This window comes from Podarcis filfolensis (assembly GCF_964270895.1).
Source record: "Podarcis filfolensis genome assembly, chromosome: 1".
Lineage (NCBI taxonomy): Eukaryota > Metazoa > Chordata > Lepidosauria > Squamata > Lacertidae > Podarcis > Podarcis filfolensis.
In genome coordinates, this window is record NC_139604.1 from 50,854,398 (window position 1) to 51,110,193 (window position 255,796).

At 44.0% G+C, this 255,796-nt stretch overlaps 15 protein-coding genes across 24 annotated transcripts in view; 7 read left to right on the plus strand and 8 right to left on the minus strand.

The window, feature by feature from the left end:
- Positions 1 to 2,691, plus strand: part of RUFY4 (RUN and FYVE domain containing 4) — a 19,745-nt gene extending 17,054 nt beyond the window's left edge. For both annotated transcript variants that reach the window (XM_083584738.1, XM_083584739.1), the window contains exon 12: positions 1,649 to 2,691. In XM_083584738.1, coding sequence (XP_083440864.1) covers positions 1,649 to 1,751 — 103 coding nt within the window. In that variant the 3' untranslated portion in view covers positions 1,752 to 2,691. The remainder of the gene's footprint in view (positions 1 to 1,648) is intronic.
- A 4,287-nt stretch (positions 2,692 to 6,978) lies between these two features.
- On the minus strand, positions 6,979 to 14,256 carry LOC310749495 (C-X-C chemokine receptor type 1-like). Its single transcript, XM_083586546.1, has 2 exons — positions 14,191 to 14,256; positions 6,979 to 9,861 (listed from the first exon to the last, which is right to left on the minus strand). Exon 2 carries the CDS (start codon positions 9,838 to 9,840, stop codon positions 8,746 to 8,748), a length of 1,095 nt encoding a protein of 364 aa, XP_083442672.1. The 5' UTR covers positions 9,841 to 9,861; positions 14,191 to 14,256; the 3' UTR covers positions 6,979 to 8,745.
- Positions 14,257 to 18,725: 4,469 nt separating this feature from the next.
- On the minus strand, positions 18,726 to 20,089 carry LOC310746514 (C-X-C chemokine receptor type 1-like). Its single transcript, XM_083580363.1, has one exon. The coding sequence runs from the start codon at positions 20,074 to 20,076 to the stop codon at positions 18,985 to 18,987; it is 1,092 nt and encodes a 363-aa protein (XP_083436489.1). The 5' UTR covers positions 20,077 to 20,089; the 3' UTR covers positions 18,726 to 18,984.
- Positions 20,090 to 28,384: 8,295 nt separating this feature from the next.
- Positions 28,385 to 42,400, minus strand: LOC310746492 (C-X-C chemokine receptor type 1-like). 4 transcript variants are annotated; one of them, XM_083580295.1, is made up of 3 exons: positions 42,123 to 42,400; positions 34,513 to 34,617; positions 28,385 to 31,765 (listed from the first exon to the last, which is right to left on the minus strand). In XM_083580295.1, exon 3 carries the CDS (start codon positions 31,742 to 31,744, stop codon positions 30,665 to 30,667), a length of 1,080 nt encoding a protein of 359 aa, XP_083436421.1. In that variant the 5' UTR covers positions 31,745 to 31,765; positions 34,513 to 34,617; positions 42,123 to 42,400; the 3' UTR covers positions 28,385 to 30,664. The 4 variants fall into 4 exon arrangements, with proteins under 4 accessions (XP_083436421.1, XP_083436419.1, XP_083436418.1 ...); XM_083580293.1 differs by having other exon boundaries at positions 34,513 to 34,559; positions 39,434 to 42,400; XM_083580292.1 differs by having other exon boundaries at positions 34,513 to 34,564; positions 39,434 to 42,400.
- A 108-nt stretch (positions 42,401 to 42,508) lies between these two features.
- Positions 42,509 to 71,421, plus strand: ARPC2 (actin related protein 2/3 complex subunit 2). Its single transcript, XM_083580355.1, has 10 exons — positions 42,509 to 42,773; positions 53,701 to 53,735; positions 54,657 to 54,769; positions 58,905 to 58,950; positions 59,582 to 59,768; positions 60,748 to 60,841; positions 65,273 to 65,399; positions 66,889 to 66,989; positions 67,191 to 67,291; positions 70,967 to 71,421. The coding sequence occupies exons 1-10, from the start codon at positions 42,700 to 42,702 to the stop codon at positions 70,989 to 70,991; spliced, it is 903 nt and encodes a 300-aa protein (XP_083436481.1). The 5' UTR covers positions 42,509 to 42,699; the 3' UTR covers positions 70,992 to 71,421.
- An 813-nt stretch (positions 71,422 to 72,234) lies between these two features.
- On the minus strand, positions 72,235 to 82,344 carry LOC310746501 (keratin, type I cytoskeletal 18-B-like). Of its 2 annotated transcripts, XM_083580325.1 has the most exons (8): positions 81,772 to 82,344; positions 79,699 to 79,781; positions 78,073 to 78,229; positions 76,459 to 76,623; positions 75,567 to 75,692; positions 74,063 to 74,283; positions 72,972 to 73,000; positions 72,235 to 72,409 (listed from the first exon to the last, which is right to left on the minus strand). In XM_083580325.1, the coding sequence occupies exons 1-8, from the start codon at positions 82,153 to 82,155 to the stop codon at positions 72,312 to 72,314; spliced, it is 1,263 nt and encodes a 420-aa protein (XP_083436451.1). In that variant the 5' UTR covers positions 82,156 to 82,344; the 3' UTR covers positions 72,235 to 72,311. The 2 variants fall into 2 exon arrangements, with proteins under 2 accessions (XP_083436451.1, XP_083436452.1); XM_083580326.1 differs by lacking the exon at positions 72,972 to 73,000 and having other exon boundaries at positions 81,772 to 82,331.
- A 353-nt stretch (positions 82,345 to 82,697) lies between these two features.
- On the plus strand, positions 82,698 to 94,832 carry LOC310763554 (keratin, type II cytoskeletal 8-like). Of its 2 annotated transcripts, none has more exons than XM_083616052.1 (9): positions 82,698 to 83,055; positions 88,539 to 88,747; positions 88,970 to 89,030; positions 90,211 to 90,306; positions 90,571 to 90,735; positions 90,889 to 91,014; positions 92,472 to 92,692; positions 93,457 to 93,506; positions 94,567 to 94,832. In XM_083616052.1, the coding sequence occupies exons 1-9, from the start codon at positions 82,762 to 82,764 to the stop codon at positions 94,572 to 94,574; spliced, it is 1,230 nt and encodes a 409-aa protein (XP_083472178.1). In that variant the 5' UTR covers positions 82,698 to 82,761; the 3' UTR covers positions 94,575 to 94,832. The 2 variants fall into 2 exon arrangements, with proteins under 2 accessions (XP_083472178.1, XP_083472177.1); XM_083616051.1 differs by having other exon boundaries at positions 82,699 to 83,055; positions 94,596 to 94,832.
- Positions 94,833 to 97,186: 2,354 nt separating this feature from the next.
- On the plus strand, positions 97,187 to 105,053 carry GPBAR1 (G protein-coupled bile acid receptor 1). 2 transcript variants are annotated; one of them, XM_083616215.1, is made up of 2 exons: positions 97,187 to 97,304; positions 103,887 to 105,053. In XM_083616215.1, exon 2 carries the CDS (start codon positions 103,894 to 103,896, stop codon positions 104,932 to 104,934), a length of 1,041 nt encoding a protein of 346 aa, XP_083472341.1. In that variant the 5' UTR covers positions 97,187 to 97,304; positions 103,887 to 103,893; the 3' UTR covers positions 104,935 to 105,053. The 2 variants fall into 2 exon arrangements, with proteins under 2 accessions (XP_083472341.1, XP_083472342.1); XM_083616216.1 differs by lacking the exon at positions 97,187 to 97,304 and adding an exon at positions 101,446 to 101,451.
- A 7,973-nt stretch (positions 105,054 to 113,026) lies between these two features.
- AAMP (angio associated migratory cell protein) lies at positions 113,027 to 124,586 on the minus strand. The gene is made up of 11 exons (XM_083586653.1): positions 124,378 to 124,586; positions 122,651 to 122,776; positions 121,827 to 121,946; positions 120,796 to 120,935; positions 119,840 to 119,984; positions 118,860 to 118,943; positions 117,716 to 117,831; positions 117,112 to 117,206; positions 115,646 to 115,736; positions 114,605 to 114,759; positions 113,027 to 113,983 (listed from the first exon to the last, which is right to left on the minus strand). Exons 1-11 carry the CDS (start codon positions 124,505 to 124,507, stop codon positions 113,908 to 113,910), a joined length of 1,278 nt encoding a protein of 425 aa, XP_083442779.1. The 5' UTR covers positions 124,508 to 124,586; the 3' UTR covers positions 113,027 to 113,907.
- Positions 124,587 to 124,745: 159 nt separating this feature from the next.
- LOC310749572 (uncharacterized protein) lies at positions 124,746 to 127,636 on the plus strand. The gene is made up of 3 exons (XM_083586772.1): positions 124,746 to 124,903; positions 126,414 to 126,615; positions 126,844 to 127,636. The coding sequence occupies exons 1-3, from the start codon at positions 124,873 to 124,875 to the stop codon at positions 127,025 to 127,027; spliced, it is 417 nt and encodes a 138-aa protein (XP_083442898.1). The 5' UTR covers positions 124,746 to 124,872; the 3' UTR covers positions 127,028 to 127,636.
- Positions 127,637 to 129,302: 1,666 nt separating this feature from the next.
- LOC310749567 (protein lifeguard 3-like) lies at positions 129,303 to 142,569 on the minus strand. The gene is made up of 12 exons (XM_083586759.1): positions 142,413 to 142,569; positions 138,678 to 138,757; positions 138,122 to 138,216; positions 137,854 to 137,918; positions 137,112 to 137,165; positions 136,537 to 136,587; positions 135,733 to 135,772; positions 134,985 to 135,022; positions 133,721 to 133,808; positions 132,443 to 132,538; positions 131,519 to 131,572; positions 129,303 to 130,127 (listed from the first exon to the last, which is right to left on the minus strand). Exons 2-12 carry the CDS (start codon positions 138,727 to 138,729, stop codon positions 129,984 to 129,986), a joined length of 777 nt encoding a protein of 258 aa, XP_083442885.1. The 5' UTR covers positions 138,730 to 138,757; positions 142,413 to 142,569; the 3' UTR covers positions 129,303 to 129,983.
- A 2,615-nt stretch (positions 142,570 to 145,184) lies between these two features.
- LOC310749545 (protein lifeguard 3-like) lies at positions 145,185 to 177,745 on the minus strand. Its single transcript, XM_083586695.1, has 12 exons — positions 177,602 to 177,745; positions 156,128 to 156,362; positions 154,762 to 154,856; positions 153,833 to 153,897; positions 152,751 to 152,804; positions 150,970 to 151,020; positions 150,215 to 150,254; positions 148,640 to 148,677; positions 147,855 to 147,942; positions 146,991 to 147,086; positions 146,409 to 146,462; positions 145,185 to 145,800 (listed from the first exon to the last, which is right to left on the minus strand). The coding sequence occupies exons 2-12, from the start codon at positions 156,339 to 156,341 to the stop codon at positions 145,654 to 145,656; spliced, it is 942 nt and encodes a 313-aa protein (XP_083442821.1). The 5' UTR covers positions 156,342 to 156,362; positions 177,602 to 177,745; the 3' UTR covers positions 145,185 to 145,653.
- Positions 177,746 to 186,339: 8,594 nt separating this feature from the next.
- On the minus strand, positions 186,340 to 222,847 carry LOC310749540 (putative hydrolase PNKD). The gene is made up of 9 exons (XM_083586683.1): positions 222,567 to 222,847; positions 201,991 to 202,106; positions 200,505 to 200,617; positions 194,715 to 194,773; positions 194,309 to 194,401; positions 193,039 to 193,202; positions 192,456 to 192,542; positions 192,144 to 192,259; positions 186,340 to 190,277 (listed from the first exon to the last, which is right to left on the minus strand). Exons 1-9 carry the CDS (start codon positions 222,752 to 222,754, stop codon positions 190,104 to 190,106), a joined length of 1,110 nt encoding a protein of 369 aa, XP_083442809.1. The 5' UTR covers positions 222,755 to 222,847; the 3' UTR covers positions 186,340 to 190,103.
- On the plus strand, positions 211,612 to 242,703 carry CATIP (ciliogenesis associated TTC17 interacting protein). 2 transcript variants are annotated; one of them, XM_083586664.1, is made up of 12 exons: positions 211,612 to 212,966; positions 213,189 to 217,329; positions 231,541 to 231,688; positions 233,360 to 233,536; positions 234,800 to 235,000; positions 236,819 to 236,874; positions 238,685 to 238,771; positions 240,017 to 240,187; positions 240,478 to 240,602; positions 241,416 to 241,492; positions 242,180 to 242,268; positions 242,454 to 242,703. In XM_083586664.1, the coding sequence occupies exons 4-12, from the start codon at positions 233,440 to 233,442 to the stop codon at positions 242,664 to 242,666; spliced, it is 1,116 nt and encodes a 371-aa protein (XP_083442790.1). In that variant the 5' UTR covers positions 211,612 to 212,966; positions 213,189 to 217,329; positions 231,541 to 231,688; positions 233,360 to 233,439; the 3' UTR covers positions 242,667 to 242,703. The 2 variants fall into 2 exon arrangements, with proteins under 2 accessions (XP_083442790.1, XP_083442791.1); XM_083586665.1 differs by lacking the exons at positions 211,612 to 212,966; positions 213,189 to 217,329 and having other exon boundaries at positions 231,688 to 231,895.
- Positions 242,704 to 251,788: 9,085 nt separating this feature from the next.
- The window catches only part of SLC11A1 (solute carrier family 11 member 1), a 23,819-nt gene continuing 19,811 nt past the window's right edge, over positions 251,789 to 255,796 (plus strand). Inside the window, exon 1 of one of the 2 annotated variants that reach the window (XM_083586621.1) lies at positions 251,789 to 252,235. In XM_083586621.1, the coding sequence (XP_083442747.1) occupies positions 252,217 to 252,235 (19 nt within the window). In that variant the 5' untranslated portion in view covers positions 251,789 to 252,216. Of the gene's footprint in view, positions 252,236 to 255,554; positions 255,751 to 255,796 lie in introns of those variants that run through there. The other variant, XM_083586622.1, reaches the window with a different exon arrangement.

Below are 255,796 nucleotides of genomic sequence, written 5' to 3' on the forward strand. Positions count from 1 at the left end.
AGTGCATTATCATGACTATTCAGAGCAGGTCTGGATTTTTAGCCCTGCCCTTTATGTCAGGTTGTTACAGTTTGGCGATGGAACTGGATAGTGAACTTTAAATAACAGCTTTGGTCTGCTTGCCAAAATTGATCAGGCCTGAAATGCACAGCAATAGGATGCTTTCTTCGGAAAAAGGAATGCAAGGATATAAAGATAAACAACCAGACCAAAACCTGAGGTCTTCCTTTGCAAGGGAATATATGGACAAAGAACCAGACCAAAAATGAAAGTCCAAAACTTTGTTGCCTAACAAAATGTTACACAGCTTTGGATGTTCTCACCCTTGTGAAGAAAAACACTGAAAAGGAGAAATAGAGATTAAAGCGAAGGAATTACTCAACCTAGCACACTAACCCTAATACACACGCAAACACACACACACACACACACACACACACACACACACACACACACCAAGGAGTGAGGAAGTACATACAGAAAAGAGTGTCCTGGCAAAGGAGCCTGATAAAATTAGGAAAAATAAGTAAGGTGGGAGAAAGAAGTGCCATGGTCACATCTTGCCAGAGGCGGAGCAAGGTGTGTACGGTGGGTACAGCGTGCTCCAAGTGCCATCTTAACGGGGGTGACATTCAGGCCCTGCCCCCCACGACTCCCAAGCCTACAGCGAGCCGGGGAAAGGGGGGAGCTGCAAAGTGGCAGGCAAGGCAAGCCTACCTGCTAGCCATCGGCTGTGCGCGGCTTTGCAGCTCCAGCTCTCTCAGAGCTACAACCACAAGCAGAGGACCCCACCGCCGTCCATACGGCACTCAAGCATCGCTGTCAGCAAACCGCCTGCTGGTGCATGTGCAGCACGTAGTGGTGCCGTGCATGCACCGTACATATGACGCATGCGCATGTGCTGTACATACGGTGCATGCACCACCAGGTGGTTTGCCGCCGCCCCGCCCCCCTGCACCGGGTGCCAGTTAGCCTTCCTTTGTCCCTACATCTTGCCTTTTGAAATCTCTGTTGTGCAATTATTTTCCAAATTTGCAATCCTCTTTGTGAATTGGTGTCTTCTCCAAATTGGCATTAAGAGGGATCTGTTTTTATAGTCACATAGCCTGACGAACAAAAGTTCTTTCCCATAGAATCCATAAAGCCAACTGACTTGTGAAAACAGCATTCTTCTCTGTCAAGATCCAGATTTAACTTGTCTTGAAATTGTTCTCTCCACATACATGGGAATGTCCTCCATTTGCATAGGCCCACAGCTTCTGCATTTTAAAAGTAGCAGAATGCAGATTGCTTGCATCACAGTTCACACGCACAGCAAATCTTCTTTGCTTCTTAGCCCTCTGTAAGGGAAATCTCTCTCATGCAGACACACACAGAAAGGTAACTGTTCCATTCTGGTTGCCCTGTTGTCACTAGGGCTAGAACTATTTCTTATCAAATGTTGCTCTTTAAAGCTCACGACTTAAATTTTCAGTCCAACTGGGTTAAAAACACTGCTTACCTAATTTCAAAAATAAAAGGACAGAACAGAATTTGAGAGATATGATACATATTTTTAAGAAGCATTATATAAAGCATAAGCATACATGTCGTTAATAAACATTAACAAAGTGGTTTCCTGTGCGCACTCTCTCATTCGCTTTCTCAGGTTGTGTCGGAGCATGGTGTGTCATGCCTGCTCGGTGAGCAGCGGGCACAAGGAGCGCTGCTGCCTTCCCTGCTACCAGAAGAGAAATGGCCAAGGCACCTGACCAGACTCAGAGGGCTCAGCAAGGCAGCCCATTCCACCCAGTGGTACAGACACTGCAAGTCCAGAAAATGGCTCCCTCCCTGAGTGTCATGTGGGAATGGATGTGACTTCTGTTTGGGAATGGATGTGACTTCTGTTTGGGCATTGGTTGCAGGCTCCTCCAAATGAAGAGGAGCATATGGTGGCAGTCAGGGACATTGTAATGATAAACGGCTTAGAAATTAAATTTGTATCAGGGATGACTCTAAATATTCAACGGGTTCCAGTGGTGTAGGTGCATCTCTCATTCTTTCCAGATCCAACACTATTAGTTAGAAGTCTGTTTTTATCTGGCGTTTCTGTGAGGCATGCAGCCAGGCACTCAGTTCAGCCATTTGCCTTCAGCCCCCGCAGCTGAATATTTCCCAAACTTCTCCTTTGTTGACCCAACAAACAGTTGCTGTGGTTGGTTGGAGGTGCTGGGGACAGCAAGCACATGAACCATGGATAAGGGCATTGTCCCAATGAACTGAGTCCATCGTTAAAGTTGAGCATATGGAAGCTGGCAAACATGGGATCTGAAAGTGAGCGACTTCATGAGCAGTTGCCCTGTTCTCTCTCAGCAGCATCACAGAAGGAGAAATTTTGTGGGATAATGCTGCGGCTACGCCGAATTCCCAAGCTAGTCCAGGGAAGCATTTTGCTTCCTACTATACTGTTTCCTACTGCAGGTGGTGGGAACTCCTGAGGTAGCTGGGAAGATCAGGAAGAATTATGGGAGGGGAGGAGTCCCCATCGCCACCATGGATGGCAGGTGTCATGTCCCCAGTTCACTGTACTTTATTTTTACTCTGAAGATCACTATTGGAAACTGGAATCCATAATTGAATCATGTAATTGCTGTGGAAGAAATGATTATTTATGGGGTGGAGCATTCAGAAATTAAATTTTAAAGAAAATCATCTGGGTGGTTTTTGTGTTAGTTCTTTTCCTTCCTTTTTTGTGCAATAAAACATATTTTGTAGTGTTATGTTTCTCTATAATAGCAAAGGAATCCATAACAACAACAAAAATGTCAATATGTGTCAGCTGCTGCAGAAACAGTGACATTAAAATGTAGTCTTTCTCTCTCCCCATGCCTTACTTTAGCAAACAAGGTGGCTGGGGGAAGAAGCTGGTGGATCAAGCTACCTGTGGCATTTGAAATGCACTATTATATTCTCTATGTGAATGTCAGGAGGGATGTGGGTGGCGCTGTGGTTTAAACCACTGTGCCGCTTGGGCTTGCCGATTGGAAGGTCAGCGGTTCGAATCCCCACGATGGGGTGAGCTCCTGTTGTTCGATCCCAGCTCCTGCCAACCTAGCAATTTGAAAGCACGCAGTGCAAGTAGATAAATAGGTACCACTCCAGCGGGAAGGTAAATGTTGTTTCTGTGCGCTGCTCTGGTTTTGCCAGAAGCGGCCTCTGTCATGCTGGCCACAAGACCCAGAAAAACTGTCTGTGGACAAACGTTGGCTCCCTCAGCCTGTAAAGTGAAATGAGCGCTGCAACCCCAGAGTCGTTCGCAACTGGACTTAACTGTCAGGGGTCCTTTACCTTTACCTATGTGAATGTCAATTTTTATTGCTCACTCTTAATGTTCATATAAAGAAGCTGCAAGAGTCAAACACATGCCTAACCAGGGCTTCAATTTGATCAACCCAATAAACTGGAGTGGAGGCACACAAATCTTTTTCCTGGTGACCACTTGAAATGGGTCGCTTACATGACTTGGTTACCATCCTATTTTGCCCAAGAGATCCTTCCCTAGAGTTGTCTAGTCAGTAGCATCCAAACTCTAAAACTCACAGGGCAGGGTCTAGTGACATCACAAATTCCCAAGATTCTTTGGGGGAAGCAATGGCTGATTCTGCTTTAAATGCATTGTGCAGATGGCGCCTGATTAGCCTTCCCTTATAAGAAATAAGAACTATGCCCATGACACTTTCTCAGATTTCAAAATGGACCCATTGTCCTGAAAAGGTTGGCAACCCCTGTAAGCTTTTCCCTGCCCTATTTTTTTAAAAATAGTGCCAGTCTAAGGTTGTATTCTTCCCATAAAATGGAGCGGCTACTCCGGTTTATTTATAATCTGCAATATTTCTATACTGCCTTTCACATAGTTCAAACCAGGATGGAGAACCACCTTTCTTCCTCTGTGCTTTTAACAGCAGCTGGATCTGCAAAGATTTCCATGGCATAAAGACCAGCACGATCAAAAAGCATGGGAGGAGCTGGTAAAAAAAAGGGGGGGGGAGATATGGCAATCTTAGCTGAAACAGATTGCCTAAAAGCACTTGGCCCTAGAGAGTTGAAGAATAAGAAAATGTGCATTCAGCACATCCTCCATCCTGCTCTTTCTCTCTTGTCTGCAACTGTGAGGCAACTGGGTGCAACAGTGGGCAAGGGAGATGCCTCTTAGCCAACCATTTGTTCCCCTCTGCAGGCTTCCTGCTGTTCTTGCAAAAGGCTGCTTCAATGAAATCTCTTAAGCAAGAGGTTTCCCAGTGGCAACTGCAGAGGAAATGCAGAGCCTGTGAAGGAAGCATGGTCTGTACCTGTAAACATATTAGGTCTGTCAGGTGATTAAATAAATATAAAGGCAGGGACCATGTCTACACAGAAGGAAGCCCCTCTGACTTAGAATGTGTGGATAGGGTTGCAGCCTTGTTTGCTTAACTGCAGAAGTGATTAAAACTACAGGCATTTGCAAATGATTAAAATAATAGCTCTGAAGAATGAGACAAAGCATGATTTATTTGCTGAAATGATGCACAGACAGCAGGCACCATCTCAGAAGAGGTGTCCTGTCCTGGGTGAGAAAAAAAGCAGGATGCCTCTACAAGGGTGATCAGATGCAGTGTTAGAAACTGAGATACGAAAGCTAGGATCTAAATGGCACCTTAAACCTAGGTTATGGGCGCAACAACAGAATGTCCAGGCACCCTTTTTATAACAAGAATGCAAAGCTGGAAATGAATGAACTGCAGCTGAAAACTTGTGTTCATTTTTTGAGGCCACCAAGCGTGAAACGCTGCCTTCGTGTAAAGCCAGCTGAGAGGCGGAACCTATCAGCTTGCCTGACGCTGCAGTGATCTCTTGGAAATTGAGCAGGGAGGAATTTCTCCTCCCACACCCTCAGGGCCAGAAGCGGCAGTTTTAATCTGAAATCTTAGACGCAGTACTGTGGTCTGGAGCTGAGAAACTGCTTGTGTTTATGAAATTCCCTGTCACAAAACGCGCCTGGAACAATGGGAATTTCGAACACTGATCGGATGCCACTGAGGTTGGAACCCCTGCACTTTTAATAGCTGTGTAGAAGAAAGATTTTCAGCAGCCAACTCTATTCATGAAAGCAACATCTGCTAAAATTCCCTCTTTTATATAGCTATGAAAGGTATAGGAGCCCTGTCCTTTCTTTCGCCTGGGTGGGCACCATAGCTCCTTGGCCATGAAAAGTGTCTCTACCGGCAGAGTTGAATGGTGAAGCTCAGAAGTCCTTCCAAATGTGCCTGTTGAGGAGATCTGAAATGTAGCATCACCCTCCCAGGATGCCTCTCTCAGCTGTGATGGGAGAGGATGATGTCAGCTGTTCACAGTAGGTGAGGAGGATGTGGGGACTTTTCTCAAAAACCAGTTGGGTAACAGCTGCTCTGGCATCCAGGAAATGACATCTGCCAGCAATCTCACAAGCACCAGTCTTGAGTACAAAGGTGGGAAATCCCTTTACAACCTTGGATTGCAACTGTCCAAGGGGCAGAGGACAGCCACTACTAGCTAGAATACCATAATCACAAAAAGCTCCTAAATTGGTCAGGAAAACGTCTAGTTTTGTTCAAAGTAGCTAGGGAACACAATTCTCTAAACCGAACGGACTCTATAATGCTTAAGATAGTATCATCTGGAATTTGAGAACAGGCAAAGAACCACTCAAAAAATCATCACAAACAAGCTGTAAATGGGTCAGAAAAATATTGTGTTTTGTCCAAAGCCTCTAATTTGTCCCTAATTTTAGAGACTGGGCAGCTCCTGCTTTGCTTATAGGTCCAGCATTGAAAATGCAGACATGATCCTACCGAATATACACATTGATTACATTGAATATGCACTAGTTCATTATTGTATTGGATTCTAGAACAGCTGTACACTTGTGTATGAAAGGAAATTTGTGGTCTCTGTTGCATCAAAAGATTCCAGTCAATATAGCAACATGATTTGTTGCAAAATATAGTCATTGGACATCATGTCCATCTGAACATTGACTAAACAAAAAAAAAATCTGTTTCTGGAGAGGTCTGTAGACACATTCCCTACATCTAAAATATCTCCATCCAAAGACTGACTGACTTCTAAAGTTAAAAGACATCTAATCTGCTCATCACGCTTTCTTCTTTCTAATGCAGTACGGAGAAATATGTTAACATTTAACCTCAGTGTGCACAGCTTGTGAAGACTCCATAGCAAGCACTTTCCTATAGAAGCACATGAGGTTTCCTCAATACTCCTTCTACACTGTTCCATCATGGTGATAAGTCCCACTAAGTTCAATGGGGCTTTCTTCTGAGTAGGATGTATTGGGTTGTGCTATAAATGATTCAGGACTGCTTCCCATATTATGTGTTACTTGTATGGAAAGCAATTCCATGGACAAAATAGTGGGAAACCCATACACAGATTGTCATATGTTACATGCACAAATGCATATTATCCATTGGATGTTCATGCGCCTGGAAGCTTCAGTTGATGTGTTTTTGTGTATACACATGCACAGACGTACACACAAAAACACACACACAAAAACACACACAACTATTGGGAAGTGCCTGATGCTACTTGGGAATTTTTAGAAACAAAAAAATTGCTATTTTTAAATGGATAGTGTAATCTGCGAGTTTGGAACCATCACATCAAAAAATAGGTGAAGTCACCTCAGTATTCAAATGGTGATGAAGTCTGCTGCCCCTACCTCAGGAACCCTTGTACTCAATTTAGTGATGAAATCTTGAGAGACAACCAAACCTATGCCAAAAAATGTGCATAGGTATCAAGCATTCTTCCACAGCAGCCACTTCTAAATGATTGACCAACTATAGGACATGCAACTTAAGGTATCAGTGTATAATCTTGTAAAAGTCTTTTGTTGTTAGTGTTTTAATAACAACTTCATCAGGTGCTGTACATGTAGAAAATATAAGAGAGACTGAATAGTTAAACCAGGATTCTTTATTGGGCCAATATCTTATATAATAAGGGAAGGTAACATGTCACCTGTTTAGAATTTGTAGGAATACATATCTACATAACATCAGCCAGACCTCCTTATTTCATACAGCTAGCTACAACAGAGGCAGTATAGGCAGAGGCTATAGGCAGAGGCAGAGAGCCGATACTTTATCCCTGAGATATCCTGCATCAACAGCCATGTAGACTGTTTGAAGCTCACACTAGGCCATCAGTTCTCCATTTCTGGCTGTCAGGGTACAGTCAACAGCTCTCGGCTGGTTGCCCAGGAAACTATAAAGACAAGGAAAGGTTTCTTACAGTCCTTTTTTATTTCAAACTTTACAGAGAGAGGCTACAGAATCCAGCCTCTTGGATAACGGCATTGTCCCGAGTGAATCTCCATTCGTCATCATCATCATCATCTCCTCTACGGGTGCCACTAAGTGCCCTCTGTCTTTGAGCTCTTTGCTCTCCTACTTTTAAGGCTCGCCAGGTTCTGGGAGATGGTGGGTCTGGAATGCTTTCTAGTGACAACGTGTCAGCCAGCTGCTGCTCCAGCTCTGCCTGCTCCTCCTCTCCCATTATTTCTCAACTTTTCCTCCTCATCTGCCTCTGAGCTGTGACCTCCCGCAAACCACTGTTGTGAATCTATACAGTCTTCCTCCTCCCTGGAAGGGTTAGGATGGGGAGGGGGTCTCCACCACTCCTCCTCCTCTGCCCAGTCCCTGACACTGGTTCTAGATGTGCACAATGAGCCTACCTACCTTGACACAAGTGAATTATGGCAATCAGATCAATGCATCCTGTTCCTTAATTCATTGTATGTTCGCATTAGCAGCTTAAAACACAGCAAATGTTTTGAGAGAACTGCAGCAAACAGCAGTGTCTCAAGAAACTACAGGATTAATATTAATTGTAAATAAACGTGTGAATGCAGCTTCAAAAACTAGCAGTGGAAACACTGGATTTGGATTAAGCAGTAATGGGAACATACCCTAACTATTAGGGAAACATGTGACCTCAGGTAAAAGTTATGGAGACAGGCCTTTCCCCTAAAGGCCATTGTGTGCATTATTCCTTATTACCACCGTCTCTCCATTGCATTGACTTAATCATAGCTCTGCAGGCAAATTTACAGCAAAATCATATTTCTATCAAGATGTATTAACAAATTCATTTTAAAGTAAACAAAAGAAAGATCTATAAAAGAATAATTAAAAATGAATTTGAGATAGAATTAGATTTAAGTTTGTTTTCTCTCCATATATCTTATTTTTTGTTAAGCATATAAATCCCCCCAGAATTTTGTTACAGGATTCTACTTTAGACAGATTGGCTATCGAAGAACAGTATATTGTCTGGCTATCATTTATCAAAGAACTGTATATTATCTGCACTGGACATAACCTGGTAGCCATCTTGGTTTTAATGCACAGAATTCCATTTGAGAACATTATACATGTTTCTGGGTGTACAATACCTGATGTGCAAATGTTCAGATTATTTGAATCACAAAAACTTTCTGGGAGGAAAATAGACATATTTGCTTTTCTGACAAGCATGTGGGGATGTTTTGTGTCATCAATAATCATTGCTGAATCTAAGCTAATACTGGCAGATTATTTTTATTTTATTTATTTTATTATTTCTACACCGCCCTATACCCAAAGGTATACAGGTGTGTTTTTTAAGCATCTCAGTGGTATCACTTTAGTGAGTCTGACTCTTGAAGCCTTCTGACAAGCCTGGCTATTACAGAGTGGTAGATGTGATGCCAGAGGTCGATGAGAAGGAGGAACCCCTTCTAAACCGAGTCAAGGCTTCTTTGCTGATGATGCCTCTTGCGACCAGGATCTTGAGGAAGTTGTTCCGGAACTTCTGCCCTATGAAGGCATATATGATGGGGTTTATGCAGCTGTGAGCAAATCCCAGGATTTCAGTACCCGAAAGGGCTGCATCAATGCTGTTGCGAAGGTCACAGGTTTCACCAATAGCTCCAGACCTCATTAACGTATCAAGAAGCAAAGAGATATTGTAGGGCAGCCAACAGACCAGGAAGACCAGCACCACAGCCAAGATGACTTTCATGGCCTTCTTTCTTTGACTGTTATTAGTCTGGTAGAGTCTGTGTACCGTCACACCATAGCAGAAGAGCATGATGATCAAGGGAAGAAAGAAGCCAAACGTTTGTGGCAGGATTCTCAGTTTCACTCTAATCTCAGATGTCTGATTCCCTTCAATATTTTCATAGCAAATACACTTGTAGAATTCAGGTGGTAGGTAAGCCACACGGAAGATAATCCCAGGAAGGGAGAAGAGGAAGGAGAACAGCCAGATGCCAACGCAGACAAATCTGACCCAGCTCCTCTTCTGAGTGACTGCCCGGGTAGCATAAACGATTGCCAGGTAGCGATCCATGCTGATGCTGGCCAGCAGGAGGATGCCACTGTAGAAGTTGACTTCCTTCAGGAGTGACAGGATTTTGCACATGGGAGTGCCAAAGATCCATTCATGCGCTCTTTCTACAGCCCAGAATGGCAAACTAAGTGCAAAGAGGAGATCAGCAATGGCGAGGTTCAGAAGATACACATCTGTGGCAGAACGGTTTCCTTTGTTGTAGGCAATCACCAGAACCACCAAGGAGTTTCCCACCAGGCTCAGAAGGCATGTGAGACCGTAGATGAATGCCACTAGGTACTTGAAAACATCTGGTGTAACATTAATTCTGCAAGGTGAGGCTGCTGCTGCTATACTGTTAGGGTCAAAGGTGCCGTAGACGTCACTGTAATTACCATCTACATAATAGTCCAGAAAATCCAGATCAGAAAGCACAAATGAATTTGCCATTATTGAGGTCTTGTTCTGGGCCTGTGTAGAGTATGAAACCAAAACAGACATATGAACGAGTTCATTAAGATCAGTGGGATACATATCTGTTATATATGGACCCAACCTAACTTTAACCATTCTCAAAATGCTTGAGCATTTTAACACAGAAGTTAAAACTGCTGCATCTTAAATCCTGCATATCAGTCAATGTTACACAAGAACCAAACAGTAGAGCTAAAAGGAACCTGGCACTCATCTAACATTTCCATTTCGTGCTAACATTCAAAACCTGTTGCTAAACAGAGTAGCCTTTGGAATCCAGATTATACTGTGTGCAGAAAACTCTGCCACAAGTGACAAGAGTTTGCTTTGGGACAGGAGTGGAATTTTCTTCAGGCTGATTCAGGGAGAGATAACTGAGGAAAAAGATCTACTTTTATCTATCCATACCTTCCAATATCTCACTGTTCAAAATCAGGATGCTACATTTTTCGTCCTGAGCTCTTGGGGGAACTAGCTGAGTCTTGCAGGAGGAGGTTCCGCATCACTGGTGTGTGAAAACATATAAGTGGCTGGCTTTTCCACACACACACACAAAATTGCATTGATTTGATAAAATCAACCAGGCTTCTTTCCACACAAGAGCTTTCTGACAACATAGATATGATAGGTCAATTCCAGAGAGATTCCAACTGTGCAGGTTGAATGCATGGCCATTTCTCCTACTTTTCCTAATGAAAACAAAGACTGGGTTTTCTATCATTCCACAGAGGCCATAGATTGCAGCAACAGGGACATAATTTAATTATTAAAAGCATATTTTGTTCCCAAGAAGGGATGAGGGTGGCGCTGTGGGTTAAACCACAGAGCCTAGGACTTGCCGATCAGAAGGTCAGTGGTTCGAATCCCCACAATAGGATGAGCTCCCGTTGCTCGGTCCCTGCTCCTGCCAACCTAGCAGTTCAAAAGCACGTCAAAGTGCAAGTACCTTCTGGCGGGAAGGTAAACGGCATTTCTGTGCGCTGCTCTAGTTCGCCAGAAGCGGCTTAGTCATACTGGCCATATGACCCAGAAGCTGTATGCCGGCTCCCTCTGCCAATAAAGTGAGATGAGCGCCACAACCCCAGAGTCGGCCATGGCTGGACCTAATGGTCAGGGGTCCCTTTACCTTTACCTTGTTCCCAAGAGGGTTGTGCCTCCTTTTCAAAACTCTTTTAAGTTTTCTCTAGTTTTATTTATACCCCTTCCTTTCATTTCTGTTAGTGTTTATTGTGCTTATTTTTTTAAATGTGTAATCGATCATGGATATCTGTGATTCCTGCACACAACAGGGACTCACACAGGTACTAAAGCAGCCAAAAAATAAAATAACATATGGGAATTTCTGCAATAGGGCGATTGTTTGGAAAATATTGGGTGCTTCCAGATGACCTGTTTACTGAGCACGCAAAGCTTCATTGCTCCAAAGCTTTATGGTGCTTTCCCCTGTCATTTTCCTTATACTGTAACAAAAAGTCTAAAATTGTGCAACATGAATTTGCCAGTACAGTGGTACCTCGGGTTAAGAACTTAATTCGTTCTGGAGGTCCATTCTTAACCTGAAACTGTTCTTAATCTGAGGTACCACTTTAGCTAATGGGGCCTCCCACTGCCGCAGCATGATTTCTGTTCTCATCCTGAAGCAAAGTTCTTAACCCGAGCTACTATTTCTGGGTTAGCGGAGTCTGTAACCTGAAGCATCTGTAACCCGAGGTACCACTGTACATGATTGAGTCTCTCCCTAAAATAGCAACTGTCTGGAGGGGTTTATTGTCTATTCTGAGGACCAACCAGGGCTTTTTTCAGCTAGAACTCACCGGAACTCAGTTCCAGCACCTTTAAGGTGGACACAATTATAAGAGAAGAAGGGAGGCACTCATGATGAGTTCCAGAACTCATGCACAATGTTTTCCTTTTATGAGGCTAAACTACATGTGGTGAAGAATTTGATATCTGTGCACACCAGAGGTAGGCAGCATGGTGCTCTCTTTTTATCTTGGACTTCATCTCCCATTTGCTTCATTCCTCATTTCCCAATGGTCAGGGATGATGGGCGTTGTAGTTCAGCATTATCTACAGAGCACCACATTGCCTACATCTGGCATATTACTACACACCATCATATGTGAAAACGGATCAAGTGTTTATTTTTATGTGATAACTTTGAAACATCTGTCATAACCACTGCCAAACATACACATGTGCTGTTTTGCTCTCTTCCTGTGGAGAGCATATGTCTGTGTAGCAAAACTACATGTGTGAAGTTTCACCTTTACGGCAATGTGGGGAAATCTGTGCCAATAACTTGGTTGCTTTTGCTGTTCTTGCAATAGGAAGTGTGAGCACACCTCTTTCTCAAGATGCACAGCATGTTTGCTTTAGCAGGTCTGCCATGCAGGTCTCATTTCTGAGGTCTGCAATACCCAATGCATAAAGTTTTTCCTACATGGACCTTTGTTCTCTGCTTTAAGGCTAGGAAACAACCAACACTGGAGAGATGACTCCTTTCAGTATATATTCAAAATCCAGACTGCAAAAAAAAAAAATCAACCTATAGTGACATTTCCTGATATTCTTATCTTTCATATGATTTGTAAAATTAGTCTGGTGACGAGTTCAATGTAGATTTGGACATTCTGCTTCTAAAATGCTGCTGTAACATGGGAGTGAACAGAAATGAAGCTGCCACTGAGATAGCCTCCTGTTGCGATTAAATGCTTCTCTGGGCTGACACTGTAAACTCCCTTTTGCTCACTGGTCCAATGGAATACCCCATAATTGCTACATAGCCAGGCAGTACATGACAGTTTGGTCTGTATCCCTGATGCATGCTGCAAAGAGTCGGGGGGAAATGCGTGGTACATTGCAATGCCAGTCTGTGTAATCACGAAGTCCTAGAAAATGCATGAGGAGACTCATGCAGAGGTGTAGCTGCTGTTGAATACCTGACAGTGATTTCCTGTATAAACAGGTCTCTCCTGTGGAGGCAGCTTTACTTTCAGGGTGTGTGAGTGTGAGTGTGATGAGTGTACTATTAGCTGCTTCCTTTAAGAATATAAGAGCAGCATCTTTTTCCCTTCACCTTTCTCTGTTTTCCCCAGTCAAAATTTATGCTGTAAGCTCTATGAGGCCAGAAACCTGTCTTTTTGGCTTATGAGGAGTAGCAGCAACAGCTGTAGTAAATAGTTGTTGCAATTGTTGATAATGATGATGCTGTCTATAGCTCATCATCACTTGCAGAATCCTTCTCTAGATAGCTGTTCCACCTCAGAAGTCATTCTGTATTAGTTCCAAATATGTGAGCTGCTTATTATCATCTACCCCAGATCAGGTAAGGTAAAGGGACCCCTGACCATTAGGTCCAGTCGTGACCGACTCTGGGGTTGTAGCGCTCATCTCGCTTTATTGGCCAAGGGAGCCGGCGTACAGCTTCCGGGTCATGTGGCCAGCATGACTAAGCCACTTCTGACGAACCAGAGCAGCGCACGGAAACGTCGTTTACCTTCCCGCCAGAGCAGTACCTATTTATCTACTTGCACTTTGACGTGCTTTCGAACTGCTAGGTTGGCAGGAGCTGGGACCGAGCAACAGGAGCTCACCCTGTCACGGAGATTCGAACCCCCGACCTTCTGATCAACAAGTCCTTGGCTCTTTGGTTTAACCCACAGTGTCACCCGCGTCCCCACCCCACATCAGAGACAGCTGCAATTCAGTATCAGGTGCATCACTTTGTATTCAAAATTATCTATTATTATTATTATTATTATTATTATTATTATTATTATTATTATTACTACTACTGCTGCTGCTGCATTATTCTTCTTATTATTTTCCCTGCCTTTCATCCCAAAGTCCCAGGATGGGCTACAACAATTATAACACAACATTAATATTTAAACACACAGTATTAGACATCTCTGTGTGTATTTTGTTTCCGATTATTCTTTAAAATTGGAAATACTGTATGCTCAATTGCAAGAAAACTATGATCAGTGCTGTAATATCACATGCAAAATGGGTTTTAGACTGGTATAATTTAATATGCTGTTCCAAATAATATTTAGTAAGATTTGAGTCTGCTGACTGACATCGCAATACAAGGCAGATACAATCATCATGATGAACAGTGAGGATCTCACCGTCAAAATGCTACAGCAACTTAACTTTTATCATCTAGCTTGTTAGACATTTATGTAGAACTTTAGCACTCTAGAATACCAAGTTTTGCCTATCAATGCATTGTTCCCAATATATTAATGTATTGTCCTTATCATCATTCTCATCTTCAACCTCAGTCCTATGCAGAGTTAGGCAGACTCATCCACTTACCTGCCTGCTTTAGGGAATCGTCTTGAGGACACCAGCATGTGGAGCTGAAAGTTCGGGTTTTCTAGGAGGAACTGGCCTTTGCAAAACTTCCCTCCGCAGAGCACATCAAACCCTTCGTTACATTACCTAAGAGGCGGGGTGAGGAATGGCCTGTGGATGACTATAACAGAAAACAGCTCCAACTGTGAGAAGTATACTAGTAGGTGGCTCGCTCAGTTCCTTCACTTTGATTACCCCAACAAGATACTAGTTTGCAGTGCATTACCTGCAAACTTCCCCTGTATGTGAAGACAGGCTCTGGTGGATTGAGCGAATGAGACCAATAGTGGGTCCATTGGTGAAGAAGGCAGTTTCTGCACATGCTATAGAGGGAATTGAGGGGCAGATAGGGCTTGTCAACCTGGATAGGTAGCTCATCTAAGAGAAGGAAAACACTGTTCCTAAACCTCCACTGCCTTATGGGAAATTTGTGGGAGAAGAAAAGGATAAGGAGTAAACCCTACATAAATCACGTTTACCAACCTCCCATCAAATTATGGCTAAGTGCCTATCCACAAAATCCTACTGCAACCGTGTAGTGCAAATTCTTGGTGTTACACAACAGGATTTGTGAGGTCCACATCTGAGAACCAGGGCTGTGCAGGAGAAATGCAGATTGATGTAAAGCTTGGAGACTTGCGTTCCACCACTGCCTTTATCTCTTAACCTCACTCTCTAAATGTAAAAAAAAATTAAAGTGACTTAGGGCTCATGCCAATGAGCTATTCATTTATTCAGACTTGCTTGCACAAAGCTTACACAGAGGTTAGATTATCGGCATGCACGCACACCCACCCACACAACCCCTAACTGGTGTTTTCTCATAGGCATATTCTTCAGCCTGTAAGTGACACAATAACAGTGCAATAGTAGTGGTTTTATACCAGACTGTCCACGCATCATTCCACTTTATTCGTTGTTTTGTGACACTTCCCCAGAGTTACTGCATTATTGCCATCTGGAGGGGCACTCTTATGCTATAGTGAAGGGGTGGCCAACTTCCAAGACACTGAGATCTACTCACAGAGTTAAAAACTGCCAGTGATCTACCCCCTTTTTTGGGGTTCAGGTCAATAATTTTGAGCTTTTTTTTAGGGGAGCCAAAGTTGTTGAGCCACCGGACCACAGACGTCCGGTGATCTACTGGTAGATCACGATCTACCTGTTGGACGTGCCTGCATAGTGCAACAAAAGTGAAACAAAAGAACTGCAGAATTCTGCTACAAAAAGTTACAGGCGGAAAGCTATGACACCTGCATCCGTTGGAAATAAAGCTTTATATAACCATGGATCATTACTCTGTATTAATTATGGATTATTATTCTAATAATGGATGTTGTAATTTCTTGGAGATAAAGTCATTATACTGGACAGGCGGAAGACTATTCTTGACTTTTAGCAATAATAACAATTGAGGAGCCCCTTTTGGACATTTTGTGTGAAAAGGGAAATGAATGAGATACCTGGGGTTGAATATTGGAAAAATACTGTCTAGGAGATTGACGAGCAAAGTAGTATTACCTTGGAATACAGCTGGATACTATTCTGAACGCTGAATATTTTGAATAATGTTTACATACATAATTGACAGACGGAGAATCAGAAGTCCAATTTATTTCCTTCTCGTTGCTCTCTTTCCTTTTATTTTTCATGAGCTTTACTTCTTGTGTTTTCTCTTTCTCTTTCTTCTTCTATCCACTTTACTTTTGCTTTTGTTTTGTTTTTTGAGGTCCTCTACTTTGGGTTAATGAGGACACACACAAGAAGGTGATGGATAGAAGGTGAAAAACCCTGCGTGAGAGACAGAGAAGGGTCTCCCAGGGTGCGAGGTTGGGAAAAGGGAAGCTCACAGGCACTGGTAGAGGAAGAGGAGTGCGGGGGGAGCGCACTGCACCCCACAGCGCAATCCCGGTGGGGTGCCATTGCAGCAGCTCCCCTGCCCGCACTGGGTGCCATGCCTCTGCAGGCGGCATGCCACGCCCCCAGGATACACGTCATGCCCCTGCGGGCGGCGCCCCACACCCCTGGAACATGCACCAGCCCCGCCCCTACCTGCTCTCCGCCCCCCGCCCCCCGGTGCCAGAGCATGAAGCTCTGCCACTGCTCCCAGGTGAGAGCTGGGAGGGTCCACCCCCTTTTATGTGAGACAAGTTCTACAGTGGTACCTTGGGTTACAGATGCTTCAGGTTACAGACTCTGCTAACCCAGAAATAGTACCTCGGGTTAAGAACTTTGCTTCAGGGTGAGAACAGAAATCGCATGATGGTGGCTCGGTAGCAGCAGGAGGCCCCATTAGCTAAAGTGATGCCTCAGATTAAGAACATTCAGGTTAAGAACAGACCTCCAGAACAAATTAAGTTCTTAACCCGAGGTACCACTGTACTTCTGATAGAGGGCTTTGTATTTTCTTCTTCTTTCTCTTTTCTTTTCTTTTTTGTTGATTTCTTTTTTTACATTTTTATTTAGCTTAATCTGTTTTTTATTGTGTTCCCTGCTGAAAAGTTTCAATAAAAATAAATTTAAAGGAAACAAAGCTGTATAGCTGCCCCAAAACGTTTGCCAGTGTCAATGGTGCTGAAAGTGGGCTTGCATATAGCCATCTCAATACCATCAAATCATCATGAATGCACAATAAAAAGGGATGTCTGAGAGGGGTCTTTGTTGACCATTCATTCTGACTTGCTTGTTGGGTGGTTATGCAACAATGAGCATTCATCTTGCATTCATCCTCATTCTCTTGTAAGGTATTTACACGTGGATTTGCCAGGTCTTGAGCATCCCAGACCCTGGGGTTTCAGGGCCCAGATCTGAGATCTAAGGGCCCCGGTGATGCCACAGTGTCAGGCTTTAGAGAATCCGATCCCTCCCATGGTGGCAGCCAAGAAGCAGATAAACATGAGGAGTTCTTACCAAGTAATTTATTCCATAATTCAAAGAGAGAGACAAAAGAATGCAGTCTCCCTAAGATAATGGTGTTGCTCCGAGTAAAGTCCAACCCCCTCCGTCTCTCCTATTCTACGTCACCCTTGCGTTGGCTAATCTGAGCTTTCTGCCTCTGAGCTTTCTGCTCCACTATCCTCAATGCTTGCCTGGTCCTAGGTTAGGGGGATGTCAGGAATGCTCTCCAAAGGCACTGAGTCTGTCAGCTGTCTCTCCCCTGGTGTTTCTTCTTCCTGCTTCCTCTCTCAATATTTCCCAGCTTCTCCCCTCTGCAGCCTCTGAACTATCACCTTCTGCAAACCACTGTTGTAAATCTATACTGTGCTCCTGTTCCTAGGAAGGTTCGGAAGAAGAGGGCAGCTCCCACCATTCCTCCTCAGTCCAACCGCTGACACACAGAGGCAGGTCATAGTGATGTCATTAAGCATGACACATTAAGCATCAACTACAGGCACTGAGAGCAAGTCATTCAAATAGAACACATGAAGTCTAACAAATGTGCAAATATGTCACTAGTTGGATATTAAAATAGAAACTTTAGTGTTCCTATGTCCAGCTGAAATGAGGGGGTCATTTTTTTTCTCACCTCCTAATACAGCCTATACTTTTCGGGGACTGCTCTTGTGAAAAGTCACTGCCAATCATGCAACTGCTGTTCCGTACTGTGCGCATTTAATTTCCTTCTGACCTCCCTGTATCTAGACACACACCCCTACGCTTATGCCATTATGCAATTTTTTATTCTTTTGGATGCCACAAGATATTATTGCTTGTTCAGAAAACAACAACAAAGAAAAGACATTTAAGAGTTCATAAGAAAACATAACAACAACATACAATATTGCTTGCAGTGCAGGGTTACCTTTCTGACATATACAGTATATCAATCTGGCAGAAGTGGAAGCATAGTTATCTCAGATTTTTATTTATTTATTTACATATAAAAATATATGTATAAACTTCTGTTCAGAAAAAGGGCAGTTTACAACAATCATACATAAAACCACATGATAACAACCATATGAAAAAATAAAACCAGAGGCCAACTAAGTATTATGGAAGGATATTTTCTATATTGCCAGCAAAAGCTTGGCAGCATACAAATGTTTTCAGAGGTGTTTAAAAATTAGAACAGAAATCAATATTTAATTTTAGCATAGTATGAAGAACAGTTGCACAGAAAGAAAAAAACAAATTATTCAAATTATTCAAACAAATTCAAATTATTTTTTGTTACAAGATTAAGGGTTACCATAAAGTGTTAAAAAACATAAACATCTGTTTTCTAATTAATGTGAGTGTAGAAACAGGACTGTTTGTGCCAAAGGATGTGTTTAAAGCATTTGCTAGAGGGTCCGTGACAGACTTTAAGCATAGCACTGAAGTTTACAGCAGAAACATATTTCTATCAAGATGTATAAATATATTCAATTTAAAGTATACTAAAGACAGATCTATAAAATAATGAATTAAAAGTAGAAAGGGAATGTAGTTTGCCTACTCTCTATATATCACATTTTTACTTAACTACATATAAAAATGATGGCTACATCCACTCAAAGTTTTGTCACAGCATTCTACTTTAGACAGAGAACAGGAGATTGTTTGGACATTGTTTATAAGGAACTCTATATTGGCACTGCTGAATCTCCACTAATATTGGCAAAAATAGTGGTTGGTTTTTTTTAGCATTTCAGTGGTATCATCTTATTGGACCTGATTCTTGAAGTCTACAAAGACCTTCATTGTAACAGTGGCTGGACATACTCTGTCTTGAGTGGTCTGTTTCTCCCTTTTTTTCTTCCCCCCAGCCTATTACAGAGTTGTAGAGGTGATGCCAGAGGTGGATGAGAAGGAGGAACCCTTTCTAAATTGAGTCAAGGCATCTTTGCTGATGATGCCTCTTGTGACCAGGATCTTGAGGAAGTTGTTCCGGAACTTCTGCCCTATGAAGGCATATATGATGGGGTTTATGCAGCTGTGAGCAAATCCCAGGATTTCAGTACCCGAAAGGGCTGCATCAATGCTGCGGTGGCGGCTGCAGCTTTCAGCAATAGCTGCCATCCTCATCAAGGTATCAGCAAGCAGAGAGATATTGTAGGGCAGCCAACAGACCAGGAAGACCAGCACCACAGCCAAGATGACTTTCATGGCCTTCTTTTTTTGACTGTTCTTGGTCTGGTAGAGTCTGTGTACCGTCACACCATAGCAGAAGAGCATGATGATCAAGGGAAGAATGAAGCCAAACGTTTGTGGCAGGATTCTCAGTTTCACCCTAATCTCAGATGTTTGATTCCATCCAATATTTTCATAACAAACCCATTTCATCTTCTCAGTTGGCAAGAAAGCCTCATGGAAGATAATTACAGGAAGGGAGAGGATGAGGGAGAGCAGCCAGATGCCAACACAGACAAATCTGACCCAGCTCCTCTTCTGAGTGACTGCCCGAGTAGCGTGAACTATTGCCAGGTAGCGATCCATGCTGATACTGGCCAGCAGGAGGATGCCACTGTAGAAGTTGACTTCCTTCAGGAGTGATAGGATTTTGCACATGGGAGTGCCAAAGATCCATTCATGCGCTCTATCTACAGCCCAGAAAGGCAAGGTGAGTGCAAAGAGGAGATCAGCAATGGCGAGGTTCAGAAGATACACATCTGTGGCAGAACGGTTTCCTTTGCTATAGGCAATCACCAGAATCACCAGGGAGTTCCCCACCAGGCTCAGAAGGCATGTCAGGCCATAGATGAATGCCACTAGGTATTTGAACACTGGTGGCATAACATCGATTCCGCAGGGTGCTTTTGCTGCTACGCTGTTAGGGTTGAAAGTGCCGTAGTAGTCACTGTAATTAGCGTCTAGATCTAGGTCCGAAAGATCCAAATCAGAAATCACAAATGTATTTGCCATCCTTGAGGTCTTGCTGTGGACCTGAAGCCAAAACAGACACATTAACAAGTTCATTAAGATCGAGAGGTTATGTATCTGTTATACATGGATCAGATTTACCATTGTCATTTTCAAAATGCTTCAAAAAGTTACAGCACACCAGAAGTAAAACACACATGGCTCCATATTGGTATCTTAACCCCCACAATCACCTTGGAGTGGCCTAAATGTGCCCAGGCCATTGGTCTAAAATGTCCCATTTCTTTCACCATTGCATTGGAAACCAGGCCTTCATCGGGCTATTGACATTCCTTCCTTTATCTCACTTCCCTTACTTCTCCTTTCTTCCAGGAAACTTAAAGGATAGCTGGTTTTACACTCTGGGGCTAACTCATGATGAACTTAGAATAACATCCTAGAGGGCCATTTGTGCCACTTTGAGGGCTAGACAGGGTTTCTTGTTTATGGCTTAGAGAGCATAAGGTTGTAGAATGCAGGCCCACAGGAACCTCACACAGAAATCAAACCTTTCCCTTCATTCATTCTAAGAGGTTAAATGCAACTAAAAGTGAAACACTGAAACATTATTAAAACCAAAAATATACATCTTGCATCTCTGATTCTTATGTCAGGAGGCTTACAGCATGCCTGCGAGGTAGTCCATTGTTAATATTGAGTTCCCACAGTTCTCATGTTAAGGAGAACATAGGATAACCAGCCTCATATACCCCAAATACTTACCGTAAGTCTGAATAATTCATGAAGGGGTTAATTGTCCAGTCAGACTTAGCTATGCCACTTCCCCTTACCTTGGGAGGAAATGGGCAATCAAGTCTTTGTTAGCCTTAGTCAACCTGTGAACTAAGCATGTAAGGAGGTTTGCAGCTCAGCCTCATGGCTTTTACCAACCTCTTGGTAAGGATTTAGGATTTACTGCCTGTGCAACTTTTCTGTTTGGTGTATGAAAAAGCACATGAATCTGATCTTTGGAGAGTTTGTTAGTAAATAATTTTTAACCTACTAAATGTTTGGTCTTTTCCTATCCTGGGGAAAGAGGGAGAATTTGGAAATATTTTTTTAAGAGGACATGTTGGAACTCACTTGGAAGAGCATACTTTAAAGGTCTAACAGCCTATATGTATCCACCCTTCACTTTGTAGCATATTTTGTGACTTAAATCTCTGCTGGGGACTATTTTGTGGGGTGGGGTGGAAAATGGGGTGAAGAGGAAATGGCACAGAGTTTTCTGGGAAAGGCATTTAAGGAAAGGCACAAAGGAAAACTGCTGATGGTGCAGCTTGGGGATAAGTAGGGTGGACTGGGAAAGGGTGTGGCCTGGGAAAGTGTCAATGTCCAGAGAGACGTTTGGCCCCAGCCTGAGGTGCCGCCTCACTTAGGTATGAGAATATATACTTGGCTGCCTTTCCCAAAAAATTGCATTGATTTGATGCAACTAACCAGGCTTCCTTCCATACAAAAGCAGAACTTTATGGCAACATAGATATGGTAGCTAGAGTCTAGAGAGATCCCAGCTATGCAGTATGAATGCCATTGATTCCCAATTCATTTGCAGCAAAGTGAGATGACATTGCTTCAACCCTTTCTAGGATCTTTCCTCGTCACGTTCCTTATCACAGAAATCAGATCTTTTTGAGAAGTTGGTTTTTGTGCAAGACCTCCTGATGAATCATAATGTGCAACTTGAATTTGCCAGTATGTAATTGAATCCTACCCAAAAATAACAACCGTCTTTCTACTGTGAGGACCACCTCAATTACCACACATTCCCTTTGCAATATGAACCTACCCATGGTAGGGAAATTGATATCTGTGTACACCAGGGCAAGCCAACATAATGCTCTTCTTTGGCCTTTGACTTCATTTCTCATCAGCCCCAGCCAGCATGGCCAATGGTCAGGGATGATGGGTGTTGTGGTCCAGCATTATCTACAGAGCACCACATTGGCTACATCTGGTATATACTGCATACCATCATATGTGAAAACAGATCAAGTGTTTATTTTTATGTGATAACTTCGAAACACCTGTCATAACCACTGCCAAACATACAGACATGCTATTTTGCTCTCTTCCTGTGGAGAGGATATGTCTGTGTAGCAAAACTACATGTGTGAAGTTTCATCTTTATGGCAATGTGGGGAAATCTGTGCCAATAACTTGGTTGCTTTTGCTGTCCTTGCAATAGGAAGTGTGAGCACACCTCTTTCTCAAGATGCACAGCATGTTTGCTTTAGCAGGTCTGCCATGCAAGTCTCATTCCTGAGGTCTGCATTAATACCCAGTGTAGCTGAAAACTATGGGCTGCTTCATGCATAAATACTTTCCTGCACTGACCTCTGTTCTCTGATTTAATGCTGGGAAACAGCCAATGCTGAAGAGATTACTCCTTTCAATGGATAATCAAAATCCAGGCTGACTCATTTATGTGCAAAGAAAACTCAGCCTAGAGTGACATTCCCCAGTACAGAGGCGTAGCAAGGTAAGGTGGTACCCGGTGTGGGGAAAAATTGTCACCTCCCCCCCCATCAATTACTCAGGGTAGGCTTGGGAGTCGCAGGCAGGCGGCGCGCCAAATGTCACCCTGGGCGCGCCTCCCGCCCACAACTCCCAAGCTTCCCCCTCAGCGATGACACCCAGGGCAGTTCACCCCCCGCCCCACCCCTTCCTACGCCTCTGCCCCAATATTCTTATTTTTTGTATGATTTATAAATTAAGTTGTGGTTTTGAGTTCAATATAAATTTGGACATCTTGGTAGGAAACAGAAATTGTTTGGCTCGGGAGCTTCCACTGAAATAGCTTCCTGTTGTGATTAGATGCTTCTTTGGACTGATAGTATAAACGCTCTTTTGCTCTGCTAGCTAGTCCAGTGGAATCCAGCACAGTTGCTACATAGCCAGGCCCCACGTGAGAGTTCAGTGTGCATCACTGAGTTTGAATGTTGCAAAGAGTTAATTGTGTGGAACGTTGCAATGCCTATCTCTGTAATGTAAATCACTAGAAAATTCACAAGGACACTCATGCAGAGGTGCAGCTGCTGTCTTTCTGACTTACGAAAAGCAAGGTATTGAGAGTGCTGTATGAGCAACAGCTGTAGTAAATAATTGTTGCAATTGCTGCTGATAATTCTATCTCTATATCATCACCAGTTGCAGGATCCTTCTCTAAGCAACCTTCCCCTCTCAGAAGTCATTCTGTATCAAATCTATGATCTCAGTCTACCCCACATGAGAGACGCCTGATGTTCAGTATCAAGTGCATCACTTTGTATTCAAAATTATCCATTACTATATTATTATTATTATTATTGCCTTCCCTTCACCGTAAAGTCCCAGGATGGGCTACAACAATTACAACACAACATTAAAATCCAGTATCACATAGTATTAGACATCTCTGTGTATATTTTGTTTCTGATTATTATTTAAAATTGGAAATATTGTATGCTCAGTTGCAAGATAAACTATGATCAGTGCTGTGATATCACATGTAAAATGGGTTTTAGACTGGTATAATTTAATATGCTGTTCAAAATAATATTAAGTAAAATTTGAGTTTGCCGACTGGCATCGCAAAACAAGGCAGATACAATCATTATGATGAACAATGAGGATCACACCATCAAAATGTTACAGCTGCTTAACTTTTATTTTCTAGCCTGTTAGACATTTATGTAGAACTTTAGCACTCTGGAATACCAAGTCTTGCCTATCAATGCCTTGTTCCCAATATATTAATATATTGTCCTTATCATCATTCTTATCCTCAACCTCAATCCTAGAGTTCGGCAGAGTCATCCACTTACCCGCCTGCTTTAGAGAATTGTCTTGAGAGCACAAAAAATGTGATGCTGAAAGTTCGTGTTTTCTAGGAGGAACTGGCCTTTGCAAAACTTCCCTCCAGAAAGCACACCAAGTCCTCCTTTCTATTACTTAAGAAGCTGGGTGAGGAATAGGCTGTGGATGGCTATAACAGGAAACAGCTCCAGCTGTGAGAAGTATACTAGTAGGTGACTCGCTCAGTTCCTTCACTTTGATTATCCCAACATGATGCTGAACTTGGTTACTAGTTCACAGCTCCTTCCTTGCAGATCAGAGATCAAGCTGTTCAGTCTGATATAGTGCAGAAATTCATCTACTTCTGTAGACAGTGTTTAGAAAATCTGTCTGCATGCACTGAAAAATTCTAATGCAATCCTTGAAAATACTGTGATGGACTTCCATAACCATAAAAAGCATGTCCTGTTTCAGATCTGCAGGAGAGGGAAAAGTGTATTTTTAAGGACATTGTTGTTGTTTATGATAGAGTTCAGGGGCTGCAACTGGAGGACATGGTAACTGAAGGGTGTAGGGTAAATTGAACCTCCCTCTCTTTGAAAATGATGACGTATGATTCAAATGACACCCCCCCCCATTTTTATCACTGAATGCATATACAGTAGGAGATTTGTGAGATTCAATGGTTTACCAGTTTTGAACTGGAGTTGTTCTAAGTATATAGTTATTTCTGTATTCTGTGCCAGAAGACAAGAGTAATTATTTCTGTGAGATGACATGTGAGTGACAAGCCTGAGTGAAGGCACTCACAGATTACCTGTTTGTTTGTTGCTTTCTTTTCTTCTTGATTTGTTTCTTGATTTGTTTGTGGGGAATTTAGATGATGTGTTTGCAGCGAAGTTAGATGACGTGTCAATGCAAGTGGTTTCCCACACATTCCAGGGCATCTCCCCATCACTTTCCTTAATTGCAAAAAATTGATATTTGGGTCAGAAGGTTTTTTGCTCAATACCTCCCAATCAAGTATATTAGTCCATCCTGAATTTTGCTGGTTTTTTTATAAGATGTTTATTAGGATTTTACAAAAAGCAAAAATTAACAGAATAAAAAGAAGACAAGAAAAAAAGGAAAAAATACAGAAAATACAAAAATACATAAAAAAAGAAAATACAAAGTACAAAGAAGAAATAAGTAGAAAAAGTTAAAAACAAATCCATTTTTTTTCATATCTTTAAGCTTGTTTGCTTGTTTCCTTGACCTCCTCACACCTCCCTTTTTTGTATTCCCGTTCACATAGTCAGTTCAGCAAATCCTTACCCTCTTTCATTTATCTTAACTCTATATCTTAACATATTATAACTGTATATTTTCATCCATTATCAGTCCATTTTTACATATTCTTATTGGCCTTGTTGCTAATGCCACTTAATTTCAATCCAACATCATTTTAACATTCATTAATTTTACAATATTTCTGCAGATAGTCTTTAAATTTCTTCCAATCTTCTTCCACCGACTCTTCTCCCTGGTCTCGGATTCTGCCAGTCATTTCCGCCAGTTCCATATAGTCCATCACCTTCATCTGCCACTCTTCCAGGGTGGGTAAATCTTGTGTCTTCCAATACTTTGCAATAAGTATTCTTGCTGCTGTTGTAGCATACATAAAGAAAGTTCTATCCTTCTTTGGCACCACTTGGCCGACTATGCCCAGGAGAAAAGCCTCTGGTTTCTTCAGGAAGGTATATTTAAATACCTTTTTCATTTCATTATAGATCATCTCCCAGAAAGCCTTAATCTTTGGGCACGTCCACCAAAGGTGAAAGAATGTACCTTCATTTTCTTTACATTTCCAACATTTATTATCGGGCAAATGATAGATTTTTGCAAGCTTGACTGGTGTCATGTACCACCTATATATCATTTTCATAATATTCTCTTAGGGCATTACATGCCGTAAATTTCATACCTGTGGTCCACAACTGTTCCCAGTCAGCAAACATAATGTTATGTCCAACATCTTGTGCCCATTTAATCATAGCAGATTTAACCGTTTCATCCTGAGTATTCCATTTCAACAGCAAGTTATACATTCTTGAAAGTATCTTAGTTTTGGGATCTAACAGTTCTGTTTCCAATTTTGATTTTTCCACCTGGAAGCCAATTTTTTTGTCCAAATTGTAAGCCTCCCTTATTTGATAATAGTGAAGCCAGTCTCGCACTTTATCTTTTAATTTCTCAAAACTCTGCAATTCCAATTTGTCTCCTTCTTGCTCCAAAATTTCCCAATATTTCGGCCATTTGGCCTCCATATTGAGCTTTTTCTGAGCCTTCGCTTCCATCGGTGACAACCACCTTGGGGTTTTATTTTCAAGTAGGTTCTTATATCTTGTCCAGACATTAAACAATGCTTTCCTGACAATATGGTTTTTAAATACTTTATGTGCTTTGACCTTGTCGTACCACAAATATGCATGCCACCCAAAAACATTGTTAAAACCTTCCAAATCCAAAATGTCTGTGTTCTCAAGAAGCAGCCATTCTTTCAACCAGCAAAATGCTGCTGATTCATAATAAAGTTTAAGGTCTGGCAGGGCAAATCCACCTCTTTCCTTGGCATCAGTTAATATTTTAAATTTTATTCTGGGCTTCTTGCCCTGCCAGACAAATCTAGAAATATCTCTCTGCCACTTCTTGAAACAATCCATTTTGTCCAAAATTTGCAATGATTGAAACAAAAATAGCATTCTTGGCAATACATTCATCTTTATAACAGCAATTCGACCCAACAAGGAAAGCTTCAAATTTGACCATATTTCTAAGTCCTTTTTTACTTCTGACCAACATTTCTCATAGTTGTCTTTAAATAGATTTAAGTTCTTAGCAGTCATATTAACCCCCAGGTATTTTACTTTCTTAACCAATGTTAAGCCTGTCTCCTTCTGAAACCTCTCTTTCTCAAACGGTGTTAAGTTTTTCTCAAGAACTTTAGTTTTTAACTTGTTCAACTTAAATCCTGCCACATGACCAAATTCTTGAATCAATTCTAATACTCTTTTAGTACTAGATTCTGGCTCCTGTAACGTCAATACTAAGTCATCTGCAAAAGCTTTCAGTTTGTATTGTTTGGCTCCGACCTGTATACCTTTAATCAGACGGTCCCTTCTAATCATATTTAGCAAAACCTCCAGGACCGAAATAAAAAGCAATGGGGAAATTGAGCAGCCTTGTCGTGTACCTTTCTCTATCTTGAATTCCTCAGTCACCACGTTGTTAACTATTAGTTTAGCCTTTTGTTCTGAGTAAATTGCACTTATACCATTTTCAAACCCTTGACCAACCCCCATCCCCTGAAGATTTTTCTTCATAAAACGCCAAGAAATATTATCAAAGGCTTTCTCCGCGTCTACAAAGATTAAAACTGCTTTAGTATTGATGTTCACTTGCAACTTCTCCAAAATGTTCATTATATTCCTCGTGTTGTCAGACAAGTGTCTACCTGGGAGAAAGCCGGCTTGGTCTTTATGTATCTCTTCCACTAATACTTTTTTTAATCTTTCAGCCAAAATATCAGCAAATATTTTGTAATCCACATTGAGCAGGGATATGGGGCGGTAGTTCTTAAGTTGTGTCTTTTCAGACTCAATTTTCGGTATAAGCGTAATATAAGCTTCCTTCCACGACTCTGGCGCTTTTTCCCCTCCAAAATTTCGTTACAGACCTCCTTTAGTGGTTGAATTATCCAATCCTTCAAAGATCTATAATATTTTGAGGTTAAGCCATCCGGCCCTGGAGATTTGCCCAACTGCATATTCTGGATGGCACCTTCCACCTCCTGTTCTGTTATTTTATAGTTCAGCATTAACTTATGTTCTTGAGAAATTTTTTGTAGTCCATTTGTTTTTAGAAATTGGTCTAAATCAAACTCTTTCTGTGGCCCTTGTGTATATAACTGTTTAAAGTACCTCTGGAAGCATTTTCTAATTTCCACTGGATTCTGAAAATTCTTTCCTTCCACTTCCAAATTAGTAATAGTGTTGAGCTTTTGTCTTTTTTTCATTTGCCAAGCTAACAATTTTCCACATTTATTAGCCGATTCAAATGTCCTTTGTCTCATTTTGAAGTATGTGACTGAAACTCATCTCCAAATAGTCTGAAAGCTTTTTTAGTTTCCTTTGCTGAACCAACACAGCATCCATCAGTACACATAATTTTTGCCCACAAATCGTTCTCTGCATAAAGGGCTATGAAACAACATCAAAGCTGCAATCACTGACAGGAAGATGGAAAGCAATTTAAAGATTTCACCAAATAATATTTTGCCATCCTAGCTGCCTGACTGGCATGCAGGAAATAATATGTGTCCCTTGATGCTCTCCTTACAACTCCCCAGCAGAGGGAACTATTGCTTGACTATGAAGCAGAAAGTTTGGATGTTTTAGGGAAGCTACTTCAAATGTGAATGATTTCTGGCAATTTTTTGCTGGTGCAGGGATGTTGGGATTAGGTGATGTTCATCAAACAAAAACAATGGGACTTTTATTTTTTTATAATTTTATTAAATTTTCTGTTTTACAATTTCAAATAAACATTTTACAAACTTTAAAATATCCACTAACTTCCCGTCTTCTCTTTCCATTGTTCATTTTGCATATCTTACACCCCTGCATATTTTACAATAACCATTCCAATCGGTTTTCCACTATTACATCCATCAAGAATTATTTACTCCATTGAATTTATCTTAATGCTGCCAGTGTTTACAGCTGTACACAGTTATTTTCCATATACTCAATATATTCCATATTTTCCATATCCTCAATATTTTCGATATTTTCCATATACTCAATATATTCGATATTTTCCATATACTCAACAAACGTTTTCCACTCTTCTTTAAACGTATATTGTTCTTGCTCTCTTATTCTATATGTTAAATCTGCAAGTTGTGCATATTCTGTCAATTTAAGTTGCCAATCCTCTTTAGTTGGGGCCTCACTCACTTTCCATTTTGGGGCTAACAAAACACGGGCCGCAGTTGTTGTGTACATAAATAACCTCCTCTGACACCTGGGTATTTCAGTCTCTATATATTTTTGAATATATATATTCCATATATATATTTAAGTTTTACATAAATAGAAAGGTCATGGATTGAGCTTTTTTGGGGGTATTTGATAACCATTTGGCCACACTGTTTACCATTTTTAAAATAAAAAAAACCCTAATACTCTGTGTGTGCATATATTTGTGGGTATGACCACTGGTAAACAAAAGCTGATGCCATAATAAATATGTTAGCCTTTGGTGCCACAAGACTCTTGTGTTGTTTTTGCTACAAAGATTATACTTGATCTTTTCACACCTCACTGTCAGGCTGGCTAGCCAGTTTATGTGATTTCTGTTGCAATTGTGGCTCCTGGCCAAAAATGCACATATCCTCTGCGAATTCTGTTTCACAGTCACACCCTTTACAGCAGCCTTTTCCAACCTAGTGCCCTCCAAATGTTTTGGACTACAACTTCCATCAGCCAACTGGCAGGGGCTGATGGGAACTGTAGTCAAAAACATCTGGAAAGCACCTGCTTGGGAAAAACTGCTTCAGAAACATGGCTTCTGCCTGATCATGACTACTGCTCCAGCTCCAGCTCTGCACTGTGTCCTATTAGTGGTGTTGCCCTAAATGCTAAGAAGTCAGATGTAGAGCCTAGCTTCTCCATCACATTTCTGCCTGGTGACCCTTGAAGACTGTACTGCCATCATGCCCCGAGTTGAATTCCCAGCCAAGAAAGGCCCTGCTCCTTCATTTGGGGCCTGCCCACCTTGGCCATGCTTGACTTGCAAATAACGTTCTCAGGAGTTGTTCCCAAAAGCCTATTTCTGCTTTCATAAAGCTTGATTTGTTTTTCTGTGAATGTTTTCACACAGAGAGAACAAATATTGTCCTTCTGGCCCCTCCTGTTAGCTTTGGGGGTGTCTCTCGCCTTTTAGATACATTGGTAACTGAAGTCCTGCTGACAGGTAGAACCACATAATTGTTTTAATAGGGATCATAAAGACTCTTGGCTCAAATAACAATGTCTCATAAAATGCAAATCACTGAGATGGGAAAGGCTGATCTTATCCACCAGTAAATAGCACACTACCCTCACCCCCTGGGCAAGGGAAGATACGCAGATGGAGTTCAGCAGGCCAAAAAGGAAGCTTCCTACATACTACGGATGCTGTATTTCCTGACCTATAACAGAAGCTTCTCCCCATAAAAAGTTGGGTGACTTGAAATGTAGTTGGCTTCAAATGTTTCAAGTTAGGTCATTCATGAACCACATTTTCAGTAATGAACAATCCTTATGAAGGAACAGGTTTGTTTGTGCAATGGGATGCATTTAAAGCAGTTGCTAAGGGGTCAGTTACTGACTTGATCATAGCTCTGCAGTCAAGATTACAGCAAAATCATATTTCTATGATGACCACATTCAATTTAAAATATACAAAAGGCAGTTCTACAAAATAAGGAATTAAAGGTAGAGAGGGGATTAAGTTTCCTTGCTCTGTGTATTTTATTTTTAGTTAAGCTCATATAGAAATGATAGCTACATCCAGTCAAAATTTTATCACAGGATTCTATTTTGGACAGAATGGCTTTAGCAGAACAAGAGATGGTTTGGATTGTTTATAAGAAACTATATATAATATGCATGGCACAGAAGAGCATGATGATCAAAGGAAGAATGAAGCCAAACATTTGTGGCAGGATTCTGTTTCACCCTCATTTCAGATGTTTGATTCCATCCCATTTTTTCTTCCCCCCAGCCTATTACAGAGAGGTAGATGAGAAGGAGGAACCCTTTCTAAATCGAGTCAAGGCTTCTTTGCTGATGATGCCTCTTGTGACCAGGATCTTGAGGAAGTTGTTCCGGAACTTCTGCCCTATGGAGGCATATATGATGGGGTTTACGCAGCTGTGAGCAAATCCCAGGATTTCAGTACCCGAAAGGGCTGTATCAATGCTATTGCGAAGGTCACAGGTTTCACCAATAGCTCCAGACCTCATTAACATATCAAGAAGCAAAGAGATATTGTAGGGCAGCCAACAGACCAGGAAGACCAGCACCACAGCCAAGATTACTTTCATGGCCTTCTTTTTTTGACTGTTCTTGGTCTGGTAGAGTCTGTGTACCGTCACACCATAGCAGAAGAGCATGATGATCAAGGGAAGAATGCAGCCAAACGTTTGTGGCAGGATTCTCAGTTTTGCCCTAATGCCAGATATTTGATTCCATCCAATATTTTCATGACAAACCCATTTCATCTCCTCGGTTGGCAAGGAAGCCTCATGGAAAATAATTACAGGAAGGGAGAGGAGGAAGGAGAGCAGCCAGATGCCAGCACAGACAAATCTGACCCAGCTCCTCTTCTGAGTGACTGCCCGAGTACCATGAACTATTGCCAGGTAGCGATCCATGCTGATACAGGCCAGCAGGAGCATGCCACTGTAGAAGTTGACTTCCTTCAGGAGTGACAGGATTTTGCACATGGGAGTGCCGAAGATCCATTCATGCGCTCTATCTACAGCCCAGAAAGGCAAGGTGAGGGCAAAGAGGAGATCGGCAATGGCGAGGTTCAGAAGATACACATCAGTGACAGAACGGTTTCCTTTGCTATAGGCAATCACCAGAATCACCAGGGAGTTCCCCACCAGGCTCAGAAGGCATGTCAGGCCATAGATGAATGCCACTCGGTATTTGAACACTGGTGGCATAACATCGATTCCGCAAGGTGCTTTTGCTGCTACGCTGTTAGGGTTGAAAGTGACGTAGTAGTCATAGTCACTGTAATTAGCATCTGGATATAGGTCTGAAAGATCCAGATCAGAAAACAGAACTGTCTTTGCCATCCTTGAGGTCTTTCTCTGGGTCTGTGTAGAGACACAAGAACAAGTTCATTAAGATCAAGGGGTTCTATATCTGTTATACATGGACCCAGTCTAAGTTTAACCATTCTCAAAATGCTTGAGCATTTTAACAAAGAAGTTAAAACTGCTGCAACTTAAATCCTGCATATCAGTCAATGTTACACAAGAACCAAACAGTAGAGCTTAAAGGAACCTGGCACTCATCTAACAATTCCATTTCCTGCTACCACTCAAAACCTGTTGCTAAACGAAGAAGCCTTTGGAATCCATATACAGTGGTACCTCGGGTTAAGTACTTAATTTGTTCTGGAGGTCCGTTCTTAACCTAAAACTGTTCTTAACCTGAAGCACCACTTTAGCTAATGGGGCCTCCTGCTGCTGCCGCGCCGCCGGAGCCCGATTTCTGTTCTCATCCTGAAGCAAAGTTCTTAACCTGAAGCGCTATTTCTGGGTTAGCAGAGTATGGAATCCTGAAGCGTGTGTAACCTGAAGCATATGTAACCCGAGGTACCACTGTAATACTGTGCTGCATGCAGAAAACTCTGCTACAAGTGACAAGAGTTTGCTTTGGGGCAGACATGGAATTGTCTTCAGACTGATTCAAGGAGAGCCAAAACAGACACATGAACAAGGCTACGTATCGGTAATACATATATGGATAGAATCTAAGTTTAACAATTCTCAAAATGCTCAAGCATTTTTTAAAAGTTGAAACTTCAGCATCTTAAATCCTGATGTTGGGAGCATAACAAGTAATGTTATGCAATAACCAAACAATGGATCTGAAAAGAACCTGACACTCATATAACAATTCCATTCCCTGCTACCATGCAAAACCTGTTGCTAAACAAAGTAGCCCTTTGAATCCATATTATACTGTGCAATGTGCAGGGAATCCTGCCAGAGGTAACCAAAAGAGTTATCAATTTGGGGGGTAAAGTGGTGGTGGAATAGTTTCCAGACTGATTCAGTGAGAGGTTACTGAAGAAAAACATCTACTTAGGAATCTGGTGCCATTGGCTCAGCAGGCACATTTATTCAGAATACCACAGAGAAAAGAAGAAAGATATAGCTCGGAAAAAAGCAATAAATAAAATATAGTTGATGACATTGGAGAGGATTCCCGCCCCCCCGAACTGGGAGGATAGTGGCACACAATTTGGATAATTTCTACTGGCTTTGAAAGTATTTGAACAAGCATGTCAGAAACAGTTTGGCTATTGATGGCAATCCCATGTGCACTTTCCTGGTGTAAGATCCATGTAACAAAGTGTGTGTTATTTCCAAGTAAACATGTATAGTATTGCAGTGTGGACTTCTCCTATGAAAAAACACCCTGAAAATCTAAAGGAGATTCATTGATTCCTTCCTTCTACTGATCTTATGCTGTTGACCTCATGGTATGAGGAAAAGCAACCCATCAAGATCATGTATTCATTAACTCAGATCAGAGACCTATGTCAATGTTGAACGAAAATTAAACAGTCTCTGTTGTGATGTTTTGAAACTTTAGATTAAACTAAATTTATTTCTTTTTTTATTTGCACTGCTCTAACACTGTATAATCTTAATTGGTTTGCCAAGCCTATCATCATTATCTTAACAAACTTTCAAGGAACTCTGATTTGATCTAGTTCCGCTCCTTCCGGGTTATTACTGAATTTAATTTCTAGACCAAAAGCTTACCAGTAACACTGTTTGGGGAACCTGCAATTTATAAACAAGTGTTGCATTTGAAGAGAATTTAGTAAGAAGAAAAATAAACTGCCACATTGACAGTAAGGTTATGAATGGCCATGGAACTGTGCGCACACCAAACATTTTAAGCACATCCCCCACCTGAAAGGCTGGATTGACCACTTCAGCAGACAGACTCCAATCTTACAAATTTTAAACCATGGGCACCTGACTCCCAATCCTATAACATCACCCTCTTCATAGGCATATTTATCAGTGATTACCACCATCATTATTAACACATTCTAGAATAAGTGTCTACAGGAGAGCAGCCACTATCCCTCCATTTCAACAAACTTCAAAAATTGCTCTTCCCACCCCAATAATATTTTTTTAGCTCTTCTCTGTCCAGGCACCTGCCATTCAAGTTTCAGCCAAAGCCACCAGTCCCACAAGCAATTGTTTTTTTTTAAAAAAATAAAAATAAAAGCCTTTCACTCTCTCTAAGTATCCACCCTCACATTTCAACAGAACCCTCACAAAATTACCCCATCCCCTGTTATCATTATTAACACACATGTATTTTGATATAAGCAGGTGGTACTCAGTGTTAGTCCCATTCAAATGATTAGCTTAGGTTCATTAAGTTCAATGGTTTACTCTGAGTAGGACGTAGCTGAATTCAATGCAGCATGCACAGCAGAGGTGGGGAAATCTCCTTTACTCCAAGAGCCATCATCCATTCTGGACAAGTTTCCGAGGTTCAAGTGGGCATGAATTTTAGTTTCATTACAGCATTTTAAAATATACAGCTTGAAACTAAAATGCAACACCCCCCCCAAAAAAAAAAAATGTGAGAGGGCATTTTCTATCTGCAGCTTCATATTTAAATCAAAGAACAAGCACACAGAGAGCATTTTTTAAATTTACACCCCCAAAATCAAATCAAAGGAGAACTATATAGGTTGCAATTTCAGCACATGCCTCCAGAATTGGGAAAAGTATTATTTTCTGCTTCCTGCACCCTAGTTTTACAACAAAAGCAAGCAAGAAAAGGGGTTTTGCCTTCTTACCTCTGTCACGGAAACTTGTGTGAAGAGCTCTTCCCCTGTCCTCTGCCCTGCACTCAAGAAACCAAAGTAAAACAGATCCTCTTTCACCCTCACACAGAAGGCAGGCTAAACAGAGAAAATGGACAGGAGGTTCTCACTCATCGGGTATTGCAGGTGACAGGAGGGGGAAATAGACCATGGCCCGAGCCATAATGGCTAATAATCAGGGATGATGGGAGATGTAGTATACAACATCTGAAGGGCATCATGTTGGCTACACTTGTGCTAGGGACAAAGACTGTGGATGCTGGGAAGTGGTCCACCAAATGCCTCTGGAAAGACCACCATCAAGCAGGGATGAAGGCAACAGTACATCTCGCATGTTGCCTCCATGTGTCCTTTGCAGGAGCACCTTGCTGACTATTGTTGGAAAGTAGTGCTCTGGGTGAATTTTTGGTCCGATACAGCAGGGCTCTTCTTAAGGAAGTCCTATTGATTTAAATAAGACTTACTCCCAAGGAAATACGTATGTGTGCATAGAACTGCAGCATCAGCTCCCCCTCTGCCGTAGTCTGAATATTTTCACATTTGTTCTAGAGTACAATAAAAATGTAAAATGCACCCAGAATATTGGAAAAGACATTCCAATGGATGTTTAGGGAAAGCTTTGGTCAATTGCACATAAGATTTCTCTAAATATGGGTATAAGAGAGGATTGTTACCAAATCATACCTAGATGGTATATTAGGTAAAGGTAAAGGGACCCCTGACCATTAGGTCCAGTCGCGGACAACTCTGGGGTTGCGGTGCTCATCTCGCTTTATTGGCCAAGGGAGCCGGCGTACAGCTTCCGGGTCATGTGGCCAGCATGACTAAGCTGCTTCTGGCAAACCAGAGCAGCGCACGGAAATGCCGTTTACCTTCCCGCTGCAGCAGTACCTATTTATCTACTTGCACTTTGACGTGCTTTCGAACTGCTAGGTTGGCAGGAGCAGGGACCGAGCAACGGGAGCTCACCCCGTCATGGGGATTCGAACCGCTGACCTTCTGATCGGCAAGCCCTAGGCTCTGTGGTTTAACCCACAGCGCCACCTGCATCCCTTAGATGGTATATTACCCCTGCAAAAATACATGAAATAAACAGAAGCTACCAAGACACATGTCAGTGTGGTGTAATGATTAGAATAGTAGGACGCGGACCTCAGAGAGCAAGGTTCAAATCCCTACTCAGCTATAAAGCTTGCTTATTTGGAAGGTTCTGTGAAGAAAGATCATGTGGAATTGGCTTCCTACTCATTGGCAGTAACAAGAATGTTATATGCTGTTATATGCACAGAGTGGTATGATAGAATTTGGGGTTATGTTTTGATGCCAAAGTTAGCATCCTTTGTTAGATCTAGAGAACAAAATCAAAGACAGAATTATTTTTTGTCAATGTGGAATACCTTTATTCAACATTGTAGGAGATATGGATTACAAGTAACTTTTTGAGAAGACCCTTGAGAAGTGCTATGAAATGGGTTTTCGGCCAAGCCTTGCCCTTAACTTGTATCGTGCACTAAAGTGGAAAGATCACAGCATTATTTTTTTTCACTATAAGCAGGGTGGAGCCATCTCTTTGTTTAAGGATTACATCAGTGAAAAGAACCACAAAGGTCCGGAAGCTGCTACTGGGAAAGATGATGTTTTTTGCCCTCATATGTTCTGCAAATTTTCCGGCTAGGAGTCTTTCATGGTGACTACCCATCTATCTGAATTTTCCCATGGAGACCAATCCCACCCACTCCCAGATTACCAAATCAGTCAGCAAATTGCTAAAACTATAGTTTTAAAAACTACATGCTCTGGAAGCTGAATGTTTACATGATAGAGGAGGAAACTCTTAACCACAAGGGTTTGATACAATGAAGCTGTTGATGGCTTTTGGCTCCAGCTTCTGTGGAACGTGTTCCAATATAATAATGACCAGGAAGCAAAGATCCGGTAACATATGCTAAATTCATTAAGGCTTTTGAATCTGAAAGGTTCATTTTAAAGAATACTTCCACACCCATTCTCATCACACATTTGGCCAAAGAGGTGGGCTGATCTAGATGGTTTTAAAAGTTAATGGCACAATTCTATGCATATTGACTGAGAAGTAAGCCCTAGTGTATTCAATGGGGCATACTCCCTGGTGTGTTTAGGAACATAGCCTACCATCGAAATTGAGTGCTTGTTGAACTTTCATATGAAATGGGCAAAAAACAGCAAGAAACCACTGCTTTCCCACTATTTGTTAAGGAAGCAAAGCCGACAAACAATTTTGCTTTAGAAGGGAAGACTTGCAAGTGGGGGTAGAGATTTGTGAACCTGTCAGTTTCAGTTTCTTTCCATTTCCTCATTTTTCCAATCTTCAGTTTGCCAAATTTCCACATCAGTTTGTAATGTTTTTGTTTTTTTAAAAGACCTCATGAAAATTCATCAGCATCTTAGTGTGCATCTTGATGTACTGCTAATAGACACATTTTTGCAGAACCTTCTATAATCTAATGCATTTTTGCATGCTATCTTCACCAATATTTGCATTTTTATGCATACTTTCCCATAATATATGCATTTTTGTACATGTTAGTTAGTTTACTTGGCTACATAACTGCATAGCAAAATATGGATAATTTTGAAATTCAAAGGGTGGCCATGTTTCAGTTATGGCCCATCTAAGGGATTTTCAAGCTTTTTTAACCATTTCCACCACTATATTCAGTTGTTTGTGTGAGGAGCAAAGGAAGCATCATGCGCACACTGAGCTTCTGGTACTGTTGTCATTACCTTTGCTTCCTCAGTCCTTCTCCTCCACAAAGAGGCAGAAATTAAGTGTGAAAACCTCACCCTAGGCTGGGCTATAACGAAGACACCACCCCTTCTCCCACTTAGGCGGGTGAAGGAAACAGACTTTGAGGCTGGTTTGCTGCTCAAGTACAAGTTGGGAACTTTGTTGAAGAAAATAATAAATAAAATGACTGGACTGTTTCACACACTAGTTTTAAAAATGTACATAGTATGTGTTGGGAACTGTCATGTTTGTTTTACATACAAATCTCCACTCACTCCTCTATTCTGCTCCACCCAATCCTGCTCATTGTAAGTATTTGTAGTTCTAAATAGCAAGTTGCCATTAGATTAATTGGTGTGACCATAGAATAGCACACAGTAGGACAACCACAAGTCCTTGCAAGATTACACACAGTCCTTGCATTAGACATCTTAAAGAAAACGTTCCTTTTAAAGCATGGTTGGCAAACTTTTTCTGGCCCATTGATTATCGGCCGCTGGAACCCTGTGATTGGTATGAATGTAACTTTACACATAGGTGTGTGTGTGCACGTGCGCGTGCTTGCACACACATACAACACACACACACACACACACACACACACACACAAATACAGACTTACTACACATAACATCCTGCATATATAGCACACAAATCACATGTGCAGCCACACATCTAAGTGCACATGCCGGTGCACCTCTCTCACACACACACTCTGGGGGAAAGTTAGTTCTCTCAAATGGTTTTTTTGTTATTATTCACAGAAGTATCTGGACAGAGGATATGGTAACATTTCCACCCCTCCCCATTCCACCACCTTTTCTTCTTCACAAGCAGAGAGGTTTTATCTCCCCATCTCAGTGCCGAGAATCCAAGCAGTGATTGGCTGATAAAGCACACTCTGCCCACTGTTTAGAGAACACTCTCAAAAAAGCAAATAGAGCATCTTACCTCCACATCTCAGCCCTGAATACCACAGCACTGAGATCAGGCAGTAACACCCAGGGGGTGACAGGCTACTTCCTGTAGCTTTACAGGCCGGATGCAACCTGAAGCTTAGCCACCCTTGCCTTTCAATGTCACTCAGTGTGGCTCTATTAGGTCTGTAGTCCTATACATAGATGAAAAATGCTCCATGAAGCAGGCCTCTGGGCAGAGGTTATTCAGAAACAGGTATGGATGTGGAGGGGATGTTTGGCTTTGCCAGGGCTTGTTGACACAACGAGTAAAAATTAAAATCCAAACTACTCCACCCCACCCAATCCTCATTGTAAATAACTGTGGGTTTTTACTGTCAATTGCCAAGAAGAGTTATTTATTGCAAGTTGTGTAATAAAAAGAAAAGGTAGAACAGTGTTCTTATTGTGGACAGCCATTACTACGTGAGGGAAAAGGGGCTCCACCTGTTTGCTTACTAGGGAGTGTGTGTTTGCTGGAGGGACGGGGGCCAGATTTACTCTTCCTTGTGAACTCTGATTTCTGAAGGGTGGAGAAATACACCTTTGACATATTCCCCCAAAATGCATAGTAAAACAAGTCAGTACTTTATTATTCTTTTCATTTTTTAATTATTTTAATTTTACTGCAAATTCATGAGGAATGGGGAGAAAAGGGGGGCGGACTAGCTAAAAAAACAAAGGGAGGAAAAACCTGTCAGCTCACATTAAAAATACAATAACCATCACTACATCCATTTTAATTTACAGATTTAAAAGACGATTAGACAAATTCGCAGAGGATAAAGCTACCAGTGGCTACCAGCCATGATGGCTATGCTCTGCCTCCACATAGTTGGAGTAACTAATGCTTCTGAATGGGAACTGCAGGAGTGGAGAGAGCTCATGCTCAGGTTCTGCTTGCAGGTTTCCCACAGAAAGATCCAGCAGCAGACTCTTCTTATGTTCTTACACATAAAGCTCCGTAAATGCCATCCAAATGTTCAATGGTATCTAAGTAAGGGTAGCATTTATTAAAAGTGTGCTTAAATGCAGCTAGGAGGTTAAAGACTTCAGCCCCTTGTATAATAGATGAGTTTGAAGTGCAATAGTTTTACTTTAACAACCCTCCCAACATCCTGCACAAGAGCTGTATTACATTTTAAAGTTGGTAGTGAGTAGCAAGACTCACATGCAGGTCTGGAGATTCCCAACCCAGCACTCACTGGCACTATAGTGCCCACAAATATCTTCATGGATGATTCCTGAGGTCATCTCGGTGCCCACAAACACAAGTTTGGCGACCCTCATGCATAGGATTCATTATTTTATTTTTTAGATCATTTCTGTACTATTTTACTTACCCCAAAACCTATTAAGGCATTTTCAGTCTATCTTAAAACATAAAGTAAAATACTACAATGTATTCTGAATTAAAATGTATAAGGAGAATCAAACCCCAAAGACAAGAAATATTTAAGGCATTTAACAGAAAAACTAATTATTCCTACACCCAAAATTTGCAAATAAAAATCAAATACAAAAAGACAGTAAACTTTTTTAAAATTAGGGTTCAATTTTTCCCCCTCTAGCTATGCTCCTGTGCCTTCAAGAACTACATGACAGGCAGAGATTCAGTATGGAAAACACTCTGAATTTCTGTCTGCTAGGCAGCTGTCAAAGGTGCAGGACTGGGAAAATCAGGTGGCAATTTAATTCTGTTTGGCACCACTGCTTTCCAGCAATGCCTCCCCCTCTGTGGAAATAGCAGAGCTGAGCAGTACAGTTGTTGGCAGCACACAAGAGCGAATGTTACTGGGCTTATCTACACCGTTATCATGTTGCACAATGGGGAAAATGGAAGTATATGGGGAGCAGTGCCAGATTTATGTATAGGCTAAGTAGGCTGAAGCCTAGGGCCTCTAAATCTAGGGGACCTCGCCAGCCCTCCCACTCCTCAGCGGGCAGTCTCCCCTCTCCCAAAATTGCAAACCCAAGACTTCATGCGAGGGCAGGGCAACTCAGGCCCAGCAACTATTAGACTCAGGGCTATCCAGTGGGGTCCAATTTGAAGCAGTGGGACCAACTTGATTATTTTTTTTGTAGGGCCCCAGTTCACAGCCAAAGTCTGCAAAATCTTATAGATATAAATAAAATCCATCTAGATTGCCCTGGTGCAGGGGCCCCCTTAGGAGTGGCCCGTGGGGCCCAATTTGGCCCAATTGCCTTAAGGTCAGCCCTGATGAGACTGTGCAGGGGTTGGACTGACAAGCCCTGCACCTTCTAGTTCCCTGGTGTCACCATTCAGAGTACAGACTCAAGGACTTGTTATGGAAATAAAGGGGGGGCACTTATTGGAAATCAGTTTTGTCACCTCTTCCCGCCCCCAAACCCTGAGATATCGAGTCCAGCCACCTTTTATTCACAGTCGCATAAGCACTACACTACAGCATGGCCATAAACTTGTACGTTCAACCACTGAAATATACACCCAATATGTAGCAATGGAGATTTAGGTTACTGCTTTATGAATGAACACTGTGTTTTATTAATAGACTCTGTATTTTTTGAATTACCTAAGAGCCATCAATAGGGAGCTCTAGAATCTGACAGCTAACCAATTGGGTACTAGCAAACAGCGACCCCTATTGCTGAAAGCAGGTAACCAGCTGGGAATGCTTCAGCTCAGCCTTTGCACTGTGGACTGAACACCCCCTGCTGTGCAGATAATGGAGAAAGCTCATAAATTGTATCCCTTCTGGCATCCTGGCCAACTCAATTACACTGGTGTAAACACTGGTGCACCAGAAGCACAGAATAGCAGCAAATAAAATCCGCTCATACGTCAGCAACTGATAAGACTTGTCAACCAGTTCTTCCAAATCTTCCTAAATTATAAAGCTCCAAAATACAGGCCAAAAGAGACCAGGTCTGGGAAGAGTGAGGCATACATTGGGCACTACCAGTGAAAAGGCCCTGCTCCGTATAACTCTTGCCCTGTCGTTTGATAGAGTGCCCACTTGCCCTCCTTCTTGACATGGAATGCTCTCTATTGGAGTCTCCAGGTCCAGTACAAAGACCATAAGAAGGGACAGCAGGGACCTTGAAGTTCCCAACAGCTGTTAAGCAAGCAAGCAAGCACGCACAGAGGTCACCTTTATCACAGTCAGGACGCCTATGTCCTGGCCTGCACCCAATCTTGTTTCTGTACAATCTTGTTTGTCCTCAGTAACCAAAATTATATTATCAAGATATACAAGCAGAAAAGTTGTTTTCCTTCATTTGCAAGGAATTGTACAAAATGAAGTGGCACTAATAAAGAAAAGTTCCAGGGTGGCAACAGAAAGCAAACTAAAAATGCTTTTGCAGTTCATCAAAACTATCCAGCAATATGAAGTTATAGGAAAACTGGTGCTATTAACAGTAATCCTTCTAGTTGGTTAATTGGTTTGGCAGCTTCCATGCACATGATGTGTGATGGTAATTATGCCTTGTCAATCCCAGCAGGTATATAGGAGGACAACCGGCCTGTGGGGGGGGGGGCATTTTTGCATCTGGATTTTTAACTTTTGTAATAGACCTCATTGCAGTTTTGATCCTTTTTAAAATATTTTCAATATGTGTTTATCTTGTCTTAATTGCCGTGTTTTACCACGGATGCATCTGTAGCACCGGGATCTTTTGGGAGGCAGAACGCGATATAAATTTAACAAATAAAAAAATTACATGGCTATCTCAACAAGAAGAACCCTGTGAGGCAGGTTAGGCAATGACTGGCCTAAGCTCATCCAGGGCGCTCCAGGGCTGAATGGGGATTTGAATGGGGTCTGCCAAGAGTACTGACACTTTAACCAAGACACCCCTCTGGATGCCTGAGCTACCCAGCAGGCGCGTGTCTGGACGCAGCAGAACTGTCAGCAGGAGGCGGCGGCACACGCTTTCCGAGGTCACGCACGCGGCCGGCAAGAAAGGACCATCTGGCGGCACGCGCGAAGCTACAGCGGGGCGAGGGGGGCCTCCGGGACGGCAGCCGTCAATCATCATCAGCAGGCCCGACACCAAGCAGCACGCGCGCGCAGCCCACCGGAGACGCGAATAGCGCGAAGGGGAGGACCATACTAAGCAGCCACTACGTAGCTTCCAGAGCGAGGCTCCGGCAGTGGTCGCTTCAAAGGGCGCATGCGCACTTCCCTTCCTCCCGTTCGTCTTCCTCTCGCCCCCCCCCACCCGTTCACAGCCCGGCCCTTCCCACGCCCGGAAGTGACGCACAGTGCCGGCTCGGCGAAGGTGGGTGGGGCCCCTGTGGCGGAAGCGGCTGGAGTCGGGCGGGTCCCCGGTGCGGCGCGCTTCTCAGCTAGGTGTTTTTTTTTCTTTCCCTTCCCCTCTCCCCCCCCGCCTCCTCCTTCCCCGCCCGGCTTCCGTACCCCTCCTCACCTCGTCCCGCCCGCAGCCGTCGCCATGATCCTGCTGGAGGTCAACAACCGCATCATTGAGGAGACGCTCGCGCTCAAGTTCGAGGGCGCGGCCGCCGGGTGAGAGAGAGAAGGGAGAGGGGAGAGGGAGTGGCAGGCGAGGCGGCGGCGGCGGCGGAGGGGATGGGGGGGGCCAAAACGGGGCTCCCCGACAACCGCCCCCCACCACACGGGCTGCCGGAGCAGGAGGGTGGCGGCAAGGCTCCTTAAAGGCAGGGCGGGGATTCGGGGCCTACTTCCACACGCACCCAGCCCTTCACACACACTGGCCCCCCACTTTATTTGACTGTCCGCCGGGGTGGAGTTGTTCTTCCCCACCCTGTGTGACTAGGTGCGGGAGAAGGACTTCCAACTTCCTCGCTGAGCTCCCTTCATTCCACCCAGAAATAAAACTGACTCATGAAACTGAACCGTTTCGTATCGATTTTCCCTCCCCTCCCGCTCCTCCCAGTCTGTCAAAATGCCTTGTAGTCTCCGTCGCTGTATCGGCATCGCACAACGTTAGGCGGCGGAAAGGAGACTTGTTCCTAAAGGGGGGGACCCCAAAGGGTTGGGTGGCTGGGTGGGTTCAGTCGGTGGCGGCCTTTGAATGCAGGTTTGCTGCAGAGCAGGCGGTATAGGCTGATCACACCACACGCCGCTGCTTCCCTATTCTCACCAGGAAGTGCCCTTTTCTCTGGGATCTCACTTGCTCAGCCTTGTTTTAACTTAGGGTGTGTCTCTGGGTTTGCACATAGAGTGTACGTTTCAGGTATGTAAAGTGACTGAGAAGCCAAGTGTTCTGTAATGGTTTAAGCAAAGCTAAAAGGAGATTGCGAAATCCATTTTTGAGAGTTTTTCAAACTTGGAGCATGCAGGATTGTTTGAAAATAGTTTTCTGCTGTGTATGTGCCATGGGCACAGTGTTGGCGAATGTATCCCTATTGTTGGAGGGTGCGGGTGCATTCAGCTTTTGCCTGTCCCTTAGGTGGATTGTTTCATAGAGCCATTGCTCAGTGGTAGAGCATCTGTTTTTTTCATGCAGAAGGCCCCTAGTTCAGTCCTCAGTATCTACAGGAAGGGCTAGCAAAGACTCCTCCCTGAAATTCTGAACAGTTACTGCCAGTCAGTGCAAACAGTACTGAGCTAGATGAACCAACAGTCTTACTTGGTATAAGCTTTCTGCATTCCTATATTGCTACCGGACTTCATTTAAGGTACTTAATACTGGAAACCAATGTTTCATCCTTATAATTTAGTTCCAAGATAACTGTCAGGGTATAACTAATTTGTGTTATGTGATCCTTAATAACAAAACTGCCTCTCACGCCCACCTACTTTAGCATTCTTTGTAAGGATCCCAGAAAATTGGAGATACCAGGTACATTGCATGTCAGTGTCCAGCAGACCATCTTCTGCTCATGCTTTGTATAATAACTCTAAATGCAATGTAGCTTTATACAATTTGTAGTGCTTGTTTTGTTCAAAAAGTAGTGCTTTGGCTCATGGTATGCTGGCTTCTGGTAGTAGCAGTGCCTGACAGAAGCATCACACACTCTTTGAGGGAAACTTTGGGAGGGCTATTCCTGTGGGGAAAAGATAAACATTTAATCACACAATATGTTGTACAGATCTGCCTGCTTACTCAAGGCTATAACAGTATATTGAGGAGCATTTCCTGCCAGAGGTTTTAAGAGTGTTTATGTCATTTCACTAATGTAATACATGTAGTTGAATGTGTAGTATTTGGCCAGGTTCAACCTCATAACTTCAGCAGTCGTTGTTTGCACACTACAATGTGAGGACTGTGTGAAGACTCCTGGGAAGCAATAGACACCACTAACCAGTTTTATGCTTGCACGCAATAACACTAGCCATACTTGCTGATTCTGGATGTTCATAAATTCATCACCCTCACATAATACAACATCCTGTGCACAGAGTATCTTATTGTGGAATGCTTCCCATTTCTAAATATGTAGAATCTTAGCATTGACGCTGCATTCATGCACATGTATGAATTAACATGAAGATAGCCCAGGTGGTAGAGAATGAGACTCTTAAACCCATGGTTGTGGGTTTGAGCCCTGTGTTGAGCAAGAGAGACCTGCATTTTAGGGGGTTGGACTGAACCTCATGGTCCCTTCCAACTCTACAATTCTATGATTGCAGCACTTGTGTCCCAACTCTTTGGGCAGGATGTGCTATCTTAGGCCCTCTTCATGCATGAATTATGCAGAAGCAAGCCTTGGTTTGGCACAAGGTTGCTGCAGCTTCCTGTTTAGTGTACAGTTACAATTCTTTGGTAAGTGCACTTAAGTATCTTTTTATCCTGTCTTAACTCTCAAGTAGCTCAGGGTAGCTCCTCTATTTCTTATTAACTATGTGAGGTAGGTTAGGCCAACTGGCCTGGGTTACCCAGTGAGCTTCATGGCTGAGTAGCGATTTTATTTCAGGTATCTCCAGACCTTTGCATAAATTTATTCACTGCACCATACCTAGTAGCATGCACATTTGCAAACTTATGCTGTATTTTACACACACACACACACACACATGAACACGAACATAGGAGAAAGAAATCCAGTCCCCCAATCTGCTGCTCTGGAGGGAGTTTGGATGGAGCAGAGATGCCCCTTCGCTCAGCTTTTCAGGCAGCATGACAGGCAGGAGCTATTGCTAGTGGCATCCCCGAGGCTGAGTTTAGGGGTAGACTGGCCCAGGATCTGTTGGATCCTCTGTGAATCCTGCTGCTACGATGCAACAGGCATGATCTGGGCCTTTACACTGCAGCAGCCTAGGATATTTTGTCCTACGACTTACCCCCCCCCCCAAAAAAAACCCTACTTGTGTGGACACTGGAGCTAGGATGCAGCACTGACTGGAGCATTCCTTCAAACTCTGCTGCTGCAGCATTATGTTAGGATTGCAGCCTATGTGGCCCCTGCACTAATCTCCTGTTGAATTCCTTATATGTCAGGAAATGTAACAAAATGGCTTCTCTAGAACGGCAGTATGATTAGTATTTTAGGTATATTAGCAGAGAGGAAGTTGTAGGTTCTGCATTTTTTAAGCTGAAGGCTTCCATGTCCCGACAAGCTCAAAACCAAGACAGAGATCTGAAATGAGTACTAAATTGTTTGTTTCAAGCTGAGTCATTCTTCATTTACGGAATGGGTGTATAGAGAACTTTTTCTTCCTGCATTTATACATCTGAGAAATAGTCCTAAGCCCCACAGTTTAGAGCACTACTCCGTTGAAAACAGGCCCTTAATTAATGTGTGTTTAGTCTGAATCCAGTATATGGCACTGGTTTCTATCTCCTTGAATGTTTCAGACACATCCCTCAGTTGCAGAATGATAAGTGTAAATAGAGAAGTAATGGGTGCTTAAATGCCTTGGAAGTGGTGCTAACTAATGGATGCACTACCATGCTTGCACTGGGGTGCACTGTTCTTGTCTCACAGTTCTATCATTTGTGTTTTAGTTTGAATATTTCTGTTTTTGTTTGAACTGGTCCCATTGCTACTTCACTTTATTTGATGGAACAGAAAATGCTGTTTGGGATAATTTTGGATAAATTAAGGTAGTGCAGTCAGATCAGTAAAATGAGAGCAGGGATCCATCAGTGTATGTAGTATTCTATGGAATAAAGCAGAATATATTTCTAGGAAGGGCCTGGCTTTGGCACCAGCTTTTCTTTCATTGTCTGCATATTTGTGAAAACGCATGCTCGGCTTTGCCCACGGGTGTTCTGGAACGTCACGTTATCTGTGGTTTTTTATTTTTTTATTTTATTTTTTAAAAAACACGCATATTTCTTGGGAACAGCCCAGAATGCTATGCATTCCCAGCTATCTCTGTTGATCTGTGAACATTATGCCCACACAGCTTATGCTGTGCTAAGTCACACTTAGTAGCCTGTTTTAACTGCTCTGGCTCCTGCTTTGGTTTTTAGTGTTTCTATATATGACATTTGTCATGCATTCCCAGATTATGATGGACACAATGTTACACATGGAATTAAATAACATTAATTTTACATTTGTAGCTCTTGATGTTTCCTGGCAATCTGGAAACTGTTTCAAATGTTCTGTTTTAGATGGTTTGGTAAGCCATGCAGAATGATTCTTTATTTGGGTTTAAGTTTTCAGTGACTGTAGCCAACTTGGAACAAAATTTTGCATCAAGAAGTAGTGAGTTCTTCAACTCCACCCGGCAGCAGCTGATCAGAGGATACTACATATTGGCAGTAGACAGACATAATTGATTAATCTGCAAGACTGTCATAGAAAATCTTTCTAATATATCTTTATGTAGATTTTTCAAGCTTTAGTTTCTTAATACTGTCTAGCGGCTCCCTCTCTTTGACTGTAATGGAGTCTCTCAACACAGCAGAAAGCCAGAAATAGGAGTGCTTCTGCAGTAGGGTTGCACATTACTTCCTTCTCATTCATTTTTATGTGCGTTGGATAATTCTGTATTTTCAGCAGCCCTTGGTATCTTCTTCAAGTCAGGTGATGCTGAAGTTACATGTACTGTTTAATTTAATCCTGCTTCTCTTATGTCTCTTATGTGAAATACTGAGATTACTCCATAAAGAATAAACAGACACAGGGTAGAACCATTGTACAGAGACAGACTATCTGAAAATGGAAGGTAAAGTGATGGAAGGACTGAACTTCAAACAAACTAAAGTCATATTGCAACTTGTGTGAGTGGCTGGAGGATAGATGGTGGGTAACAGATTGAGGTTGAATTCTGACAATTCAAAGTGTTGGTGCTGACCTTTAAAGCCCTAAATTGCCTCTGTCCAGTATACCTGAAGGAGCATCTCCAGCCCAGACACTAAGGTCCATCTCTGAGAGACTTCTGCTGGTTCCCTCACTGAGAGAAGTGAAGTTACAGGGAACCAGAGGGCCTTCTTGGGAGTGGTGCCCTCCCTGTGGAATGCCCTCCCTTCAGATGTCAAGCAGATAAAGAACTACACAACTTTTAGAAGACATCTGAAGGCAGCCCTATAGCAGGAAGTTTTTAATGCTTGATGTTTTATTATGTTTATATATGTGCTGTAAGCTGCCCAGAGTGGCTGGGGAATGAGGGTGAGGGTGATGTGAGGGTTACATTCTGGGGATTGCATGTAAAGTCAAAATCTATACAGTCAAAGCAACCCTAAAACTGGCCCCACACAAGCATCCCCACCTTTAAACTATCCACCTTGCTTGCCAGGCTGGCGGGGAGGGGCTCTTGCACAGGTTCTCGAAGCTTTCACAAGAAGTCACAGGGCTGTGTGAGATCTCTCAAGAGCAGGCTTCCTCAACCTTGGCCCTCCAGATATTTTGAGACTACAATTCCCATCATCCCTGACCACTGGTCCTGCTAGCTAGGGACTATAGGAGTTGTAGGCCAAAAACATCTGGAGGGCCGAGGTTGAGGAAGCCTGTTCAAGAGCTTCCCAGAGCCCAGTAAGCAAGTCAGAGATGCGTTGAATTGCATGTGCCTTGCATGCATTTTAATTTGTGTGATATCAATTTGTCAGCACCAAGTATGTAAAACTGGGATCACACAAGTTAAATGCATGTAAGTTGTGAGTTGACTGTATCTGTTTAAGAGAATTTGTCTACTGTCCTTCCGCTGTAAAACAGTGCTTTGGGCAGCTGGCCTAGCACCATGCCAGGCTGACATACCATTAGGTGCTTTCCTTGTATCTGATGATACAGATCTGCATAAGCTTTAACTCATTCTGAATTCAAATATTTGTACTGCTTTCATTGGGACTTCCAAGTAATTGTGCAGCATATGAGCCTGACAGTTCCACATACCCTCATATCCCTTAAGCATATGAGGGATTTAAAGTTTGTGCCTGTGAATGCTTGAACATGGGACTGGGACAATTTAACTAGTTATCTTAAATGTTGCAATTTCCTGTTCTAATGTTTATTTTTGGCACAGTGCTCTTACCAGATTCTACCATAATCTATATTTATTAGTACATCCTGTCCTGCACTTCCCCAAATCTGTATAGACTTGGTGGAATATGAACTGATCCCCTGTGCAGGGTGTAAGCTTTTAATTGGCTTTTTGTTTGTCCTACAGAAATGGGAGATTAAATTGGCCTGAAATCCTCAATTTCCTTTATTACTCAGACCAGACATTAATTGTGAACTGAATGAGCTCCTAATTAGGCTGCCTTTCCCCTGTATGCCTTCCTGTGTGCCTTGGCCCCCACTTCTGTCTAATGTAGCAGATGAGAAGCAAGTTCTGCACAAGATACTGTACATAATTCTCTCTTTTCTCATTTCATTAATTTTCTGTTAGTCTGAGGCATTTGGCTTGTGTCCGAGTGAAAATAGGGGAAATGCTGTCAGATGGGGATTTGACGTTGGTTTTAAGCATGTGTTGGCTTAGATCCATTCTAGCTGCCATTCTCTCTTACCAGTAGCTTTGGGGACAAAAGTCTGATCAGGAGTTCGAAAGTACAGCAACTTAATTTAAGAATGGCAAACAGCTATCATTAGGTGGAGGGAGACAGAGGAGTGCAGGAAGAAATTAGGCCAGGCAAAAGCATTTCTCATCATCTTTTGCATTAGGGTAGATGTCCTTGGAATCAGATTCAGAGAGGATTTGAATGGCCTGAACTCAGTGCCCATTAATGTTAATGGGGAAAACAGACAGATGCCTCTGGCTGAAACCACTATTGTTTTTTTTAGCCTCCCAAGTTCAGATGAGTCTGTCAAAAACAGGCCTGTCTTGCATTTAGAGTCTGTTACAGGAAGGGAACTGACTGCTGGGTGGTATTTTTGGTTTGTGAGCCTTTTTTGTTTGCTCTTTAGGGCAGATGCAGCTAAAAGAAAAGCTCCCTGTGTCCTCATGTTTCAGGTGGCTTGCACTGTAGGAAGCCCACAAAGAAAAAGAGAGAGAGAGAGACTTTAATCAGAATAGCAGAAAGCAGTGCTTTGTTGGAAAGTTTGGAGATAAGTCTGACTACTAATAAGTCATTTTGATTGGGAAGGGAGCCATCAGAAGGAGCAAATGGATTCATACATCACCAGTGAAGTTAAAGCTACATGTAGAAAGCACATCAGAGTGCAAGTAGATAAATAGGTACCGCTCCGGCGGGAAGGTAAACAGTGTTTCTGTGCGCTGCTCTGGTTCGCCAGAAGCTTAGTCATGAGCGTCACAACCCCAGAGTCGTTCATGACTGGACCTAAGGGTCAGGGGTCCCTTTACCTTTACTTTATGCCCAATTGAACAATGTGGATCTTGTATTTGTGGTGCTGGTAGAACATGCTGAAGGATGGCTCCATATGATGGGTTAATGTTATCAGTCCCTTGCCTTGAAGCTTTAAACTTCTGTTCACACACACTAGCATCACTCTGCATATGGAGGCTGGCAGAGCTTATTTATATGTTATGCTTATATCCCACCCCAAAGCAAGATCTTGGCCCATCCAACAACCCCCTCCAAATGTGATGGATTGGGAGTTTGGATTGCAGCCTTACTGACTATGCAACATATAAACAGGAACAAAATATTCACTGCACGCAGTGGTGAGAAATAAGTGACATCACTGATTTTTGAAGGTTTCATCTGGACAATAGTTCATTAAAGATACAATCAGTTATTCAGAATGTTATTTTACATAAAAAGTTTATTGGTCTTCTATAACTGTTTCTGCTTTGCAGTTGCACCACACAAGTATTTAATTGTATTTTGGGTGCAGAGAACAGTACTCTGGATTTAACCATTCTGACTACAAAGATGAATTTGTATATGTGGGCAATGGCTGATGAAATCTCAGATGCCACAGGAACAACTTTTTGGTAGCAAGGAAGTACTTTATAGCTCCAGCTGCTCCTAGCCAAAGTGTATTCTTTGGTGAGAAAGAAGCCATTATATGCAGCTGTGTTTAAGTTAACATCTTTCAGGGTACCAACATCACCTTCTCTTGGTAGACGCTGTGTGTGCATGCACATGAGTGGGTGTATATTGCTAGCAGGATAACATAGAATCCCTTTGTATGTTGTGTGCTTCAAGAATGACATATGTTTTCATAGGCTAGCAAAAAGCCGTACAAAGGAAATGCCAAAATGGCTTTGACTGGAATTTTAAACATCTAGCAAAATAAGTGGAAAATATCTTAAATATCCACACTGAAATTGAAGCATGTTGTGGCTGAGTGAAGAATGTTTAAGAAGCACCGACATATTAGTTAGTTCTGTAAGTCACAGTAGCCAGTTTGGGCTGGACACAGGGATTTCGACTTAGCAATCACCTGCCGGTTAGCAAGTTGGTAACTGATGGCCATCAGGGTGAATTTGTTCCCTCCTTGCTCTCCTTGAGTGTCTTTCTCTTTTATTATTGAGAAGCTGCAAAGGAAGAGATGTAGTCAGAGGTGAATGTAAGAGTCAAGAGGATAAGCCCCATTTTCATTCATTCTCTTGAAATGAGAGCCAAAGAATGGTATGAGTGGCAAATCCTGTTTTTGAGCCACCCTTCTGTTATATAGTATACAGCAATCATATACTGTAGAGTGAAAACTGAGCTGGTGGATTGAGAACGGTGGTTGGATTCTCACATTTTGCCAGCTGAGAAGTTTAAAATTGTGTGGGCACTATGTATCTTTGGGTAAACTAATTTGCCTTCATGTTTGTGCTCACAAAATGTGACTTACTGTAACTATATTCAGGAAAGAGTTCTGGAATGCTTGGAGGTGACCAGTTTTGCTGTTTTAACCATCTGCATGGGTGCATTTTATGTTCACATAAGCTCTGCAGTGGAAATGAATTTGGTGAGTGCATAAGAAACGATGGTTGTTTTTTATTCCTGCTTGAGAACTAGCAAGTGTGTGGGTGGGGAGCCTGCCTCTTTTGCTGCCTTCTGCTTCTAGCTAATAAAATGTCTTGCTACCTCAATCCCAGACTGCCAGTCACACTTAGCTGCGTGGTAATGACTAGTGCTTGAAAATGGAATTTCTCTTCTGGTCTGTGTTGATAACCAATGAACATAGATTAATTTGAGAGCATGTGGAAATGGCTCCCCACTCAAGATTGAAGGCTAAAATGGGGATCTAATTCCTGGTGTAGTAGACCTATAGTCTTAAACTCCAGATGGTAAGCAAAATTTAAGAGTAGTCTGTAGGTAACTGGAAATAATTTCATATATAGGAAGCCATACTTCCATTTATTCCCCTTAGTTTGTGCACCGTATTTCCACTGTGATAACTGTCTAGAGCAGTCTTCCCAACTTGGTGCCCTCCAGATGTTTTAGACTACAACTGGCCAATGGTCAGGGATGATGGAAGATATATTCTACAACATCTGGTGGGCAAAGGCTGGTCTTGAGCTTTCTAAAGTCTCATTATAGAATTCTAAGAACTGTCTTGAGCTTCTTAAATGCATTGAAACCGTACATGATTCTATTAGCATGGATGAAGAGGAGGTTGTCAAAACAGAAGGGGTTTGGTATTGATAGTTTATAATGTAGTGCCATATATAGACATAGCTTAAGAAATTTCACGGCTATTTTTGACTTAAGCTAGTGAGAAGGAAGATGCTTGAAGTTAAAATTCTGGGTACCATTTTCACTCATACATACCACAATACCAAAACAAAATATGTTGTTCAGAAACCATGTTTGTCTTTTGCTATAGCAATTTCCTGCTGGTTGTCTATGGTTCTAAATGAGCACTAGACAGAACGTAACACAATATGGACAAAACCTGGTTTCAATAGTCCCTCCACTGGCGAGAAAAGTCAACATGGAAGAGGCTTCCTTGTCCACAAGCTTGGTCATACTTTTGCATAAAATCTAAAATCCAGCTAGTTTGCTTGGAACTTGTTAAAGCTCAGGCCCAACAACAGATGTGGTGAACAGATTCATTGCATCCTGAAGTCAAGGTCAGTCACTCAGAAATGAGTTGCAATAATGAGAGGAATTCTTAGTTTCATCAGTGATACCACTGGATCTGCCAGTGCTCTTATGAAGGAGCTTGTTCTGTCATTGCAAGCAGAAGTGCTGATGCAAAGGTTTCCCCTTCCCCCGCATTGTTCTGGGGGCTCTCCTGATCCTCCAGAGCGGATATGGGGGTGGTGGGCTAAGCTACATCGTGCTAACAGGAATCTTTGCATGAGTCTTTGCAAGAGTGGCTGAGGAAACCCAGCCAGATGGGCGGGGTATAAATAATAAAATTATTGTTATTATTTCTGCTAATGGAGCCAGGTAGTTTAATCTAGTATGGAATATGGTACAAATCAAGTTCACTTTCCATTGGGACCCTTTTACAGTAGCTTGTGCCTGTTCTGTACCCTCACAAAGTAACAGAAATATATCTGTTGTTAAGCTATAGCATGCAAAGGGTGGAGCGAGGTTTGTAGGGCTGTTTAATTTAAGAATGTATGGGTCACGGTTATATTTTTAAACCTAGTTAGGATGCGGGTGGCGCTGTGGGTAAAACCTCAGCGCCTAGGACTTGCCAATTGCATGGTCGGCGGTTCGAATCCCCGCGGTGGGGTGCGCTCCCATCGTTCAGTCCCAGCGCCTGCCAACCTAGCAGTTCGAAAGCACCTCTGGGTGCAAGTAGATAAATAGGGACCGCTTACTAGCAGGAAGGTAAACGGCGTTCCGTGTGCTGCGCTGGCTCGCCAGATGCAGCTTGTCACGCTGGCCACATGACCCGGAAGTGTCTGCGGACAGCGCTGGCTCCTGGCCTATAGAGTGAGATGAGCACACAACACTAGAGTCTGGCAAGACTGGCCCGTACGGGCAGGGGTACCTTTACCTTTTTTTAGTCACTTGGGTATCAGAGGCTATTGGGAATCTCTGTATGCCAGTGGCAAGGCTAATGTGCTGCAAATATAGATAATGGCTGCAGATATGCTAGAAAGTTTATGGATCAAAAGCTGGGATTCAGCCCTTTGTGATTAAGTGTACCCCAGATCCTGTGAACTTTTGCAAGGGCTTCAGCTTATTTTGATTGCTTTTTCTCTGTGTGTGGTTTTTTTGCAGAAACAAGCCTGAGGCTGTAGAAGTAACATTTGCAGGTAAGTGCCAATGTGTAAAACTTCTTGGGATAAAGAATTGGGAGTTAAAAACACAAATCCCCACATTGTGTTGCAGAGGTTGTCCTCATCAGTGAGCCCTGTGTCCCTTCTGCTGATGGGACTATGCATGCATAAATGAAGCTCCTTTCTTGGTATATTAATGTAATCTAATGAGGAGCTGTTCTGTGTTCATCCTGTTGGAGTTGGTATGTTATCTAGTGAACTACCATGAGACCTTTTGATGAAGGGTGGTATATATATATCTAATAACTAGTGAGGATTATGATGGTGATAGCATCCGTCAGGTGGCTTTCATAGGCTTCTCAATCTAGACTGAGTGTGCTTTTAAGGGTGAGATTTGTAAACTAAGAATATCATTCCATTAATATTTCACATCATCTGGTACTCCAGTGAAAAGAGTTTATTTCAAGTTTGCAAGCCCTGGGTTCTTAATCTTTTTCATTTTTGATAAAATGGCATCATCACTCAACTCAGATAGTGATGGCCTGGGTACCTATTGGCCAAGAACCACTGATAACTGTTGCTTTACCAGTGGGGAAGAATGTGGATACAGGTTTGCACTGAATATTAAGAGTTTCTGCCTAAGGGTAGTGACTCACAGGAGCAAGCAGTTATAAACGTCCACTGTTAACTTGGCTGGGCACCTGAGTGTGGTTTTGAAAATGCAGCTTGATTCTAATAGGCCCAGGTGTCATCTGAGAGAATCTAGTCACAATACAGTCATAACGTGATGGATTCTGCTTTGTCAGGCTGCTTTTCCTGTTCATGTAAAAGTCTTTTTTACTAGTAATTCAAAACCTTTATGCTGTGGTGTACATTATTTTAGAAAACATCCTTCCTTGCTGGGCAACTAGGTTCCAAAATACACAACCACTCATCTCTCAAACGCTTTCTTCCTAGACTTCGATGGAGTTCTTTACCATATTTCCAACCCTAATGGTGATAAAACAAAGGTTATGGTCAGTATTTCTCTAAAGTTCTACAAGGAGCTCCAGGAACATGGTGCTGATGAGGTGAGAATGTAGTCTTTATCCTTACATTCAATTGACGGCCTCTATACCTGCCTTAATTAACTCTTTAGAAGCATTTGATTTTCTTTAATTGAATTACTATAAATAGGAATTGCCAATTCACTGTTCATGGTGGAACTACTGAACACTATTGTTATGGGCACAATTCAAAATGCTGACTTGCATAGCCCAAAATTGTTGGAGTTTGGTGTGTCTCAGAACACTTCCTGGTCCTACATTTTCTCTTCCTGACCTGCTAAGATTTTCAAAACTCTCACCTCACTTATAGTGATAAAAATTCCTACTTGAGGCAGCACATTCTCAGTGATCACAAGTGGCTGAGGAACTCTCTTCCAAGGGAGAAGTACTTGGACTCAGCCCCACATCATTAATTAAAATGTTTCCTTTTCTGTCAAACTTTGGGAGATTGACTAGTAGGTGATGTTGAATGCTGACTTCACTGTGTTATAATAATGGTGTTTTTGTGGATAGTAGGACTTCATTATAAACTACTGTCCATATGAAAGGATGTCCATGTAGTTTAAAATTTGGCATTTTGCTCATTATAAATCTCATTTGATGATTGGCATCCAGGTATTTCATCATTTGTTGGTGAACTTCTCCTTAGCTTAGCTGTGTCCGACTTAAATCCATTTTAAACTTAAACTGATATCTGTGGAATGGAGAAACACATGATGCCAATACTTGTAGAGATAGTAGAGCTAACTCCAGTCTCCCTACTGCTGACTAGGGCAGTGTCATTAAAAGGTTTGCCCTGTACCATTGATACCTGGAGAGTTTGTAAGGGAGAATCACTGTGGAAGCTGCAAGTGCTGGTTCTACTGTAGCAACGCTTTCAAAGCAGGATCTTTCTAGATCTGCTTGAATTTTTTTAAACCCACTTTGAGGGTTCTTACAATCAAGTAGTATATACATTTTGTGAATAAAAATAAATAATTGAATCTATCTGCAAGCTGTAAGGGCTCTCTCTACTTAAGTCCCTTATGTGTGAAGTGGCAAATTTGGTTCATGTTGAGCAGCAGGTCTCTTGCTGCCATTTATGGTAGAAATAACAGTCCTCTCTGTGCCTTGTGGTTGCATCTCTCAGCAGAAAGTGTGACTCAGTTCCTGAAATGGTTTTCAGATGTTGCATAACTGAACGAGGCTTCATTCTGCACTAGCAAGAGCAGATGCTACAATTGGTATGGGGCATATGTAGAAAACTAAGGAAATGGTTCATAAAATTGTTTGAATCATGTACATTGGCATCTGAGAAGAGCCATGGGCTAAAAAAAATTAAAAATGAAAGCCTGGAAACGGCATGTTTTTAAAGCCCTGATGGCTTCTTTGTTCATGGAAAAGCAGTTTTGGGAGGATTTGTTTCTGAGCAGAAAAGTGTGTGAGTCAAGGGTGGTGATTTAACTCTTCCCCTGCCTGTTTGTTGTTCCAAAACTCTTCTCCTATTCATGTATATTTGTGTACATATACGTGCTTAGCCTTGCAAGTGTGTCTGGAACCATTCAGGGTGCCTAAGGTGCTTCTTAAAGAGGGCTTGATTTGGAGCAGAAAATAAAAAGGAAGTGGTCTGTGTCCATTCAGTGGCTGTTCAATGCTGTTTTTGCATAAACAAAGTGACCATCAGTTGTTGTTGTTATTTTTAATGCACACTTGCATGTCATGTCTTGTTCAGTCTCTGACTTTCTGAGTGTGAAAAATAAAAGGTAGAGAGAAACCCCAGCTGCATCAAATGAATAGGAGTATGGAGCAGCTTTGGCCTGAAGAACTCCAATGCCGCTGCTGATATCCCGGGGCACTAGGATATTGCTTCTGCACTGCCTCCAGAGCAACTTTGCATCTTTCTTTTGTCTCCCTCCTTCTGCTGACACTTAACAGTTGTCAAGAGCACAAGGAAGTTGCCCCAGTCTGGTTTTATTGACCTGGAAAAATGTACTGTGTCTTTATTGCAGCTGCGATGCTTGACCCATCCATTTCTCTGGCCCAGCTGAATTACTTTCTAAGGCAGGATGCGACTAGGAGCAGAGGAATGGAGGAAAGGGAAATTCTGCTGTGGGGTGAAAGGAAGTGAAGGTCTGCCACATGATGTATAAGGCTAGCCTTATACAGGAGGAAAACAGTCTTGGCAATGAACAGTTTACTAAAAGATTGCCATAGGTTTTTAACAATGGACTGTGTAAATCTTTGATGGAGCATGTTGGCATAGTACCTCTAAAGGGGCAGAGGAGGCAGGCAAATTATTTAAAAAGTGTTTAAGTTCAGTTTTGTAGCACCTGTTGTATTGCTACTTTCCATGGAAAACTCTCAACCCAGTAAGAGTCTTAGGTTTTACCATATTTCTTTGAATGTGTGGTATCTAGTTCAGTCTTTCTGAGGACAGATGGAGTGAGTTAAGGAACTGATTCAAATAAACAGTGTGCTGCCTAGTTCACTCAAAGCCCAGTTCACTTTCTCCCTCTAGAGATACCTATTGCTTTTTTCAAACTACTCACCCTTGTTTCGGGGGGGGGGGGAAATGTAAGTTTTGTGGCTGAGTCAACCAGGACCACCAGGTATTGGGGAAATGCATGAGCTCTAAAGGTAGCTGGTATGACACACTTTGTATGTCAAGAGCTTGCCCATTTCTTTGGTAAGCAGCTAATAACAGAATTAGCTTTATGGCTTTCAAAAAACCTGCCTGTGAAACCTTATTTCACGCTGCTAGTAGAGTGGGAAATCTTTCCTCAGGAGGTCATATGTGTGTGTGAATGGGGGGTCCAATTTGTGCTACAGATTTGAAATTCCTGTGAGTATCACTGTGATGGAAGCATTCCTCTAAAGCTCTTGCACTAAGCCCACCTTCGCAAGCTGTGCTGGGGGTCCTTGTGCAATTCTGTTCCCAACCCTGTTAGTTTATAAGCTATCTGGATCTTCTCAGTGCAGTTTCAAGTGTGTCTTTTTGCCAGGTCACTTAAGTACACAGCTGCTGTTACACTTGAAGTAACTGTGTTGTAAAGCTGCTCTTCAAAGGCAAAAGGTGTGTGTTTTGAAAATATAGAAATTCCATTCAACGTGCAATACATGCATATAGGTACTACTTGTGTGTGTGATGACATGTGGTTGGAAAAAAATGCTCTTCTCTACACATGGCTGGCAGCAAATCACTTTCAATAATTGGATTTGGGACAAGACAAGATGTCAAAGCTCCTCTGCATATAGTATATGTTCTACCAAAATCTGGCCTGTAATCAAAGTGCTACCTTCTTTTATGACTTTCTGGAAGCTTGTATATGTGATTCAGTTGTTTGAGTACTCCAGCCTCTCTTTTACTATATGAATCCAGACATGGATTGAATCCATAAATCCTGGCAAGATCTCTTGTGGCTTTACTCTTTCTTCCCAAATTAAAGCATCATGTCACCAGCAGCAAGCTTATTATATGTATGAAATTTATAACTCAACAGGAAAAACATAATTGGCCTCTGAATATGTTTCTGGAACACCATAGAATTCTTCGGGATTAACATAGAATAACATTAAATCTAGAATCTGTCAACCAGGAAAGAAGAATTTACTTTAATGTTCCCAGAACTCAGAAGGTGAGAAATACTAAATAGTGAATAGTTTTAAGAGGCCATTTTACATTAATCTGCTCCTTGGAGTTTGTTGTCGGAACAGCGCAGTTATTGTTGCAGAAACCATGCAGGTAGTACTGCAATGATTCATTGCAGATCCACTTGTATTAAGGCTCAATAACCTGCTTCCCCCTATGCCTTTCTGCATTAGTCAGCTACTTTTAAAGAAATATTTCTAAAAATCAAGTTACTATTTCAAGCACACTGGGTTCATCTGTTCTACCCTGAACTGAGTAGTACTGAAATAAGTATCCCAGCTGAGAACGCTTGATGCTGGTGAGCTATGCTGTTGGACGTCAGTATATTTTCCTTTGTTGTATAAGACTTTTGCCTGTTAGAGTGTGAGGTGGTTTAGGGCTTCTGGATAACTGCTTGGAACATCAAGGGTGACTAGAACAAGGGTTAGGGCTTTAAAAAGCATAGGGTGAGTGAAAGACAGGGAGGTGCTGAAGAGAGCACATAGGAAGACACGTCAAAGCTCACAACACTTTTCTCTGTCTATTTCCTAGTTGTTGAAGAGAGTGTATGGAAACTACTTGGTAACTCCAGAGTCTGGTAAGCCTCTGCATAATATGTGCCCTGATAACTTGTTCAGTTTACTGCTCCAGTATAATTACTCCCTGCTTTTCAGAAAAGGAATTGCTTTCCACCTTTTCAAGCCAGCTCTCAGTTGTGATCTCCTTGTCACAGTGCTATTTTTAAAAAGCACCGCCTTCTCCCTTCAGTGTTCCACATGGAAGGCTGAGAACATCAGAGCTTTATTTCTTAGCAGTGCAAGCTATGATTCTGGATCCACCCCCAAGCAAGCCCCCGCTCCTCTAGTTAGGGATTCTTTGTTCTGTGTAAAAAGACTGACAGGCATTCAGAAGCAGTGGAAAACCATGGTTACCTGTGACAGTACTGCTTCCCACTCATTTGTTACAAAACACAGGGGTTGGATCTACTTTCCCAACTCCGAAAGAAGGCAGAGAAATGTTTTCCTTTGGTGGGAGTGGGGTGGGGGGGGGGAGACACATTAAATTAAATGTATCAAACACTTATTTTGAATGTCCTTCCCTTGGCAAGTTGGGTTGAAATAATTGTTGAGTGTATGATTCAGCAGTACATTGCTTTCTCCAGAAAGTGATCCATTCAAGACTGACCAGGAGGGGAAAGTTGTGATCACAATGTCATTTTCCTGTTCTAGGTTACAATGTCTCTTTGCTGTATGACTTGGAGAACCTTCCTGCTGCCAAAGACTCCATTGTGCACCAAGCAGGCATGCTGAAGCGCAACTGCTTTGCCTCAGTCTTTGAGAAATATTTCAAGTTCCAGGAGGAAGGAAAGGATGGAGAGAGGAGAGCAGTCATCCATTACCGAGATGATGAAACTATGTAAGAAATAACTGGCCTTCCGTCTCCCGCATTTTGAAATTGGTTGCCAAACTGTGAGGTTTAGAGATGTTCAAAGGATTCTGTATTTAGTTGCGCATTGTTCTTTGTCAACCGAAAGCTCCTTTAGAGTGGTCAGTAGCAAAACATGACCGCATGTTCTGAGGTGTAGCTGCTGACCCTCAGTTGGGCTGAAGCTCTTAATTTGCAGATACACAGCTCAAGTAAATATATACAAGTACCCCATATACGTTGGAGGGGTCAGACAAAAGGATGTGCCATAATTCTTGGAGATAAAAGACATTGCTGAATTGAGCGCTTGGCTACTTGGCTGTGTTCCCCCCACCCCAGTTCTATGCAGTTCACTGTTCTCTGTGCTGTTAAGACTGAGCTGGTAATACAATAGGATAAAGGGACCTTCAGCCATTACCATAAAGGGGAGCGGGGCATTGAGAGGATAGATTGTGGTGATAATTGCTTTCTGAATGGAACAGCAAGAAAGTAGTAGCCTGTGGGGAGGGGCATCATTTTGGCTGCATTTAAGGCAGCAAAATGTTCTGGGACAGCATTTTATGCTGGCTTGTGGGGCAGGGGCAGTCACTATTGACAACCTGGCCAGTGACTTACCGTGTGGAGATTGTGGGAGGCAACTTAAAGCGCCCTCTGCATTGTGGATATCTCACATGCACGGTCCCTTTGGTACAGGGAAAGATGTTGCACATTTCATGCCTTAAAGGTCTTCCGATCTTTGTTCCCTGCATTTGAGTAGGTGGCAGGAGAGAGCAGGGAGAAGGCGGCACTGTACTTTGGTCACTGTTTTTTAAATAAGCTCCACAAGGAGCTCCTGATAGCTGAATAATATGAAGTGCAGAATAGTGAAAGTGTTTCACCCTTGTAGGGTTTTTTAAAAAATCCCTGTGGGTTTTTCACATTGAAGATCTGGAACGCCTAAGAAGCCTCCTTCTTTTCACCTCCTTCCTAGGTATGTTGAATCAAAGAAGGACCGTGTCACAGTGGTTTTCAGCACGGTATTTAAAGATGACGACGACGTAGTGATTGGAAAGGTGTTTATGCAGGTATGCCAGTTCAAGTTCTGTCAAGTTCTAGTGGTGTATGACTTACACATTTATGCCAGGAGTGCCATTGTGCTGCTAACTTTGAAGCGAGTTCCTTACCCTGGTAAGATTGATTGACTGACATTGGTGGTGCCTTTAGGAACCTGCTTGTAAGGAAATATCCTAGGCTCCTAAACTCAGTAGGGGTTGTGCAAAGAATCCTGCCCACAAGTTTGCGGTATAAAGGAATGTAGAGTGAGAGTATGGAATGATGCTGATGCAATCACCTTGCCACCTGTGACATTGTATCACCTAATCTAATTCCAGAACCCACCTCTTTCTAATCTATGATGAATCACCTCAATGCTCTAGGCCAGGCATAGGCAAACTCGGCCCTCCATATGTTTTGAGACTACACTTCCCGTCTTCCCTGACCACTGGTCCTGTTAGCTAGGGATGATGGGAGTTGTAGTCCCAAAACATCTGGAGGGCCGAGTTTGCCTATGCCTGCTCTAGGCATTCTATGATTAAAAGGTAAAATGGTCCTACTGCACAAGCTTACAGTATACTAAAGTCTAGGTGCAAAAAGGGGGATATAGGAAGGACACAAGGAAAGCCAAAGAAGCAAGTCCTGAGGTGCCACTTGATAATAGAAGAAGGAAGTGAGTGTGTTTAGTGTAAAAGGGGGCCCTGGCAGGGCTTAGAGGAACATTAGACATAACTGACAAAATAAAAAAGCCTTCCATTTTGTAAGAGTTTGTGGCTCAGGCCCAGCATTTGTTTCCTCAGTATCGTTGGTTTCTATTTTAGAATATAGGAAGTAAAAATAGATGAAATTGCTCCTGCACAGGTGCAGTGTCCTTCTTTACCAGGTGCCCTGCACACTACTAAATAGGAGGAAGGGATTCCAGATGAAGGAATGGTTCTAAAAGACCTGAACCTCAGTATCGCTCTTCTAGAAATTAAGCACTGACTTAAAATATTGGTGTCAGTAGCTCAAAGGGAATACAGTAGAATAGAAGATGGTGAAAGCAGAGGAGAAAAGTCCATACATGGGAGCAAGAGCATGGAGCTGTTTACTTAGTGTGAGAAATTTGAAGTAGAGGAGGAAATCAGCAGAGAAAAAGAGGAACAACATCCAAATTATGTCAAGAAAATGTAGACTACAAATTGCATTTAAAACTAAGTGTAGTGGCTTAAAAATGAAAGTAAAGAGTCAAACAAAAGTAATCATAGATCATGCAAGAAATGCTAAGAAAATGAGCTTTAAAATTAGAAATATTAATTTTACATATACTATGCTCTCTGAAGCATATGTTAAATCGCCTATTCCTCAAAGTAATGGGAGTTTTCATTGAGATGATTTGTACGTCACACTGTCATCATTTGATTTAAAACATAGCTTAATTTTGGATACATTCAGCACTGTGCCTCTTTCGACTACATAGTATCAAAGTATCAGTAGCATATCTTGAAACTTAATGGACCCAGATTCAGGTGCAACAAGATGTTTTTCAAGCATTTGAAGCAGTGCAAATGTGTGTGCTGCACCTCCTAGTTGATATCCAGTTTATTCATCCCAGATAAGGTAGTGTGTACTGTTAATATTTTATTTATGTTAGCTGTGACGAGTCAGATTCAGCTGCTCCAAATACCCTGTCTTTAGTCAAGCATTTCTTGAAGCAATTATGTGTGCTGATAAAATGACTGGATCTTGGCAGTGAATAATACAATTGTAAAGCACCTTGGTCAAGAGAAGGAGTAACCCTTTGTGGTGATAGCTCTCAGCTACTCTCTCATGACCTAGTCTTAGATCATGCTTCAAGTGCACTGCCATTCTCCTGTGTCTTTGTATTCTTGATGAAGCTGCTAGCAAAGGATGTTAAGGCTTCTAACCTAAAGTGCCTCGGGTTTCTGACACTAAAATTAATCTTAATACCAGTGTGATGAAAACACACATATACCATTTTGAAGGATAGTTGTTGAAGTGACCTTACCAAGCAGTTTTGATTCTAGGCTGAGATATGATAGAAGCTCAGAAGTTATACCAGTTGGGGAGAGGGACTTAATAAATATTTTGGCATATGCATTCCCCAGAATGGAAAACAATTAACCTAGGCTCAGAAAGGGGCTGCCTGCTGTTTTTAGTATCTGATTCATATTAACATTCTCTCTCTCTCTCTCTCTCTCTCTCTCTCTCTCTTTTGCATAATTTTTTATTAATTTTCCAACACAATTATACAATTTTATTCAAATTTTAACAAATTATCTCTTTTTGGACTTCCTTCAGCTTCTCTGGCAATCATCCATCTTTATCTCTTCAGTATACATTCCCTTCATTTGTATTGCCATTTATCTTCCCTCCCCCTTCTATTTCTTTTTAACAATACATCTCAACTTTTACAGTGCTTCTTGAAACCCCACTAGCGTTGTTTGCACATCACATACACTTTTCAGATATTCTACAAACTTTCCCCAGTTTTCGATGAACTTTTGGTCTCGCACGTATCTAATTTTCCCAGTTAGTTTATCCAGTTCCGCATAGTCTGTCAGTTTCATTCTCTATTCTTCTATCGTCGGTATTTCCTCTTGTTTCCATTTCTGGGCCAACAAGATTCTTGCTGCTGTAACTGCATACTGAAAAAGTTTACAATCCTTTCTTCTTATTTCCTTTCCTGTAATCCCTAAAAGAAAAGCTACTGGTTTCTTTACAAAAGTATATTTTAACATCTTTTTCAATTCATTATATATCGCTTCCCCGAAACTTCACTTTCTTACATTCCCACCACATATGATAAAACGTTCCTTCTTTTTCTTTACATTTCCAACACTTATTACATGTCTTATACATTTTTGCTAATTTTACCGGTGTGATGTACCATCTATAAAACATTTTCATGACATTTTCCTTCAACGCCGTACATGCAGTAAATTTTAAATTTTATTTCCAGAGTTTTTCCCAATCATCAAATTGAATATTATACCCAAAATCTTTGGCCCATTGTATCATTACCGATTTAACCTCTTCATCTTTCGTATACCATTCCAACAATATCTTATACATTTTTGACAAAATTTTACATTCATTATTTATTATATCTGTTTGAAACTTTGAATCTTTTTCTACATAACCACTTTCTTTTATATCTTTTTTAAACATTTCATTAACCTGGAAATAATGCAACCAATCATATACATGTTCTTTAACTTGTTCATATGATTTTAGTTTCCATTTTCCTCCTTCTTTAATTACCATTTCACCATATGTAATCCATTTACCTCTCATGTTAATTTTCTTTACACTCATAACCTCCAACGGAGATAGCCAGTGTGGAACTCTTGGTTTCAATAGATTTTTATACCTGTCCCATATTTCTATTAACGAACTCCGGAAGATGTGGTTCCCAAAACCTTTGTGAATTTTCTTCTTCTCACACCATAAATATGCATGCCATCCAAATCTGTTATCAAAGCCTTCCAGATCTAATAACTCCTTATTTTCTAATTTTATCCATTCCTTTAACCAACATAGGCATGCTGCTTCATAATATAATTTCAAATCTGGTAGGGCAAAGCCTCCTCTTTCTTTCGCATCCGTTAATAACTTATATTTTATTCTTGGCTTCTTACCCTGCCAGATATACCTTGAAATCACTCTTTGCCACTCTTTGAAAATCCCTACCCCCCTTTATAATGGGGATAGTCTGAAATAGAAATAACATCTTTGGGAGCACGCTCATCTTTATCGTAGAAATTCTACCCCAAAAAGACAGTTTCATTCCACCCCACACCTCCAGATCATTCCTTATTCCCTTCCAAACCGGTATATAGTTATTCTGAAACAGGTCAATATTTTTAGGAGTTAACCAGATTCCCAGGTATTTTACCTTTTTCACCACCTCTATCTCTGTTTGTTGTTGCCTTATTTCTGTCATACTTTGTTTTTTTTTTGTTTTTTTAAATAAATTTTTATTAAAGTTTTACAAAAGAAAAAAGTAAAAATTTACAGAATAAAAAAAAGAAACCACAGATAAAAATAGACAATACAAAAAAATACACAAAAAATACACAAAAAACAGCTAATTAAGAAAAAAAAGAAGTTAAAAAGCTAGACAAATCCATTTTTCTCAATATCCTCAAATTCATATGCTTGTATCCTTGACCTCCTCACAATTTTCTGTCATACTTTGATCCATATTTTTAGTAATTATTTTAGTTGTTGTTTTTTTCTTATTCAATCTAAACCCAGCCACATTTCCAAACTGTTCAATCTCCTCCAATACTTCTTTTACACTTTCCATTGGTTCTTCAATCGTTATTACCAGATCATCAGCAAAGGCTTTAACTTTATATTCATTCTGACCTACTGTCCCCCCTTTTATTGATCTATTTTGTCTAATCGCACTTAAAAAGACCCATATTAACATTATCTCTCATCCTGTCTTGTCCTAGGAGTTTAAGGAGGGTCGTCGTGCCAGCCACACAGCCCCCCAAGTGCTCTTCAGCCACAGGGAGCCCCCTTTGGAGCTAAAAGATACAGATGCAGCTGTAGGAGATAATATTGGATACATTACCTTCGGTAAGTGGGTGCTGCTCTCATCTAGGTGACCAGCCAAGTTGAAAGCTATTTTCCCATTGCAATCCTGCTTAGTATCTCTTTTAAGAGTTATTTCACTTATGCATAGCTTCCTATGATGCACCTCAAAGCAATTTCACAATAAAGGCATCAATAAAACAATTTCATATATAAAAATAATTCCAAATCTAGTACAGATAACCAGTTGGGATAAAAATCTCTACTTTGGCTCATTGAAAAAGAAAGGTCTTCTTTCAAGTACAATAAGATAGTGCCTGCCTGATGTGCAACGGGAGGGAGTTATAAAGGGCCGACGCCATCACTCTGTAGGCCAGTCACATGGAATGGCCCACTTGACTGCTCCTTGTCACTTTTGGCTTATAACATCTGGCGCACCATGGTTGGAGGCAGGAATGCTTCTGAATACCAGTTGTTGAGAATTGCAGGTGGGTGGAGTGCTGCTGTGCTCTTGTCCTGCTTGCAGGCTTCCCACAGGCGTCTGTTTCGCCACTGTGAGAACAGGATGTTGGACCAGATGGCCATTGGCCTGATCCATCAGACTCTTCTCATATTCTGCACTACTGTCAACAAGACAGTGGTCTTCATCCTTGGAACAGTTAACGAAAACTTTTCCCACAGAAGCCTCTGGATGTCTAAGAAACTTGTCACTGGCAGGACTTTGCTTTGGAATATTAATGTATCTTGTCATCTCCTGAACATTTATTCTCTATGACAAAGGGGATAAGAAACTCAGTCTTGGCAGTTGCCTTCTCCCAGGTGCTCTCTTACTTTAGCAAATTGTGTTAAGGAAGAGAAACTGCCAATAATTGTTTGTGATGAATCTTAGAAATAGAGAAGGCAACTGTAGAGTCTGTTAATTGAGAGGCATTTCAACACATTTGGATACAGATAAAATAAGTACTAAATATCATATCTGCAAATAGTTCCTTGTGAATAATATTTTCTGGCTCTGGATCAGTGAGAACTATATTTTGTCCCTAAATAGTGAAAGGCTGCATAATGCCTCTTCTTTATTCACACACTAAAGAGCCTGTGAGGGTGCAAAGCTCATTGTTTGGTTTATCTAGCTGCCTGGGAGGAATAAAGTGGTGATCACTGAAAGCTGTACAAGAAGCGCTCAGGGAAGGACCATTAGGAAAGATTCAGATGAGCAAGTTTGTCACTGATGCCAGCATTTTGTGGGACTGAGTGGCATAGCTAAGCCTGATCAAATACTAGGTTGAGTTCTTGAGTTGGAGTTGTTGATTCCAAAGACGATGCCCTAAAGGCATCCCATTAAGACAAGCTTAATCCTGGTGTGCAGCATGGATAAGGACTTATTATAGCCCTTCTGTGCAAATGCTGCACATTCATAACTGTACATGCTGTTGGCCTTTTGAATGTATCTCTGGCCCGGGACTAGTGAGTTCCCTCATAGCTTTGTTAGTGCTTGGTAGAGAGTAACTATTTTCTGTTGCCTTCTCCTTTGCAGTGCTGTTCCCCCGCCACACCAGTGCTGCTGCCAGGGACAACACCATCAATTTGATTCACACATTCCGGGACTACCTGCACTATCACATCAAATGCTCCAAGGTACAGGAAGAGTGTTATTATAGAATCTTTTTTTCTGAAGAAGCTATGCAAAACTTCTCTTTCATATGCCTAAAATGATTCCTGACTTTCATCTTCTCCATTCTGGCATGTAGATCCTTTAGAGTGCTTAGATGAAATTTGAAATTCAAAGTACTAAGATAGATCTGCTTAGCTGCCTTTTGTATTTTGACCTATGTGCAGGCTTACATTCACACGCGCATGAGAGCAAAAACATCAGATTTCCTCAAAGTGCTGAATCGTGCCCGGCCAGATGCAGAAAAGAAGGAAATGAAAACAATCACGTGAGTATCAGAGGAACAGTTTCTTCCTTCTGCTTGTGTCTTTCTTGTTTTATTGTTGCTATAGCTCACACCTGAGGAGGAACAAAAGACTACCTTGTATTGCTGTTTAAATAATGGCAATACACAGATTGATTTGATAGTACTTTGTGTAATATCCTGGCTTGTTGAGAAGTCCCTATAGTTTCCTGCTTTGAGTAATAGCAAGTCTTTAACTGCAGCTTCTTGAACTTTTTTTCACCCATCATGCAAAGGGGCTGTGTGGAAGTGCAGGAAGCTCATCATATTTTGGCTATTAAGCAGAGATGTGATCAGATATAATCAATGTCTCAAAAGTTGAGGCCTGACCATAAAGATTAATTAATCCAGCCATATTATCTGATAAAGTTTTCTGCAAATCCTTGTGAGCAGTTCCATGCGAAAGGCAAGGCATTGCCCTAATTCACACCATGCAGCAGACAGGAATGGGATGGAGGCAAACTAAAAAAAATAGTTTCAAAGCTCGGGTCTATATAGTGGAGAAAAAAGTGGCCATGATGCTAAGGGGAATCAGTGGCTAATGTTGAATGAGAAGGATGAGGAATGTTAGAAGCAAACTCATTATTATCACTTGCTTGGAATGCAACCTCTTTGGCAAGTACATTAGCAAGAGATAGATCCCAGCTGCCACTGATTGGTTCTGTCGGAAGGTTAGCTACTGCATCCTTGGGCTCAAAAATAGAAGTGTAGGCTAGAAGCTGCATCTGTAATTTGTTTTTGTTCTTAATATTCTCTCTCCTTGGTTTGCTGTAACCAGGCATGAAGAACTGTGTGGTTAACATGAGGAACTGAAATCAGCAATTCAGCTTTGCAATGCTGATTCTATGGAGGCAGTGATTTTTATTTTTTTAACTTTCAACACTTTGAAGGGCTTTCAGTTCAGGGTAGTTAGTACTTCTCTAGTATAAACCTGAGATGAGTTTTGTACTCTACAGGACTAAAGAGCTGCATAGGGCAAGTCAGAATATCACTGGTATTTAATGAGTGGGGTGCTTTCTTTTCCCTGGACAAGAGAATGGAAACTAATCCACTGTATACTGCTATTTTATTGACAGGGTGGGGTGAGATAAGCAAGCAAGATAAGCTGGGAATAAACTTGCTGGTCACACTGGTTGTGGAGGGTATATATATTGCTCTTAAGAGCCCTTCTAGCATAGCATACCTGATCTATTTGGAGGGGAAAACGTATGAATTGATGGTCGATGCCCCTGGCACTTCAGGGATCAGATTACAAATTCATTCCTTGTTGGTGCTTATATTCTACTTTTCTAAGACCCTCTTTGCCAAGTCTTTTATTGGTGATTCCTTTTACCAAGCAATGACGTCCAGGGGGGCCAGTGGTGTAGTTGTGGATAAAATGGGAGATTATGGATAGGACTAGTGAAGAAGCTGACAGGTTAGCTCAGCACGTTTTTCAGCTTGTGAGACAAGGGAGGCAAGCAAGTTTGTGAGAAGATTGAATGACTGTGATGGGCCATATAGCAGAATGCTGCTAACCTTGCAGGATGTTTCTTCTCTGACCTGGGGCAAATTGCTAATCTTACAGCCAGTTTTCAGTCTGATTTTCTTACTGTGCTGAGGCACCATAGTGTGGGGGTTGGGCAGAGCTGGTAAAATTAAGATAATAAGCTTGAATTTAGGCCTCCTGGGGGGGGTGGTGGATTAAACCAAACAGGCTCCTGCGGTCAACCCCAAAGGCTAGAATAATGCACAGCTGTGATTAAGAATGTTAAAGGATGACTCATGCCGTACCCGGAATCAGAGCACATAACATCTCTTTAAAGAGGTATCTGATTTCCTTCTTAGTAGCTCCGGTTCTGTGTTGCACAGCCTTTGGCTTTTGTATGAAAATTTATTTATCTTTAAAGGAGCAGGGATAGCTGCTTTCTGTGCTGATGGGAGGTTGTGACCCCTTAGGAACAAACTGGTGCTTGCAGCTGTTCAACATCCCCTTTCTTTACTTTCTGTGCTTCATCTATCTTACTGCATGATATAGCACCTGGCTATTTCATTTAAATATATATATATTTCTCACTTTATAAATATTAAGGTAAAGGTAAAGGGACCCCTGACCATTAGGTCCAGTCGTGACCAACTCTGGGGTTGCGGTGCTCATCTCGCTTTATTGGCTGAGGGAGCCGGCGTACAGCTTCCGGGTCATGTGGCCAGCATGACTAAGCCGCTTCTGGCGAACCAGAGCAGCGCACGGAAACGCCGTTTACCTTCCCGCCGGAGCGGTACCTATTTATCTACTTGCACTTTGACGTGCTTTCGAGCTGCTAGGTTGGCAGGAGCAGGGACCGAGCAACGGGAGCTCACCCCGTGGCAGGGATTCAAACCGCCGACCTTCTGATCGGCAAGTCCTAGGCTCTGTGGTTTAACCCACAGCGCCACCTGTGTCCTTTATAAATATTATGACAGCAATAAATTTACACATCCAATTTAAAGCACTGAATATTAATATCAACCCCCCCTGCGGTTACATATTTTATATCTATTGCCACTGCATTTCCAGTTCAGATCTATTTTACTCTTCATTCGTTATATTCTATTTAGTTTATTTTCACTGCACGTTGTTGTGTCAATCCTGCTAATGATTTAAGCTGTTTACAATAATTTTTCAAATAGTCTTTATTAAATTGTCTCTCTTCTTGATTTCTTAATCTTCTGGTAAGTTTCACCATTTCTTCATACTCCAGCAACTTTTGTTGTCAATCTTCTTTCCTTGGGACTGTTTCTTCTTTCCACTCACCTGGCTATTTCACTTCCGTAGCCCTGTTAGGATCTGACAAAAGTCCTGAGAGGCTTTCTTCACAAATCAACAAATTTTAATATTCAACTTAAACTGCTGCGGGTAGGGCATGGAGTGTAATCCCTGATTTCCAGGACTGCCCTTTGACTTTTTCTGAGTTCATGCTCTGCAGCAGGGATAGGGATCCTCTGGGCCTTGACCCTAGTCCAGACCTCCAGGTTTCCCAATCTAGCTCCCCACCCCTGTTGCTCTGTTGCTCTGCATAGGTCAGCTGAGGAGTGAAAAGGCCCCAGTGTTCATCCCTAATGCGGCCCACTGAGTGAGGCGCTTGAAAGGAGAGAGAAGACAGTCTTCGTGTGTGTTTAGAGATATAGTTGGTTGTGTGCTAAGGGTGTATGATTATTGTGTGTCTGTGCAGAAGCAAGAACCTGATAGTTTCCCAGTTGCTGCTTTGGTGGATGTTAAACAGACAAACAATGAAACAGCATGTGTGGTATCAGCTTCTGAATCCAAGACCAATTCTGTGTAGTAGGAGGAGATCCTTTCAGTGCATTATTTGTAGCCCCCTTTCCCTTGATCTGTGAGTTTATAGAGTTTAGCAAGCGCTGGATTTTTTTCTGGATAATGTGGTATACCCAGGAATCTGCAAGCAGGAAAAACTCAGTTGTGGTGAATTCATCCACAAAATCAGTCTTGCATTCTTCATTCTGAAGCTTGGGATTAGAATTGTTGTCATTAGTGGTGCAGGACAATGAGCAATGAGACACCTGGGTCACTTGTATGGGAAAAGTAGTAGGTATCTATGCTATGAAGTCAGGAAGGAGTGTAATGATGTAGTGACAATGTACTGGAGTCAACCTGATCTTTGCCCTCTGATTTTCTGCCAGGGGGAAGACCTTTTCATCCCGTTAACGCCTGAGGCGAGGTGAAGTCAGACAACTGTGGCAGAAGGCTGGAGCACTTGCTACCTGATAATCGTAGCTTTTTAACATTGCACCTCTCTGGGCTCTTAAGGAAATAAATCCAATCGGGTTATGTTTTCTACACAAGTTTGGGAATTGATCTGCGGAATCGAGCTGTGCTTGCAAGGACTTAATAGTTCAAACAGAAAAACAAACCTTAATTCCATTTTGATCAACTTTTCTTTCTTTCTTTCTTTTCCCCCCTCCCCTTTTTCAAGCTGTTTTGCTTTGCAATATGTTTACCGGTAATGAGTTGCAGTATTTCTTATGAGAATAATGCAATATTAACTTGTTTTTCTTCTGAGTATTTTGAGTTCACAACTCCTGTATCTGAAGAAATATTGTTGGGGTTCATTAATAAAGGAGATCTTTCTATCTTACCAATCATGGTTTGTGAGTATTCATTTTTAGATGTGCATTATTAATTTATTCTTGTACAAATTCAGAAAAGGCATATGGGAAAGGCTATAAATAAGATGCCCAGACTTTTCAGCAGCTTCTGGCTAATGTGTGACAGACGCACTTGAAAAGAAAATTTTATAGTTTGAAAGGAAGGGGGAAATGACCCTGGCAGATTAAGAGCAGCAATGTTTTCTTTTGAATTTTACTTTCTCCTCTTCCTAGGATCAGGATAATTTCTGGGCATGGGAAGGGTCAAGTCTGCTGATTTCACTCCCCATTCTTTTAGCAAATACAGGTCTTTCAATACTCCTAATGGAGAACTCTGCTGATACACCACTAGGGCTGTATTCTCATGAGAGGTGATGTGTGTGAAATGTGATTTGAGGACTCTAGTAGGTCATGTAGCAAGCCTGTGTTGCCAAGGTTTAAGTAGTTAAAATCAGCAATGAATTATATGAGAAAGTCTACCATAGTGTTTGACAGTTCTGATAGCATAGACCCTCACTGCTGGTACTTCTGATGTGGTGGGGAAGCAACAGTCCTCTGAAAAGAAGTATAAAATACCTTCTGCTTTCAGCTTTTCAGGAATTAGTAAATGTGCACTTGCCTGTTCTCCATTGCTGCCATATGGGGCTCTAGCCTAGTAGATGAGGGACAGCAGCACTTGTTCACTCTAATGCTAATGTGGTTTATGCAGGGTCCAACCTCTGTATTCCAGGTTGTCTTTTAATATAGATTTTGACTAATCACATTAAGCTGTGCAAGCAAATGTCATGACAGGATGTCCAGAGTTGCTAAACATTGTTTCTTTTATTCAGCAGTAAAAGGAACTTGATACAGGGATTAGCAAACATCACTCTGGACAAGCCTACTGAATCACTTCCTCAGATCTCTGAGTCACCACTCGCCCATCCACAATTTCTTGTGTGGTGACCACCACCTTCTTAATGGTCTGTCTCCTGGTGTCTGCAAAAGAGGAATAAAGAGTAACTGGTTAGAGTGCGAAGCCTAGGATGGACTCGGGAGACTAGATCAGAGATCAAAAACTTGCTTTTTTAAAAAAGTAAAAAGTCTGAAGACTGCCTTTTGACGCTGCTAAATGCAACCTCCACCTTGAGGACACCTGTGCAGCTTTCAATTGAGACTGCAACTGCTGCTTGTCAATGAGAAACAGGGCTGGTTCCTAGGGTACACACTGGTAAATATGAGTTCAAGCTTTGTATGTGTGCATTACATCCTCCGATGCATAAAACTGACTTCCTGAAGATACTTGGGTACAGCCAACTGGCTTGATACAGCACTGTGCTTGGAGCCCCTGTGCACGTTGAACAATTTACTCAGTTTAGAGTTTTTCACACCAAGCCACAGCCAAAAGAGTCCTGTTGGTAGAAAAGCAAACAACAAAGCCTGGGAGAGTGTTTGAACTGTGAGGCCGGGAGAACAACAAGCAGGTTTCAGGCAGACACAGACATGCAGAAGCAGGCAGCACTGTTCTATGTCTACTGCTACATCATAGAGGAGAACTTACCTGCTTTGCCTGAGTTCTGCAACTCCCCTCTGAAAATACAAAACATGGCAGCAGTTTGTTTGCTTCATCCTAGGACAATTTGCTTACCGTGAGGGCTTCCTGCTACTGATTTGCTTACACACCTGTGCCATCGAACGCATTGCATTAGCTTCTACAGCCATATTTCCCATCTGCTGCCTTGTTTCCTCCAAAGTCAGTGGGGTTACTCAAGGGACTTAAATGACTGTTAGCAACCTTTCTATCACTCCGTAGCCTGACAAAAACGAGGCTGCCAGCATCAGATGCCATTTGGGCTCCTGCAGCTTTAGTAATGGTTTTAGAGACAAAATTTCACTAGTAGACACCTTATCACATCACATGGCTACAATGATAAGAGAAACAGAACCAGTGGGTTTTCCCCTTTATGCTGTTCTGAAAGATGCAAGTGCCTTCCCATTCTATACCTTAAAACCACCTGTCTTAGCTAATGGTCTCCCCAATTCATGAAAAAGCAGAAACTGAGTTGGGTCCTCTGTCCCACAAGGCAGTCAGCTCAGAGACAGCTAAGTCAGTCATGTACTGGTTGCAGCTCTAGCTATAGAACTGAAGGTTGCGAGGGTTCAGACCTAATTAGGATGTAGATTTACTTAATCTTTTACTACCCTGATCTAGGGAAGAACAGCAAAGCACAAATGATTAATAATCCTATCCTCCTTTCTTTATAATCTTGTAACTTGATGCTATGCCCAATATGAAGGTAGCTCCTGGTATATTTTTATTAGGAAGCAAGTATTTTCAGATACATGCAGTGCTAGAAAAATTATTTCCTATGGATAGATCACAGAGAATTTTGACTGGATGGAGTGGCTGGAAAACTAGCAGATGTAGATTTCTGAAAACATGCCCCCCTACCAATGTCATATTGTGAATCAAACTTGGTAGCATGGATCATACAGGAAAAACCAACCAGGGAGCCAGGAATGGCTGCAGCTTCCTGTCAAATGTAGGCTGGGGAAGGGAAAGTGAGCCTGGTGGAAGAACTCCAGGGACATTCAACAGGCATATGACCAAGAAGTACAAGGAAGGAAGTCAGGGGCATAACCCTTCGTTACCTGTCTGTTGCCCCCTCGATCAAGCTACGGTAGTGTTCAATCTCGTTCTCTAGCTTGGTCTTCAGGTCTAGCAGGGCCTCATAGTCTCGGGCCTGCCTCTCCAAGTCAGCGCGGCAGGCTGCCAGCTCATCTTGCAGCTTGGCGATGATATGGTTGAGATTGGTCATTTCATTTTGATAGTGCTCTCCTGTGTTCTTCAAGGTGTTCTCCAGCGTGTCTATCTGCATCACAAAATGGTTTGGGCTTATGCAGTGAACAAAATTTGATACCCTAACTTTTATACAGAATTAGGCATATAGCAACAACAAAAATGAGTGGATATTGGCCAGGACTCCACAAATTCTGTAAGAGCAGCTCTCTTAGTTTAATGAGTTTTAGATTTGTTTTTTCAACAGTAGTACCCTCATGTGTGTTGACTCACAAAAAACAGCTTCTAAAGCTGAGCAGAGCTTTAAGAGTACCGTAGATTCCGGTATATAAGACGACTTTTTAACCCCAGAAAAGAGGTTAAAAAGTTGGGGGTCGTCTTATATGCCAGGTATGGCTGCAGTGGGTGGCGGGCTCCGCTCCGTGCCGGGAGGAAGCTGCCCGGCGAAGCTGCCCAGCGATTCTAAGCCAGCTTGGAGCAAAAGTGTGTGTCCTTTCTTACAGTAGCATCTGTCACTCCTGGAGCCCAGCAACCACAGGTGTGAGAAGCCTGGGCTGACTCAACTTGCATAGGGTGCAGTGGCTGTCCTAGAAAATGGATATGGAGGACAGAACTGTGTGCAGTGCATCACTGGTCCAGCACCCCTTAGCTAGCCGGCTGCCCTCTGATGTGAAGGACCATGAGCCATTGCTAGTGTTGAAGTCAGGTCAGCTTCTATACATAGAATGGGGGTGAGCGGGGTCATCACAACCTCTCTCTTTAGCAGCAACAGATCTCAAGCCAGCTCTGGGTGCTTGATAAGGCATTGGTCAAAGCAATCTTTCTCACTTCACTCTTCACTCCAAGTTGATTGGTCATAATAAAGGTATTTTGCTTTGGGGGTCAGTTCCTTTAATTCTAAGTTCAACCCTTAGCTGTGCATTCTGATGTAACAGACCTCTTATTTGATGGATTTCATCTCTGAGGAAAAACTCTATCTAGAGTCACTGGGGGTGTATTGGTTACAAGTGCTGAATTAAGACCCTGGGTGGCCTTGGGCCAGTTCCCAACTCTCAACCTAACCTACCCCACAGGATTGTTGTGAGAATAAAATGGGGAGGTGGGGAGAGCCATGGATGCCAGCTTGAGCTCTTTGCAAGGAAGGTGGGATAGAACTTGAATAATAAATGAATAATTTTGATACGCAGATGATTGACAAAGAGCATGCCAGGAGATGACACTCCTGCTATAAAATAAGTAGTGGTACTTCTTCACTGCCTGTTGCATGTTTATAATTTGCAGGAAGAAGTTATTCACTGCTCAAGAGAGCCTCTTATGGCCTATAATGGGAAGGAAAGGGGGCACCCCTCTTCCTACCGTTTTCTGCAGAGTCTGGCGTTCAATCTCTATTCCCTGGAGCTGCCGACGAAGCTCTGTCAACTCGCTTTTGGCTTCTTCCAGCGCCTGGGCATGCACATCTGCTTCTTGAGACATGGAATCAAACTGCAAGGGCGAACAGTAATGGCAAAGGGAAGTTAGAGTGGGGCAGAGAGCCATGCTCCCTCCTAGGGATGAAGCAATCTTGTTGGTTTCCCACAGTTTTTCAATTTTCCAATCATCAGTTCTCCACATTTCCATGTCATTTTGTGATTATTGTTTTTTAAAGGTCCCCGTGAAAAAATGCATCAGCATTTTAGTGAGTTACTCCTAATACACACGTTTGTAGGCAAGTTCACCTAATATACTCATTTTTGCAAAGCAGCCTCCCCAAATACAATGATTTTCGGTACGTTCTTTCCACTGCTACCTGCCATTGAATGCATACTTTACCTTAGTACAGTGGAACCTTGGTTGTCAAACATAATCCATTCCAGAAGACCGTTCAACTTCTGAAACATTTGACAACCGAGGTTCAATGGGCGATCGGCAAATTCCATTGGGAAAATGTAGAAATGCGCCTCGGAAGCCATTCGACTTCCGAGGCACGTTCGAAAACAAGCATTCGCTTCCAGGTTTTCGGCGTTCGGGTTCCGAATTGTTCGGCTTCCTAGACGCTCGAAAACCGAGGTTCCACTGTATATGCATTCCTGCTTGGCTGGAGAATGGCACTGCAAAATTCAGAGAAGTGTGAATTCTGAACAGTAGCTGGGTTTCAAGTTTGCGTATTGTTTTGGGGGGAAAGTGAATTAGGTAGATTTGCCTTTAAATGTGAACTCAACCCATTTTCTGTCCCGTCCCTGCTCTTCCCCTTCCCTAGCACCCTCCTCACCTTGGTTTTGTACAAGTCCTCAGCCTCCGAACGGCTCTGCTCAGCCATTTTCTCATACTGGTTGCGGATCTCAGCGATGGTCTCACTCAGGTCATGTTTCTGTGGATTATCCACCTGCACCGTTATGTCAGATTTGGCGATCAGAGCATTGAGAGCCTCTACTTCCTGCAGACCATGCAGAAAGGGAGAAAGCCTGTTAGGGGGCAGAGGTCAATATGGCCTTTGGGGGGAAGCATTTGTCTCCACAGAGAAGCCTGAAGTATATGTACACTTTCCTATTGTTTACTACTGTCTCATCTCCCTTCTATTTTAAGAGTTTAAATCATAAGCACTTCACTGCCGGATGTCCCCACACATTTTTCTCAGAACATGATTCCATGGGATCTAGAGATCTTACTTATTATTCTTATTTTTATTATGTATTACGTGCTTTTTATATTGGAATTTTAAATTGTGAAAAGCCCTGAGATTTATGCATAAAGGGTGGTCTACTACTACTACTACTATTACTACTACTACTAATAATAATAATAATGCTATTAATAATAACTGTCTGCAGCGTGAGATATTTCTCAGCTGTATCTGTTGTAACAATGGATGCTAGTCTGGACTTTTTACATGGTTTATTACTGCAAATCATGGCACATCAGTGCAGCTGTCATAGCTTTAATATAAAATATACCCCTCAACAAACTATGCACAACTCTGGTACCAGCTCCTACCTTAGACATGACCTAATAGGGGTAGCAGACAGTTTTACTGTAAAGATCAGCATACTGATCTCTAGTTTCCAGAAAAGTTTAATCATCACCCTTCCATAAGAAGGAACTGGATTGCACATGGGCAACAAAATCTTCTTTCAAATGTAAATTATTCAGGAAATGTATAGGTAACTTGTTGGTTATCCCCAACTAATGTGACCACTCAGTTTCAAACTTATCTCAGGACACAATGGCAAACTTGCATGAAATAAACAATGCATCAAAGGGTTTAAGGTGTCAGATTATTCACTCACTCACTTGGCTCAAAATAGTATTTGAACCCCAGATTTTCAGTGGTCAGGTAGCTCACACAACAGGCCCTCCTTTTTGCTCTACAGTCTCAAGGATCATCCTTGTGCTTTGCTTAATCACGGCTTGGGGGAGAGATACTATTGGCTTGCTGACATAGGATCCTGAAGGGGAGATCTTAACTCTCACGGAAGGTACAGTTATCTATCCCCAACTTGTGCTCCGCTTATGACCAGATCAGGTGTACTCACTCTCCATGTTTAGGTAGGGCCTTTATTTTACCCTCATAATTAAGGTGTGTATGAACCGTAGGGCTTGTTGCCTGCATAGTTGTAGCCTGAAGCAGCATCTTTCATTCCGTGTAAGCTTTCTTTATTCCTCTGGTGTGTGTGTGAATGTCATTATTGGCTATAAATAATAAATAATAATAATAATAATAATAATAATAATAATAATAATAATAAGGATAAGGGCAAGCATATATTTACTATGGACACACATACTGACTACATGGGAAATATTCCAATCCTCTCAGAGCTGTGTGTTGAATACCTGGGGATGGACACACGGGTGGGTTCAGACGCAGCCCTCGCCATACTGTTACCTCATGGTGGCTTTTGCACAAGTGAGCCAGCTCCTCTCTGAGGGACTCCAGTTCCCCTTCCAACTTCAAGCGGGAATAGTTGGTGTCATCGATCATTTTGCGCAACCCATGTGTGTCCTTTTGCACACTGTCACACATAGCCTGCTCTGCATCCAGTCTGGAAGAAGGGAAGGAGGAAACAAGAAACAAATGAACAAACAAGTTGCAAGGCTGAAACCAAGTGCAAGTAATGGAACAGACTTTCACTTCACCTTTTAGACCCGGGTGTAAATCATGCTCAGGTATTTTCCCAGACCACCTCCACATTTGGGGGTGAGGGTTAACTTTATTTAAATATTGATATTAGTATTTTAATATTTTAATCTATTTTCATGGCCATTGAGATATAGCTGGTACTCTGTTGTCTCCCTGGTACTCTGTTGTCTCTTCTGGCTCTGGTTGAGTGTAGGATTAGACGCATGTCTCACTCAAAAATTTAGCAGCAGCTTTTCAAACCTTTCCTGACTGCCACTTTCCTAGATAGATAGATAGATAGATAGATAGACAGACAGACAGATAAAGAAGGCTCACAGGTTCACATAGTCATATGGCTTATATGTGTATGTTTTAAAGCAAATGTTAAATTTCTATCCCATCATTCAGCTATGAAATCTAAAAGCAGTTCATGTGATAAAAGCAAACTACAAAGAATAAAAACACCAATCAATCAATATAAAACTGACAAGGAACAAGAATCCAACAAAGACCACTCCTCTCCTATTGAGTCAGACCACTGGTCCATTTAGCGACACTGGCTGTCAGCAACTTCCTGGTGTTTTAAGCAGGAGACATCCCTAGCCCCTCCCTAGAGATGCCAGGGAGTGAACCTGGGACATGGTGGCTCCAAGCCACATATAATCGAATTTACAGAATTTATCGTGAGGTGCAGCATAGCTGAAGAAAGAGATGAGTAAATAAGGTGCAGGAAGGATGTCAGGGTTAGAGGTCATGAATAGAGGTCCCAAAGGAACAGACAATTAGCCATGTATACAACAGAGATTCTATCCTCATGACCCAGGTATCTCTTACAGGCAATGCAATCATAAGGACAAGAAACATTAACAATTTGTAGTTGTGTGTCAAATACTAATTTCAGTGTAGAACCTCAAGAACTGCACTAGCAAAATTACTCCACAAAAAGTAACATACGCTAAAAGTGTGATAGCCAGTTAACACTGAAGAGTGTTAAATTAATTGATTAGAAAGTGAGAATGTTTCACTTTGAACCTGTGAGAAAGCAACATTTTCAAGGGATCCCAGTTTTTATTTTTGAATATTCTTTGGCATATGGAATTCAACACGCAAACACCCCAAGAGACTTCATTGTGATTTCTCCTCACATTTAGGCAGTGGCGTAGCGTGGGGGGTGCAGGGGGGGCCGGCCGCACTGGGCGCAACATCTGGGGGTTAGGGTTAGGGGGTGCAAATCCACGGGTTAGGGGGTGCAAATTACTTGCCTTGCCCCGGGTGCTGACAACCCACGCTACGCCACTGCATTTAGGTGTCTGGAATAGAATTATACACTCTTTCCCCATGCCTGCTTTTATGGTACAGTTTTTGTAAAGGTTTGTAAACAAAACAACTTACTTATGCTTGAAGTCATCAGCTGCCAACCTGGCATTATCGATTTGCAGAAGCAGCTTAACATTGTCCAAATTGAGGTCTTCCACCTGACATGGGAAGGAGCAGTTGTATATCAGTAATGCATGTACAACACAATCCTATGCAAAAATCCCACCGTGTTCAAATAGGTTTGCATCAATCCCATATTCTCGGCTCCTGTTGAAAATCAGCTGCACCTAGAGGGTTGCAGTCTGGATAATCAAATGTATTTGCAAAGCAAATGAACATATTTGTTTTCATGTGCATGGCAGACATGTTCTTTGAACCATTGCATTTGGTTATACAAAATAAAATCTAGGAACCGATGGCTGCAATGTTTGCTCTGTGCTATCCACAGTAGGCCATTTATGAGACTCCATTGTGTTGATGGAGTACCATTACTTGTTGGTAATGAAAATCTGAATGACTGACTCTTCAATTCAGTGTTCCTGTTCTGTCATAAACCACTACATCAATAAGATGTGTTGTTTTTTTCTCTACAGGCTGGGTGTATCCTAGCTGGATCATGTTCCCTGTCAAACATTGTGTTCCAGGAGAGCCCTTCCTCCTTTCTCTTTTAAACTGATGTGAACCACTTTGGGAATCAATGTCTGAACAGTGGGATAAGAACATAATAACTCAACACACAAACTACCCCTCCTTTTGAGCCACTCTAGTGCATTATGGATGGACTAGCCCTTGCAAACCACCTATAAAAAGCTGATGAGCTGCTAGCCAATGCTCAGCTCTGGGAAATTTCCTATGAATGAATCTACCTGGTTAGATGCTGCCCATCTCAGCACCTTTCAACCCTGGTGTTACAAGAACATGCTGAAAACCAGTTGGGCAGAAATGTAGATTCCACTAGGTGGTCAAACAGGTAATCCAAGGATATTAGCCTGAAAAGAAAGCTACACCTACCAAACCAAGGGCTTGGGTTTCCAGCTACACTCAGCTTTTCAAATATGAGCTTACAACAGGGAAACAATTGGAGTTGTATGCCTCACTATGAAAGGAATACATTACAGCTGTGCTTTCTTTTTTGCGGGGGGAGGCAGGTGTTAGATAGGGGAGGATTAGGTGATTTTTTCCAAGGAAGTTATTACATCCCCACATTTGGGGAGTGTCTGGATCCTCCTTTGTTTGGACATGCAAGCATCCCGTACAAGGAGGAAAAGAAAGTCTATCAAGAAGGGGTTTTATTTCCATACAATTCTTACAGAAAGCGAGTGAGGGAATAAGCTTGTATTTTTAACCAGACTGTTGCTAAACTGTCAAGAGAAAACAGGACCAAAAAGTTATATGGGTGTGGAGAGGGTGCTTGGTTGCTTTCTGGAAAAGCTGGGAAAACATTTAGACTGCACACGCGCGCACACAACACTTTATTCTAGAATCCAAAGTGCATCTCCTCCAATTTAGTATTTAGCAATTCCATATGCTTTTCATTGGTGTTTATATGGATTATGGCAATACCATGTACATGAAGTGCTCTGTGGCACTTTTAAAACACTGGAAGATAGGAAAATAATATATCCATATTGCAAATAGGTTTAGGGCTGAGTCTGGCTCCTTTGCCCCAGTTCTCCTCCAGTTCTGCTTTCCACCATTCTCTCTTGGCCTTCAACCTGTATTAGGTCAATGTGTCCCCTTGGCCACTGACTCTACTCGCCCAGTTTCTGACCTTTCTACCCATGCCTTTATCGTTTGCGCTTGCCCTCTTGCTCATTTGCCTGAATTGCCTGGATTTACCAGTAGTACAAACACTCGGGCAGCAAAACGCTAGCAATGCACGCTTTCCAGCGAGTTCCATTGAACACAGTGGGGAAGAAAACGTGCGTGGAAGGAACCGTGGCCTTGGTGTGTGTAGCTGTGTTGGGGTCCTATGAAGTGCTGGAATGATCTGCAGATGACCACCCGTACCTGGAGATGGAGAATCACCTGAAAGGCGCTCTACTATCCTCTCTCGCCAAGCCCACCAGCGTTTTGCGTCCCCTCCGCTCGCATCCCTTTCCCACCTGCCAGGTGTTTCACCCCGTCCCTTTCAGCCGCGCCCCTCACCTGCTTGCGCAGCTCGGCCAGGGGCCTTTCGCAGGCTTCCCAGTCTTTCTGGCCGATGGCGCCGGCCTTGCGCGCTCGGATGGCGGCGATCTCCTCCTCCAGAGCTCGGTTGGCCACCTCCAGCCCGCGCACCCGCTGCAGGTAGCCGGCCAGGCGCTCGTTCAAGCCCTGCAGCGCCTCCTGCTGCCGGCCTGGGCCCAGCCAGGCGGGAACCACATCCGCGCTGGCCCGCGCCACCGGGAGCGCCGCGTGCAGCCGGGACAACGAGAACCAGGAGTCGGAACCGCTGGAGCTGCCGCGCACGGAGCCCGCGGAAGAAGCCGGATAGAAGCGCCCCGAGGCCGCGGACAGGGAGCCGCTGCGCGGACGAGAATAGAACGACATCGCGCCACCTGGCGCGCTGGGCGCCCGCACCGGCCCGTTATATCCTCCAGGATGCTCATTTGCATGCCCAGGTAGCGGCCAGCCAATGGGAGAGAGCCTAGCTGCCACATTGGTAGAAGAGAATCCGTTTGCCTAAGCCTCCTTTGTTTGCACGAGGGATTTTTTTTGGAGGGAGGGGCTTTCGCACAAACTTTGGGCAGCCTTTCAGGCGCTCGTCTTGGACCACCGTAATAATCTCAAATAAGAAGGACCAAAGGGGCGGAGCTATGCAAACAAGTGGAACGCACTCGTAGGTGGTCTACACAGAACACTGAGCTGGCTTTAGCGGTGTCGTGCGGTTGGCCGGGCGAGGCGAGAGGGGCGTGGCTATGTTAATCAGGGTGCAACTCGATAGCGCGGATGCGTGAAGCGCAAATTGATGTGCAAATATGCCATCACGCTCCACGTTACGTGAAGCCCTGGGAAGGGGGGGGGCCGCTGATATGCCAATAAAGTGCCCAGGTGTGCAAGGGGCGGGGCCTTCTGCATCTCCCCTGCTATTAAGCTCGGCCCAGGTACTGAACACCTGTATTCCTCTTGCCGAGCCAGCGCTGCAGCCCGCGCACCATGAGCACCAGTTACCCTCGCCCGGGGAGCCTGAGCTTTAGCAGCCGCTCCCACGGCTCGCTCTCCAACCGGGGCTCTTTGTACCGGGCCAGCCCGGGGAGCTTCCAGCCGGGGCTCTTCCGACTAGGATCCACCTCCAGCGCCTTCCCCGGCTCTCCCCTGTCCGCCTCGCCCGCTTTCCTTCTCTCCTCGCTGCCCACTTTGGAGATCGACCCTAAACTGCACCAGATCCGGACGGAGGAGAAGGAGCAGATCAAAGGGCTCAACAATCAGTTCGCCTCCTTCATCGACAAGGTGCAACCAGGATGCGCGCGTGGGGCGGGACGTTGCTCTGGGGTGGGGGGTGCGAGAGAGGGGGGAAAGGGGTGTTGGTGGTGCCTGTTGAAATGAACATGCCCAAGTTAGTGTAGACCCATTGAAACGGATGGGCTGAGTCAAACTTTATTTACTACCACTCAGAGAGATTGCCCCTTTGCGGAGGCAATGCTGCTCCAATCAGAGTGTAGACGGAGACGGATGCATTTATGGAAGTTCCAAGTTCGTGTCAACTTGTATTCAGGTGTTTGAAGTTATGGGACCCTGTTGTTAACATCTATCCTTGTTGTTATCACTACGCAGAGCCCAAACCTCTGCCAGGCACAGTTTCAATAGATGTTAACCTAACGCTGACAATGACTAGGGGGACGCGGGTGGCGCTATGGGTTAAACCACAGAGCCTAAGACTTGCCAATCAGAAGGTCGGCAGTTCGAATCCCTGCAACGGGGTGAGCTCCCGTTGCTCAGTCCCTGCTCCTGCCAATCTAGAAGTTCGAAAGCATGTCAAGTGCAAGTAGATAAATAGGTACCGCTCCGGCGGGAAGGTAAATGGCGTTTCCGTGCTCTGCTCTGGTTCAAGCGGCTTAGTCATGCTGGCCACATGACCCAGAAGCTGTACACCTGCTCCCTCAGCCAGTAAAGCGAGATGAGCGCCACAACCCCAGAGTCGGTCACGACTGGACCAAATGGTCAGGGGTCCCTTTACCTTTACTTCCACTAGGTAAAGTTTGGAACACACACAAAAAGAGTCTTTCACGCTCATCCCCAGTGCGTTTATTTATTCACAGCGCAACAAAAAGCACAGCTCCAAACAGCAGAAAAACCATTAAAAACCAACAACACAAAACTTGATAAATTGATTTCCATAGGTGCTTCCTTCTAGAAACCACTAGAGATGGTGCAAGTCAGAGGATGCAAAGGAGATGCTTGATAAGAGTACCTATTTTCCCTAATGGGGCAAGTAATAGCTTTGGAAAGATAAGGCTTGATATTGGCTGAGGCTGCAGTCTTGTACCTGAAAATAAGCTCCATTGGGAACAGTGTTATTTCTGAGTAGATGTGTACAAGATTGCACTGCAGATGTTTCAGGGTAAGCTGTTAAAACTCAGGTCTCCCTGAACTGTGATCCCAGTGTGACGTGGGTTCTCCACACAGCTAGCTTTTAAAAGCTTTAAATAGATGGGAGATATGATCACAGATCTCCAGAGTATGATCTACTTTGGCTGTGAGTCAAATACTGCATTATTTGACTAGCAGACTTTTCAAGGCCTCTTTCCAAGATTATAAATTGGCGATTTCAGGAATTGGACTTTCATGGAAAGTATTACACTCTGTTTATATATAGGGAATGGAGAGTTAGATGTATACCCAAGTCTAGAACACTGAACTAACACATGTTCACATGACTGTCGCAATAAAGATGGACAAAGACCAGTAAGGGAGTGGAGGAAGAATTTTTCATCCTTCAATAAATATATACTGAAAAGGTGTTTGGAAAAACTGTGCCAAATATCACACCACCAGACAAATATGATGCTCATATCACTAACAAAGGGTTTTCCAACACCCCAATTTCCCCAAACTAAGGTGGAGTGTGTGTTCATCTTAATCATCCATGTTGTTCAATCTTCCTGTAAACTGAGGAGTAGTTGAAACTTAAGTTGTTTGCTTAAAATAAAAGATTGAGCTCTTTATTCTGGGACCAGGAAGTAAAACAAGGTCTGATGTAATTGTGAATTGTAGAATGTGGATGTGCAGGTTCTAAAAGGAATATGGATCTCAAAACTGACAGTCAATTTACTAAAGTTTCCCAAGGTGTGAGCTACAGGAAATTGTGCAAAAGTATTTCTTTCATATACACACACACTATAAATTGATTATTTTAATCTAATATGGATTTCCCCCCCCCTCCACAAAAATGTTCTGTACTTTAGTGCAATTCAATAAGTGTCTACACAGAAGTCGCAATTGATTCAATGGGGCTCATTTTCAGATACAGAATTTCAGCCTCAGTTGTACGTTAGTCTGTGTATGCATGTGTGTGTGTTCTAGGGGAGGGGTTTCTTTTCAATCTAATAAAATACTGTCTCTAAAAACTATTTATTTTGAAACTACAAACCAGCTCTAGGACACACTGCTTAAATAACATTTTTTTTTTTAAATAAATTTTTTATTGGTTTTTCCACACATAATACAAAACAATACAACACAATACATAGACATACAAACATATAAACACGTATACTTTCTTAACCTTTCTTTTCTTGAACCTTCTTTCAGCGACTTCCCCATACCTCCCCTTTCTGCATCCCTGTTATCAATCTTTTCAGCATCCCCTAATTTCAATATAACACTTTCTTTAGATCTTATTTCACTGCTTAAATAACATTAATGAATTTTGCAGCCCAGAAACTTCCAGTTTCTAACAGGCACACTGTCCACAGAAACATTTCACAAATTTGTTTTAGGTAGCTGCATATACACCATACATTGAAAGCACACAGCTTCCTCCCAATATTACTGGGAACTGTAGTTTTCCAAGGGTGCTGGTAATTGTAGCTCTGTGAGAAGCAAACTACTGTTCATTGTTTGGGGGACGTCATGTGCTTTAGATGTGTGGTGTGTACACAGCTGTTATTAGGAGGATCGCCACACCTGTGAGGGATGCTGTACAGTGGTGCCTCGCAAGACGAAATTAATTCGTTCCGCGAGTCTTTTCGTCTTGCGATGTTTTTCGTCTTGCGAAGCACGGTCCGTCGCAACTGCGCCTCTTCAAACGGCTTTAGGAAAAAAGCAAACAAACTCGCAAGACATTTTCGTCTTGCAAAGCAAGCCCATAGGGAAAATCGTCTTGCAAAGCGACACAAAAACCGAAAAACCCTTTCGTCTTGCGCGTTTTTCGTCTTGCGAGGCATTCGTCTTGCGAGGCACCACTGTATATGTATCAAAATTCCTACAGAGCAGCCAAAGATGCAAATGCTGCATTGTGTAGGAGACAAAATTTATCCCTCCTACATAGCAAGCTATCCTTGCCAACCTTCCCAGCTATTAAAGATGCAGGATGCCTGTCTGTACTCTCCTTAGCCAGTGAACATCCTTGCGCTGAGAGACAGTAGCCATTTGTTGCATTCAGCAGTCCAAAATATGTGAGGGATCATTGCATGACATGGATTGACACAAAACCCATCATGCAAATCAACACAGACATTTTGAAGGCACAAAGCAGCCTCCAAAAGCTGCTTCTGAAATATCCCTAAGCATGGTACCTGAAAAAGTGAGCTCTTTGGATAGGTGTTTGGAGTCCTCAACTATGGCTCAATGGATTGCTTATTTTACTAAAACTATGTGTTGCAAGACAGTTAAATGAAGGCTTCAGTCCTACTTCTAATGTAATGCGTCATAACAATGAAACAAAGAGGATTTGCGCCCCCTGGTGGACAGATGTGTCAAATGCTAGTTATTGGTTTTCCTGAAATGTTTCACTAAAGAACCACCACCGTTTCAATTTGTAGAGCTAGCTTACTTCACACTCCTCCTTCTGATACAGAATCCTGATTTCGAGGAGTGGTTGCACAGTGATTTTGCCCCTACTCCATGTCTCTAAATCTTTCCCCAAAAAGGGGAGATGACAAAGGGGAGGGCACATTTCCCAGCAATCCCAAATCTGAGGAGTTGGGGGCAGAAACTAGAAATCTCTTCTCAACTGTTTATGCCAGGGGTTGTCAACCTTGTCTCTACTGCCCACTAGTGGGCGTTTCAGGATTCTAGGGGGCGGTAGGGGGTTCTATGGCACAAGCTGAATACTCCTTCCATCGATCACTGGTGGGCGGTAAGGAAATTTTACCATCAAGAAAGATGCAATAGTGGGCAGTAGGTATAAAAATGTTGACTACCCCTGGTTTATGCAGTATCACATGGTACTGAAACATTTTGAACTGGAAGACTGAAGGCATTGGTCCTTCTCTATTTCCTATGTTCAGGCATGAGTGCTGTTGCTTATGTCACCAAAAGGGCACCACCCATACAGAAGAGAGAAGTAATAGCAAACCTAAGTATGGCTGCCTAAGCCACTCCTGTTTAGTCTCCATTTGGGGTGCTCTCACCACTGTTTTGGGAAGAGGTATACACACAACATGAGCCACAACCCATATCTATCCTGTTAAAGGTAAAGGGACCCCTGACCATTAGGTCCAGTCGTGGCCGACTCTGGGGTTGCGGCGCTCATCTCGCTTTATTGGCCGAGGGAGCTGGCGTACAGCTTCCGGGTCATGTGGCCAGCATGACTAAGCCGCTTCTGGCAAACCAGAGCAGCACACGGAAACGCCGTTTACCTTCCCGCTGGAGCGGTACCTATTTATCTACTTGCACTTTGACGTGCTTTCAAACTGCTAGGTGGGCAGGAGCAGGGACCGAGCAACGGGAGCTCACCCCGTCGCGGGGATTCAAACCGCCGACCTTCTGATCACCAAGCCCTAGGCTCTGTGGTTTAACCCACAGCACCAACCGTGTCCATCTATCCTGTTGTTCCTTAGTAAATACTGTGTTTTGATGCCTCCCCTGCCCCAAACCAGCTTTGATCCAAATGGAGGAAAAGCAATTGTGTGGCCATGTATACAGCCCAACACTAAAATGAGACTGACTAGTATGGCAACACATCCTTTCTGTCCTGTTTTGCTCTAAAGGAATTGTAGAAATGAAGGCAATGGAGGGTTGGGGCATCACACAGAAAATCTACCATTTCTCAGTCCTGTATATGATTTGCATGTGAGTTAGTTTGTTTCAGTGGATTAAAAAAAAAAAAAGCAAGGATTTCAGGCAGGATGTGATGCAATGAATGAAAGTAAGTAGTCATTAGATTTCCTTTTGAATTGCCTGCCCTGTGGAATGCCCTCCCATCAGGTGTCAAGGAAATAAACAACTATCTGGCTTTTAGAAGACATCTGAAAGCAGTCCTGTTTAGGGAAGCTTTTAATGTCTGATGTTTTATTGTACTTTTAATATTTTGTTGGAAGCCACCCAGAGTGCCTGGGGAAACCTGGCCAGATGGGTGGGGTCAGTGGCATAGCGTGGGTTGTCAGCACCTGGGGCAAGGCAAGTAATTTGCGCCCCCTAACCTGTGGATTTGTGCCCCCTAACCCCCAGATGCTGCGCCCGGTGCGGCCAGCCCCCCCTGCACCCCCCACGCTACGCCACTGGGTGGGGTATAAATAATAAATTTTATTTATTAATTATTATTATTGAAATGCACTGTATTTCTGAATGGTCATCTCATCGGAATGAATCAAACACAGAGCACATAGTGGGGTTTTTAGAAACCAATCACAAATGGCCAGACAGAAGCATTGCCTGAGTAACCACTGAAAGGTGTGGTGGGATTCTGGACCCTGAACAAGGCTGCTCAGGGCTCCCTGCCCCAGTGCCCATTTCATTTTATTATTTATTTATCAATCCATCCCCCCCAGGTGCGAAAGTTAGAGCAACAGAACAAAGTGCTGGAGACACAGCTGAGGCTCCTGAAGGGCAAAGACCAGTACAAATCCAATGTGGGGCGCATCATGACGGCCCACAGCCAGCCCCTCAAGCAGCAAATTGATGCACTGAAACAGGACAAGGTGAAGCTGCAGAATGAGCTGGACCACATGCAGGCCTACCTGGATGAACTGAAAAGCAGGTGGGTTTGCAAGGTGCAAACGAGATGCATTTCAAATTGAGATCTTACATGCCTACCAAGGCAGGAAGTGGCTAGCAGATACTTGGAAGACGAGCTACAGGTGCTGTGGAGAAAGGAAAGAAAGCCTGGAGGGCAAGGGGGTTGGAAACCAGGGCACAGATGTTCAGCCTAAATACCCTGTTTGCCAAGATCAAACAGCGTCTCCTCTCCCTCTCTTTGTAGGTATGAAGATGAAATCAACCGGCGTAACCAACTTGAAAATGAATTTGTGCTTACCAAGAAGGTGGGTCTCAGAGGTGGGGAAAAAATCTACACATAGAACTTGTAGGGCATAGGGTTCCAAGGCAGTTTTCCCTATTCCCTACACCCAGGATAGCCAGTGGGTGCCCTCAAGGGGTCCAAATCCCAAGATATATAAGCCTCTTAGCAAAATACTCACCAGCCAAAGGCAGTCCAAACAAACCAGGGTGAAGAACAGGAATCAGTCTAGGTTCAAACCATGATCCAGAGGCCAGGTCCAAGGTCACTGTTCAGCTAAGATATAACATAGCAAGGCAGGGGAACTGGAACCAGGAGCCAGAGACTTGTGCTGTTTCCAATTATCAAAAGGCTCAAGAGGGAGAATTTATATATTCTGGCCTCCTAGAGCACACCCTCATCACAGCTGGTGGCAGTGAAGGGATGTCAGGGACTCATGAGGAGATACCTTACTCACAAGCAATGGTACCGGCTCAACAGCAGACACAGGGCTCAGGAGCCATGATTCAGAAGTGGATGGATGCAATTAGGATGCTTCCCTGCCCCTCCCGCCAAGCTTTTAAAGACGAGGCATGTTGCACTTTCTTGCCTTGTGGGAACATTGAGATTGCAAGCATGCACTCCATCGGGGTAGGTAAGGCTGCTCCCATTTGTGGAGGCAGTTCCCAGGCGATAAGACAGCATGGCTTAATTATTAGAGTGTTGGATCTGGGCTCGAATCAGCACTTGGTCATGATGCTCACTGGGTGACCTTGGGCCAGTCACCATCTCTTAGCCAAACCTACCTCAAAGGGTTGTTGTGAGGATGAAATGGGGAGGAGAGCCATGTAAACCACCTTGGAAGATAAAGGTGGTATATAAAATGCAATAAATATAATAAATAAATAAAAGACTGCTGTTCAATCACTGCCATCTCCTGGTTCAGCTTCCCCTGCATCTTGGCAGATCAAAGGCCTCTCCAGAGTCTACTAAGGCTCTCTGCTTTGCAGGAATGTCAGAGGGGAGATCTGGCAGCCCTGCTCCCCCTTCCAAAGTGATTGAAGAGATCCCCTCTCCTCCAAGCTAGCTTCCCACAATTCACCCCTCTGCTCTGTTTCTTCTTCCTCTGTCAGAGCTGCCAACCCAATCCCACTGTAGGCTCATGACAGGTAAATCCTGTTCTGACCCAGGCATGGGATCTGCTGACTACTTCTCTCCCGTGACAGGACCTAGATGACATCTATGTGCAGAAAGTGGTTGTTGAGTCGAAGCTAGAGAGCACCTCCAATGAAATGAAATACCTCAGCCAGCTCTTTGAAGAGGTGGGTGACAAATGGGAGAAGAGTGTTTGGTAGGGATGAGTGGGAAGAGGGTGGGATTATTGTCCCATCTTCTGGATTGATGGCTCACAAGGATTACTCAGAGGAGATGAGAAGGGCATGGGCTTTGCTCCATGATTATGTTCTCCATCTGAGATGACCTGTCATCCCAACCTCATCAACAATGTCATTATTTCTCTCTCTCTCTCTCTCTCTCTCTCTCTCTCTCTCTCTCTCTCTTTCTCTCTCTCTGCTCATCACACCCAGGAGACCCGGGAGTTGCAACCTCAGATCCAAAATGCAATGGTCACTGTGGAGATGGACAATAACCGGGAGTTGGAGATGAAGCATATAATTGATGAGGTGAAGGAGCAGTACCAGGCCATGGCTGCCAAAAGCCGTGATGAGACAGAACAGTGGTACAAGAACAAGGCAAGTAGCACATTTCCATCACGTAGAAGTGTGTGCATGCAGGCATGCATAACATATATGCATATTGTTGAACATAACCTTTTAAAGAGAATTGGCTGGTATCTGGATGAGGCTGTTGACTAAAACCTCCTGGTTCTTCTCTTTACCTTCCAGTGTGATGACATAGCAAGACAGACCCAGAAGAACCTTGAGGATCTGAAGAGAGCCAGAGGGCAGATTGCTGAGCTGACACGCTACGCCCAGCGTCTTAATGGGGAAATTGAGGCCCTGAAGAACCAGGTGAGCTGTCTCTGGGCAGAAAACGAGTCTTATTTAAACTATTGGTGAAAGTTGAGAGTTTACACTAACAGGGGAAATCAGACTGCACTCACATCCCCTTACACACTCTACCTCTCATTCCTGAGCCATCCAACCATTATATGATTGCATTTCACAGATAGGTTATACCTTAGGTCTGCAGGTAGCCTCATTCTTCATAAAGAAGTGGAACAGCTGGAGGGGAATGAGAAAGGGGTAATTTGGTCTTGAGAGGGGCATGCTTCATGGATCCACTTCATGTCCCCATTCCACATACACTGCTAAATGAAATGTGTGGCCCAGAAGGCCTTCAGCTGCTTCCAAAGGTCTATAGCCCAAACACTGATTCTTTTTGATGGGTAACTTAGTCCACTTCCAGATGACCTGCTAATTGAGCATTCATCCTCATTGGTTTGCATAAAGTTTGTGGGGAGGTTAGGTGACATAGGCTGTTCATTGAGTACAGTGGTACCTCTGGTTGTGAACTTAATTCGTTTCGGAGGTCCGTTCTTAACCTGAAATTGTTCTTAACCTGGGGTACCACTTTAGTAAAGGGGCCTCCTGCTGCCGCCACACCGCCAGCGCTCAATTTCTGTTCTCATCCTGAGGTAAAGTTCTTAACCTGAGGTACTACATCCGGGTTAGCGGAGCCTGTAACCCAAAGTGTTTGTAACCCGAGGTACCATTGTATTTATTATGATTTGTTTGCAGGGCACCACATCAAGCTATTCCCCCCCCCCACACACACACACTTCTCAGTGCAAAAAGTCCAATTTTAATGGGTTTCCTGCACAAGGTACCAAATCCACTTTAATTGCACAACCTGAATTTTCCATCATGGGATAGACTCCCACCCACAAAATAGCAACTTTCTGTGCGTGACCTTAGCAATTTGTTATATCGAAAGAGCTGAAGGAACTGTGGACACTTTGACTGTCTCTCTATTCAGGTGAGATTCTTTCACTTGCTGGTCAATTCATGTTGTGCAGTTTTCAACAGATTAGGAGGTCTTGTGCAACAAACCTGCTTCTCCAAAAGATCAGAGTTTCTGCAATAAAGAAAAGTGACGGGGAAATGCACTGGAAAGCATAGGGTAATACCTGCTTTGGCAACATCATCTAACCTCCCTGCAAACAAATCACAACGAACACTCGGTAAACAGGTCATCTGGAAATGCCCTGTATCCCCAAACTGAGGAACAGGGGAAGGGCTAGTTTTTGCCAAAGCTTTCTCAGCTCTTCCTTTGCTATTCAAATTGGCAACTGGGGACAAGCAGCCACAGCCAAATTGGAGCAACCATGCAGCCCCAAAACAGGATCTTCCCCATCACGCTACAATAAGAGACAGGCCTTGCCTCCTGTTTCCTACTGTGGGCTTTCCCTGTGGCTTCCCACCATGGTGTTGGAGCCGTCTCACTGCTCCTCTCTCCCCCTGCCCAGCGAGCCAACTTGGAGAGTGCCGTGGCGCAGGCTGAAGAGCAAGGGGAGCAGGCTGTGCAGAGTGCCAAGGGTGCCATCCAAGACCTGGAGGAGGCTCTGAGGCGGGCCAAGCACGACATGGCTGGCAAGGTGCGAGAATACCAAGAGCTGATGAATGTCAAGCTGGCCCTTGACATAGAAATTGCCACCTATCAGAAACTGCTGGAAGGAGAAGAGAACCGGTAAGCAAGGTCCTGTGGTTGGTAAGCAGTGGTAGTCCTGTTCAGAGAAGACTCATTGAAGCTGATAGACATGAGTCCCTTGGATCCATTCATTTCAGTGGGTCTGCTCCGGGTAGGATTTAGTTGGAGGCAACCCTAACTTTAGTGGAACGGGCCATGCATGGATGGGGCGGGTGGGAGGTTGGTGAATCATTCGCTCTGCCCCTGGACATCTAGGATTGGCTGTCCTGCGTGACATCACTATGCTGTCACATGGGAAGCTGCTTCTACAGAGTCAGACTGACAGTCTATCTAACTCAGTATTGCCTACACACTATGGGCCACAAACATGGTTTTGGAGGTTGTTTGCACTAATGGGTGTGTGGCCATCTCACTCTGTTGATTGGTCTGTGTTTATCATGCACGCGCGCACACACACACACACACACACACACACACACACACAGACATGTTCCTCAGATGATCTGTGCAGATCAGTTGAGGGGGTGCATAAGCATCAGGCCCCCTCCTTTCCTCAGATGCACAAACTGATTACCAGGGAGGGTGCTATATTTAACCCTATCAGGTGCTTTGCTCCACTCATCCCAGCTTTCTCTCTCTGCATATGTGTGTGTGTGTGTGTGTGTGTGTGTGTGTGTGTGTGTGTATTTGCCATTGCCAAAATCAGCAGGGGGTTGGGAGGTAAAAAAATAAATGTGGGGTGGGGGCACGTGAAACACTCAAACACCCTTGTTCCATCACATGTTTCCCCCCCCTTCTCTCAGGATGGGTGGCCAGGCTCCAAGTCAGCAGTTCAGTGCTATAGACAAACTAGGTAAGTATATTTCCTACTCTGATTGAAGCTGTGCATGAAGTTCCCTAGAATAGTCCCAAGCCTGTGGTAAAAATGGGTGCTCATAAAATGGAGGCGGCTGGTAGCTCCATCAATCTCTCCTGCCATCCTCTGGATTCTTCTGGTAACGCGGCAGCCCCATCCTTGCCAAACAGGTTCCCTTTGAGCTTTTCTAGGTTTCCTAAATGACTAAACAACAACAACAACAATTTTGCTATTGTCATCACTCATCACTGCATTTTTCAAATATTTGTTGAATATTTGATATCTCCGTTGGATACTGGAAGACATTCAATTTTAGCATTTGGTATCTGGCAGCCTGATACTGATTACAGTTCTTGATAGTTGATTATGTGTCATGGTATTTGGCATTTGACAGGGAAGACTTTCCACCCAGTGTGTCTGCCATGATGTGGACCCAACTTAGTTAGTTGTTATCTTGAGGTCTCAGTATTTAAACTTTTACATGTGTTAGGTGAACAGAAAACAGTAGAAACATATTTTAAATGTAATCAAGAGATTTTGTCCACGCACACACTACAGAAGGCTCCAGAACACCTCAGTTTTTCTTATGCTTGTTTGGCCTGCCTCTTGACCTTAATACTGAATGATGCCCCACAAGAAGCCAGAATTTCATGTAATATATTGGGTGCCTCCTGTCATCTGCAGGGTTCTGCATCCTCCTTATAATTCCACCTCTGCTCAAGACCCTTTGGGTTCCTCAGAATGGTATCCTTGCTCAGTCTTCATTAGTACAAAATATATTGGTCCCGTTTCTGGTTCTATGTCTGGGTCTCTCTCTCTCGCTCTCTCTCTCTCTCTCTCTCTCTCTCTCTGTGTGTGTGTGTGTGTGTGTGTGTGTCTGCAAATTCATGTAGATCACTCGCTTAGTGCAAATGGCCAGTTGGCCTTCTGGCTCCTGGACCTGCTGCTAACTTGCTTGAATGGCATTTCTAGCTGCCTCTTCTTCCTCAAATCACTTTGGGGAGTCAAATCAGGAGTCTCTTGCTTAAAGCCATCCTTCTTTGATCTCTTGACCCAGATTTCTAAATCCATCCATTGCTTATGCAGCTGGGCTCCTGACACAGGGGATGGCGCTGCCTGCCCACAACATGGCACCTGGGGGGACTTCCTTGACCAACAACAACTCACTGAAGAGGCCCTTGCTCATCAAAACCATCGAGACCAAGGATGGGAAGATCCTCTCTGAGGCCAGTCACTTCTCAGAAAAGTAGCCGAAGCAGAACAAGCCAAAGGGGCAATCAGGCCCCAGTGCTTAAAAATAAATGAGTGTTTTAAAGCCTTCTACAGATCCTTGTTTTCTTTACTTGTCCACACAGTGGGTCTATCTCCTCTCTAAGCCATCATAGGCAGGCCAGAACCCACTGCCGGTAAGCTGGTGTGGGTGATGCATCCCTTTGACACAGGGATGGGGGGACCTGCAGCCCTCCAGAGCAGGCTTCCTCAACCTCAGCCCTCCAGATGTGTTTGGCCTACAACTGCCATAGCAGGACCAGTGGTCAGGGGTGATGGGAATTGTAGTCTCAAAACATCTGGAGGGCCAAGGTTGAGGAATCCTGCTCCAGAGGTTGACAAACAACAACTCTCATCAGCCCAGCCAGCATGACCATTGTTCAAGGATGCTGGGAATTGTAGTGCAGCAAACATCTGGAGAACCAAAGTTTCCCCCATCGCTGGTTCAACTCCATCAATATTATCCTCAGCTGCACCAAGTTTCTTGCATGAGTCCTGACAGCAGCTCCAGGCATTTAGTCCCTAATCTTCCATTTTTGCCCATGCGTCATATAGGTTTATTTTTTGCTTGCGGAGAAGCGGGAGGTTCTGATCTCCCTAGATAAAGTGTACAACAGTGGATACTGGACATTTTGCATCCAGGATGATGACTCTTTCTTGGATGCTGAACAAGGCTGAATTCCTGTCTTATCCAGGCCAATCCTGAGCATCTGGCTTTGCTAGTCATTCCTTCACTCCCTTGTTATGCTAGAGAGGACTGGCCCAACTCTTTGGGTTTTGTTGAAGAAACAGTTGTCATTGTTTGCCCTTAAAAGGCAAGCTGGTACTTTTAGAGACAAGAGTGAGGCATAACTTATGTCTTTTAGAGAAGAGGGGTGATGTTCCTAGGGGAAAAACATCATGGTAGCCTACAGTTTGAAAGTTCAGATGCATTTGGGGTGGGGGGAGGTAGCCTGATATGCAATGGATAAAATGCTTGGAATGGCCTTCCCTTCTTCTTTTCTGAGCAGAGGCTTTGCCACTTTTGTGTTCTGAAGAGAATCCAGCACAACACTGAAGCTACAGAAAGAAAAGCAGGGATGCAGTTCAGAGCTCTTTGTACCGAAACTTGTGCAACCATCCATTTGGGGGGGGGGGGCGGTTTAATGGGGATGGGATGGAGCATGACCCTTAAGGGATCCTACTGAGAAGGGTTTGAATCTTGTAATTCCTGCTCCAAGAGGGATAGGAACAAAAACAGCTGCCTTATACAAAGTCAGACCACTGGTTCATCCAGCTCAATACTGTCTACACTGCCTGGCAGCAGCTTCAGGATTTCAGACAGGGTACATTCCCAGCCCTATCTGGAGATGCTGGGGATTGTGCCTGTTACCTTCTGCATGCTAAACAGATGTTCCACCACCGAGCTACAGTGCAGGAGAACCTAGGAACACTCAGGTCCCACTTGTGGGCTTCCTGTAGGCATTTGGTTGGCCTCTGTGAGAGCAGGATGCTGGACCAGGTGGGACTCGGCAACATCCAATGAAGTTCTTCTTCTAAAGCCCGTCTCTGAGCTTCAGTTCAGGAGGGTTTCCTGCTACAGCAAGAACGGGGAACTCCTGGCCCTCTAGATGCTTTAGGACTCTAGCTCCTGAAAGCATGTGCCATAATACAATCTGTTATAGTCAGGAATCTGTAGCAATAAAATGATCTGCATTCCCTTAAAAGTGGATTGTGAGCAGGAGCAAATGTGTGATACGAAAGAACTGGGTTCTGGGATTTGACACTAGCAAGAAGCCAGCTCCCCTGCCTGCCAGCTGGAGAGACCTGATTCCATTCTATGTATTCTGTATAGTTCCATATGTTTCAGCAGCATGCGTTGCAGGGAGTTGTACTAGAAGACCCTCGCAGTCCCTTCCAACTCTACAATTCTATGATTCCATGTGAGCATAACCATTGCAAGGCTGTCCTGCAAGCCCAATCCACGTGCTCCAGAGCTGAGTTTTTGCATTAAGAAAAATAGGACGCTTCTGGGCTGAGCCCCTGACTTAGCTAAGCCCTGTTTGGTTGCCCTCCTGTGTGAAAGCCAAAGCACTTTAGGAGAATCTGCAGGACTTCAGCTTTCTGCTGACTGTGTCCCTAGTTTACCGCAAGCCTCCAGGGCTATCTTTGCACCATAGGCTAGCTCAGAACCACTAGGAGGCAGATGAGCCTCTAAGCAATCAGACCCTCTACAGGCCTGCAATTTGCTAGCAGCTAACAAGGGGTGTGACTATACAATCTGGAGGAGGGAAACAGCCTTTCACTGTGGTTTCCAGCTCCTCTTCTCCCCCAGCCCACGCCTGCTTTCTCAGTTCCCTTTCCGGTCAAAGATGGTCCAAGATACGCTACTATCTGATAGCAGCTGAAGATGGGCCAGCCCTCGAACAGAGCGAGGCATCCAAGAAGCACCTGACAAGTCCTCGCTCTCATCACCACATGGTTGGGTGTGCATTGGGAACTGGTGTCAACAGGAGCTCTGCCCAGGGAAGGCTGATAAAACTCCAGGTTAGTTTGTGCCTGTCTGGCCCTTGATATTTCACCTTGATTAGGAGGGTGGGAAGGGGGGAAGGAAGGAAGAACCCAGGCCACTTGCCAGTCACTGGGCTGCATTACTCAGCTGAATCCATTCGCACAAGGTCACAAGTTCATGGAGAGGAACTCACAGTAAACCTACCCAGGGGAAAGGATGGCTATGTCTATTTTGGTTTCTCATTTTTCCAATCTTAAATTCAGTTCTCCACATTACCACATCAGCTGGCAAGTTGTCTGTCTGTTAGTTTTTAAAAGTCTTCATGAAAATTCATCAGGATTTTAGTGCAACTTTTTCCTAATATGCAGTTTTGTATACTATACATGCTTTGCAAAGAAATTTTGCCTAATATAATGCATTTTTAAATGCTATTTTCACTGATAGATGCATTTATATGTATTTACACTGGTACAGTAAATGCATTGTTATATATAAAGTGGCTGGAAAGCGGCGCTGCAAATTTCAGACAGGTGTGAATTTTGAAGGGTGTCTGTGCATGAAGGGTTCATGCACTTTTTTAAAAAAAAACTTGAATTAGGCAGCTTCAGTGCCAGATTTACCAGATAGGAAGAGTAGGCACCAGGCTATGGGCCCCATGCCTTTTAGGGGTCCTGCGACAATAGATCAAAATAATATTGATTTGTTCTTGAAAGAAAATTACAATCATGCTTTCTTGGTTCAATGTTATCCCACTAGAGTGGGGGCCTGCAAGATTTCAACTGCCTAGGGGCCACAGTGTTTAATCCAGCACTGGGCAGGTTCACCTTTAAATGCTAATGAATGAAATTTATCCTCCTTACCCTGGAGCGACTCATTCATGCTGGAGCACAGACCGCGTTGTTTCCCCATTAGCAATAAAGGATTCTAAGGGTTACCAAAGGTCTCGATTTGGGGAGTAGCACTCATATTCCACAGAGGCTCACTATGCAGTCACACTATGACTCCATGGCTATGGAGCACTGACAGAAGCCGAGAACTGGGAGTGAGCAGAGAGGGACACTTGACTGAGGGCAAGTCCCACTGAAACTGAAAGCAAAAAAAATTATCCAGAGCTCCTTAAAATATTTCGCAAGCAAAATTTGCTTGGTGGGTTGTTGTTTTTTTAAAAATGGATCATTATTACATGAAAAATGCTGCCCTTAAATGAGACTGGAGAATCAGGAAGTTCCAATAAGATCCACACATTGCTCACTGTTTGCTGTCTCCCGCTCTCTCCTACAACTCCCATCATTCCTGACCCTTGGATGTGTTCAGTGTCTGGAAGGCAACAGGCTCCGCATCTCTGTGCTACAGTTCATTTTTGGTTTTCCTCTAGGGTCATCCCTGTTAATGATTTTTGGAGGTTAATCGGTACTGCTTCTGGGGCCAGCCCTTGCAATCGTATCTGTATAAAAATAAAAATGTTGCCTGCCTTCTCTCTCAAGCTCAGCATGCATCCCATCATTAATCTGCATCATTTCCATTTTTAATAAGTTAATATCGAACTTATTTCTAAATCCTTTCCTCTCATCCTCTCATCCTTCTTTCTCTCATGCCTCTTCCCCTGACTGCTTTAGAATACTCTTGTCCATTGCATGCAGCTGCTGACTGACATATGAATAAGGCTTGGGCACTGTACTAATTATTATTAATACTTATTGTAAGTGAGCACATCTACTGGCAGATTAGCATGTTGATCCCATTCACAAAATGATTTCTGCTGAAATGCCCAGCAAAATACCAGGCAGGAAATCTTTCACATGCTAATTCCCAGACCATGTGTGAAGCTCAACAACGGACACAAATTACTGTTGATATATTGCAGGAAATGAAATGCCCCTATGAGCTCCAGAATGCCCACTAACAGAAGAGGCTGCTTATCGCTTCTCTAGATGATTCATTGCTCTGAATCTTGCCTCTATTCAAGCAGAACAACGGCCTAAGGCTTAATAATTATTCTTATCATTTAAATAGACAGTGCAATCAGGATGCCCCCATTTCCAGGCAAGTACCTCGCCTTTCCCATTTCCATTGCTAAAGCCCTGTCATTATTTGAAGAAAAGACACTTTGCATATGTTCTCAGTAATATATATTCTCAGTTATAGATACATATAGACCCATGCTTCAGTATCAGAAGCATGGTGGAGGGGACTCCCTGCCTTTTGATATTAGGCAGATGCCTTTGCTGTACCTCTGGTTACGAACTTAATTTGTTCTGGAGGTCCATTCTTAACCTGAGGTACCACTTTAGCTAATGGGGCCTCCTACTGCCGCCATACCACCAGCATGCAATTTCTGTTCTCATCCTGAGGTAAAGTTCTTAACCCGAGATACTACTTCCGGGTTAGTGGAGTCTGTAACCAGAAGTGTTTGTGACCCGAGGTACCAGTGTGCTGTTTACGGCACCAGCTAAGTGTTTTTGTTTAAGCAAACCTAACTAGACATGTAAATCTGACCTGTATTTTAATGCAGTGTGTAATTTTCTTTTAAAGTGTATATATTTTAAAAATACTAGTATTGTGTTGAATTTTTTTTAACATCTTATTTTATTGGCAATTTTATCATATATCTTATATGTTATGTAAACCATTTAGATGTTTTGAGGATTAAGCAGTATGGAAATTCTCTTCACGAAATCTAACTTATGAGGCAAAATTCAACCCACGCACATGCAAGAAAAACATGTGTTTGTGTGCTGAATTTTACCCACAGCACCTCTGGTTCACTCTCACACTCAGTCCTCATCTGGACATAACTCTATGCCAAATAATGGTTTAGTGTGAATGAGCAATGAGAATGTTTTGCTCCTCCCCTGATGTTTTGCTCCTGCACTGTGCTGAGCTGTGAGCAAACCATGAGCCAGGGCTTGGATGACACACTAAGCCAAACCATGGCTCAGTAGCAAAACAACTGGGAAGGAACAAAACACCACAATCTCATCTCCATGACCACTAAACCTTGGTTTGGCTTAGTGTTGCGTGTGAACCAGGGCACAGTGGAAGTAAATCTTTTGGGGTGCAAAAATGAATCTAATTTCAGTTGGCAGGAAGGGAAGTGTTATTGAGCGGATAGTCATTTGGCAAATGCAACTTTAACAGCATAACAGATTAAACCTTTGTGCAGGCTGTCATTGCATGGGTAGGCTTTTCTTTGCTTCTTAAGCTGGTCGCTCTTAAAGCCCCTTCAAACCACCCTGTCAAACGATTCTTTCCTCATTTTGTTCCACTTTGTTTTCAGCCTTTCGAGAAAGACGGCAGGGCCTCAGCAGGGATGATTTCCGCTGGCAGTTATGTCACTCGAATAGCTTAATTGACTCTCTTAAACGCAGCCAGATGGTAGGAGTCTCCCTCTAAAAAGCCTGTTGCCTCTTCTTTATGAGTGTCTTAAAATAACACCACTGGTTCTTTTAGTGGCTCTTGACTGCAGAGTAGCTGCAACATGAGGTAATGCCACACGTATTTATCCTGGCCCTCAAAAGCTTTGCCAAACAACTTCATGATGGTCTTCCTCCTCAACTGGTTTTCCTAGGCTACATCCACACCATACATAAAAAACCCTATTATTATTATTATTATTATTATTATTATTATTATACCTTGGGTTACAGACGCTTCAGGTTATGTGTTTTTAGGTTACAGACTGCGGGAAACCCGGAAGTACCGGAAAGGGTTACTTCCAGGTTTTGCCAATCGCGCTTTGCGCATGCGCAGAAGCGCCAAATTGCGTCACATGCGTGCGCAGACACAACACTGCAGGTTACGAACGCTCAGGGTTGCGGACGTGCCTCTGTCACGGATTACGTCCGCAACCCGAGCTTCCACTGTATTCATCTTACAACAAAAATCCAAATTCTCCGTCAGGCAACAGCACACAACAAACGCCAAGGTTAGTACTGTTCATCCCGCAAGCTAAGCAATATAAGCACCAAGACATTACCGAATTAAAAAATTATACAAGCCAGATATTCCAGAATACTGATGGCACAGGCCAGCCGGTCTCTTCCTTATTTGCAAAGGTCATGAAACTCTGCCACTCTGTTGCAAAACAGCCTTTTTTCCTTCCGGTCTCTAGCTGTTCATAAACAATGAGTCAATTTCTCAACCAAAACTCTAGTCTATGCTTTCGTATACCACTGTTTCACGGTAAGCCCTTTCAGGTCCTTCCAATATCCAGCTATCGGTCTTCACTGCTACCAAGAGGTAGCCAATCAATGCGTTAGAAATTTCTAACCAAGTCCCAAAATCGAGGAACTTTTTTTACAGCTCCACCACATGTGAGTAAAATGACCCACCTCCCCACAAATCCCTGGAAAGAGGGATTTACTGAAAAACCTCTGCAAATTGTCGCTCTGTGAGTCAAATAGGGGGTCTCAGAACAACTCTCAGCATCCTTTGCAAACTATTATTCCCATGATTCTTTGGTGGAAGCCATGACTGTTAAAGTGGTATAATAGTGCTTTAAATGTGTGGTGCAGATGTGACCCCAGTTGCTTCTTAGCACCTAATCTGTGGCTTCCAGGGCCCTACCATTAGGCAGAATATGAATGCCTCAGGTAGAAGATTTTGGGTGTCGTGAAAGGGTATCAAGTTGTTAATTATTAAATTGATTATTGTTGCATTTTTCCTGTCAAGGAGGAGTGTTTGTGGGATTTATCTGCCTCAGGTGTCAAAATAACTTGACCAGCCATGGGTACTTATGCCCCATGATCTGAGGTGGAAGGTTACTGCACTGCCATAGGCAATGAACTATCTTGAGCCATCCCTGCCACCTGCACTGCTCAGAGTTGGGAAATGATTTCATCTCCTAAGACAACAGCTTAACTTTCAAGTTTCCATGATCTTATGGCTGGACAGTCTCTGAGCATTTCCCAAAAGGATATGTCATGAGCCAAATAAAAATGTCTCTGGGCATTTAGGTTTGAAAGGTGGTCAAAAGGAACATGGAGTTCACAAGAGATTTCAGGGCTGTGGGTCTCAGTGAATGAAGTCTCCCTCTCACTCATTTTGTAACTGAAGCCTAACTGCAAAACACTTTGGGGCTCTTTGTAAAGACTGCTAACATTTGACATGCATTCTGAGAATGGGAATTTTGGACAAGCTTACCCTTCCTTGATTGCCTGGTCCAACTGGTTTAAAATATTTCTTCACTTTTTTTTTCTTAAAAACATGAAGCCTCCGGTTTTAATTCTGTTACCAGATCTGCTTACGTGTCTATAGATCTGCACCCTAGACAGAAATATCACTTCTAGGGATCTTTACTGGAAATTATCAGACAAGACAAATGCTATTGCAACAGACATGATTACGTACTTAAAAAAAAAAAAAAAGACCAGTCTTGTCTTGCTTATTTGGGAGAATGAGCAAGAACTATCAAGTGCTAGTCTAAATTAATATCACTGTTTATTACTTATTTATATCTAGGGGTAACTAATCCCATTTCAGAGGTAGCGAGTCTAGGGAACTATAAGGAAAGTAGGATAGGAAGGGGGTGGGATGTTAATAATTACCTGTCCTGAGGAAGGGAGAATTAAGAGCACTGGCTTTTTGAGTTTCACCATGACCTGCAGGGGCACATTCATGGCCAAGTTCAGGGTTTCTGCCCAAGACTAAATGTTAAATATTTAGTGGCCAGCCCAGCTAGCTATTCCGCACCCTTGCCATAAACTTTTTTTTTATGAATTCAATGTATGGGATGTTTTAGTCCTGTCTTTTTAAAACATGAATGTGCTTTTAGTTTTCACTGTGTTTTAGTTCTATGTTGGCTTTAATGTATGTGTTATTTTTTTCTGGTAAGTTGCTCTGAGTTACATTTTTTGGGGGAAAGTGGCAAATAAAGCCAATAAATAATACAACAATAATATCAGAATTTTTGCCCTATTGACACAGTAGCAATTATGTTGTTTTTTTCATAGATTTAGTATAATTGTGCTGTATAAGACACACTTAAACAAGATGTGGTGTTGCTAATTTTTATGCTGAATTATTGCTTTGTTTTATTTATTTGAAAGAACTCCTCAATGTGGGATTGATTTTTTAATAAATATAATCATGTCAGTGAAATATTTCTTCTTCTTCAGCGATCACTCGTAGCCAAGTAAGATTGTCTTTCATATACACGGTTTTAAAAGTAAGTCTGTAAGTGACTGTGGAGGCCAATTCTGGATCCACATGTCCTTCCACAGCGGGGACATAGGTTTTCGGGCAGGAGTTGATCACAGTGAGGGTTTGCCAAGCGTGCTTTCCTCTTAGCACGTTTCTCCCTTTCATCTTGAGTTCGTGCTTCTTCAAAGTCCATGACACCTTTGGTAAAGGCTGTTCTTCAACTGGAGTGCTCGCAAGCCAGTGTTTCCCAGTTTTCACTGTTCATACTACATTTTTTAAGATTTGCCTTGAGAGAGTCTTTGAACGTCTTTTGTTGACCACCAGTATTATGCTTACCATTTTTAAGTTCAGAATAGAGTAGTTGCTTTGGAAGATGATCATCAGGCCACAGTGGTTTGGAAGTGAAATGCAGTTTGCCAAGCTAACCTTCTGGCTTTGCTGAATAATAACATGGGGTGTTTTCTCATTTCCATTAGGAAGTCAATGTCGGAAGGTGCAGAGGATAGGGGAGTCCTCACTAGAGACACAGAAACTATGACACAAAATATCATCATCTGGCTCTCAAGACCCCTGTCAGCCTTCATTGTTTTGGCCAACATCTTCCTCATCCTTGGGATCCTCTTCAACCGTAGACTCCGCAACACCACCAACTGGTTCTTCCTGAGCCTACTCTTTGCTGATCTTCTGGCCGGCTTATTCCTTCCCAATATTCCTGAGCTGTCCTCGACGAAGGATTTAAACTACCACCTCTGCTTCTTCAACTATGTGGCACCTAACTTCATCTTCCTTGCTTTCTTAGCCAACCTGCTGGTGGTGCACTATGTTAAGTATGTGTTCATCATCCGCTCACTGCATTACCACCGGTCCTGGGTGTATCGCTGGCCTGGTTTTTACATATTCGTAGCCTGGACAGCTCCTTTGATCTTTGCATGCCTCCCACTGGCTTGGAACCAGTGGCGGCCCCATGCCAACTGTTCCTTTGGTCTGGTCTTCCCTATTCCTTACCTCTATCTAGAGACCTATGGCTTCCTCATTCCATCCATCCTTGCCATGGGCTTCATGTGCATCCAGGTGCTGTGCACATCCCGAAGGCAGCTTAAGGACATCACAAGACTCCTTCATTCAGTGAACCAAGGCCAGCCCCCCTCAGAGCTGGAGCAGCAACTGGAACTGAGGAATGCTAAGAAGATCGCTAGTGTCTCCTTCATCTTCGTGGCCTGCTGGGTGCCCTATATTGTTTGCCTGAATATCTCACTGCTGTCTATAGATCATAAGCATAACATCGACCCTCTCATTACTCCTATCGTCACCTGCATAGGCACCAGCAGCGCAGCTGCACTGCCTGTCATCCTCAGCCTTGGCAACAGACAGTACACACAATTTTGGACAGACATGGCCACCAAATGCTGTGGGGGCTGTTGTCAAAGACAGGGGCGCAAGGAAAGGAAAGCCAAAGCAAAGGCCCACTTGCCACATGGCCATCATTGCCCTGCAGAGGCAGACCTCAATGGGGCACCAGGCTGATACCTTCGGAGGTAGCAAATTGTCACTAGAAGCAAGCAAAACCACACTCTGAGTAAGATTGTATATCTAGACAGATCTTGGAAATGGGCCCTGGTCATAATAAGTCACCCTGTGCTCCTGTTGCCTAGAGGAAAGAAAGTTACTTTTTTTCTCTTTTTTATTAAAGATTTTCTTGATTTACAAAAGTGTGTGCAATCTCTCTCTCTCGTATTTTTTCCATGTAACATTTTTACAAATCAGTTTCATTTGTTGAGACATTAGGAAGAAAAGGGGGGAAGAGGTGGAGGGGGGAAGATGGGTGGGGGTGAGATGGGGTAGCAATGTTTCTATTTTACTTACTATATGTAGGGTTTGGCGTCAGCGTTGCTTGTGCAGGTTCTTTGCTGTTCACTTGTGTTCCTTTGGTGGTGAGAGAGGTTGGGGTTGGCCTAGGGTGTGGTTATTCATTTTTGGTTGGCTGTGGTGGTCTTTGTTTTCATGTGTGAGTGGGGTGGGTGGGACAACCATACGAGAAATAAGTAAAATAACCAAGCAAGTATTAGAAACCACCCCAGAATTGGCCTTACTAAATACCTTCCAAGACAATAATGTCCACTTACACCACAAAGAACTCATAACCCACTTACTTTCAGCAGCCAGAAGCATCATAGCCAGACACTGGAGAGACCTGTCAGGAGTAAGCATGGACCAATGGTACCAAATAGTATGAGAAAGTTACTTTTCTATCCCTGTTTGGATTCTCTGACTGGACTGGGAATTTCCCATGAATAATAATCGTTTTTGTGTTGGTTGGTCATTCATCAAATCTGCCACCCTAATATCAGATAGATTGGCTTGTTCTCTCAAGAGTGTTTGTAGTTTCCTTACAGTATCTGTATTTGGTCTGTACCCCTTGTGAGATAGCTGCTCCCCCCCCCATCCTGCCCATTGGCAGAGGAGAAAGAGGTGGATCTGTTGTATCACTTGGAGAATAATGCAGCAAATATTTCTGTCTCACAGGTACCCACATTTATAAGCACTAGCTTTCAAACTGCACCACACCTGGAGAACTATATTCAGTTCTTCAGTAGGATGCTTTAATAATGATGATGATGATGACAGTTGCAATTAATGAAAATTAAGGTTTTTAAACACTTCATTGCAAAGCCTTACTGAGTTCAAAATAGTTTTTTGTTATTGTGTTTTCTCAATTAACACAGCCTAAAATTACAGCAATTAGCACGTGGGGGGTATTTTTTGAGGTTAAATGGGGGTCCTCATAGTCATAAAGGCTGGGAACCACTGGGTTATACCTTTGGGATTTTTCTACTGACTTGCCATAATTTACTTTATATGTTTTTGAATATGGGTTACCACATTAAAGATGGCTGATTAATCTGCATTTATGCTATTTATTTTAAAATATTTTTATAATGCACTTCATTTAAAACAAAATTCCAAGGCAGTGTACAGTATTAATATAAAACCTTTTGATAAAATTACATCAAAGTAAGATGCAGTATACAAATACAGTAGGAAGAAATAGCTACAATTGAGAAAATGCCTGGTCCAATAGATGCGTTTTTAACAGATGGCAAAATCACATTACTGTAGGTGCTTGCCATATTTCAGAGAGGAGGCTTTTCCACAAAGCAGGCACCACCACAGCCAAGGCACTATGCTGGGTTATCACTAGGTGGATTAATGTACTTAATGGCCCAGCCAGGAAGTCCTCCTTTGAAGATCTAATTGAATGGGCAGGTTTATTTAAAAGAAGCATTTTTTCCCAGGTTACCAGCTCCCAAGTTGGTTGTAGCTTTATATGTCAACAGAGGAAAATTGACTTGGGACCAGAATGGCAGCAAGTGTGGTTACTTCAAGAGGGGTGTTGCATGCATGCAGCAAGAAGCTTCAGTCAGTAACCTAACCACGGTATTCTCATATCCTCCCACATCTATCCAATGAAAATAGGGATGTCCTAAGGAAATGTGGGACATTCCAGGATCAAATCAGAAACCAGGATGACTTCTGTAAATCCAGAACTGAACTTGGAAAATAGGGATGATGATGATGATAATAATTTATTATTCATACCCCATCCATCCGGCTGGGTTTCCTTAGCTACTCTGAGCGGCTCCCAACAGATTAAAAACAGAATAAAACTTCAAACATTAAAAACTTCCCTAAACAAGGCTGCCTTCAGGTGTCTTCTAAAAGTCAGACAGTTGTTTATTTCCTTGACATCTGATGGGAGGATGTTCCACAGGGCAGGCGCCACCACCAAGAAGGCCCTCTGCCTGGTTCTCTGTAACCTCACATCTCTCTGTGAGGAAACCAGCAGAAGGCCCTTGGAGCTGGACCTCAGTGTCTGGGCTGAACGATGGGGGTGGAGACGCTCCTTCAGGTATACTGGGCCGGGGCACTTCAGGGACACTTGGAGGGGCTGCATTCTGCACCAGCTGCAGCTTCCAAACCAGGTCTAGGAGCTGCCCCAAATAGAGTACATTACCGTAATCCATTCTTGAGGCTGTCAGTGCACAGGTCACTGTGGCCAACCTATCCCTATCCAGGAACGGTTGTAGTTGGCATACCAGTGAAACCTGGTAAATCTGTATATATATTTAGATCACCCACCATGATACTATCCTACTTGGGCACCAACCTGGTGTTTCGCCCACATTGACAGAACAAATAGAGTCCGGTGGTGCCTCTTCTCTCACCACATCCCAGGGAGTTCCCCCTACCAATGTTTGCTGACCGCCAAGTGGGCTGTATCAATAGCAGCATCTGCCACTGTGTTTGCTCGAAGGAGGATTAGCTAGCCATTCCACCCTCACAGATGGGGTTTGATGGCTCATGATCATCCCCTGCTCTCCGCAATGTGATGGATGAGAGCTCGTAAATATTCCATTAGGAAGCACACTGTCCCCAGGAAAGGGGCAGCAGTCACACCCTGTGATGCAAAATGTTCAAGTTAATCTCTCACAGCTTCCTGAAACGCTCCAAGGACACGGTTGTGCCACTGAAACACAGCAGCTCATCCATCAGCCTGGGATTTCAATCAGAAGGGACTGGAGGCTGCAACACGAAAAGGGCAGCCGGTCAAGCAGATGTAACGCAAGCTACAGCAACTGCAGATATGTGTAAATTGAAGTTGCAACAGCTTTGCCTGATCACGCTGTGATAAACTGCGGCTCCCTGCAGCATGCCAGGAGCAACTGTCATCTGTATTAAATGAGAAAAGTCAGTACGGGCAGAAGGCTTGCAAGCACTGCCTTCTCTGCAGTTTGACACAGCAGCCCGGACGCTTCCAGGAACTCTTGCTGTTTTCTCATAGGATAAATGGCAGCGCGAGGAATTCATCCCTGCTCTACCCAGCCCAGGTCAGAGCTCTGCTTTTCGTTGACTTAATACCAAAAAAGTTCTGCTAAGCTTCAAGTGCGAGCAGTCAGAAGAGCCGGTCAGCTGGATGCTTCTCTTCCCTGATGACTCTGTGATCTGAAGATGTAGGGAGGGCCAGAATGCTTGAAAAAGAACAGCCCCTACCCTGTGTTTATTATAATATCTGGTGCTGTGCTAGCAGCAGCAGCAGCACTTCCTGGAAGAGATCAGAGAAAGGGCAGCACAGCACAGGCCTGCCACTCACCTCTGCTGCCGCCCCCACAGTCCTCACTCTATAATACTCTGATCTCTCATTTGCAAGAGGAGAAAAGTCTCTTACCTCCCCTATACTTTAAATCAGGGATGGGGAGCCTCCATCCTCCTCCAGATGTTGCTAGACTCCAGCTCCTTTTGTCCCTGGCCATCAGCCATGATGGCTGTGGCTGATGGGAGTTTTGAGTCTAACAACATATGACCGGTCACAGGTTTCTCAGCCCCAAGATTCAGGAAGCTTGGAAAGGGAGGCAAAACTGAGCTTTATCAGTATTAATTGCCGCCATTCAGAGATCCTGCCTGTTGTGTCCCTTATGGTACTTCCCGTTTCCTTAATATTAAACTGGGTAGGAATCTTGGAACAACTTAATGATGAAAAGGTGGGGAAACTGTCAGAACACTTCCGCATCAAAGACCACACCAAAATTAGTAAAATGGTTGAATCCAGAGGCCATAGCACACTATACCATGCACAAGCTAAGCTTCAAAATACAACCGTTTCAGCAGAGAGCATCCAAAGCAGGTCACACCGAAGCAAAAAGCTACGTTTCCCCCATGCCTAGGAAAGAGGAGGGGAGAGGCTACCGCTCAGTGGTACAGCACATGCTTCTTATTCAGAAGGCCCAGCTTCTACCCCTGCCTAGTAGAGCCATGGAGTTCCTGCCTATTGAAGCAAGCAATGCTAATCCCAAAGGACAAACAGGCTAATCTAGTATGAAAGAACTTCCTATGATTACTAGCCAGGTCCACTAAAAGCAAAACAATCCCTCCTTCGAGTCTGCAGATGGTGGTTGCCCCATCTTGTCACTTTACCTTACCCATGTTATATTTGACAGGTGCACGCACACACACACACACACACTCCAGTGATTTTGGGGCACAGCGTTGACCACTGAACTTGACAGCCACTTGTAAGAGTTGCTGTTAATAACTTAACCAACGTACGATATTTGCTAGGTTCCATAAAATGCTCTTTTCCGAGACCTCTGGTAATTTAAGCTTTACATGTATTTCTCTGAACGTGTGGTTCCGTGGAACAGAAACCCCTCTTTCTAGCACACACTTTGTGTGTACTCTGGTCTTTCCACATTGCTGCCACTGAAAGCTGAGGTAGGAGGAGTCTTCATTCACTTTTGACTAATTTCATTACAGAAAGGCAGCCTGCTAGTTCAGGAGTCCTCTGGATTCAACCATTTTACTAACTTTGATGTGGTCTTGCTAGCATCTCTGAACAACAGTGCAATCCTAACCATGTCTGCTCAGAAATAAGCCTCTGCTTAAATCATTTTGCTTGCCTCTCTCAGAGCCCACACCACCATCTGGACCTTGAGGGATTGGTGTATGAACTAGATAAGGTCGCACTGGCCCTCCAACGTCATTTTGTAACTATCTAAGTTCATCTCAGTTCTGGAGTGCTAGATAAAGGCCAACATTTTCCCATGAGAATCGCTGTTTACATATCTAGGAAGAAAATCTGTGGCTTACATTCCCAGAAACAAATATTATTGCATGATATTCATATACTGGGAAACAAAACCAAGCAGTTTATTTTAAGATAGACTCAGACATTACATATTCCAGAGGAGCCTAACATGTAGTCCTGCAGACGTTGAACTACAACTCCCATCATTCCTGACTACTGGCTGAAGCTGATAGGAGTTGGGTGGGAGCCCAACAATTTAACTGGGAACCCAATAACTCCCAATTGGAGGCCATCATATTGGAAAGACAGAAATACACAGTATCGTCAGTAAAAAGTAACAGAACTGGATGTTCCATTCTTCATTAGGAACAAAATATACTTCCATGTAAGTATTTCTTCCATACGATAATAGGCATACTCTCAATGGTGGACCCCTGGTGACAGAAAGATGCTCAGAGAAGGAGTGCTGGTGGAGTAGAGCATGTCATTTTACGGAGTGGAATTTAATTTTTGCAAATTTCTTCAGAGGTCTTGAAAATACATTTTGGGGCGTGAGGAATTCAAATCTGCTATTATTATTTTTTATTGGACAATATTTAGCTTGGTAAATCTACATTTGATTAAAAAGCACATAAACTGTTCTCAGAAAAGCAAAGGATTTTAATTTTACCTTTTGAAAATGTCAGATAATGCTAAATAATAACAACAATAATATTTATATAAAACTTACAAGTACTTGGCAATCATTTCTAATGATTTCTATGCAATTTTACACATTTTACGTATTAAGCAAAACTAAATTATATTAATTTAACCAAAATATCTTTGGAATTCCCAAGTTACGTTGCAACTTTTTAGCAAATTCCTCACTTTTGGAATTTGAAAGTTGAAAAATTCAACAATCCCTACTACTGGAGGGGGGTGGGGAGGACAGAGAACATCTTCCCTCCTCAGATCACCTTAGAAACCAAGTAGGGTGCCAGCAGAGGGAAGCCCACCCCCCTCTGCCATGCACTGGACCAGCTGCAATGGGAACAGGGGCCTCTTTTCTGACAGCCCCAGCTGGCTAATAAACATTTCTGCTTTTGTGGACTTGTTGACAAGGCTGATTTAAGTCAAGAATATCGAGAGCTCATGGTCTGCATTCCTCAGACCAGGAGGTGCAGAACAGTAGTCACTGCGTAGATGGGTTCGTTGCTGAAGCCACCTTGAATTTTTAAGAAAACGTACAGAGCAATGGTGTGGCTCTTCATGTTTAGTCCTAGTGCAGGACGTTGCTCCATGGAAACGTAGACATTACACAAAAGCAAATGATGCTAGCCTGACTGCTGGTGGAACAAAAGTTTCTGAGGATTTGGTAACAAAATGAACCTTGCTTTGTGAACAAGCAAATTTCAAAATTTGCCAGACAAACCAATGATGACTAAAGGCATTGCTATACACACAAAACATATTTGCATGGAAAGAAAAGAAGTGTTGTTGGGTGGTTGCTTATGTAACAGGCTTTGCCCTCTTTATGACTGTTCTAAGCAGCAGTGCTAAAACGTTCATGCATAAAAAAATAAAAAGAACCACGGCAGGTGATGCAACCCAATTACAAAAAGTCATTTTCTATACTTTTTTCAATAGTTGACTGTTGAATTCCCACCACCTGCACAAACATACACAGGACAGATCCACACTATACATTTTAAAGCATATTCAACAGACATCTGAAGTATGCAACTTTCCCCAAACAATCCTGGTAATTAGAGTTTCCTCCTCACAGAGCTACCATATCCAGCACCCTTAACAAACCACAGTTCGCAGGATTCCTTGCTGGAGATCACATGCTTTGAAATCTAACCATGCCACCATTCTGCTCACAGATTAGCTTTTAATTTGGTGAAGACATCCACTGAAGTAAAGGAGAATCCATTTCCCCCTCTTCCCCTGCAGCCCACCTCCCTGCAAACCATTTTGGAGGGTCCCCACCACCACCACTGTAACAGGGGGCCTTTGGGACTGCAGTGAGAAACGACCAAAAACCACATCTCCTTTTCTTAAGTTGTCAGATGTGCCTGATGGATCAAAAGCAGTTTCACAAGCGCAAAGGCGCAAGAGGATTTCACACCTATTTCTCAGTCCACTTCTAAACCCAAGGGACACCTCTATAGCACTCAAATTAGAAACCGATTGCCTCCTGCTGGTGGGACAGGCTAATTCATCTGTCCCAGGATATCCTAAATAGATACTTGACATTTTGTTTAAAATACTAGCATGTCTTTCCAGCTCCAGTCGCACTTTATTTAGTCAGTAGCTACAGAGACAATTCAGAGCTAGATCAATCAACAGTCTGCTGCAGTATAAGATAGCTTTCTATGTTCACCTTCTACATAGGACCCTCCAGCAGGTCCTCAGAACAAGACTTTTATGGTGACAATGCACACACAAAATGAGCAGCAACTCTGGGAAGCGGAGAACATGCTAGTGACAATCTTCCAAAGGCTCATGATTGGCGAAGACTTCCTTCAAAGAAGCCTCTTGAGCTGTTAGTGGCTGTGGGGCGGGTAGTGTTAGCACAGGCAGCGAAAACTGCACCCCATGAACTTCCTCCTGCTATCGTTTCTCATAAGAGACACCGCATCCCCTCTCACAAACATTTTCTGTTCCCACCTCCCTCAGCACAGGGCAGCACTTTCAACGACTAGCTGGCAAAAACGCAGCGTGCAATGGAGCATTCTTCTTCCCCACCTTCCCCCTCTTCTGACACTGCGCTAGCCCTGGGAGAGAGGGAGCCCCCAATTCCTACCAAGGTCATCACAGCGTACGATACCTCAAAGAATAAGATGTCTAGAACAGTTCTGCTCTATTTGAACGCATCTGGCTGATACTGGGGTCAGATCTGTTATGCAGTAGAGGTTACAGAGTAAGCCTAGGAACCACTGAGTACTTCCCAGCAGAACCCCCAACTCAGCTCTCTTTGCTGAGACCAGGGAACTGGCTGGTGGAGGAACAAGGGATGCTTCCATGTGTTCATTCATTCCCTCTTTCCAGTTTTTCAGGAACATAAGCACACATTTTTATTTTTATTTAATGACCATTGGGAGTAGACAATGGTCAAGCAACTCACTGTTTGACCATGGACAAATAGGTCCCCAAACAAAGTCCTTGTGAAAACGATAGCCTTTCTTATTTCATTTGTTCTTTTTTATTGCATCACGATGTCATCTGATATAGAAGAGGCTAGAGGGATCGTTCGAACAAATTGTGTATTTGTTGCTGGAGAGATCCACTGCCCAATTCCCAGGCTGATCTATTCAACCAACCATAAGATGATATTTCCAAGACAATGTGTGAGCGTCAGAACTCTGGCTAAAGCCTATCCCTCCCTGCTAAGCCACACGATTTGCTCACCCAAACCAAGGGCAAAGGTTTCAAACGGGGGAGGTGGGAGGACATACTTCCTTGTCATTTCAGAGGTTGCAAAGCCACCCACCTGTCCCAGCTTATGCAGAAGCGGATGGAAGCCAATGCCTTTGATTACCAGGGTTTTTGCACACTCCTTCGCAAGTTATACAAGGGGGAGCCATACCAGAAAAAATGCAGAAAAAGGCATGGCACACCTCTCCCACCACAGTCATGCAGATGATCTATCCCCCAGACCAGACACAGTGTGTTTGCACAACTTTGTAGCTCTTCAGAGTACTAGGCAGGGGGAATAATTAAAAGCTTCTCATCCAAAACTCCAAAAAATTAGCCCTCGGACAGTCGGGGGATAGGTTGGCAAAGCTTTCCCTTCCCAAAAACGTTAGATGCCCTCTTAGGCGGGATGATAACCACCCTGCCCACCCCACCACAGTCCCACTGGTGTGGCCACTTGCATCCACACGGGGCTGCTTCTTCACAGTGCCAATCACTGCTCGAGAGGAGCCCTGTTAGCGGTCAGGGCGCTGCACACAGAAGACCTTGGCCTGGTGGTCGCCAGAAGTGGTAACCACAATGGAAGCGTCTCTGCAAGAAAGAGGCGACAAGAAGAGAAAAAGGTTTACCCCCAACCACAATTACTAATCAATGTCAGTGCAAGTTTTGATGGCCCAAGCCTACTCTGGTTTTACTCAGAAGCAAGTCCTGTTCACCTCAGTGAGGCTTAATCCCCAGCAAGCAAGCAAAAACCAACTAGAATCGCTATTTCACTTGCCTTCACAACTCCTGGGTGGGGCAGATATCAGCAAGTCCCATTTTACATATAACAAAGGAAGGCAAGGAAAGCCAAAGTGCCCAAGGTTACCTAGGGATGAACCCTTTTTCCAAGTCCATTCTTCTCTGTGCCAAACCACATATTTCCATTTTAGTGTACATGCACCGCTCTCTGAAAGAACCACCGGTGGAGCCCTCCCTCCAAATGAAAAGGACAACTCTGAAGGGAGCTGGGAGGAGGAAAAGAGCCTTAAGAAGACAGGATGTATTTCCTTCCCCAGGAACCCTACTCACACCCACACAAAAACAAACCATAGCTTAATGTATACTGTTCCGTATATCCTTGCCTTCCAATGCTTGCTTTCTGTGCTTCCCTCTGCACTCCTCCACACAGCACCCAGCACTTCCCCAAGGGCTCTTGCTCCAGGAACTCACTTGTTCAAAGCAAAGTCCAGGATTTCCGCTGAGTGGCCCCGGTACTCGCTGATCAGCTTGCCTGAGCGGGCATCCCAGAGGCACACAGCCCCACCCAGGGTGCAGGTGTAGACCACAGGGGAACTCTCTTCCCACAGGAGCTGCACAATCCCCGACTGAAAATACAGAAGGAAAGGGTGCTATTAGTCACCAGCATTCCGACCCGCTTAGCATTTTAAACCAGGCCTTTTGTTGACTTGATTGACATCCTATGCCCTTTTAAAATGTGGGGTTTTCTTGGGGGTGTGTGTTATTGGGTTGTTGTTTTTATTTTGTTTATGTATTTGGTGGTTTTGTATTTTGATTTTGTTCTGTGAACCACGCTGATACCCCCAGGTATAGGGCAGTATATTAGGAAGAAGAAGAAGAAGAAAGATCCTTCGCCCGCCTAAGGTCTTCTCACCCTGAAATGTTGAATGAAACAAACTCTACTCACTACCTTTTTCAGAGGTGGTTGGACACCAAGCCTGGACTACAAACTCAATGCATGTTGCAATCAACCTGTCACAGCAGAGTAAGCTTCCCAGGAAAGAAGACCGCTCAACCAGGAGAAGAGAAAGAATGAATTAAAGGAGAGCTTAGAAAATATGACCCTTCCCTCCATTATGTGTTTACCCATAATAGAGTTTTTGGGTGCTCTTTGCATGTAGGGGCTTTGGCTCAGGAAAGTTTCCTGCTGCAGCAAAGAAAGGGAGCCTGTGGCTCTCACGATGTTGTTGGACTCCAACCCTCATCATCCCTGACCACTGGTGATGCTGCCTGGGGACGATGGGAGTTGTGGTCCCAACATCATGTGCAGGGTCACTTCCACCCGAGGCACTAGGGACCTGTCTGAAGCTCCTGTCAGCAGCAGGGCTGCAAGGCAGAGGCCAGGACCCAGGACTTCTGTGAACAGCTGCCCTTGGCTATTGCTGCATTCCTCCTGGATTGAACTGCTTCCTCCTGCCAACAGCAGCTCTTCCCAAAGCCCCCAGCAATTCCCAGAAGGGTCTTCTCCACTACCTCATGCTGGCAGTTGTGTCTCAGGGTCTGTGTGGCGACGTCATAAATGGCCAAGGTCCCGTCCAAGTAGCCAACAGCAGCCAGCGGCATCCTGCATGACAACAAAGCCAGAGAAAAAGGAGCTTTTTTAAAAAAATGGGAGGCTTCTGGGTGCAACATTTTGTGGAAAAGTAGGCAATGCGCTTTAATAAATAAATAAGCCCATCCAACAAAAACAGTGTGTGATCTCCTCCCAGCAGAGTCCAAACCTCCCTGCAGGAAGGGCAGTCATTCAGGAGTCACCAGGCTGGCTCTTGTTCCTTCAGAAAAGGAGCAATGCAGGAGCTGCCTGTGAAATTTGGTGATAGCTTTCCCCTTAAATGGGTTCCACAAAATAGCACTTGACTTTGGCAGAAATGCTCACAAATATTCTCAAGAATTGTGTGTATCCTGTAATTGTAGTGCATGAGGGTAGAAACTGATCCTGAGAAGCCTCCCTATGAACCCCGTTTAATTTTTTAAAACAAATCTTTATTTTTTTCAGTCCTTCTGGCAGAGGACAGCCTTGAAAGCATGTGGGCAATGCCTGGTGAAATCTCAGAAGCCAGTAGGCTTGCAAAGACTCAACCATCCCAACTACGCTGGGCAGGCCTTTGCCTTCTTGGGAAGATGCTTCCATCTGAAGTTTGTTTTCAAAATAGTCTGCCTCTTTCCCAACGTACTTTTACTTGATACAGTGGTACCTCGGGCTACACACGCTTCAGGTTACAGACTCCGCTAACCCAGAAATAGTACCTTGGGTTAAGAACTTTGCTTTAGGATGAGAACAGAAATCGGGCTCCGGCGGCGCGGCAGCAGCAGGAGGCCCCATTAGCTAAAGTGGTGCTTCAGGTTAAGAACAGTTTCAGGTTAAGAACAGACCTCTGGAACGAATTAAGTACTTAACCTGAGGTACCACTGTATAGTGGTTTCATGATATTGCTGTTTAATTGTTGTAAGCAGTCCCAAAGGATGCATATGCATTCAAAGGGTGGGTGAAGAAAATGCCATGTAAAATAAACAATTTAGATTTCATGATGCAGTGGTATCTAGCCCATATTGATCTTATACTAGATCAGACTTTGCCAACCTGGTGTCCTCCAGGTACTTTAAACTGCAACTCCCATAAGCCTCAACAAGCACTATCATAGTGGTTGGGCTGATTATAATAGTCCATAACATCTGTAGGGCACTGAGTTAGCAAAGGCTGCTCTACAGTATGTTGCAGGCAGTTGTCCCCTTCCATTCTGTTCATGCAAACCAGGGATGGGGAACTTGTGGTCCTCAAGACATTGTTGGACGACAACACTTATCACTCCTGACCTCTGGCCAGGACTTGTGGGAACAAAATCCAGCAGGGCTGCAGGTTCCCCTCCCTGATGGAAACGTTTCACTTATTTCAGCAATCAGTTCCAGGCAGTTCCCACAACCCAGAAGGCAATACTCACACACTGCAGAAGCCCAGAGATTCAACTGAGTTGGATTCAGCCTCCTCAGCAGAAGACTTGGGGACAATGGCCTTTTCCTTGAAAACAGACACAACCTGCAGGAAAGAAACAGCCAATGATAAGATAATGAGGGGTGGCCAACTCCCAAAGGGACTGCGATCTACTTTCAGAATTAAAATCTGACAGTGATCTACCCCCCTTCTTAGGGGTTCAGGCAAAAGTTGTTAACCTTTTTTTAGAGGTGGGAAATACCCCATTTTATACCTATTTTGTTGGGGTTCCATTTTGGGGGGGACTTTTAAGGGGAAGCAAAACAAAACAAAAATTTTAAAAATCAATTATTTTTATCCACCCTGGTGTAAAATCTGGACTAGGAGAGGGAGACCCAGGTCACTTTCCACCCAACCTACTTCGCAGGGTTGTTGTGACGGTGAAAGAAGGAAGGGGACAGAACTCCTGAGCTCCTTGGAAGAAGGGTGGAGTAAAAATGCAACTTCTATCCAAATGGGCAATACAAGATTGTGCTGCTTTCACACTCACACCTGTGGGCTAAGGAAGTTCCCATGTATATTCATTCCAGAATGGAGGGGAAGAAGGCACCCACCTTGCCAGTTGCAGAGCTCACTAGCTTGGCATGGCAGTCAACAGAGCCTGTCAGGACTAGGCTGCCATCCTTATTGCTGGCCACGCACGTCAACGGGCCCTGGTGTCCGTCCTGACCTAGAAATGGTGAGAGCAAAGATCACACGTCAAAGGGTGCCTAGGCGTGTGCTAAGACCTTCCACCTCCTTCATTGCCCTAAATAGTTGCTTGTGTCTTGGCTCGCCATTTTTATTTTTGGATTTGCCAATTCTGAAGCACATTACAGCCACAAGAGAAAATAACAAAAAGACTATGACTTTTCATATAAGAAAATGAAAACCATTAGAGAGGCTTGTGGCCTTTGCCTTGACATTATTATAACACCCTGTTATCTGCAAGCAGAAATGGCGCAGTGGCCCTTGGGTGATGCAATTTCACAAGAAAGGTTGACCAACACACCTCTCTCCTCTGCCCCAACCCAATGACTGATGAAGGTCTGTTGATACTTTTCAAAGCAATCCATCTCAGTCTTTGTTGTAGTTTAACTGATTCTCATAGAAAGGCAAGTGGATTCCTGCTGGATCAGACCAAAGGCCTCCAACATCCCGTTTCCACAGTGACCAACCAGATGCCTCTGGGAAGCCCACAAGGAGGTAGGAAAAAGCAGGCAGAATCACAGGGAACCCCCCCAAATGACCTTTGCCCTGGTTAAGCTCACAAGGACAACACAACGGCCTCTCCCAATACTATTCCCCAGTAACTGGTATTCAGAGGCATACTGCATCCAATGCATGCAGCAATCGTGACTCAGAGCTATAGCCTCATCCTCCATGTATTCGTCTTATTCCCGTTTAAGGGCAACTAAGTTGGCAACCATCATTACATTCCCCCAAGCAGAGGATGCCAATATGCCAAGGTACAAAGAGAGGAAACCCTGCAGAGGCTGCACATTGAAAGCAGGGTTTTATTGTTTTTGTTTAGGCCTTGGGATTCCATGTTTCTTGAAAGCCATCCATATTCCTCCCCCTCCTCAGGTTCTTTCCTGCCTTTACAGTTCCCGTGCAAAGCTAGAACTCTGAAAGAGGTTTCTGAGCAACACCTCCCCTTGCTCCAGCTTCCTGACAGCAAATAAATGGAAACAGGCAACCGAACAGAACCTTTGCTACCTTTGAGGACGTGCAGCGAGCTGCCCTGCTTCAGATCCCAGATGCGCACGGTCCCATCTTCGTAACCGACCACAGCTCTCCTCCCTGCATTAAGTGTCTTTGTGTTAGTCAAGAGTCAACCCCAACTGTAACACAATCCCTTGCTATTACAGCCTTCCCCTCCAAATGTTTTAGACTACAGCTTCTTTCCTTGCTGGCCATAGGCCATGCTGGTCGAGGTTCAAAATTTATGGAGGTCACTAGGAAGGCTGCCTCTGTGCATAAAGGAACAGAGGGTGTGCTTGGAAGAGGCAAATCTCACAGCAGCTGCAGTCACACATGACACTAAGCTATGGTTTGTTTTAACCATTCCACCCCCACTCTCAAAAAAACCCAGGAGTTGCCTTATAATCCAGCAAAGAAGCCATAGCTTGTTCCTCCAAAGCTTGGTTTGTTTTCCATCTAGCCTTGCCTTCTGCCTCTGTAACTTGGTCAGTATCTGGGATGGAGTGGCTGAAAAACTGATTAAGCAATGCTGCTGGGTTCAGGCGTAACACAAAATCATAGTTAAAACGGCCAGGAGTTGTAAGTTGCCAAAACACAAACCATGGTTGCTCTGTTGGCTGGGTTCAAAGATTCAACCAACCAATAAGCCAGTGTGGTGTAGTGTTTAGAGAGTTGGACTAGAACCCGAGAGACCAGAATTTACATCCCCTACTGAGCCTTGAAGCTCACTGGGTGACACTGGGCCAGTCACTGTCTCTTAGACTAACCTACCTCATGGGGTTGTGTGGACTAAATGAAGAAGGGGAGAACTGTGTAGACCACCTTGTGCTCCTTGGAGGAAAGGTGGGGTATAAATATAACAAACAAACAAACAAACAAACAAACCATGATTTAGCATCATGGGTGAACCAAGCTGACATATTCTGCCATTGGACAATGCCACACCTATAACAATTCTGCAAGCTCATCCCCACATCCCAAGCCCTGCTCCTCACCATCAGGAAGGACATGACCACACGTAGCTGGACAGGACGGGCCTTGGAAGGTCTTGCACTCGCCACTAGGGATCTTCCACATCCAGGAGTTGCCGTCAGCAGTGCCAGCCAGAAGGACATGGGACTGAGGGTGCCACTCCATCCACTGGGGTCAAGAAGAGAAAGAGAAAGCTAAGCTAAACTAGGAGAAAGCTGGGAACTAAGCAATACCAGAAAGGAGTCTGCTGCTTTGCACATGACCAACAAATTCTTTCTCACTGTGCAAAAGTTATCCAACAGCCAGCTCTTAAATACGTACCCCAAACGTTTAATGTATAGCATTTATATAACACTTGAGATGGTGAAAATAGCTTCCCATATGCTCTTCTCAGTATTCCGTGCAACCACACTTTAAGAGAGGTCCCCATACAGGGGAGATAGAGAAGGGGCCAAGGCTGAGATGGGAGCTTGCCTAACATTACCTAGCAAATCTGCAGCCGAGGCGAGATTGCAGCTGGAGACTTCCAGCCTCCTAGCTCCCACTCTTTAGCCACCACATCACACCATCTCACCAGTACGCCTTGCTTACGACTGCAACCTAACATATAGGTTGTGCAATTGGCACGCTATGACGTTGCCATGTGGTTTTGTGAGCCTTTGTATGACTACGGCAGAGTGGCAAAGAACACAAATGAGCAAAACTGACAGCCTTGTTGTAGCAATCGTAATACTGTAGCTTGCACAGAAAGCATCAGTTTGTTCCATATTACATTGTTGCACCCAACAAAATTAGAAACTGTTCCAAATGGAATATTCCAAATGTCAGGCCTATAAAGCACTGCATTTCTGTCAGAGGAAATAATTTATCTGAATTATCTCACAGTTTTCTCCCTAGAATCAAGACAGTGGTCATGCTTTCCACTGGGAAATCTCATGGTGAAACTTTTGCCCTGGAATTTATAGGCCCCATTTCTCACCTCCAAGTCACCCGCTTCGAAAGACCAGATCTCCTCTTTGGCATCCACCCGCCAAACTTTTATCAGTCCACTCATGTCGCCCGTGGCCACGAATGTGGAATCATGGCTGAAACCAGCACAAGTGACGGAATCTTTGTGTCCTGGTGATAATGAAAAGAACAAGAACATGCATATTCTGAAATCAATCCCATTAAGTTCAATGGAGAGTCCTCCAAGATAAGCAAGTATAGCATACCAGGAAGTGCCTGATACCTCTCCTTTGCCATGAACGCACTTCATGGCCTGCAGGAAAGCCACCATCTTTCTCTACATCATTCTCTCACAGCCTCAACCCACTCCCTGCCAACATCAGGGTGATAATACTAATCTACCTTACAGGTCTGTTGTTGTGAAAGATAACGCAGAGAGAGTGCTCTGGACACTGTAAAGCACCATATACTTTGTGTTTGCAACAGTGGAAGTATTAGTGTCCTGCTGTTCCTCCAGGGAGCTCAATAATATCACACACATCCTGCCTCAACACAATGAACAGTCCTGAAAATAATCATGGTGCAGGCAGGTTATATATGGCTCTTTCAGGCTCTAACTCCTGTGAACCCCAGCCATCATTGCTAATGGTCAACAATGGTGAGTGTTGTAGTCCAACAGCATTCAAAGCCCACAGGTGCCCCAGCCTTGTTGAAATTATTATTTCTTCAGTAGAGCAGGACCATTATAGAGTATACCCTTAATTTGGAGTTATCCACATATGGCAATCTGCAGGCAGTCCTTTCAATGCCAGAAGTAAAAGGAGGGGATATTCAGTCACCTCAAAAATATAGATGTTTTCCATTGCTACACCTTCCTATCCAAATCACCAGCTGAAGAGTTTCCTATATATAGATTTTTAGATATGGATCAATTTATCCCCAGGGCTATCCAAGATAGAGGGAAGTATTTATTGTTAAAACTGTTTTATGCTGACCCCAGCAACACAAAGCAATTCAAATATTGGCATTAGAGTTGCAAGGTATTACCCAGAAGAGACTCACCTGAGCATTCAAAGAGGAGCTCACCATCACTGAGGCGCCACACAAAAGCCTTGTCATCTTCACCGCCTGTCACTGCCAGTGTGTTGGTCTTGGGGTCAAGACTGACACAGAAAACAGATGCTAGGGGGAACAAACAGAACAATGTTAGCGACAGAAACCAGACATACCTCTCTCTCACACTCACAGTCCTATTGTGGGCATCCAAACAAGAGGAACCGAAAGGATCAGAGATGCAAAACCTGCCACCCTCCAAATATCATCATTGACCATGCTGGCTGGGAGCTGATGGAAGCTGGGAATCCAACAATATCTGGAGGGACACAAGTTCCCCATTCTTGACTGGGGCATAACTGTGTTACTCCCTCCCAGCAAAACGTTAAGGAAAGAAGAGTGAAAGTGAAGCACACTCTCAGCTGAAACAGCACCATCCTGTAGCCACAACAGCGCAGCACTATAGAGAATGCACAGGTGCTTCCCCTCCATTCCTTGCTCAAGGGCACCTGGCCCTTTTAAGGTAAAAGAAAAACATGGAAGAGCACCATCTTGGAAAATACCAGCAGAGATGATTCACATCACCAAACCTGGCTTTAAATTAGCAGGGCTGGGACTTAAAGTAGAAAGCAGGCTCACCGGCAACCCACCAATGGAATACCATGCTAGCCACTGACAAAGAGATGGTTAAATCCTTTATCAACCAGGTTTCTTTAGCAAATAATAATAAAGTAGTCTTGCCGAGCCACAAAATAGGCACAGAATAGGTAGGCCCAAACCTGGGGCACTAGATAATGAATGATATGCCTACTCTCATTCCTCTACCAGCTCACCCGTGTGTTTGGAGAACGTGACCTCACTGTCATCTTGGGCCTCCATGCCTTCCTCTGCCTCAATGTCCTCCCAAGCAGCCTCTTCTTCATCTAAATCCACATCTTCCATTTCATCAGCCAGATCATCTGCAGAAGCAAACAAAGCAATGCTATTTTACAAAGCCATGAAGGTTCCCCCCACCAACCCAGCATAATAAGTAAAAGCAGGTGTGCTAAACTGCGGCATCTCTGTGTGAGCTCACCATCCTGTTTAGAGGAGAAGAATGAACCTTACGTGGTAAACTGCCAACCTCAGTCCACAGCTAAGTGCCAGTAAGGATTCAGACAAGTTGTAGAAATCACCAACCCTAATCTCCTGTGCCCCTTCCACTCTATGTGGTCTGAAATGCTGCTCTCACTAGAACCTGAGCCTCTCAATTATATTCCTATGTCAAATTATAGATTGTAATGCATAACAGCCTTCCCTAACCTACATGAGACATCGGTTTTGATAATTATGGACCCCATCCTCCCCCTCTCTCTCTCTGTTCTCTTATTCATTGCCTCCAAACAGCTCCCCTTCTCCCATTCCCCCTGTGATTGCTACTCCATCACCTGCTTTGTACCTATACATTTTTTAAAGGCAGCAATCCTATGGCAAAATCCACCAGGATGAGCAACATAGGAAGCAGTGGGTCACCTTAGAGCCAACCCTAGCTCAGCCAAAGATAAGCCAGTGTACCTTGCTCATTCTGGCTCAGTCACGAGAGCTAAGGCCAATATAAGTCCCTCAAAAGGTGTGATGAGGGGGCAGAATTTGGACTGCATCCTAAGCCCATTCAGCTCAGTCATGTGACCTAGCAACCCAGCATTAAACACTACTTTAAATGCTTGTTTTCTCTCTACCAAGCTCAGGCAGAAAGCTGCCCCCCAATGCCCCATGATGTTTGGACTTAGTGTAACTTTATGCTGGCTTAATTTACATCAGCTTACTTTATGGCAGCTTCTTGCACACAGAATTGTTCCCAAAGCCAAACAGCATGCAACTGAAATAATCACATGTATTTCCCATGACTCCATTTCCCTCCTTTCCCTCTTGTTTCACTGTGTCCATTCTTGTAAGCCTCTTGGGGTAGCGACCTGTCTTTGTAATATTCTTGAGCTAGAGCACCTCCAAGCGGCCAGCTCTAAATCCATCCTGTCTCTGGGTGTATAAATAACAAAGATGTTGGTGAACACCAGAATATCGGTAAATGTATGTGCATCTGTGACCAAAAGATTGTTCACAGTGTATTATACTGTTTCCTGTATAATTCCCCTAGGGATGGGTTGTGAAAAAGATTCAAGGGCCAGTTTCCTCTTCTTTTTAACATTAGGGAGAAAGCGTGCGATTTACTACTTGACAGGCATAAATATAGTATATTACATATAAGGTTTCTAGGATTGCTCTAGGCACCCAACGGATGAACCAATGATTTATTGCACAAAACGAGGTCCAGCGTGCTAGGGGGTCATTTATGTTAAAATGTTTCGCTACCAGCTAGGCTGTAGTTTAGTGATGACCAAAGTCTCCTAACAAATAAATCTGACAGACTGAGTGGCGATAATGAGGATGGGGGTGATGACACCTAACCGGTCAGCCCTCTTACTACTTTTCAGGGTGGTCACGTTTTCCTCTGCAAAAGTCCCTGGAAAAGGACCTCGATCCCATGTCCCCGTCCCAGCCGCCCAGTCCCTCGCCTCTTTACCGGGTCCAGGCGCCTCAAGGTCCACCACCTCCACGATCTCCTCCGCGGCCCCCTCCTCATCGCCGGCTGCCATCAGCAGGAGCCCCTCCGAGGCCGCCTCCAAACCTGCCCCGTCCGCGGGTTCCGCCATGCTGACGACTTCAGCCTACCAGCAACCCGCACGCGCCTACGCCGATCTCCTTCTCCTCCCTCTCCCCCTCCCGTCGAAGGGGCCGGGTCAACGTCTCTGCCGCCAATCAGCGAAGCGGATCGGAACGGGCTAGCGAATCGGAGGAGGGGTCATCAGCGCGGAGTCCCTCATTCGCCAGCTCCGCGTTCCGAGCCCGAGGGCCGCCTTATCCTCCTCCTCGAAGGAGCGCCTTCGTTTCCCATGTGACCTCTTGCCGTCGCGAAAGGGAGTCATGGGAGTTGTAGTGCCGGGTTCGCTTCCTTCTCCTCGACCTTGCTAGTACCTGGCGCGCAACGGGAGGAAGCGGGAGAGAACTTTTCCCCGAGATGGCGGCCGCTTGCAGGGTTCGAATGCAGGGTAGGGAGGAGAGGCGCGGCTGCCCGTGCAATGCGACCTTGGTGGGGAGGAAGTGGGGTCCGGCATCGGGGAGGAAACAGCGAGCGGGGCGGCCGGTGAATTAGGCAGAGGAGGAGGAGCAGCTGCTGCTGCTGGGGCTGGTTAGGAGAGGAAGAGGTGTCGCCTAGAGAGCTCTGTGGCTGTGCTGAGATTCCCAGCCAGGGCCCAGGGCTCTGCCCCACAGTATTTGTTTTACATGTCACTTTTTGGTCCAACTCCCCCCAAAAACAGCGGCGAGCGGCAGACTCAGACAAAATCCGCTGCATAAATGCCGTCGATCAGCTGGCAAGCAAAACAATGCAGGGCAGCAAAGCCCCCGCCCGGCGCAGGAGAGTCGGAAAGAAAGCCTTCCCAGGCTGGAGGATTCTGTTGTTCTGCCCTCCGTAAAATATGGGGGCTGAAACAGTGAACATTTGTAAATAAAATATGTGTTGTTCCCCACCGTTAGGTGAGATAAACGGAAGCAAAGGAGTAATGGGGAAAGTATACTTTGGCTGTACACACACTAGGGCACTGATACATAACGGGGATGATTTTTTGTGTGTGTTATCCACACACTAGCACTTTCAATTTTATGCCTTTTTTCCTGTCCACACTAGTGGGTGGCTCTTGGTGGAATATATTCACACTTTATGTGGTTGACCCTCCTCTCAATTAGTATTTCCCTGTCCTCCATGAGTTTTGGAAACCGGAGGTCCACTGTAGGCATGCATGCATGCAGGAATTTATTTAGCCATCCACACACACCTTAAGAAAATTGTCTGTGGGATAGCCTGACAAGCTTTCCACCAAAAGCAACTTTTCAGGAAAGTTTCAAAGTGGGCAAAATGACCAATGATTGATTGGATTTTTTAAATACAAGGTTGCTTTTTTAATCTACCAGATGTGTGCAAAAAAAGCAGGTTTAAAAATGCTCCCTGTTTGTTGTGCCATGCTGCAACAACAGCCCATGGAGGAGCACTTGTAAATCACAGCCAGGTATGTGAGGGCACAGACACCTCCAATCCCCAGAGCCTTGTTTTTATTTTAATAGAGCTCCTTTGCACTTCAGCAGCTCTGTGAAGAAGAGGACAGCCATGCCTGCCAAAGTATCCTTCCATGGAATTTGTTCAAAGCACAGAAGCCCTATTAATTTTCTGCATCTGACTGGCATTTTAGTCTCCTGCCAGGATTCGTTATACCAGAATTGTCCCAAGGATCAGGCACATTAAAAGACACTTTGCAATATGCTCACAAACACACTATGGATGACCTCTTAAGACAGCTTAGTCTGCAGTGCATTCTTGCTTGGGAACTTTGCTGAGGCCCACCTAGAAGCACAAATGCATAGGATCAGACCACTAGGCACATTTTCATGTACATAAACTAAAAGGGTCAACGTTACTCAGTGAGTTTAGGACATAGCATTGATGGATAAATCTAGATGAAATGTTTAAAAGTACAATTTCACTATAGTGTGTCTCCTTTGCAGGCCTCTTTTCTGCCACTGTGAACCGAGCTGTAGGCTTAGGTGTGCCTTTCAGAACTCCTACCCAATCCTTCCACAGGAGCTGCAGGGCTTTGGAAGAATTACAGACAAAACCACAGTCTGGTGGAAAGACCTATGAACATGTGGAATATATTCCCACAGGGAGGAAGGGCAAGAACCCCATGAAGGCAGTTGGCATTGCTTGGTGAGCATCATTTCATCAGTTTGTTTTATGATCTCCCCAGGTTAGCTGTCAATCTTGCAGCCTACAATGCCAGGCAACTCAGTTTGATGCAAACGCTAAGGAACCCTTGAATATATGGGCTGAGTATGGGAGTGGAAGGATATCAGGCTGTGGTGTGAGACTGAACAGCCCCAAGCAAAATCTTCCTGGGAGCAAGTTGTGGCTTATGTATTCTTTGCCTCTCCCCAGGGCCATTGGTTTCCCTTCTGGCATCATCCTCTTCCTCCTCACTAAGCGAGAAGTGGACAAGAACCGTCTGAAGCAGCTGAAAGTCCGCCAGAAAATGAGGGCATCCAATGAGGGAGAATATGAAAGAGAGCGATACAGGACGGCATTGCGAGAAACAGAGGGACTTGCTCAAACGAAGTCCTAGCCCTGGGATGAAAGTGGCTAGAACTCTCAGTTGTTGCCATTTTTAAGATGCTCTATCTCTGTACCAGAGTACTTTGCAGTGTATTGGGAGTACCTTGCAGGTATTGGCTTCTGCCACCAGCAGTTATCCCGGGGCATTCTCTGAATCTGCGTGAGACACCATACAGTGCTGTATGAAATATGGTCAGCTGATTTCTCATGATGCCTTTGTGTGGGGTTAAGTAGAGGTTATCGATAAATTCCGTACCATCACCAACATTAGATGTGTCCTAGGAAAACAGCACTGCAGTCTGGCTTGGCATCATGTTGTAGGTATCTTGGGTTAAAAGATGATCTTCTTGTGGGTCTGAGTAATATTTAGGCGGGGTGTGGAATTATAAGCGCAGGGACAGTAGTTATGTAAGGAATGTTTGGCAGCGAGGACCCATTAAGTCCATCTTCTTGTACTTTCTAGATCAGCAGCATATTTAGGAATAAAACTGTGTTCTCATCACATTTTTTACAAAACAAAATGGCCAGAGGGGAGACCAGGTCTCACCAGCCCCACAAGCTCGGGGGACACCTTGCCAGATTGGCATAAAAATGACCCATTAAATCCTTGAAATTGAAAGTGTGAAGTCTGATTCATTGCAGATGCTTATGGAGAATCCAAGCAGGTTTATTTTCTTGTATAGTTTTGAGCATGTGGTGAACTGACTGGCTATAATCCAACAATCTGGATGGATGCTTTAGCTCAGATTCCTGCATTACAGGGGGTTGGACTAAATGACCCTTGAGGTCCCTTCCAATTCTAAGATTCTATGATTCTAACAGAATTAGACATGTTAAACCCAATGCTTGTGTGTGAATAGCACAATATTTGATTTCCTAAACACTGGCGGTATCATTACAGGGTCCTTTCTAACGTATTAAATCATGTGTAATATTATAGATTGCTACAGTGAGCAATTGCTGTTTGTAAACATTTTTGATAGTCAAATATATTGTTCCCATGTCTCTTACACACAGAGTGCCTTCTGCCATCCTGCACACCTATAAAAGTGTGGTGTTAGTTCCACTGTAATGTAACAGTTGGCACAAACACCACTCACAGATTTCAATAACTTCCCTAATGACTAGGATTGTGTAGCAATACCAGCAAGCTGCGAGATGAAGTCAAAGGAACAGCTGTTTCTAGTCAGTTCCACAAACCATTAATTGTCCAGACACTGCATTTATGGTATTATTAAATTACATAGATTAAAAGTACCGTATTTTTCGCCCCATAGGACGCACTTTTTCCCCTCCAAAAATGAAGGGGAAATCTGGGTGCGTCCTATGGGGCGAATGCAGGCTTTCGCTGAAGCTTGGAGAGCTAGAGGGGTCGGTGCGCACCGACCCCTCTCGCTCTCCAGGCTTCAGGAAGACATCCGCAGCCTAGGCAGCCCTGCGGGAGGTCCCGCAGGGCTATCTAGGCTGCGGATAGCAGCCTGCTTCCCGGAGCGGTGGGTGCGCTGAAAGCAGAGCGCCCGCCGCTTCGGGAACACATCCGCAGTCTAGGCAGCCCTGCGGGAGGTCCCGCAGGGCTGTCTAGGCTGCGGATAGCAGCCTGCCGCCCGGTGCGCAGAGTGCCCTGAAGCAGAGCGCCCCGCACGCCAGACAGACATCCGCAGCGTGTTGGAGCCCTGCGGGAGTTCCCCGCAGGGCTCCCCACGCTGCGGATAGCAGCCTGCCGCCCTGCGCACAGAGCGCCCTAAAGCAGAGCGCTCCGTGCACCGGACGGACATCGGCCAGCCCCACAAGCTTGGGGGACAGCAAGGAGGTGCAGCGCCGCCATCCTGCTGTTCCTCGACCTGGTTCGGTTTCCCCGACCTGGTTTTGGGGGGGGAATAAAGGGGAAAATTTTTTCCTTTATTTCCCCCCCAAAAAACTAGGTGCGTCCTATGGGACGAAAAATACGGTATAATTTTTCAGTGTTCTTCCCCCACCCCATACATGGGTTTTAGAGCATGTGTTTTAATTTTCATAATTAATAGTTGGGTGCATTTCATTTTTTAAAAAAGAGGCGTTTGTATTTTTTTTATCTCGTGCCAATTTGAGGGTCAAGTAAGATAGGGGGCTAACAATCCTGCAAAGGTCATCCTTAATCATTCTTGCTCTCTACAGGGGAGGCATTTGTTCTATGAGAAATAAAAGGGACTATGTGGTCTTATTCTTCTTTGACAAAGAATCCATCTCTTTCATTTACTGAAGGCTGTGTTCAGAGACATATATATATATATATGTAATGCAATAACTTTTATGAAGGATTATTTATTACAACAGCAGTCATAAAGAAGAAACATGAAACACACAGAAAAAATGAGATACACAGGTTAAATTGCCGTGTTGGCACTTTGCGATAAATAAGTGGGTTTTGGGTTGTAGCTTGGGCACTCGGTCTCTAAAAGGTTCGCCATCACTGGCCTACTACGTCACACAGTGCTATATTAAGACACTTGCCGTAATCTCTAATATGTAACAAGAATGGACAGCTTATTTTAAATATATATATTTGCAGTTACAGCTAAGAGAACGGAACTTCACTGCAAGGTCTATATTTCTTGCCTGCATATGTTGCCGAAAAATGTAAAAATTACAGGCTCCTATCCAGGAAATCAATTTGTGCCCATGACACTGAAACCAGAAGGGTTTAAATCAATTGTGACTATAACACATCTCATGGATTTCAACAGGACCTAAGCGCAACTAACTCTCTGCAATTGAGCATTTTCATGCAGTCAAATTTCATGCAAAATTTTAATGGCCACACAAAAATGCCTTAGTGGCGGAGTGGTTATGCATCAACTTTCTGTACCATCAGTATAGGATCTTTGCAAACAACAGACTCGTGTGCTGGTGAAGAGGGAAAAGGTGAAGAACCTTTTCGCCCAAATGCTGAGACAAAGTCCTGGCCCTAAGTACAGGTCCCACAGTCCCTAATTCCTGCCCACAAGCCTTGTGAAGGAGAGGAAGATGTAGATGACATCTACGTAGATCTGGATGGCTCCATAAATGTAATCCTCGGGACTGATGGCGTATTTCCTGTTCCCCAGCAGCAGCTGAGTATCATAAGCAAGGAACTGTAAGGAATCACAAAGCAGCATTTAGCCACATCATTCAATAAACAGTCTATCTTTAAAGCTTCCTTCTTTCCCCATCAACAGCCTTTGATTCCCACCTCAACCATTGGGTAAAGCTGATTTGATTTCCTGCTCCCCACCTGTTCCTGATGTAACTCTCCACTCACTGCTTCTTCCCTGGCTAGGGAACCATTTTGTGGTTTGCCTCAGGCGCCAAAATGTATTGGGCTGGGGCTGCCATGATCCCTCTAATTTCCGCCTCCCCACACCAGCTATTGATTAAGGTGCAGGGGGCAGCTATGTTGGACCAAACTAAATGAAAAATGCTGTGTCTAGTTTGGTCCAGAGTTTCCCACTTAGTCATCTGTAAACTTTTATTAAGCCTATTGCAATATAGCAAGGCCCTGTCTGTACACCCCTTAAAGCCCATGTCTTCAGCCGCTGCATGGACTGGGTGTCGGGAGCACCTTCACCAACCCTCCAATCACAGGAACAGCAGAGCACAGCATTCCTCTGGAACAGGTCCTGGTGCAGTGGACTCACATTTGCTGTTGTGAGCACCTCAAATGCAGCAGAGTAATGGAAGCGAAACAGTGGAGGTTTTGTTGCATACCTAACTTTATTACTACTACAAAACAAAAGAACATAACGGACATGCATGAGAGAACCAGCTCTCTCATACTGCCACCTAGTCTCTAGACAGATCAAAGAAAAACCAGCACAGTGCTAGGGACGGAAGTCTGGAAGAGTGGTTTCCGCCCCCTCCTTTCTCTGAGACAGAAAGTAAAACAAACATGATCTGGTGATCTTTGCAATGGGAGGGATGAAAATACTGACAGGCCCAAACCAATTCAAAGTAATTTGCAGCTGCAGTTAAGCATTCGTTGGTGTTTCGTTGGTGTCTGCAAACATAGTGAAAGCTACAAAGCCAAGGATCTTAATGTTCCAGCATCTTCCCACAAAATTGGTACCCACCTCCTCAACGCAGATGCCATTGGATTTAACACACATCTATTTGCTATGAAGCTACATTGCATACAGTAGTACCGTCAGCCGTACTTGTCTTTTGGCTGAGGAGCAAGGTAGAAACGTAAGCAATAAATAAATTTTGCTAGAAATCTAAAGATGCTAGATAAAATCCACTCTCCAAAGCCGTTCCTTGTTTTTGTGCCCCTCTAGCTTCATTTGCCTGTTACGCTGCTAGTCTGGGACAGCCAGAAGATTCTTGCAGGGTCTCCGCCTCAAAGAGGTGGTGGCGAAACAGGAAACTCTTGAGTTGTTGCCTATCAGAATTAACACAGTACACCCAGAATATTCAAAATGCTGCACGTATATTGTCTCAGGAAAAGGGGTACCTCTATTCATGCAATCAACAGTAAATCTCTACTAACCAGGGTGAAGACTACAGCAGAAATGGCTGCATAAAGCAAGTCGAGCCAGTACATCTGCAAGAAGAGAAAAAGAGCATCAACTAATCAGTGTCTACATCTCTGCATGAAAAAGATTAAGTAGTTACCTAGCAAGAGACCTGCCGATATGTATTTATTTATTTATTTATGTTTATGAGTCGCTGTTTCTCAAAATGATCCAAGGCGACTTAACAGAAATAGATGTACATTTTAAAAACAAAAATATTCCCATGGAGAACATATTGTGTACTGAAGGGATGCTTAAGGCAGCAGGCCAAGGAAATAAAGCTGAACTTCTAAACAGGCCTTGGTCCAAAGGAAGGGAATGAACTCTTTCAGGAAAGTGAGAGGTTGGGCAAGGGAAGGGCAGCCATTGCTCAAAGCCTCCTGAAACAATGCAGCAGCCCCCACTGAACACACACACATCAACTGGGATTGCTTTGCCACTGGAAGCTTTGTGGTACTGCTGATCCCATAGGCTAGCAAGTTTGGAGAACTTTATTGGCAGCTTCGCTTGCCCCATTTGGAGCCCACACGTTTCCCTGCGTGTCTGCTCCCTCCGGGCCCCCAGCTGCAGTTAGCAGAGATTAGCACAGCGACAGAAGTAAGCCTTGTGTGCTCAATAACTCAGGCAGACCCTCGGTGTCTTCCTTATCTTACAAGTAGCTTTAATCTCGTACAAAAACAACAGATCGTTACTTTCCCGGTGACATACAACTCATGTCGACCCTCTCCGTGTGCGGCTAGACTCACACTGCGTGTGTCTCTCTCTCTCTCTCAGAGATACTGAACACTCCCACTTCAGTCAGTGTTCTAAACACACCTCCAAGAATGTGAGGCGTCACTCAGAACTTCTTAACCCTGTAAGTTCTGACTCTCTCAATAGCAAGTTCCCCAGCCACTTACGTATTTGCAGCTCAGGACAATGGCAGTGGCAATGCCAGTCACCATGAAGACAATGGCCATGATACAGAAGAAACCACGCCAGGTTGTGAGATCCACCTGTCAACAGAGGAAGTGACAAAAATACCTTATTACCTCTGGAAGTATTACTGCCCAAATGTATTCAGTTCTGAAGTCCTGCGTCAGGGGTGGGCAACCATTTTTTGTACTGAGGGCAACAGGTGGGCAGAGCCAAAGACAACAGTGTCCTGGATTAACTAACCTGACATAAAAACTGTCCACTTTCGCCCTGGCTACCTCAGATTAGAATCCCCAATCCTCTGCAGGTCTCAGTGGGGTTCAGAAGCCCCACTAGGTATGATGGAGTTCCTCTCAAATCAGTATACAGAGGAACTGTGGGGGCTTTTTTTTTTTTTTTAGCACAACAGACAGGGAAGCAAGAGAAAGTAATTCTTTCTGATTTTAGTGTGTTACATACACATGGCGGAAGCCTACTCATTTGCCCTCAGGTGCCTGGGGGGAAACTTAAGAACATAAGAAGAGGATCCTGCCAAATGCCACATCTAGTCCAGCATCCTCTTCTCACAGTGGCCAACCAGATGCCTATGGGAAGCCCAAAAGAAGGAACCGAGAACAACAACTCTCTCTCCTCCATCCCTTTCTGCCCCCACCAAACCACCAGGTTTTTAAAATCAATTTATTTTAATGAGATAAAATATTGCCTGTGTAGTTCTGAAACTACACACAAAGAGGGTCTACAATATACAGCTGATGTGAAAGTTTAAGGCAAAAAGCAAGAACCACATAAGCACCCTGGGAGACAACAACTACTTTGTATTGAGTGTTTCCATGTTCCTATCCATGGAAATCCAGTGTGTGAGGAAAAGGAAGGCCTCTAGTTTAGAGTTTGCCAGGCTGGAACCAGTTTTCTACCTGCATATACCATTTTTAAATGGAGGTGTAGTCACAATTGCAGCCATTAGCCTGCATTATTACATCTATGGTGTCCCCATTTCCCCACCCCCCACCCCGAATATCAGCTCATGGGAGCGTACAAAAGAGAAGGGTGGCTGTCTAGCCTAACTCATGAAATGGAGGGCTGCATGTTGTAATGGCAGGCCAGGTGTACATAACACCATGACAAGGAATTTCTTGTTTATGACAAGGGCCTTGTATTGTAAGGGTGGGATCCAAACATGTTTAGCTAAGTCACCATTTCCACCACAGGGCAATCACCCTTCCTAAGCCTGCTAACTGTACTGGAAAAACGGGCTTTCTCACCTTTGTCTGAAAGGAGAAAACAGTGACCGTGATGGTTACAACTGCTGTGATGATCATGGCAATGACTACAGTCTTGGTGTCATACACGCTGGTAACAAAAAGGTAAAAAAAACAAATCATACATTTTTGTTGTTAAAATAATTTTATTATAATGTGAGAGCAGAAACAACAAAAATAAAATTAGGCGCAATGTACTTTTCAAACTTGAGGGGTTGTATCCAATGCTCCAGCCACATGATTTTGCTGGTGCAAACATAGGAAAATAGGAAGCTGCATTATGCCAAGTCAACCTTTCAGCTCATCCAGCTCAGTTATGCCTACACTGGTTGGCAGCAGCTCTCGAAGGTTTCAGGCAGGTTTCTCTCAGCCCTAAGAATTGAATCTGGGAGTGAACAGGTGTTCTATCATTGAGCCAAGACCCTTCTGCTTCCTCTCCTCACCCTGTGCACCTACAAATGTGCTCCATAGGATCCCCCAATGCACCAGAGCTGATTTGGAGGGCATGCAGGGGGCTGGAGGGGACAGGAGAGGAAGCAGCTCTGTGGCACACAACAAAGTCCATTATGCCAGCAGAGCTGCAGCGTTGAATACCATCCTCTTATAGCCAAAAACAACGCCACTTCCAAAACTGCTTTATCAAAAACATGACAGTATACATGCCCATATTTTTTGACCAAGAAGGAACACCATTTATTTCATCAAGAATCCGCTTGATTGTTTGCTTCTCTCACAGTGCAATCCTAGGGATGTTTACTCAGAAATAAGCTCACTATGTTCAATGGAATTTCCCCAGTAGCAATTAAAGAATCTAGTGGGGGGGGGTTGTTGGTGTGTTTTTTTAAGGAGAGGCTGGACAGCCATCTCCTAGGGAAGCTGTGGCAGCAGACTGCCTGCATAAGCAGGAAGTTGGAGTAGATGACCTTTGGTCAGTTCAACTCCCAGCACCTGTAATTCTAGGTTTGTTTAGGTTGCAGACTTAATTTTGCATTATTGGCTATTGTTTCCCTCACTACTACCTCCTGTACTTTCCACCTGCTGAACTTTTCACATTCTGTCAGGATGTTAAATTATTTCCACACTTTTGCTATGCTTTTTTGCAGTCACAACCATAGAAATGAGTTCCGTGCAGAGGGGTGAAAAGGCATGTGCAGTAGTGTATGGGGATATGACCTATTTGGAGACATTTTCTAAATCTAGCTCAGAAACAGCTTCCCACTGTGTAGACCTCTACTGTATCACTTCCATTTACCACTTTGCACAGTACCTTGCGATTGTGCCAGTCATGAATGCCGTGGACATGGTCTAGGGAAAATCAGAAAACAAAAAAAATTAACAGAGCGCCATCTACACTAGAGATGGTGAACATGTGGCCTTCCAGATCTAACAGATTCCATAATCTGTGGCCACTGACTATCATGGCTGGGACATATGGGAGTTGGAGTCCAACAACAGCTGGAGGGTCACAGGTTCCCCCCTTCTGACCTACAGCATCCTTTGACACCCTAGTTACACATCAGGACAAATAGTTTCGGCTTCTTCCATTATTTACATAACAGAAATACTTTATCTGCTACTCTGTGCTGGTCCTTTTCCTAGCACTATGGCAATCATCCAGTCAGCACAAGCTTTTCACCTCACCAGATGGAACAACCCACCCCCCACCCCACTTTTCCCTACATACTTTTCTGTGTCTTCTCTCACACACACCCAAAGTCAATTTTGGGGGTGTGGGGAGAAGAAAAGGGGGAAAGCCCACTTCCACTAGCAAGGCTAGTTAGTTGATCCCAATATTTGATATACAAAGGTGTTCTGAATTTATGAAAAGGGGATAGAATTGCAAGTATTTATTTTTTACATACTAAACCAATTTGGACAATTTATTTTGCTTGAAAATTTGTGGCAAGTCAAATGCATTGCCCTACACTTCATCTTAGACCCTTCTTCCACCATCTCCCCCCCCAATAGAGATTTTGCATCATTCCAATGCAAACCACACAAAAAACTGTACTTACAAAGATAGTCATGAGGATTATGTTCCATGGGAAGCGCCTCCTGAAAGACACCGGCAAGAGAGTCAGAGAGTACGTGCAGGCAGTCTCACCTCAAGAAAAGGAGCCTTCTGAGAGAATTTAACATACTGATGACACTGCACTTCAAATCTCCTAATGCATGGGTAGGCAAACTAAGGCCCAGGGGCTGGATCCAGCCCAATCACCTTCTAAATCCGGCCTGCGGACAGTCTGGGAATCAGCATGTTTTTACATGAGTAGAATATGTGCTTTTATTTAAAATGGATCTCTGGGTTATTTGTGGGGCCTGCCTGGTGTTTTTACATGAGTAGAATATGTGCTTTTATTTAAAATGCATCTCTGGGTTATTTGTGGGACATAGGAATTCGTTCATTCCCCCCCCAAAAAAATATAGTCCGGCCCCCCACAAGGTCTGAGGGACAGTGGACCGGCCCCCTGCTGAAAAAGTTTGCTGACCCCTGTCCTAATGGCTGCTCCCAGCGGCTTTATGGAGATGTTAACTTGGGGAAAATACAAGTTCCCTGTAGTACCCCACAGCACAACTGACAGGGGACTGAGTCAGCCAGTAGTTCTCTCTCTGAACTGGCCCTATGGACAGAAGTGAAGCCACTGTACCCAGAGAGCTGGCCAAGTAAGATACCAAGGCAATTTATATCCAAAGCCATTGTCAAAATGCCAGCTCCTTTGACAAGTCCATCTTCTGTCATTGTCCCCTCCCTATGAGTCCCAGCAAATGTTGAATCTCTGTTTTTTGTGTGATCACAAATGTCGTCAACAGATACGTACTGGATGCTTCTACACAAGGCCAGCACAAGGTAGCAGATCAAGAATACAGCACTAGGGATGAAAGAGAGAGAGAGAGAGATGACTTATTTAAAACTAGCTGGTAACTCTAATAAATAAACAGCTTTCCAAATGAGCTCCCTCAAGCCCTTCTTGAACCATGAAGGGAGATAGCCTCCATACAAAAATAATATCCCTCCCATCAATTGACTATGCATGTTTGTTATTTAATTTAATAGAATTTATATACATTCTAAACATCAACAGCATTTTACATAAAATATAAAAAGCGCATTAAAATTACCAGTAAAATCAGATGTCAACGTTTCATCAGGAAACTATGGATGAAGAAGGCAGGTTTCCTCTAGGGAAGGATACCATGTGCAACTTATTCCCCAGAGGCCCCCTGCACAACACAGCCATTGTGCTGTTATGAAATGGTAGTGATGGAAGTTACAGGAGAGACAGGGTGAGAGAATCTGACATGAAGCAGCTTAGCTGGCCAGTAGAGCAATCTGTCTTGGCAACAGGTCAAGAGCGGAATTTGGCTCTGCATCTGTAAAGGGAGTGATACTTACTAAGATACATAGTACAGGGCAATATTCCTTTGCACATAATGGCTCACAGGGTGTCTGTGGAGAAGGAATAGAGCACAAGATGAGATACCTGCCCTGGTTCTTGCAGTTCTGTACTGCCAGAATAGTTTCTGGATCAGAACATTGTGGGCAGAATCCAGCTGGATTTTGGAGGAGCATTTTGGCATTTTTCCGTAGTGAAAATGATGAAACTTTGAAAGGACAAGGTTTTTAAATTTATGTTTTCCATTTAAAAGACAAAATTATAACAATGGAGAAACGATGCACTGGTGCAATTCTTTCATTGCATAATTTTGCATTTTTTTTTTAATGGGCAAAAAGAAAAAGGGGGAAAGAACCCATTCAAATATCTCTTTATTAAAGATTTTGAGAAAAGCCAAGGTCACAAAATAAAGTATCCCCTCCCATCTAGAAAAAAGTTCTACAAAACAAGCCCAAACGACAGAGAGGCAGATATTTGAACAATTTCACCACTTTAAAATTGCAGGACAGATTAAAAAAATAAATTAAAAACAAATCAACATAAAATACTTTTTTCCCTGATTTTAGGGAAATGGCACAGGTACCGAATTTCATCTTCTACAATCTAGAATCTGAATTTCCAAATGGGAACAGAAGGAACCAGATGTCAGAATAGTGGGGTGGAACTGGTTCATTCTGATAACCCCTACCTTTAGCGTTCCAGAACCCCTCCAGAGTTCTAGCAGAGCACCAGAAAACTTACGAAAAAGTGAAGAGTGCAACGATGCCCACAGTCACCAACAGCTGAAGGGTGATGATGCTGTAGACCTGGTCATGAAGACAAACAAGATGTGAGCATCTGCATATATATATAAATGCAAACAAGCATGTTGCAATTTACAGATGCCAAGATAGCCCAGTAGCAAGATCAGATTCACATGAATGGTGACTGTTGCTGAACTGTGTACTAGAGCACCTTGACCCTATCATATATGCCTTCTCCCTCTCCCTCAAAGTGCCTTCAGACTTACCTTGCGAATGAAAGTTTGCCGGACATTCTTGTCAACCCAACAAGCAATGCGAAAACCCTCATCTTCCTCTGCGAGACACTCCAAATCTGTTGCATCTGATGACAAACAGCAACATTTGTTAATGTAAATTTCAAAGCCACAAGATTTGGATGGTACAGATTCCACCCTAGCGCCCACAGACACTGCTGAAGCATTGCTTTTCCACACTTAGCATGAAGTAGAATTCAAACAGTGGTTCAACAGGACCTTTAACATGGCACTATATTATCCATCAATACCCAACTGCGATCCCAATAGTTGTTGGTAGCCCCCACCAGTGGCTACTGTTTGTAGTTTAAGAACTATATTAACCATGCATTTAACATCCCATCTATTTTGGTTCTTGGCTTGCCTAGTACCTGGCGCCTCTCCTCATACCAGTTCTCAACTTTCCTCCCTGTTTGTGGAGATTCTCCTGTCCCCCAGCAATTTGCAATATTCTCGCCCCTCACCCCTCTGCCACCTTTCTTGCAGAATCTCTGCTCTTAACCAGGTGAGTCAAAGTATGCTCTCGCACCTACAGCTCCAGTTTTCTTGCCATCATAGGGAGGTGGACTCTGCTCTGCCATGATGTCTCAGGGAGGCTTAGCACAGCACCTGGAAAAAACCAAGGAGGTAAACCCTCATTATCACTTGGAGAGTGAAAACAAACATAAAATACAGGGTGCAAAATACAACATGCCCTTCCCTGAGGCAGCACCCCTTCTCTGAACTGCTGGTTCTGAACATACCAGGCCAAAGGATCCCAGCAAGGTGTGCCAAGCATAAACCGTAAGGGAAAAGGTGTTGGATCCAGAGTGCAGCATTCAAAATTCACCAGGTACCAGGGGAATTTTGCTCCTGGCTATCAGCCACTTGCAACCAAGTGAAGATGCCCAGGTGCCAGGATGGTGTCTGATGTCTCCACCATCTGGAGCTGCATGCCTAGGCATCCTTGGATCCACCCACAAGCAACACATTCTGTAGAATTCTATCCATTATATTTGAATTTCGGAAACCAAAAAGTCATATTGAAAAATACAACTTCCAAGCCGTCTGGGACCCAAATGACAACTAGGCATTCTGTTTTGGCAACTGTAGCCCTGGTTTAAAGAGCCATTTGAGTTTCTAACACTGCCAGAGTGACTGCTTATTTCCAGAGAGGCTAGCCTTCAGGAGGCTGTAAAGGCAGGACTATAAAGAACAAAGATGAGGGAGTTTCAATAATGCATGAGTTCCTGGTGGTGGGAATTTGGACAAGGAGCTGCCACCTACTTCTGCTCAGCTGGAGCTGCAAAGCACATTCTTAAGAACTGGCCTATGCATAAAAGAAATGGTCTCTGAGGTAGCCTATCTGTAGGTTCAAACTCCTGTTCTTTTCCCATAGCCTGTTGCCTTGTCTTCTAGGCCCATGGAGGAAAGGTGTCTGCACTCCATGATATAGCTTGGGTGCGGAGAACCTTTAGCCCTCTAGATGATGTTGCTGAACGACAATGCCCATCATCTCTGGCTATTGACCATGCTTGCTGGGGCTGATGAGAGTTGTGGTTCAGCAATATCTGGAGAGCCAAAAGTTCTCCACACCTGACATAGCTGAAAGTATCCATCACGACACTAGCTGCCTGATTTGCAGTGTTTCTTCAAAGAGCCGTATATTTTTAATAAATGGAACATTGCAATGAAAAGGGGGGTGGGGGAGACATTCTGAATTGGACCCTGAAACTAACCATCCTTGTTTCAGGACTGACCCTCTGCAACCCATCTCCATCTCCCAGCAGCCAGATTCTGAACTCTTCAAAAATAGCCCCATGAAGAGATCTGTGATCTGGCTGTCACTAAGGCATGACTCAATGTTGCTGCTCAACCTATTAAAGGAAGGGCATATGGTGGATATACCCACCTAAACTGAGGGGAAAGGCAATCCCGGCCACCACTATCACCTGCTCATTTAAAAGCAGTTCCATATAAAAAAAAAATACTCACATTGTGAGTTCTCACAGGAAGCGCAACCCTGAGCAAAACAAACTGTGGTTAAGTGGGGGAAGGACTGTCTGCTATTGGTTAGTCATCGCCCCCTTTTTTCCTTAGGGGTCTGCCACTTCTGAATGCAAGTATTCTCAGAATACATACATATATTATTGTAATCTTAATACACTACCACCCCCCCCCCCGACATCTGAACAGCACACTGGCAAAATGGAACAGCATTTGGTTCTTTCCCCCGCCCCCCATTTCCTCACTAACTTTACTGGACAGGTTGATGGACAGCTTGAACAAATAATTAACAATATATATACCATGTTTCAGTTCTTCTTTTCTTCCAATTAACTTCCTTCATCCTCAACATGGTTCTCTTTTCATTTTTTGTAAACTGTCTCCTTATTTCGTTATTACCGCTTTTTCCTTTCTGTTTTTTAACTTAAAGGCCATAATTTATTTTGCAGAAGTTAATTGAAACAAGTCCAAGTATTAATTTGAGGGCACTTCTTTTTAAGGTATTCTCTATATTTTTCCCATTCTTTTTGAAATTTTTGTTTGGGCTGACCCCTAATAGCCTCTGTCAATCTGCCAAATTGACAGCGTTTGGTTCTATGGCAGAGGGGACATGGGCCTGACAGTTCTCTTTATTATATATTCACATTCCAGATCTTTTAGAGAATGTGTGGGGAACTTTTAGCCCTTCATATGTTGCTGAACAACAACTCCCAGCATCCCTGGCCATTGGCCACGCTTACTGGGGCTGATGGGAGTTGTCCTTCAGCAATATTGGGAGGCCCAATGGTCCTTCATCGCTGTTTTTGAGACTATCAATGTTTCTAAGAACAATTAATACAACTGCAAGAATACCATGATATGTGAATAACATACATGCTTTAAATTGGCACTGCATTTTACATCCGTCAAAGTCATGGAAACACAGGTGCCTATCTAGTTCTGTATCCTGTTCTTATGGTGGTCAACCATGTGTGTGGAGCAACAGGTGATTTCCAGCAAACAGGTATTCAGAGGCATACTTACCTAGTGTTATCTGGCTCCCACAGATATACTTATCCCTCCATGACTTTGTCTAATCCTCTTTTAAAGCCATCCAAGTTGGTGGCCATCACTTCCTCTTGTGGGATTGAATCCCATCGTTTTGACTACATGCTGTTTGAAGAACGTACCTTCTTTTACCTGTCTCGAAACTTCCAGCATTCAGTTTTGCAGCCCAGTTCCAGTATCAGGAGAGGGGGAGACGAACTTCTTTCAATCCACTTTCTCCACATCATGTATAATCTCATACAACTCTATCTTGTCCCTTCTTACTCAGTTTTTCCAAACTAAAAAGCCCCCAAAGTCGCAACGGTTTCATCCACACAGGAGAGTTCCTCCGCCCACGATCATTTTGAGTAATGGAGATCTACTTTCTGCAGCAATTCACAGCAAGCAGCACTGTACATCAAAGAAACCTCAAAATACCTCACTGACAAGGCCATCTTCCTCAAACAAGTATCTTCCATAAACTTTGAAACATTGCAATTCAAAGGAAATGGCTTCAAGACATACTCAAACTTGCGACTCTCTGGTGCATATCTTAATGTTATTTCTTAATAGCACAATTTCATGGCATACTTTTGCCGGTTTGCCTGAATTAGCGGCTTCCATGAAACATGTTGGAGCAGGTAAAGAACCATTACTGCTCCGTTATGGAACAAGAGCATTCGAACAGACTCACCATGCTTAGTATCAACTGTTGCATGGCACAAAAAATACATTTCCACCTCAAAAATTAGTGCATTTGCACAAAAAAGGAAAGCTTGTGTTAATTTTTTTTTAATCAAATGACGTCTCACTCTTTTTTAAAGAGCCTTATTTTGATATTTTTGCATTGTCTTTATTATGGGTTAAGGATCTCTGAAGCTGGAAGTGGCCTGAGCCTGTCTGGACCCGAGAGGGTCTGCTCGCACGTGTGATGATGTGGGTTTGAGAGTAGCGTTTATCCCTTGGTAGGTCCCGTCGGAAAAGTCACAGCCGAACACAAGGCGCCGGTGGTCCTTGTGCCAGTCGGTTTATTTCCAGGCAAAAATGGGCTGGAAGTTATTGATCCCCTCAAGATCAGACTCCACCTCCGCCCCTGAATCTTAGCGCGGGAATTAAAATTAGACCTGAACTTCGGAGGCTGAGACTTTTTCGCTGGCTAGAGCGATGCCCGTCCAAACCGAAGCGACCCCCTACGCCATGTGAACGAGCACGGGTACCCAATCCCTTGCCCCAAATTTCCCAGCATCCTTACCTTAACCCGTGTGCCTAGCTCCGGCACCCTCGTCTCCCGTTGCCAAAGTTTTAGACCGAAAAATGACCTACGGCTCTTCGAAGTAAATCCCGAGAATGATGGGAGAAAAGTTCCCAGAAATGACGAGGAAGTGATGGGAGGGGGGGACGTTTGGTCCCCTCCCTATTGCATGAAGCGGGCTATGGGATGGAGCGGGAGTGCCTCCAAGAGGAGAGCTGGAGCTATTGCAAGCTCCCCTTGTGTCGAGAGCTCAGGGAGGAAATGTTAGCACTGAGGTCAGAGGAAATTCCCTGTTCACCTAAAAAGTAGCACTAGAAGTCTTGGAAGGCCCCACATCAGCAGATTTCCTCCTGGATTCAGTCCTTGTCCTGGAATCATGTACTAGCCACTACTGTTTGAACCAACACGCTGCTTCTGATAAACACTTTGGGCAATTGCAAGGTTAATATTCCTCCAAATTGCATAAATGCATAACACTTGCAGATAGACACACTTCTGGTTTTTGAGCACATCAGGGACAAGTCATTAAGGTAAGTCATAAATGGAGTCTGGTGTTGTAATCCATGCAAATAGACTCACTAAATGGGTTGAAGCAGGACATTGGGGTTGCGAAAGCCCAAAGATCATTGTAGGGTTAAGAGGGACACTTAAGGGTGGTGGTGGCAGCGGCTGCCTCCCAGCACCTGCCACCTGAGATGGTTGCTTCACTTTGCCTAATGATAGGGCCTGCATGCCCATTCTTTGATTTGTATTTCTATGGTTGGGGGAGTGTTACAGAGACATAAAAAAATGTTTTGGGGAAGCAGCAAACATCAGCTTACAGTGCGTAGGCTTCTAGTAGTCTGGGAGTATAATACATGAGACTTTGTGGTGTCAGAGTGATCAGACCTTTGTGCCTTATTGAGACTGCAAGTGCACCTCAAAGTTGAAGAAAAAAACAGAATGCAAACACAAAGGAAACAGGAAACCCACAATAACAGAAAAGATTAGTTCAGAAACCACACCATGTTTCCCAGATCTTCTGAGACAGAAGGAGGAGTCAACCTGCTAAGCAAATGGGCAACCAGTGTATATCTCTTGCCTAAAGGCTTTACATGCTCAGAGTCTCACTCCTGCCAACAACGAAGCTGCAGTATTCTGCATTAACTGCAGTTTCCAAGGGAAGTACAAAGTAAGCCCCACATAGAGTGTACCGCAGTAATCCAGTTTTGAAGTCACCAGTGAGTACACTACTGTGGTCAAGCTCTCCCAGTCCAAGAAAAGCTGTAGTGGTTGCACCTGTTGCAGTGTAACATTGCATGCCAATCTGGGGAGACCATAAGTAACAAAAGGCACAGCCCTTTCGATCTCTGACTTGGGTTCCAATTGCTTCAGAACAGGTACACCCTTCCCCTCCCTTTCTCACTTTTTTTTTGAGCATGAGTCTGTGGCAAATCGTCATGCTTAAAGTCTCTCTAGGCTTTTGGGATAGATAGGGATCCTTTAACTCTTTAGAACAAGGTGTGTATGCTGTATGATTTACTGTGCACATAACTACTGTCTGAAGCAGCACCCAACTATTGTCAACACTATCCTTTCCCCAACGTGGTGCCTGACAGATGTTTTAGACTACAACTCCCATCAGCCTCATCTGCACCTGGGTGACCTCATCAAATTCCACGACTTTCAGTATCACCCAGTTGTATTACTTGTTTTTGAGAAACCCATGCTGGGTCTTGGTAATCACAGCATCCTTTTCTAAGGGCTCACAGACCAACTGTTTAATTCTTTATTCTAGGACCTTTGCTGGTATTGATGTCCAGCTGACCAGTCGGTAGTTATGAGGGTCTTCTTTTTTCTCCTTTTTGAAGATGGGGACTGTCATGAAGGAGTGATTCTGTAAGCAAGTATTGCTGGGTGGGGGCCCTCAGGCAGGTGTTAACAATTACTGTATTTTTTCGCCCTATAGGACGCACCGGCCCATAGGACGCACCTAGTTTTTTTGGGGGGGGGAGAAAAAAAATTATTCCTCCCCCCCAGCCGCGGGAACTCCCGCAGGGCTCCCTAGGCTGCAGATAGCTTCCCAAAGCGTGGGGCGCTCTGCTTCAGTGTGCCCCGTGCTCCGGGCAAGCAGGCTGCTATCCGCAGCCTAGGGAGCCCTGCGGGAACTCCCACGGGCTCCCCAGGCTTATGGATAGCTTCCTGAAGCCTGGAGAGAGAGAGGGGTCGGTGTGCACCGACCCCTCTCGCTCTCCAAGCTTCAGCGAAAGCCTGCATTCGCCCCATAGGACGCACACACATTTCCCCTTCATTTTTGGAGGGGGAAAAGTGCGTCCTATAGGGCGAAAAATACGGTAGTCCCCAAAGTGGGAGCAGATAATGGGGCTGCCTGCCAAGGGGAGGGAGAGAACGCGCTGTAGACTAGACTGCCATTTCATTTCTGTAGCTAGTGCCAGAGAAGATGGCAATAAAGCCTGATAACCCATTCAGTGCCTACGTGTGAGTTATTAGAAGTATCTCCTCCTTGACAGGGACAACATTTGCCTGTCTCCAGCCTGCAGGGACACCGCCTGTTCTTCAAGAATTCTCAAAGATTATATAGATAGAGGCTCTGAGTTTACAGCTGCAAGCTCTTCTAGTTCTCTTATGTTTGTTTTGTATTTCATGTTGATGAATGTAATTATTACATTTGTATTTTTTATAATGAAAGTTAATAAACATTGTTTTAAGAATAATAATAATAATAAATGAAACCCGCATAACGCCGCCCCCATCACATCAATCTGGGAGATCTTATTCAAAAATATAAATTTTATTTGCAGTTGTATAGTTGAGCCCTGGATCTTTGGATTTTCTAGCTGGAAGGGCCATCTACATTTTAGATAAGTAAGCTGACCAAAAACAAACAACCAAACAAAAAATACAAATAAGAGATAAGTTGAGAGGGCTAGGATACATCACTCCAAAGCAGTGATACAGATTCCTGTATCCAGGGCATCAGATACAAAAAGGGGATTCCACATGTGGAAATGGAGAAATAAACAACATCTTACAAATTAGAGTCAACATCTACAGCGTATACAATGTATCATATCTTATCTTTAGCTCTGTCCACTATGTGAATCCCTTAGTAGCGTCTATACATTCTAGGAGGCGAGAGCAACGCAGCAGAACATTATATTAAGAAAGTCGAAGTCAGGGGTCCCCTGAACTTCTAGGGAGGGTTGCCAAAGTTCTAGCACAGAGGCACGGCCTCAGCTTCCTAATCTCTGCTGCCCACAATCTGCAAGAGGAAGGTGAAGATGTAGACTATGTCTGTGTAGATCTTGAGGGCGCCGTAGACATATTCCTCAGGGCTCATGGCGTGTTTTCTGTTGCCCAGCAGCAACTGGGTATCATAGGCAAGAAACTGTCAAAAGCCATGAGGAAAGCAGTTAGTCACAAGTCTGAAGAAATTACCAAAATTTTCTTCATTCCCCGAGTTAGCAACCACAATCCATGCATTATTTTGGTACACACATACTGCCTTTGTCATATTGCAACCACACCCATTGCCCTAATTACTACACCTATGCTCTGAGACACTTGCAATTAGCAACCTACCCAGTCACCCAAGATAACTAAAATTATATCTAGGTGGTGAGGCCAAGTCTTCACTGCTGCAGAGGGTGAGCCACAAATGTAGCAGCCGTAGCACTGCCCATCACACTATGATGACAGCAAACCAGAATGAACCAGAAAGACATTAACTATTGTTTGGGAGGGAGAGCCACCACACAGCCCCCATTGAAGCTGTGCACTGGGCTCTTTCTTGCTCTCTGTTCTTACAGCTGTAAGCCTTTAAAGCTATCAAGGAAGTTGCTATCTACCCCACCTCCCCCCAGGGGATAGCACAAGATACAGGCAAGGTTATGTTCTCCCACCAATATTGACTGCCTTGAGTCCTATTGATGTAGAGCAGGCAAGAAACCTAAATGACCTGCAATTATATATACACAGTTATATATATCTACTAACCAGGGTGAAGGCAATGGCACCAATGCCTGCATACAGCATGTGGAGCCAATAGACCTGCAAGGAAAGAGAACCAAATGAGTCGTTGGCCTGCAAGCGGAGTGTTTTGATTGAATTAAAACTTCAGTGACAGCATCTCTAGGCCTGTCCACAGAGCACAAATAGGAGCAGCGGCTGGGAATGAAATGTGAGCATCAGTACAGAGTCAGGACCCATTTGGAGGAACTGGAGAGTGCAAATTGAACATTTCAAAAAAGAAGGTTGGCAGGACACTGATTATCCAGAACCCCCACATCACTGAGCCAGACACTTGGTTAGTTGCAGTGATTTATCAATATTAGCTGGTAATTGATGGGAGCATGCAGTGGTCAAATGCAAATCACACACACATGCTTGCAGCTGTAAAGCAGGGGTGGGGAACCTGTGCCTGCCAGATGTTGCTGGACTCCCATCACAGCCCCAGACAGCATGGCCAATGGTCAGAGAGGATGGGAGTTGAACTCAAGCAACACCTGGAGGGCAACAATTTTACCATTTACATCACCAATCCCTTCCCAGGCCAAGCTTTCAGTGTCAGATACTTACGTATTTGAAGGCCAGAACAATGGCTGTGATAATCCCAGTCACCATGACGACAATGCCCAATACACAGAACAAGCCGGTACAGGATGTGAAATCCACCTGCCAACAACAGCAAGACACGTTTTGGGGGAAAGATGCAGATAGCAAGTAGCCCGCTCTACACAATACCACAATTTGCAGGAGACCTCTTTGCTCTACCAACTCCATGATACAGAAGACACACACACCAGGGTGGATTTGATTTAAATCACTAGTCAGTAAGATTTGATTTAAATCATATTTTCACAGAAAGACTCATTCTCGTTGGCATAATCTTAATATATACAACCAGATGAAGGTTTCATTTTTGGAATAATAAATTTTCAGAGAAGTTTTTACAGTTATATCAAAAATTACTGATTTGGTAATACTATTAGAAATACATTGACAGATAATTATAAAATTATTGTGAGGTTTAATAAGTTAACTATATATGGACAACTTTTCTGCTGTACTTTATTGGAAGGAGAAAAATAATCATTTCCTTAATAACAATTTAAACAATTTATTTAACTAAAACAATAACATTATAGCATATATATCCATGTTTGTTAACTGATGTGGTTAAACTTAAAAAAAAAACTTAGACTGAGTTTCAGCACACACAAAAAAACTTAAAACAAATCCTTATTTCCTGATGAATAACCTTTGGACTATAATTAACTTAAATAGAAAACTATCTTTAGAAAGATTTTTCCTGCAAAAGCATTTATTTTAAAAATCCAATTTAAATTTTAAAAAAATCCAATTTATTTTTTTTTTTAATCATTGATTTTTATCCACACTGGACCACACCAATGTTACCTTCAAGGAAGAAGCAAGCCTCACCTTTGTCTGGAAGCAGAAGATGGTGACAATTATGGCCACAATAGCTGTGATTATCATGCAAATTATAACAGCCTTTGTAGAGTACATGCTGAAATAGAGAGTTAAATAATTATTTTTACCTAAGGGTCTGGGGGGGTTGTTTTTTACTTTATAATAACTCTTTTGCCACTGAATCCTAAGTGCACAATTTAGATCTAAACTCAGGACAATTTACATACTGAATAGCAAGGAAATGCAAAGTTGAACATGTCTCAATAGAGCAGAATTAATACCGTTTAGTCATTAAGAGACAGAACATTGTTTTGACTTAGCATTTCAGTTTTAAATGCATTTATTTAGAAGCAAGTCTGCTTACAGCTTTCTTTCCAATATATACCAGTCTCAACCCTTAGGATTGCAATCATACCTCCCTGCCGCAAACACCTCAAGGCAGGGAACCTACAAACCTTCCTTTCTAGATGGGCAATGCTCAGTGTGGAGTGAGACTTAAATGAATGATTTCGGTGTAGGCTGGACACACCAATAAGGCTCAGGTATTGGAAATAGTTATATAGCAGCAGGTGATACAAGCAGCAGAACTATATTTGGGCCAAAGTGGCTTCCTTGAGGTGATAGAACAAGAAGTTTGTGTAGCATCATCAGGGTCCTCAGAATCCTGTACCTGATTTAAATCACAGCTGTGAGATGTGAGAATGGATGTCATCTTTGTGAAAGTAACCTCTAACCAGAAGCTCAAGTTTAATTGCTAGACAGCAAGCTAACGATGATGATGATGTTTATCTTACCTAGCAATGGTGCCCGTCATGAATCCCATGGCCAGTGTCTAGAAGAAAAATAGAAGGTAAAAGTGAACATTGCCTTCCTGGCATATCACCATAACCTCAAAGAGCTTCAGTTCTGCAATAGCTGCAGATTAGGATTTGTCAAGTCTGAAAACCAGGTGAAACTTTTGTTTCTCATACTTCCTTCTTGCAGATGCTCTCATCAAGTAAGCACAGTCCTGGGAAATAGCACAAGCTAGTAAGACGAGGAGGGAACTGTAGCTCCAAAGCCCTACACATCTTAAGACCAGGGTGCCTTAGAGCAGGTGTGGCTAACCTGTGGCCCTCCAGATGTTTCTTGACTCCAACTCCAGCCAGCCCCAACCAGAATAGCCAAGGGTCTGGATTGAGGAGCTGTAGTCCAGCAACATCTGGGAGGGCATGTTAGCCACATCTGCTCTAATGTAACCTGGTCCTAAGCTGTTTGTCAGGCCTCCTCGTTGTGTCTTTTTCGCTAGTAATGGAAGGCACTTGTATTTAGACAAGTTGTTAATGTGTAACTTCTCATTTGATTGCTGCCAGTTTTAAGGTGCAACATCTTTTATCTCTGCTGCTATTTTGAGTTTGTCTGACCTTTATTTTTAAGTGTTTGGTTGTACTAAGTTCTTTAGAAACTGGTTGTTTTATTTGTACTGATTTTGGTGGAAGAGTGGGATATAAATAAATTGTTTTATTATTAATCCCTTAACAATAACATTTTTGCCAATCCATGACTACATAGTCCCTGAGGACACCTGTTACATTCACAAAGTGGGGCCTCAAGAGAAATATAAATCTTTGACTGAACTGCCTGGAGTTGCTGCAACAAAGAGTCTCCAAAATTTAATATGGTGAGATATCCCCAGAAGAGTCTTGTGTACATAATTAGACATAGCCTTCAGATCTAGACTGGGTGTACATCCAAAATAGCTGATTAACATTTTGCTCAGGTTAAGCTACATACAAATAGTTTCAGGTGTTGACTGGAGTATAAAGCAAGACTAGGCATAGATAATTTAGTATCCCTCAGTGCTCTGGTTTTTCTGGAATTTTTATTTTTTTAAAGTTTCCATCAAAAACCCATCGTATCTACGCTACGTAGTCCATCCCAGGACTGCGTACACTGGCATCACACTAGGATCTGTGCTCAAATCCGAACATAGCCTTGAAGCTCAGTGAGTAAGACCTTGACTCAAAACAATCCCTCAGTCTAAAATGCATGTAAGGATTCAGGTAGGTAGCCATGTTGGTCTGACACAGACGAAATAAATAATAAAAATTAAAAAATTGTCCAGTAGCACTTTAGAGACCAACTAAGTTTGTTCTGGGTATAAGCTTTCGTGTGCATATGCTACTGGAGAATTTTTTAATTTTTATTTATTTTTAGCATATAAGGCTACAGAGAGGATGCCATTGGGGTAGACCCATGTAAATGACTCTGAGCAGTGAGGAAGAAGGGTGGAATAAAAATGTTTAAAATAAAAAAATAACAAAATTGCACCACCACCACTGAGGAAATTCATGGAAAATTCCATTGCCCAAGCCCCATGAACAACTTACAAAGATGGTCAGAAGGATAAGATTCCATGGGAAGCGTCTCCTGGAAGAGATTGAAAAGAAAGAAGATATGTAAGCAGTGTCACTAGGGCCAAGTGTTTCAGCACATCCTCCCAGCTGTAGGCATTTTTCACCAGAAGCAAAGAGGCCAAGTAAGTTGCAATCCTACTCTAGACACCAAAGCAGCCTCTGGGTTCAGGCTTCATTCAAACTGGATGCACACCCCTCCAGACACTGCACCGCTGGCTCCAAACCACCCACAAGTAATGAAAGAAAACGGTGTTTGGGAAATTGTTGCACAGCCTAGTTTTCCCATGTTGCCCAGCTGCCACTCATTTCAAAACCCCGCCTCACATTCAGCCACTCGAATATGATAGCCATATTCAAATATATAAAAGGATGTCACATAGAGGAGGGAGAAAGGTTGTTTTCTGCTGCTCCAGAGAAGCGGACACGGAGCAATGGTTCCAAACTACAAGAAAGAAGATTCCACCTAAACATTAGGAAGAACTTCCTGACAGTAAGAGCTGTTCGACAGTGGAATTTGCTGCCAAGGAGTGTGGTGGAGTCTGCTTCTTTGGAGGTCTTTAAGCAGAGGCTTGACAACCATATGTCAGGAGTGCTCTGATGGTGTTTCCTGCTTGGCAGGGGGTTGGACTCGATGGCCCTTGTGGTCTCTTCCAACTCTATGATTCCATGATTCCACTCACCTACCTATACATCCCACAGTCACCAAGAATATCCAATGTAACACTCACCGTGGGCCCTCACAGCATGCCAGCACCAGGTAAGTGACGAAGAACACAGCACTGGGGGAAGGAAACAAGAGTGAGATGTTTGAGTCATAGGAGGACCTTGCATCTATCCAGAACTTTGCATCCCTCCCTAAAGACACAAAAAGGCTGGGATTTCAGATGCACAAGAGTTGAATATGGCACCCCCTAAACCCTGATTGGGATGCGGGTGGCGCTGTGGGTAAAACCTCAGTGCCTAGGACTTGCCGATCGTATGGTCGGCGGTTCGAATCCCTGCGGCAGGGTGAGCTCCTGTCGTTCGGTCCCAGATCCTGCCCACCTAGCAGTTCGAAAGCACCCCTAAGTGCAAGTAGATAAATAGGGACCGCTTTATAGCGGGAAGGTAAATGGTGTTTCCGTGCGCTGCACTGGTGCTGGCTCGCCACAGCAGCTTCATCACGCTGGCCACGTGACCCGGAAGTGTCTTCGGACAGCACCGGCTCCCGGCTTCTTCAGCGAGATGAGCACGCAACCCCAGAGTCAGTCATGACTGGCCCGTACGGGCAGGGGTACCTTTACCTTTACCTTTAAACCCTGATTAGTGGTTAATTTGGCTTCAGTTGTTGTGGTGTGGGACCTTGATAAGTGACATTTGCTGACTTAGGAGAACTCAGGGCACTGGTGCCACTCCTGAGCACCACCTCCGACGCCTAAGGGGGAGTTTAGTCTCTGTGGTTTTCTCTCTGTACATCACATCTTAGCAGAGCTAGGCTTGTTCACCACTGCTTCTACTACAATCTCTACTCTCTTGCACATGAAAGTTGGTGGGATAGACCAGGGACAGGGAACCTATGACCCCCTGGATCTTGCTGAACTACAACTCCCATCATCCTTGGCCATCAATCATGGTGGCTGGGGCTGATGGGAGATGGAGCCCAGCAACATCAGGAGGGTGATAACTTTAACATCCTGGGACAGATGCCCAGCTATCTCCAGGCTCGTTTCACTTCTCATAGGATATAGACTATTTGCAGCCCAATCAGATTTCCAAGTAAACATGGGTAAGTCCCACAGAGTTGGAAGTGACTGACTTCCAGGCAAATGCTCCTCCTATGCACCATGTTCCATGGCTAAGTTCTGTACTACTCAAAACAGCAGTAATGGGAAATGGAGGGGGAAATGCAACCACATAGGAGCATCAGCACCAAGGCAGGATATCATTGCTGACTTCTGATGATCATGGACCTTCTGCCCCACCTCCAGTCATGCCAAAGGGGGACAACAGATACACGCTTGGTCTTTGGGTGATGCTTGTAAACATACAGTGGTGTGCCCTTAACCCTGTGGTAGCAAGCTGTGTGCCTGCAATGCCTGGCCGGGCAATGAGGTGATTTAACCTGAAGTTCCATTCCTGCTTCCACAAGCAGAGTTGCCAGCTTTCTGGAGAACCCTGGACAAGAGGCTTTCCCATCCCCAAAGAAGGGTGTATCTACAGTCACCCAGATCCACGATAACAGAAAATACTGATTTAGCCCAAGTTGTGCCACGGAGCTCAGAACAACTCCATGAAGGCTATTGAAGGCTACTAGCTCTGGCGGCTGCATTCTGCTTCCATTGGAAAACCACAGGGATGCTCTTGTGCTCCGGCTTGCAGGTTTCCCATGGGCTTCTGGTTGGCCACTGTGAGAACAGGATACTGGGCTGCATGGGCTATTGGCCTGATCTAGCAGGCTCTTCTTATGTTTTTAACTGAGCAGACAGACAGCACAGCCCTGTAAGCATATTGGAGAGAAGCCAATACTTACTAAGATACGTAGTAAACAGCAACATTTCTCCTTACAAAACTGGATACGGGTTCACTGTGGAGAGTGAAAATTATGTAATATAAATATTTTCTCTCACATTAATTATCACGGGAGGTAGGATGCTGCTTCTGCAAGAAATCCGTATGATCCCTTCACACTCCAGTCTCTATCCTCACTGCTACATATTAACATTTCCCCCCGTGTCATCCTCATAAGGAATAGATCATGAACAGAAGACAACTGTTAAGGACATGCTCCAATTGCAGTGCATAGCCTAGGACAGAGGTCTCCCAAACAGTAGTCTGAGGGTCACTGGTGGTCTGCAAGCTTTATTGAGGTAGACTGTAGTATGTCCACATTAAAGACACGATTCATATTTAGTTTTAATTGTGTTTCTATTGCTTCTTTTATTTCTTATATTGTATTTCATTGTACTACAGTCCTAATTCTATGGAGTGCAAATTGTTATACAATATAAGGAACAAAATAAGCAATAGAAACACACTTAAAAACATACAGCATCTAGCACAGCACGTTGCAATTGCTACAACAAGCAGGGGGGAAATCATTAAGTGGCCTGACAAGACCCTCAGCAATTTTCAAGTGGGCGTTTGGAACCACTGTTCTAGTAAGTATCTAGAATAAAGTCAGAACCATTTTTTCCTGTGGTTGTAAAAAAAGGTGTTTCTATTTCCCTGGTGGTACTAACTCCAATAAATAATAATTCCAAGCATTTAGTATAGTACTACAACTAACTGCTGGAGGGAGAATTATGGCTCTTTTAATTTTACTACCAAAGATACCCCTAAACTGTTCGTTCTCTTTCCTTATCACCATAGACTGGGTTGGAATTGAATAAGAAGTAAATTATAGAACCAGTATTATTCCAACAACACTATTAACTATTCTGGTGTCGGCATGGTTAATACTACTGGTGGAAGCTGAAAATAAATGTCCTGAGCTTCAACATGAACAAAGGGGAAATAAAAAAATACATTGCTTTGCTGAGCACCATTATTTTGCGGACATTTCTCAGTAGGGAAAACCACTACTGGTCTGTGACTGCTGGAGCAAAAACTTACACAAAGGTGAAGACTGCAATGATGCCCACAGTTATCAGCAGCTGCACAGAAATGATGGTGTAGACCTGGAAATGAAGACATGCGGTATACATGAAGCTGTCTAAACGCACAGTAATGCCAACCTAGAGACTGGAAATGAATGGTGCTCATTTCACTGTCTTCTGAACTGCAGTAAATCTTCTAAAGAACCCCTGATTACAGAGAGGGCCAGATGCTTCCAACAGATTATGCTGCAGCCACCTGCAGTTCACCTATCTGTTTGCAGGCTAGGAGTTTTTCCTAGACTCTTGCCCTAGAGCACAGGTGGATACCCTTTGCCCTTCTGATGTTACTCAACTAAAACTCCCATCAGCCCCAACAAGTATGGCCAATGGTCAGGGATGATAGGGCTGTAGTTTAGCAACATCTGGAGGGCCCCAGGTTCCCTACACTTGCCCTGGCGGATATAAACTGAGTTTGCTACCTACCAGATACCATTTGGGAAAGCAAGAAACAATGTATTTCTGAACTGCTTCTCACCTAGGTGTTTGGATGCTGTGCTCAGCTGTCCTTCCTTACAGTTCTGCATTTCTGAAATGTTACACAGTCACCCAGGGATAGCAGAAGGGGGTGCTTCAAAATGCTAGCTGAAAAAGCAGCATGGTTTGTTCTATTAACACTGTTAGCAAAACTTTCAGTTCTCTAAAAGGAGTCCCTGCCCCTATCAATGCCTAGTTGTCGCCTTGTAACCACAATTCATTCATTTCTGCAGAACGGGGCAACACTCCTAGCAGCGTGAACAGACTCCTTTGCAGGGATACCAAGGATTGCTCACTGCAGATTCTCTCCCTCTGACACAAGGCAACAGACTAGCTTCTTCCAAGAGAAGTATCCATTAAAGCGGAGGCTGCAATGGGGGACCATGCAGCGGTAGTTCCTCAAGTTATTACCTTGCGGATGAAAACGTGTCTGACTTTCTTGTCATCCCAGTCTGCAGTAGTGAAAGTCCCATCCTCTCCAGCAGCGCCGCCACCATAGACATCTCCTGTCAAAAGGAAGACAAAATGGTGGTATTTATCCTACATTAACTTCACCTGCTCTAACTAGAGTCCTGGCCTGGGTTGGCATAGTATTTTCAGAACCTTCTGGGGTGGGTGTGCAAAGACTTGCCTCCCCATACAGTCAACTCTTTGAAAGGCTGAAAGTCTCTCAGTGCCCTCTGAGCTCTAAATTCACCCTCTCTAGCTACTCATTATCTTCCGCTAAAATCACCATCTCCCATATGCCTTTCCTCTGCACTGATCATTCAGGTTACTTAGATCTCAGCACCTGGGTATTTACTGCCAGGGAGCTGCTACTGAAACCAAGCCGCTTGATTGCAAAATCTCCTGAAGCTGTGCATTAAGTACATATTCTTCTCAGACCACTTTATGTGGCTAGAAGTGTATTTGCCTCAAAAGGCAATTTTAGCTGCAGATCAAAAGGAGTGGCCTATTATAGCATAAGCCTTTCTTTTTAATGCCTCCTCCATGATACACACACCCTTTAACTTCCTATTAACATAACCTAGATTTGATTACCACACCATAGTTCCATATTCATAGTCACTAGAGCAAATGAGAATATGCACTTTGCCCATTCATCCATATAAGTATAATGTAAGCATGAAGGAAACCCACCCTTTTAACCAGGTTGTTTGAAAGTATAATATGGCAATTAAATCAGGCAAATATATCAGAGGTAGGGAATTTGTGTCCCTCCGGATATTGCTGGACTACAACTCCAGCACATGCATGCATGCACACGCACACACATACAATTCTGTCCCCTGCCAGTTGCCCTGGGACTGCAAAGCTGGATAGAAGCACACCCCAGCCCCAACCACATCAGCTAGAAGATCAAGGGGTCACTGGGAGGCTGGACTCCCTGCCTCTCAAGAAGACCATAATGGCAAAGCCCAATCTGGCCCCTTTTCATAAGCTGCAGAAAGGAGCAGCTGCTTTCATGCTTGCTTTATTCTTCCCTCCCCATTCTTCTTTCCTTTTGTGTTGTCCCCATTACATTGTGAGTCTGTGGGCAGGGCAGGGCCTAGAGAATGTTCGGACATTTTAAAAAGGAGGAAGAGGAGGAGGAGGAGCAGAAAGAAGAAGAGGAACAACAACAAAAGAACAACAACAATATTTAATGCTTCCTGCTTTTGTAGCCATCTAGTTGTGGCATTTCACTACTCCCTTTTCCATCTGGCCAATCCCCCACCCACTCATGAATGTATTCCCCCTTCCCCATCCTAGGAGGAAAACATATCAAAATGCATACCAAAGCCCATTGGGACTGTAGGCATAATAGGAACTGGCTGTGGATAACCCCCTGGTTGCGAGTAGCCTCCAGGCTGTGCGTACCCACCACCGTATGGTGGGGGCTGGGGCTGGGGGTAGCCTCCTGGGTACCCCGCAGGATATCCCCCCGCTGGTGGAGGATAGAGGGGGTTCCGATCATCGTAGCCTGGCGGAGGAGCAGAGGGGCGTGACATGTCTCAGCGAGGCTCCCAGCACTGAAAAACAAAAGAGGTAAAACCCTAATAGCGCACCTGCAAAATAAATTCCACCGTACTGAACAAAAAAACCATGCAGATCACCCTTTATATATATGCATCACCTCTTGTGTCTCGATGGTGCATCAGAACCAAAAATGGCCAGTTGGGGGAGCCAAAAGGAAGTCACAAGGCAGCAAATGTCATGCTGAATAGAGCGGTCCAGCAGAGCAGGCTTCACCAACCTGGTGCCCTCTGGAATACAATTCACATCAGTGCTACTGCTGATGCAAACTGTGCTTCGAAACTCCTGGAGGGCATCAGGGGGATGAAGGCTGTAGTAGCAGAATCCTAAAACTAAAGGAAGAACATATTACTACCTGAAGTTGGCTAAGCAAGGGTTGGAGGGCGTGTATCCTTCAAGCGCAATGCTTTGGCACTTATTAACTGTTTAATTTTTAGGCAGTGTCATTGATAACCTCCACCAACTTTATTTATTTTTTGTCCTCTGCTTTTAAAGGAACGTGTGAATTCCATATAGGACTTGAGAGAGAACTAAGTGACTAGTAACTTCTCAAAAAACCCGAGTAACGTCCCTTTTTTCTCGTCGCAAGAGTCCTGCGTGCATCTTATGATCCGTCTTGCATCTCAAAAGGCGAATCTAGCTATTTCTCAGAAACCCCTTCCTTCCACATTATAGCTCATGATTGTTATGAAATGAAGACTTTGAGAATGGCACCACACAGACACAGCTTTTTCTTCGCCACCTCCTCTTGCCTGATAGGGTGCTGCTGCTTTATTCCAGATAAGACTATTAGCCTATCTAGTTCACTGCTGTCTATATGCTGATGAGTGGTTGCTCTCCTGGGGTTCATACAGCTGTCTTTCCTAGTCCTACCTCGGGGAGGTGGGCTTCAGCATGCAAAGTAGAAACTCTTCCACTGATATATTGCCCTCAAACCTCCCTCAGACCATAGTTACACAGTGGAAAACATATATAATTCGACTTAAATAAATTTGAAAAGCTTAATAAGGGCAACAGGCAAGATGGCATAGTATATTCTCATTGAATCAGTGCCTGCAGCCTAAAACTGTACAGCACATTCAGTCATTTAAAATTGTGTCCACAATTTAAAATACTGTATTTATGTGAATCTAATGCGCCATCGAATCTAACGCACACTTCAGTTTTCAAAAACCTTGAAACCAAAAGCAGTTTTTTTCTGGCAAATGTAAATGCAGCATCAAATCTAATGCATATCCTAATTTTTGAGACATACTTCAGCCAAAAAAGGAGTGCATTGCATTTGTGTAAATACGGTATAGGCAATAGCTGTTTTGCGCATGGGTTGCATCCCTGACCCCCACACTTGTCAGCAGAGCATATATAAGCTCGCCATGCTCCCGTGACGCTTCCTTTTCCAGCCACTTCTGGGTTGTGGTGATGTGCACATGCATGGTTGTGCATGCTTTGAATGCGCATAAAACAGTCATTGCCTATATGCACCTCTGGCCTGGTACTGGCAATGTATTTACCATATTTTTTGCTCTATAAGACTCACTTTTTCCCTCCTAAAAAGTAAGGGGAAATGTGTGTGCGTCTTATGGAGCGAATGCAGGCTGCGCAGCTATCACAGAAGCCAGAACAGCAAGAGGGATTGCTGCTTTCACTGCGTAGCGATCCCTCTTGCTGTTCTGGCTTCTGAGATTCAGAATATTTTTTTCCTTGTTTTCCTCCTCCAAAAACTAGGCGCGTCTTGTGGTCTGGTGCGTCTTATAGAGCGAAAAATACGCTATATGGAGCAGTAAAGAGGGAGTTTCTTTGCTCCACAACTTCTGATCCATTACATTTCACTGTAGAACAGCAAGTGGTGTACAGTATATGTACAGCAATGCCTTGGCATGTCAGCAGCATATCTTTTAAAAGAAGCCCAACAATTCTCATTTCAGATTTCTCCATTTCAGATTTCTCCTAAAGGAGCTGATCTATTTTACCTGTTGCTCATATATGTATGACCTCCCAGGAGATAGGATGGCCCTTTCGAATGCGTGTGGTGCCAGGGCAAGAAGAAAATCAGAAGCCTACCCTGGACCAAAAAGCAGCTGATTACGCAGCAGTTAATATTACCGGGGTTATAATTCCTGTCAAATGATTAGGCACACAAGGACTTTGTGCATGATGCTGGTCAGAAGAGAGAGAGGGAGGGAGGGAGACCAAGGGAGAGAAGTACAGCCTCAGGATAACTCAGGTTTGAGACACAGGAAGAAATTGACAATCATTTCCACTACTGGCCTGAGATTCCTTTTAACATTCTTCAGGGTGGACAGCAAACCAGCCCTTTTGTGCTGATGCCAGTTAGCCATTCCAGAACCATTTCTCAAGAGTGCCCTGCCCACAGTTGGGCACTTGAATGCACAGCTTTTATTTATTTATTTAATATATTTATATATCCCTCCCTTCTAAGGGAAAACAAGCACAAACGAGCCCAGTGTTTTCACTTACCGCCATACATGGATGGCCACAACAGAAAGATGCTCATTAGCAAACCCCTCCCCAGCCCCAGCGCCTGCTTATTCCATGGCTTGTCAGCGCTTCTTGCATGTAAAAGGAACAGATGCTATCGCTGGGGTGAAGAATCTTTTTAAGCATTGGTTTTGGGCAATCTTCCAGGGGCTGCATGTCAGTGGGTGGTGGGGCCAGAGGCATAAGCAGGCAAAGCAATGAATGTAACATTTCACCTTTGTAGAGTAGGCAAGATTTCTACACACGCTTAACCCACCCACCTCTATCCTCCATTCAGGCCGAGTTCAAGGACACATTTCAACTGGGCAAAACCAATTGAAGAGAGTGCGAAACATGGCCAGTGAAGGGCATGGCCTGGGGAGAGTCCCAAAGCCCAGGCAGAGAGGCCTAGGAGGCCACATTTTGCCTTGGGGCCTAAGATGCCCCACCCTGTGCTATGGTTGTGCTTGTATCTACAACAGGACAATGCCAGAGTTGTATACCCAGTTGCCCAGTCGTGTGTACACACCATACATTTAAACTATGCGGCTTCCTTCTAAGGATCCTGGGAACAGTACTTTATCCAAGGTGCTGGGAATTGTAGCTCTTTGAGGAGCAAACTACAGCTCCCATGATTCTGTTGTGCTTTAAATGTATGGTGTGCATGCAGCCTGTGTGGCATGTTAGAATCACACCAGGCAATCAGTGAAGGAAGCTTTTGTGAAAGCTGGAAGAAATTTGGTTGCCTCCCCATCCCAGTCCCCATTCAGGGTGTTGATATGCTACAGATGTGTGGGGCAGGCAAGGCAAGCAGAGCAGTTACTTCTGCAGACTTATTCACAAGGCTAGAAAAATTCCAATCAGGAAAACAAGTCCTTTTTTGAAAAATTGTATCGTCCACAATCTTGCTACGGTGCTAGGCAATGACTGGATATACTAAGGCTACAAACTCAAGGATTAATGAATCTGTATGTCACAAATTCAGCCTTAATGGCAGAGCATGTGTTTGGCATGCAGAAGGTCCCAGGTTTCAATCTTCTCCAGGTAGGGCTGGGAGAGACCCCTGCCTGAAACCCTAAAGAGCCTCTGCCAGTCAGTGTAGACAGTATTGAGCTAGATGGCAATTTCCTTCCTATGTCCCAATGAATATAAAAAACAGATGTTGCTGCTCCTAGGCCTCTTTAGGAACAAACTGTACCTCAACGGCGGCTGCTTAAACAAAAGTGCCGACTATGAGGCCAAAGGCTGCCAAGATGGTACACTCCCTCAGTTGCAAAACATTGACACTCCTTTCTAGCTTGTTCCCACTCACCCACAGCTTCTAAGCAAGCTAGTTCTCTAGGGAAAGAGGGCAACTTTCTCCTGAGGAGACTCCTTGTGGAGAGGAGACCCTGTATGAACAGATTAATTTTGACCAGTCACAGGTGGGCAAACATATGGAAGCCCCCTGGGGAGGGAGAAGAGAACATGGCAGCCATCCATGCCACAGCAGATGCAATATTTTCCGTACACCCCCCCCCCCTTTTCCAAAAATTATTTTTCCCTTCCAGGGGCCTATGGGGGGAAGAGGGAGAAGTGAAAGAAAGTAATTTCGCAAGACAACACAACATTGTGAGTAACAGTTCAGAGGAAGGGCAAACAAATCCTTTCCGGATGTATAAGGGGGCACTCGCCGAATAAACAGGGAGAACTTGAACACAGAGAAAAAGGAAGGGTCTGCTTGTTTTGCAGAATTGACATTTGCAAGGCAGTCCTATTATTCCCTAGTCAGTTCTGAGTACTGAAAAGAAATGGAAGGAGGGGTCACAATAAGCAGTTTAATGATTAGTTTAAAAACTGGTGCAAAGGGCAGCATTCTTCCTCATTTTCCATGGCTTTTTAGTTGGAGGGAAAGTGAGAGAGAATGTGGTCGGGTCCAGAAAGACAGATTTGTCAGGAAAAGCTTTTTGCCTGACAGACAGAATTGGGTTCTTCCAAAGCGAGGTTGTTGAGACCTTGGCCTTCCCGTCCACCAAAGACTAATTTGCACTTTATTGTTTATCCTGCCTTGTGTATGTACATAAGAGGTTGGATGCTGGCACCTCAAACTGCTGCTATGACAATTCATATAGTTAAAGGAAACGGGAACTAATAGGACAAGGAAGTTACATCTGCCAGACTACTGAAGCTTATGTAAACATCACCCTTTCCTATCTCGAAGCATTGCTTTCATCTTCAGCACATATTATCTCCTCTCCATGAACATGGGGGGGGGGCACACAGAAAAGATGCCCCATTCATTTCCTGTCTGGCTAGAATGAGACCAAGGGAGATCTCCTAAATCATAATGAAAAAGTAACTGTGACTATAAAGTATCTTCTCATTGATATCATCTGATCAAACCCTAACAGGGTCGAGGAGTGAGGGATAATGAAAAGTACAAATGCCAGTTTCTGCAATGACTTAACAAGAGTACAAGTCAAAGGAATTAACAAACTGAGAGAAAAATTCAGTGGCAAACCAGGAGTGGGGAACCTGTAGCCCTCCAGAGGGTGTTGGATTACCACTTGCCACATTTGGCTGGGGTTGATGGGAGTCGAGTGCTCCAACAACATCTGGAGAGAGTAGACACAGTTCTCCCATCATTGCTGTTGTTGTTGTTTAGTCGTTTAGTCGTGTCCGACTCTTCGTGACCCCATGGACCAGAGCACGCCAGGCACTTCTGTCCTCCACTGCCTCCCGCAGTTTGATCAAACTCATGCTGGTGCAAATACACTGAATTGATACTGCTGCAAACAGCACCCACACCAGGGAAGAAGCTGCAAGGTCAGGGTTAAATTAGGTTTACTTAAAATATTTAGAAATACAAAAGGCATTTTGGATCTATAGTGTTGACACAAGGCAAAGGCATGCCCGTTATCTCCTGCGGGAAGTTTCTTTTAAAGGACTATCCCTTATTCTCTAATGTCACAATTTCCTATCCCATAATGCTTTCCTAAACTGGCTTCACAAAGTAAGGATGGATCCTTTGAAAACAGAGCGAAGGACATCTAGCAATCCTAATTAGGCTTAAAGAATATAGTTGAGGGGAGACGCCCAGTCACATGTGCAGAGAATGCACCTTCCAGTGTTTGGAGAGCATGGGTGGGGACCCTCAGGCCAAATTCCTTTATCGGGCCTCTCCTCAAGCCACAGCCCTCACCAGCCCTGCACTGAAACCTTCTTCAAGGTTTTTGCTTGGCTGGAATGCGTCCATGAACTTTGAGAATACTGCATCTCCTATTTGGATGGATCACTGGGAAAACATGTGCACTTTTGTGTGGCTGGAACGCAGCCTATGGTACAAAAGCAAGTGTCACTTCTGTTGTTTGCCCACTTTTACCTCTGGCTACGCCCACCACAGGTATGTGGTTTCCTAAAGATTTCCTATGAGGAACTGTGGCCCTTGGATGGAAAAAGCCCACCTCTATAAATTCACAATTCTAGACAGCTGCAAGGACTCGAGTCAAAAGCAAGATTTCAGCAGAAGTCAAGGGATATAAAGGTTTAGATCCTCCATACTAAACTGAAATTAGACAACACTTAAATCAATGGGATGCACTCACCTTTACTTAAGTTTCTGTTGAAATTGATGGGCCTTAAGTGAATAGAACTTGCCACTTGGTCCAACCTCATTTTTCTTTTTTTGCACTCCCCTCCTCTCCTCAATAACAAGCGAATTCTTTTATCTGACAGTAAAGCAAATAGTTCAACTCCAAAGGTCATAAACTACACTGGATCAGATGCCCAAAGAACTGCCAGAAGGAGAAGATGTTGCAGAAATGACCAGTTAAACAGGTAATGGGTGACTAGAACATCCCTACCTGCCTGGAGCGGGGCAGGTGTGTGTGTGCAGATATTGTTGAAATCCAGAAGGGGGTATTTGTGAGAACAATTATCAAGGCCCCCTGGGCAGGCCAGGGAGCAAGAGGAAAGCCAAAGGAATGGAGGAAATAGTGGTTCCTATTCCAGTACAGTACTTAGAAATATAGCCTGCATTAAAAAGAAACTGCCAGAGTTGTTGGGGGGATGGGGTTTGTAACAACTAAACAATAAACACAAAACTAGCAAGACCTCTCTGTCCAGGTACCAAAATACTGTGGAGCTACCATACAGGAACTAGTCAAGATTAAAGCAGATACAAATACTTGAACGCACTCAGGTAATTTTCTCTAATGATCATTTGTCACCAAGGTCACATTCCAGTCGTCACTCTTTGTTGTACTTGGCAAAGTGCCAAGAGTAGAATGATGTCTTATGCACCTCCCTTTCCTATCCTTGAAAATTTGTTTACATTATGTTTAAAGAGCGATTTACAGAGCAGATTTCTAGATCCAACAGACAATGATCAAAGGATTTGAAACAACCATTTCTACTGGCCTAACTCACCTCCTGAAATCATTTTGGAAATGCTTTGCTAGATGGGAGACCTACTTACGTTGCAATACCACTACTCTACAGATTTTATATTCCCCCTGCTGTCGCTACCACCACCCTGGCAGATATATGTACGTTTGGGATGGTTCAAGCCTCTCTTTCTCTTTTTTTTTATAAAGTTTTTTTATTCAAAATTAAAACAAGAAATATTATCCAAAAGCATATCATCCTTGTTTTCCCCCATTTTTCCTCCCTCCCCCCACCCTCCCACATAAAACCCACCCGCCCCCGCCCCCGCCCCCTGACTTCCCTCAGTTCCAGTCTTTGGTTTTTCTAAGAATGCTGTTTTCTGCATGTTACAAAGTTGTATAGATCCTCAAACTATTTAGCTGATTATTATCAATTAAAAGTTTGTGAATGTTTATTCAAAACCTGCCAAGGAGTCCAGTTCACTTTGTTGCGTCTTCAGACACTTTGTAAAGGGTTCCCATTCATCCTTAAAGTCACAGTTATCCTTGTCCCGTAGCTTATATGTCAGTTTTGCCAGTTCTACATAGTTTGTCTATTTTTCTTGCCATGATTCTTTAGTTAAGCCTCTCTTTCTCTTGACTGGTTTGTATTTTTACAGATCTATATTTTTTAATGCTAGCTGCGTTGGATGCCAAAATCCTGGCAGAAGAATTACATCCCCACCCCAATGCGTCATACAAATCTAACACTAAAAAGCTGTGGTTTCGCAAAGTTCCAATATATTTTAGTAAAAAATAAATGTTACTTTAATATGGAAGAAGAGCAGGAAGTCCAATATTCAACCACCCAAATAGGTGCATCTTAAGCACATGCTCCGTGTTGAGGTACAAACTCGGTAGACAGTACAGTGGTACCTCAGGTTACAAATGCTTCGGGTTACAAACGCTTCAGGTTACAGACTCCACTAACCCAGAAGTAGTACCTCGGATTAAGAACTTTACCTCAGGATGAGAACAGAAATCACACGGCAGTGGGAGGCCTCATTAGCTAAAGTAGTACCTCAGGTTAAGAACAGTTTCAGGTTAAGAACGGACATCCGGAACGAATTAAGTTTTTAACCAGAGGTTCCACTGTACAACAATTAGCAAAGAAAACAGGCAGTACAACTATTAAGCAGGTTGCAGCTCCTTGTGTACACTGGTGCCACATGCAATACAGATGTCTCTTCCTGCAGAGTTTGTTCTATTCTTGGCTCTCCAACCTGGCAGCCTGTCCCTCTGAGTCAGGCCTCAAGCATGAGACTAATTGAGGCAAAGGGAGTGGCGCAGAACTCCACCTCCCAACACGCTCGGCTCAAAGAGGCAGCAGCTACAGTATGAAGTAAGGCGGTACCAAGGAAAGCCAGGGAGCTCTGTGCTTGAAAAGCCTCTGTGTCCAAGGGCTTCATCTAGATTAAACAGCAACTGCTGCAGCAGCAGAATAAACCGCCAGTCGCCACCTTGTCTACATTTATCTGTTAAGTTGTGTTTTCTGCATTTATGAAGCCGCCCCATCGTAAGGAGTTCTATGGATGGCTCACAAAGTAGCCTGGGAGAGCAGGAACGGCACAATGAACAAAAGTGACACAATTTAAAAATACAATTTAATGCTCAATTTAAAACCAAGACCATAAAACACAGGGTATTTAGAAACTTGGAGTGAACAGGAACATCTTCACCTCCTGGTACCCAAAAGGCCATTATGATGGTGGAAGAAACTCTGTAGGAAACTCAGTCCCTGAGCAGGGTACCAGTGCTAAAATGATCCTCTCACCAGTCAATTCCCAGGCCCAACTGGTTTTTCCCAGCACACTTATTTGGCAGAGGCACTTTAAGCCAGGGCCTTGGCATAGGATCTTACAATGTAGTTAGGTCCATATGGCAGAAGGCATTATTTCAGGTAATCATATACATCATTGCCCTACGGTGAATGACTAAGGAAGTTATTTAACCACGTAGCCTCACGGGTGGAGAGTTGTGGTTGGCTCCAATAATAATGAAGAATCTAAAGGCTCATCTAAAGCACTGGAAAAAGCCAATGACTAAGTTCACTGCTTCAGATGCAAAACCAGGAGGAAGTCTAGTCTGACTGGGTCCATGTGAGTTCTGTGAGCTCCCTCCATTTGCCTTGCTTATCTGGGTGCGTTCAGCACCCTGCCCGATAACAGCATAATGTTACAGGCTGCAACTCAGCCAGGGGAACTCTCTTTCATAATGAGCACACCACAAACTTCTTCAATGAAGGACGAAAGTCTCTCCTTAGGAGGAAAAGGGGGGAGTGTAGTAGAGAGTTTCTGGCTTCAACAACATTAAAAGAGTATATGATTTCAACACATAGATCAAGAATACACCAGCCCAGCCCACATCCCTGCAGCTTCAGAATCTGTTTTGACTATTCCTAGTTTACCCAGACAAGTGTTATATTAAACATAATTGAGGGTATCTTGGTGGAGTATTTTCACCACGTGAGGAGCTGGTGTTTCAGAGGAGCTGACGCTCTTTCTTACTCACAACCAGCTCTTAGGCATCTTACACACAGCAGCAAAAAATGCTGATCAGCTCATGCATTGACATTTCATTTATGGTAGCCATTATCACATTCCTCAGGCAGCAGAGCACTAGAAAGGAAGCTGTTAGTGGCATGTGTTGCACCAGAATTAGGTTTGCTTCCCCTCGACCCACACTCCAGAAAGCCAAAAGACCACAGCTGGGCTCTCTTCTGCTGCTCTCTCCCAGAGCAGAGCTTTTGTTGTTGTTGTTAAATACTTATTTCCAGACCTGCCTAGAAATCTCATGAGACAGGTGGTTATTGGGGCAAATATGAACATATCAGTTGCATTTCAGATTTGCATAAAGACTGAAATGAGTAATAATAATAATAATAATAATAATAATAATAATAATAATAATAATATTTTATTATTTGTACCCCGCCCATCTGGCTGGGTTTCTCCAGCCACTCTGGGCGGCTTCCAACAAAGACCAAAAATATTCTAAAATGTCACACATTAAAAACTTCCCTGAACAGGGCTTCTGATGTCTTCTGAATGTCAGGTAGTTGTTTATCTCCTTCAGATGTCTTCTGAATGTCAGGTAGTTGTTTATCTCTTTGACATCTGATGGGAGAGCGTTCCACAGGGCAGGCGCCACTACCGAGAAAGCCCTATGCCTGGTTCCCTGTAACCTCACTTCTCACAATGAGGGAACTCCAGAAGGCCCTCGGCGCTGGATCTCAGTGTCTGGGCTGAACGATGGGGGTGGAGACGCTCCTTCAGGTATACAGGACCGAGGCTGTTTAGGGCTTTAAAGGTCAGCACCTACACTTTGAATTGTGCTCGGAAACGTACTGGGAGCCAATGTAGGTCTTTCAAGACCAGTGTAATGTGGTCTCGGCAGCCGCCCCCAGTCACCAGTCTAGCTGCCACATTCTGGATTAGTTGTAGTTTCCGGGTCACCTTCAAAGGTAGCCCCACATAGAGTGCATTGCAGTAGTCCAAGCGGAAGATAACTAGAGCATGCACCACTCTGGCGAGACCGTCTGCGGGCAGGTAGGGTCCCAGCCTGTGTACCAGGTGGAGCTGGTAGACAGCTGCCCTGGATACAGATTTGACCTGCACCTCCATGGACAGCTATGAGTCCAAAATGACTCCCAGGCTGCGCACCTGGTCCTTCAGGGGCACAGTTACCCCATTCAGGATCAGGGAGTCCTCCATACCATCCCGCCCCCTGTCCCCCAAGAACAGTACTTCTGTCTTGTCAGGATTCAACCTCAATCCATTAGCAGTCATCCATCCTCCAACCGCCTCCAGGCACTCACACGGGACCTTCACCGCCTTCACTGGTTCTGATTTGAAAGAGAGGTAGAGCTGGGTATCATCTGAATATTGATGAACACCCAGCCCAAACCCCCTGATGATCTCTCCCAGCGGCTTCATGTAGATGTTAAAAAGCATGGGGGGGGGGAGGACAGAACCCTGAGGCACCCCACAAGTGAGAGCCCAGGGGTCTGAACACTCATCCCCCACCACCACTTTCTGAACATGGCCCAGGAGGAAGGAGAGGAACCACTGTATGACAGTGCCCCCCAGCTCCCAGCCCCTCTAGACAGTCCAGAAGGGATGGTATGGTTGATTGTATCAAAGGCCACTGAGAGATCCAGCAGAACTAGGAAACAGCTCTCACCTTTGTCCCTAGTCCGCCGGAGATCATCAACCAGCGTGACCAAGGCAGTTTCAGTCCCATGATGAGGCCTGAAGCCGATTGGAAAGGATCCAAATGGTCCGCATCCTCCAGGTGTACCTGGAGTTGTTCAGCAACCACCTGCTCAATCACCTTGCCCAAGAATGGAAGATAGTTGGCCATACTGGCCGGGTCTAAAGATTTTTTTTTTAAGAAGCAGTTTAATGACCACTTCTTTCAGCGGATCTGGGAATGCTCCCACACAGAGCATTCACCACCCCGCAGAGCCCATCGCCCAGCCCTTCCCGGCTTGCTTTTATTAGCCAGGATGGGCAAGGATCAAGGAGACAGGTAGTTGGTTTCACACATCCAAGCAGCCTGTCCACATCCTCGGGGGTAATGGATTGAAATTGATTCCATGCAACTTGACCAGACAGGGCTCTAGCACTTTCCCGCCCCGGCCCTACTCCCACGGTGGTGTCTAGCTCCTTCTGAATATGTGAATATGAGCGACTTTATCTGCAAAAAACTTTGCAAAATCGTTGCAGGAGATCTTGGGGTCTTTACAAGACCCCGGTGGTAAAGGTGGTTCCGTTAGATTGCAAACCACCTGAAAGAGTCTCCAGCTACTATTTTCTGCAGATGCAATAGAGGCAGTGAAGAAAGTCTTCTTCGCCATCGCTATCGCCACTTGGTAGGCTCGACGTTGAGCTCTAACCCGTGTCCGGTCCGATTCAGAATGAGTTTTCTGCCACTTACACTCTAGCTGTCTCAGCAATTGTTTCCTCGCCCTCAGCTCCAAAGAAAACCACGGGGCTGTCCGGGCTCCATGCAATTGGAGAGGGCGCTTCGGAGCCAGACAGTCAATAGCCCTGGTTAACTCCGCATTCCAGCGGGCCACCAGGGAATCAGCTGAAAGGCCATCAACATGGGATAAAGCATCCCCTACCACTCTCTGGAAACCATTTGGATCCATTAAGTGGCAGGGGCGGACCATCCGAGTAGATGTGATCCCAGCAGGGGACAAAAAAATAAGAGCACTACAAAGTCTTATCTGGCAAGAAATGCTAAACTGAACAAAATAACAATCGGCATGGCCTAATGGAAATGGCTCACCACTGGTACTCCAGAGGAAAGCAAGGCCTCTTGCTGACACCTTTTTAGCTCCAGGTGGCGCAATATTATGAAAAATGTGTCTGTACTTTGAAAGAGAAGTACAATCAATTAAAAAACTGGCTGCAGGAAGTGAGGGGAGGTACATACTTGTTGCTTTTCTCTACACCAAGTCAGTTCAATAAATTGAACTCTCAGCTTACACTACAGCCAGCTAGCTAAAACTCAGATAATGTGTCCATACAGAATGGACTGATTTAGGTTGAAATGAACAGAAGTTGCCTTTGGTGTGTAGTAAACAGTCCATGTCCACCTTCCCATGTTAGCTTTCTGCTGTAGGAGCCACTTCAGGGCAACTCCTTGAGGAGCCCTATGTCACGTGGAAGAAATCTACTCCAGCTATGGCCCTCCCAAAGACAGAGGGGCTGATGTAGAGAGGCAGCACATAGCAGACTTCTCTCACGTACCAGGAGGCTTTTCACACCACTGCTCTATGTCGCGGAGGCACCCATGTCGCAGAGAGGCAGAACACTATGCATCCAGAAAGCCAACAGGCATGCAACAGAGCTAGCTGTCTTCTGCCTGGTAGTTCTCACTCCCTTGTCCCTCTGACTCACCACTGCAGTCACCCCATTCTAAGATACGGCTGTACTTTCTATGTTTGTCCACTACAAACTCCCCTTGTTCAACCTCTCAAGATAGCAATTGTTTCCCTGAAAACAAAGCATGGCTTCTTCCATATCACTCCGCTGCAGGCAGTACAAGCCGATGGAGCTTGTTGTTGCGGCGAGAGAGAGAAAACTTCCCACATCTGTGTATAGTGGGGAGAGATGGAGAGAGAGAGAGAGAGAGAGAGAGAGAGAGAGAGAGAGAGAGAGAGAAGCTACTTCCTTCTCTTTGCCCCACATTGTCACCAGCAACTGCATTTGCTTTTCAGAAACCATGGAATCAGAAGCCAAATACAGGTAGGAAGTAAGTTAGCAAAGTGCCAGAGCTAAAAATATGTCACTCTTGCATTCTTGTGGCAGCAACCTTGGTCTAACCACCAGTGATGGCTTGCTCAGCATACATCCTTGATGTTTTCTGCCTTTAACTGGACTCATTTACACAGCCTGTGGTTCTTTAAGGCATTTATAGCACATGCCTAATTGCATCTACTCAGAAGTAAGCCCTACTGCATTCAGTGGGGCTTTCTCCTAGGTCAATGGGGTTAGGATTGTAGCCTTAATCAGTCTCCTTGAGTGAAGGCTGAAGTGCCAACATGTAGCTTTGTAGAACAGTTCTTCCCACTCAACCATCACAAGGTCCCCAGCACACCAGGAACTGAAAGTACAGCATAGCAGTACCATCTACTTCTCAAGAAAGAGAAGGCCTGTTCAGGGTCTCACTAATTATCTGCTGAGTCACAGTCACATGTGATTTAGGAATTAGGTGTGGTCCTACTTCTTCCCTTGGAAAAGGAGTCAGGAGGGGAGGAGCCTAAAACGGAATGGTCCCAGAGAGAGAGAGAGAAAAAGAATCGGAAAGCTTCTGATTTTTTTTCTAGGTTTCTAGAGGAACAGGTGTCTGTTGCAGCAAAATCAAGCCTTGTGGCACCTTAAAAACAAACTGCTTTTTTATTGCACAATGCCAAAGACTTTCAGGACTGTAGCTCAGGGGTAGAGCATCTGCTTTGCATGCAGAAGGCCCCAGATTCGACCCCCAGCATCTCCAGGCAGGGCTGAGTGAGATTCCTTGTCTGAAACCCAGCAGAGCTGCTGTAGTCCGTGTAGACAATACTGAGCTACATGGACCCAATGGCATCAGTCCGTATAAAGCAGCTGCCTGTGTAAGAGCTTGGAATACATGGCATTTCATACTATGAATAGTGCAGTGCACAGCAGCAGAGGCCTCACACCAGTCTGTTTTTAGCAAGAGACTCTAGATCCCAGAAACTGAATAATTCTGAAAGTGACGAAAGTTTTTTTGGACAGCGTCCACTGTGATCCTATCGGCCTTAACACAAGCTGCAATTCTTTCTAGGTCATGAGACACCAAAGCTAAAAGCAAAACTTCTGACTTCTGCAAAAGAAAAAAGATCTATGGGAAACGCCTGCTTTTGTTTTCTGCCCTTATTCCTTAATACTTTTCCTCATAGCTGTCAACTTTCCCCTTTTTTTAAGGGAAATTCCCTTATTCCGAATAGGATTCCTCGCAAGAAAAGGGAAAAGTTGACAGCTATGCTTTTCTTTATACTTGGAACCCGGCGGGTGCCTTATACAAACGTTTCTGTTGGCTAAGTTTTCAAAAACATGAACAATACTGGGCTGTACCCAGCTAAGTTTTACTCAGAATATACCCACTGAAATTCAGGAACATGACTAAATTGGTTTCATGAATTTCAATGGGTCTACTCTTGTGTAAAACTTGATTGGTTACAACCCAGAACTCCCAGGGTGTTCAATGGCGCTTATTCCCAGGCAAGTCTGCTTTAGGACTGTACCCTCAGTAACATATCTGCAAACGGCCACTGCAGCTATTAGTCCATGTGTCTTACTATCCTCCTCATTATAGAAGACTTTCTCAACCTGGTGTCCTCCATTCATTTTGGACTACAGCTCCCATCAGTCCCAGCCAGCCATTTAGAGACAGATTACATATTACACAGGAGTTCTGCAATCAGATCTCCTGATATTTTTGGGTTTTGCTTTGGTGCCTTTGTGGGGGGGGGGCTCCAAAATTGGAGCTTCAAGAGAGGAGGGAGGGGAGTAAATACCTCCTCCACCTGGCCCCACATTGGTTCAATAAAATTTTTATTGGTTCAATAAAATTTGAAGGACCTCAGTAAAACTACAGGAAATTATAAGCAGGAACAAACATATATCATACATATAAAAGTCATGCCCCATGCAATACAGTACTACATTTCTACAATATAATTTTTGTAAATATAGATACCTAAGCACTTTTACAGAGTTGTATGCATTGTTGTATGCTGATGTGCTGGATACTTTAGGAAACTTGAAGTGCACATGTACATAATGTTCCAGTATAATAATGCAAGAATTGTTCGTGGTTTTAGCAAAACCAGTAAAAAAAATAACTTGCTCCTCATCAAGATCAAGGAGCAAGGCAGAAACTAGAAAAAGTCCTACGGATAAGTTTGGCATCAAGATTTTCAGAACATGTTGATTGCTACTCACAGTGTACATTTCCTTTAAAAAGAAAGTTCTGATGCCTAAATTTGATCGCCAATGCCTCTGGTCTGGATGCTCAGATCCAACCCCGCTCCTTTTGTAGTTTTTCAACACACATACAAACAGCACTCTGTAAATTTGCTTTGTCACTTATCGTACTGACTTTCTCAGCTTGTGGATGTCATAGCCAGGGGTCAAAAAAGAAGATTCCAATGTTCCATTTTCTTTTAAAATAATGGTTGTTACTGCAGTGTCAGGGCCGGGGGGTGGCGGCACACCTCTCTTGTATTGTTAGAATATTGCTCTTGGATTGAATTCTTAAGCTAAAGAGCGAGACCTCGGCACGACGAACTGGTTTTCCCTAATGCAGCTACCTTTTTAAAATAGTAGAGATGGCTTCGGAGAATGTGAAACTAGCAAAGCACAGAGAAGTGCTCAATCAGCTCAGACTCCAAGCCTCTGCCAACAAGGCCCCAGAAGTACAGCTCTAATTGAGAGAAAGAGCTGGGGATAGTCGTGTCAGGGAAAGAGGTTTGTTTGCTCTTGCCAAGTGCTTTGATTATTTCCTACTTCTTTCCCGGCAAAGGCTTCTAAGCCTTTTACAGCAGCAAAACTGGAAGAAATTCAACAGGTGCAGCTTCACGACAAGGAAACATTTCTGTCTCACAACTGGAGTACCTGATACAGTTGCCAAGGAGAGCTTCCGGCTTCTGGAAGCTGTGGAGAAAGTCAGCAGATGTCTGCAGGGAGCTGATGCAAACCAGCAGCTTCCCTTATAGAGGCAGCCATCTCAAGGACTGATTAAAAGCCATGTTGCATGTGTTGACCAAAAGGCAGACAACACAAGATACCACCACTTTTATACTCGATGTTCTGAATGCAAAATATTTTTTAAATTTTAATTGCTGTTTTAGTAAATGTTTTCCCCCAGGTATGGGTATACAATAATATTTAACTGGGAGGGTCATCTTCAGATGCAATCCACCAATATTTTCAAGCTTCATCTTGGCAACAACAACAAAAAATAATTGACAGTTTTTCTTTATAAATCTCAGCACTGGAGTAGACCTTTTATTTTACATTATGTGACACTTTGCTCAGAACCATATATGCAGGCCTTCCAATACCCCTATAAGCTATTTCTGCAAAGAGTTTTAAAACCTGTTTTCAAAAACCCACATCACAGAGCCCATGCTGAATCTCTGGGTCACAGCTGGGTACCGTATTGGCCCGAATATAAGCCGCACCCGAATATGAGCTGCACCTTTAAAACTGGAAATGGGGGGGGGGGGGGGAGAGAGAGAGAGAGAAATATCCAAATATATGCATACCGTAAGGTTGCGAATATAAGCCACACTTTAACTTTTCACGGTCGGGATTTGGGGGGAAAGCGAGGTTTATATTCAGGCCAATACGGTAACTCTCTGCCCAGTCCCCACAAGTACATTTTTCTCTCTCTCACCCACATCCTTACTAGACCCCCCCTTGGGAGAGGCAGGAAAAAGAATAAAGGTAGACCCAGCACTTGGATGGGGCAGAGACCTCTCTGCTTAGCCCAGTGCCCTGATGGGGATGCAAATTGCTCCTTCCTGATTTGATGAGTGAAGAGGTAACAAGAGTTGTATAGCGGTTAGATTGTCAGACTCCCCACTCAACCATCGTTCAATGGGTGAACTTGGGCCAGTTATTACCACTCAGCCTAACCTATCACACCAGGCTGCTTTGAGGAGTGAATGCAGAGGAGAAAAGCACATATTCCTGCAATGAGCTCTTTGGGGATAAGATGATATAGAAATGTAGTAATATGTAACTAATTAGACACAGATCAGCTGAGAAGGTGCAGTGTGTGTGAATGCTGTGTTTATGCACACATTCAGGGTGTGTGGATGTTTACACAGAAAGGTTTTTTTAATCCAGTTGCCCTTCCCAGACCTGGGAGTAGAAAAGAGTGTTAGCCATTTCACATCTCAGCACAAATTGTTATGTGTAGCCCCCGCCTGCCCATCTGACTTCAGGAAACAAAGAGGTCAATTGAGGAAAAGGAATCCCAAACTCCCAGCCAAGTTGGAATCAATCGGAATGGAAAAGTCAAGTCATGCTTCCTCACTCGCTTTGCTCCCTTCTGCTCCAGAAGATGTAAGTTGGGAAAAGAAGAACAAATGCCTGGGAAGAAACTGATAAGGAACATTACAGCAAACCTGTGCCACAGAAATGTTTTACTCCTGTACACAATTTGAGGAGCTTCAGCTGATCCACTGGTCTCACTGTCCTCCTCCTCTACCACCACCCAACTTGTTTCAAACCAAATACGGTGGCTGGTTAGATTTGGCTTGCGTCTGTAAAAAACACATCATGTTTTAATATTTTTTCTACCACATGTTTTTGATTCCCACAATGGCCTTGGGCCAATCCGGTTGCTAACACAGCAAGCCAATACATGTCTCCTTAGAAGTAAGCCTTGTTGTATTCAATGGGGTTTAGGCCCAGATAGGTGGCAACCGGATCGCAGCCTAAGCTTGAGCCTTCTTTCTTCAGCTCACCAGCCTTTTAGACCACAGGCTGCATGAGAAGGCCTGGGGGGGAAAACCCAGAAAAAATGGGGGGGACGGATGGACAGGTTTTTTTCCGGGGGGTTTTCCAGGCCTTCCCATCTCTAAACATGTGCATACCTGAGCCATGCTACTTAGAGCTTTGCAAACAGGAGCTTTTCAATTTAAATCTAAGTCTTCAAAGCTAGGTGATGCTCTTTTCTCAAAGAAGCCAAGAGAAAATAGTTACTATTTCCCAGGTCCTTATTTGAAAGTTCAAAAGAGGGATGAATAGGAGAATCCCCTTAGGGAAATGAATGCCCAAGAAGATGCAGAGTGGCTAAAAAGCTTCAGGTTGGTAAGGCAGGACACGTTGCCCAGGTTCCTTACTAAGCATAGCTGCTTGAGAAGGACTGGTGATCAACCTCCCTACCCTGGGGCTGAAGAGATTCTATAACTGTTTTCAAAAATGTCTGAGGAAAGGGCGGGGCTACAGCTTCAAAAGCCAGAGCGTTTGCTTTGTATGCAGAAAGTCCCAGGGTGGCTGGAGAGCAGCTACCAATCATCATAGAAGACAGCACTGGGCTAAATGGGCCCAAACTGCCTGCCCTGAAATATGGCAACTTTCTATGTAGCTCAAGGGAATTCTCAGCCCCCAGATATCCTTGGAATCTCACGTGTTCACTGCAACTGATTTGTTACGAGAAACAAATGTATATGTGAGAAAGAAAGAATTGAAGTATCCAAGGATGAAAAGGCCCATTCTCGTGTTGCCACCCTCCAGACCTCATGTGGAGGAGGCATATGAAGAAGGGCCTCAGGTGAAGAACACAGAAACTGGGGTGGTTTATATGGGGAGGGGCAGTCCTTCAGGTATTGTGGGCCTGAGCCACTTAAGTACTTTGAATTGGGTCCAGAAGCTAATTGGTAGCCAGTGCAGTTGGGCCAAGATTACCTGTAAGTAAGCCTTAGAATTTCTCCAAGCATCCATCTCCCTCTTGCTACTCCCTAGCCCTGCTTTGGTTACACAAGTTCACTATTAAGATTCATGACTCCAGACTGTCACTAATATGTAGGAGGAGTTCAATGCATACTGTAGATTTATGTTTCCCTAATTAAAGTGGATTAAAGCCCTCTCTGCTCTAGAGCAACAAATTGACATATAAAAAAGAATCAACATTTTTAATGTTGAAAAGTGACAGGGAAATACATTAAAGGCTGTAAAACAAATGAAGGACTAATGGGAAGACATTCAAACACCCCACAAGCCAGCCAAGATGAATGCAAGATAAATGCTCATTGTTGTATAACCACTCCATAAACAAGTAAGAATAAATGCTCAATCAAGGCCATTTTCAAAAACATTTTCAGTAGGCATCTAAAATAATACAGTGAAGAGGCAGGGAGTTTCAAGCTACAGACTCCAATCTGAGGTGTGCTTGCCAGTTAAAGTGGCCCATAGTACAACAGTGGGCCATAACTTAAGAAAAAGTCCAGTGTGTGATGGATACAAAAATGAATTTTAATTGAGGTTTTGGTTATACAGTATACATGTTTGTTCTGGGTAATAAATCTGTTGACTTAAAAAAAATCAACAGATTATTTGTGAGTGCCAGTCCAAAAAGAAATTTAAAGGATTATTAATAGTAATACATTTCTTCTCAAGGATTAATGTGAGAACAACATGACCAAACTTAGCAACCATGTCTAGTTTCTTTGTTTGAGACGTGTGTGTGTGTGTGTGTGTGTGTGTGTAAAAAGCCAACGAAATCCAGGCCATGCATTGAAGAATTCAAAGTTTTTAATCCTAGTGACACAACTAGTTGGAGAATCCCAGGGATGGGAATGGTAATCTCTACTGAAATGGAAGAGAAGGTTAAATATTTTACTGTAAAATGACTGCATTTGACAGATCTAGGGAGATGGGAAGGAACAACAGCAAAGGGAGACTGGGACAGAAAGGAATCAGCAAGGCTGGGAACAGGTTGGTCAGGCAAGGGAGTAAAATAGCCTTGTCATTTCGGCAGACAAGTGGAAAAACCAAGGGACATTGTCAGCGGAGCAAATGTCAAAAAAGGTCACCCAGCCCTTGCCCCACCCCATTACATCACAGTGTTTCTATGAGCATGACTCTTTCACAAAGTTCTGTCTGGCTTCCTCTTCTTCCTTAGAAGCTGCATCTTTTGCTAACTCCACCTCTCTTGTCCCTGTGGGCTTGGCACTTAGGCAAAGTTTCACTAGAGGGAGGGGATTCTGTGGACCCACTGCAGAAAGAGCTGGTCTCTCTCTCCCTCCCGCTGTGCCCCAAAAAGTCCTCCCCCACTTAAAAGCCAACTCCCCTCTCCTGGAAAGGAGTCTTAGGCTGCAATCCTGACCCCACTTACCAGGGCTTGCTTTGGCACAATGCCTACCCATTCTCAGATGGTGGGAGGGCCTCTTTGCTGATTATCTTAGGAGTGCAAACATGAAACAGATGACTGGTGTAACCCCACCCATCAAAAACACTAAAACTAAACCAATATGCTAAAGAAAAAGTAAAAACCAGATTGAAAACTTCCATGATCTAATATTCCAGCCAAGGAATAAATGCAGTCAGGTGACTGGAAATAACAAGGGAAGACTGAGCTTCTGCCTCTGCTTCGGGTGGGGAGTCGAGGCCGACCAACTACGCCAATCTCTCAACCCAGATCTTTTACCGAAACCAGTCCCTGAAAAGCAGGACGAATTTGCCATACCGAGAGCAGGCTCCCTGGGAGAGCCACTTAGGTATAATATGTGCCAAGGCTTAGCCACAGAATCTTTCCGCGCCCTGGCTACGTCTCGGAATATGTGCGATAATGAGCTCCTCCGGGCATACGCAGAGAGTTACCAGCCCCCCTTGCGCAGCAAAAACGAAACCGCCCGGCTCTGCTTCGTTTACACTCTGGCAACGATTTCACAGGACGTGCCTTTTGGCCGTTCAGCACCAGGTGCCAAGCAGGCAAGACGATCCAATGGCGGGTACCGGCCAGCGCCAGGCACCGGAGCCCCGCGCTCTGCTGCTTCCTGGAGAGGAGCAGCGCTGGCTACCGTCAGGATCAAAACAGAGCAAACTCGGACCAAGGAGTCAATAACCTCGGGAGAAGGAATAAAAAACCGAGTGTGCGTTTTTTAACAAAACTTCAGAAGGCGCGAACGCACCAAGGGCGCACAGAAAAACTTGTCCGGGAGGGAGGAAGAGAACGCATCTCTTCTGGGTCCCCATCCGCACCTGCTAGGGCGCCCGGGGATAATAATAAAAAAAAGCCACAACCCCGCAACGCATCGGGCTTCCTCACGAGCAACCCCTTCCCGAAAGCGCAGGCCCTCCTTTCCCTACCTTGGTGCTGGCGCTCGGTCCCCACAGACTTAAGTTTTCTTCTCTCGCAGCAGCCGCGACTCTGACACAGAACTTAACAACACTTCTCTCGTCCCAGCCCTTGGGAGGCGAGGGCGGGGCGCGCGGGGGAACGGAGGGAGGTGGCGCCCGGGAGAAACCCAGCCCCTCCCGTCCAAAAGGAATATGTTGCGAGCAGCTGCGTCCGAGGAGCTCAGGGTGCCTCCAAGTGGCTCGATCGGGTCTTGCCGCCGGAAAGTTGCGCCCATTTGTTGTTTGAAATGAGCTTTCTTTGACGCGAAAGCGCGCCGAATCTGCAACATATCACGGCTTTAGCCCAGCGAGATCTATTTGGTCTAGGGCAGTGTTTTTAACCACTGTGCCGTGGCACCCTGGGGTGCCTTGAATGATGGTCACAGGGGTGCTGCGACTGCGAGCAACACTGGCCTCTGTCCCTCTTTCCTTCCCTCCCTTCCAGTTCCTCTCATGCCCCCTAGCATCCCTGCCTCCCAAAGGCTTGCACAGCTGTTTGTTGCAGCAGCCCTGGATATAAACTCCCCGGGCAAATGGTGCCACTAGGGCTGGCCAGGGGGTGCTTCCCGGGGCCCTGCGGGTAGTGTGAGGAGGCACCTCTCTTTGGGGCGGGGCGGGGGGGGGGGCAGCTCAGAGACCAGAAGATTCCCAAGGAGAGAGGAGAAGAGGGGAGACTGAGGGATCACTCCTGAAAGGAGGGTGTTTGAAAAGGGGTAAGGAGCTGCCAGCTCTGCAGGCAAGGGGTGACATAACAGGGCTCTTGAGCCCCACAAGGGTGCCACAGAAAGAATGGAGTTGGTCAAGGGAGCCACGGACCCAAATAGGTTGAAAACCTCTGGTCTAGGGGTGAAGTTTTGAAGGGTGTATGAGAAACTTGTCTATGTGGGGGATCTTTTTTCAGGCTGAGGGCCACATTCCCCACTAGGCAACCTTCCAAGGGCCACACGGCATTGAGTGGGGGGCTAAAGCAAAACTGGGTGAATAAATGAATTGTACAAACGCTTCCCTTAGTGAAGTAGGCTACCTTCCAGACAGGAATGGGCTCTTTCAAGTTCTGCACAGCAGGGTTGGCCTGACATACTAAAATGGATGGTTTTGGTTTTTGGAATTAAACATTCAACACATTGTAAACAAACATTGGTGTACTGTTCAAGATCTGCCAAGGTGTTAAAGAGCTCCTCTTGAGGGATCTCACAGACGCCGTGGGGATGCAGGAAAGGGCCTTCTCAGCTGCAGCTCCCAGGTTCTGGAACCCCCTCCATGGAGAAGCCAGACTGGCTCCCTCCTTGCTGTCCTTCTGCCGGCAGGTGAAGACTCTGGTGTTCCAACAGGCTTTTGGGAACTGTCTGCTTTTAATGAAAGGACTGATGCCACACTGTTTTTATCATAATTATTTGTAAGTTTTATATAGATTTTTTATATGTATGTAGTTTTAATTCTTTCAATGTTTAATCATTTTTAATTATTATTTTTCCATGTTTTAGCGATTCTTGCTTTTATCTCTAAGCCATCTTGAGTCCTGCCAGAGGAAAAGGTGAGGTATAAATAAATAGATAATAAAAATAATGATAACCATTAATTTGGAAGAAAAATTGGTCCATGGAAACATTTGGGGCACCGAAGCCCATCTAAATGATCCTACTGGCCATTATAAGTGTTTTTAATGCCCACCCACCTTACGCCACTATTTTGTTCATAAGCTGAACAGTAGTTATTCATTTGAGTAGCTTCTGAACACTCAGCTCTTGAACTGCTTGTGCAACGCAATCCTATGCAAGTCTACTCCTGCAGTAAAGCTATTGACTTCAGTGGAACTTAATCACAGATAAGCATGCTGCCATGTAAGCCAGGAATAGGCAATAGGTTGCCCTTCTTATGTTATACTACAGCTCCCAACATCCTTGACTGCTGGTCATGCCAGCTAAAGATGGGAACTGTGGTCCAACATCAGGAGGGCAAACTATTGGGTTCCTTTGGTGTATACTCATTGCATTGGATTCAGCCTGAGCCTCTTTCATTTGCAATTCTTTTAGCATTTAAGCTCCTTCCCAAAAGAGTTTTAGACTTGGTAGAAGTCAACTAATTATTTTACATTTCTTGACTGAACATTTTTGAAAATACAAATTGAAGCAATAAATAAATGCAAAGGGTGAATACTAACATGAGGCTTAAGATAGCTCGATTATTATACATACTGATAATCTTTATTCTTTTTCCCCTTTACAGGGTTTCAAAATGAAAAGAGAAAGTAACTTCAAAAGATCCATAGTGTAGCCTATAGCAAGGCTGGAGAACAGGCAATATCCTGTATACTTGTATAGTCAGTAAACACTTTCCATTTTTTATTGAATGAGCCCTTTGTCTTCTGGCCCCTGCCTACCCTTAGTTTGTGTGTTAATTTCTCCAAAAGATCACATCAAAAGCATTTTGGTACCGCTGGTCAACATTTACGTGTCTTCCAGTTCAACAGCTGCTAGTGCAGCCAAAAGTAAATGACTCAACAGTTCTTTGTAATTAAGATCTAAATTTCTGTCCAGAAACATGTTTAGAAACACTAATGCTGAGAGTCAACTATTGATGTTTTTACCCGTCAAGGGTCTAGTGTCTCACACTTTGCCTTTATTCTGGCTTCTACTCAGTTCAATTGCAAGTTTCTTCATGGAAACTTTCCTAAACAATGTCTTTTAACAGTTGCCAGAAAGGTATCACAAGAGTGAGCAATTGAGTCATACCTAAACTCCTTCTAAAACCACTCCACTAATCATAGCCAAAGCCCCTATTATGATAAGTCCTTCCACTGGCTTTCTTGAAGTTGTTTTTTCTTTTCTTAAAGTGGCTGCAGAGAAACCTGAAACAGAGCAGGGCTATGGAGTTGCAGAAGAGGAAGTTAATCCTTTACACTAGCCTTCAACAACCTGGTGGCTCCAGAAATTTTGGAGTACAACTCACATCAGCCCCAGCCAGCATGTGGGAGTTGTAGTCCAAAATTTCTGGAGGGCACCAGGTTGATGAAGGCTGCTATAAACACGGACACTGCCATTTCCCCAGCTGAAATCCTCCTCCTCCCTTGCTCACACCACCACTGCTATTTGTCCAACAGGGCATACATGCACTTACCATACAAGCAATGGCCCAAATCTGCTTCAGGGTCTCCACAGCTGCTTTGACCTTTCTGCTCCTGTTAAAAAAATGCCTGTACAGGATCCTACTGGTAGTTTATCCCTAAGTAAAATTGATACTACCTGTCTTCCCAGTAATATATATGAAAAGGATCTAGGGGTCTTAGTAGACCACAAGCTTAATGTGAGTCAACAGTGTGATGCAGCAGCAAAAAAAGCTAATGTTATTCTAGGCTGCAGCAACAGAAATATAGTGTCCTGATCAAGAGGAGTATTAGTACTGCTCTATTCTGCCTTGGTCAGACCACACCTGGAGTACTGGGTGCTGTGATTTAAGAAGTTCTGGGTGCTGCGATTTAAGAAGGATATTGACAAGCTGGAACATCTGCAGAGGAGGGTGACCAAGATGATCAAGGGTCTGGAAACCAAGCCTCATGAGGAACAGTTGAGAGATAGCTGGATATATTTAGCCTGGTAAATAGCCTGGTTAAATATATAAAGGGCTGCCATATGGAAGATGGAGCAAGCTCATTTTCTCCTGCTCTAGAAGGTAGGACTTGCAACCAATGGCTTCAGGTTAGAAGAAACGAGATTCCAACTAAACATCAGCAAGAACTTTATGGTGGTAAGAGTTGTTCAACAGTGGAATGGACTCCCTCAGAAAGTTGTGGCATCTCCTTCATTGGAGGTTTTTAAAGCAGAGGTTGGATGGTCTTCAGTCATCGATGCTTTAAGTAGAGATTCATGCATTGCAGAAGGTTGGATTAGATGATCCATGGTGTCCCTTCCAACTCTATAATTCTATGCTTCTATAATATGACATCTGCCAGCTGCTGGTAACTTCAATAAAGCACCTTAGCGTGAGTTTCTTTGCAGGAAAGAATGCTGGAGACAAAATTGTGATTCTAATCATATAGATTTAATTTACAAGCAAAAGGTAGAGCAAGGGCCGGCTGGCAGGCTAAGACCATGTTAGTGTCAACACATCCAATTCCCACTCATCCACCCCCTGGCAAAAACAGCAAAAGGACATATTTGCAGCTCCTTACGGCTACTTCTTGGAGACAGCTGCAGGAGATCAGTCCCTCTTTCCCCCCTGCCAAGTTTAAAACAGAATCTCCCCCCACCCGCCTCCCCTTTGTGGCACACACTGTCCACACCTGGACATGTATGATCCAACTTCCATTTCAAGCTGGGATTGTTTTCCATTAATCGTTTGTCATGGGCTGCCAAGCCACTAAAACAGAAGAGCATGATGTTCTTATATAGCCCTATAATATAAAAAGCTGTGCTTTACAAGAGATCAATGGCAAGCCAGAGAGGTTGGAAACTGATAAACAAGCCATACTGACCCATTGCTGTACATTTAGGAGTGCAGTTCAAATGAACGTGAACATTATCAGATCCATCATAGGTTGTGAGATTTTTATTTATTTGTTTTTTTTGCATGAAGATAACTTGGGAAGGGGCCAGCTGCCTTAGGACATGTAGGGAAACCTCAAATTCTAGTAGCTTCCTTGCCACCTGACTCACTGAGATTTTAAAATACCCAGAATTAGGGGGAGAAGGGAGAGCCTAACCCTCAGCCTTCAAAGTTTTGAAAGGAGTATCAAGCTCTTGCCCAGGAAAATGTACATCCCAGCTCCTCTCCTTCCCCAAAGTTGGTGCTGACTCATTCCATCTGATTCATTTCCAAGACTGCAGAGGCACAAAACCTCCACGCGGTGGCATCCTCTCCCCATCAACATCTCGTAAGGATTTTGGTACAATTTCATTTTATTTTATTTTTAAATATTTATTGGAGTTTTACAAAAACAAGAATTTAAAAGATCATATAAAAAGAAAGAAATACAATAAAAGAAACATAGAAGAATACATAAAATAAGAAAAGGAAAATAAAAACAAATCCATTTTTGTAACCCTGACTCGTTATCTTATTTCCTTGGCCTCCTCACACCTCCCCTTTTTGTATTCCCATTTAAATAATCAAGTCAGCAAATCCTTACCCTCTTTCATTTATCTTAACTCTATATCTTAACATGTTGTAACTCTGTATTTTCATCCATTTATCAATCATTTTTGCATATTCTTATTAACTTTGTTGCTAATACCACTTATTTTCAGTCCAACATCATTATTAACATTCATTAATTTTACAATGTTTCTGAAGATAGTCTTTAAATTTCTTCCAGTCTTCTTCCACCACCTCTTCTCCCAGGTCCCGGATTCTGCCAGTCATTTCCGCCAGTTCCATATAATCCATCACCTTCATCTGCCACTCTTCCAGGGTGGGTAGCTCTTGTGTCTTCCAATACTTTGCAATAAGTATTCTTGCTGCTGTTGTTGCATACATAAAAAAAGTTCTATCCTTCTTTGGCACCAATTGGCCGACTATACCCAGGAGAAAGGCCTCTGGTTTCTACAATTTCAAGTTCATTTAAGCAAACTGATCTCTTTGAGAAATGTACTACCAGGCATATGATAAATCAAAGTTGGCTGCTCCCTGGGATGGGGCACCCACCACAAAGGGACCCAGGTTTTGGCCCTCCCAAGATTGTCAGGACTAGGCTGCAAAAGAGCTGCTATATAACCTTTGAGAGATGCTTGGAAACCAGGAATCCACCCGAGTTAGCTTCTCATGCACCTTGCGAGGGGAGAAGCTGCACTTTCTAGAATTCTCCCTCTCATACATTTGTTTGTGTTTCTGGTGCCCGGGTGGTGATGGGAGAGCTGAGGAAAGAAACTATTGTAGCTGAATGAAAGCCCTTATCATCTTTCCACAGAATGGAAGAGCCAAGTAGCATCTTTTGAGCCTGAGTTTCTTTTATATAAAATGGAAATGGGTAGTGAGCTGCTTTTATGGTTACAAACCATTATTCTAACAAAGCCCTCCACCCACCAAAGACTGTGGAATGACTGGAAGGTAATTCTTCAGGCAAAGTATCTCCCTGTTGGCAAAACATTTCCATTTTGCCTTTCTTTCCCTCTCTCTCTCATATACAGTGGTACCTCGGGTTACATACGCTTCAGGTTACAAACGCTTCAGGTTACAGACTCCACTAACCCAGAAATAGTGCTTCAGGTTAAGAACTTTGCTTCAGGATGAGAAGAGAAATCGTGCTCCAGCTGCGAGGCAGCAGCAGGAGGCCCCATTAGCTAAAGTGGTGCTTCAGGTTAAGAACAGTTTCAGGTTAAGTACAGACCTCCGGAACGAACTAAGTACTTAACCCAAGGTACCACTGTAGTTCTGCTAGAAAATTGCCATGCCTACTCTGAAGGGTTGCTGTGAACATCAGTCTGAATCAAAGAGCTGGTACTCACTTACCTAACAGAGCAGTTTCCTGAAAATCAGTACATTTTCATAAATCTTGGCTTGTGCCAAGGATCGGAAACCTGTGACCCCTCTAGATGTTGCTGGAGCTATACTACCCATCGGCCCCAGCACAGGCAATGCTTAAGGCTGATGGGAGTTGTAGTTTAGCAAGATCTGAAGGGCCGCAGGTTTGCCACCTCTGGCCTACATACAGTGGTACCTCAGGCAAGTACTTAATTCATTCCGGAGGTCCGTTCTTAACCTGAAACTGTTCTTAACCTGAAGCACCACTTTAGCTAATGGGGCCTCCTGCTGCCAACATGCCGCCGGAGCACAATTTCTGTTCTCATCCTGAAGCAAAGTTCTTAACCCGAGGTACTATTTCTGGGTTAGCGGAATCTGTAACCTAAAATGTATGTAACCTGAAGCGTATGTAACCCAAGGTACCACTGTACAGTGAAATCCAGGTCAACAGCGGTTGCTGCATCCATCTAGACACCATTTTGCAAAATTCCTATGGAGAAGGGCTTCTTAGCTCAGTTGTCAGCAGCTTATATAAGAGGAAAACATCTGGGAGAGAAAATGAGGAAGCTTGGCAACTGTTTTGGCCTCTAGAGAGGCTTCTTGCCTCCAGAGAGTTCATTGATCTCTCCCCAGCAGGAACCAAGAATATAATAAGTTTCATGTCCTCTCTCGCCCTGGAGGAAAGATGGGAGGGATCAATGTAGGTGGGAAATACAGAAGCAAGGATCAGGAAAGGCTGGCTGCAGCTCAGATGTAGGGCACTGGATTTGCATACAGAAAGTCTCAAGGTCATGGCAGTTATTCTCCAGAGTCAAGGCACTATGCCTCTGAAAGCCAGTGGCTAGGAATCACAAGAAGTGAGTGTGTTGGGGTGTGTTCAGGATTGCTTTTGGGGTTCTCATACACATCTGGTTGGTCACTGTGAGAACAGGACCCTGGACTAGTCAGGTATTTGGTCTGACCAAGGTGGTCTCTCCTTGTGTCCTGGCATCTCCAGGTAAGACTGGGAAGACCCATGCCTGAAATTTTGGAGTACTGCTGCCAGTCCATGTAGACAATACTAATGGACCAATGGTCTAACTCATTATAAAGCAGCCAGTTTTGTAAGTTCCTGTAATCAAGACAAAAGACGGAGAAGCCTCAGAACTAGGAAACTCAGTCAGAGTGTAGCAACACAGGACTTTTTGACAATACCTTTTATGGTGTAAATGTTACTCAGAAGCAGCATTTTAAATATCTCTTGAACTGTACCAAGTCATCTTGCAGAAGGGGGGGGGGGGACACATCTGAACGCTTCACCGTGTTGCAAAAAAAATCTAGCATATGTGAGGGAGTGTTGCTCAGTCTTCTCCCTGCTGTGAGAGCTTTTCAGAGACAGCAGCCCATTCAAGCATGCCATTTTGCCACCTGCCTTATGGAAATGTGTACAGCTGAGGAAGGGCAAGATCATCTCACATTGATTCACGCACGTTAAATTTGTCCTGTCATAAAGTATCCAAGTGCCTTTCCTCAAATTAATGCAGTTCTTAAATCAGCCATGGGAGACTGACACATTTTCTGAAGTTTGCATTTCTGTTGTTAAGAACAGAAAAGGACACCCAAAGCCCCGCCCCCCCCTTATGCTGTTTTGTGTAATGCTAACGTTTTCATTGCAATTCAGAATGCTGCTTGCATCAAATATGTGCTACACATGCTGTAAGACGCTTATCAGCTGGTGTGCATGGAAACAGTGACATCCAACACACACACACCCCCTATGCCTTTTGGTGCAGTTTTATTTTTGGATCTTTAGCAGCAGAGCATTTCTCCGCCGTCCTTGATCTTTTAACAAATCTACCCTCTCTTGTGTACTGAAATGTCCCTGGCGTTTTGTGGATTACGTTTGGAAGGCTGGATACACTGCTGCACTGCCCATGTCTCGGAAACATGTTTTTAAAAAGGGAAGGAAGAAAGAGACACTCTGGAGTGAAACTGACATACCTTTTTAGAAAGGTGTCTCCCTCCCTACACATTCTATATCCTGCACTGTGGAGAATGAATTAGGACTTTTGGGGGAGGTTGTGCAATGAGGGGGGACACTGCGCACTTCTCAAGATAACACAGGGTAAATAGAGGCATTGGCAAGTAAACCCATAGGGCTGCCTACCAGTTCCTACAAGCTTGGTTGTATCAATTCCCCTCCCCGCTCCAAAGCAGCATTTTAAAGGCTTGTTAGATGACATTTCTTTCAAGAAACCAAGCAAAAACCAATGTAAAACTCAAGAAAAGCCCAAAATTTATTGGGAGATTCAAATCCAAACAAATATCACAGTGTGTGCTACATAAATCTTGGGCCCTATCCCTTATATCAGGTGTGGGGAACCTTTGGCCCTCCAGATGTTGCTAAACTACAACTCCCATCAGCCCCAGAAAGCATGGCCAATGGTGGGAGTTTTAGTTCAGCAACATCTGGGGGGCAAAGGGTTCCCCACACCTGCCTTTGATTATCAAATTCAGAGCCACCAGACTGTCAGCATTTTGAGGGAATAGTTCAGCTGCATACCAAAACATTAGGCTTTATTTAGCATTTAAAGTGGTCAAATCAATCGTTGTCCTAGTGCAACAAGTCCACTTTTTGAAAAAGAAAAAGGACACCAGACTTTTTGCCGGTTGGAAAGTGACAGGAAATGCACTGGTGAACAAATAAATACAGGGAAAGAAATGTAAACACGCTGCAAGGAAATTGGGATGAATTCAGGACAAATGCTCATTGCCATATGACCTGCCCTCCACAATAAACAAATCAGAAGGAATGCTCATTAAAGACTTGCTGAGACTTGGCTGGATGAGCTGGGAGGCACGACCTACCTCAGCTGTGCCCAAATGGGCACTTGGCACAGCACAAAGGTACATTGCATGGGGGTAGAGCGTCTGTGTGTTCCTATGTCCACAGAACCACCATCCCCTTTACCAGAAAAACTCTTAATGTTGGGATGGGCTTGGAAAGTCTGCACTTGGGAGTTCAGCCAGACAGAACATCAGGAATGCTGCTGGTCCATCAACCACCTTGTTGCCCAGCAGCATCCCTGACCGAGCTGACAGCTGCACGCCCCTGGGCAAACCCGACCCTCTCCTCTGCTTCTTATCGCAGTGCATCTCCAGAGAGTTCGGTATTAGAATTATCAGTTCCCTTACATGGGCTTCCTATAGGAAAGATAACAGAGGCTCCTGGGTGTGGCAAGAAGGTTGTGTGACCAAAGCTACTTTCCCCACCCCAGAGAGCACAGATTACCAAGCAAAACTCATGCTGCCTCTTGTCATGCAAAGAGTGAGGGTGAACTAGCTTATGCACCTGCCCTTGTTACAGCAGCAAGCTTAGAGGAATGAAGTGTAATCCAGGAGCATAAAATTTCTTTTCTCCGAGTAAAAGACCCTGGCAAAGCCAAGGTTTTGCACCGCCCATCATCAGCTTTTCCTTCCATTGTAGTCCTACACATGCTAACTTGGGAGTAGGCCCCATACTCAGTATGACTTATTTCCGACTGGCCTGCACATTCTGCTCCACTGAATCCAGGGACATTAGCCTACACTGATGTATACACAGAGAGAAGGCAGAGCTATCCTGTGGTTCTGGTTGTCCCAGCCCCTCTGCTAGGGACTTGGATAGGGTTGGGAACCTTAGGCCTGGGGGCCAAATGCAGCCCTTCCAGCCTCTCCATCTGTTCCTCAAGGCTCTTTGCAGGCCACCCACTTTCCAAAGGCCATACCCCTCACTGGCCCTGCTCAGCAACCTCCTCCATTCCTTCACATTTCTCCCTCTGGCTGGAATGTGTTTTTAAATGGTGGTGTAGCTTCTTTCTTGCCAGGATGAAGCATGTGGGGGAGGAGAGCAAATGTAGAGAATTTTGGTTGTGCCTGGCTAGAATGCAGCCTACTGTACAAAAGGTGAAAGAGTAAGATCTAATGCTCTACATACTTTTGCCTCTGCTCCCACCCATAAAAGGAAGGTGGCCCCCAGAAGGTTGCACCTTAAGGGAATGTGGCCCTTGGGCTGAAAAAGATTGCCCATCTGCTGTAACAGAACAACTTGGGTAGGTCTTGAGAACCAATTTTCATTCAAATGAGGGTCTCAAGACACAATTCTTCCAAGATCTGTTGCTACACCTGGTGGCCTGCAGGTAATGCCTTCTCCTGTCAATACTTTGCTTTCATGTTTCAATACTGAGCAATCCTTGGTATGTTTACTCAGATGGAAGTCCCTCTGTGTTCAATAGGCCTTACTCCTTTGTCACTATGTTTAGGATTGCAGCCTAAAGGTGATGTCTCAGTGACCCAGTCATCAGCTACTCACACTTTATCCTCCTTCCTGCAGAGTTAAGACTGTGTAGGTGTTCACTTCACAGTGCAAAGAATATTTTTTTCAAAGTTATTACTGATCTTTGAGAGGCTCTGCAAAAGAAACACATTTTTCACCTACCTGAGGTTAAGCACACTGCGTGTGCAGCATTGTAAGCCTCCATTCTCAGCTTTGTTTTACTGACACCACAAAGCCTCAGCATTTGACAGAAGAACTGAAGGTGCAAAGTGAAACAGCAGTTCTCTTAAAATTTCACAGCAGTCACTTTGAAAAACACACCCACCCACTGTTTCATGTCTTTGCAAAATAGAGCCAAACATATGTAGTGTCCACAATAGAGAATACATTAAAATGTGAAGTGGACAAAAAAAGGATTCCAAAATAATCTATCGTGCTATTTTATTTCATCGCCAATGAATTAAAAAAAAGAGATTACGCTCTTCTGAGCCTCTCCTTAGAACAACCCTGTGCTATAAAACTCACAGACAGTAGAAACTCAGCTAGCAGGAGCCAAACTCAACTATATACAGATAAATACCAACCATATGGCCACAGTGCTGAGCTTCAGTTAAAAACACCCTCACAGCCATTAATGTACAATCTCCCTTGCGAACATCTTGCATGTGGTGCCGGTGGAAGAAAGCCATGTATGCCATGGGGGACTGGCAACATATTCTCAGAGGTAGGAGGTGGTGGCATGCCTCCCTGGCTTCGTTCTCCTGCTCCCGTGGGAAGCACAGCCATTACTGGCCTGAACTCTATGCATTCCTGGTAACAGCTTGTGCTCTGAGAGGCAGCTTGGAGAAACACTAGGTGCACCACAAGCCTGGAAACCTGCCTTGCAAGTACATGGAGCACAAATCCAAGCTTGGCCCAGCTGCAAGGACTTAGATGCCCACCTGGCTCAACTGGAGAGAAAGTTTAAAACATTTTTATATTAACAGGAGTCAGAAGAAAAGGAACAAGTTGAAGAGGCCAAATGGCAGGACACCTTCTCTCCTTGGATGCAGATGATTTTTAAAAAGTGCTCAGCTGCCCAAGATTTTGGTTTTGGGGAGTAGGAATATTGGGGAGGCAAAGGTTCCTCCTGATGTGCTCGATAAGAGATGGAAGACCGTTTCACATGTGTACACCTGCCTCTCCAGATGAGGGGACAAAGTGACAGGATTGTGCTTACAAGATGACCTAAGAGACCCCCCTGAGCTAGAAATAGGCTGGCACACTAAAAAACAAATACACACATTCTGAAAATAAAGATGCACGTTTCAGCATCACATCATCCCAGGCGCTGCCTTCTACTGCTCCATCACTTCTCCCTCCCACAGCAGGTGTTTTGAAAACAGCAGGGGATATGGAGCCACCCAAGCACACCTGGATCCACTACCAAACACCTTTGCAGGTGAAAGGCTGCCAGTCCCACTCGCCATGCCTCATGGATAAGCAGCAGCACCAACAAAACCTTCTGGGGGACGGGGAGCTCAAGAAACGAGCCTGAACCCCTCCGTTTTTTTGCCATTTCACTTCGCACTGCGTGAGAGATCAGCATCCAAGTAGATCCCTCCTCATTAGCATAGTAGAGCCCGTTATGTGATCAGGCTCCTCCCTGCAGAGAGGCCCTGCCTGGCCCCTGCCTGTGGGTACACCCTGCATGTGGCTCCAGCCTGACACCACCCGAGATTGCTAGTTTGCTTTGAAGACGTCCTTCCGCAGCCGCACTTCCTTCAGCACCCGAGCCCGGAAGGTGTCCCAGTCCTCGTCCCTTTGGCGCTTCATCCCCACGGCTTCTTGCACCTCCGGGCAGTGTGTCCGCAGGAAGGGATTGTACTGCTTCTCCTCGCCGATGGTAGAAGGGCACTTCAGGGGAGAGAACGAGACAGGCACACACTGTGAGCATGGACAACGGGCAGCACAAAGCAGTAACTCTCCTCCTAACTGCTTTCGCGTTTGCCGCTTCCCTTTGAATGGAGGCGAGGCGAGGCCAGGACTTTGGCATGTTGGGCAAATTGGACCACCTCAACTTTATACCTCGCCCTTTTTGCTCTTTCGAATTTGACCTCAAACACTTTTGATCTTGGCCCTTGGGTGGCTTTTTGCAGCATGTGAAAGCAGTACAGGCAACATAAAGCTCCCCGTCGGGCCATGCCAGCTTTGGCCTTGGTGATGTTTTGTATAGATCCCAATCAAAGTGGAGCTTCGGTTCTCGAACGTCGCCGTTGACAAATGACTCGGAACCGAACACCGAAAACCTGGAAGTAATTGCTTCCATTTTCTAATGCTCCTCGGAAGTGTGCTGCGTGTTTTTCCATTTTTTTCAATGGATTTTGCTGACTGCCCATTGATCCTCAGTTTTCAAACGTTTTGAAATGGTCTTCCGGAACAGATTACGTCTGAAAACAGAGGTTCCACTATACCAGCATTGCTACTCAAAAATGTAATTTAATTCGGTGTTAGGTTATGGCATTGCAAAGACCACCACTGCTCTCTGCACAGATGGGTCACAGTTATTCTTATTATCATTTATTAAATTTATTAGTCACCTTTTTTTGCCATGGCAACTCAAAACGACTTACCAAAAGAACAGACGTACCTTAAAACCACAGAACATTCCACCCACTCTAAAAGGCCATAGATAGTTAAAAGCCAAAGGCCTGGTTAAAAAGGAATGTTTTTGCCTGGAGGCCAAAGATATGCAATGGTGGCACCAGGTTAGCCTCCCCTGGAAGAGCATTCCAAAAATGGGGACCCACCACCAAAAAGGCCTGTTCTCATGTTCTCACAATCTGGGTAAGTGGAACAATGGAAGGAGTAGACAAGCAGATGAAGGTGAGATTCAGATAACTGCAGAGAGAGATACTATACAAGGGCTGGTGAAACTAGGCCAAGCTCTGCAACAGAAATGAACCCAGAAGGAATTTAAAAGTTAGGTAAGCAACGATGATGAAAATGGGCAGCAATTACAGGCACAGGAACATCACAATGAAAGAGAGACTGAGGCAGGGGACAGTGGGGCCCAGCAAAACTGTGGATGGAGTTTCCACAAGCATGCTTGCCTGAGTACTTGCACACTTGGTTGGGTGTGGTTAATTCCTCCCAGGTCTAATGCACTGGTGATACCTGAAAAGCAACCTACTGATATCTCACAGAAAGGAAGGCAAAGTGCATGGCAAGCAACTGAGGCAGCGAGACCACAGTATGCAAGAATTTGCCAAGAGACCCACAACCCCCCAGACAAGCAGATCCCAGCTGAGAGAGTACCACCTGCCACATTCCCCAGGCCGGTTCTGCACCAGACAACCACCCCACTCCAGACGTCCAGAAGGGAGGAACCAAAATCAGAAACCAGATGCCTGCAGTTAAGAAGACAGAGGCAGGAAACTCCCTGGACTGGTGTTACCCAGCTGCACAAGAGAGCCAGGAAGCTGCTCTTGGATGAATGCCATGGCACCTGCAGTGGATGGAGGCAGCTGGACAAAGGGGGCCTTGGAGAAGTGGGCATGTGCCTGATGCACAGGAACTGAAGGGGAACGGAGGGAAACAAAGAAACACACACACACACACACAGCGCCAGCAGGTTGAGTCTCTTGTCTATAAGAACACTCCAAGATCCATCAATTCCGCCCCCCACCCCGACCACTTTTCTCCAATTCTCTCTTGATTCTACAGGGACCACAGCTGATCTGAAAGAACCAACTCATGCATGCATGCACCCACCCCTCTCACCGTGCTTCTCTTCTCAACCCGCTGTTGATTCACCCACTGTAGCTTCTGCTCCAGGACGGGATTCTCCAGCTCCAGAAGGCGTGCAAACATTAAGCACTCTGAAGCATACTCGTGCCCTATTAAAAAAAGAAAAGGAGCAGGCAGTCAACAGGGGCTGCGCTGATGCAGGGCTTCATCCTGCTGAGTTTCATTCCCAGTGACCCTCTAGTGCCTTCACCTCCTCTAATTCCCAACCAGCCACTGCCCTACTTCAGGACCAGCGTAGTAGGAGATGGGCATCGTTTCTGCCCGTGCAGCTATGCCAACTCCTACCTGGCCAAAGCAGTGTGTCCTCAGCAAGATCAGCTGCCGTGTCCAGCGATGCCAGCATTGTTTCTGGCGTCCCTTCAAATATCCGACCTGAACGGTTAAGGAACAAGGAGTTAATTTCTACAGGGAAGAAGCACAAAAATAAAGTGCTTCCTCACAGCCAGACAGAAACAAAAGGAGTTGCTTTATACCAAATCAGACCACTGATCTGTCTAGCTCAACATTGTCTCCACTGACTGATGGCGGCTTTCTATGATTTCAGACAGGGATTGAACTTGGGACATTTGCACGCAAGGCAGATGTTCTACTGCTGAGCTACAAGCCTTCATCTGACACCTTTTCTCCCCTTGAGTGTCTCCTCTCTCACAGACACTGCACACCTCCCAGAGACGAGGACCAAATCCCCTCTCTCCTATTCCCATCAACAATCTTGGCGCTTGTTGTAGATGCTTCCACACAAATTAAGCACTGGGAGCACAAGTGCAGTTGCTGCCTTCTAGTGCCTAGGGGAGGCTTCCATATGTTGAGAAGCACAACCTCCCAGGAAGCAATGGCTGTCCTATATCCCCCTTCCCCACTGACTTACCACAGCCGGAGAGGAAAAGGAGGTCTCCTGAGAAGAGAGAGGCTGGCCCTTCAAAAGGTTTGCCATCTAGCACGTACACCATATGCCCCACAGTGTGTCCCGGCGTGAAGAGGGCCTTGAAGTTCAGACGTCCTATCACAACGGTCTCTTTATCTGAGAGGGGACTGGAATGCAACAGTTGGGTTTGTGATCATGAGGAGGAAGGAAAACCATATTGCCAGCCTGGAAGACCTTAGCATGGCCCATAGGCCAACCAAGATGTTGGCCCCCACCAAGGGCACAGAAATCACACCTCCATGGCTAGGAGGCTGACTGCCTGTCTGCATGCTCCTCCACTGCTCTGGGCAGCTGGGCTGCAAGCGTTGGAGGGGGCGCTGATATAGCTCCTTACCAATGGTGCAAAAGAGCCTAGGTATGCCTCTGCACAGAGGAGACTTGGACCCCAGTTCTTGACTGGCCAAATGCTTCCTATGGAAAATGTCATAGCAGCTTGCCATACAGCGAGGGTGGGGGGACCTTTGCCCTGTCAAGAGCCACATTCCTTTGAGGATAATCTGTCAGATGCCACACCCCTTTCCCCTCTCTTTCTCTCTCTCTTTTTTCTCCCCCTGCCCAATGGGATGTTTAAAGGTAAAGGTAAAAGGACCCCTGACCATTAGGTCCAGTCACAGACAACTCTGGGGTTGTGGTGCTCATCTTGCTTTACTGGCCGAGGGAGCCAGCATACAGCTTCTGGGTCATGACTAAGCCGCTTCTGGCAAACTAGAGCAGAACACGGAAACGCCGTTTACCTTCCAGCCGGAGTGGTACCTATTCATCTACTTGCACTTTGATGTGCTTTCGAACTGCTAGGTTGGCAGGAGCAGGGACCGAACAATGGGAGCTCACCCCGTTGCGGGGATTCGAACCGCTGACCTTCTGGTCGGCTTCACTGCTCCATTCATTTAGTGATCCCACCCCATATTTCCACTCCCCCTCACTCTCTATCTGGGACCTTCCAGTCTGCATGAAACTGGGCTGAGGGGCCACAGATTGCCCATCCCTGCTTAGGAGGAGGAGGAGTAGTTCAGGAACACTAGCAAATGCTGCAGATGCCTGCTGCTCCCCAGGAACCTTTTTAGCAGATATTAGAGAACTTTGGATTATTCTTTACAGCCTACCGACAGATCCCCAGCTAATGGGAGGATTTGCCTTTACATTCCAGGCTCAGCAGGGGAACATTTTATCCAACACTTATCCACAGGGGAGGAGAAATAAAAAGGTCACTTACTCTGTCAGTTCTGGGATGTCGTCATAGCTGCTGCCATAGACTCGGCAAGAGCTGTGCCGCCGCCTCAGTGCTGCATTGCCTCCACTGTGATCCCTATGAGAGAAAACACACTTGTTATAAAGCCACAGTGTAAAAAAAAGCTCATCTACCTACCAGTCCTCATTTCACCTGCCCAGTGCCCAGAACCAGAGATGTGTTCCCAAAAAAGGCATGATGGGGGCAATTCCCTCCCAGCTGGGTCACAGAGAATGAAGAGTCCCAAATATTATATTCTTTCCCTGCCCCCCTCCGCAAACGTCTGCATGGATGGCACCCAAAGATGGCCGCACAGCATTTGCTCAGCACACCTGTATTTTGAGGCCTTCTAGGGCCCATCGAGGGAAAGGGAAGGAGGGAGCCCCCTTACCAATGCTTGTGAGTGCACAGGATGGCCTCCAGCGTCACCCCCTCTTCCTCGATGACCGACTGCAGAGAGAGAGAGAGAGAGGTTTATAGGAGAGGCCCGTGTCCTGCATCCCAGGAAAAGGCAGGAAAGAAAGCTAGCCTGAAACATAAGAGAAACAGGTGCTGCATGGCAAAGGCAGGGGAGGGGTTTATGGCACTGCAGGAACCAGAGTCACACAGCACAGCCAGAGGGACTGAGAAAGGCAAGGCAGCTGATCCCTATTTCAGGGCTTAGATAAGTCTAGCAGAAGGCCCTTCCGATAAGATATGTGACTCAACAGGGCAGGAGAGAGTAGTCTGGAAAGTGACAAACCCACAATAGCATCACAAGCAAATGTGAAGGGCAAAGAGGCTTGGAAATATCAACAATGAGATTTCTAAACTGATTCTTTAAATAAAAAAAAAGTATGTAAATGTTTTTAAAAACAATTGCATGCATAAAGTGCTGTCTTCCAGAACTAATGTATGTACAGATGTCTTGTATGCAGACATCCACATGGCATCAAAACAGACTTGGAAAATCATTTACATTAAAAATTAAGCTCACATCCATAGGGTATACTTCAATATAAAGCAATAATATAATTTCTCCACAGCGGCTGCTGTGACTAGGACAGAAAGGGGATTACTGTCCTATTATATTGTTAATAAACAATATAAATAAACTGATCTTCAGTTAGTTTTTTAACTGTTTTGTAAATGTTTTTATTACATTTTGTACATCACTTTGGGACATATGTGGAAAACAATTATTAAAAAACACGTCTCCTGTGGCCTGAACATTTCTTGTGTGTGTGTGTGTGTGTGTCTTACACACACACACACACACACAGAGAGAGAGAGAGAGAGAGAGAGAGAGAGAGAGAGAGAGAGAGAGAGAAGCAACACATGAAGTGACAACACAAACTGATTAAGAATAAGTCTCATGCCAGCATACAAGAAAGCACCCAGGCCAAGCTGCACTGAGGGATCTGCAATTGATCTCTTGGCAGGGGCACTGGGCAAAAAGGATGCTGCACTGTTTTTGTGATCAAAATCCCCACCTGCATTTCTACGCAAGAAAGCGGGTTGGTGGTGCATGCACATGTGTTTTATCACAAAAACTGAAACCTCCAAGCCTGCATTAATCCGGGGGGTGGGGGTAGAAGAGAGACTGCAAAACTTATTATGGCTCTTGGCTTGGCCCTCTAATCATGCAGACTCATGTTACCACATATGAATTAGGGGATAAGGACAGGGCTTACTGATGAGAGTTTAGTAGTATTTTAGTAGTATTTAGTAGTTTAGTAGAGATTGGTTTCACTACCACCAAATTAATGAAGCATTTAAACTAGACAGTAAAATTGGCTTCCAGGTGGAAAAATCAAAATTGGAGACAGAACTGTTAGAACCCAGTACTAAGAACTTGTCCAAAATGTACAATCTGCTGCTGAAATGGAATACACAAGATGAAACGGTCAAATCGGTCATGATTAAATGGGCTCAGGACATTGGTCATAATATTTTGTTTGCTGATTGGGAAAAGTTGTGGACCACCGGGATAAAATTTACGGCATGTAATGCCTTAAGAGAAAACATTATGAAAATGATATATAGGTGGTACATAACCCCAGTCAAGCTTGCAAAGATTTACCATGTGCCTGACAATAAATGTTGGAAATGTAAAGAAACTGAAGGTACATTTTTTCATCTTTGGTGGACCTGCCCGAAGATTAAGGCATTCTGGGAAATGATCTATAATGAACTTAAAAAGGTATTTAAATATACTTTCACCAAGAAACCAGAGGCCTTTCTCTTGGGTATTGTCGGCCAAGGGGTGTTAAAGACGGATATAACTTTCTTTATGTATGCTACAACAGCAGCTAGAATACTCATTGCGAAGTACTGGAAGACGCAAGAACTACCCACACTGGAAGAATGGCAGATGAAGGTGATAGACTATATGGGCTTGGCAGAAATGACGAGCAGAATCCGAAACCAGGGAAGAGAAGCAGCGCAAGAAGAATGGAAAAAATTCAAGGACTATTTAAAGAAATATCATAAAGTTAATGAAAGTTAGAATGATGTTGGACTGGAAAGTAAATGGTTACTATTAGTAATGGTTAAGACAAGGAAAATAAGGAAGATTAGTCTAAATTTAAATTAAAACAAGGGAAGATTTGCTGAACAATCGATAAGAATTTGGAATACAGAAAGGGGAAGCATGAGGAAGTCGGGGAAGATAGGATATGAAATTAGGATATGAAATGATACATGTTTTTTGTTTTGTTTTTGTTTTTGTATGTTTATGTTTGTTGTATTGTGTTTTATGGAAAAATAAAAATATTTAAAAAAAAAAAAGGAAAATCATTTACATTAAAAATTAAGCTCACATCCATAGGGTATACTTCAATATAAAGCAATAATATAATTTCTCCACAGCGGCTGCTGTGACTAGGACAGAAAGGGGATTACTGTCCTATTATATTGTTAATAAACAATATAAATAAACTGATCTTCAGTTAGTTTTTTAACTGTTTTGTAAATGTTTTTATTACATTTTGTACATCACTTTGGGACATATGTGGAAAACAATTATTAAAAAACACGTCTCCTGTGGCCTGAACATTTCTTGTGTGTGTGTGTGTGTGTGTCTTACACACACACACACACAGAGAGAGAGAGAGAGAGAGAGAGAGAGAGAGAGAGAGAGAGAGAGAAGCAACACATGAAGTGACAACACAAACTGATTAAGAATAAGTCTCATGCCAGCATACAAGAAAGCACCCAGGCCAAGCTGCACTGAGGGATCTGCAATTGATCTCTTGGCAGGGGCACTGGGCAAAAAGGATGCTGCACTGTTTTTGTGATCAAAATCCCCACCTGCATTTCTACGCAAGAAAGCGGGTTGGTGGTGCATGCACATGTGTTTTATCACAAAAACTGAAACCTCCAAGCCTGCATTAATCCGGGGGGTGGGGGTAGAAGAGAGACTGCAAAACTTATTATGGCTCTTGGCTTGGCCCTCTAATCATGCAGACTCATGTTACCACATATGAATTAGGGGATAAGGACAGGGCTTACTGATGAGAGTTTAGTAGTATTTGCAATTTAAATTGCATTTAAAATGGGAGTTACTCCATTATGCCCAGGTGCATAATTGACTGTCTCTTCGTCTCAAGGCAGCAAGGGCACTTCCACTGTGTCACTATTCTTGACAGGCCCATTTCCCCCAAAGGATCCCATGCATCATCTAAATTTGTTAGTCACTCAATGTCTCCTCCTCTGGGCAATGTACAATACATTAAAGGGCCAGTGTAAGGTTTAATGCCCAAGCCTTCAGCTACTGGGCAGTGCCACCTCCCCCCATCAGAGTTACATATTTTCAGGCCATCTGTCTTCTATCCACTCTGTTCAGCTATTAAAAGGTTACTGGAACTGGAGCAACAGAGCACTAAGTTTGTGCATTACATTCGCCTCCCAGAGTGCGTCCAGGCAATGCTGCTCCTTGGTTAGGATTCCTTCCGGTTTGTCTTTGTGGAATTTCCTTGCAGGTACAGGCATATTTTGTTGCTTCTGCTTCAGCATTAAGCTGTTACTTCAACTGCAATTCACACGGCATCGCTCTCTATCAGAACAACATCTAGACAAAGCCCCTGAACTGGGTCAAGGAGGGAGGAATTGCTTCCAGCAGCCCCTCACCCTCCAGTTCCGAATCTGGATCCCCAGCTTTTCCTCTCCGGGTCACTGGTCTGGCTGTCTCATCCGGCCACCCGGCATGTCTCCGCCGGCTGCATCTGAACAAAGCAGCACAGCCGCTTCTCAAGTATAACAGGAAGAGCCAGCCGGACGGGAGCCTTTGAAGGGAAAACACGAAACAAGCCCCAAGTAGAAGGGATGGTGCGCATCATGTGGAGGCTGCCGCTCTAAACTTGGAATGACCTTGGCCAGCTCCTACTTAGCCAATTGCAGATGGTCAGGAAAGCAGGGTGGCAGGAACCAAAGCCTCAGGCAAGAGGCAGTGAGGAGCAGGCTCTGGGGAGCGGTCAATCACAGATTTAAAATTATCTGGGGGTGGGGGGGGGGGCTGAAAGCAGCAACTAATACCACTGAAGGAAGTCAAACATGTGCATCTCTGGGCGGGGCAGCTGGCCCCAACTGAATGTAAACAGGGCTCCACATGCCAAGGCAACAGTACAAATTGCATTATCAGTTTTCAGTCTCTGCTTTAACAGCACTTGCCCCTGCAGCAGGGGGGCACTGTCCTGGCAGTTCCCCCAGCCACCCCCAAAAGCAGATGAGGTCTCAGTCAGGGAATGGGTGATGCATGCGCAACCACGTGAGAGAAGTTTGGGGTCTGAATGAGCGGAAGGCCCAGCTGAGCGAGCAGGAAAGCAGCTGGGTGGGTGGCCAAGCAGACCTTAACAGGCTTCCCATCGCTGCCCCCAGTTTGCCCAGAACTCACCCCTCAACATATTTATTCCCCTCTGTGAGTGACAGCAGGATCTTGGGACTGGGGTGAGCTATGAGGGGCTGAAGGGGCTGTGAAAGAGTGGCATCTGAAGGGGGAGGGTTGGCAAGGAGGCTGTGGGTTGGAGACGAACATGAGCAGAGGCAGCAACCCCTAGTATTTTGTAAAAGGCTAAACCTGGCTTAGTTTACAACTGATTTAGTGAATGTGGTTTCTTTCTTTTAATGCAGCTTCCTTTTTCTTCTGCTCCCTTTTCTTCTGCTTTAAATAAAATCTGTTCCTTTCGTATTTTAACCTTGAAGTTGCTTACCTTTTTTGTCTAGCTGTAGGAACTGGATTACTTGCATTACCTAGAGTGCAATTCCCTCCTGCTCTAAGCTTGTAAAGAGAGGGGAGTGGAAAGGACAGATGGAGGACTTGCCTGGCCAGATCAAGGGGCTTACTACGAGGAATCCTCTCGTCTCATATTAATCCTCCACAGCTCCAGGCGCCTCCCAGTATGGGAGCAAGGAGGGGAAATGGGAGGTAGTGGCATTTGAGGATTAACACACAGAACGCCTCCCTACCTTCTTTTTCTGAGAGAAGCCAGGTGGGCCATGGGCCTCTCTGCCACATTCCCATACTGGGAATGGGTGCTGAGAGATTTGCTACCCATAGCAAATGATTCCTGCATTGCAAGATGGTTGGACCAGATATGACCCTTTGAGTCCCTTCCAACTCTCCAATTCTATGATGCCATACTTCCTGACTTGCAGCACAGCCAATTAGCCACTGTGCTATGCTAGCTCTTGGTTTAATTTGCAAAGAATCCCAGGAATTATAACCTGCTGATGACACCAGGAACTCTCTAGATTTCTACCCCCTCCCATCCACCTATACTAGAGCTCCCTGCGGAAAGCAAAACTGCTGCCATATTAGCAAAAAATATACAGCATAGCTGCTCCACCTGCTCTGTTGGAAGTGCTGTTCCTATGCATAGAAAGAGTCACCCATGTATTTGGGATACTGAAGCCTCTTCTGCAAGTGCAGTGGCTGAACCAGATGATGACCAAACATGCAGATGCCTTCAATGCTATATTATTATTAATAATAATATGTTTATAAGATGCCTTCCTGGACCAAGTCCAGATATCCCAGATATAGGGATATCTGCCAGGACCTTCTGTGTGCAAGACAGATGCTCTACCACTGAGGTACAGCCCTCCCCCTTTAAATCCGAAGAATCAAATAAGGAAGGAAATGCTAGTCTTGCTCCACAGGGAGAGAGGAGGGGCGATAGGTGTCACGTTTTGTCTCTCTCACCTGTACCGCCAGTGGGTCAGAGGGGTCTACAGCTGCAGCACAGTTTGAGCCAGTATCAATAACAAGATAGCTGTAGTTATTGGATAGGACAGGGATGGGAAGAATCTTCACTCCTAGGATGACAGAGGCAGACACAGAGCAAAGGAAAGCAGGAAAGTCAACACAACAGACCTTAGCAAATGCTGCAATTTTTATGTTAGCATTTATTTTCTTAATACTATCTCTTGTAAAAACACCTTATTTTTTAAAAAAGACATATAATATCATCTAATGTCACACAATACAGACAAAATTATCTATTATCAATAGATGCTAAAGTATTAATAAAATTGAAATATTATAGCAAAATGACATCACGTGCCTTCATCAAGTGCTGAAGCAGACAGGCAGCTTTTACACACCCTGAGCTCCTTTGGGAGGAAGGGTGGGATATAAACTTAATAAATGAATAAAATATACTCTTAAAAGGACAAAGAAGCATTAAATAATACCACTTCAGACTGCTGGAAGGGGTTCATAGGAGTGAATGCTCCTCCATACAAAGGTGTTCCCTCCACACAGAAAACCAGCACCTCATGCTTTTCTTTGACATACTAGTTTCCTACATGGAGGGAATTATTCTGAATGGAGGAGCATTTAGCAACACCCCCCCCCACTGCTGTCTGAATGGTACAGACCAAACATAGGACTAAGTAACCATGTGAGAACAAAGCCTTGAACTTCATGTGGGTGACCACTGTGTGGGAGGATTGTGGAGAGTCTGTTAGGGCGGTTTGTTGGGGGTTTTCCTTTTTAAAGGGTTGGGTGTGCAAACAGAGAATAAAAATGGCCCCAAACACTTGCTTGTTTCTTATGCTGATAAATAAACCTCTGCATAATATAAATGCAAGTACAAACACAAAACAAGAGTTAAGCAAAACTGTTCAAAGCATTTTGGGTACTCTGGAGCAGGAGTGGTGGCAGTTAACAAACAAGTTTATTTAAGCAACTGAGGTATTTCCCCCTCTGAAATAGAAGAGTGGGGCGGGGGAGAGAGAAAGAGAAAGTGAAATAATAAAAAGATAAAACTCCAGACACTAGCTTGCTGCTGCATGTTCATCTTACTTCAGAAATCAAACTTGCTTATGCCCGTTGCAAGAGCTTAGGCACAAGGAACAGTGTTTAGAGTCTTGCATGTGTTAAAAAAGAAAACCTAAACTCGAAACAGAAAGCCCCAGTTCTTCCAATTTCAGGTGTGGTGTGTAATTAATTTCGGGCCTCAAATGTCTGGATTTTCAGGAGGGGTTCATGGGGGAAGCATCTCAAGCAGCTGGATTCCATAATGGACTCAAGATTTTGCACTCTGCACACACCACTCTGCAGGTGTTGCCTCTGACCATTAATTGCCTGGAAATTTAATCAAAAGAAATACTCAAGAAATGCACCTCGAAGCAGCAAAGCACACAGGCTAATCGGAAATGAATTGGCAAAAAGACCGGGCACTCACCGCTGAACACCACAGGCTGAGGAACAGAGTGCCCCTGCGGGTAACGCTCCCGCGCTTTCTTCACCTGACGCTTGTAGAACAGGTAGCCCAGCCGAGTGTGGGCATAGAGATTATACCTGAGGGACAAGAAAGACCAATAGTGAGCTGAGCCTGAACATGTTCATAAACATCATTGACATCATTCCTTCCATCAAGAGTATGCTTAACCATGCAGAGAGCTAATAGCTGTTTCTGTCTAGCTTCTATAGCAAAGCCAAGTAAAATTTTATAGACGGCTGCAGGCTACAGGGATTAAAACCCTGGGAATCTAGCACAGCACAGATCCACCCAGTCATGCTGGCGATGCTGCTTCAGATTAATGGCTTGTACTTGGAATATGCCAGGTCTCTCTCAGCCTCCTGCATTATTATTTCTTTTCAAATAATATTTAAATAAAATTATGATAGCTCTTTTTTGCTTTGCACTTTTTCACAAGCTGTCACCTAACCAAGCGGTTAACTTGTTAAATGTTCTCCCCTACCACTCCCAAGTGTGAATGCCAGGAGAACAGGGCTTCATTTCAGCCAGTGCTCAGCCCTGCAAAGTTGCTTTCAGCACAAAACTTTTACATTCAGAGCAGGTTTGGTAATATGGAAGAGTGCATTTGAGCATGAGCAAATTGAGCTGGCCTCCACAAAACTGAGGTAAGTGAGATGGCTTAACTCTCAGGACAGTCTAAACTACAACTGTAGGATCTTCAAAGTCTGCTGTGGATTCTCTGTTGCTCTGCTGTGGAATATTGTGTCTCTTATCACAGGCAGAGTAGAGTACTGTCAAGCACTAGTAAAATCTGCTGAGCTATGAAAGTAAATAGGCAGTTACATGGAATTGAAAAGGGACAAAAAAAACCAGCTGATTTGGTTAATATACAGGACAAAACAAGTGCACTACAGAACAGTGTAAGAAAACTCTTGTTATGCCAAGCTACCTGCTACATACTTTTCTTTCCTGACTTTTTTTGTTACATTTGGTATATTTTTTCTATAATGCACTTCACACCCACCATTTTGAAGGCCATGCAAAAGCTCTAATTATTTCTGAACCTGTAGACACTCCCCACATATTTCCAAGCTTTGCTCCATAGCCATGAGGGCTTAAAGCTTATAATTAAAAAAACCCAAAAGACTGGATGCTCTCATAAACCCTTTAGACTTTTCAGCCAAAAGTCTGACTAATACTATTGCAAGTATTACACATGAATTTCAGAAGCCCAGTCGTCTCAAGATGACTTGTGGGGCACACACACATTAAGCAATCTGAAGGAGTCAGTGGGTATCACTGTTGCTCTGGACTCCGCTATGCCTCCAGGACCATCAACTTCAGAAACCACCATGGTCCAAAACGAGGAGGAAAAAGCAGCAGCAGCAGAAAGAATCAAGCTTGCTATTTTGTGCAAGCTGCTTGGAAGTTCTTGCTGATGCCTAGTCACACATCACATGAGACCTTGGTATCTTAGATGATGGAAACCTTGTAAGATTACAAGACAACGCAATACCATCACATGCAAGTAGCATAACAATGGACGTGGAATGATATAAACTGTTGTAATGGTTCAAAGAATGTGCTAGAATGTGTCAAAGCGACCTGAGAAAAGTACTGCCAAGAAGAAAGGGGTCCCAGTTCTACTTTCACTCCCAACAAGTTACAGTGGTACCTCGGGTTAAGTACTTAATTCATTCTGGAGGTCCGTTCTTAACCTGAAACTATTCTTAACCTGAGGTACCACTTTAGCTAATGGGGCCTCCCACTGCCACCACGCTGCCTGAGCACGATTTCTGTTCTCATCCTGAAGCAAAGTTCTTAACCTGAGGCACTATTTCTGGGTTAGCGGAGTCTGTAACCTGAAGCGTCTGTAACCCAAGGTACCACTGTACAGAAATGTATAGTCCATGCCAGGGGTATAGAAGCTCAGGCCTGCAGGCCTATTTAGGCTGAGCAGGGGGCTCACAGAGTCATCAGAAGAGAGGTGATATTTTCTTCACAAATCCATTCTTGACATCTGTTCCTTTGATTAAAGAGTCCCAGCAGTGCAATGTTTCCCTTTGGCGTATACACAACACGGCTGAAGTGAAAGCATTAATTGCTCTTCAACGCTGTATTTTCCCTGAGTAGCTCAGATTCCCAGGAATTTACCCAGAAGTGACTTCTAACTCCCAGCGGTTCTCTCCTCAACACATCAGCTTCCAGAGAAACATGCCAGCATTTTCTCTGATGTGCTGTTGTAAAGACAGCAAGAGGCAGTTACAGTTCATGATCACAGTGAGTGGGCAAAGTTGGGGGGTGAGAAGAAAGATCAGAGAAGCACTATGTGGTAAAGCTATGCAAGTGGGACTTGCCGATCGGAAGGTCGGCAGTTCGAATCCACACAACAGGGTGAGCTCCCATTGCTTTGTCCCAGCTTCTGCCGACCCAGCAGTTCAAAAGCATACCAGTGCAAGTAAATAAATAGGTACTGCTGTGGTGGAAAGGTAAACGGCGTTTCCGTGCACTCTGGCACTTGTCATGGACCTCCGTGCACCAGTAGCAGTTTAGTCATGTTGGCCACATGACCCGGAGAGCTGTCTGTGGGCAGATGCCGGCTCCCTCGGCCTGAAGCGAGATGAGCACCACACCCCATAGTTGCCTTTGACTGGACTTAACTGTCCAGGGGTCCTTTACCTTTACCTTACCTGGTAGAGATGAACACAGGTTCATCCAGCAGACTCTCTGAATAAAATTTCAGGCCCTATAGCTGGGATCTGCCTCTGCATTAACCAACATACTCTACTGCCAAGACAGAAAAACCAAGCACTTTGCATTGCAGAGCCAACGTTCTCTCCAGCATGCCAGCCAATTGCACCAGCAGAGACTGTTCAGTCAGAACTGTACAGTGTGTTACACAGAGCTACACTGTGTCCAGTTGCTTTATCTTAGAAAAGCAGGGCCTTTACAGAGTATTATCTTCAGAATGCTTTGAAATCCAGCCAGCTTCTCTCCCCCAGAGCCGTTTCCTGGAAGAAAGACCCATCTTCAAGCTGTGTCCACAGTAACTTCCTCCAGCAAATCAAAATCTGAGAGCCGCCAACGCTCCATGAACTGTCAGCTATTGTTTAGGATAAGCTAGTTCCAACTGAAATAATGGAAATTACTGCATGCCTTCGGTGCACATCTAGAGCAAAAGCTGCAGGGACCGTGTAGATTAGGGATGTGAAACCTCGAGCCTGCGAACCAAACACGGCCCACCAGGCCTCCCCATTTGCTATGCAAGGCAATTCTGGGCAAACCATGCCCATCTATCATACCTGACTGTCTGAAAGCATTTTTCAAAGCAGTGTTGAAAGAGCAGTAGGGGGTTATTTGCAGAAGGAATTTCAAGCAGCCCCATACTGCATCGTTAAGCCCAGCATTGAAGCTTCAACACACAGCATCACCTGTCAAATTTGGACCAGCACGCGTGGGAAGAAAAATCCTGGGTTCAGGATCATTCCCCATCCCTGACCCACATATTCAAACTAATTTTGCCAAAGCAGAACCTTAACAAATCAGCAAAGGTTAGACAATTGCAAAGGTTAGACAACACAGCTCTTTAGGGCAAAGTCACAGGAACATAGAAGGCTACTTTATGATGTAGACATTTAGATAGACATTGGTCTATCTAGTTTAGCATTCGTAACATTACTGGTGGCATCTCTTCGGCTGTTCTTGATTACAACTCCAATCCTGGTCAGGGGAGATAGGAGTTGAGCTCCAAATCACCTGGAACATACCAGGTTAAGCGAGATCATGCTTAACTGTGGCTTCCTTTCTCCCAGTCACACCAGGGGGCGGGGGACAAAAGCAGGAAAAATCCAAAACCAAACACTAGCATGAAATACTGGCTTGCCACAATGTGTGAATGAGGGTGATCGATCAGTGTATTATCCCCATTCCACAGATAAGGCAGACCAAAGCTAAGAAATAGCGGCTTGCCTAAAACCACCTAGCAAATCTGGGGCAGAGGCTTCACAATTCAGCAACTGTGCCACACTACTGCAGATGGGACACTGCAAATGAAGGATCTGTAAAAGCACACTTCAGCATTAAAAGCGTCTGCTCAGTATTTGATTTCAATTCAGTTGTCAGAATAGCTTTATATAACAAACTATGCTGGTTCCACCTTTCCAGCAAATCAAATTGATATGAATTTACTCACAAGCCTTTTATATTTGGGGAGAGGAGAGACAGGGTTAAAATTGCTGCAGCCCCATCATTCCATGGGGTTTCCTCATCTTAGTGGATTCTTTTTTCTTTAACGTCAACAGTGGCTGATTCACAGGAAGTATTATGTCCCACCAAGGAGGAGGACGCTAAGCAAGCTCAATAGAAAGCCAGTGCAATCTTGGCATATATCCACCACCCCCACTTATCTTCCACCCACATAGTCTTTTTGTTTTGGTAACCTGTCAGTAACCTGTCAACTTGCCCTCTCTCTTCTCCAGGAAGAGCTACAAGCTGCCTGGACCTAGACTGGAGACCAAGACACCCTTTCTGAGAACAAGTTGCTTTTATGAACTTGCCCAGGCTCAATTCCTTTGAATCACCATATTTTTCGCTTGACTACAGTGCCTGGTTGTTTTGTCAAATAGTGAACACCAATACTATCATTGCCTTAATGGAGGGGATGGGAACTGATGGCCCTCCGGGTGCTGTTAGATTCCTATCAATCCCCACAGCCAGCATGCTCAGTGGTCAGGGAGTCCAACCACATCTGGATGGCTACAGGTTCCTTAGCCTTGCTTTAATGGCTATGGATGATTCCCTACATATGAAGCACATCTGGAGGGACTGGATCCAAGCCAAGTGCTTGGCAGATTGTGTGAGAGAAAGAAAGCTTGATAGTATTTTAAATTTAGAGAAGGACAGGGAGAGTTGCAAGTCGACTGAAAGTGAAGCATCTCTCTCACTCTGAGAAGATCTCCTGCATTGTAGGAGAGCCCGTGTGCTCTGCTTATGCATTTGTAAGTAACACAAACACTGATGAGAGGGCACCGTAAGTCTCCAGTATTCCTTATCCAAAGGAAACATAAGGCTGCAGTTTAATCCAATTTATTCCTGACGTTTCCCTAACTGTTTATTTCTACATTATATCTGAGCTTTCACATGACGTAAAAGCCACTTCCAGAACAATAATGGATCATAGTGCAGGTTTAGTGCTCATTTCTGTATTATTTGCAAACTGCTTTTTTTCTGGAAGCAAATAACATTCCCGTGACACTGAGCAGGGTCTAGAACTCATTACACAGCCTACCTTCCGCAGAGATGGAAGGAGAGAAAAAGACATGTTTCTTCCACCATTGAGTCTGCAAAGGCAGCAGAACTGCTTTGAGTGATAGGCGGGAGGCGGGGCGGGGGCTTCCTTCATGCAGATCACAATGACAACTGTATTGATCACTTAGCAACCCACATCTGTTATACCCAAATAAATCACTCATATCTGTGCTGATCTTAACACCACTATTGATACAATATGATTACTATGCATTACCGCAATATTTTTACTTGCTGCTATTGTTGGGATAAATTTAAGGTACCGTGATTCTCCAGTGGTTTGACGTCACCCCAAGAGCCACATGCCATTGTCTCTTGAGATAGATGGAGGTCAACATGGTGGCAGAAGGAAGTTATTCATTGAAGGGTCTGTAGGCAGCGGTTAGAACAACAAGGTGTTGTGGGTCTGATGTGCGCACAGAGGGGAGACCTCCTAGGAATCCTATGTATGCTCCCTTGGAAGAAAGGGAGGCGCTGTGGTCTAAACCGATCAGAAGGTTGGCGGTTCGAATCCCCGCGATGGGGTGAGCTCCTATTGCTTGGTCCCTGCTCCTGCCAACCTAGCAGTTCAAAAGCATGCCAAAAAGTGCAGGTAAATAAATAGGTACTGCTCCGGTGGGAAGGTAAACGGCGTTTGCGTGCACTGCTCTGGTTTCGGTGTTTGTTGCACCAGAAGCAGCTTAGTCATGCTGGCCACATGACCCAGAAAAACTGCGGAGCGGACAAACGCCGGCTCCCTCGGCCTGTAAAGCGAGATGAGTGCCGTAATGCCAGAGTTGTCTGCAACTGGACTTAACTGTCAGGGATCCTTTACCTTTTTTTGCAGTATTATTATAACTTAGTATCTTATGGCATATGTGATGGGCCCTGGATTAGGTGGGTTTAAAAGAAGATTTGTCAAATGATAGCTAAACAAGACCTCCATTTCAGAGACAAAATACCACTGGCTATCAGCTGTTAGGGAGCAACGAAGATGGAGGGAGCTCCTTATTGCCCTCATGCCCTGCTTAAGGGCTTGTTAGAAGCCCTTGCCTGACCTCCGTCAGAAACAAGAGGCCAAACCTAGATGGACCCTTGGTCTGATGCAGCAGAGCTCCACTTACATTCCTAACCAAGTCCCTTTCTGTAGCACAGAAAACAGACGTGGCAGAACAGGCTAGGAGGGAGGAACTTACGCATGATGCTAATGAAACAGATGGCTAACTAGATGTAGGATTATAAAGTGATCACTGTGTCCCTGCTGTGAAGGGCTGCCACCCACCTCCAAGCCCCCCCCAGGCTTGAGCAGAAACTGAAGGTGGAAATGAAGGCCAGATCAATGCAAGTGGGCAGGGCAGAAGACATACATCAAGCCATGGTAAATATATAAGAATGCACAGTTTGCTCCAGGATTACCATGTCAGTGTGTCTTTCTTCATATGTCTGATGACAGCCAGAAGGGTGGATTTAAACACCATCTCCTAAGCTATGTCCGATGGGAGGAATGTAAATTGTGCACTTATGCTACACTGCAATCAAGGGATAATGCCAACACATTCTTTGCATACTGCAAACAAAACAGAGGCTAAAAAGAGATTAAATAATAGTAATAATTCTTAGGCCAAGATCATTGAAATGTGTACCATTTGCCAGAACAGAAACCTATTCACCAAAAGGAAAGAGGCAAGAGTAACTAACTGCCTTTAGGAGACAAGCTGAAACCAGCATTTAACAATCTATGGAAGTTTGTGCCAACTGCTGCAGCAGCTTCTAGTAGAACTTGTGATACTGATTTCCGCAGAATTTTCTCTTTCTCAAAACCCAAAGCAAAATTTTCCATGCCTACTCTTTACCACTGTGCAATTTGTTTGTGTGTGAAAATCAGGCCAATGCTAAAACAACAGGCAGTCAACTGACACCAGCGAACCAAAATTAAGTATGCACAAATTCTCCTCATATTGGGCATACAAGGTTGCAATATGTAAAGTTCTTGACAGAATAGTTCCTCTGAACTGGATGCTTTAGCATGCACCAATGGGTGAGAAAAGACGCACTCGTATCTTTAAGGCTGCCAGATACAGAATGGCAAGGTTTTGTTCAGGTGAGGAGCAAACAAAAGTTTGAGTGTGGTGATAGAAACCACCCACTAAATCACCACCACAGATCTGCCCACCCGCAAAAATGCCTTAGCGTGTTTCCACACCAGCAGTGGCCTCAGATGTCCACTATAAGAGTTTTCTGCAAAAAGAGGAAATGGGGATTTTAAAAAGTACAAGCTGGCATTTTGATGATGGTGATAACATTATGTGGGCAGCGTGATAAAACTGGATGCATGGGCAGCCGTTAGATGCACTAGAATTCTTGTAAGCCCTCCTTGAGAGTTTCTTTTTGTCCGGAAAGGTGGGGTATGAATCTATTTTTAAAATACATAAAATGAAAAGTAAATGTGCTTATGACCCACCCATTTCAATGGAACTGCACTTTCTCGCAATCCATTTTAAAAATTAATACTTTTTTTTTTTGAGCTTACACAGCACTTACAGCATTAACACGAGACTGGGGAAAATACACCAGGTTCCTAGCCTCAAGTGTTGAAGGCATGAGGCCCTCTACAGAGGCAAGAAAGTAATTAAAAACCCAGCACCAAATTGTGGGGAGCCCAAACATCATAGTGCTCTGAGCCCTACAGCCAGGGAGGGAGGACTGAAACTGCAATGTCTGTCACCATCACCACCTGGCCTCTAATTTTAAATTAGTACTTTACACCAATGGAGCCATTTAGGGTGGGGTGGGCACTGCCCTGTGCAATTATTCCTCAGGAAGATCTATATTTATAACCAACTCACTGGCTGCATCACAAGGTGACCGACATTATAAACTTTTAAATCTAAGCTATTACAAGCATGTGAAAGACATAACACTCTGCGTTTAAAATGAAACAGTGGGAGATTTACTATTGGATCCATGTTAAAACATTGCTATGGCTATTACGAAGTATAAAAATGTATGACCTCAAAAATACTATCTTGCCATTTAATTTGATCGTGACTACATCCGAGAGTGCTGAGAATCTTGCTCCACTCTCACAGATGTCTCCCTCTTCACCCAATATCTGAAACTTGAACCCCTGGCTCTCAAAGCAAAGGTTGCATTTCTAAGACGTACATTTCCCCAAATTGACAGAAGCTGCAATGTTTAATGGTACGTAGTACATGCAGATGGGAAGGCAGCTTAAGCAGGTGGGTGGGAGAAAAACCAAAGCAAAGCCCTTTGTAGAATTAAAAAGCCCCCACCTGTACCGATGGAACACAGTCTCTCCACTGTTAAACTCAAGAGCTGCTTAAACACACGAAACAGCACAGCAAGAATAACGCTTTTAACTTGGATAAAAAACAAGTTTTGGGAAAGAAGAATCTTAACTACAAAAAGTATTATTAAAAAACAATAAGAAAGTATTATCCAGAACTTATGATTTGATATTGGAATAGGACCTAAAAGATGAAGAAATAAAAGAAGTAATGGTCAAATGGGCCCAAGACACTGGCCATACAATACAGATAGATCAGTGGGAAAGGCTCTTGAGGTCGGATATTAGGTTTACCGCCTGTTATACCATTAAAGAAAACCTAATGAAAATGTTTTATAGGTGGTACATGACGCCTTCCAAACTCGCCAAGATATATAAGTTAAAATCCAATTTATGTTGGAAATGTAATAACATGGAGGGGACTATGCTTCATGTATGGTGGGGCTGCGAAAAAGTCAAAAGATTCTGGGGATGTATTCATGAAGAGTTTAAAAAGATGTTTAAAACCTCTATAGAAAAGAAGCCAGAGGCGTACAGTACTTTATTGGGTATTGTAGGAAAGGATATCCCACAGGATAAGAAAATACTATTTTTATATGCCACAGCCGCAGTCAGACTATAACTTGCAAAAAACTGGAAAGGAGATAGTATCCCCACAAAGGAAGACTGGATATGTAAATTGTGTGAATTTATAGAAATGGCGAAGTTAACAGCAGCCATAAGACATCAGACAAATCAGAAACTAAAGTCGGAATGGCAATGTTTTGAGGATTATATGAAAAAACACTGCTCTAAGGATAACATGTTGATACGCATAGACTAAGTATGTAAAGTAGAAATAAATAAAATTAATATACTAGGAATATCAGGGATAAGATATATAAGATGCAATGTCAATAAGATGTTAAAGAATAAAGAATGTCGAGTAGTGGGGGAGGGAAGTCACATGGGTGTAATATCTCTTGTTATTATTTAGTATTTTTGTTTGATTAGCGTATATTTTTGTATAACATAGCATAAGAACTGTAATCTTTCCCCCCCCTCTCGATTCCAAAATAATAAAGAATAACGCTGCACCCGAGAACTGTCAGCAATAGCCCCCCTCAAGGAGCCTGTTCACTGCAGTGCAAAGGCATTTGACAGCAATTAAACAGGCGACAGCGACACAGTCAGCATCTTGATCAGCCAACCCTGCAGCTTCAAACCATCCGGCCTACTGCACTGATGACAAGCTTGGGCTTATCTTTCTTCAGCCCCCCTGTCCTGCACAGAGCACAAATCAAAATTGCTCCCTGGAAATGTTTCTAGCAGACTAGGGAGAATCTTTCGTTCCACTCTATTTCCTTAGGTCTTTGCACTGAACCTCCAAAAGTCCAAACACACAGAAGATTAGGATCAAAAGGCTCATTCTCTCCCCCCCCCAAACACCTTATTGACTTTAGAGAAAGACGAGTCAGAAGGAGCAAAGTCCCTCCACGTTAAGCATTTAAAAGCATTAGATGAAATTCCAGCAGCCTGGCAGACAACCAACAATGCAAGCTGGGTACCTTGGCAACAAGACACGCAGAAATATGCTTTCTAATGTTTGGGGGTTTTGTCTTTTTCAGAGAAAGACAGCTAGCAGTCTCACCAGTGTGTAATTTCCAGAGTAAGTGGTGCTGCAAGTGGTTCAAGTGTTGGTTCTTTATTACTGAAGGAAGGAGCTCTTAAGTGTACACACTTTGAGGCACATTCAAAGTACATTTCTTCCCTTCAAAGACCCTTTTATGAGTTCCAGGTCTAATTTGTTTAATGTTTGACATCGTTTTTATACTGCTTTTATGTGTGTTATTGGGGATCTGCTTTATTGTATTTCAATGTGTTTCTTCTTCTTCTTCTTCTTCTTCTTCTTCTTCTTCTTCTTCTTCTTCTTCTTCTTCTTCTTCTTCTTCTTCTTCTTCTTCTTCTTGCAATCTACCCTGTCAACTGAGTTACAAGGCAGCATATAATTCTCCCCGCCCTACCCCCCTTTTACTCCTGCGCTTCCTCCAAGGACAAGTTGAGGAGGTGGTGGTTGCAACACTGAATACGGCAGTACATACAGTCTTCCCCCTAGCCCTTTTATTAAGTTGAAAACAGGCAAGCTGTTTCCTCCAGATGTTTCGGACGCCAGCTCTCATCAGCCCAAGCCAGCGTGCCAGTGGTTAGGAAAGTCTGAGTTGTAGTCCAACAACATCAGGAAGAGGCAAAGGTTAGCCATCCTTCAAACAACCCTGTGTGAGCACAGCATCCTGAGATATGGAGAGCCCAAAATCAGCTTTTTGACCCTGCCCCTCTCCCTGTGATCTAAGGCTAAGTACACATTAGCGGCTTAAAACACACCACGGTTGTTTCCCCCCAGAGTGTTTCAAGTTGCTTTTTTACATTGCTGTACACAATAAAGATGGGTTGGGGTGGCCTTCACCTGATGTACATTACCCAATTTGTTTCCCCACAATGAACTCCAACTCGCTGAAGCTGTCATCTGTGCCTGCACAATGGCTGCCGTGATAATGTGCGTGCCTCAGCTTACGTTTCCAAATTGGATAGGGGCTGCTTTGAAAGAAAGTGCATCAGACAGGAGCAGAAACTACAGGATACTTAAGGCTTGTGGCTATGGCTAACATAATGTGTACCTGGCTTCAAACAACAGCAGTGGGAGCACACTGGAGCCAGAGTAAATGGTAATATGTACGAAGCTTCAGTTGACCATTCTGTCCACTACTATCCCATAGTAGCTATGGTTGTGAGGCGGGGAGGAAAGCACTGTATAGATGCTCAAAAGCTATTCTTACTTCATACACCCCAGAGCTAAGCCCTATTTCCAAGGACTTAAATGTCACAGAGGCTCAAGTTTTGTATTCAGAGTTATTTACATCAGTCCAAGGCACTCACTGTGCCTAACTTCAAAGACTCAAGAGTCCACACTAATAATAATATTTCAGGCTTTAATCATGGAAAGGGAGAAGGGAAAGAGTGGAAGAGAGAACTAGGAGGCCAGGGAACGTATAGGCAGGGGAGATACACAATGGTGTGCTGAGGAGGTTTGTTCAGACAATTCAGTTTTTCAGGTCATGGAGGCACAAGCAAAACATGCAGACTGGATGCATTTCCTTCCTGCAGCAATGTTTTATAGAAACGGTGCCTTTCGGGCAACTAGGGGTGCTTCTGAATGAAGTGTTCACTGAACAGTCACCCTGTTTTTATGCAGGGAGGTTTTATGCAATGTTGGCTATTATAGTGAGCGTCCCTCATGATTTGTTTGTGGGGAGGTTATATGGTGGTGTGTCAAAGTCAGTGCTATCCCACGATTTCCAGGGAATTTTCTCGCCACATGCCTTATTGCAGGAAGTTAGATCTTTTGGGGAAGCCGATTTGTTGTGCAAGACCTTCCTATCAACTGTAATTGCACAATCCTAATTAGCTGGTATGTTGACTGAATCTCAACCAAAAATTGTGACAGTCTGGAAACCCCCGAGAAAACTTACCCCAGGCTTTTTCTAGGTTTGCTTCATCTACAGATTTTTAGACTTTCCGCTGCACCAATTAAAAGAGAAAAGTTCACATTAAAATGAAACAAAAACTGCAGAAGTAAAAGTGACATCCTAAGTACGCTTTCTATAAAGAAAGCTAGAAGGAACCCAGTCAGTCTTACTTTTGGTAAACAGATTTCAGACTGGGCTGCAAATTGTGCGTCCAGGAGTGTATGAATATATTGTAAGATGCCTAACACCTGCCTCCTTGTGTTTGTTGAAGCTTAGCCATGTGATTTAGCCTTGTAAATAAATTCACATCTGGAATCCCACAGAAGAAAAGCACCTTAGGGTACTGTACTGCCACACCACTTCTTAAAACTATAATTTCCTAAGGCTGCTTCATATTAAAGTATTCAGTCAGGGTGCTTCATCAGAAGCATTTGCAACAAGTAGTTGGGCCCCCTAGTATAATAGCTGCAGACAACAAGATACAGTATTTGCAAAGCAGAGCATTGGTGGTTCAGATTAAAAAACTATGCTATGGAGCAGAGTTGCAAAATCCAGAATGTTATCAACTACAAGGAAAGACTGATTTCCAGGGCTTTGTCAGGACTGAAACAAGGACACAAACCATCTGCAGTTGGATCCCTGGCTGTTTTAATTGTAACCTAAAAGCACCCAGAGGGCTGCAAATATTTTGAATGGCCAGAGTAAGGGGAGAAAAGAGAGGACAGGACTTCTGCACTTTTAAGAGTTCTATAGAAAAGGGAAATTTCAGCAGGTGTAGAAGCTACAACGTGCTTACATTTCCTCTACTACACACAAAGGGATAGGAACCGTCCTCTCAAATCTGGCTACCCTACCCAAATTGGATTGAAGAAGTGGGATTTAACATTCCATCCCAGAACACTGATTTTCTCCAGTCTAAATTCCCCAGCCACCCTCACCCCCCACAAGTTGCAATCTGCTCCACAGCAGAAAACATGCAAATACCTGTCTATTTTCTTCTGTGGCGTAAACATGATTGGGGAAACTTGCTAAAGAGGAAAATGAAGAAAGGGAAAGCAACCATACAAATAAAAAATGGTTCCTAAGGCTTTTTGAGGAACGCTTAACCCAGTGCTTCTTGATAAAACTGCTTGGGGAAACGTTTTTCCTCCGGGGTGTCATTCCTAGGACTTCTCACTGTTGTGAAGTGTATAGCAACATCTTCATCCCAAGCCTGCTCAGATAATACCAGGTGTCTAGAGTACTTGTATGCTTTCCCACCATGCAGCATATTTATAATTAAATTAAGTAGGCTTGAGTCACCAATCAAATGACAGCTCATTATTTGGCCATAATCAAGAACATACTTGTGTAAATACTCACCTACTGAATGATTGATTTACTGGGGTGAAGAGGAATTGTATACCACTTTTACTGCCCTAAGCTGGCATCCAAGGCAGCTTAATAAAGCCTCCTAACAACACCAGTATAATCAAAAAGAAATAAATCAAGCAACAGGTGAATTCCAAAAGCGTGCCAGAAGACGAAGAGACCAATAAAAGCAGCAGTGACTCAGCAGTTGGCTGACCAACCCTAGCCCAAAAGAAAAACCAGAAGTAAAAGTTCAACAAGAACAATTTAATTCAGCAGAAGCCACAGTAAACATAATGGGCCTCACCTGGTTCTTAAACAAAGATGGCAAGGAGATCTCCTCTTGGAGGAAGTTCTACAAGTAAGGGGACAGTGACAAAAGTCTTTCCTCTAGTAGTTTAGTGACAGAACTACAGGGTCCCTTTATGACAGTCACAACCTTGAAAGATTATACAATGATCTTCTCATTGTACAATCGTAATAAACAAGCACCGTAACAAGCAATGGCATGCAAGTCTCCATGATCAGCTAGATCTACTATTTTCTGTGCCTATGCTTGGAAAATGATTTGGCGTGCTCCAATATCTTCTCCCCTATCATGCTGATAGGGTGATGGAAGCAGGGACACTGCTGCAGAAGTAGTAATAGGTCTTTGGCCCTATGTAACCCTCCTGGACCACTACACCACTGGTTCTCTCTAAAGTAAGGGGCATCCCAAGTAGGTTCACTGGTGATGATCTCAGCTGCTGGGCAGGTTCAGAAATGAGCAGGCATCTATTATAGTGCCTCAAGACCAGGCTTTATTACACTGATCCCCAGTACTGAAGAAGTCAGGTTGTGGGCCTGTGTGAACGTCCTCAGGGCCACATGTGCACACACCCTCCTTTAAGAGCAGGCAGGCACGACCTGTCCTGCCACTCCATATAATTCATTGCATTAACGTGCAAGGCCAAGGCTTTCCAGTTGGCATCTCTTTACAGCAGCAGGAGATTCCCAAATCCATCTGTCAGATGCAGCGGTGTCTTTTTTTCCAGTTGGGGGAACATTCTGACTCTGTCTTAGTGCCATGTTTCCCGGAATGAACCAAGTAGGACTTCTTATCTGGCAATTTCCCAACACAAGCACCATATAGTTCAGCACTCTTTGTCATCGCTGAATAGAATGCTATGTTCTGAAAGGTCATGCCTTCTGCCTGATCATGTGAATAAACTAATTAGTATATGAAATGAAGAACTAGAACTGCCAGGCATTCGAGAATTGGCTGAAAATGAAAGCATTGCATTTGAGCAACTCATTAGCAGGGTTGTGCACAATTACATCAAGGAAGCAAAAGAAGATGCAAGTCTAGCTAACTTTAATGAAAAATTGTGAGTTAAATCTAATGAAATAGTCATAATCATGTGACCTCCTTTTTTTTTTCTACAATCCTATACTGCCTGGGAGCAAACCTTCTTCCAAGGGGTTTATTTATGCTTTGTCTCTGGAATGCAACAGATTGGGTTTTGGTTTTTAAATAAAATCAAGGTTGCATACACATTACCACTTACTCTGGCTCCAGTGATCCCCTCACCCCCAAAATGTAAGTTTTTGCTTGGAAGAATGCCAAGATAAGCCCATCACAGTCTTAAGCTCCCCTTAATACTTGTAGTACGAGTATTAATAACATTGCCCTGCCTTATAGCATCATAAAGATTACTAAGATACCATGAAGTGGTCAGAGCACAAAGGAAAAGTGATATATGCATCATTCCTACTATTATGGTGTGAAAGCTGAGGGTATAATTGCTTAGGCAGCCAAAACCACCCACATAAAAGAGAGAAAGGCATCAGCCAGCTTGAAGGAACCTCAAGATTTGCATAAGTACAAATTTGCAGGTGAGGAATGAAGTGAATGGAAACCTAAACACCACCACCCCATACCGCAACATTTTGTTGCAGATCTCACTTATACTTCTGATAACTGATCACCCAGGCAGAGCATCACATTTCTAGATGCCTGTGGATTTATTTTCTGAAGTACCTCCTACTTGCACAAAAAATGGTACCTTATCGTGAAAAGGGAAGAGCCACAGCTCAGTGGTAGAACATCTACTTTGCATGTACAGAAGACCCCGGGTTCATTCCCTGGCTTTTCCAAGAAGGGCTGGGATAGACTTCCTGTCTGAAACCCTGGAGAGCTGCTGCAATACTGAGCAATAAGCACTTTTGGTAATACTGAGCAATATGAACTTCTGGCAATACTGAGCAATATGCACGTCTGGTCCGACTCTGTGTAAGGCAGTTTCCTATGTTTGTATGAGATATTTTGATTACAGGTCCAGGATTTTAACAAAGCCTTCACAATAACGTTTTAGCAGCTAGCTTCAGAGTTTTGCTGCAACAACAAAGAGTTAGGTGCATCAGTTCTGTGAGACATGCATATGTCACCACAGCACAATTCAAGTGTCCCTTAATGATAGCATCTTTTTTCTGGTTCACAAAAGGTACTTCACATTTACTTGGATCAGTACAGGGGGAGGTAGAAAGCCAGCAACAGCGAAAAAGTCTTTGCCTGGAATGGAATTAAATCTTCTTTCCAGAAGCATTCTGCCATCCCCATTCAGCAGATGGCATTCTCATATTCACAACGCCTTTTCCTTACATGTTCCAGGGCTGACCTCTGTTCCGTTACTACCGAGTCACACATCACCAACCCCTCAAACACTTTTAGTAAAATCATCTCCTTTGAGAGGGTGCCAAATTTGGATATGGATGAGGAAGTATCTAAGGGGAAGGGCTGTTCAGTGGCAGAGCACATGCATTGCATGCAAACAGCCCCTGACACCAATCCCAGACTCTACCAAGTAGGGTGTGGAAGCACCTCCATCTAAAACACTGGGTAACAGCTGCCAGCTGTAGACACCATTGAGATGGATGGGCCAACAGCCTTTCGCTCAGTTAAGAAATATGTCAGATCTCTTAAAAGAATTCTGCATGGCTCTAAGACTGCTGCTTGCTTGCCACAATCCTCAAGTATCTTATTTTTCATTCTTTTAATAATTTCAATGGGGGGGTGACAAGAAATTTTCTGCACCGGGTACCACCTGACCTTGCTACGCCACTGCTCACAGTGCAAGAACCTTTTAGCACCGAGTACATCAGGGATGAAGAACCTGTGGCCTCCATATATTGCTGGACAACAACATCTGTCATCCCTTGACCATCGCTAGGCTGGGAGTTGGGAGTCCAACAACAATCAGAAGGAGCCAGGTTCTCCATCCCTGGTGTACATTAAAAAATTGTGAAGAGAGGGGACTCAACCAGCATGTCTACGCAATGTAGGACTTGGAAGACCTACTGTTAGATATAGGAAAAAGGAAAGCCTCTTTTTCCTGCGTTACAGTCATCTCCCACATGGCGGATGTTGCAAGCTTCTTTCTGTTTCTAAAAGCACATGGTTCTTTTCCTCAAGCAACCTAAAGAGTCTTTCCTTCTTCCTCTGTACTCTCCCTTCCTACCTTTCTGGTTAATGTGCCACTTCCTCACCATCACCACTCACCCTTTCTCTTCCTGCAGACTGCAGTTTCTGATCCATTCTGTAACTCCATACTCAGCAGCATGGAAAGATTTGTAAAGAATGAATACGCACACACAAACACAGGCAGAGCATTTCCAATAGCGAATGAATGGGAATCTCCAGAAGCTGCGGGATATGCATTCATGTCAAGCATTGTATGGGCCCAGAAAGCTACAGCCACTGTCGTTCTGCTCTCCTGTGAACAGCAGGGAGCTTTCTGGATATCACGCACATGTCAGATGTTGCAAACAGCTGACCATTCCCAAGAAAAGCAGGCAAAATGCAGCTGTGGCAGTGGAAGGCTCTGTTCATTTTTATCTACTAGGATGCAGAACAAAAGAAAAACTTCACGGTCCATTAAGTGCTCTGTAGCGAGCTAAAGGTAAGTGATCAGAGCTGTGCAGAACTCAGACATTCTTTGGGAATCGAGGAAGGTGCCATTCCAAGTTAGACCACTGACCCATCTAGCTCAGTTTTGTTTACGACGACTGCCAGCAGCTCTCCTGGGTTTCAGATGGGGGGACAACCCCAGACCTACCTGGAGCTGCCAGGAAATGAACCTAGGAGCTTCTGAATGCAAAGCAGATGGTCTAACACTGAGCCACGGCTGTTCCCCAATCCCCAACATGCATAGGTGCAACTGCTTCTGCCCACCTCCAAAGTAATCTTAGATGTAATCCCTGAAAACCAGTTATCCAAACTACTTACTGTTCCATTAAAAAAAAAAAAGTGTATTGCCAATGTAGCAGAAAGGAGAGGGTGTCAGCTTATATTAGCAATAATCTATAATAATAATAATAATTTATTTATACCCCAGCCACTCTGGGTGGCTCCCAACACAATATTATTCATCAGCATAATAAAGCGATAAAACATCAACCATTAAAAACATCCCTAAACAGGGCTGCCTTCAGATGTCTTCTAAAAGTCAGATCATTGTTTATTTCCTTGACATCTGATTGGAGGGCGTTCCACAGGGCGGGCATCACTACCAAGAAGGCCCTCTGCCTGGTCCCCTGTAGCCTCACTTCTCGCAGTGAGGGAATTGTCAGAAGGCCCTTGGAGCTGGACCTCAGGGTCCAGGGCTGAACGATGGGGGGTGAAGATGCTCCTTCAGGTATCTTAAAACACACACAGGTCATTTTCTCCCTGTGTTTCAAGTTTCATTTTTACATCGCTGTACACACCAGGGTGCTGGAGGAGACTCTTGAGAGTCCCATGGACTGCAAGAAGATCAAACCTATCCATTCTTAAGGAAATCAGCCCTGAGTGCTCACTGGAAGGACAGATCATGAAGCTGAGGCTCCAATACTTTGGCCACCTCATGAGAAGAGAAGACTCCCTGGAAAAGACCCTGATGTTGGGAAAGATGGAGGGCACAAGGAGAAGGGGACGACAGAGGACGAGATGGTTGGATAGTGTCTTCGAAGCTACAAACATGAGTCTGACCAAACTGCGGGAGGCAGTGGAAGACAGAAGTGCCTGGCGTGCTCTGGTCCATGGGGTCACGAAGAGTCGGACACGACTAAACGACTAAACAACAACACACCAGGGAGGTGTGGGGATGTCTTCACCCAACACACATTACCCAATTTGTCTCCCTGCACCTGTAACATCCCCTCCAAACTCATTTTCAATGAAGCTGTCGTCTGCACGTGTGCAGGGGCTGCCTTGAATGTACACACCTCACCTTCCATTTTCAAATCAGATGGAAGCTGGTTTGAGGAGAAATGCATCAAAACAGAAGTATTCCTTTAAAAACTACAGCATACATAAGAATTATGGCTAACATCTTGTGTGGTCAGCTTCAAACACAAGTGGTGGAGCAAACTGAAGGCAGAGTAAACCATAAAGTATACACATCATAAATCTCTTTTGCAACCATAAGGTTGCAAAAAATATTATCTATTATCCTTGTCCATCTGTTAGCCCCACATCACAGGAACAGGATTTTTCCAAAGCAATGTTAATACAAAGAACAATTTCTGACCAAAACTAAACACCACAGTACAAACCAGCATCCGATGCCTCAGAAAGGCATTCTTAGCATTACATCATGCATAGCTGTAACATAAATCTCACAGTCCCCTAGATCAGGGGTGGGCATAGTTAAGGCCTGAAGAAGTATCTAAAGGGAAGACTGTCAGTCAGCTGTAGAGAACATGCTTTGCATACAATAAGTCCCAGTTTCAACCCCTGGCGTCACTAAGTAAGGCTCTGCTTTTTAAATAGTGCTCCAAGATTTACCTGCTAAAGCCAGGTGCAAAAGATATACCTTAGGGAAATCACAGTACACATTTAAAGCACATACAGTGCACATTTGCCGCACACTATTTCCCCCAAAGAATATTGGAAACTATAGTTGCCCCATCACAAAGCTACAGTTCTCAACAGCTTTCAACACCCTTTACTAAAGTTCCCAGAATTCCTTGAGGGAAGTCATGCTATCTAAATGTGCATTGGATGTGTACATTTAAATCTGCCCCATTAGAATTAAAAAGGCCCCTCAGAGCACATTCTCAGCTAAAGCATTTGTTTTCTGTTCCAGAAGTGAACTCTGTTCACAGTCCTTTCACACACAAAGTCCACCTCTGGTTAGCTTTCTTCACTTCAGCAGCCCAATTTGGGTGGGAAAAACATTTTTGTTGTTGCTGCTATAGTCAATCTACTGCAAATCACAGAGATCTACCAGTAGATCCCAAATCTACCTTCTGTGCACTCTCACCAATTTCAATACAGTATATATTTCTGAGGGGGATTTCTTAGTGCACACGTGCATGCATGCATATTAAGGCTCCGTAGATATTCCTCTGATGAAATGCATGCAACTGAAATTTCTCTCTCCCAAAACCAATTAATTCACCGGGTTCCAGAGAGGCAGGCACCGATCCACGCTTCTCCTACAGTCAATGCAAATACGCGCCGCCTCTCGACGGGACTTTTAACTCTAGCGCTTCAAAGCTTCTCTTGATTGACCTCCCGCAGAATCGCACAGGAAATTCCTTCACACACTACACTCTTATACCTGGGCTAATGGCACTTTGGTCTACGACTGTTCTATCTAGTCCCCCAAACCGACAGACGCCCCCCTGATCCGTACAGCCCAGCTTCCCCCGTACCAAAAGCAACCTGCCTTATCTTAAAAACCGCATAACTCTCGCTGCCCGTTAACATCGCCACCAAATCATATTGACATTCCACTTGCAAAATTCATCGTTATATCCAGGAGCGCGCGGCGCGCGCGCTCACATACCCGCTCTTTCCCCCCGCCCCATCTTAACAGATCCTCTTCCCACTCAATTATAAAGCAAGATCTAAGCAGGCAAACAGATCCCCCCAAACCCGATGCCCCCCCCCGCATGCAACCTTTGCTCTAGACATCTCCTTCTGCTACAACACAACCGTTGGGACCCCTTAAAAAAACACCAGGCCTCCCCCTAGTAACCTCGGCAAGACTTCCCCATTTGCAGCACCCGCCGGATCAGAGAAATGATCTCCTCGTCCTCGGATCAGAAGGATCCCAGCCGCAGAGTCCTCTCCGGGTCTCCAAACTCACCCGATGCGGAACAGGAGGGGACCCGCCAGAGCCATGGGCATTCGGGGAAAGCGCTGCCTGGCCGCGCACCGGTGGAAAGCGCCGCTCAGGGCCCTGCAAGAAGAAGCGGCGAAGGTTGCAAGCAGCGCTCGGATCCGCAGCAGCCAGCCCAGCCAAGCCATGCTCTGCGGAGGGAGCGCGGCAAGCATCGGACCCGCCCCCCGCCCCTGCCTTTAAAACAGCCCTCCCACCTCCAGCGCCAAGCACGCAGCCGGGCCCGCCCCCTCGGAGCTCCGTCTGGCCTGGAGCCGGAGCCGCTTCCTGCGCGGCTTGGGATGCAGTGCCCCCTGAGGGATCTGGCCGTAAATGCCAGCGGTGGTACCCTAGCGGGACGCGTAAGGAACTGGTAAATGAAGAAGCCCAAGGCATCGGGCTTTCAAAACAAAACAAAACATTTTTTCATTGGTTTCTAAACAGATACAAAAGCAAGAACCATTAATTGCATTATAGTCATTTTAAAAGTATACTACGGTGTGTGTGTGTGTGTGTATCAGTCTTTTTATAAATGTGTTGAGATAATAGTATTAGTCAATGCTTTTTTTCTTAAAAAATGCTTAGGGGTACTCTCATTTTGACTCAAGAAAAATCACCATTTTTTAGTTCAAATCAAGAAAAATAAAGACAGTAAATGGACAAAAGTACAGAGATTCACAGTATGTTTAGGGGTATGTGTAACCCTGCATTTCCCCCGGAAAAAGCATTGGTATTAGTATTAACAATTATTTTATTAAATTTATATACCAACCTTCAAGAATCACAGCATTAAAACTCAAAAATATGACAAATCTGGTTCATTTCCACAACAGCAAAACTGGATTAAATAAACATTTTTCCTTCCCTGTGTCTCTTTATAATCCTGCCCTATTACATCATAAATGTGCAGCCTTGACCTGCTTTCAACCTGTTGTTTTCTCCAGATGTATTGGGCCACTGCTGCCACCAATCACTGGCAGCGTGGCTTAATGGCCAAGGAAGATGGGAGCTGTGGTCCAACAATAACTGGAGGACGTCAGGTTGGAGAATCCCTTCTTCCCCAAGATAACTGTAATACACCCGCAATTAAGAAAACAGAACAGCTGTATCGTAAAACAATGAAAAGTGCGGCCAAATCAGACAAGGCATATAAAAACAGCTGATTATCTTTGAAGAGACAAGTTGAACCTACTGCCCCAGCCTCTTTAATGGCGGGGCTTTCCTCCCCTGTAAAGAAGTCAGTGGCATTTCCCTGGTGCACAAAGAGCAATGTAATATTTTCCTACAGTTCCCTGACTCCACATGAGTGTGTTTGTTTTAGTTTTGAAAGGCAGTGTGTGCGCGCTGTGACACCTACTGATTAGAGTCAATAGCATCAAATTTCCTTCTCATTTTTGAGCATGTAAAACAGAGTTTACCCAGTAAGTACCGATTCATTGATAACTTAGGCTACAAGTCTATGCATACTTACCTGAGAGTTAAACCCATTGAAGAGAACAAACCTTACTTCTGAGTAAACAGGATTGCACTGTTAGGACACTGCTTTCTGCTGCACCACTTCATTTTTAAAAAGAGATTTGTTGCTGTTTTTGCAAACACCTGTGAGTTTAATCATTGCACTAATTCTGAGTCACAGTGCACATTTGCAGAACAGTAATACAGAACGGTATTTACGCTAAAGTAAAAAGTAAAAGTAAAGTAAAAGACCCTGATGTTGGGGAAGATGGAGGGCACAAGGAGAAGGGGATGACAGAGGACGAGATGGTTGGATAGTGTTCTCGAAGCTACCAGCATGAATTTGACTAAACTGCGGGAGGCAGTGGAAGACAGAAGTGCCTGGCGTACTCTGGTCCATGGGGTCACGAAGAGTCGGACACGACTAAACGACTAAACAACAACAAATATACCTAGGTTTTTTAAGTCCTTTCCTTCCCAAGACTGTTGCATACATTATTGTTATTATTATTAATTTCATTTCCATACAGCTTTATATTTTTAAGAAAAAAATCTCAAAGTGGTTTTCAACCTACACTAAAGCATCAAACAAAACAATCCTGAGGAAAACATTGCAGAAGAAAGTCAAATATAAAGGATACATTCAAAGCAACATAATTAACAGGAAACAAAAATGTTATCTTAAAGATTTTAAAATAAAACATTGCAAAGGAGGTCAACCACAGAATGCACATTTAAAGCAGCAAAGTCAACAACAAAAAAGTTATCGTAAGCATTTCAAATGTATCTGAAGAAGTGTGCATGCACACGAAAGCTCATACCAAGAACTAACTTAGTTGGTCTTTAAGGTGCTACTGGAAGGAAAAAATGTTTTTTGTTTTGACTATGGCAGACCAACACAGCTACCTATCTGTAACTGGAACATTACTAAAGGAAGCCAAATATAAAATGCACATTTAAAACAATGTATGTAGTCTACAGCCACATGTCTACTGTAAGGATGACCATGGACATAGTCAGGGGGTGGGGGGGCAGCTGCCCCCCCCCCAAATCAAGTAAATAAAAAATACTTAACTAAAGGAGAAATTGTAGAAAGATTTTGACATATTTTTCTGAGCACTTGGAGTCAAAAGAAATTAATTTAAAACAACTGTTGTTGAGACATTTAATTCTTAATCTGCTAGACAGAGCCAGACAGAGGATGATGACAGGTGGGTGCTCTGCCCCCCCCCAACATAAATCCTGGCTATGCCCATGAGGACAACTACCATAACCAAGGGAAGCCATACTTACTTCCGCCTATCCAAGTGTTGAAGCATATATTTACTTTCTGATGGAAGCCCTTAATGTGCTTGATGCATACCAATAATTACGGTAATCAATTTAAGGGCAGGGACAGCTCAGTTGGTAGACTTTATTTTTTAAAAAACCAAACTCACCAAATGGCAGAGTAAAGCTCTGGAGAGAAGAGTAACCTTGAGCGATTGTTGTTTTTTACCAGTATATTTTTATTTTATCTTTAAGGTGCTGTATGCACATTCATTCACTTGGGTATAACCATAGAGGTGAACTCAACCTCTAAAGAATTGTTTGTGTATAAATTCAAGCTTATTTATATATATAAAGGATCACTAAATGCCATGAGCGTGCCAAGAATTGAGTGGTTTGCTACAATTATCTTGAACTTGATATTTGTATGATTGTGGCATGCTTATTTATCCAATACTATTTTTCATATTATTTCATCATCCTGGAGATCACTGGATTATCTTTTTTTCCTTTTCATTATTTATCTTTATCCATTAGTTCCTCTTACTTAGTCTTTCAGTACTACTAATAATATCTATGCTAATGATACTCGGTTGTTTCTACCTCCCTCACCCCTTCCTTTGCTGATCTCTCACCTGTTTTGCATTTACCTCAGTCTCCAAGCTGCTGGCTCCCTGCTCACTGGCTTAGAGACTGACCCCAGCCTTCCTACCTGGGTGCCCTCCACCTGTTTCTTCTGCAATTCCCATCAGCCCCACTCTGCACAGTCAATAGGTCATGCTGGCTGGAGCTGATGAGTGTAGTCCTAATCAGGTGGAGAGGGCCAGGTTTGGAAAGGCTTTCTTAGACAACAGAGCCTTTCAGATTCTTACAAAGTAGGCTGGGCAGAGGAAGGAGACAATATAAGCACAGAACGGGGACATCTCACCCTGCCTGATCGTAGGATTGACTCTCAGGCACATCTAAAAGCACTTCTTTGTTTGAGGAAAATGTCAAATCAAAAGAACCAGAATTACAGAAATTCTTCCAGGCATATTAAGAAATATCCCCCTCATTCCTTGACTGTTGTACTAGCCTGAGCCACCAGATGGTGCAGCAGTACAGTGGCAATAAAGTTTGTTTCTGTCTCCACGAATGAACAAACAATGTGTACACACCATTTTTATTCATTTTTAATGCAACTTAGGCTGTTGGATTTGTTTCTTGTGATGCAGAATCTTCAGTGCCGACTGTGAGCAGAATTTGCTTCTAGGAAGAAAACTCTGGGAACTGAGTTGCTTCCTGGAAACTGTATCCTGACATCATTTGCTCAGAGCTCTCTGCAAAGGCGGGACTCGCCCATATGCTGGTGTTCGCTGATATCTCAGGGAAGATGCACAAGGTTGAAATAAATATGCACAGAGCAGGAGGGAGTAGTCAGGCTTAATGAATGGTTTCCCCAATAAATACTTGCAAGCTTTTATGCTTATTCTCAAAAGATGCTTCTTCAAGATCACCTTCATCTGTGGCTCACATCCCATTTTTCAGCTTCATTTGCTTTCGTTCTATTTTGTTGTCACCCTTATAATCTACTCTGTGCTCCCCTCCCCCCGTGGGAAGCCTGTCTGTTTCTATGGCAACACCGATATCATGAAGATGGTTTTAGAGTTTAGTGACAGCCGCACAAGACATCAGACAATTAAGGATCTCTAGTAGGGTTTGGCATTGCTGACACCTAGAACATTGGCCTCTAAAGCTGTGCACAATATATTTAGAGCAGTGCAGTGCCTTAACTATTGTGGTGCCTTTCTGCATCTCTGTAATGAGTGAGGGACAATACAGATAGATTTAACATTTGCTTCGTTAAACGTTTCATCACTCAGTTCCTTCTCTCCCCTCACTATTGCATACACATACTCCAGGCCAACTCCATCCCTGCAATGACCCACATTCATCCTGACAGCTGCTGATAATCTTGACAGTGCCAGCTGGGCCCCAGCAATCTCATCTTTCTGTTTTCAGGAGGATGGAGAGAATGAATGACACGCCATACATTTACAGCACACAAGTTCCCCCCAAAGAGCCCTGGGAACAGTAGTTTGCTAAAGATGTACGTAGTTCTGTCCGGGGTAAACTACAGTTTGCAGAATTCTTTGTGCTTTAAATGTATGGCCTGCATGCAACTTCAGTATGGGAATCTGTCGTGCACATCTGTTTGAAGGTGGGGGAGGGGTTGAGGACTGCAGTCTTTTGCCCTGTCTCTTGCAAGTTACTTCTGGGTAGATGTATCTAGGATTGCCCTTACCGAGTGGTGTTGAGCAGAGTAGACCCATTCATAGCTGTCAACTTTTCCCTTTTTTAAGGGAAATCCTATTTGGAATAAGGGAATAAAAAAGGGAGACTTTGACAGCTATGGACCCATTGCACTTAATAAATAGGTCCATTCATTTCAGTGGGTCTGCTCTGAATAAAATGTAGCTGAATACCCTAAATCAACAACAAAGCTATCATTTTACTGAAAGCTTAGGGCTTCTTCCTCCCTCATTTAACCAAGGTGCCTCCAGGCATGTGCTTGACTTGCAGAATTAGTAATAATCCAATCTCGCCTGAAGGCAGAGAGGACATGTTTGAATTGGCTGTAGTTTGATTTTTGCTTTGGGACATAGTGGACAAAACATAAAGAATAAAAGATGGAGAGACAGAAAGGAAAGTACAGTACAGGTATGGAAAAAAGCAGACTGAATATATAAAGATGGATGTAGAAATGTCCATGTGAGGATGCAGCGCCTGATGTTTCAGGACAACTTTCTCCCACCAACTGTATCTAAAGTAACTTAACCAACAGTATGTACAACAACCAGCTGTTTATATATATTAACTGTCGGTGTAATGCCAGAAGTATCCTCCAGCTGTACCATTTTTTCTGATAGGATACTAGTTCTCTTGCGTTGGCCCTAATAACTTTCCATTCATAAGGATGAACTGAAATTCTGAAAAAGTTTACAATACTGGATTAGGTAAATGGTAAAGGTAAAGGACCCCTGGACAGTTGTCCAGTAAAAGGCGACTACAGTGGTACCTCAGGTTACATACGCTTCAGGTTACATACACTTCAGGTTACAGACTCCGCTAACCCTGAAATAGTGCTTCAGGTTAAGAACTTTGCTTCAGGATGAGAACAGAAATCATGCTCCAGCGGCGCAGCGGCAGCAGGAGGCCCCATTAGCTAAAGTTGTGCTTCAGGTTAAGAACAGTTTCAGGTTAAGTACGGACCTCCGGAACGAATTAAGTACTTAACCCGAGGTACCACTATATGGGGTTGCGGTGCTCATCTCTCAGGCCAAGGGAGCTGGCGTTTGTCCACAGACAGCTTTCCGGGCCATGTGGCCAGCATGACTAAATCACTTCTGGCGCAACAGGACACCATGACGAGTGCCAGAGTGCACAGAAACGCCGTTTACCTTCCCACCATAGCTGTACCTATTTACCGTATCTACTTGCAGTGGCAACAAAAGTGGAAAGGACCTAACAGAAGCAGAAGACATCAAGAAGAGGTGGCAAGAATACACAGAGGAATTATACCAGAAAGATATGGATGTCTCGTACACCCCAGGCAGTGTGATTGCTGACCTTGAGCCAGACATCTTGGAGACTGAAGTCAAATGGGCCTTGGAAAGCACTGCTAATAACAAGGCCAGTGGAAGTGATGATATTCTAGCTGAACTATTTAAAATTTTAAACGATGATGCTGTTAAGGTGCTACACTCAATATGCCAGCAAATTTGGAAAACTCAGCAGTGGCCAGAAGATTGGAGAAGATCAGTCTACATCCCAATCCCAAAGAAGGGCAGTGCCAAAGAATGCTCCAACTACCACACAATTGCACTCATTTCACACGCTAGCAAGGTTATGCTTAAAATTCTGCAAGGCAGGCTTAAGCAGTATGTGGACCGAGAACTCCCAGAAGTGCAAGCTGGATTTTGAAGGGGCAGAGGAACCAGGGACCAAAATGCAAACATGCGCTGGATTATGGAGAAAGCTAGAGAGTTCCAGAAAGACATCTACTTCTGCTTCATTGACTATGCAAAAGCCTTTGACTGTGTCAAAGCAAACTATGGCAAGTTCTTAAAGAAATGGGAGTGCCTGATCACCTCGTCTGTCTCCTGAGAAATCTCTATGTGGGACAAGAAGCTACAGTTAGAACTGGATATGGAACAACTGACTGGTTCAAAATTGGGAAAGGAGTACGGCAAGGCTGTATATTGTCCCCCTGCTTATTTAATTTATATGCAGAATTCATCATGCGAAAGGCTGGGCTGGATGAATCCCAAGCCGGAATTAAGATCGCCGGAAGAATTATCAACAACCTCAGATATGCAGATGACACAACCCTGATGGCAGAAAGTGAGGAGGAATTAAAGAACCTTTTAATGAGGGTAAAAGAGGAGAGTGCAAAATATGATCTGAAGCTCAACATCAAAAAAACGAAGATCATGGCCACTGGGCCCATCACCTCCTGGCAAATAGAAGGGGAAGAAATGGAGGCAGTGAGAGATTTTACTTTCTTGGGCTCCATGATCACTGTAGGTGGTGACAGCAGTCACGAAATTAAAAGACGCCTGCTCCTTGGGAGAAAGGTGATGGCAAACCTAGACAGCATCTTAAAAAGCAGAGACATCACCTTACCCACAAAGGTCTGTATAGTTAAAGCCATGGTCTTCCCAGTAGTGATGTATGGAAGTGAGAGCTGGACCATAAAGAAGGCTGATCGCCGAAGAACTGATGCTTTTGAATTATGGTGCTGGAGGAGACTCTTGAGAGTCCCATGGACTGCAAGAAGATCAAACGCATCCATTCTTAAGGAAATTAGCCCTGAGTGCTCACTGGAAGGACAGGTCCTGAAGCTGAGGCTCCAATACTTTGGCCACCTCATGAGAAGAGAAGACTCCCTGGAAAAGACCCTGATGTTGGGAAAGATTGAGGGCACAAGGAGAAGGGGACGAGATGGTTGGACAGTGTTCTCGAAGCTACAAACATGAGTCTGACCAAACTGCGGGAGGCAGTGGAAGACAGGAGTGCCTGGTGTGCTCTGGTCCGTGGGGTCACGAAGAGTCGGACACGACTAAACGACTAAACAAAACAACTTGCACTGGCATGCTTTCGAACTGCTAGGTTTGCAGAAGCTGGAACAGAGCAACAGGAGCTCACCCCGTTGTATGGATTTGAACCACCGACCTTCGCATCGGCAAGCCCAAGGGGCTCCGTGATTTAGATCACAGCGCCACCCGCTCCCCTAAAATACTGGGTTAGCATTGAATAATGTTGCAAGAAAAGCCAGATTTGTTAACCATTGAAAAAAAGTGTTTAAGATGACAGAGAGATGGACATGATGCTGTTCAAAGTTCTTCACTGAAGTGTCCTACTCCCAAAGAAGAACCAGTTTATTCATAGAATTCTTTTTCATTAGTCACAGTGATGAGTTACTCTTCTACTTAGAACTTCTCTGTATGATATATTCTTGTGTAACATCTGTGGCTGGGACTCTGCATGTCCTAAGTCCTCAAAAGTGCCATGTTTTGCATTTAGGAAAATGTGATTCTTCCCCCATAAGATTTTGTAGCCATAAAATTCTGTTTGATTCGAATAAGACACAAATGCCATCAGATGTTGAGTCCTTTGCTACTGTGATGGCTTTATGGAATGTGACTACATGCATGCCAGGGGTGCCATTGAACCATTTTTCTACTACAGTAACAGAAAATGCCCACAGTATTTTGTGAGCTTCCTTGTTAAGGTATTCCTTTGGTGGCTTTGAATTCACTAATTGTGTGACCCCAATGCACGGGTACTTAGCCAGCAGTAAATGGAGAAGAGCAGCAGCACGGCTATCTGTAACCCACAGTCTGTGTGTGTGTGTGTGTGTGTGTGTGTGTGTGTGTGTGTGTGTGTAAAACACCACTAATTTAATTTTGCTTTTCTGAAGCAACATTTGGAAGTCTTTGTCCTCCATCAATGTTCAGCAAGGTCTTTCCTGTTGCTGAGCTATTCTTCCTCCTCAGCCATTACATGCAGTCATTATACTGTCATTGGATCAGGAAGTGTGAGAATATTGTGCAAAGGATGGTGTATGTAGACGTGCCTTGTTTGGTTGTGCAGACCATTGAAAACAGACCTCCACAACTATACCTTTTATATTCTGATCGCCTATTCCTAATTCCCAGCTCATGCCCTCCTCTCCCTTTGTTTTCTTCCCTGTTAGAATTCTGTGCATGCTAGAATCCTGTGAAAAGCTTCTCTCAATGCTACTAACTCATTCTGTCCCTTTAAGAGGCGGGGAGGAAGGCTGTTGCTGCGGAAACCAGTGAATACATTGCAACCTCACTGTGGAAGGACAGGGGAAAAACGCAGTGAGTCTACAGTGGGAGGCTTCAGGTCTAACATGAAGCTGACTTCCACTCATTTCTCTAAATTCATCCCCATCCTGGGAAGCTGCATGGGTGGGGAGGAAATAACTGGGATGGATGCAACCGGGGATAGCATTCGAGGCATTCATTGATGAGGGTGGAGGGGCTTTGTTGCTACATCAGGATGCTGTACAGAAGGATGGAGGACAAGTGAGTGGAAGGAAATAGGGGCCATATTTTTGCAGCCAATATTCTCCCAAATTCATACAAATGCTTTATTGATTAATTGATTGCCAGGCTGGGAGCCATCCAATAAAATAAAAGGAGGCAGTTTCAATGAGAAAAAGACAGAGAAAGCACATACCTTATCTCAGTTTATTTATTTTTAAATTTTAAATTTTGTCTACCACTTAATTGTCAAAACCTGTACTGTAGATGGTTTGCATAAAACATAAGATAGACATTAAAATCATCAGAAGTTAAAAATGAGTTGATCCATTAAAAAGTATTTATAAAATCACCAGTTAAAAATATATGTTATGAAATATAAAAGGGAATTACCAATTAAAATGCTGACCCTACCTATCTGGCTTAGGCTTGCCTAAGCAAAAATGTTTTAGAAGGCGCTGTAAACAATACAGCAAAGGTGTCTGCCAAATACTAGTGTGCAGGGAGTTGCGGCATAGGGACTGCCCCATTGCAAGACCAATTCCTTACTTGTGCAGAACAGGCTTCCCCCAAAGAATCCTGAAAATTGTAGCTTGGTGCGAATTCTCTGTTAAAGACCCTTTGAAGGACGACCTTTCTCAGAGTTCCATGGGAAGAGGGAAGATGGCCCTCATCCTTCCTACTATTCTCTGGGAAGATCCTGCAAAAAGCTTGACCATAGAGATCTATCTTAGCACCCACCAAGGAGATGGCACAAAGCACAGCACAGTAAGACCCATCGCTTTGACTGGATATCTGACTTTTAGACATGCAGGGCCCATTAGCTGGTCCTGATTCCTAGTTTTCATTTTCAAAAAGTTTGTAGTGTTTATAGCCTGGGAGGTTGGTGGGAATAATGGGAAATGTGCATTGCCTCCAAGGGAATATGGCAATCCTGTTAAAGCGGTCCATGAGGAGGTGCTTTGGTCTGGATGCCCATGCAAGGGGCTAGGGCCATAGTACTCCTTGTGGCGTAGCACCTATTTGATGCAAGCCATAGGGTCTCCTCAACATTGGTTCGACCCCTTGGTTGATAATCCAGCAGACAGGTTGGCTGAGGTCGGTTACAACCCAATGCCTTCACCAAACTCCTTACAACTGTAATCAATAATGTTGTGGCCTAAATTCAAACCATACAGTTTCGTCACGAGTGGTCTTTTGGTCAGCAATGTCTGTGGGGTGGTGGGCTCACAGCACCTGAATGAGCAAATGGCAGATCCCCATGTCTTGGACACATTAGCTCAGTTCTTTCTGGTGTTGATTTCATGCTAAATTCTTCACTGTGACTCTCCCTTGTATATATCGTCAAAATAAATTGAAAGATTATGGCAGGCTGGGACTATTCCCCTTATCTCACACAGTATGTGGCTAGAGCTATGTCCACTCCAGCTAATGTATTGCAGGCAGGGTTTGCATCCAGTCTGCTTTCATCATCCATATCCTTCCCCCCGCCCTTTCTTCTTCCAGATTTCCTCACAGCAGACCTCTGGGAAGTGTCCTCTTCTACACCCACCTGTTCCAAGGCTTTAAGTCCTCATCTCTCCACAATGCAAAAGAAGACCTCAGACGAGGTGCCAAAGGAGGTCCCAATACCGAAAGTCCCAGCTGCCAACAAAGGGGCAGTGGAATTCCTCTCGCTCATTGGTGGGTGCCCCTTTTGAGGAGGGAGGAGGCTCTCCTACCCTGTTCTCCCCCATGTAAGGGAGGGGTGCTGACAGCCAGGAGCTTTTTCACGATCAACCTTTGAAGATATAGGAGTCTTAGGGCCAAAGTAGACTGACACTAAAAGCACCACTGGGACAACCTTTTTTCTTTTTCTTCATAGCAGGCACTGAGGGGCGGGGGTATTGGTATTGCAGTAGACATAGAGGAGGTTTAAACCTCTCCTCATCCTGCCACCCAGCTGCAGTTCTATTGAATTTCCCCACTCCACTCCACACTGGGGGCATTTTCATTGGGATTTCAATAGGGGGGAGTAAAAGATCCCCTGCCTGCATGCTGCAGTCCCAATGAAAATGGGGGGGGGGGTCCCCCTGCACCTGCTATTATTAAAAAATGAAATGGAATAGGAATATTCTCAGTAATAATGTTGTGTCTAGTTTCCTCAGTTCCAAACCATTAAGGAACACTATTGGTCAGCGTGGGCATGATTGTATCAGCAAATTTGCTGCTAACTCCTAAGGCAAAACCAAGTTTCCTATCTTCAACAGCCAATTTTGTGAGCCACCTTTTAGACCTGCTACAAGGCTTTGCCAGATTGACTTGCAAGATGGTATGTCCCAGGGCTGGGATGGGGAAACTTCAGGGCATGGAGCCAAATGCAGGCTTCTCTGTCTGACCCTCAGGACTTTTCCCAGAGCCCTTTCCCCCCTCTCCAGGCCACATGCCTCACCAGCCCTGAACTGCACCCTCCTTGAGAGCTTTTCCCTCACTGGAATGTGTCCTCAACCTCAGACAATATGGGAATGTTCAGGGTGGCAGGAGAGAATATATTGTTTATTAACCTGGAATGCAGCCCATTTTCCCCACGCCTTTCCCTGGCTGACCATCCTTTCAAATGCTGTAATGGATCATGGACAAAACACCAGGCACATCACAGGCAAGCAACTGGCAGGCCTTGGGAAGAAGCCAGGGAGAAAGGAGGTCAGTATGACCCAGATGACTCCAAACTTAGTGGACTCATTCCTTCATCTTTTCAGTTAAACACTTCCATATAGAACCTGGTTTGATATTAGGTCTCTGCTCATGAGTTTTAGGGTTGAATCTACCTTTGTCACCAAAATACTCTGCATCCACCACTAACAACTGGTTTCTTTTCTTGGGGGATATTTTCCCATTCTGTGTGGGAACAGGCTTTGCTCTCTCTGTTTCCCCCAAATGATAATGTTCCACTGTCTCATCTCACAGAACTGAAAGAGATAAAGTACTGCATTTTTGGGGAATCACTGGTTGCCATCTCAGAGAGCGGAGAGACTACAGGGACATTCACCATCTCAGTGGAGGAGACCAGCTATTCACCAGACGACTGGGACGAAGAAGACCTGTACCTGGTCCGTGCCAGCAGCAAGGGGACCATTGATGGCATCCCTTGCACAACGTCCATTACAGGTAACTTCACTGTGATAATTTGGCAGGAGGAGGGTGGTGTTATGGAAAAGGGAGAGAGTCGGCCTACTCCTGTGTCCAAATAACAGCCTTCAGGCCTCAGATTATACAACTGGCGATACGGGACCTTGAAACTATGGATGCAGAGATGGAGCTATAGCATGAGGAGAAGAGATTTAACCATAGAGTATTTGTAGCAAGTGAATACAGTCATTTTTTGGTTCCTAGTGCCATGCTTCCTTAGTCTGATAACTGTTTTAAACCCAAGGGAAGAAAAAGCTGAGCAAGGTTCCATCCACACAGTGTGGACATAGCACTTAATATTCTGCTATATCCCCAATAAGGCCCTGCAATTCCTGTTCCTATAAGCTAAGGTTGTCATGCATCTGGAATTTCCTGGACATAACCGGCAATTGGCCGTCGGAAGCAGTGTCATGGCGGAATCCGCTGAAGCATCCAGGAAAATCTGGACATATGGCAACCCATGTCAGCAGTGTCGTTTAGGGCAATTTTCCTTAAAAATAGCTCCAAAACTTCATTTTTATTTTTTATTTTTTTTTTTGAGATTATGCCAAAAAAGCTAAACAACTTTTCTGTCCGGATTTTAACTTTTTGAAATATGGCAACTGTACTATAAGCAAGACTCTACTATGTTTAAAATTATTCCCACTTCATTTAATGGGACTCATGGGCTATGAAACTTGTTCAGAATTGCAGCCTTCAATCAGCAAAGACCTCCTAATTTTGTGATGTACTTATTTAGTACATTTCTTTCCCACCTTCCCTCGAAGGAGCTCAAGGTGGCATACATGGTCTTCCCTCTTCCCATTTTATCATCACAACAAGTGTGTGAAGTACGTTAGGCTCAGAGACAGTGACTGGCCCGAGGTCACACTGCATGCTTCACAGCTAAGTGGGGACCAGAACCCCAGCTTCCTAGGCACTCTAACCACTACACCACACTGCTGTTCCTTCTCCCAGCTATTCCCTTGTCGCTAACAATATGCGTTTAATTTTTATTTTATCTTCTTAATGCAGCTGGTATATGTTGACTAAAAGCCATGGAGTATTATTTGTGCATTCACACACACACACCCCGAGCAATCACGTGTTTTGGTAGGTTGCCTAAAACCCATTGAAACGAATGAGATTTAAGTAGTTCATGCACAATACTGGTCATTCTGCTTTTCTTGTGTAAATATGTTTTGTCTGGATCTGAGAGTTCGTACAAGGCTTAGAACCTTCTGCTCTCCTTCAGACACCTCAGTTGAGCTGCTTGTCTCCCTGGAAAAGCAACTAGGCAGAGAATGAAGAAAAGCGAGGCTTCACCAAAAACAGACCACTCTTCCCCGAGATGCGTCAGTAGTGCTTTGCCATTTCATGGCATTGGACAGAGTGGTGTTGCAATTGCATTTTAAGCAAACAAAGAAATGTCACAAATTAGGCTGGGCTGGCAGCATAGAAATGGCAGGTCAGGATGACAGCACAGAAAACACTGGAAATGCAATTGTTTGGAAGAGAAATCATCTGGATCCTCCATAAAAACAGAGTGAACAAATGATATCCATTCCAGAGAAAACAGCTAGTGTGGAATCAACCCAGTCACAGTAAGTTTGGCAGCCGTCACAGTGGTTTCTAGCAGCTATCAGACACAACTTCAGGAAAATTCCGAGAAACTTAGGCAGCTTCAGGAACTCTTGGTAAAAACTGGAGTATTTCCAAGGGTAATAAAGAGGCAACCAGGGCTTGCAGGGAGTGTTTAAGTGGCATAACCTTTAACGTTTGTTTTTTAAACCTTTATCTGCCGTATTTCTTTATCAGGATATGTAACAAAGAAATTGGAAACTGTGGAGCAGCACACAAAGGAAAGTGTGAGGGTAAATATCTTGTTTGTGTCCCCTTCACCATGGTTACCTGGATGCAAGATAACATCTAAACACCTGAAATGAATGAATGAATAAATAAGGAAATTCTCCAGTAGCACCTTAGAGACCAACTAAGTTTGTTCTAAACACCTGTATTCCTGACAAGATTACTCCTCTTCATAGTGAAGCATGTGGGTAGGGGAAATATTTTCAGTCCCGCCCCCCTTTTGCAGGTTTCCTTCACAATCTCCATTTTCTGCTCTCCTGGGTAAACTGACCAGGTTAGTTGGCCTTAGGTTAAGGTTACCAAACGTCCCCGTTTCCCAGGGACAGTCCCCGGATTTCCAAATCAGTTCCCTGACAAAATCCATCTATTTAGTAGGAAGTTGAAAAGTGTCCCCAGATTCATTGAAAAAAATCTGGTAACCTTACCTTAGGTCCCTTTGAAATCAGTGGAATATCCAGCCCATTCAAAAGCAGGCTGTTGGAAATGCAGTTGTCAGCTCCCCTTCCCCCTGTGGAGAACAGGATTTAAAGCAACACTTTGGTCTTGCCTACATGCACACACCAGAAGCAGGCAGCAATCCAGCAGGACTATTCATAGCCACAGTGTACATAAAGTCAATTTAAGACAATGTGGTACCTGAGACAGAAAATCCAAATCATGTCAGCAGGGCAAATTAACAATAAATAAATAAAATAACCGACCTGCATATTCTTCCTTCTAACATAACTGACTCCACCTACTTGTAAGGCCTTAGATCTCTTCATATTTCCGGGGTGGGGTGGGGAATAGTGTGTCATTGAAGGGGTGATAGATCAGCCTATAAGTGCTCTGAATTTCTTCCAAAATTGAACTTTTATACTTATCAAGGACTGGACCGGAGGGCCATTAGCTGAGATGGGCTTCCTCCAGACAACCTTTTTTTTGTGTGTGTGTATAATTTTTATTAAATTTTCTGTTTTACAATTTATAATATTCATTTAAACCACCTTAAAATGTCAATGACTTCCCTTCTTCTCTTCCCGTGGTTCATTTTGCATATAATAAATCCCTGCATATTTTGCATAAACTAAACCATTCAGTAATCCATTATTACATCCATCAAAACTTGTTTACACTGTTGAATTTACCTTAACGCTGCCAACGTTTTCAAGTGTACACAATTTCCCCCATATATTCAATAAACATTTTCCAACGTATGTTCTTCTTGTTGTCTTATTCTATATGTTAGGTCCACAAGCTGTGAATATTCCATCAGTTTAAGTTGCCATTCTTCTTTAGTTGGGACCTCCACTCCAGACAATCTGTTCATTCAGCATGCATCCCAATTTGCTTATTTGGTGGTTAGACTATGGGTGGGATTCAGCTAACAACCCCCGCCACTGGAAGCCCAAACAAAGATTTCCACAACAACAACAATTTATTTGTACCCCACCCTTAGCCACTCTGGGTGGCTTCCAACATATATAAAAACATTGGTTTGAGGTGGGGGGTCCAGGAGAACCCTTGGAGCAGTGCACAGAGGGAGGAGAAGGGAGATTAGCACTACATTGAATTCCTTCCTATGCCTGGTCTTAATTGGTCCTGAATTGTTTACAAAGCAGTTATATCAGAATAAGCCTTCCTCCTGATTTGCTTTTGGGAACTGGGACCCATAAACTGGGACCCATAATTAGGCCTTGGGCCAGAGATTCCCCACCTCTGCACTAGAGGGACAAAGGGCTTAGACATAAGTACTCCTGAGTAAAAAATAAAAATAAAAAAGTTCATCTGTCTGGCATGGATGTATCATCTTGTTGTACTTACTCTTTTCTGCAGTTCAGGGAGCACCCAGTGGAAACCAGGACCCATGTGGTGAGACGCCAAGACCAGCTTTTTGTGAGCAAAACTGTGGTGGAAAGAGATGTGAGTAAATTCTGATCCTTCTTAAAGGATTTGGAAAGTCAGGCCCAACTCCCTCCCTCTCTAGGTTAAGGGAAATAATCACACTAGTAATTCAAATCCATGTAACTTTCATGTCTGTTCACCTGTAAGTCCATTCCAGCACGATTTCCCTATTAAATCCACACAACCAAAATTTTATTTTACGTAATACTTATTTTTAAACATCCCCCCTCCCTCAAAATACAAGTTTCTAACTGCATTTTCTCTTGAAATAACGTGTTTTAAAATGCATTTTTATTGTGGCTGTTGTTGAATGAGAACTACATGGGAACAATCAAGAAGTGAGTTCTGACTCACACATTACTTATTCATTTAGAATATTTATTTCCCACTTTATAAGCAGTTTACAAAAGATCCTGAAATAAAGATTACATTCAAATCTAGGTTCAGGAACAGAAATAACACAATGTCCCTGTGGTGCAGATTATTCATAGCACTGGAAGGTCTGAATCTGGTTAGTTCATACTTAGTTTCGCAAATACTGTATCCTTCAAGCATTCCTAGCTACTGTCCTTGAATGTTATCTACAATACCTTGTTCCACTGGTTGTCATCAGGGATTAACTGACTATGAAATTGTTATGTTACTTTCCACTATTTTGTAGTCTAACTACCTTGGAGTCTAGCCTTGTTGCAAGGCTTGTAAAGCAATTTGCGCCCTGTTAAGTATTCTAAATAGACAAACAGCAATATGGCATACTATATTTATGTATTGCCTTTATACCCCTTTTTTCTTCCATGATGGAATTCAAGGCAGGTGGTCTCCAGACACCAAACAGACCCAGATCTCCTGAGCATGTGCCTTCAGATCATGTCCTGGAACAACATTTCTATTGCACATTTCCAAACCCTCCGCCTTCATTATCTCAGTACTTACACCAGCTCACTAAGAAGAACAGCATTGTCCTCATGTTGCAGATATGAGCTGGTCTGAGGCCAAAGGAGTCATGCTTAGTACCAAATGCCACCTAGTGAATTTGCAGCTGAGATCTGATTTGAACTGAGGACTTCCCAACTCATAGTCTTCACCACTATGCTGCACAAGCCCTCATAACAGTCAGATGACAAAGGGCAGCAAGATCACAGTTTCCCATTCTTGTCCCACGAATGGCTAAGCCTGTCTTGAAGTCCCAAAATGATTTCCCCTGATTGACCTGTTGTTGTCTTGGATTTGGTGAAAATGTCTTTCCTCTATTCTCTCTCATAGGAAGAGATCCACGTTGACACATTTTCTTACAAACGTGCACAGCTTCATGGTCTAGTCTCAGAGTCTGCCAACTTCCTGGTGATGCGGGTGATGGCCAGGAGGCAAGCCGTACCACAGGATGCCATTTTCCTCGCATTTGGCATTGACCAGCACATCTGCCCCTGCACCTATGTGAGTGTGTCTGGTGGGGCACCCTGCAGGTGTTGGCAATGTATGAGGAAGTTTGTCTTGGTAAGAGCTGTAGGCCAGTGTTACAGCACATATTGTGCTGATCTATCCAGCTACATAGGCCCAGCCCTTGGTTGATTGGCAAAGATTTCCACGTGAAGATTTGACCAAAACATGTAGGCCAGCTGACTGTCTAAAGTTAACTATATGCTGGCAGGAGAGAACAAGGCTTTGCTGCCTCAGCAGCAGCACCGTTTTTACTCACCTTTCATGTTCTTCAATTCCCTTCCCAGAGTTCCCTGGGCATCCAGAAGCAGAAAGTGGGCAAAGAGGAGGTGGAGGTGTTTGTCATCGAGAGAGTTGTGCACTCCATAGACGAGGTCCCCCTGTGCTGGCAGTTCTACTTCCTGTCAGATGGGTAAGGAGGCCCCAGTGCAATTGCTTGTGCCCAGCCCTTCCTTGCAGGCAATGTGGTTCACTCCCTCTGACCTAGAATAGCTTCTGACAGTCTTATTGACAGCATTCTTACTGTAGGTTTCCTAGCGCAGCCTGGTTTCCTTTGAATGCCGGTCCTTTGGTAATCTTTACAGAACTTTAGCTTAATGGTTGCCATCAATCTGATTTAATTAATTTTTATAATGAAATGTTTTTAGAATGTTGCACTATTTTATTGTTGTTAGCCGCCCTGAGCCCAGCTTCGGCTGGGGAGGGCAGGATATACATAAAATTTATTATTTATTATTATTTATTATTTTAAAAAAACCTATTGTTATAATTATTATTATTACAGATACATTGAGTGAATGCAAGGTAACCTAGTTCTTTATTTCCACTCTCACAGTACACAGGTTGTGTGTACTAAATTCCCCGTCTCTCCCTCCCTTATTCCACCCTAAGAACCATAAATGAAACAACTCAGTTGCATTCCGTATGCAAAATGACGTGCAAAATGTGGGGAGGAGAAGAGGATACAGAAGATGTTTGCATCTTCAGTATCCACCAAGATACATTTCTCAGTTGATTAACTAAAAGAAACACATATGTAATGGCAGGAGAACTTCCCCTTCCTAGGCCTGGCATGCCTCATGATGATCCATTCACAGCACATCATAAAGGCACCAGAGTCGCATGCAGCTACAGTCCTGCAGGGCTCCTGCCTATCTCTTACAGTTCCCAGGCAAATATGGGAGGGTCCAACTGGCTAGTTTTCCTTCTTGCCTCCTCCACCCAGGCATTTATCTCGCCGTGTCCAGGTTGGATCCCCGGCCACCATGGTGATCCTGCAGATGCCCATTCTGATCGACACAGGTAAAAGGCAGGAGTCTGTGAAATTTCCCTCCCTCCACCCCATAGGCAGTAGGGAATGGTCACCAGAGGCAATTGGGGCACTTGGTAGTTGAACCCTCTCCAGACATCCTTTTTTCATTGGACATTTGTGATGGTCTGCAATTGAGATGGTCACATCAGCTATCCATACTGTTAGTGCCTGCAAAAGTTTTGGGGTCCTCACGCTGCTTCATTTCCAAGCGGTGCATCTCCCATAACCTACTGCTGAAGTTTCATACCTTTTTTATACTACAAATGTTCTGGTTTATTTTTTTTTTTGGTTCTGTTGTGCTATTGCCCCTTTGGAAAGCAAAAAAATGATAACAATTGGGGAAGTATCCCAGAGCAAGCTAAAGTAGACTAAATCCACCACTAACACACTATTATTGTGTCAAGAACGCATTGCTGGATACACCCACAACAAAACACCAGTCTGGAGAGGCCCAGGATCTGTGCTGGCCTCTACTGGGGACAGCATCTGGGAGTGAATCAACTAACCTGGGCAAAATGGCAGAAATGCATTCTCTTTCATTTGGGCATGGATTGAAATTTAACTGCGCTGTTTATTTTTGTTTATTTTTAAGAGCCATGGATTTCTAGTATGTGATGGACACCTATCTCTAATTCCCATGTTCCTAACTCTCTGCTTCAATTTCCACCTCTTCCCAGATGAACCAGACCCTCGTCCAGTCTTTGAGAAAATCCCGCTGGATTGGGAAGAGGATGTGCAGCTGTATTCCCAGTTCTTAGACAGAAAGGTGAGTTGTTTGGCAGCTAGAGTCTTGCCTACACCCTTAAAATGTGCCAACTGTTGCCAAGGGTCAATTAGTGGGCCTCCAAATACATATAGTTTTACCTGAAGTACTTGGGTAGGGCACCAAACTGGACAGAGCAACAACCTGAGAGCCCCTCTTCTAACAGGGGTTTGGTTTCCTCCCTTCAGGAGGAGCTGCAAGCAAGCCATGCCACCTATGTGCGTCGCCACCCAGAGCTCCGTGCACTGTTGGCAGATTTCTTACAGCTGCTGCTCCTTCGCAAGCCCGATGACGTGGTCACCTTCGCTGCAGAGTTCTTTGCCCCCTTTTCAGCAGAGCGCCCGCCCTGCAGGTCGTTTCGGTCATCCGACAAGCCCAGCCCCTTTCGCAGCCACGTCTAAACTATTCCAGCAGAAGAATAAAGACCCAGAGAATGACGCTGGGGTTTGCGGGAACTGTTTTTGGAAGTTGCTGGGGGCATGCCCTGCCCAAATGGGTGCATGGTGACTACTGCTGTGTCCAGGGCAGAGGCTCAGTCCTGAGGCACGCTGCTTCCCAAAGGGTGTTAGGAGTGCTCCTGGGAGTAGGAACTGAAACCGCTAGCATTTCCACACCCAGCGCAGAGCTGGCGACTCTGCAAAGTGGGAAGTGGTGGAAAACCTCCAGAATGTGACATTTTGGATCAAATGCATCCTTAAAAAAGAAAAAAAGAAGAAGGCAGGAGTTAAACTTTATAACAGACTTCTCTGATTTTAAAATTTTGGCTTTAGAGACGAAAGCTCAGCCAATAAATAATTGAATCAATTGCTAGAAAATTTACAAAAAGTGAGACCAAATAAAGTTTCCCCCCCAATTATTGAAAACAATGAGTTTAAAAGGTGCGTCCAAATATGTAGGCTTCTGCGTTGAGGAACAGCTAATGGCTGTGGAAGAAGATGCACTGGCCTGATTCAGATGTAACTGAAAACTATGGCCAAAAGTGGGGAGCTACTGTTTATTGCAGCTAGAAACTTAGCATCTCCTCTCCTCCCGCAGGAGGGGGAGGAGCTGAGAAAGGTAGGTGTAACTGTACAAACCGATGGCTCACACCTGCTCGTTGTTATATTTGAAGCAAACCTTGAATAAGGTATCAAACAAACGTTAATTCAGATAAATCTGCAAGTGGTCTAAAAAAAATCAAGAAGTAGATATCCTTCCCAAAGAATGGAAGGAGATGGAAAAGGTGGCGTCAGCTCTGTTTCTAGTATATCTGTCAACATTAAGAGCCAGTCATTCTCACTCAGGCAGGTCCTTTTTCCAGTTACATCTGTAGGCACCCAACCTTTACATTTGAAACATGTAAATAGCAAGATCCCCATCAAACACAATTTTGTTGTTTTGTCTAAATCAATATTAGAAGTTACAACATTTAAACATGCACCAAAACCTTAAAACATTTAAAATTGAAATTGTCCTCAACTATTCTCTCACAACACCCCTCCTGAAAGTTCAACATATTACAGAGCACGTTATGTTCTCTTGATGTGAATAGATCTGGCAAAAAAAAAAAATGTGCTCACTTAGGAGAAGGGTGACGTTTATATGGGGTGTTTTTGTCTTGGGAAAGAGAACACAGGAAATGTGGGTTTTTTTAAAAGAAATATTGTGCCTATTATCAAACTATGAAAGTACAGCTTATTATTAACACAGTTCTTTTAGCACAGTATCGCATCCCCCTTGGTAATTGTTCCATAAAGGGATGTTTGTTTGTTTGTTTGTTTGTTTGTTTGTTTGTTTGTTTGTTTGCTGACTGACTGAAAAAAATTTCTGTACAAAAATATTATGTCTGCATAGGAAAAGCAGTGTACAGGGATAGCCCTCAGCCACCCATAGATAAATGACGATACTACTAATGGTGGTATTCTATTCCATAAGCGCAGTAACCCATAGCTAACAGGGATTCTTACCGTGCGTTTTAGTGTAATAAACACAAGAGTTGTAACTCATTTCTCACGTTTTCCTTTGGTTTTGCATTTTTGAAGCAGGGATGCCATTTCAGCACTGGCCACCATGCTGTTTAAAAAACAAAACAGGAAAATGAAACCTTTCCTGAAAACATTGTTATTGTGTTGGGCAACTCCTCTCTGCTCCTCAAAATTACAGGGCAGATACCCATTGCATCTTGCTCCAGTGTCGGGACTCTGACTGAGTCACCCTGGATGAGTTATGAGGTGGGGGGGTTGCCTTTCCCCCCAGGCCATGACATCTGTACTCCAGGGCAGTGGCGTAGCGTGGGTTGTCAGCACCTGGGGCAAGGCAAGTAATTTGCGCCCCCTATCCCGTGGATTTGCGCCCCCTAACCCTAACCCCCAGATGTTGCGCCCGGTGCGGCCAGCCCCCCCTGCACCCCCCACGCTACGCCACTGCTCCAGGGGGCAAACCAGCTGCTTTTGAACCTACTAGCCTCCTTCCTTCCTCTCTCTTGCCTATTGAGGAACCAGAACCTTTCCAGCTGCGAAAGAAAGCAGCATATTAGTAAGCATTGAGGCCTTCATACAGTCAGTCCCTCAAGCTTGATAATCATTCAACATTTTGAATGATTCAACTCAGCGGCCACTCTGGTCCCCGATGGGCAACAATTCTGTGGGAAGGACCTGCACATGGCCTCGTTGTGCTGGGCCTTTAAACATTACACCAATGTTGTGGGATGAAACTATGGAAACATACCTCCCACACCATTGTTGTAACCTCTTTTAGTGGGCATGGGGAACCACTGGTCCTCCAGATGTTGCTGGACCACAATTCCCATTGTCCCTGGCAATTGGCCATGCTTGCTGGGGCTGATGGGAGCTGTCGCTCAGTAACATCTGGAGGGCCACAGGTTCCCCACACCTGCTGTGAAGGGCACAATAATAAACCAAGAAAGATCCCTTTGAATAATAAAGGAGATCAGTTGGGAGATATGAGAAGAACCAATGTTCACAGCAAAATGAAACATAGCTCTCTTGCTCACCTATATTTGTACTCCTAGGCCAGGAATGGTCCAGGGGCCAAATCCAACCTGCTGAGGAGTACTTAGCTGCCCGCCTTCATCAAAACCAGTCAATAGTAAGATGGCGGGTACAAGGATGGCATGCTTGCCATCTGTTTTCCACAGTGAGCTTGGAGTGTAGCTTGTCCCCTTAAACAGGAGGCGGACAGGTTCTGAGAACTGGGGGTGTGACTGAGATGATGACTCAGCATCATGTGAGGCCAGTGTTCAACGTCCTTTACAAATAAGCTCAATGTGATAAAGACAATTTGCAACCATTTATGTTTCTTCAAAGGAGGAAACAGGGCTCTCTGGAATCAAAGATAACACTCTTGTACAGATGGAATGGATACTTGTGGTTTAAGAAAATTAACACCCCCGAACCTCAATTATAGTTACTCAACAAAAAGGAATTCATTTCAATAGAGGTTATTGCCATGTGATCTTTAGGTTTGCATCAGTGAAGGCCTTGTGTAATATGAGAACAAAGAAAAGGGGTCAGTGACTGCCTAAGGCCTGTCAAATCCTATCAATGTTTGTGTTTATTTGAGCTATAAAAGTATATGTGCATTTACATACAGCCATATGCTGAAGCTTAGCGTAGCTGTACATAGTTGGTAGCCTGCCTGCAGCCAAAGAACTGTCTAAATTGTGAATTTAAAAAAATCATAAGAATACTTTAAAAATTATATTTATTATTTATACCCACTTTTCTGTAGCATACATCCAAAGTAGCTTGCAAAAACTGAAGCAATCAGTAATACAAGACAATCTTTTGCACAATAAAAATGCAGCACTGAAGTCATTATATGAGCAGCAAGCAGCTGTTACCATAACCCACTATCATCACACCCATCAGTGTACTTGGTGCATTACAGAGAACCAAAAAAAGGCTGGTCTCTTCCCCAAGGAACTTGACATTCACTTTATGTCATGGTCCTCATTGCCCCTCTGTTAGGAATTCATTGTCTTCAGAAGAGCCTTCCTGGATCTTGTACAGCATCCTGCTTCCCAGAGGGCCAACCAGATGCCTCTCAGAAGCTCATGGAGAGGACATGAGGGGGTGGGTCCCTCTCCCAGTCCAGTGGTGTTCCTCAGCGACTGGTATTTTGAGGCATGTTGCCTCTGATACTAGAGGTAGTATACAGCCATAATTACTAATAGTCATGGTTAGTCTTCCACAAATTTGTCTGATCTCCTTTTGAAGCCATGTAAATTTATAGCCATTGTCACACTGAGTAGAAGTGAAATCTGCATTGTTTAACTGCACTGTATGAAGAAGTACTCAGTTTTGTCTGTTCTGAATCTCCCATCATTCAACTTTATTGGATAACTTTTCATTCTTGCTTTTATAAGTGAAGGAGAAAAACTACTTTTCATCCACCTTCTCAGCATACTATGCATCATTTTTATAAACCTCTACAGTGTCCACCCCTTGCTCAACTTTTTCTGAACTAAGAATCCCAAAACTTTATAGCCTCCCCAGAGTTACTCCTGCTTCTTAATCAGTTTCTTAATCAGCCTTTTCTGAACCTTTTTGAGCTTTTTCACCATCGGCAGAAGTCTCCTATGCCTAAAAGTATAGGACTCCTTTTTGTCATACGTCCAGAAGTTCCCAGACATATCCGGAATACTGCAGTCAGCAGCAGTGTCTGGGCGGAAATCAGCAAAATGTCCGGGAAAATCCGGACATATGGCAGTATGGCAGCTCATGTTGGCAGTGCCATTTTTGTCAATTTCCCATAAAAATACAGTCATACCTTGGATCGCGAAGTGAGTGTTCCGGTTTTCGAATGATTTTTGGGAGCCAAATGTCCGTTGGGGCTTCCGCGGCTTCCGATTGGCTGCAGGAGCTTCCTGCAGCCAATCAGAAGCCATGCTGGAGTTTTCAAATGTTTTGGAAGTCAAACAAACTTCTGGAACGGATACTGTTCAACTTCCAATGTACAAGCGACTATAGCTCGAAAACTGCAATTTTTATTGCAATTTTAAAGCTCAACAATTTTTCTGTCTGGATTTTCACTGCTTGAAATATGGCAACCCTATTTTAGGACCTACAGTTGGAAATAATTTCTTTTGGCTTTCTGCCCCATAGTCCACAGACTTCAAAAGATCCCTTGCTAATCCACTTCTTCCCAGCCTATTGCACACAGCCTTTCAGTCCCACTGTCACTGGGACCTATGCGACCTCTGGGGCACATCTCACATTCTCCACTCAACCTCTTTTTCCTCCAGCTCCTTAACCCACCATTTTCCTAGCCCAATGTCTATTTCATCCTCCCTTCTTTAACCATCCTCTCAATCATTCCTAGCTTTTTAAGATTGTGCCTGGGCCTTTTAACACCTGTGAGACAAGCAGAAATTCAATAGGTAAATGTTTCCCCACTTATATCTGCATACAGGGATCTCTCTCGCTCTCTCTTTCCACAAACAGGAAAAACACAAGTACAGAGATAATGATTTAATTATGGGGACTGCTTACTTTCAATTTGGCCTGGTGCCTTAATGGAGAGTGGCGGCTTGGCAGGGAAAGTTTGCTTTCAAACAAAGAAGCGACTGTTATTATTGAAGTGAGCACACGTTGAGTGCCAGGAATATGAGGTTTGTTCATGGATGACTAATGCAGTTGTGTGTCTCAAAGTGTGGCGAAATCTGGATAATTCCTCTACCACACAAACACCATAAAATCCCTCAGTTCTTCAGCTTGGAAATCACATGACTTATTCTACCTACAAATGTTATCAGCTCGCCAAGGAGGAAAGCACCTCCTCAGTGAACTGTATGTCTTTTCTGTGAACAGCTTTATGGGCAAAAAATAAATCAGGTAAAACTTTTCATTGTGCAGAGGTAAATGCCAACAGCTCCAAATGTCCACAAATCAAACTGCTTGGAAAGTTACAGGAGCAGGATCCTGGAATCGTAGAATTGTAGAATTGGAAGGGAACCTAAGGGTCATCTAGTCCAATCCCCTGCAATCCAATAATCTCAACTAATTGCACATGACAGATGGCCATCCAACCTCTGCTTAGGAAGAGGTTGAAGAAAAGTCCACTACCTTCTGAGAGACTGCATTCCACTCCATTGAACAGCTCTTACTGTCAGAAAGTTCTTCCTCTTGTTCAGTTGGAATCTCCTTTCTTGTAACTTGAAGCCATTGGTTTGGGTTGTAGCCTCTGGAGCACAAATGCTTGCTACATCTTCCATGTAACAAAATGATTCCCCTTCCGCAAACAAAGCACTATTCTATGATGTCAGATTTACCTTCCAACCAAGCTTTCCGAGTGGTTTACAAAACCCATAGAATGCAAAATGCAAGCAATGATCACATGGAGATCAAAAGAATAGGATAACTTCATTCACTAAGGCCAGTTACGTTACTCAACATTCATGTTCCATTTTCATGTGCATTTCCATTTGTGTCATTGTGTTACCCTCACACCTCTGTGGGAAAGAGGACCACAACAAGAGGGACCCCCTCTGCAAGACTGGTTTGCAAAAATGTGAAAGCCAAATGCAGGCAGCCTAAATTTTCCAGCAGATGGCACAACTCCCATGCAAGGAGAAGTTGCAGCATTTGGGGCTTTTTAATTTAGAGAATAGACAAGTAAGAGGTGACATGATAAAAGTTAGCACAATTTGTGAGTCACGGGGAAAGAGGATAAAGAATTTTTTCTCCCTCTCTCATAAAGCTATAAATCATGGACATGACGCTGAAAGTTGGAAGGTTCAGGACAGCTCAATGGAGTAGGTGAAGTTAAATCTTTATTAGAAAAACAGAATTTGCACAGGAATGCTAGGACTAATGATAGATGAGCACACAACACTTTTTCTGTAGGTCTTGCCCCTATAAGGCAGTGGCAGAGACAAAAATCTCCCACAGCCTTCCCACAGCTGCCTAAATCCCCTCCTTTCCAGGGATTTTCCCAATCTGAGCAATCTAAGACTACACCAGCATGCCTTCCTTTGCTCCTCCCACTTCATGCCTCTCCTGGTTCTGAGAGACTTGGGGCATGGGGAGCTTTTTGCAGCAGGAGGGGGAGACACCCTGGCTTCTTCACCAGCCTGACTCATCTCTGCCTCTTGGCCTTCCTCCTCTCCTGCTTCCACTTCTGACTTTGTACTTCTCTCTGCCCCAGACTCTTCCGTCTCACTAAATCCTGTTGCCTCTTCAGCTTCCAACGCCTGCTCCTCCCAGTCTTCTCCCTCTTCTCCTTCATCGTCGTCCCACCACCACTCTGAGCCTTCTTCTCTTGGGGGTTCCCCAGCTGGTGCCTTCCACTATTCCTGTGCATTCAGCCAGTTGATGACAGTTACAAGGCATAGTTCAAACCTAGAGAAAAATGATGACAAAGCAAGTAGCGCAAAGGGATGGATGAAACCAACAGAGTCTTCCCACACACACACACTTCCTCAAAAGATCATGCAGAATCTTGGAGTTTATTCATTGCACAGTGGGAAGTAAAGTAGCTAAATAAGGATGACAGAATAAGGATTTTGTTTCAGAATGCAGAAGCTGTTCACTGTTTCAACACTGGAGCATAGGCCACAGGGGGTGGGCAGGAGATCTCACTTCCTACGCTAGTGTGGGAAAACACTGTGACCTTGCTGATGTTGTAGAACTACAATTCCCATCAGCCCCCAGCCAGTGTGACTAAAGGGCAGGGGTGATGGTAGCTGACGTTCAGTGACCTCTGGAAGGCCACAGGTTCTTTATCCCCATCTTAGACATTCTCTGTTTTATGACGTCTCTCAACCCCCTGCAACACAGAAATAGGCTGCTGTCCCACATAGGGATCAAACCTGAAACCTTGGCATTAGGAGCACCATGTTTTAACCAACTGAGCTAGGTCGTGCTGCCCTAAATCCACCTCTGCTCCTTTGGCTGGTAGTGCAAACTACAATAGCCAGAGTTGGAAGTGCGTGAGCTGGGCTAGAAGCAGACAGAAGCCAAAGAGTCTTGCTTGATTTCTGCTAGAATCCAAGGCACTGGCTATGAGAGAAGCAAGACCCTCTAGGGTTGTTAATGCTGTGAGCCCCCCGTCGTGGGCTCAGATTGTATATATGTGTAAATAAACCATATATCATAAAGACACCACAGTCTCCGCTGTCCCTCATTTCAAGAAAACCAGACCCTGGAATCTCGCACCACTCAGAGGTTGGGGTGGCCTGCAACAATATGTATGTGTGACAAACTACCAAATGTATAATCTTCCAAATACACGAACTTAAAAAAAGGATCATTGGCGCATCTTTGGTTTTACAATGCTGGCCTCAGTTTCTTGCCATTGGAGTGTAGAGCAGGCAACAGAAGGTGATGCTTGGTTCTGTGTTGTGTGACTGAGTGTTTTCAGACATGCTAGCACAGCTCAGGAGGTGGGCTGGGTGGGCTGCTTTGTGTTAGCAGGAAATGCAGGTTTCCAGGGGGACTCTGCAAGTTGCTAAATATTTATGGCAAGGTGTCCTTGAAGCTATTCCATATACCACAACCAGGTCAGGTTATAAAGCTCACAGCTCTTGTTTGTATTGGACCTTGGGGTGTATGGAGGAGCAATTCAAATAGGGTTGTGTCAGGTGCTGGTGGTGGTTCCTCGTGAGTAACCAGGCAGGACTCCGACCTGTCTTCAACAGGTTTTACTGGTGCAAGCTATTTACAGTGCAGAACCATAAACTTCATGTCCATCTTATTCACTTGCTGATTCTGGGAGTGGCCCCTTCCGGTTTCTCCCCCAACATAAGAACTTAGACACCCCAAATTTCCACCTCCCCTCCTTACGTTTCACTCCTCTGCGCAAGCTGGGCGACGGAAACGGCATGTCTGCCTCCTGGCCAGCCGGGCTAGGTTGGCTTGGTTGAGAGCTTGGGCTCTCAGCAGCATCTTCGAGCCCTCCCTTCGCTTGGCTGTCCCCTTCCCCATCTGCTGCACTGGAGATGTGGCTTTCCCCACTGCTGGACGAGGAGCTGCTCCTCAAGGAGGCTCTCTGTATCCCCCTGCCTCCCTCCCTTGTTCCAATGGCAGTCCCCTGACAGGTTGTTAGAACTTCGATGGGAAACAAGACAGCCAGCATAAACTGAGGATAAATGCTGTGATCTAATAGTATATTTAGCTGGATAACTATGAAAGCTGCACTTGATGGAGCTCTTGATGATGTCCTGCAGCTATTAGAATCCCAGTTGCAAAAGCGGTGTGTGTGTGTGTGTGTGTGTGTGTGTGTGTGGCAGAAAGAGAGAGAGAGAGAGAGGAGTGTGGGTGTTTGCATACTTTCAGATTTAATCAAGGGCAGGACAAACTGGCTCTAAAAATAATGAACCATCTTCAGGTTACTTAGTTTCTCAAATTTATCAGATTATCCACGATTATAGGATGCACTTGCTTTGGGATGACCACATTTTCAGCTGGTCCTTTTAAAAGCAGCCCGATACACAAACATGTAAGAAACCACGCTTTTGCTGATACAAAGTGTTAAAATGTGGAACTCTGCCTGGAAAGAGTGGAGCAAAAAGTAAGTGTGGATAAGCCCTAAACTCTGGCATTGTGTGCCAACCTTCCCTCCCCACGTCCACTACATTTTTTAGAAAGGTTTCTTTGTGGTACTAAAACCAGAAGTGTCTCTAACATACCTTCTTCCTTGGATAGGCAAAGATACCCAGGGTTGTACATGGGTAGATAGGAGAAAGGGGCAGAGATTTGTATTGCCATTATTACTTTTTACGGTCAGGGGAGGACTTCCTTCTTTTGCTTCCTTATGAAAATTCCGGACTGACTAAACTGAGCTCACTCTCAAGAATTGCCCTCCTCTGATCACTCTGTGTTCTTTAGACATGTGGACTGCTTTAATTTGATGCTCATAATCTGTGGATACCCAGTTTTGCATCAGTTCTGAAGAAAGAAAGAAAGAAAGAAAGAAAGAAAGAAAGAAAGAAAGAAAGAAAGAAAGATCTCAATGGGATCACCGGAACCAGGTAATTTTCATTCTACTCTTCCCTCTGTTGTAACGATGATAACATTATTTTTTAAAGCATGGATTTTTTTGACACTGCCTGTCCTCATCTGATTTACTGCCCCTTTTTTCAAATCCATGCGACTTTAACAAAAAAGACATATGAAAATATAAATATTCCTTACCATGGTAGCTTACACTGTTTTCCATGAGATGACTAAGTACTGTTGGTGCTGCAGTCCTGCAACTTTGTTTTTTCTGTGCCTCCAACCGGCTTTTTAATGGAAAAGAAGCACAACTTTCCTCATCGCTGCATCTCCAGCCAAGAAAATGTATGTATCTTTTAGTGTCTGCCTATCACAGGGGCTCTGCTAAAAACAACTGTGACAACTGTAAATGAATACAATTGCTGTTATATACAGCACAGTAAATAGCAGAGATTGCCATAGCATTGTGTAAACATTCCAGGAACTTGACAGTGTGGGGAAATCTTGCCTTTTTCTACATGTTTACCACATTGCTTTGTGTCAGCAACCTAGTGCTTCATGGCAGGCTTTGAGCTGGTTCATCTGAAGTCTGTGACACCCTCTGTGGAGTTGTGATCCACATGTAAGGGCATGATTGATGTCTATGTTTATTCTGGATTATTTATGAATCCAGAACTGGTGGAGGGCAGAAGTTGAGTGCTAAGAGTGGCCAGTTGAAAAAGAGGACAGGGGACTCTTGCACCTTTAATAGTTGTGTGGAAAAAGAGAATATCAGCATGTATAGCTTGGGCTAAAGATGTAACATCAAGTCTAAGTTGGTCTTTCGTTCAAAGGATGCTGAATTGTCTCTGCCATATGCAAAGCCTGGGCAAACTATCTGATTAGTAAGAGAGGAAAACGGGTTGGTAAATCATGCAAGAAGCAGGATAGGCTGTGAAGGGATAAAATAGGAGGAAACTATATACAGTGGTACCTCGGGTTACAAATGCTTCAGGTTACAAACGCTTCAGGTTACAGACTCCGCTAACCCAGAAATAGTACCTTGGCTTACGAACTTTGCTTCAGGATGAGAACAGAAATTGTGCAGCAGCAGCGGCACGGCGGCAGTGGGAGGCCCCATTAGCTAAAGTGGTACCTCAGGTTAAGAACCGTTTCAGGTTAAGAACAGACCTCCAGAACGAATTAAGTTCTTAACCCGAGGTACAACTGTAATGGTTTTTGGAGAGCTATTACTGAACTTCAGCAAAGGTGCTACTGCACCACTGTCTGAATGAGAGCCTATAAACTGAAGTTGATACCACCCTAAAATGTATGGTTATATCAAGGGTGGTTTATAATTAAATAAATGCTGATGAATCACACAAAAGACAGGAAATTCCTCAGCAAGAAAGGGATGGGGGGGGACAAATTTGCTTAAGACTTTCAGTTTGTAATTGGGGAACTCCCTGCCTTTGACATCAGGCTGGCACCTTCACAGTTCTCTCTCTGGCACATGCTAAAAATGTGCTTAGGCAAACCCTAGCCAGAGACATAGAATGCTGACGTGTGTTTTAATCTGGTTTTTAGCTTATTGTGGATTTTAATTATTTTTGGAAGTTTTAAATAGTCGTTTCTAACTGGGTTTTTATTTTAATGATAATTCCCCTGTTTTATTCTTTTTGTAAACCTCTTTGAGGTTTGTTTGGGTTTTTTTACAATCAAGAAATAAAATAATTTTGTGAAATAAATAAAAATGAATAAGGTATTTGTATAAGTGCAAATTTAGAAATAATTACTATAGTTTAATTAGTAATGGGGAAGACTGTGACCCCTCCATTTTTCTGCACTTTTTTTGTCTCTGAATGCCATGTACCAAATATTCAGGGCTAGCCCTACCATTAGGCAGAGTGAGGCAGCTGCCTCAGTCAGCTGATTTGGGGCATCATGGAAAGGCAGCAGACGGTTAGTCTTTTATTTTTATTGTAAAAGTAAAGGGAAAGTTTGAAAAAGTTTAGTACCTCCTGCAGTTTTGAGTCTGTGTACATACCAGGGATGCCATCTTCTAGGGGACAAGACCTTTGGGGCCTCCCAATAATTTTGGGGGAGGGGGCTGCCCTCACAACGTTCAAAAGGGATGGAGGAGGCCAAGCACAGAGCTGAATGCGGCATGGCTTCAGTGGCCAGTTCCTTCTCCTCCTCCTTCTGCCATGGACAGGAAGCAGCCCCTGGGCGCTGAGGAGGAAGAGAAGGAGCTGCCAGTCATTGAAGCCACACTGCCTCTGCGTTCAGCTCTGCCTCTGGCTCCTCCGACATCCCAACATCACATGTGCAACGCCACACACCATGTCACCTCAAAACAACCCCCCCATTCTCCCTTGGAAGCTGGCACCTCTGATACACGCCATACATTCAAAACCCAGTCAAAGCACATGACTTCCCCAAAGAATCCTGGGAACTGTAGTTTGTTGAGGGTGCTGTGAAATGTAGCTCTGTGATGGGTAAGCTACAGTATCCAGGATTCTTAGGGGGAAGCAATGTGCTTTAAACTTAAGCTATGCATGCAGTCTTTGATGCTGAGAGGAATTTAGATTTCCAGACATCGTCATAGTCCATATATAAGTAAATGCACGCAGGGATTTGTTTGTTTTGCCATGATACATAATCTACCAACACCTGCAAAAGCAACATTCAAATTTCCTCATTTAACATTTGCCCATACATTTTATTTTTTGTCCTGAAGAAATTAGCAGGGCCATAGCTCAATGGTAGAGCATCTTCTTTGCATGCAGAAGGTTGCAGATTCATAGGAATATAGGCAGCTGCTTTATTTTGTCAGCAATTTTAAGAAGTTTCTTCGAATGGTGCAAGAATGACTGGAAATCTACTCATTTTAAAATAGTTTTTGTTTTTTTGTTCATTCATTTATTCATTAAATTTGTCAGTCTTGCCCAGGGCAACCCAAAGCACAACCAACAAATATACAACAAATCTCACATGGATACATTAAAACAAAGAGGAAAGAGAAATACATTCAAAAGCATCTCACCCACTTCTAAAAGGCCACAGATAGTTAAAGGTCAAAGGACTGGTTACAGAGGAAAGTTTTTGCCTGGTGCTTAAAAATATATAATGATGTCGCCAGATAAGCCTCCCTGGGAAGAGCATTCTACAAACAGGGAGCCATTGCAGAAAAGGCCCACTCTTCTGTGCTGCCCTCCAGACCTCTTCTGGAGAAGGCGCACGGAGATTAGCCTCCGATGATGAGTTTAGCCTAGATCCAGCACAGGATAAGTGCAAGCCCTGTGTCAGGGTAGGGGTGTTTTTTTCCATCTTAGATCTGGCAGTAAGACCTGCTGGTATGTATCCCTAGCTGAATATGCAAATGAGATTTCGCCTCATGGAGCAGTGAAAAAGGGAGTGAGGACTCACTAGACTGGTTTCTCCAGATTGTTCAGTCTCATCAGAAAACAGAACTTTGGCTTGTATGCATCTGAGCGGCAAGCAGAGCATCTCATCTGGCTGCGCAGGAGCTCAGCTTGGAAAGCACATGCAGGACAGATAGACGGCATGGGTAAGATTGTGGTAGGATATTGACATTTGCCAAAGTATTTTCTAGC

Excerpts from the sequence above, each read along its gene's own strand:
- LOC310749495 (XM_083586546.1), bottom strand. The coding sequence starts at position 9,840 with ATGGCAAATTCATTTGTGCTTTCTGATCTGGATTTTCTGGACTATTAT.
- LOC310746514 (XM_083580363.1), bottom strand. The coding sequence starts at position 20,076 with ATGGCAAATACATTTGTGATTTCTGATTTGGATCTTTCGGACCTAGAT.
- LOC310746492 (XM_083580292.1), bottom strand. The coding sequence starts at position 39,552 with ATGAGGGTCGCCAAACTTGTGTTTGTGGGCACCGAGATGACCTCAGGA. Across the intron at positions 34,565-39,433 it reads GGGAATCTCCAGACCTGCAT|TGCAGGGCAGAGGACAGGGG; the intron begins GTGAGTCTTGCT and ends TGGTTTCTTGAG. Across the intron at positions 31,766-34,512 it reads CACAAGTTTCCGTGACAGAG|ACCCAGAGAAAGACCTCAAG; the intron begins GTAAGAAGGCAA and ends GTCTCTACACAG.
- ARPC2 (XM_083580355.1), top strand. The coding sequence starts at position 42,700 with ATGATCCTGCTGGAGGTCAACAACCGCATCATTGAGGAGACGCTCGCG. Across the intron at positions 60,842-65,272 it reads TTGGAAAGGTGTTTATGCAG|GAGTTTAAGGAGGGTCGTCG; the intron begins GTATGCCAGTTC and ends GTCTTGTCCTAG. Across the intron at positions 66,990-67,190 it reads ATCACATCAAATGCTCCAAG|GCTTACATTCACACGCGCAT; the intron begins GTACAGGAAGAG and ends ACCTATGTGCAG.
- LOC310746501 (XM_083580325.1), bottom strand. The coding sequence starts at position 82,155 with ATGTCGTTCTATTCTCGTCCGCGCAGCGGCTCCCTGTCCGCGGCCTCG. Across the intron at positions 76,624-78,072 it reads TGTGCAAAAGCCACCATGAG|GAAGTAGAGGCTCTCAATGC; the intron begins GTAACAGTATGG and ends CATGGTCTGCAG. Across the intron at positions 74,284-75,566 it reads GCCAGACTCTGCAGAAAACG|ATAGACACGCTGGAGAACAC; the intron begins GTAGGAAGAGGG and ends TTTGTGATGCAG.
- LOC310763554 (XM_083616051.1), top strand. The coding sequence starts at position 82,762 with ATGAGCACCAGTTACCCTCGCCCGGGGAGCCTGAGCTTTAGCAGCCGC. Across the intron at positions 89,031-90,210 it reads AATTTGTGCTTACCAAGAAG|GACCTAGATGACATCTATGT; the intron begins GTGGGTCTCAGA and ends CTCCCGTGACAG. Across the intron at positions 91,015-92,471 it reads TTGAGGCCCTGAAGAACCAG|CGAGCCAACTTGGAGAGTGC; the intron begins GTGAGCTGTCTC and ends CCCCCTGCCCAG.
- GPBAR1 (XM_083616215.1), top strand. The coding sequence starts at position 103,894 with ATGTCGGAAGGTGCAGAGGATAGGGGAGTCCTCACTAGAGACACAGAA.
- AAMP (XM_083586653.1), bottom strand. The coding sequence starts at position 124,507 with ATGGCGGAACCCGCGGACGGGGCAGGTTTGGAGGCGGCCTCGGAGGGG. Across the intron at positions 117,832-118,859 it reads CTCGCTGCACGTCCTCAAAG|GTCAGGACGGACACCAGGGC; the intron begins GTAGCAAAGGTT and ends CACCATTTCTAG. Across the intron at positions 115,737-117,111 it reads TCTCTGGGCTTCTGCAGTGT|GATGCCGCTGGCTGCTGTTG; the intron begins GTGAGTATTGCC and ends GTTGTCATGCAG.
- LOC310749572 (XM_083586772.1), top strand. The coding sequence starts at position 124,873 with ATGGCGGCCGCTTGCAGGGTTCGAATGCAGG. Across the intron at positions 124,904-126,413 it reads TTGCAGGGTTCGAATGCAGG|GCCTCTTTTCTGCCACTGTG; the intron begins GTAGGGAGGAGA and ends TCTCCTTTGCAG. Across the intron at positions 126,616-126,843 it reads AAGGCAGTTGGCATTGCTTG|GGCCATTGGTTTCCCTTCTG; the intron begins GTGAGCATCATT and ends GCCTCTCCCCAG.
- LOC310749567 (XM_083586759.1), bottom strand. The coding sequence starts at position 138,729 with ATGGCAGAGCAGAGTCCACCTCCCTATGATGGCAAGAAAACTGGAGCT. Across the intron at positions 136,588-137,111 it reads GCCCTGTACTATGTATCTTA|TGCTGTATTCTTGATCTGCT; the intron begins GTAAGTATCACT and ends TTTCATCCCTAG. Across the intron at positions 135,773-136,536 it reads GCCTTGTGTAGAAGCATCCA|GAGGCGCTTCCCATGGAACA; the intron begins GTACGTATCTGT and ends GGTGTCTTTCAG.
- LOC310749545 (XM_083586695.1), bottom strand. The coding sequence starts at position 156,341 with ATGTCACGCCCCTCTGCTCCTCCGCCAGGCTACGATGATCGGAACCCC. Across the intron at positions 147,943-148,639 it reads ATGACGGGCACCATTGCTAG|CATGTACTCTACAAAGGCTG; the intron begins GTAAGATAAACA and ends TCTCTATTTCAG. Across the intron at positions 147,087-147,854 it reads TCTTCTGCTTCCAGACAAAG|GTGGATTTCACATCCTGTAC; the intron begins GTGAGGCTTGCT and ends TGTTGTTGGCAG.
- LOC310749540 (XM_083586683.1), bottom strand. The coding sequence starts at position 222,754 with ATGCTTGCCGCGCTCCCTCCGCAGAGCATGGCTTGGCTGGGCTGGCTG. Across the intron at positions 200,618-201,990 it reads TCAGCCTGTGGTGTTCAGCG|GAGTGAAGATTCTTCCCATC; the intron begins GTGAGTGCCCGG and ends CTGTCATCCTAG. Across the intron at positions 194,402-194,714 it reads CTGTGCACTCACAAGCATTG|GGATCACAGTGGAGGCAATG; the intron begins GTAAGGGGGCTC and ends TTTCTCTCATAG.
- CATIP (XM_083586664.1), top strand. The coding sequence starts at position 233,440 with ATGCAAAAGAAGACCTCAGACGAGGTGCCAAAGGAGGTCCCAATACCG. Across the intron at positions 233,537-234,799 it reads GGAATTCCTCTCGCTCATTG|AACTGAAAGAGATAAAGTAC; the intron begins GTGGGTGCCCCT and ends CTCATCTCACAG. Across the intron at positions 240,188-240,477 it reads ACATCTGCCCCTGCACCTAT|AGTTCCCTGGGCATCCAGAA; the intron begins GTGAGTGTGTCT and ends TTCCCTTCCCAG.